At 46.6% G+C, this 260,000-nt stretch overlaps 2 protein-coding genes across 2 annotated transcripts; one reads left to right on the plus strand and one right to left on the minus strand.

Moving 5' to 3' along the window:
* Window positions 1-82,965: 82,965 nt before the first annotated feature.
* On the minus strand, window positions 82,966-88,203 carry LOC139543468 (uncharacterized). The gene is made up of 4 exons (XM_071349567.1): window positions 88,183-88,203; window positions 85,361-86,061; window positions 83,404-85,030; window positions 82,966-83,352 (listed from the first exon to the last, which is right to left on the minus strand). The coding sequence occupies exons 1-4, from the start codon at window positions 88,201-88,203 to the stop codon at window positions 82,966-82,968; spliced, it is 2,736 nt and encodes a 911-aa protein (XP_071205668.1).
* LOC139544426 (metalloprotease TIKI1-like) lies at window positions 87,706-237,654 on the plus strand. The gene is made up of 7 exons (XM_071351498.1): window positions 87,706-88,745; window positions 90,812-91,372; window positions 174,606-174,752; window positions 178,674-178,848; window positions 210,261-210,351; window positions 229,725-230,003; window positions 236,168-237,654. Exons 1-7 carry the CDS (start codon window positions 88,638-88,640, stop codon window positions 236,391-236,393), a joined length of 1,587 nt encoding a protein of 528 aa, XP_071207599.1. The 5' UTR covers window positions 87,706-88,637; the 3' UTR covers window positions 236,394-237,654.
* Window positions 237,655-260,000: the final 22,346 nt, after the last annotated feature.

Raw genomic sequence — 260,000 nt, forward strand, 5'->3', positions numbered from 1 at the left:
CAGGTCTGGGGGGAATACAATGTCAGATCTGGGGAGAATACTATGTCAGGTCTGGGGAGAATACGATGTCAGGTCTGGGGAGAATACTATGTCAGGTCTGGGGAGAATACTATGTCAGGTCTGGGGAGAATATGATGTCAGGTCTGGGGAGAATACTATGTCAGGTCTGGGGAGAATACTATGTCAGGTCTGGGGAGAATACTATGTCAGGTCTGGGGAGAATACGATGTCATGTCTGGGGAGAATACTATGTCAGGTCTGGGGAGAGTACTATGTCATGTCTGGGGAAAATACTATGTCAGGTCTGGGGAGAATACTATGTCAGGTCTGGGGAGAATATGATGTCAGGTCTGGGGAGAATACGATGTCAGATCTGGGGAGAATACTATGTCAGGTCTGTGGAGAGTACTATGTCATGTCTGGGGAAAATACTATGTCAGGTCTGGGGAGAATACTATGTCAGGTCTGGGGAGAATACTATGTCAGATCTGGGGTGAATATGATGTCAGGTCTGGGGAGAATACTATGTCAGGTCTGGGGAGAATACTATGTCAGGTCTGGGGAAAATACTATGTCAGGTCTGTGGAGAATACTATGTCAGGTCTGGGGAGAATACTATGTCTGGTCTGGGGAGAATACGATGTCCGGTCTGGGGAGAATACTATGTCAGATCTGGGGAGAATACGATGTCAGGTCTGGGGAGAATACTATGTCAGGTGAGGGCTAGAGACCGGTGAGGGCTAGAGACCGGTGAGGGCTAGAGGGCTAGAGACTGGTGAGAGCTAGATACTGGTGAGAGCTAGAGACTGGTGAGAGCTAGAGACTGGTGAGAGCTAGAGACTGGTGAGGGCTAGAGACTGGTGAGAGCTAGAGACTGGTGAGACCGGTGAGAGCTAGAGACTGGTGAGGGCTAGAGACTGGTGAGACCGGTGAGAGCTAGAGACTGGTGAGGGCTAGAGACTGGTGAGGGCTAGAGAATGGTGAGAGCTAGAGAGTGGTGAGAGCTAGAGACTGGTGAGAGCTAGAGACTGGTGAGAGCTAGAGACTGGTGAGAGCTAGAGACTGGTGAGAGGTAGAGACTGGTGAGAGGTAGAGACTGGTGAGGGCTAGAGACTGGTGAGAGGTAGAGACTGGTGAGAGCTAGAGACTGGTGAGAGCTAGAGACTGGTGAGTGCTAGAGACTGGTGAGTGCTAGAGACTGGTGAGAGCTAGAGACTGGTGAGTGCTAGAGACTGGTGAGAGGTAGAGACTGGTGAGAGCTAGAGACTGGTGAGAGCTAGAGACTGGTGAGTGCTAGAGACTGGTGAGTGCTAGAGACTGGTGAGAGCTAGAGACTGGTGAGTGCTAGAGACTGGTGAGTGCTAGAGACTGGTGATTGCTAGAGACTGGTGAGAGGTAGAGACTGGTGAGAGGTAGAGACTGGTGAGTGCTAGAGACTGGTGAGTGCTAGAGACTGGTGAGTGCTAGAGACTGGTGAGTGCTAGAGACTGGTGAGGGCTAGAGACTGGTGAGGGCTAGAGACTGGTGAGGGCTAGAGACTGGTGAGGGCTAGAGACTGGTGAGAGCTAGAGACTGGTGAGTGCTAGAGACTGGTGAGTGCTAGAGACTGGTGAGAGGTAGAGACTGGTGAGAGGTAGAGACTGGTGAGGGCTAGAGACTGGTGAGAGCTAGAGACTGGTGAGAGGTAGAGACTGGTGAGGGCTAGAGACTGGTGAGAGCTAGAGACTGGTGAGAGCTAGAGACTGGTGAGATCTAGAGACTGGTGAGAGCTAGAGACTGGTGAGAGCTAGAGACTGGTGAGAGCTAGAGACTGGTGAGAGCTAGAGACTGGTGAGGGCTAGAGACTGGTGAGAGCTAGAGACTGGTGAGGGCTAGAGACTGGTGAGGGCTAGAGACTGGTGAGGGCTAGAGACTGGTGAGGGCTAGAGACTGGTGAGGGCTAGAGACTGGTGAGAGCTAGAGACTGGTGAGAGCTAGAGACTGGTGAGAGCTAGAGACTGGTGAGAGCTAGAGACTGGTGAGAGCTAGAGACTGGTGAGAGCTAGAGACTGGTGAGGGCTAGAGACTGGTGAGAGCTAGAGACTGGTGAGGGCTAGAGACTGGTGAGGGCTAGAGACTGGTGAGGGCTAGAGACTGGTGAGATCTAGAGACTGGTGAAAGCTAGAGACTGGTGAGAGCTAGAGACTGGTGAGAGCTAGAGACTGGTGAGGGCTAGAGACTGGTGAGAGCTAGAGACTGGTGAGGGCTAGAGACTGGTGAGGGCTAGAGACTGGTGAGGGCTAGAGACTGGTGAGGGCTAGAGACTGGTGAGGGCTAGAGACTGGTGAGGGCTAGAGACTGGTGAGGGCTAGAGACTGGTGAGAGCTAGAGACTGGTGAGAGCTAGAGACTGGTGAGAGCTAGAGACTGGTGAGAGCTAGAGACTGGTGAGAGCTAGAGACTGGTGAGAGCTAGAGACTGGTGAGAGCTAGAGACTGGTGAGTGCTAGAGACTGGTGATTGCTAGAGACCGGTGAGGGCTAGAGACTGGTGAGGGCTAGAGACTGGTGAGGGCTAGAGACCGGTGAGGGCTAGAGACCGGTGAGGGCTAGAGACTGGTGAGAGCTAGAGACCGGTGAGGGCTAGAGACTGGTGAGGGCTAGAGACCGGTGAGGGCTAGAGACCGGTGAGGGCTAGAGACTGGTGAGAGCTAGAGACCGGTGAGGGCTAGAGACTGGTGATTGCTAGAGACCGGCGAGGGCTAGAGACTGGTGAGGGCTAGAGACTGGTGAGGGCTAGAGACCGGTGAGGGCTAGAGACCGGTGAGGGCTAGAGACTGGTGATGTATTTATATGTATTTATAAAGCCCTTCTTATATCAGCTGATGTCTCAAAGTGCTGTACAGAAACCCAGCCTAAAACCCCAAACAGCAAGCAATGCAGGTGTAGAAGCACGGTGGCTAGGAAAAACTCCCTAGAAAGGCCAAAACCTAGGAAGAAACCTAGAGAGGAACCAGGCTATGAGGGGTGGCCAGTCCTCTTCTGGCTATGCCGAGTGGAGATTATAACAGAACATGGCCAAGATGTTCAAATGTTCATAAATGACCAGCATGGTCAAATAATAATAATCACAGTAGTTGTCGAGGGTGCAGCAAGTCAGCACCTCAGGAGTAAATGTCACAATCATCTTGCTGAGAGAGAGTGGACCAAGGCGCAGCGTGTGCAAAATACATTCTCTTTTATTAGAGAAGGGAAAAACACGCAACGAACACTTTAACAAACTGAAACAAAACAACAAACGATCGTGAAGCTATAAACGTTAGTGCACACACAAGCTACAAACGTACAACATAGACAATTACCCACAATCACCTAAAGCCTATGGCTGCCTTAAATATGGCTCCCAATCAGAGACAACAATAACCAGCTGTCTCTGATTGAGGACCAAACCAGGCAACCATAGACTTTCCTAGACCTCTCTCCTGAACACAACCCCATACACTATACAAAACCCCCTAAACAATACACACACCCTAAACTAGACAAAACACACAAACTTCCCATGTCACACCCTGACCTAACTAAAATAATAAAGAAAACAAAGAATACTAAGGCCAGGGCGTGACAGTACCCCCCCCCAAAGGTGCGGACTCCGACCGCACAACCTGACATTGAAGGGGAGGGTCCGGGGTGGGCCTTATATTGGCGGCGGCTCGGGTGCGGGACGTGGCCCCCACTCCACCATTGTCAATACCCGCTTTGGTGGCTCTGGCTGCTCATGGCTGGCGGGCGGTTCTGGCTGCTCATGGCTGGCGGGCGGCTCGGGCTGATCCTGTCTGGCGGACGGCTCGGGCTGATCCTGTCTGGCGGACGGCTCGGGCTGATCCTGTCTGGCGGACGGCTCGGGCTGATCCTGTCTGGCGGACGGCTCTGACGGCTCGGGACAGACGGGCAGCTCAGACGGTGCTTGGCAGACGGGCAGCTCAGACGGTGCTTGGCAGACGGGCAGCTCAGACGGTGCTTGGCAGACGGGCAGCTCAGACGGTGCTTGGCAGACGGGCAGCTCAGACGGTGCTTGGCAGACGGGCAGCTCTGACGGTGCTTGGCAGACGGGCAGCTCTGACGGTGCTTGGCAGACGGGCAGCTCTGACGGTGCTTGGCAGACGGGCAGCTCTGACGGTGCTTGGCAGACGGGCAGCTCTGGCCGGCTGAGGCGCACTGTATGCCTGGTGCGTGGTGCCGGAACTGGTGGTACCGGGCTGGGGACACGCATCTCAGGGCTAGTGCGGGGAGTAGGAACAGGGCATACTGGACCCTGGAGACGCACATTAGGCCTAGTGCGTGGTGCCGGCACTGGTGGTACCGGGCTGGGGACACGCATCTCAGGGCTAGTGCGGGGAGCAGCAACAGGACGCACAGGACTCTGGGGACACACAGGAGTCTTGGTGCGTGGTGTAGGCACTGGTGGTAATGGGCTGGAGACACGCACCATAGGGCTAGTGCGTGGAGGAGGAACAGGGCTCTGGAGACGCACAGGAAGCTTGGTGCGTGGTGCCGGAACTGGTGTTACCGGGCTGGAGACACGCACCACAGGGTTAGTGCGTGGAGGAGGAACAGGGCTCTGGAGACGCACAGGAAGCCTGGTGCGTGGTGTAGGCACTGGTGGTACTGGGCTGGGGCGGGGAGGTGGCGCCGGAAATACCGGACCGTGCAGGCGTATTGGCTCCCTTGAGCACTGAGCCTGCCCAACCTTACCTGGTTGTATGCTCCCCGTCGCCCGACCAGTGCGGGGAGGTGGAATAACCCGCACCGGGCTATGTAGGCGAACCGGGGACACCATGCGTAAGGCTGGTGCCATGTATGCCGGCCCGAGGAGACGCACTGGAGACCAGACGCGTTGAGCCGGCTTCATGACACCTGGCTCAATACTCAATCTAGCCCGGCAGATACGAGGAGCTGGTATCTACCGCACCGGGCTATGCACACGTACAGGAGACACCGTGCGCTCTACTGCGTAACACGGTGTCTGCCCGTACTCTCGCTCTCCACGGTAAGTACAGGGAATAGGCGCAGATTTCCTACCTGACTTCGCCACACTCCCTTTTAGCCCCCCCCCCCAATAATTTTTTGGGGTTGACTCACAGGCTTCCTACCGCGTCGTCGTGCTGCCTCCATTCGCCGGTATCGCTCCTCGCACTGTTCCAGAGAATCCCAGGCGGGCTCCGGCATTCTCCCTGGGTTTATCGCCCAACAGTCGATCTCCTCCCACGTAGTGTAGTCCAGTTTTTTCTCCTGTTTCCTTGCTGCCTCCTCATACCGCCGCCTCTCGGCTTTTGCTGCCTCCAGCTCTTCACGAGGGCGGCGATATTCTCCAGGCTGAGCCCAAGGTCCATTACCATCCATTATCTCCTCCCATGTCCAGAAATCCTTAGTAGGTTGCTCCTGTTACTGCTTAACACGCTGCTTGGTCCGGGTTTGGTGAGTAATTCTGTCACGATCATCTTGCTGAGAGAGAGTGGACCAAGGCGCAGCGTGTGCAAAATACATTATTTTATTAGAGAAGGGAAAAACACGCAACGAACACTTTAACAAACTGAAACAAAACAACAAACGATCGTGAAGCTATAAACGTTAGTGCACACACAAGAGACACCAGACAGATTTTACACTGGAGTCAGGGTGTTGCAGGTCTCCAGTAACCAGCTCAGAGACACCAGACAGATTTTACACTGGAGTCAGGGGTTTGCAGGTCTACAGTAACCAACTCAGAGACACCAGACAGATTTTACACTGGAGTCCGGGTGTTGCAGGTCTCCAGTAACCAGCTCAGAGACACCAGACAGATTTTACACTGGAGTCAGGGGGGTTGCAGGTCTACAGTAACCAGCTCAGAGACACCAGACAGATTTTACACTGGAGTCAGGGGGTTGCAGGTCTACAGTAACCAGCTCAGAGACACCAGACAGATTTTACACTGGAGTCAGGGGGTTGCAGGTCTACAGTAACCAACTCAGAGACACCAGACAGATTTTACACTGGAGTCAGGGGGTTGCAGGTCTACAGTAACCAGCTCAGAGACACCAGACAGATTTTACACTGGAGTCAGGGGGTTGCAGGTCTACAGTAACCAGCTCAGAGACACCAGACAGATTTTACACTGGAGTCAGGGGGTTGCAACACATACATTCAAGCACCTGCCATTTTGAGAAATGTTTGCTAGGTCCTGGTAAATGGGTCATCCTACCATTAATGTTCTGTTCAACCCTGGACCACGTTGGCTACTGGTGAACAGGAGAACATTGTAGTCCGACTAGACCAATTCACAGTGAAGTGGTAGGGGAATTATACCAGCGGGTGGGGGGGGGGTCAATGTTCATAAAACATACAGTGCAGACCCACTGCTCTAAGCTGAAATTATGTTCTTTGCAGACAGAGAAATGGCTTGTTTTACTGCTGCGGTGAATAATGTAAAACACCAGGCCACCAGTGGGCTGTATACAGGGACCTAGTCAGTCAAACCAGGTAATCATTTACAACAAAATAATATATTTTTCTTGAGTTGCATGAATGTATCTTTTGGATTCGTGTTATCGGGTTCAGAATAAGGACGCCCAGTAAATTACATTTCTGGAATACCCAATGGACAGAGACTTTGGATGTAATCGGGTTACTTCAACCAAACAAGACCAGACGATAAATACTAGGTACAGGTACAGTCACCTGGGGTCGTTAGCAGGGGTTCTTGATGAGTCTCAGGTGTGTTCCTCTGTGTACCCCCCAGCTGGGACCGGGCTCTTTTACTGCTCTGATTGGTCCCTTGTTTCCTGGTTGTTGACAAAGGTGGTTAAAGGGTCTGGTGAGGTCAGTATGAGATGACGTCATGGGTACAGCATATGATTGGGGAAAATACTGCACTTATTTATTATATGCTTGATCATTCAACAGAGCACTTAGAGACGTGACTCTCCAAAAAAGAGCACAGACACTGGACAGAGGAACTCTGCCTAGAAGGCCAGCATCCCGGAGTCACCTCTTCACTGTTGACGTTGAGACTGGTGTTTTGTGCAAGAGTCAGGTCTACTCTGCCCTCTCCATCACATCACAGCATAGCAGCAAGACTCAGGTCTACTCTGCCCTCTCCATCACATCACAGCATAGCAACAAGACTCAGGTCTACTCTGCCCTCTCCATCACTGTCAGTTAAGAACAAATTCTTATTTTCAATGACGGCCGAGGAACAGGCTACCCTAACCACTAGGCTACCTGCCGCCCCTCCACTCTAACCACTAGGCTACCTGCCGCCCCTCCACTCTAACCACTAGGCTACCTGCCGCACCTTAAATCAGCACTCCTCATTTGAGACGCTTGATACATACGGCCTCATTTCTTCGGACACATACAAATCCCAAGAGTAGTAAGTCAAGAGAGGTTCCTGTCCTCAGACGACATCTTGCTTACTGCTCGCTACCCCGTTGTCACATGATGATGTGTATAAAGGAGACTTCCCCACAGTCTCAGGGGTCCACTGGTCATATCCTTGGTTCCCTGGCTATGACTAACAAACTGATAGAGTTTAATAACAAACAGGATCATCCAACGTCTATTATAATAAGTACTACAGTACTTATAGACCCATACAGTACTACAGTACTACAGTACTACAGTACTTATAGACCCATACAGTACTACAGTACTACAGTACTTATAGACCCATACAGTACTACAGTACTACAGTACTTATAGATCCATACAGTACTATAGCACTTATAGATCCATACAGTACTACAGTACTACAGAACATATAGATCCATACAGTACTACAGTACTACAGTACTTATAGATCCATACAGTACTATAGCACTTATAGATCCATACAGTACTACAGTACTACAGAACATATAGATCCATACAGTACTACAGTACTACAGAACATATAGATCCATACAGTACTACAGTACTACAGTACTTATAGATCCATACAGTACTATAGCACTTATAGATCCATACAGTACTACAGTACTACAGAACATATAGATCCATACAGTACTACAGTACTACAGAACATATAGATCCATACAGTACTACAGTACTACAGTACTTATAGATCCATACAGTACTATAGCACTTATAGATCCATACAGTACTACAGTACTACAGAACATATAGATCCATACAGTACTACAGTACTACAGAACATATAGATCCATACAGTACTACAGTACTACAGTACTTATAGATCCATACAGTACTACAGTACTACAGAACATATAGATCCATACAGTACTACAATACTACAGCACTTATAGATCCATACAGTACTACAGTACTTATAGACCCATACAGTACTACAGTACTACAGAACATATAGATCCATACAGTACTACAGTACTACAGAACTTATAGATCCATACAGTACTACAGTACTACAGCACTTATAGATCCATACAGTACTACAGTACTACAGTACTTATAGATCCATACAGTAATACAGTATTACAGTACTACAGCACTTATAGATCCATACAGTACTACAGTACTACAGCACTTATAGATCCATACAGTACTACAGTACTACAGTAGTTATAGATCCATACAGTACTACAGTACTAAAGTACTTATAGATACATACAGTACTATAGTACTTATAGATCCATACAGTACTACAGTATTACAGTACTACAGCACTTATAGATCCATACAGTACTACAGTACTACAGTACTACAGCACTTATGGATCCATACAGTACTATAGTACTACAGTACATATAGATCCATACAGTACTACAGTACTACAGTACTTATAGATACATACAGTACTATAGTACTACAGTACTTATAGATCCATACAGTATTACAGTACTACAGCACTTATAGATCCATACAGTACTACAGTACTACAGTACTTATAGATCCATACAGTAATACAGTATTACAGTACTACAGCACTTATAGATCCATACAGTACTACAGTACTACAGCACTTATAGATCCATACAGTACTACAGTACTACAGTACTTATAGATCCATACAGTACTACAGTACTACAGTACTTATAGATACATACAGTACTATAGTACTTATAGATCCATACAGTACTACAGTATTACAGTACTACAGCACTTATAGATCCATACAGTACTACAGTACTACAGTACTACAGCACTTATGGATCCATACAGTACTATAGTACTACAGTACATATAGATCCATACAGTACTACAGTACTACAGTACTTATAGATACATACAGTACTATAGTACTACAGTACTTATAGATCCATACAGTACTACAGTACTACAGCACTTATAGATTAATTCAGTACTACAATACTACAGTACTTATAGATCCATACATTACTACAGTATTACAGTACTACAGCACTTATAGATCCATACAGTACTACACCACGACAGCACTACAGTACTTATGGATCCATACAGTACTACAGTACTACAGTACTACAGTACTACAGCACTTATAGGCCCATACAATAGGGTCTAATATGAGGTCCAGAGATGTAACTATCCTCGGGTTACAGTACAGAAGTTTCTGAGATGTTCCTCTGTACTCAGGCTTCTCAGTTATTAGTAATGGGAAAAAAAAGGACTCTCAGAGGTCCACTGGTCATATCCCTGGGGGTGACATGCCTTCGATTGGGTAATTGATGACCTGATGGATCTGATATTGATTGGTCGTGTCGTTGTGTAGTTGTGTTGTGAAACACCATTCTAAGCTATTTGCTCGAAGGGACTATCAAATAACCTAGCTAGTATCAAAGTGTTCAGATGCTTGTATCCACTAAAGCACGGCAGCAAACATAGACACGGTGGGTTCAAATACTATTTGAAATCATGTCAAATACTTTATCTGCGCTTGATTAAGCTTACCTGTCCTAATGAGCCAAAACAATCGTCCCACAACTGCAATTTTTGCTCGTCTGGCTTTCCAGGCAGGATAGAACTAACGCTCAGTGACTCAGATACCGAATAGTATTTGAACCCAGGTCTGTACAGACAGCCTCCATGTTCACCATGAATAAATTAGGAGATCGATAGTGGTTACAGGATGAAACCTCACTACTAATTAGCTGGCCGGTATTCAGTGTGTAAATCTGATCTAGTCAGGTCCCCTTACTACTGCAGAGCACTGGGCCTGTATTCAATGTGTAAATCTGATCTAGTCAGGTTCCCTTACTACTGCAGAGCACTGGGCCTGTATTCAATGTGTAAATCTGATCTAGTCAGGTTCCCTTACTAATGCTGAGCACTGGGCCTGTATTCAGTGTGTAAATCTGATCTAGTCAGGTTCCCTTACTACTGCAGAGCACTGGGCCTGTATTCAGTGTGTAAATCTGATCTAGCCAGATTCGCTTACTACTGCAGAGCACTGGGCCTGTATTCAGTGTGTAAATCTGATCTAGTCAGGTTCCCTTACTACTGCAGAGCACTGGGCCTGTATTCAGTGTGTAAATCTGATCTAGTCAGGTTCCCTTACTACTGCAGAGGACTGGGCCTGTATTCAGTGTGTAAATCTGATCTAGTCAGGTCCCCTTACTACTGCAGAGCACTGGGCCTGTATTCAGTGTGTAAATCTGATCTAGTCAGGTTCCCTTACTACTGCAGAGCACTGGGCCTGTATTCAGTGTGTAAATCTGATCTAGTCAGGTTCCCTTACTACTGCAGAGCACTGGGCCTGTATTCAGTGTGTAAATCTGATCTAGCCAGGTTCCCTTACTACTGCAGAGCACTGGGCCTGTATTCAGTGTGTAAATCTGATCTAGTCAGGTTCCCTTACTACTGCAGAGCACTGGGCCTGTATTCAGAGTGTAAATCTGATCTAGTCAGGTTCCCTTACTACTGCAGAGCAGTAGTATTCAGTGTAAAGCTGCCAATGGAGCCAATTGCATGTTGGAATGGTAAAGATTAGGATGTAGGGTGTCCACCCACTCTATCCAGGGATGTAGATAAAATGTCCCTTCCTTATGTTTTAAAATACATTTTACCAAGACAAATATGATTATTCATGTTCTGAATCGTTCAGCAAGCCAGAGTTTTCTCACAAAATCCAGCCTAGCTGACTCAGTTCTCTCCCAGTAACCAGCCTAGCTGACTCAGTTCTCTCCCAGTAACCAGCCTAGCTGACTCAGTTCTCTCCCAGTAACCAGCCTAGCTGACTCAGTTCTCTCCCAGTAACCAGCCTAGCCAACTCAGTTCTCTCCCAGTAACCAGCCTAGCTGACTCAGTTATCTCCCAGTAACCAGCCTAGCCGACTCAGTTCTCTCCCAGTAACCAGCCTAGCTGACTCAGTTCTCGCCCAGTAACCCGTAACCAGCCTAGCTGACTCAGTTCTCTCCCAGTAACCAGCCTAGCCAACTCAGTTATCTCCCAGTAACCAGCCTAGCTGACTCAGTTCTCTCCCAGTAACCAGCCTAGCAGACTCAGTTCTCTCCCAGTAACCAGCCTAGCTGACTCAGTTCTCTCCCAGTAACCAGCCTAGCTGACTCAGTTCTCTCCCAGTAACCAGCCTAGCTGACTCAGTTCTCTCCCAGTAACCAGCCTAGCTGACTCAGTTCTCTCACAGTAACCAGCCTAGCTGACTCACGTCTCTCACAGTATCCAGCCTAGCTGACTCAGTTCTCTCCCAGTAACCAGCCTAGCTGACTCAGTTCTCTCACAGTAACCAGCCTAGCTGACTCAGTTCTCTCACAGTAACCAGCCTAGCTGACTCAGTTCTCTCCCAGTAACCAGTAACCAGCCTAGCTGACTCAGTTCTCTCCCAGTAACCGCCTAGCTGACTCAGTTCTCTCCCAGTAACCAGCCTAGCTGACTCAGTTCTCTCCCAGTAACCAGCCTAGCTGACTCAGTTCTCTCCCAGTAACCAGCCTAGCTGACTCAGTTCTCTCCCAGTAACCAGCCTAGCTGACTCAGTTCTCTCCCAGTAACCTGCCTAGCTGACTCAGTTCTCTCCCAGTAACCAGCCTAGCTGACTCAGTTCTCTCACAGTAACCAGCCTAGCTGACTCAGTTCTCTCCCAGTAACCAGCCTAGCTGACTCAGTTCTCTCACAGTAACCAGCCTAGCTGACTCAGTTCTCTCCCAGTAACCAGCCTAGCTGACTCAGTTCTCTCCCAGTAACCAGCCTAGCTGACTCAGTTCTCTCCCAGTAACCAGCCTAGCTGACTCAGTTCTCTCCCAGTAACCAGCCTAGCTGACTCAGTTCTCTCCCAGTAACCAGCCTAGCTGACTCAGTTCTCTCACAGTAACCAGCCTAGCTGACTCAGTTCTCTCCCAGTAACCAGCCTAGCTGACTCAGTTCTCTCCCAGTAACCAGTAACCAGCCTAGCTGACTCAGTTCTCTCCCAGTAACCGCCTAGCTGACTCAGTTCTCTCCCAGTAACCAGCCTAGCTGACTCAGTTCTCTCCCAGTAACCAGTAACCAGCCTAGCTGACTCAGTTCTCTCCCAGTAACCAGCCTAGCCGACTCAGTTCTCTCCCAGTAACCAGCCTAGCTGACTCAGTTCTCTCCCAGTAACCAGCCTAGCTGACTCAGTTCTCTCCCAGTAACCAGCCTAGCTGACTCAGTTCTCTCCCAGTAACCAGCCTAGCTGACTCAGTTCTCTCCCAGTAACCAGCCTAGCTGACTCAGTTCTCTCCCAGTAACCAGCCTAGCTGACTCAGTTCTCTCCCAGTAACCAGCCTAGCTGACTCAGTTCTCTCACAGTAACCAGCCTAGCTGACTCAGTTCTCTCCCAGTAACCAGCCTAGCTGACTCAGTTCTCTCCCAGTAACCAGTAACCAGCCTAGCTGACTCAGTTCTCTCCCAGTAACCGCCTAGCTGACTCAGTTCTCTCCCAGTAACCAGCCTAGCTGACTCAGTTCTCTCCCAGTAACCAGCCTAGCTGACTCAGTTCTCTCCCAGTAACCAGCCTAGCTGACTCAGTTCTCTCCCAGTAACCAGCCTAGCTGACTCAGTTCTCTCCCAGTAACCAGCCTAGCTGACTCAGTTCTCTCCCAGTAACCAGCCTAGCTGACTCACGTCTCTCACAGTATCCAGCCTAGCTGACTAATTTCTCTCCCAGTAACCAGCCTAGCTGACTCAGTTCTCTCACAGTAACCAGCCTAGCTGACTCAGTTCTCTCCCAGTAACCAGCCTAGCTGACTCAGTTCTCACCCAGTAACCAGCCTAGCTGACTCAGTTCTCACCCAGTAACCAGCCTAGCTGACTCAGTTCTCCACCAGTAACCAGTAACCAGCCTAGCTGACTCAGTTCTCTCCCAGTAACCAGTAACCAGCCTAGCTGACTCAGTTCTCTCCCAGTAACCAGCCTAGCTGACTCAGTTCTCTCCCAGTAACCAGCCTAGCTGACTCAGTTCTCTCCCAGTAACCAGTAACCAGCCTAGCTGACTCACTTCTCTCCCAGTAACCAGCCTAGCTGACTCAGTTATCTCCCAGTAACCAGCCTAGCCGACTCAGTTCTCTCCCAGTAACCAGCCTAGCTGACTCAGTTCTCTCCCAGTAACCAGTAACCAGCCTAGCTGACTCACTTCTCTCCCAGTAACCAGCCTAGCTGCCTCAGTTCTCTCACAGTGTCCAGCCTTGCTGACTCAGTTCTCTCACAGTAACCAGCCTAGCTGACTCAGTTATCTCACAGTAACCAGCCTAGTTGACTCAGTTATCTCACAGTATCTAGCCGATCTGACTCAGTTCACTCACAGTAACCAGCCTAGTTGACTCAGTTCTCTCCCAGTAACCAGTAACCAGCCTAGCTGACGCAGTTCTCTCACAGTAACCAGCCTAGCCGACTCAGTTCTCCCCCAGTAACCAGTAACCAGCCTAGCTGACTCAGTTATCTCACAGTATCTAGCCGATCTGACTCAGTTCTCTCACAGTAACCAGCCTAGTTGACTCAGTTCTCTCCCAGTAACCAGCCTAGCTGACTCAGTTCTCTCCCAGTAACCAGCCTAGCTGACTCAGTTCTCTCCCAGTAACCAGCCTAGCTGACTCAGTTCTCTCCCAGTAACCAGCCTAGCTGACTCAGTTCTCTCCCAGTAACCAGCCTAGCTGACTCAGTTCTCTCACAGTAACCAGCCTAGCTGACTCAGTTCTCTCCCAGTAACCAGCCTAGCTGACTCAGTTCTCTCCCAGTAACCAGTAACCAGCCTAGCTGACTCAGTTCTCTCCCAGTAACCGCCTAGCTGACTCAGTTCTCTCCCAGTAACCAGCCTAGCTGACTCAGTTCTCTCCCAGTAACCAGCCTAGCTGACTCAGTTCTCTCCCAGTAACCAGCCTAGCTGACTCAGTTCTCTCCCAGTAACCAGCCTAGCTGACTCAGTTCTCTCCCAGTAACCAGCCTAGCTGACTCAGTTCTCTCCCAGTAACCAGCCTAGCTGACTCACGTCTCTCACAGTATCCAGCCTCGCTGACTAATTTCTCTCCCAGTAACCAGCCTAGCTGACTCAGTTCTCTCACAGTAACCAGCCTAGCTGACTCAGTTCTCTCCCAGTAACCAGCCTAGCTGACTCAGTTCTCACCCAGTAACCAGCCTAGCTGACTCAGTTCTCACCCAGTAACCAGCCTAGCTGACTCAGTTCTCCACCAGTAACCAGTAACCAGCCTAGCTGACTCAGTTCTCTCCCAGTAACCAGTAACCAGCCTAGCTGACTCAGTTCTCTCCCAGTAACCAGCCTAGCTGACTCAGTGCTCTCCCAGTAACCAGCATATCTGACTCAGTTCTCTCCCAGTAACCAGTAACCAGCCTAGCTGACTCACTTCTCTCCCAGTAACCAGCCTAGCTGACTCAGTTATCTCCCAGTAACCAGCCTAGCCGACTCAGTTCTCTCCCAGTAACCAGCCTAGCTGACTCAGTTCTCTCCCAGTAACCAGTAACCAGCCTAGCTGACTCACTTCTCTCCCAGTAACCAGCCTAGCTGCCTCAGTTCTCTCACAGTGTCCAGCCTTGCTGACTCAGTTCTCTCACAGTAACCAGCCTAGCTGACTCAGTTATCTCACAGTAACCAGCCTAGTTGACTCAGTTATCTCACAGTATCTAGCCGATCTGACTCAGTTCACTCACAGTAACCAGCCTAGTTGACTCAGTTCTCTCCCAGTAACCAGTAACCAGCCTAGCTGACGCAGTTCTCTCACAGTAACCAGCCTAGCCGACTCAGTTCTCCCCCAGTAACCAGTAACCAGCCTAGCTGACTCAGTTATCTCACAGTATCTAGCCGATCTGACTCAGTTCTCTCACAGTAACCAGCCTAGTTGACTCAGTTCTCACAGTAACCAGTAACCAGCCTAGCTGACTCAGTTCTCACAGTAACCAGTAACCAGCCTAGCTGACTCAGTTCTCCCACAGTAACCAGCAATGTTGACTCAGTTCTCTCACAGTAACCAGTAACCAGCCTATCTGACTCAGTTCTCTCCCAGTAACCAGTAACCAGCCTAGCTGACTCAGTTCTCTCACAGTAAATAGTAACCAGCCTAGCTGACTCAGTTCTCCCCCAGTAACCAGTAACCAGCCTAGCTGACTCAGTTCTCTCCCAGTAACCAGTAACCAGCCTAGCTGACTCAGTTCTCTCCCAGTAACCAGCCTAGCTGACTCAGTTCTCTCCCAGTAACCAGTAACCAGCCTAGCTGAATCAATGCTGTTTTCCTGAATTTGTACCTCTTTATTTCTCTGGCCTCCATTGAATTATTCACCCTAATACTAGCTACCCTAAAAGGGTGAAAACTCCAAAAACTTAAGTTATACTTAAGTCTATTTAGAACCAAAAACTTTTAGACCTTTATTAAAGTATATTTTACTGGGTAACTTTCCGTTAAGGCATCTATACTTTTACTCAAGTATGAGGTACTATTAGGTACATTTTCCACCATCTGGTTTGGACCATAGTGTGTCCACACAATTAATATACCCATTGATCAAAGAATGTGATTGGACACCCTATTACATGGACGGGGGGGGGGGGGGGGCTGATCCTACTCTGAGTCACTGTATGAATATAGGCACTGAGCTGTGTTGTGTCCCCCCTCCTCCTCCCTCTCTGCGGATGACTTCGTCAACCATTTTGAAAAGAAGGTCGACGACATCCAATCCTCGTTTGCTAAGTCAAACGACACCGCTGGTTCTGCTCACACTGCCCTACCCTGTGCTTTGACCTCTTTCTCCCCTCTCTCTCCAGATGAAATCTCGCGTCTTGTGACGGCCGGCCGCCCATCAACCTGCCCGCTTGACCCTATCCCCTCCTCTCTTCTCCAGGCCATTTCCGGAGACCTTCTCCCTTACCTCACCTCGCTCATCAACTCATCCTTGACCGCTGGCTACGTCCCTTCCGCCTTCAAGAGAGCGAGAGTTGCACCCCTGCTGAAAAAACCTACACTCGATCCCTCCGATGTCAACAACTACAGACCAGTATCCCTTCTTTCTTTTCTCTCCAAAACTCTTGAACGTGCCGTCCTTGGCCAGCTCTCCTGCTATCTCTCTCAGAATGACCTTCTTGATCCAAATCAGTCAGGTTTCAAGACTAGTCATTCAACTGAGACTGCTCTTCTCTGTGTCACGGAGGCGCTCCGCACTGCTAAAGCTAACTCTCTCTCCTCTGCTCTCATCCTTCTAGACCTATCGGCTGACTTTGATACAGTGAACCATCAGATCCTCCTCTCCACCCTCTCCAAGTTGGGCATCTCCGGCGCGGCCCACGCTTGGATTGCGTCCTACCTGACAGGTCGCTCCTACCAGGTGGCGTGGCGAGAATCTGTCTCCGCACCACGTGCTCTCACCACTGGTGTCCCCCAGGGCTCTGTTCTAGGCCCTCTCCTATTCTCGCTATACACCAAGTCACTTGGCTCTGTCATATCCTCACATGGTCTCTCCTATCATTGCTATGCAGACGACACACAATTAATCTTCTCCTTTCCCCCCTTTTCCCCTCCTTTTCCTTTCCCCTTCTGATAACCAGGTGGCGAATCGCATCTCTGCATGTCTGGCAGACATATCAGTGTGGATGACGGATCACCACCTCAAGCTGAACCTCGGCAAGACGGAGCTGCTCTTCCTCCCGGGGAAGGACTGCCCGTTCCATGATCTCGCCATCACGGTTGACAACTCCATTGTGTCCTCCTCCCAGAGTGCTAAGAACCTTGGCGTGATCCTGGACAACACGCTGTCGTTCTCAACTAACATCAAGGCGGTAACCCGTTCCTGTAGGTTCATGCTCTACAACATTCGCAGAGTACGACCCTGCCTCACACAGGAAGCGGCGCAGGTCCTAATCCAGGCACTTGTCATCTCCCGTCTGGACTACTGCAACTCGCTGTTGGCTGGGCTCCCTGCCTGTGCCATTAAACCCCTACAACTCATCCAGAACGCCGCAGCCCGTCTGGTGTTCAACCTTCCCAAGTTCTCTCACGTCACCCCGCTCCTCCGCTCTCTCCACTGGCTTCCAGTTGAAGCTCGCATCCGCTACAAGACCATGGTGCTTGCTTACGGAGCTGTGAGGGGAACGGCACCTCCGTACCTTCAGGCTCTGATCAGGCCCTACACCCAAACAAGGGCACTGCGTTCATCCACCTCTGGCCTGCTCGCCTCCCTACCTCTGAGGAAGTACAGCTCCCGCTCAGCCCAGTCAAAACTGTTCGCTGCTCTGGCACCCCAATGGTGGAACAAACTCCCCCACGACGCCAGGTCAGCGGAGTCAATCACCACCTTCCGGAAACACCTGAAACACCACCTCTTTAAGGAATACCTAGGATAGGATAAAGTAATCCTTCTAACCCCCCCCCCCCTTAAAAGAGTTAGATGCACTATTGTAAAGTGGTTGTTCCACTGGATATCATAAGGTGAATGCACCAACTTGTAAGTCGCTCTGGATAAGAGCGTCTGCTAAATGACTTAAATGTAAATGTAAATGTGTCGCTACTGCAGAATATTGAACTTTTGTTCTCTTCTTTCACTTCTGCAGAAACGAGAGACGAGAGTGAGAGAGACAGAGACAGGGAGAGAGAGAGAGAGAGAGAGAGAGAGAGAGAGAGAGAGAGAGAGAGAGAGAGAGAGAGAGAGAGAGAGAGAGAGAGAGAGAGAGAGAGAGAGAGAGAGAGAGAGAGAGAGAGAGAGAGAGAGAGAGAGAGAGAGAGAGAGAGAGAGGGAGAGGGAGAGGGAGAGGGAGAGGGGTATTGGCTGGGATGAGTGAAATCACTCTCTCAGATCCAGTAAAACTGCTCTGATAAGGTACTGCTTGTTCTGGTCTGGTCTTGTTTCCCTCAAGACCTCAGTAGCTCATGTATAAAATAAACTCTCCAACCCAGCATCTCTAATGTCATCAGACATTCTTTAAGATGTTTGACAAGACTCCAGATAGATTAATAAAACAAAATCCTTCTACCAAGTTCACTTTTGGTTCTCTCTGGCTTTTAATGCTTCATCTATGTTTTTCATGATTTCTACAGTAACGTCGTAGAGCATCTCTCTCTCTCTGTCTCTCTCTCTCTCTTTCTCTCTCTCTCTCTCTCTCCCTCTCTCTCTCCCTCTCTCTCTCCCTCTCTCTCTCCCTCTCTCTTTCTTAGATTGACTACTCCAGGATGTTGAGGAGAGACGGGGTGAGGACATCTAGGCTGCATCATAAATGCCACCTTTAGGAAATAGCGTGTCATTTGACAAACGGCCTTAGTGAGCCAGGGGTCAATATATCTCCTCCCCTCCGTTCAACATGACCTGATGATTTGATGTGTGCTGATGAAGCATGGTCACCTTAGCAACGTATTCATTCCAGATCTTGCCAACAGGCTGGAAACGTTAGACAGTATGTTAGACTGTATGTTAGACTGTATGTTAGACTGTATGTTAGACTGTACATTAGACTGTATGTTAGACAGTATGTTAGACTGTACATTAGACTGTATGTTAGACTGTACGTTAGACTGTACGTTAGACTGTATGTTAGACTGTATGTTAGACTGTATGTTAGACTGTATGTTAGACAGTATGTTAGACTGTATGTTAGACTGTATGTTAGACTGTATGTTAGACTGTATGTTAGACTGTACGTTAGACTGTACGTTAGACTGTATGTTAGACAGGCTGGAAACATTAGACAGTATGTTAGACTGTATGTTAGACTGTATGTTAGACTGTATGTTAGACTGTATGTTAGACAGGCTGGAAACATTAGACAGTATGTTAGACTGTATGTTAGACTGTACGTTAGACTGTATGTTAGACTGTATGTTAGACTGTATGTTAGACTGTATGTTAGACAGTATGTTAGACTGTACGTTAGACAGTACGTTAGACAGTACGTTAGACTGTATGTTAGACAGTATGTTAGACTGTATGTTAGACTGTACGTTAGACTGTACGTTAGACTGTATGTTAGACTGTATGTTAGACTGTATGTTAGACTGTATGTTAGACAGTATGTTAGACTGTACGTTAGACTGTATGTTAGACTGTACGTTAGACAGTATGTTAGACTGTATGTTAGACTGTACGTTAGACTGTACGTTAGACTGTACGTTAGACTGTACGTTAGACTGTATGTTAGACTGTATGTTAGACTGTATGTTAGACTGTACGTTAGACTGTACGTTAGACTGTATGTTAGACTGTATGTTAGACTGTATGTTAGACTGTATGTTAACTGTATGTTAGACTGTATGTTAGACTGTACGTTAGACTGTACGTTAGACTGTATGTTAGACTGTATGTTAGACTGTATGTTAGACTGTATGTTAGACTGTATGTTAGACTGTATGTGAGGTAGGTTTCCTCTTTGGCCCAGAGCTGCTCTGCTCTCCTGGAAGGCTGGATCTCTTAGTGTTTCAACAACAACATGATAAAAACATGATGAAGATGCTGCTTGACTCTTCAAGGGCTTTAGGCTACATCAAAGACCATCAAACACCTGCATTGTTTACAAAAAGATACTTGGCAACCAACCGTTCTCAACAGACTACAACCTTCTAACAGAAAAAAAACACTGTGTGTAGGTTGTCCAATCAAAAACGCATCTTTTTACCAATGGGTAAAATAATATGTTAATTGTATAGATAATCTTCTAAGAAAACCAATGGTCAAAACCTCATGTCTCTATCACAATCCGTTCAAAACCTATTGGAGTTTTTACCCTTGCAGGTTACCCAGAATTAGGTTGACTAAATCGATGGAGGTCAAGAGAAAAAAGAATCTGGAAGGTTAAAAGAATCTGGAAGGGTAGAAGAATCTGGAAGGGTAAAAGAATCAAGAAGGGTAAAAGAATCTGGAAGGGTAAAAGAACCTGGAAGGGTAAAAGAACCTGGAAGGGTAGAAGAATCTGGAAGGGTAGAAGAATCTGGAAGGGTAGAAGAATCTGGAAGGGTAAAAGAATATGGAAGGGTAGAAGAATCTGGAAGGGTAAAAGAATCTGGAAGGGTAAAAGAATCTGGAAGGGTAAAAGAATCTGGAAGGGTAAAAGAATCTGGAAGGGTAAAAGAATCTGGAAGGGTAGAAGAATCTGGAAGGGTAAAAGAATCTGGAAGTATAAAAGAATCTGGAAGGGTAAAAGAATCTGGAAGGGTAAAAGAATCTGGAAGGGACAAAGAATCTGGAAGGTTAAAAGAATCTGGAAGGGTAAAAGAACCTGGAAGGTTAAAAGAATCTGGAAGGGTAAAAGAATCTGGAAGGGTGAAAGAATCTGGAAGGGTAAAAGAACCTGGAAGGGTAAAAGAACCTGGAAGGGTAAACGAATCTGGAAGGGTAAAAGAATCTGGAAGGGAAAAAGAACCTGGAAGGGTAAAAGAATCTGGAAGGGTAAAAGAACCTGGAAGGGTAAAAGAACCTGGAAGGGTAAAATAACCTGGAAGGGTAAAAGAATCTGGAAGGGTAAAAGAACCTGGAAGGGTAAAATAATCTGGAAGGGTAAAAGAACCTGGAAGGGTAAAATAATCTGGAAGGGTAAAAGAATCTGGAAGGGTAGAAGAATCTGGAAGGGTAAAAGAATCTGGAAGGGTAAAATAATCTGGAAGGGTAAAATAATCTGGAAGGGTGAAAGAATCTGGAAGGGTAAAAGAATCTGGAAGGGTAAAAGAATCTGGAAGGGTAAAAGAATCTGGAAGGGTAAAAGAATCTGGAAGGGTAAAAGAACCTGGAAGGGTAAAAGAATCTGGAAGGGTAAAAGAACCTGGAAGGGTAAAAGAATCTGGAAGGGTAAAAGAATCTGGAAGGGTAAAAGAATCTGGAAGGGTGAAATAATCTGGAAGGGTAAAAGAATCTGGAAGGGTGAAAGAATCTGGAAGGGTGAAAGAATCTGGAAGGGTAAAAGAATCTGGAAGGGTAAAAGAATCTGGAAGGGTAAAAGAATCTGGAAGGTTAAAAGAATCTGGTAAAATAGCTTCATGTCATCTGAGAGCTGTGGCTACCTAACAAGGCTCACATTTTAACTCGTTATCTTTCTTCTCAAATCCAGAGGACATGAAACAATATGGAGGTAAGATCAATATTGATTATGAGACATGAAATGTTGTATTTTCAAAGAACTTTTCAGACAACTACCACTCTGTCAATAGAGCTCAGGGCTTATTATCGGGTGTATTAGGTTATTAAATCTGACTTTTTTTTTTTTAAGTTAGAGAAAGACCACACTGAACGATTCAGAACATGAAGAATCATATTTGTCTTTGTAAAATGTATTTTATAACATAAGGAAGGGACATTTTATCTACATCCCTGGATAGAGTGGGTGGACACCCTACATCCTAATCCTTACCATTACAACATGCAATTGGCTCCATTGGCAGCTTTACACTGAATACAGGCCCAGTGCTCTGCAGTAGTAAGGGAACCTGACTAGATCAGATTTACACACTGAATACAGGCCCAGTGCTCTGCAGTAGTAAGGGAACCTGACTAGATCAGATTTACACACTGAATACAGGCCCAGTGCTCTGCAGTAGTAAGGGGACCTGACTAGATCAGATTTACACACTGAATACAGGCCCAGTGCTCTGCAGTAGTAAGGGGACCTGGCTAGATCAGATTTACACACTGAATACAGGCCCAGTGCTCTGCAGTAGTAAGGGAACCTGACTAGATCAGATTTACACACTGAATACAGGCCCAGTGCTCTGCAGTAGTAAGGGAACCTGACTAGATCAGATTTACACACTGAATACAGGCCCAGTGCTCTGCAGTAGTAAGGGGACCTGACTAGATCAGATTTACACACTGAATACAGGCCCAGTGCTCTGCAGTAGTAAGGGAACCTGACTAGATCAGATTTACACACTGAATACAGGCCCAGTGCTCTGCAGTAGTAAGGGGACCTGACTAGATCAGATTTACACACTGAATACAGGCCCAGTGCTCTGCAGTAGTAAGGGAACCTGACTAGATCAGATTTACACACTGAATACAGGCCCAGTGCTCTGCAGTAGTAAGGGAACCTAACTAGATCAGATTTACACACTGAATACAGGCCCAGTGCTCTGCAGTAGTAAGGGAACCTGACTAGATCAGATTTACACACTGAATACAGGCCCAGTGCTCTGCAGTAGTAAGGGAACCTAACTAGATCAGATTTACACACTGAATACAGGCCCAGTGCTCTGCAGTAGTAAGGGAACCTGGCTAGATCAGATTTACACACTGAATACAGGCCCAGTGCTCTGCAGTAGTAAGGGAACCTGACTAGATCAGATTTACACACTGAATACAGGCCCAGTGCTCTGCAGTAGTAAGGGAACCTGGCTAGATTAGTGCATATAGCCTTGCTGTCACAATATGGACCTAAGTGCCAGGTCTGTTTATGATGTATCTGCGGCAACAAATTCCATTTCGAAGACTCCAGAGGAGGACAATCAATTAGCAACAGTCTCTTCTGCAGGCCACCGGCCATTCCAACCTTAACAGGAGCAATAAATCAACAAGTTACAGCCCCCGCTAGGCCGTTAGCTGCCTTGGTAGTAAATACAGCCAGCTACGCAGTTACAGCCCCCGCTAGGCCATTAGCTGCCTTGGTAGTAAATACAGCCAGATACGCAGTTACAACCCCCGCTAGGTCGTTAGCTGCCTTGGTAGTACATACAGCCAGCTACGCAGTTACAGCCCCGCTAAGCCGTTAGCTGCCTTGGTAGTACATACAGCCAGCTATGCAGTTACAGCCCCCGCTAGGCCGTTAGCTGCCTTGGTAGTACATACAGCCAGCTACGCAGTTTTCAGCCCCGCTAGGCCGTTAGCTGCCTTGGTAGTACATACAGCCAGCTACGCAGTTACAGCCCCGCTAGGCCGTTAGCTGCCTTGGTAGTACATACAGCCAGCTACGCAGTTACAGCCCCGCTAAGCCGTTAGCTGCCTTGGTAGTACATACAGCCAGCTATGCAGTTACAGCCCCCGCTAGGCCGTTAGCTGCCTTGTTAGTACATACAGCCAGCTACGCAGTTTTCAGCCCCGCTAAGCCGTTAGCTGCCTTGGTAGTACATACAGCCAGCTACGCAGTTACAGCCCCGCTAGGCCGTTAGCTGCCTTGGTAGTACATACAGCCAGCTATGCAGTTACAGCCCCCGCTAGGCCGTTAGCTGCCTTGGTAGTACATACAGCCAGCTACGCAGTTTTCAGCCCCGCTAGGCCGTTAGCTGCCTTGGTAGTACATACAGCCAGCTACGCAGTTACAGCCCCGCTAGGCCATTAGCTGCCTTGGTAGTAAACACAGCCAGCTACGCAGTTACAGCCCCGCTAAGCCGTTAGCTGCATTGGTAGTAAATACAGCCAGATACGCAGTTACAGCCCCCGCTAGGTCGTTAGCTGCCTTGGTAGTAAATGCAGCCAGCTACGCAGTTACAGCCCCGCTAAGCCGTTAGCTGCCTTGGTAGTAAATACAGCCAGATACGCAGTTACAGCCCCCGCTAGGCCGTTAGCTGCCTTGGTAGTAAACACAGCCAGCTACGCAGTTACTGCCCCCACTAGGCCGTTAGCTGCCTTGGTAGTAAATACAGCCAGATACGCAGTTACAGCCCCCGCTAGGTCGTTAGCTGCCTTGGTAGTAAATGCAGCCAGCTACGCAGTTACAGCCCCGCTAGGCCGTTAGCTGCCTTGGTAGTAAACACAGCCAGCTACGCAGTTACAGCCCCCGCTAAGCCGTTAGCTGCCTTGGTAGTAAATACAGCCAGCTATGTGTTGCTGCCATTCTATGTTGCCATGCCATGCTATGTGCCATGCTATGTGCCATGCTATGTTGTAGGGCTCTCTTTATGTAATGTTGTGGTGTCTCTCAAATCAAATCAAATTGTATTAGTCACATGCGCCGAATACAACAGGTGTAGACCTCACAGTGAAATGCTTACTTACAAGCCCCTAACCAACAATGCAGTTTAAAAAATATGAATAAGAATAAGAAATAAAAGGAACACGTAATTAAAGAGCAGCAGTAAAATAACAATAGTGAGACTACATACAGGGGGTACCGCTAGAGACTTACTGAAGTAATGTGTACATGTAGGTAGAGTGACTATGCATAGATAATAACAGAGAGTAGCAGTGGCGTAAAGGAAGGGGTGGGGGGGCAATGCAAATAGTCTGGATAGCCATTTGATTAGCTGTTCAGGAGTCTTATGGCTTGGGGATGGAAGCTGTTTAGAAGCCTCTTGGACCTAGACTTGGCGCTCCGGTACCGCTTGCCGTAAGGTAGCAGAGAGACAGTCTAAGACTAGGGTGGCTGGAGTCGGACAATTTCTAGGGCCTTCCTCTGACACCGCCTGGTATAGAGGTCCTGGATGGCAGGAAGCTTGGCCTCAGTGATGTACTGGAAGGTACGCACTACCCTCTGCAGTGCCAAAGGGCGGGCTGCCTTCTGAGAATTCGTAGGCAATCGAATAAACCCACACTTCCTTCCATTCTGCTAGCAAACGTGCAATCTTTGGAGAATAAAATAGAGGATCTACGTGGAAGATTAAACTACCAACGGGACATTCAAAACTGTAATATCTTATGCTTTCAGAGTCATGGCTGAACGACGACACTATAAATATACAGCTGGCTGGTTACACGCTGTACCGGCAGGATAGAACAGCCAGGTCTGGGAGGACAAGGGGCGGCGGAATATGTATTTTTGTAAATAACATCTCGTGCAGGATATCTAAGGAAGTCTCGAGCTATTGCTCGCCTGAGGTAGAGTATCTCATGATAAGCTGTAAACCACACAATCTACCTAGAGAGTTTTCATCTGTATTTTTCGTAGCTGTTTACATACCACCACAGACTGAGGCTGGCACTAAGACAGCATTGAATGAGCTGCATTCCGTCATAAGCAAACTAGAAAACGTTCACCAAGAGGCGGCGCTCCTAGTAGCCGGGGACTTTAAGGCAGGGAAACTTCAATCAGTTTTACCAAATTTGTATAAGCATGTTAAATGTGCAACCAAAGGGGAAAAAAACTCTGGACCACCTTTACTCCACACAAAGAGACGCAGACAAAGCTCTCCCTCGCCCTCCATTTGGCAAATTTGGCCATCATTCTATCCTCCTGATTCCTGCTTACAAGCAAAAATTAAAGCAGGCCGTTACCAGTGACTCGATCAATAAAAAAGTGGTCAGATGAAGCAGATGCTAAGCTACAGGACTGTTTTGCTAGCACAGACTGGAATATGTTCCGGGATTCCTCCAATGGCATTGAGGAGTACACCACATCAGTCATTGGCTTCATCAATAAGTGAATAGATGACGTCACCCCCACAGTGACTGTACGTACATACCCCAACCAGAAGCCATGGATTACAGGCAACATCCGCACTGAGTTAACGACTAGCGCTGCCGCTTTCAAAGAGCGGGACTCTAACCCGGAAGCTTAAAAGAAATCCCGCTATGCCCTCCAACGAACTATCAATACAGGACTAAGATCGAATCGTACTACACCGGCTCTGACGCTCGGCGGATGTGGCAGGGCTTGCAAATTATTACAGACTACAAAGGGAAGTGGTCTCAAAGCTCATCAATAAGCTAAGGACCTTGGGACTAAACACCTCCCTCTGCAACTGGATCCTGGACTTCCTGACGGGCCGCACCCAGGTGGTAAGGGTAGGTAACAACACATCCGCCATGCTGATCCTCAACACAGCGGCCCCTCAGGGGTGGGTGCTCAGTCCCCTCCTCTACTCCCTGTTCACTCATGACTGCATGACTCCAACACCATCGTTAACCATTAACCATCATCCAACACCATCATCTTGTGTTTTTTCCTACATATTATTTTAAATCCCAGCCCTCGTCCCTGAGCTGACAAGGTAAACATTTGTAGTTCTGCACCTGAGCAGTTAACCCGCTGTTCCCCGTACACCGTGGTTGTCGATTTGGGGTTGGGTCTAGTTTCCTGAATATCCGCCTGACTGACGTGCCCAAAGTAAACTGTCTGTTACTCAGGCCCAGAAGCCAGGATATGCATATAATTGGTAGCATTGGATAGAAAACACTTTGATGTTTTTAAAACTGTTACAATAATGTCTGAGACTAAAACAGAATTGATATGGCAGGCAAACATCTGAAGAAAACGGAAAACGGAATTTCTTTTTTTGAGGTCCCAGGCTCATATAATGGAAACCTGTTGTTCCTCTGTAAATCCGTCTCCCAGATTGCAATTCCTATAGCTTCTCCTAGATGTCAACAGTCTTTATTCAAGGTTTCTCAAGAATTTGGAGTTTTGGTTAGGAGAGTACCTGCAAAATATTAGTCTTTCGGCGCGCGAGGGAGAGGGCACGTGCTCAATAATTTTGCTTTCCTGTTGAACATATTACTTTCCGTATGAAATATTATAGTTTATTAACATTTTAGAGTACCTGAGGATTATATAGAAACGTTGTTTGACTTGTTTGAACAAAGTTTAGCGGTAGCTTTTTGGACTCCTTTGTCTGCATGTTGAACGAGTGGATTACTGAAATCAATGGCGCCAACTAAACTTTTTGGCATATAAAAAAGGATTTTATCAACAAAAAAACGACCATTCATGTTGTAGCTGGGACCCTTGGGATTGCAAACAGAGGAAGATCTTCAAAAGTGAGAGATTTATTTAATCGCTATTTGTGATTGTATGAAGCCTGTGCTGGTTGAAAAATATGTTGATGTGGGGCGCCGTCCTCAAACAATCGCATGGTACGCTCTCACCGTAAAGCCTATTGTAAATCGGACAACGCAGTTAGATTAACAAGAATTTAATCTTTTAAACGGTATAAGATACTTGTATGTTCATGAATGTTTAATATCACCATTATTTATTTGAATTCCAACTTCACCGGATGTTGTCGGCTGGTGTCCCGCTAGCTGGACGCCTATCCCTTAAAGCAGCCCCCTGCACCTCTCTGATTCAGAGGGGTTGGGTTAAATGCGGAAGACACATTTCAGTTGAATAAATTCAGTTGTACAACTGACTAGGTATCCTCCTTTTGTTGAAAGTAATCATTTGTTCTTAACTGACTTGGCGAGTTAAATAAAGGTTAAATAAAAAATAAAAGATGAAAGGGTGTGTCTCTTTGTTAATAACAGCTGGTGATCTCTAATGTTGAGGTCTCACGTTTTTGCTCACCCGAGTTAGAATAGCTCATGATAAGCTGCAGACCACACTATTTACCAAGAGTTTTCATGTATGTTTTTTGTAGCTGTCTATTTACCACCACAAACCGATGCTGGCACTAAAACCACACTCAACGAGCTGTATAGGACCATAACAAACAAGAACATGCACATCCAGAGGCAACGTTGCTCATGGCCAGTGATTTTACCCTTACGAAAATACACCAGGGTACTACTATGGTACTTCACTTATACCACAGTACTACTATGGTACTTCACTTATACCACAGTACTACTATGGTACTTCACTTATACCACAGTACTACTATGGTACTTTCACTTATACCACAGTACTACTATGGTACTTTCACTTATACCACAGTACTACTATGGTACTTCACTTATACCACAGTACTACTATGGTACTTCACTTATACCACAGTACTACTATGGTACTTCACTTATACCACAGTACTACTATGGTACTTTCACTTATACCACAGTACTACTATGGTACTTTCACTTATAACACGGTACTACTATGGTACTTCACTTATACCACAGTACTACTATGGTACTTCACTTATACCACGGTACTACTATGGTACTTCACTTATACCACAGTACTACTATGGTACTTCACTTATACCACAGTACTACTATGGTACTTCACTTATACCACAGTACTACTATGGTACTTCACTTATACCACAGTACTACTATGGTACTTTCACTTATAACACGGTACTACTATGGTACTTTCACTTATAACACGGTACTACTATGGTACTTCACTTATACCACAGTACTACTATGGTACTTCACTTATACCACAGTACTACTATGGTACTTCACTTATACCACAGTACTACTATGGTACTTTCACTTATAACACGGTACTACTATGGTACTTCACTTATACCACAGTACTACTATGGTACTTCACTTATACCACAGTACTACTATGGTACTTTCACTTATAACACGGTACTACTATGGTACTTCACTTATAACACGGTACTACTATGGTACTTTCACTTATAACACGGTACTACTATGGTACTTCACTTATACCACAGTACTACTATGGTACTTCACTTATACCACAGTACTACTATGGTACTTCACTTATACCACAGTACTACTATGGTACTTTCACTTATAACACGGTACTACTATGGTACTTCACTTATACCACAGTACTACTATGGTACTTCACTTATACCACAGTACTACTATGGTACTTTCACTTATAACACGGTACTACTATGGTACTTCACTTATACCACAGTACTACTATGGTACTTCACTTATACCACAGTACTACTATGGTACTTTCACTTATAACACGGTACTACTATGGTACTTCACTTATACCACAGTACTACTATGGTACTTCACTTATACCACAGTACTACTATGGTACTTTCACTTATAACACGGTACTACTATGGTACTTCACTTATACCACGGTACTACTACGGTACTTCACTTATACCACAGTACTACTATGGTACTTCACTTATACCACAGTACTACTATGGTACTTTCACTTATAACACGGTACTACTATGGTACTTCACTTATACCACAGTACTACTATGGTACTTTCACTTATAACACGGTACTACTATGGTACTTCACTTATACCACAGTAATACTATGGTACCTTCACTTATACCACAGTACTACTATGGTACTTCACTTATACCACGGTACTAGATGTGTAATATGGAAAAAACATGGTTTTAACCTGCATTATACATTCTACCGTGGTAACGCGCAATTCTGAGAAATGGAACCAATAAATTATCATATGGTACCGTCTTTATTAATTGTGCGTTACCATGGTACAATGACAATATAATACATTATATAAATAAACCCCCCCAAGATCAAAAGAAGTTGGTTGGTATTATGTTGATGAATTTATATACCAGTACGGTAAGTTTCTGATAAGAGGCAGGCTACTGTTGTTGGTCCTAGTTTGTCTGTAACATCAAGGAACAAGGAAAATAGTGGCAATACTGTATTAAGAGTACTGTTGTTTTGCTCATGTTTGGGTTCCCTGTGTTGCCAACCTAAAATGTGGGAGAATGTGAGATATATGGTAGCCTAATATTTGGTATTATGTAATCATTTACAGTATTTATAGTCAAGGGGTGTTGCGCTTGTTTCAGCCTGCAGAGGGAGCCGCTCGCTCTAGTGGTCGCTTCACATACTCTCACTCGACAGTGGCTCTCGCGCTAGCCTACCTAGTCAGTGAGTCAGGTGAATGAGAGAGCCAAGCCAACTGAAAATTGAAGAGAGAGGCACCATATAAACACATTATTTCAAACGTTATCATCATGGTGAGCGAGTTACAAAGCATAGGATATGAAACACCAAGTTAAGTTTAAGTATATCATTGTTGTTAATAGTTATGTTTTGATTGTTGAATTAATTGATTAAAGTCCATTAACATAGAAGATAACATTGGCTAAAGTCAGCTCCAGTCAAAAATGTGTTGAATTTCCTACTATACTACAAATACGAGCGTTTCTTCATCTCACCGGTGTAAAACAGCTATATTGCCTGGTTGCAAGCAAACCACAATATCCATAATTCATAGCGATTTCAGTACGTAGAAGACAGTCCAGTGGAGGTGTGAAGAATATAAAAATAATTCTGTAGCCAGCACTTTTTATTTATTTATCCTTTATTTAACTAGGAAAGTCAGTTGAGACAAATTCTTATTTACAATGACGGCCTAGGAACAGTGGGTTAACTTCCTTGTTCAGGGGCCAAACTACATATTTGTACCTTGTCGGCTCATGGATTTGATCTCTCAACCTTTCGGTTACTGGCCCAAAGCTCTAACCACTAGGCTACCTTGCCGCCTCTTTCAGCCAAATGATTTAGAAAGAGGATTGAAATCTCAACTGATGGGGTTTCCATGTCGTCAAACATTGAAAAGTGAGCAATTCTAGCAATTTTCCAATTCACTTCAAAGAGGGAGCTTCTGTATCAGCCAACATCAGTGCAGCAGAAAATAAGTCAAGCTGAGGAAACATAGCTAACGTTACCTAGCTAACTAGCTAGCTAGCTAACTACATTTGTTTTTTCTTAACCAAAATCTAGCTAGCTGGCTTTCATAATACGCTGGCTAGACATTCCAAAGCACATCAATGTATAGTACTAGTCAAAAGTTTGGACACACCTACTCATTATATCAGAACTCAGGATAAGACCCAGATGCAGACAGTTAGAGTCACAGATGTTTATTGACCCAAACAGAGGGCAGGCAAAATACAGGTCAAAGACAGGGAGAGGTCCATAACACAGGGCAGAGTCAACAAGGTACAGAACAGCAGGCAGGCTCGGGGTCAGCACAGGCAGAATGGTCAGAACCGGAGAAACTAGGAAACAGAACTTGAGAAAGCAGGGATATGGGAAAACATGCTGGTAAGACCAGACAAGACAAGACAAACTGGCAACAGACAAACAGAGAACACAGGTATAAATACACTGGGGATAATGAGGAAGATGGGCGACACCTGGAGGGGGGTGGAGACAAGCACAAAGACAGGTGAAACAGAAGGGTTTTTCTTTATTTGAACTATTTTCTACATTGTAGAATAATAGTGAAGACATCAAAACTATGAAATGACACATATGAAATCATGTAGTAACCAAAAAAGTGTTAATTAAACAAATATATTTTAGATTTGAGATTCTTCAAAGTAGCCACCCTTTGCCTTGAAGACAGCTTAGCACACTCTGGAACCAACACAACATCCACATTCAGTTAGACACATCCTGATGATCAGTCTTCATGTTTTACACATCCTGATGATCAGTCTTCATGTTTTACACATCCTGATGATCAGTCTTCATGTTTTACACATCCTGATGATCAGTCTTCAAGTTTTACACATCCTGATGATCAGTCTTCATGTTTTACACATCCTGATGATCAGTCTTTATGTTTTACACATCCTGATGATCAGTCTTCATGTTTTACACATCCTGATGATCAGTCTTCATGTTTTACACATCCCGATGATCAGACTTCATGTCTTTCCAGGAGACTTGCAGTACAAACAAATCTTCTGCCAGAGATCGAAGCAGTTGGGTGGTGAAGAAAGTGTACGAGAGACTTGTCCAGCTGGCTGTGGAGTGCAGAAAGCACCAGACGGTTGTCTGCAAGGAGCCATAGTCACAGCCTCCAAAACCAAACATCCCTGCCAACATTAACACGGCGCCAAAGCCAGCTAAACCAGCTGCCATTACCCAACACAAGAAGAGGTTCACCAGCTGAAGAACATTCTGGAACATTCACCAACACAACATCCAAATTCAGTTAGAATGATGTTGTAGTGTAATACATGATGCCTAGTATGTTCACAACTGTATTGTGCTATAGATATTGCTAGCTGTTGTACATACAGTTGAAGTCGGAAGTTTACATACACTTAGGTTGGAGTCAATAAAATTCGTTTTTCAACCACTCCACAGATTTCTTGTTAACAAAGTATAGTTTTGGCAAGTCGGTTAGGACATCTACTTTGTGCATGACACAAGTCATTTTTCCAACAATTGTTTACAGACAGATTATTTCACTTATAATTCACTGTATCACAATTCCAGTGGGTCAGAAATATAAATACACAAATTATGTGGAAATATTGAAGCAACATCTCAAGACATCAGTCAGGAAGTTAAAGCTTGGTTGCAAATGGGTCTTCCAAATGGACAATGACCCCAAGCATACTTCCAAAGTTGTGGCAAAATGGCTTAAACCTCTACCACTTCTCTCTCCCGGATCAGGGATCCTCCTCATCAAAAAAGCTGACTAGCATAGCCTAGCCTAACGCGACAGGGATATCATATAATATAATTTTCATGAAATCACAAGTCCAATACAGCAAATGAAAGATAAACATCTTGTGAATCCAGCCATCATTTCCAATTTTTAAAATGTTTTACAGCGAAAACACAATATGTATTTCTATTAGCTAACCACAATAGTCAAAGACTCAACCGCATATGTTCACCATGTTTCTACCGCATAGGTAGCTATCACAAAACCGACCAAATAGAGATAGAATTAGTCACTAACCAAGAAACAACTTCATCAGATGACAGTCTTATAACATGTTATACAATACATTCATGTTTTGTTCGAAAAATTTGCATATTTGAGGTATAAATCATAGTTTTACATTGCAGCTACCATCAAAAATATCACCAAAGCAGCCAGAATAATTACAGAGAGCAACGTGAAATACCTAAATACTCATTATAAAACATTTATGAAAAATACATGGTGTACAGCAAATGAAAGATAAACATCTTGTGAATCCAGCCAATATTTCCGATTTTTTAAGTGTTTTACAGCGAAAACACAATATAGCATTATATTAGCTTACCACAATAGCCAAACACACAAATGCATTTATTAGCAGCAAAGGGTAGCGATCGCAAAAACCAGCAAAAGATATAAAATTAATCACTAACCTTGGACAACATCATCAGATGACAGTCTTATAACATCAGGTTATGTTACACTTATGTTTTGTTCGGAAATGTGCATATTTAGAGCTGCAAACCGTGGTTATACATTGTGAAAATGTAGCATCGATTCCCCAGAATGTCAGGAGATATTTTGGACACTCACCTAATCTGACCAAAGAACTCATCATAAACTTTACTAAAAAATACATGTTGGACAGCAAATGAAAGATACACTGGTTCTTAATGCAACCGCCGTGTTAGATTTTTAAAAATAACTTTACCATAACAAACAGCTTGCGTTATTGCGAGACAGCGCCCGCCAAAACGGCAGAGAATAGGAATCAACATTTTCCACAGAAATACGAAAGAACATCATAAATTGTTCTTACTTTTGTTGAGCTTCCATCAGAATGTTGTACAAGGAGTCCTTGGTCAAGAATAAATCGTTGTTTGGTTTTAGAATGTCCTTTTCTCCTGTCGAATTAGCAACCTTAGCTAGCCATGTGGCGCGAACATGCCCATCTTCTCTTGACGCAAAGAAAGGAAAATTCCAAAAGTCCCAATAAACGTTGAATAAACTGATACAACTCGGTTGAAAAAAACTACTTTATGATGTTATTATCACATGTATCACATAAAATCAGAGCCGGAGATATCCGCCGTGTATACCGAACGCTTTTCAGAAGCCAATGTCGACGTACTTCGCGCGCCAGAGAAGACAAAGAAATTTCCAGACCTGCCACTCCAAGAGCTCTTGTTCGACCTCAGATCACCCCATTCCACCTTCCACTGCCTGTTGACATCTAGTGGAAGGCGTATGAAGTGCATGCATATCGATAAATATTAGGCAATTGAATAGGCAGGCCCTGGAACAGAGCATCATTTTCAGATTTTTCACTTCCTGTATGGAAGTTTGCTGCAAAATGAGTTCTGTTTTACTCACAGATATAATTCAAACAGTTTTAGAAACGTGAGAGTGTTTTCTATCCAATAGTAATAATAATATGCATATTGTACGATCTAGAATAGAGTACGAGGCAGTTTAAATTGGGCACGTTTTATTTATTCTGACATTTCACATTCTTAAAATAAAGTGGTGATCCTAAGATAGGGAATTTTTACTAGGATTAAATGTTTGGAATTGTCACGTTCTGACCTTTATTTTCCCTTGTTTTGTCTTTGTTTAGTATGGTCAGGGCGTGAGTTGGGGTGGGCAGTCTATGTTATTTGTTTCTATGTTTAGGTTTGTTCATTTAGCCTGATATGGTTCTCAATCAGAAACAGGTGTTTTGCATTGTCTCTGATTGGGAGCCATATTTAGGTAGGCTGTTTTCACTGTTTGTTTGTGGGTGATTGTTCCTGTTTGTGCGTTCATGTGTTTATGTTCTCAAGTTCAAGACTGTAGCGTCGTTGGTTTCGTTCTGTTTATCGTTTTGTAGTTTGTCATGTGTTCTTCGTGTTCGTCTTCGTTTATATATTAAAGTATGTATTCAATCCACGCTGCGCTTTGGTCCGATCCTTGCTCCTCCTCAGACGAGGAGGATTACGACGGTCGCTACAGAATCACCCACCAACCATGGACCAAGCAGCGTTGGAACAGGCAGCAACAGCAGCAGCAGCAGCGGCAGAAATCTCAGGACTCCTGGACATGGGAGGAGATTTTAAACGGAGAAGGACCCTGGGCACAGGCTGGGGAATATCGCCGCCCCAAAGCTGAGCTGGAGGGAGCGAAAGCTGAGCGGCGGCGATATGAGGAGGCAGCACGGCAGCGCGACAGGTACGAGAGGCAGTCCCCCAAAAAAATTTGGGGGAGGGGGATAAAGAGGAGTGTGGCTAAGCCAGGTAGCAGACCTGAGCTCACTCCTCGTGCTTATTATAAGCAGCGCGTTACTGGTCAGGCACCGTGTTATGCGGTTAAGCGCACGGTGTCGCCAGTACGTGCCCATAGCCCGGTGCGCTATAGGGCAGCCCCCCGAAAGTGTCATGCGAGTGTGGGCATCCAGCCAGGGCGTATTGTGCCTGCTCAGCGTGTCTGGTCTCCGGTACGTCGTTTCGGTCCAGGGTATCCTGCGCCGGGTCTGCGTGCTGTGTCTCCGGGGCGCTGGGAGGGTGCAGTGCGTCCTATGCCTGCGCTCCGCTCGTACCGGGCAAATGTGGGAGTGGAGCCTAAGGGAGAGGTGCGCGTAGTAGGCACTAGATCTCCAGTGCTCAGCCACAGCCCGGTTCAACCTGTGCCTGCACTCTGGAGGGTCCGGGCTGGAGTAGTAGTCCAGGCTGGGGGAGTGGTGCCAAGGCTGCGCACCAGAGCTCCAGTGCTCCCCCAAGCCTCCTGTAGGTCTCCCCAGCCTGGTGGGTCCTGTGGCAGCCCCACGCACCAGGCTGTCTCTCCGTCTCCTTCCTACAGGTGTGCCCGTCTGCCCAGCGCCGCCTGAGCCGCCCGTCTGTCCTGAGCCTTCAAAGCCGCCCGTCTGTCCTGAGCCTTCAAAGCCGCCCGTCTGTCCTGAGCCTTCAGAGCCGTCCGTCAGTCAGGAGCCGCCAGAGCCGTCCGTCAGTCAGGAGCCGCCAGAGCCGTCCGCCAGACAGGAGCTGCCAGAGCCACCCGCTAGACAGGAGCTGCCAGAGCCGCCCGCCAGACAGGAGCTGCCAGAACCGCCCGCCAGACAGGAGCTGCCAGAGCCGTCAATCAGCCAGGACCGGTCAGAGCCGCCAGCCAGCCAGGAGCTGCCAGAGCCGCCAGCCAGACAGGATCTGCCAGAGCCGCCAGCCAGCCAGGATCTGCCAGAGCCGTCAGTCAGCCAGGATCTGCCAGAGTCATCAGTCAGCCAGGATCTGCCAGAGTCGTCAGTCAGCCAGGATCTGCCAGAGTCGTCAGTCAGCCAGGAGCATCTCAATGTACAGCTGTGGTCTGTACCACTGTCTACAGACTGTCTAGCTGACCATCTCACTGTACAGCTGTGGTCTGTACCACTGTCTACAGACTGGATAGCTGACCATGTCACCGTACAGCTGTGCTCTGTACCACTGTCTACAGACTGGCTAACTGACCATCTCACCGTACAGCTGTGCTCTGTACCACTGTCTACAGACTGGCTAGCTGACCATCTCACTGTACAGCTGTGGTCTGTACCACTGTCTACAGACTGGCCAGCTGACCATCTCACCGTACAGCTGTGCTCTGTACCACTGTCTACAGACTGGCTAGCTGACCAGCTCACTGTACAGCTGTGCTCTGTACCACTGTCTACAGACTGTCTAGCTGACCAGCTCACTGTACAGCTCTCTATAAACCTCGCTGGTGAATCCTGGATCTGGCAAGTCAGGTGATTGACTAGTCACCAACAACACGGTCAGGTGATTGACTAGTCACCAACAACACGGTCAGGTGATTGACTAGTCACCAACACGGTCAGGTGATTGACTAGTCACCAACAACACGGTCAGGTGATTGACTAGTCACCAACAACACGGTCAGGTGATTGACTAGTCACCAACAACACGGTCAGGTGATTGACTAGTCACCAACAACACGGTCAGGTGATTGACTAGTCACCAACAACACGGTCAGGTGATTGACTAGTCACCAACATGGTCAGGTGATTGACTAGTCACCAACACGGTCAGGTGATTGACTAGTCACCAACACGGTCAGGTGATTGACTAGTCACCAACAACACGGTCAGGTGATTGACTAGTCACCAACAACATGGTCAGGTGATTGACTAGTCACCAACAACATGGTCAGGTGATTGACTAGTCACCAACAACATGGTCAGGTGATTGACTAGTCACCAACATGGTCAGGTGATTGACTAGTCACCAACACGGTCAGGTGATTGACTAGTCACCAACAACACGGTCAGGTGATTGACTAGTCACCAACAACACGGTCAGGTGATTGACTAGTCACCAACAACATGGTCAGGTGATTGACTAGTCACCAACAAAATGGTCAGGTGATTGACTAGTCACCAACAACACGGTCAGGTGATTGACTAGTCACCAACACGGTCAGGTGATTGACTAGTCACCAACACGGTCAGGTGATTGACTAGTCACCAACAACACGGTCAGGTGATTGGCTAGTCACCAACACGGTCAGGTGATTGACTAGTCACCAACAACACGGTCAGGTGATTGACTAGTCACCAACAACACGGTCAGGTGATTGACTAGTCACCAACACGGTCAGGTGATTGACTAGTCACCAACACGGTCAGGTGATTGGCTAGTCACCAACAACACGGTCAGGTGATTGACTAGTCACCAACAACACGGTCAGGTGATTGACTAGTCACCAACAACACGGTCAGGTGATTGACTAGTCACCAACACGGTCAGGTGATTGACTAGTCACCAACACGGTCAGGTGATTGACTAGTCACCAACAACATGGTCAGGTGATTGACTAGTCACCAACAACACGGTCAGGTGATTGACTAGTCACCAACAACACGGTCAGGTGATTGACTAGTCACCAACAACACGGTCAGGTGATTGACTAGTCACCAACACGGTCAGGTGATTGACTAGTCACCAACAACACGGTCAGGTGATTGACTAGTCACCAACATGGTCAGGTGATTGACTAGTCACCAACAACACGGTCAGGTGATTGACTAGTCACCAACAACACGGTCAGGTGATTGACTAGTCACCAACATGGTCAGGTGATTGACTAGTCACCAACACGGTCAGGTGATTGACTAGTCACCAACAACACGGTCAGGTGATTGACTAGTCACCAACAACACGGTCAGGTGATTGACTAGTCACCAACAACATGGTCAGGTGATTGACTAGTCACCAACAACATGGTCAGGTGATTGACTAGTCACCAACAACACGGTCAGGTGATTGACTAGTCACCAACACGGTCAGGTGATTGACTAGTCACCAACACGGTCAGGTGATTGACTAGTCACCAACAACACGGTCAGGTGATTGTCTAGTCACCAACAACACGGTCAGGTGATTGACTAGTCTCCAACATGGTCAGGTGATTGACTAGTCACCAACAACACGGTCAGGTGATTGACTAGTCACCAACAACACGGTCAGGTGATTGACTAGTCACCAACATGGTCAGGTGATTGACTAGTCACCAACACGGTCAGGTGATTGACTAGTCACCAACAACACGGTCAGGTGATTGACTAGTCACCAACAACACGGTCAGGTGATTGACTAGTCACCAACAACATGGTCAGGTGATTGACTAGTCACCAACAACATGGTCAGGTGATTGACTAGTCACCAACAACACGGTCAGGTGATTGACTAGTCACCAACACGGTCAGGTGATTGACTAGTCACCAACACGGTCAGGTGATTGACTAGTCACCAACAACACGGTCAGGTGATTGACTAGTCACCAACAACACGGTCAGGTGATTGACTAGTCACCAACACGGTCAGGTGATTGACTAGTCACCAACAACACGGTCAGGTGATTGACTAGTCACCAACATGGTCAGGTGATTGACTAGTCACCAACAACACGGTCAGGTGATTGACTAGTCACCAACAACACGGTCAGGTGATTGACTAGTCACCAACAACATGGTCAGGTGATTGACTAGTCACCAACAACACGGTCAGGTGATTGACTAGTCACCAACACGGTCAGGTGATTGACTAGTCACCAACACGGTCAGGTGATTGACTAGTCACCAACAACACGGTCAGGTGATTGACTAGTCACCAACAACACGGTCAGGTGATTGACTAGTCACCAACACGGTCAGGTGATTGACTAGTCACCAACACGGTCAGGTGATTGACTAGTCACCAACACGGTCAGGTGATTGACTAGTCACCAACACGGTCAGGTGATTGACTAGTCACCAACAACACGGTCAGGTGATTGACTAGTCACCAACAACACGGTCAGGTGATTGACTAGTCACCAACAACACGGTCACCAACAACACGGTCAGGTGATTGACTAGTCACCAACAACACGGTCAGGTGATTGACTAGTCACCAACAACACGGTCAGGTGATTGACTAGTCACCAACAACACGGTCAGGTGATTGACTAGTCACCAACATGGTCAGGTGATTGACTAGTCACCAACAACACGGTCAGGTGATTGACTAGTCACCAACAACACGGTCAGGTGATTGACTAGTCACCAACAACACGGTCAGGTGATTGACTAGTCACCAACATGGTCAGGTGATTGACTAGTCACCAACAACACGGTCAGGTGATTGACTAGTCACCAACAACACGGTCAGGTGATTGACTAGTCACCAACAACACGGTCAGGTGATTGACTAGTCACCAACAACACGGTCAGGTGATTGACTAGTCACCAACAACACGGTCAGGTGATTGACTAGTCACCAACAACAAGGTCAGGTGATTGACTAGTCATCAACAACACGGTCAGGTGATTGACTAGTCACCAACAACACGGTCAGGTGATTGACTAGTCACCAACACGGTCAGGTGATTGACTAGTCACCAACAACACGGTCAGGTGATTGACTAGTCACCAACAACACGGTCAGGTGATTGGCTAGTCACCAACACGGTCAGGTGATTGACTAGTCACCAACACGGTCAGGTGATTGACTAGTCACCAACAACACGGTCAGGTGATTGACTAGTCACCAACAACATGGTCAGGTGATTGACTAGTCACCAACAACATGGTCAGGTGATTGACTAGTCACCAACACGGTCAGGTGATTGACTAGTCACCAACAACACGGTCAGGTGATTGACTAGTCACCAACAACACGGTCAGGTGATTGACTAGTCACCAACAACATGGTCAGGTGATTGACTAGTCACCAACAACACGGTCAGGTGATTGACTAGTCACCAACAACACGGTCAGGTGATTGACTAGTCACCAACAACACGGTCAGGTGATTGACTAGTCACCAACAACACGGTCAGGGGATTGACTAGTCACCAACAACACGGTCAGGTGATTGACTAGTCACCAACAACACGGTCAGGTGATTGACTAGTCACCAACATGGTCAGGTGATGAAAGCAGCGACGTCTGCATGACATCCCAGACAGGTTGTGTATTGTCTGGTTGGACAGCATCCCAAATTGCAAAATATATTCGCTATATAGTGCACCACCTTTTGACCAGTACCCTATGGTTAGCAATACACTGTAAGTGCACTGTATAGGGAATAGGGTTCCATTATGGATGCACCCCGAGGAGGTGTGTGTAATGAAATGGTGAGGGAGAGATGTGCCCGAGGCTTACAGCTCACAGCAGTGTATGGGGGGGTAGGCCTCTTCCCCAGCTCTCGTTGCTCCTCCTCCCCTGGGACTCGTAGAGAGCTGGGGATACAATCTAAACCGCTGGTTAATTCCCAAGGGCAGCCATCGAGTGGCGCACGCACGCACGCACGCACGCACGCACGCACGCACGCACGCACGCACGCACGCACGCACGCACGCACACACACACACACACACACACACACACACACACACACACACACACACACACACACACACACACACAGACACACAGACACACACAGAAGGAGAGACGAGGATGGGGACAGGGGAAGCCATGCAGAAATGCAGCACTATTTATGAAAAGACAATTACTGTATGGGTGTGTATAAATGATGTATTATACTTCTTTGTGTTTTTCTGTCCAGATGACAGGTTTGGTGTTTTAATGTTTCATGTGTTTTGGTCGATTGGATAGCAGCAGAGGGGAGGCTGAGAGATAGAGAGATAGAGAGAGAGGGACAGAGATCGAGAGAGAGAGAGACAGAGATCGAGAGAGAGAGAGACAGAGACAGAGAGAGAGAGAGAGAGAGAGAGGGAGAGAGAGAGAGAGAGAGAGAGAGAGAGAGAGAGAGAGAGAGAGAGAGAGAGAGAGAGAGAGAGAGAGAGAGAGAGAGAGAGAGAGAGAGAGAGAGATCGCTAAAAGGGTGGTATAGTCACACGCGAGTGTGGTGAGGAGGTTTTAAACTCAGCAACGACCTCCCAGTGTCCTCACGTGTCATTCTTAGCAGATTGGTGCTCTAGCTGGACTCTACCGTGAGATGCATGCCACGGCCTTATACATCCTAATGGTGATATCTCACTGCACTTGCAGCATCTACTTCAATCACACTTACCACGCCTGAAATATCCCATGCATTTCAAATTTCAAAATGGCTGCTCGTTATTACACCTGATATTAGTTCATTTGTAGTGTAGCTACCAGGCTGGTACCAAATGGTGCCTAGAGGGCCTGAAGCTTGAAAACCCCCCCAAAACAACAAGTCATTCTTAGGTTGTTACTGTGTAATGACCATTTATCATGACTTACATCCCAGCACATAGACAGGGATAACAAGGCAGCAACTCCACTCTAGAGCCCTCCTGTATCTGTCCCCTGTCAAATCCCAGATCAATGCAGGGTGACTGAAGTCCTGTATCTGTCCCCTGGCAAAGCCCAGATCAGTGCAGGGTGACTGAAGTCCTGTATCTGTCCCCTGTTAAATCCCAGGTCAATGCAGGGTGACTGAAGTCCTGTATCTATCCCCTGGCAAAGCCCAGATAAGTGCAGGGTGACTGAAGTCCTGTATCTATCCCCTGTCAAAGCCCAGATCAGTGCAGAGTGACTGAAGTCCTGTATCTATCCCCCGTCAAAGCTCAGATCAGTGCAGGGTGACTGAAGTCCTGTATCTGTCCCCTGTCAAAGCCCAGATCAGTGCAGGGTGACTGAAGTCCTGTATCTGTCCCCTGGCAAAGCCCAGATCAGTGCAGGGTGACTGAAGTCCTGTATCTATCCCCTGGCAAAGCCCAGATCAGTGCAGGGTGACTGAAGTCCTGTATCTATCCCCTGTCAAAGCCCAGATCAGTGCAGGGTGACTGAAGTCCTCTATCTATCCCCTGGCAAAGCCCAGATCAGTGCAGGGTGACTGAAGTCCTGTATCTATCCCCTGGCAAAGCCCAGATCAGTGCAGGGTGACTGAAGTCCTGTATCTATCCCCTGGCAAAGCCCAGATCAGTGCAGGGTGACTGAAGTCCTGTATCTATCCCCTGGCAAAGCCCAGATCAGTGCAGGGTGACTGAAGTCCTGTATCTATCCCCTGGCAAAGCCCAGATCAGTGCAGAGTGACTGAAGTCCTGTATCTATCCCCTGGCAAAGCCCAGATCAGTGCAGGGTGACTGAAGTCCTGTATCTATCCCCTGGCAAAGCCCAGATCAGTGCAGGGTGACTGAAGTCCTGTATCTATCCCCTGGCAAAGCCCAGATCAGTGCAGGGTGACTGAAGTCCTGTATCTATCCCCTGGCAAAGCCCAGATCAGTGCAGGGTGACTGAAGTCCTGTATCTATCCCCTGGCAAAGCCCAGATCAGTGCAGGGTGACTGAAGTCCTGTATCTGTCCCCTGGCAAAGCCCAGATCAGTGCAGGGTGACTGAAGTCCTGTATCTATCCCCTGGCAAAGCACAGATCAGTGCAGAGTGACTGAAGTCCTGTATCTATCCCCTGGCAAAGCCCAGATCAGTGCAGGGTGACTGAAGTCCTGTATCTATCCCCTGGCAAAGCCCAGATCAGTGCAGAGTGACTGAAGTCCTGTATCTATCCCCTGGCAAAGCCCAGATCAGTGCAGGGTGACTGAAGTCCTGTATCTATCCCCTGGCAAAGCCCAGATCAGTGCAGGGTGACTGAAGTCCTGTATCTGTCCCCTGGCAAAGCCCAGATCAGTGCAGGGTGACTGAAGTCCTGTATCTATCCCCTGTCAAAGCCCAGATCAGTGCAGGGTGACTGAAGTCCTGTATCTGTCCCCTGGCAAAGCCCAGATCAGTGCAGGGTGACTGAAGTCCTGTATCTGTCCCCTGGCAATGCCCAGATCAGTGCAGGGTGACTGAAGTCCTGTATCTGTCCCCTGGCAAAGCCCAGATCAGTGCAGGGTGACTGAAGTCCTGTATCTGTCCCCTGGCAAAGCCCAGATCAGTGCAGGGTGACTGAAGTCCTGTATCTGTCCCCTGGCAAAGCCCAGATCAGTGCAGGGTGACTGAAGTCCTGTATCTATCCCCCGTCAAAGCCCAGATCAGTGCAGGGTGACTGAAGTCCTGTATCTGTCCCCTGGCAAAGCCCAGATCAGTGCAGGGTGACTGAAGTCCTGTATCTATCCCCTGGCAAAGCCCAGATCAGTGCAGGGTGACTGAAGTCCTCTATCTATTACCTGTCAAAGCCCAGATCAGTGCAGGGTGACTGAAGTCCTGTATCTATCCCCTGGCAAAGCCCAGATCAGTGCAGGGTGACTGAAGTCCTGTATCTGTCCCCTGGCAAAGCCCAGATCAGTGCAGGGTGACTGAAGTCCTGTATCTGTCCCCTGGCAAAGCCCAGATCAGTGCAGGGTGACTGAAGTCCTGTATCTATCCCCTGGCAAAGCTCAGATCAGTGCAGGGTGACTGAAGTCCTGTATCTATGCCCTGGCAAAGCCCAGATCAGTGCAGAGTGACTGAAGTCCTCTATCTATCCCCTGGCAAAGCCCAGATCAGTGCAGAGTGACTGAAGTCCTCTATCTATCCCCTGGCAAAGCCCAGATCAGTGCAGAGTGACTGAAGTCCTGTATCTGTCCCCTGGCAAAGCCCAGATCAGTGCAGGGTGACTGAAGTCCTGTATCTGTCCCCTGGCAAAGCCCAGATCAGTGCAGAGTGACTGAAGTCCTCTATCTATCCCCTGGCAAAGCCCAGATCAGTGCAGGGTGACTGAAGTCCTGTATCTGTCCCCTGGCAAAGCCCAGATCAGTGCAGGGTGACTGAAGTCCTGTATCTATCCCCTGGCAAAGCCCAGATCAGTGCAGGGTGACTGAAGTCCTGTATCTATCCCCTGGCAAAGCCCAGATCAGTGCAGAGTGACTGAAGTCCTCTATCTATCCTGTCCTGTAGTTCTTCGTTTAGTGTTTATAGTGAAGCTTATAGTGCTTAGCTTGGCACAGTTGTCTAAGGCACTGTATCTTAGTGCTAGAAGCGTCACTACAGACTCTGGTTCGATTCCAGGCTGTATCACAAACGGACGTGATTGGGAGTCCCATAGGTCGGCGCACAATTGGCTCAGCGTCGTCCGGGTTTGGCCGGTTAGGGCGTCATCGTAAATTAGAATTTGTTCTTAACTGATTTTCCTAGTTAAATTAAGGTTAAATAAAAAACATATCCTGTTTATTGTCTGTATTTTGGTTATTCTGGCAGCACCGTTTCTCAGAGTGAAATTCCTGTACATGCTAACGTCTTGGACGAATAAAGGTCATTCTGATTCAGATTCTAGAGCATGCAACAGGAAGCATTGCTTCTCCAAATGTTGCTATTATCAAAAATAAATATAAATAAATGACTATTTAATTGGATGCTTAATACAAAATAATCCAATATTATAATCCTGTATGTCAGTGAATATTTTTTGCTTTATGTTCGAATGCATCATTATCCATTGCTCAAAACATATTTGTGTTTTGTATTGTTTTGTGATTGTAATATCGATATCCAGATATAATTTCAGCTGGGTTAGCAGTGTATACAGTGCCTAGTTGGCATATATTTGTATGTGGTTGAATAGGGCTCCAGACATGCAGATGTACTAGCAGGATAATCTCTGTCAATCACATCTGTTTAGCAGACACCGCTCGTCCTCGCTCACCCATTAATTCACTAACCAAGAGCACAACATCTAATTAAAGACCCTTGTCTGTCTGTCTGTCTGTCTGTCTGTCTGTCTGTCTGTCTGTCTGTCTGTCTGTCTGTCTGTCTGTCTGTCTGTCTGTCTGTCTGTCTGTCTGTCTGTCTGTCTGTCTGTCTGTCTGTCTGTCTGTCTGTCTGTCTGTCTGTCTGTCTGTCTGTCTGTCTGTCTGTCTGTTTGTCTGTCTGTCTGTCTGTCTGGCTGGCTGGCTGGCTGGCTGGCTGGCTGGCTGTCTGTCTGGAGAATACAGGCCCGGGTCAATACCTACAGGTTCAGATGGAGAATACAGGCCCTGGTCAATACTTACAGGTTCAGATGGAGAATACAGGCCCTGGTCAATACCTACAGGTTCAAATGGAGAATACAGGCCCTGGTCAATACCTACAGGTTCAGATGGAGAATACAGGCCCTGGTCAATATCGACAGGTTCAGATGGAGAATACAGGCCCTGGTCAATATCTACAGGTTCAGATGGAGAATACAGGCCTGCTCAATACCTACAGGTTCAGATGGAGAATACAGGCCCTGGTCAATACCTACAGGTTCAGATGTAGAATACAGGCCCTGGTCAATACCTACAGGTTCAAATGGAGAATACAGGCCCTGGTCAATATCTACAGGTTCAGATGGAGAATACAGGCCCTGGTCAATACCTACAGGTTCAGATGGAGAATACAGGCCCTGGTCAATACCTACAGGTTCAGATGGAGAATACAGGCCCTGGTCAATACCTACAGGTTCAAATGGAGAATACAGGCCCTGGTCAATACCTACAGGTTCAGATGGAGAATACAGGCCCTGGTCAATACCTACAGGTTCAGATGGAGAATACAGGCCCTGGTCAATATCTACAGGTTCAGATGGAGAATACAGGCCCTGGTCAATACCTACAGGTTCAGATGGAGAATACAGGCCCTGGTCAATACCTACAGGTTCAGATGGAGAATACAGGCCCTGGTCAATATCTACAGGTTCAGATGGAGAATACAGGCCCTGGTCAATACCTACAGGTTCAGATGGAGAATACAGGCCCTGGTCAATACCTACAGGTTCAGATGGAGAATACAGGCCCTGGTCAATACCTACAGGTTCAGATGGAGAATACAGGCCCTGGTCAATACCTACAGGTTCAGATGGAGAATACAGGCCCTTGTCAATACCTACAGGTTCAGATGGAGAATACAGGCCCTGGTCAATACCTACAGGTTCAGATGGAGAATACAGGCCCTGGTCAATACCTACAGGTTCAGATGGAGAATACAGGCCCTGGTCAATACCTACAGGTTCAGATGGAGAATACAGGCCCTGGTCAATACCTACAGGTTCAGATGGAGAATACAGGCCCTGCTCAATACATACAGGTTCAGATGGAGAATACAGGCCCTGGTCAATACCTACAGGTTCAGATGGAGAATACAGGCCCTGGTCAATACCTACAGGTTCAGATGGAGAATACAGGCCCTGGTCAATACCTACAGGTTCAGATGGAGAATACAGGCCCTGGTCAATATCTACAGGTTCAGATGGAGAATACAGGCCCTGGTCAATACCTACAGGTTCAGATGGAGAATACAGGCCCTGGTCAATACCTACAGGTTCAGATGGAGAATACAGGCCCTGGTCAATACCTACAGGTTCAGATGGAGAATACAGGCCCTGGTCAATATCTACAGGTTCAGATGGAGAATACAGGCCCTGGTCAATACCTACAGGTTCAGATGGAGAATACAGGCCCTGGTCAATACCTACAGGTTCAGATGGAGAATACAGGCCCTGGTCAATACCTACAGGTTCAGATGGAGAATACAGGCCCTGGTCAATATCTACAGGTTCAGATGTAGAATACAGGCCCTGGTCAATACCTACAGGTTCAGATGGAGAATACAGGCCCTGGTCAATACCTACAGGTTCAGATAGAGAATACAGGCCTGGTCAATACCTAGGGAGACAGGGGAGGGGCGAAAGGGGAGGGGAGGAAGGGGAGGGGAGGAAGGGGAGGGAGATGAGTCCTCTGTTCTGTAGAAAGACCAACAGGTTTCAAAATGGTGTTGAACACCTCAGCGTCTCTCACACACACACACACACACACACACACACACACACACACACACACACACACACACACACACACACACACACACACACACACACACACACACACACACACACACACACACACACACACACACACACACACACACACACACACACACACACACACACACACACACACACACACACACACACACACACACACACACACTCGCCCATCATCCAATAACAGACCCTTTCAGTACATCACAGTTCATCCAACAGCCTCATGGGTAAATTACAGAGTGTCTGTGAGGTTCTCTCTAAACATTCATCATAATGTATCCCAATGAGAGGTTTGGTTTAGTGTTTATTTGAAAGGGTTATTAGACGGTAAATATCAAACAAAAGTGACTGAATGAAGGACGGTGAAAAACTTAAGCGGTGGCGATCGCTTGTCGCTCACGTACATTTGATATCAGTCTATTCTTGTGTTGAAGAGAAAGGGGGTAAAAAAAAGTGTGTGTGTGTGTGTGTGTGTGTGTGTGTGTGTGTGTGTGTGTGTGTGTGTGTGTGTGTGTGTGTGTGTGTGTGTGTGTGTGTGTGTGTGTGTGTGTGTGTGTGTGTGTCTGTGTGTGTGTTGAGAGGTGGTAATATAATCAGGGGGAACGTGGAGAGAAAATGAGACGATGAGATTAGCGAGAGAGTAGTGAAACAGGTGACTGTAAAGCCTCCGCAGACATCGAAATCGTTCCACGCCGATCGAGAGCAAGAGAGAAAAAGAGAATGCTAAATTAACACGGACTGATGCAATCCCTCTCTGGACACGCTCAGGACAAATAATAATAATAATTATGGGAATAAAAGTAAATTCACCCGGCATCCAGCCACTCAAATGCAGCTGGGAGAATGGCTGCACTAAACAAAGACAATGATAACCTTGTGGCCTCAGACAGAATCAGCCAGTCTTTCCATAATTGCATTTGTAACTTCTGCACGCATGTACAAGATTAGTGGAACACTGCGGCGAGTCAGGGCAGGCAGAGAGGCCTCCCTCCGCCTCACCCCCACCACCCCTTAACTACTAAGCTACTTTTAGTCATCATTGTACTAGTCACGTACGGTAATGAGTCTTTCGTCTGAGATCTTTACCGGAAAGGGACTTAACAGTAGGCTACGAGTGGGTAACCTTACCTAGTCAGAGCGGCGGCGAGGAGGAAAGGTGTGCTATGGGCCTAGTTAACCTTCGATCAAAGATTATGGAGAGGAATATTAATTCAGTACAACGTCATGTATGGGTGATTTCTACAGAAGTGGTGTAAATTGTTGTCTCACATCAAAAAGTCTCCAAACAAGACATTTAATTACATCGTGACGTACAGTGCATTCAGAAAGTATTCAGACCCCTTTGACTTTTTCCACATTTTGTTACGTTACAGCCCTATCCTAAAAATTGATTAAATAGTGTTTTCCCTCATCAATTTACACACAATACCTCATAATGACAAAGCAAAAATCAGCTATAGATTTTTATGCAAATGTATAAAAATAAAAAATAAACTGAAATATCACATTTATGACTAAGTATTGTTAGGTCTACTATATAAGACCGGTACTGAATATAGTCTCCTTACTACCTCATAACTCCTCCACATTGACTCGGTACCGGTACTGAATATAGACTCCTTACTACCTCATAACTCCTCCACATTGACTCGGTACCGGTACTGAATATAGACTCCTTACTACCTCATAACTCCTCCACATTGACTCGGTACCGGTACTGAATATAGACTCCTTACTACCTCATAACTCCTCCACATTGACTCGGTACCGGTACTGAATATAGACTCCTTACTACCTCATAACTCCTCCACATTGACTCGGTACCGGTACTGAATATAGACTCCTTACTACCTCATAACTCCTCCACATTGACTCGGTACCGGTACTGAATATAGACTCCTTACTACCTCATAACTCCTCCACATTGACTCGGTACCGGTACTGAATATAGACTCCTTACTACCTCATAACTCCTCCACATTGACTCGGTACCGGTACTGAATATAGACTCCTTACTACCTCATAACTCCTCCACATTGACTCGGTACCGGTACTGAATATAGTCTCCTTACTACCTCATAACTCCTCCACATTGACTCGGTACCGGTACTGAATATAGTCTCCTTACTACCTCATAACTCCTCCACATTGACTCGGTACCGGTACTGAATATAGTCTCCTTACTACCTCATAACTCCTCCACAGTGACTCGGTACCGGTACTGAATATAGACTCCTTACTACCTCATAACTCCTCCACATTGACTCGGTACCGGTACTGAATATAGTCTCCTTACTACCTCATAACTCCTCCACATTGACTCGGTACCGGTACTGAATATAGTCTCCTTACTACCTCATAACTCCTCCACATTGACTCGGTACCGGTACTGAATATAGACTCCTTACTACCTCATAACTCCTCCACATTGACTCGGTACCGGTACTGAATATAGTCTCCTTACTACCTCATAACTCCTCCACATTGACTCGGTACCGGTACTGAATATAGTCTCCTTACTACCTCATAACTCCTCCACATTGACTCGGTACCGGTACTGAATATAGTCTCCTTACTACCTCATAACTCCTCCACATTGACTCGGTACCGGTACTGAATATAGACTCCTTACTACCTCATAACTCCTCCACATTGACTCGGTACCGGTACTGAATATAGACTCCTTACTACCTCATAACTCCTCCACATTGACTCGGTACCGGTACTGAATATAGACTCCTTACTACCTCATAACTCCTCCACATTGACTCGGTACCGGTACTGAATATAGACTCCTTACTACCTCATAACTCCTCCACATTGACTCGGTACCGGTACTGAATATAGACTCCTTACTACCTCATAACTCCTCCACATTGACTCGGTACCGGTACTGAATATAGACTCCTTACTACCTCATAACTCCTCCACATTGACTCGGTACCGGTACTGAATATAGACTCCTTACTACCTCATAACTCCTCCACATTGACTCGGTACCGGTACTGAATATAGACTCCTTACTACCTCATAACTCCTCCACATTGACTCGGTACCGGTACTGAATATAGACTCCTTACTACCTCATAACTCCTCCACATTGACTCGGTACCGGTACTGAATATAGTCTCCTTACTACCTCATAACTCCTCCACATTGACTCGGTACCGGTACTGAATATAGTCTCCTTACTACCTCATAACTCCTCCACATTGACTCGGTACCGGTACTGAATATAGACTCCTTACTACCTCATAACTCCTCCACATTGACTCGGTACCGGTACTGAATATAGACTCCTTACTACCTCATAACTCCTCCACATTGACTCGGTACCGGTACTGAATATAGACTCCTTACTACCTCATAACTCCTCCACATTGACTCGGTACCGGTACTGAATATAGACTCCTTACTACCTCATAACTCCTCCACATTGACTCGGTACCGGTACTGAATATAGACTCCTTACTACCTCATAACTCCTCCACATTGACTCGGTACCGGTACTGAATATAGACTCCTTACTACCTCATAACTCCTCCACATTGACTCGGTACCGGTACTGAATATAATCTCCTTACTTTATTGTGTTACTATTTCCTTTTATATAATAATTTTTTTGCTGGGGGTACTGGAGGACCGAAGTTGGGAAACACGGGAGTTGGGCTGTTGGAGGACTGGAGTTGGGCTGTTGGAGGACTGGAGTTGGACTGTTGGGGGTACTGGAGTACTGGAGTTGGACTGTTGGGGGTACTGGAGGACTGGAGTTGGGCTGTTGGGGGACTGGAGGACTGGAGTTGGGCTGTTGGGGGTAGTGGAGGATTGGAGTTGGGCTGTTGGGGGTACTGGAGGACTGGAGTTGGGCTGTTGGGGGTACTGGAGGATTGGAGTTGGGCTGTTGGGGGTACTGGAGGACTGGAGTTGGGCTGTTGGGGGTACTGGAGGATTGGAGTTGGGCTGTTGGGGGTACTGGAGGACTGGAGTTGGGCTGTTGGGGGGACAGGAGTTGGGCCGTTAGGGGTACTGGAGGATTGGAGTTGGGCTGTTGGGGGGACAGGAGTTGGGCCGTTGGGGGTACTGGAGGATTGGAGTTGGGCTGTTGGGGGTACTGGAGGATTGGAGTTGGGCTGTTGGGGGTACTGGAGGACTGGAGTTGGGCTGTTGGGGGTACTGGAGGATTGGAGTTGGGCTGTTGGGGGTACTGGAGGACTGGAGTTGGGCTGTTGGGGGTCCTGGAGGACTGGAGTTGGGCTGTTGGGGGTACTGGAGGATTGGAGTTGGGCTGTTGGGGGTACTGGAGGACTGGAGTTGGGCTGTTGGGGGTCCTGGAGGACTGGAGTTGGGCTGTTGGGGGTACTGGAGGCCTGAAGTTGGGCTGTTGGGGGGACAGGAGTTGGGCCGTTGGGGGTACTGGAGGACTGGAGTTGGGCTGTTGGGGGTACTGGAGGACTGGAGTTGGGCTGTTGGGGGTACTGGAGGACCGGAGTTGGGCTGTTGGGGGTACTGGAGGACTGGAGTTGGGCTGTTGGGGGTACTGGAGGACTGGAGTTGGGCTGTTGGGGGTACTGGAGGACCGGAGTTGGGCTGTTGGGGGTACTGGAGGACTGGAGTTGGGCTGTTGGGGGTACTGGAGGACTGGAGTTGAAAACACTTCTGTAGAGTTTGTACCTGTTACATTCCAATCTCCTGTCGGTCCCTCTGCTTTGCTGGATAGATGCCCACTCTGATGTCTCTGTGCCTGTCTGATTGGTACTAGGGCCTGAGTAGCACGTCTGCAGGCAGAGCTGGGGTCTGATTGGTACTAGGGCCTGAGTAGCACGTCTGCAGGCAGAGCTGAGGTCTGATTGGTACTAGGGCCTGAGTAACACGTCTGCAGACAGAGCTGGGGTCTGATTGGTACTAGGGCCTGAGTAGCACGTCTGCAGGCAGAGCTGGGGTCTGATTGGTACTAGGGCCTGAGTAGCACGCCTGCAGGCAGAGCTGGGGTCTGATTGGTACTAGGGCCTGAGTAGCATGTCTGCCGGCAGAGCTGGGGTCTGATTGGTACTAGGGCCTGAGTAGCACGTCTGCAGGCAGAGCTGAGGTCTGATTGGTACTAGGGCCTGAGTAGCATGTCTGCAGGCAGAGCTGGGGTCTGATTGGTACTAGGGCCTGAGTAGCACGTCTGCAGCCAGAGCTGGGGTCTGATTGGTACTAGGGCCTGAGTAGCATGTCTGCAGGCAGAGCTGGGGTCTGATTGGTACTAGGGCCTGAGTAGCACGTCTGCAGGCAGAGCTGGGTTTTGAGTGGAGCTGGGGTCCTCTGGGCTGGAACGGTGGGGACGGCTCATTGATTTCCGTCTCCAGCCGCAGAGTTCCACCTCTGACTAGGGATAACCCCTTGCCAGCCATCCCCTTTCATCCCCTGTCATCCCCTACCATCCCCTGTCATCCCCTGGCCTCCCGTCCTCCCCTGTCCCCCCCTGTCCTCCCCTGTCCTCCCCTATCATCCCCTGTCCCCCCTATCCTCCCGTCCTCCCCTGTCATCCCCTGTCCTCCCGTCCTCCCCTGTCCCCCCCTGTCATCCCCTGTCCTCCCCTGTCCCCCCCTGTCATCCCCTGTCCACCCCTTTCATCCCCTGTCCTCCCCTGTCCCTCCCTGTCCTCCTCTGTCCTCTCCTGTCCCTCCCTGTCCTCCTCTGTCCTCCCCTGTCCCTCCCCTTTCATCCCCTGTCATCCCCTGTCCCCCCTTGTCCCTCCCTGTCCTCCCCTGTCCCTCCCTGTCCTCCTCTGTCCTCCTCTGTCTTCCACTGTATAACCCAGTCTTCCCCTATCATCCCCTGTCATCCCCTGTCCTCCCCTGTCCTCCCGTCCTCCCCTGTCCCCCCCGTCATCCCCTGTCCTCCCCTGTCCCCCCCTTTCATCCCCTGTCATCCCCTGTCCACCCCTTTCATCCCCTGTCCTCCCCTGTCCTCCCCTGTCCCTCCCTGTCCTCCCCTGTCCTCCCCTGTCCCTCCCTGTCCTCCTCTGTCCTCCCCTGTCCCTCCCCTTTCATCCCCTGTCATCCCTTATTATCCCCTGTCCTCCTCTGTCCTCCCCTGTCCTCCCCTGCTCCCCTGTCTTCCCCTGTCCCTCCCTGTCCTCCTCTGTCCTCCCCAGTCTTCCCCCGGGCCAGTGCAGAGCAGTACTTCCCTGTGTCTGTTTGATATTTGATGCTCAGAGCTTCTGACAGCCTCCTATTAGATTACGGTGATGTCTGACAGATAGGCCCACCAGGCACAACAGAGAGGGAGAGAGAGAGAACGAGAGAGAGAGAGAGCGTAATGTTTATTTCCCTTTTGTTTATTATCTATTTCACTTGCTTGGCAATGTTAACATATGTTTCCCATGCCAATAAAGCCCTTTGAATTGAAATTGAATTGAGAGAGAGAGAGAGAGAGAATAGAGAGAGAAATCGTGGACTAAAGTGCGGTATATTCACATATGATGATGGTGAGAAGACCCCAGACAGAGCAGTGACAGACAGGCTGGCCCACCTGCTAATAGATGAAGAGTGTGATGATGATGGTGGTGAGAAGACCCCAGACAGAGGAGTGACAGACAGGCTAGCCCACCTGCTAGTTGATGAAGAGTGTGATGATGATGGTGGTGAGAAGACCCCAGACAGAGCAGTGACAGACAGACTGGCCCACCAGCTAGTAGATGAAGAGTGTGATGATGATGGTGGTGAGAAGACCCCAGACAGAGCAGTGACAGACAGGCTGGCCCACCTGCTAGTAGATGAAGAGTGTGATGATGATGATGGCGGTGAGAAGACCCCAGACAGAGCAGTGACAGACAGGCTAGCCCACCTGCTAGTAGATGAAGAGTGTGATGATGATGGCGGTGAGAAGACCCCAGACAGAGCAGTGACAGACAGACTGGCCCACCTGCTAGTTGATGAAGAGTGTGATGATGATGGTGGTGAGAAGAACCCAGACAGAGCAGTGACAGACAGGCTGGCCCACCTGCTAGTAGATGAAGAGTGTGATGATGATGATGGTGGTGAGAAGACCCCAGACAGAGCAGTGACAGACAGGCTGGCCCACCTGCTAGTAGATGAAGAGTGTGATGATGATGGTGGTTAGAAGACCCCAGACAGAGCAGTGACAGACAGACTGGCCCACCTGCTAGTAGATGAAGAGTGTGATGATGATGATGGCGGTGAGAAGACCCCAGACAGAGCAGTGACAGACAGGCTAGCCCACCAGCTAGTAGATGAAGAGTGTGATGATGATGGTGGTGGTGAGAAGACCCCAGACAGAGCAGTGACAGACAGGCTGGCCCACCTGCTAGTAGATGAAGAGTGTGATGATGATGGTGGTGAGAAGACCCCAGACAGAGCAGTGACAGACAGACTGGCCCACCAGCTAGTAGATGAAGAGTGTGATGATGATGGTGGTGAGAAGACCCCAGACAGAGCAGTGACAGACAGACTGGCCCACCTGCTAGTTGATGAAGAGTGTGATGATGATGGTGGTGAGAAGACCCCAGACAGAGCAGTGACAGACAGGCTGGCCCACCAGCTAGTAGATGAAGAGTGTGATGATGATGGTGGTGAGAAGACCCCAGACAGAGCAGTGACAGACAGGCTGGCCCACCTGCTAGTAGATGAAGAGTGTGATGATGATGGTGGTGAGAAGACCCCAGACAGAGCAGTGACAGACAGGCTGGCCCACCTGCTAGTAGATGAAGAGTGTGATGATGATGGTGGTGAGAAGACCCCAGACAGAGCAGTGACAGACAGACTGGCCCACCAGCTAGTAGATGAAGAGTGTGATGATGATGGTGGTGAGAAGACCCCAGACAGAGCAGTGACATACAGGCTAGCCCACCTGCTAGTTGATGAAGAGTGTGATGATGATGGTGGTGAGAAGACCCCAGACAGAGCAGTGACAGACAGGCTGGCCCACCTGCTAGTAGATGAAGAGTGTGATGATGATGATGGCGGTGAGAAGACCCCAGACAGAGCAGTGACAGACAGGCTGACCCACCTGCTAGTAGATGAAGAGTGTGATGATGATGATGGTGGTGAGAAGACCCCAGACAGAGCAATGACAGACAGGCTAGCCCACCTGCTAGTAGATGAAGAGTGTGATGATGATGGTGGTGAGAAGACCCCAGACAGAGCAGTGACAGACAGGCTAGCCCACCTGCTAGTTGATGAAGAGTGTGATGATGATGGTGGTGAGAAAACCCCAGACAGAGCAGTGACAGACAGACTGGCCCACCTGCTAGTTGATGAAGAGTGTGATGATGATGGTGTTGAGAAGACCCCAGAAAGAGCAGTGACAGACAGGCTGGCCCACCTGCTAGTTGATGAAGAGTGTGATGATGATGGTGGTGAGAAGACCCCAGACAGAGCAGTGACAGACAGGCTGGCCCACCTGCTAGTAGATGAAGAGTGTGATGATGATGATGGTGGTGAGAAGACCCCAGACAGAGCAGTGACAGACAGGCTGGCCCACCTGCTAGTAGATGAAGAGTGTGATGATGATGGTGGTTAGAAGACCCCAGACAGAGCAGTGACAGACAGACTAGCCCACCAGCTAGTAGATGAAGAGTGTGATGATGATGGTGGTGAGAAGACCCCAGACAGATCAGTGACAGACAGGCTGGCCCACCTGCTAGTAGATGAAGAGTGTGATGATGATGGTGGTGAGAAGACCCCAGACAGAGCAGTGACAGACAGGCTAGCCCACCTGCTAGTAGATGAAGAGTGTGATGATGATGGTGGTGAGAAGACCCCAGACAGAGCAGTGACAGACAGACTGGCCCACCAGCTAGTAGATGAAGAGTGTGATGATGATGGTGGTGAGAAGACCCCAGACAGAGCAGTGACAGACAGGCTAGCCCACCTGCTAGTTGATGAAGAGTGTGATGATGATGGTGGTGAGAAGACCCCAGACAGAGCAGTGACAGACAGGCTGGCCCACCTGCTAGTAGATGAAGAGTGTGATGATGATGATGGTGGTGAGAAGACCCCAGACAGAGCAGTGACAGACAGGCTGGCCCACCTGCTAGTAGATGAAGAGTGTGATGATGATGGTGGTGAGAAGACCCCAGACAGAGCAGTGACAGACAGGCTGGCCCACCAGCTAGTTGATGAAGAGTGTGATGATGATGGTGCTGAGAAGACCCCAGACAGAGCAGTGACAGACAGGCTGGCCCACCAGCTAGTTGATGAAGAGTGTGATGATGATGGTGCTGAGAAGACCCCAGACAGAGCAGTGACAGACAGGCTGGCCCACCTGCTAGTAGATGAAGAGTGTGATGATGATGATGGTGGTGAGAAGACCCCAGACAGAGCAGTGACAGACAGGCTGACCCACCTGCTAGTAGATGAAGAGTGTGATGATGATGGTGGTGAGAAGACCCCAGACAGAGCAGTGACAGACAGACTGGCCCACCTGCTAGTAGATGAAGAGTGTGATGATGATGGTGGTGAGAAGACCCCAGACAGAGCAGTGACAGACAGACTGGCCCACCTGCTAGTAGATGAAGAGTGTGATGATGATGGTGGTGAGAAGACCCCAGACAGAGCAGTGACAGACAGGCTGACCCACCTGCTAGTAGATGAAGAGCGTGATGGAGCCACATCCTCCTCTCTAAACCAGGCTGATGTATCGGAGGTAGGGGAGGGCTTGATTGAATTGTAATACAGCATCAGGTCCCCTGACACGTGCCGTTGCCAACACAACACACAAGATGATGACGGCATTGACTGCTACAAGTAGCCGTGACCTCTTGATTTGAACTAGTTCAAATGAATGACATTCATCATACTGGCTTACACTTAGATGGAGTGGCTGCCAGTACAGTGTATCTCTGTCCTACTGTCAGACCTGGGGCCTCGCTAAACGAGTTGCTTTAATATGATCCGAATGTACCTCTTCGCGCCAAGACATTTTTTATTTATTTTATTTATTTTACCGTTATTTTACCAGGTAAGTTGACTGAGAACACGTTCTCATTTGCAGCAACGACCTGGGGAATAGTTACAGGGGAGAGGAGGGGGATGAATGAGCCAATTGTAAACTGGGGATTATTAGGTGACCGTGATGGTTGAGGGCCAGATTGGGAATTTAGCCAGGACACCGGGGTTAACACCCCTACTCTTACGATAAGTGCCATGGGATCTTTAATGACCTCAGAGAGTCAGGACACCCGTTTAACGTCCCATCCGAAAGACGGCACCCTACACAGAGCAGTGTCCCCAATCACTGCCCTGGGGCATTGGGATCTTTGTTTAGACCAGAGGAAAGAGTGCCTCCTACTGGCCCTCCAACACCACTTCCAGCAGCACCTGGTCTCCCATCCAGGGACTGACCAGGACCAACCCTGCTTAGCTTCAGAAGCAAGCCAGCAGTGGTATGCAGGGTGGTATGCTGCTGGCTAAGAGCTTAGCTAGGTCAGACCACCAACTCCAAGATACAGTGAACAGAGGTGGGACTCTCATATTAACCTGTGTGACCATGACAAGAGGTAGTGATGTGTGAGGGTGGAGACACTACAGCTTGTTTTAATTAGCTACAGTCCTCAGGTCCTCTGTGTCCTACGTGTGTGTTTGTTCTCTATGTCCCACAGTAGACCTTGTCTTTGCATCTGTTGATTTGATAATGGCTCGCTGTCGTCTGAAGACCATGTGACTTAGAGATATTAGTGTGTGTGTGGGTGTGTATGTAGGTGGGTGGGTGGGACAGTGTGGGTAGGTGTTGGTGTGTGGGTGGGTAGGTGGGTGGGTGGGACAGTGTGGGTAGGTGTTGGTGTGTGGGTGGGTGGGACAGTGTGGGTAGGTGTTGGTGTGTGGGTGGGTGGGTAGGTGGGTGGGTGGGACAGTGTGGGTAGGTGTTGGTGTGTGGGTGGGTGGGTGGGACAGTGTGGGTAGGTGTTGGTGTGTGGGTGGGTAGGTGGGTGGGTGGGACAGTGTGGGTAGGTGTTGGTGTGTGACTTACAAAAGGATTTACCACCCTTGATGTTTGTCCTATTTTGTTGCATTACAACTTGTCATTTAAATAGATTTTTATTTGGTTTCATGTAATGGACACATACACAAAATAGTCCAAATTGGTGAAATGAAATGAAAAAAAGTGGTGCGTGAATATGTATTCACCCCCTTTACTATGAAGCTCCTAAATAAGATCTGGTGTAACCAATTACCTTCAGAAGTCACATAATTAGTTAAATAAAGTCCACCTGTGTGCAATCTAAGGGTCTCATGATCCGTCACTTGATCTCAGTATATATACACCTGTTCTGAAAGGCCCCAGAGTCTGCAACACCACTAGCAAGGGGCACCACCAAGCAAGCAGCACTATGACGACCAAGGAGCTCTCCAAACATATCAGGGAAAAAGTTGTGGAGAATTACAGATCAGGGTTGGGTTATAAAAAAATATCTGAAACTTTGAACATCCCACGGAGCACCATTAAATCCATTATAAAAGAAATTGAAAGAATATGGCACCACAACAAACCTGCCAAGAGAGGGCCCTCCATCAAAACTCACAGACCAGGCAAGGAGGGCATTAATCAGAGAGGCAACAAAGAGACCAAAGATAACCCTGAAGGAGCTGAAAAGCTCCACAGCGGAGATTGGAGTATCTGTCCATAGGACCACTTTAAGTCGTACACTCCACAGAGCTGGGCTTTACGGAAGAGTGGCCAGAAGAAAATAAGCAAACATGTTTGGTGATCGCCAAAAGGCATGTGGGAGACTCCCCAAACATATGGAAAAAGGTACTCTGCTCAGATGAGACTAAAATGTAGCTTTTTGGCCATCAAAGAAAACGCTATGTCTTGTGCAAATCCAACACCTCTCATCATCCCGAAGGACACCATCACCACAGTAAAGCATAGTGGTGGCAGCATCATGCTGTGGGGATGTTTTTAATCTGCAGGGACTGGGAAACTGGTCAGAATTGAAGGAATGATGGATTGCGCTAAATACAGGGAAATTCTTGAGGGAAACCTGTTTCAGTCTTCCAGAGATTTGAGACTGGGACAGAGGTTCACCTTCCAGCAGGACAATGACCCTAAGCATACTGCTAAAGCAACACTCGAGTGGTTTAAGGGGAAACATTTAAATGTCTTGGAATGGCCTAGTCAAAGCCCAGACCTCAATCCAATTGAGAAACTGTGGTATGACTTAAAGATTGCTGTGGGTGGGTTGCTGTGGGTGTGTGTGTGGCCACCAGGAGAGAGACTGAGGGGAAAAGATCCACAAGCATTTCAGTCATTCAGCAGACAATGATCCAGAGAGACTAACAAGCAGCAGTTTTCTGAATGCACCTCAATGTGAAGGTGCTTCTGAAATCATTGGTTTTATTAATGTCGTTTTCATTCTAAAAGCCTTGACATAGTAAATACGTTTTCATTCTAAACCTTTTGACATAGTAAATACGTTTTCATTCTAAAAGCCTTGACGTAGTAAATACGTTTTCATTCTAAAAGCCTTGACGTAGTAAATACGTTTTCATTCTAAACCTTTTGACATAGTAAATACGTTTTCATTCTAAGTATTTGACATAGTAAATACGTTTTCATTCTAAATAACAGTTTTGAGGAGTAAACATGGATGAATTATGTTGTGGTTTGAGCCAGAACATCTTTAGTTGAAGTCTAAAGGGGCTTGACAAGCCAACCCCCCCGAGGCAACCATGAAGTCATCATAAAACAGAAACAGAAAACAGGAACATGAATATGCTAAAGCCTATAATATACCTATGTTCCAAAGGGCACTATATCATAGTGCACTACTTGTGACCAGGGCCCGCATAGATCTCTCGTCAAAAGTAGTGTACTATATAGGGAATATGGCTCTGGTCTAAAGTAGTGCACTATATAGGGAATAGGGCTCTGGTATAAAGCAGTGTACTATATAGGGAATAGGGCTCTGGTCTAAAGTAGTGCACTATATAGGATGCCATTTATAAGGGTAGGCTTTTTTGGAAGCTGCCTCAATGATGCATTAGATTGCAGAGAAAAAGAGGTAGAGATTACACACGGTAATGATGCACAGAACATTCTACCCACGACAACAGTGACATTCTCAAACCGAAGCAGAGCCGTTTAACAGCTTGTTAGACATTTAGACAAGAGACGCTTTACAAATGGCTGGTGATGTACACAGAGGACCGTACCAACCATGTTAGACATTTAGACAAGAGACGCTTTACAAATGGCTGGTGATGTACACAGAGGACCGTACCAACCATGTTAGACATTTAGACAAGAGACGCTTTACAAATGGCTGGTGATGTACACAGAGGACCGTACCAACCATGTTAGACATGTAGACAGGAGACGCTTTACAAATGGCTGGTGATGTACACAGAGGACCGTACCAACCATGTTAGACATTTAGACAGGAGACGCTTTACAAATGGCTGGTGATGTACACAGAGGACCGTACCAACCATGTTAGACATGTAGACAGGAGACGCTTTACAAATGGCTGGTGATGTACACAGAGGACCGTACCAACCATGTTAGACATTTAGACAGGAGACGCTTTACAAATGGCTGGTGATGTACACAGAGGACCGTACCAACCATGTTAGACATTTAGACAGGAGACGCTTTACAAATGGCTGGTGATGTACACAGAGGACCGTACCAACCATGTTAGACATTTAGACAGGAGACGCTTTACAAATGGCTGGTGATGTACACAGAGGACCGTACCAACCATGTTAGACATGTAGACAGGAGACGCTTTACAAATGGCTGGTGATGTACACAGAGGACCGTACCAACCATGTTAGACATTTAGACAGGAGACGCTTTACAAATGGCTGGTGATGTACACAGAGGACCGTACCAACCATGTTAGACATTTAGACAGGAGACGCTTTACAAATGGCTGGTGATGTACACAGAGGACCAAGAAGCAGTTTGTTTGCAGTAAACACACATATGCATGCTTGCACACACTCACGCAAAAGCATTTGCTCATACACACGCTAATGAACACTGCAATTTCCAACACGTTTTCGAAAGTACACAACGCCAAACTGGTTTCAGATGTCAATTATATCCCAAATCTGTTTAGTTCGAGTATAAATGGATTCTTGATATCACCTTTTTCCCTCCACGAACAGGTGCACCGTTCCCTTCCCTTTTATAAATACCTGGCATGGAACTCACGTCAAAACACCGGGCTCTCAAAATCGCACCCTATTCCCTATGTAGTGCACTACTTTTGACCAGGGGTGGCACCCTATTCCCTATGTAGTGCACTACTTTTGACCAGGGGTGCCACCCTATTCCCTATGTAGTGCACTACTTTTGACCAGGGGTGGCACCCTATTCCCTATGTAGTGCACTACTTTTGACCAGGGGTGCCACCCTATTCCCTATGTAGTGCACTACTTTTGACCAGGGGTGGCACCCTATTCCCTATGTAGTGCACTACTTTTGACCATGGCCTTGGTCAAAAGTAGTGCACTAAATAGGGAAAATGGTTCCATTTGGGGACATACCCAGTGCTCTCTGAACACAGGAGATAATTTCTATCTGAACGTGGGATTAATTTCCTGCTTGAGACAGCTCTAATCATCTCTGGTAATCAGACAACAGAGCAGAACTGAGTGGTTTTCCAGTCTGGGCACACAAAACACCTCCTCACTGGAACGTATCTTAGCGCTTAGCATGCTGGGATGCATCTTACCAAACACTTGTATGTTTCTGTTCACGGATGGAAATTCAATTGGGAGTTTAAATATTTATCTCAACAACAACAACAACAACAAAAATGTAATTTTAGTAACAAAAAACAAAAATGGGTTACTGACAATGATCTACTGAAACAGAATCAGACATGAAGGGTGAAGAAACACTGGACTCAACAGACTACATCTGTAGAAGAAACACAGGACTCAACAGACTACATCTGTAGAAGATATACTGGACTCAACAGACTACATCTGTAGAAGATATACTGGACTCAACAGACTACATCTGTAGAGGATATACTGGACTCAACAGACTACATCTGTAGAGGATATACTGGACTCAACAGACTACATCTGTAGAGGATATACTGGACTCAACAGACTACATCTGTAGAGGATATACTGGACTCAACAGACTACATCTGTAGAAGATATACTGGACTCAACAGACTCCATCTGTAGAGGATATACTGGACTCAACAGACTACATCTGTAGAAGATATACTGGACTCAACAGACTACATCTGTAGAGGATATACTGGACTCAACAGACTACATCTGTAGAGGATATACTGGACTCAACAGACTACATCTGTAGAAGATATACTGGACTCAACAGACTACATCTGTAGAAGATATACTGGACTCAACAGACTACATCTGTAGAGGATATACTGGACTCAACAGACTACATCTGTAGAGGATATACTGGACTCAACAGACTACATCTGTAGAGGATATACTGGACTCAACAGACTACATCTGTAGAAGATATACTGGACTCAACAGACTCCATCTGTAGAAGATATACTGGACTCAACAGACTCCATCTGTAGAAGATATACTGGACTCAACAGACTACATCTGTAGAAGATATACTGGACTCAACAGACTCCATCTGTAGAAGATATACTGGACTCAACAGACTACATCTGTAGAGGATATACTGGACTCAACAGACTACATCTGTAGAAGAAACACTGGACTCAACAGACTCCATCTGTAGAAGATATACTGGACTCAACAGACTACATCTGTAGAAGATATACTGGACTCAACAGACTACATCTGTAGAAGATATACTGGACTCAACAGACTACATCTGTAGAAGAAACACTGGACTCAACAGACTACATCTGTAGAAGATATACTGGACTCAACAGACTACATCTGTAGAAGATATACTGGACTCAACAGACTACATCTGTAGAAGATATACTGGACTCAACAGACTACATCTGTAGAAGAAACACTGGACTCAACAGACTACATCTGTAGAAGATATACTGGACTCAACAGACTACATCTGTAGAAGATATACTGGACTCAACAGACTACATCTGTAGAGGATATACTGGACTCAACAGACTACATCTGTAGAGGATATACTGGACTCAACAGACTACATCTGTAGAAGAAACACTGGACTCAACAGACTCCATCTGTAGAAGATATACTGGACTCAACAGACTACATCTGTAGAAGATATACTGGACTCAACAGACTCCATCTGTAGAAGATACACTGGACTCAACAGACTCCATCTGTAGAAGAAACACTGGACTCAACAGACTACATCTGTAGAAGATATACTGGACTCAACAGACTACATCTGTAGAAGATATACTGGACTCAACAGACTACATCTGTAGAAGATATACTGGACTCAACAGACTACATCTGTAGAAGATATACTGGACTCAACAGACTCCATCTGTAGAAGAAACACTGGACTCAACAGACTACATCTGTAGAAGATATACTGGACTCAACAGACTCCATCTGTAGAAGATACACTGGACTCAACAGACTCCATCTGTAGAAGAAACACTGGACTCAACAGACTACATCTGTAGAAGATATACTGGACTCAACAGACTACATCTGTAGAAGATATACTGGACTCAACAGACTACATCTGTAGAAGATATACTGGACTCAACAGACTACATCTGTAGAAGATATACTGGACTCAACAGACTACATCTGTAGAGGATATACTGGACTCAACAGACTCCATCTGTAGAAGATATACTGGACTCAACAGACTACATCTGTAGAAGAAACACTGGACTCAACAGACTACATCTGTAGAAGATATACTGGACTCAACAGACTACATCTGTAGAAGAAACACTGGACTCAACAGACTACATCTGTAGAAGATACACTGGACTCAACAGACTACATCTGTAGAAGATATACTGGACTCAACAGACTACATCTGTAGAGGATATACTGGACTCAACAGACTACATCTGTAGAGGATATACTGGACTCAACAGACTACATCTGTAGAGGATATACTGGACTCAACAGACTACATCTGTAGAAGATATACTGGACTCAACAGACTACATCTGTAGAAGATATACTGGACTCAACAGACTACATCTGTAGAAGAAACACTGGACTCAACAGACTCCATCTGTAGAAGATATACTGGACTCAACAGACTCCATCTGTAGAAGATATACTGGACTCAACAGACTCCATCTGTAGAAGATATACTGGACTCAACAGACTACATCTGTAGAGGATATACTGGACTCAACAGACTACATCTGTAGAGGATATACTGGACTCAACAGACTACATCTGTAGAGGATATACTGGACTCAACAGACTACATCTGTAGAAGATATACTGGACTCAACAGACTACATCTGTAGAAGATATACTGGACTCAACAGACTACATCTGTAGAAGAAACACTGGACTCAACAGACTCCATCTGTAGAAGATATACTGGACTCAACAGACTACATCTGTAGAGGATATACTGGACTCAACAGACTACATCTGTAGAGGATATACTGGACTCAACAGACTACATCTGTAGAAGAAACACTGGACTCAACAGACTACATCTGTAGAGGATATACTGGACTCAACAGACTACATCTGTAGAAGAAACACTGGACTCAACAGACTCCATCTGTAGAAGATATACTGGACTCAACAGACTCCATCTGTAGAAGAAACACTGGACTCAACAGACTACATCTGTAGAAGATATACTGGACTCAACAGACTACATCTGTAGAGGATATACTGGACTCAACAGACTACATCTGTAGAGGATATACTGGACTCAGACTACATCTGTAGAAGATATACTGGACTCAACAGACTACATCTGTAGAAGATATACTGGACTCAACAGACTACATCTGTAGAGGATATACTGGACTCAGACTACATCTGTAGAAGATATACTGGACTCAACAGACTACATCTGTAGAAGATACACTGGACTCAACAGACTCCATCTGTAGAAGAAACACTGGACTCAACAGACTCCATCTGTAGAAGAAACACTGGACTCAACAGACTCCATCTGTAGAAGAAACACTGGACTCAACAGACTCCATCTGTAGAAGAAACACTGGACTCAACAGACTACATCTGTAGAAGATATACTTGGCTAGGTTAGAGGTCAGAAGACAGAAGCTCCACCCTAAAGCAGGTAGTAAAGAGAAATGGAGGGTGACTAAGCGGTGAATATATTGTAACCTGCTTTGCCTAAATTCGTATCTGACACAGTTTCGATCAGCTTCAAATGCATAGCCAATTCATCATAGCATTTAAAAAATAAAATAAAATTGTGCAAAGACAATCATATTTGGTTTGTTAATGTCGCCGTGTCACTGATTTAGATCAGAGTAAAAATCTGTCTTAGAAATGTCATAGGGATTTTAAACAGTTTAGAGACGGATTTCCTTCATCAAACCAGAGAAATTAGCTGTTGGTTGTAATTTAATCTGAGAGGTTTCTTGCCCATGATCCTATACTCATCCACGATGGCTCAAACTACCATGGATTACTGGAATAGATGCCTGGCATTGGCATGATGATACAGAGATTTCCCCGTTTGATAGAGGCTTGATAACCTTTTGACCAACCCGTCTAATATTATGGGATGAAGAATCAACTCGCACTGTGTTTGTCATCAGATCACATAACCCCGGCTAAGGTATCTCTGTGACAGTCTGTAAAATAACAATTTATATCAATTGATCCACCTTCCTTTCTGTGGAAAGTCTGTATAAGAATTGTTTATGTCGACATGTGCATTGCTTGCTGTTTGGGGGTTTTAGGCTGGGTTTCTGTACAGCATTTTGAGATATCTGCTGATGTAAAAAGGGCTTTATAAATACATTTTATTGATTGATTGATGTCAGTTAATTCACCTTCTTTTCTGTAACGGTCTATAACATCTGTCCTCCTCTGTGACAGCCCCTCAGTAAAATAACAGAACATCTGTCCTCCTCTGTGACAGCCCCTCAATAGAATAACAGAACATCTGTCCTCCTCTGTGACAGCCCCTCAGTAAAATAACAGAACATCTGTCCTCCTCTGTCACAGCCCCTCAATAGAATAACAGAACATCTGTCCTCCTCTGTGACAGCCCCTCAGTAAAATAACAGAACATCTGTCCTCCTCTGTCACAGCCCCTCAGTAAAATAACAGAACATCTGTCCTCCTCTGTGACAGCCCCTCAATAGAATAACAGAACATCTGTCCTCCTCTGTGACAGCCCCTCAATAGAATAACAGAACATCTGTCCTCCTCTGTGACAGCCCCTCAATAGAATAACAGAACATCTGTCCTCCTCTGTGACAGCCCCTCAGTAAAATAACAGAACATCTGTCCTCCTCTGTGACAGCCCCTCAATAGAATAACAGAACATCTGTCCTCCTCTGTGACAGCCCCTCAATAGAATAACAGAACATCTGTCCTCCTCTGTCACAGCCCCTCAGTAAAATAACAGAACATCTGTCCTCCTCTGTGACAGCCCCTCAATAGAATAACAGAACATCTGTCCTCCTCTGTGACAGCCCCTCAGTAAAATAACAGAACATCTGTCCTCCTCTGTGACAGCCCCTCAATAGAATAACAGAACATCTGTCCTCCTCTGTGACAGCCCCTCAGTAAAATAACAGAACATCTGTCCTCCTCTGTCACAGCCCCTCAGTAAAATAACAGAACATCTGTCCTCCTCTGTGACAGCCCCTCAGTAAAATAACAGAACATCTGTTCTGCCTTCCTCTGATGACCTGGTACTGTAGGCTCCAGAGACAGATACATACTGCCCCCTGGTGGTGACGAGGGTGTTCAACAGTTACATTGACATGTATTGTCTGTCACAGGGCGTTAGGCTCCGGAGACAGATACATACTGCCCCCTGGTGGTGATGAGAGTGTTCAACAGTTACATTGACATGTATTGTCTGTCACAGGGCTGTAGGCTCCAGAGACAGATACATACTGCCCCCTTGTGGTGATGAGGGTGTTCAAAAGTTACAACAGTAACCTCTTGTGTTTCAAGCATGATTTTTATCAGCGGTTAAACTGATCTGAAGACCGTTAAAGTTTTCCCAGAACGGTGGGACTTTCAGGCACGGTAACGTCTTCATCCATCCAGAAGCCTTGTGTTTCGTCTACTTGTGTCCACCTGTATTACACTGTCATGTGTGCTACAATGCTTCATCTAACGTTATGACAAAGAGCCATTTTATAAAGCCATTAATGAACTGTCTTAAAGGTAGTATACATCTGGCAGAGTGGTGTCAGGAAAATAGCCTCTCTCTCTCTCGATGTCAGCAAAACCAAGGAGCTGATCGTGGACTACAGGAAACAAGGTGGGGGGGTGGAGGGGGGGGCACCATCTACATCGATGGGGCTGCAGTGGAGATGGTCGAAAGAGGATCTGACATGGACCAATCACACCGAAGAAGGCGCCTGACATGGACCAATCACACCGAAGAAGGCGCCTGACATGGACCAATCACACCGAAGAAGGCGCTTGACATGGACCAATCACACGGAAGAAGGCGCCTGACATGGACCAATCACACCGAAGAAGGCGCCTGACATGGACCAATCACACCGAAGAAGGCGCCTGACATGGACCAATCACACCGAAGAAGGCACCTGACATGGACCAATCACACGGAAGAAGGCGCCTGACATGGACCAATCACACCGAAGAAGGCGCCTGACATGGACCAATCACACCGAAGAAGGCGCCTGACATGGACCAATCACACCGAAGAAGGCGCCTGACATGGACCAATCACACCGAAGAAGGCGCCTGACATGGACCAATCACACCGAAGAAGGCGCCTGACATGGACCAATCACACCGAAGAAGGCGCTTGACATGGACCAATCACACGGAAGAAGGCGCCTGACATGGACCAATCACACCGAAGAAGAAGCCTGACATGGACCAATCACACCGAAGAAGGCGCCTGACATGGACCAATCACACGGAAGAAGGCGCCTGACATGGACCAATCACACCGAAGAAGGCGCCTCTTGAAACCCGACTGAAGAAATGTGGCATGGGCCCTCAGATCCTAACCGAAAGGTTGCTGGATCGAATCCCTGAGCTGAACAAGGCAATCAACCCACTGTTCCCCAGTAGGCCGACATTGTAAATAAGAATTTCTTCTCAACTGACTTGCCTGATTAAATAAAATAAAAAACACTACCCAAACACACTTCTGTTGAACAATCCTTACCGTTCCCCTGACTAAGAGCCATTGACCTCTCTGTTCCCCTGACTAAGATCCTCTCTGTTCCCCTGACTAAGAGCCATTGACCTCTCTGTTCCCCTGACTAAGATCCTCTCTGTTCCCCTGACTAAGAGCCATTGACCTCTCTGTTCCCCTGACTAAGAGCCATTGACATCTCTGTTCCCCTGACTAAGAGCCATTGACCCCTCTGTTCCCCTGACTAAGAGCCATTGACATCTCTGTTCCCCTGACTAAGACCCATTGACCTCTCTGTCCCCCTGACTAAGAGCCTCTCTGTTCCCCTGACTAAGACCCATTGACCTCTCTGTTCCCCTGACTAAGAGCCATTGACCTCTCTGTTCCCCTGACTAAGAGCCATTGACATCTCTGTTCCCCTGACTAAGAGCCATTGACCCGGTTCAACATGAGTGACACCTAATGGCTCCACGCCAGGACCCGAATGTTTCGTTTGTTTATAATCTGACAATCACAGGGGGTGATGCCGTCCAAAATGGTTCCTTATCCAGCGGTGCTTAGATTAACCAATATAGTGGTCAAATGTAGTGCACTACATAGGGAATGTAAATCGGATTCCATTTGGTATGTAGCCAGGGAATGCGATTTGAGAGGCTCTTGGGTCTCCAGCAGAGCAGACATATTTGTTTAAACATATGATGACTACAATAAACAAAGATGTATGTGGAGATCTTTTGAACGGGGCAGAAAACCCCTTTTTCCCCCCTCCCACGGTTGGATGGGTTGGGTTCTGGTTGAAAACAGGGTCATGTTTTAACAGAGTAGTCCCTGCTGCTCTAAAGCCACAAAGCAGATCTGTACTGCTTTCTGAATATTCACCTAAAGACCTTCTATATGTCCCATTTGACACCCTATTCCCTACATAGTGCACTACTTTTGACCAGGGTCTATAGGGCACCCTATTCCCTACATAGTGCACTACTTTTGACCAGGGTCTATAGGGCACCCTATACCCTACATAGTGCACTACTTTTGACCAGGGTCTATAGGGCACCCTATACCCTACATAGTGCACTACTTTTGACCAGGGTCTATAGGGCACTGATCAAAAGTAGTGCACTATGTAGGGAATAGGGTGCAATTTGAGACGAGGACCTTGAGACAGCTACAGCCATGCTGCTAGGTTCCTGGGTCCCTCCTCTTTTCAGTTCGCTGCAGCTAGCAACTGGAACGAGCTGCAACAAACACTCAAACTGGACAGTTTTATCTCAATCTCTACATTCAAAGACTCAATCATGGACACTCTTACTGACAGTTGTGGTTGCTTTGCGTGATGTATTGTTGTCTCTACCTTCTTGTCCTTTGTGCTGTTGTCTGTGCCCAATAATGTTTGTACCATGTTGTCATGTTGAGTTGCTACCATGATGTGTTGTCATGTGTTGCTGCCTTGAAATGTTGTTGTCTTAGGTCTCTCTTGTCGTGATGTGTGTTTTGTCCTATATTTATATATGAATAAATTAAAATTATCACCCATTGTAACGGCGTCCCTCCTCCTCTTCATCCGAAGAGGAGGAGCAGGGATTGAACCAAGGCTCAGCGTTGTGATAAGACATGATAATTTATTAAATAAAACAGACGAAGACGAAAACGAACTATACTTGATATAACTAACAAACCAACAAACGATGTAGACAGACCTGGACGTAAGAACTTACATGAAACACGAAGAACGCACGAACAGGGAAATGACTACATAAAAACCGAACGAACAAAATGAACAAACAAACCGAAACAGTCCCATATGGTGTAACATAGACAGACACTGACACAGGAGACAACCACCCACAAAACAAACAATGTGAAAACACCTACCTTAATATGGCTCTCAATCAGAGGAAATGAAAACCACCTGCCTCTAGTTGAGAACCATATCAGGTCACCCATTAACCAACATAGAAACACATAACATAGACTACCCACCCAAACTCACGCCCTGACCGTCAAACACATACAAAATAACAGAAAACCGGTCAGGAACGTGACACCCATCCCCGCAGGAAGCCTTTTGCCTTTTGGTAGGCCAAGAATTTGTTCTTAACTGACTTGCCTAGTTAAATAAATGTTAAATAAATGTAAAATAAAGGCTAAATAAAAATTAAAAATACAGCTGAGTCTTGTTCTTAACATTTGTGGATAACTACAGATGTGAAACCAGAGATAACTACAGATGTGAAACCAGAGATAACTACAGATGTGAAACCAGAGATAACTACAGATGTGAAACCAGAGATAACTACCGATGTGAAACCAGAGATAACTACAGATGTGAAACCAGAGATAACTACAGATGTGAAACCAGAGATAACTACCGATGTGAAACCAGAGATAACTACCGATGTGAAACCAGAGATAACTATCGATGTGAAACCAGAGATAACTACAGATGTGAAACCAGAGATAACTACAGATGTGAAACCAGAGATAACTCCAGATGTGAAACCAGAGATAACTACAGATGTGAAACCAGAGATAACTCCAGATGTGAAACCAGAGATAACTCCAGATGTGAAACCAGAGATAACTCCAGATGTGAAACCAGAGATAACTACCGATGTGAAACCAGAGATAACTCCAGATGTGAAACCAGAGATAACTCCAGATGTGAAACCAGAGATAACTCCAGATGTGAAACCAGAGATAACTCCAGATGTGAAACCAGAGATAACTCCAGATGTGAAACCAAGGTGGTTCAGTGATCCTGAAGACTGATGATGATGATGATGCTCTTCCCTGATGCTTTAACACAGTCAGTCTCAAATAAAAACAAAAAACAATTTACCTAATTGATTAATAACACAAAGCACAAAGTAGTTTACTATAGTCAGTCAGTCCCCAACAAGCTAATACAATTACACACCATTCATTCAAAGATCTTACAGGAAGGTCAAGTAGAGTGGACTTAGATAACTACAGATGTGAAACCAGAGATAACTCCAGATGTGAAACCAGAGATAACTCCAGATGTGAAACCAAGGTGGTTGCGACTGCACTTGAAAAAACTTTTACAATTCTTGAAATTTTCCGCATTGACTGACCTTCATGTCTTAAAGTAATGATGGACTGTTGTTTCTCTTTGCTTATTTGAGCTGTTCTTGCCGTAATATGGACTTGGTCTCTTACCAAATAGGGCTATCTTCTGTATACCAACCCTATCTTGTCACAACACAACTAATTGGCTCAAACGCATTAAGAAGGAACGAAAATCGACAAATACACTTTTAACAAGGCACACCTGTTAATTGAAATGCATTCCAGGTGACTACCTCATGAAGCTGGTTGAGAGAATGTCAAGAGGGTGCAAAGCTCTCAAGGCAAAGGGTGGCTACTTTGAAGAATATAAAATATATTTAGATTTGTTTAACACTTTTTTGGGTTACTACTTGATTCCATATGTGTTATTTCATAGTTTTGATGTCTTCACTGTTATTCTACAATGTAGAAAATAGTAAAAAATAAAGAAAAACCCTGGAATGAGTAGGTGTGTCCAAACTTCTGACTGGTACTATATGTTTGGACTGAAATCACTGCATGCCTCATCCATGGCATGAAGGAGGGTGGTGATGGAAATCATACATCTTCCACCTGTATTGTATTTTACAGTATTGTAATCATGTATTGTATTTTACAGTATTATGCTGTAATCATGTATTGTATTTTACAGTATTGTGCTGCAATCATGTATTGTATTTTACAGTATTGTGTGTAATCATGTATTGTATTTTACAGTATTGTGCTGTAATCATGTATTGTATTTTACAGTATTGTGCTGTAATCATGTATTGTATTTTACAGTATTGTGCTGCGATCATGTATTGCATTTTACAGTATTATGCTGTAATCATGTATTGTATTTTACAGTATTGTGCTGTAATCATGTATTGTATTTTACAGTATTGTGCTGCGATCATGTATTGCATTTTACAGTATTATGCTGTAATCATGTATTGTATTTTACAGTATTGTGCTGCAATCATGTATTGTATTTTACAGTATTGTGCTGTAATCATGTATTGTATTTTACAATATTGTGCTGCGATCATGTATTGTATTTTACAGTATTGTGCTATAATCATGTATTGTATTTTACAATATTGTGCTGCGATCATGTATTGTATTTTACAGTATTGTGCTGCGATCATGTATTCTATTTTACAGTATTGTGCTATAATCATGTATTGTATTTTACAGTATTGTGCTGTAATCATGTATTGTATTTTACAGTATTGTGCTATAATCATGTATTGTATTTTACAGTATTGTGCTATAATCATGTATTCTATTTTACAGTATTGTGCTATAATCGTAATAATCAATTGGAAATGTGGTTATAGTTTTGAAAAAACTGCCTTTTTGATGATCTGTTATGAGTTGTGAAAATGTACCACATACTTCTGAAAACTGCACCAAAGCGATACAAAAACTCGAAGACATACTGTTTGACTCAGTGAAAGCCATTTAGCTACACTATAAATTACTCCAATGTACTCCATATGGTCTTGTCATAAAGCATTATAGGATTTAGAAACTACTCACTACACAGTCTGGTCTCCAGTTTGCACCACCTCACAAGAAAAAAATACTACACTTTACTATAGAATACTACAGTACTTAGTATACTGCGGAATACTATACGACACACTGTAGTACCCCTCCATCATGTGTACCTACTATAGAATTTTGTAGTATACTGTAGAATACTATATTAAATACTACAACAACAAAAAATACTGTTGTAAATACTATAGTATTTAATTTGCATAAACCCTGCCCATTCTGCTCCCACATATCCCAATAAGTGAGAAACCTACATGCCAAGTAATATGTGTGTTCCATGCAGGTTATAGAAAAGTATACAATAATCCACAAAACACTTCATTAAATACTACATACAGTATTCTATAATCCACAAAACACTACAGTAAATACTACATGCAGTATACTATAATCCACAAAACACTACAGTAAATAATATATACAGTATACTATAATCCACAAAACACTACAGTAAATACTATATACAGTATACTATAATCCACAAAACACTACAGTAAATACTACATGCAGTATACCATAATCCACAAAACACAATAGTAAATACTATATACAGTATACTATAATCCACAAAACACTACAGTAAATACTATATACAGTATACTATAATCCACAAAACACTACAGTAAATACTATATACAGTATACTATAATCCACAAAACACTACAGTAAATACTATATACAGTATACTATAATCCACAAAACACTACAGTAAATACTATATACAGTATACTGTAATCCACAAAACACTTAATTAAATACTGAATACAGTATTCTATAATTCACAAAACACTACAGTAAATACTACATGCAGTATACCATAATCCCCAAAACACTACAGTAAATACTACATACAGTATACTATAATCCACAAAACACTACAGTAAATACTGTTCTGGACGACGGTGTAATCTCGCTCTCCGTAGCTGATGTGAGTAAGACCTTTAAACAGTTTAACATTCACAAAGCCACGGGGCCAGACGGAAAACCAGGAAGCGTACTCAGCATTCGCTGACCAGCTGACAGGTGTCTTCACTGACATTTTTAACCTCTCCCTGATTGAGTCTGTAATGCCTACGTGTTTCAAGCAGACCACCATAGTCCCTGTGCCCAAGAACGCCAAGGTAACCTGTCTACATGACTACTGCTCCATAGCACTCACATCTGTAGCCATGAAGTGCTTTGAAAAGGCTGGTCATGGCTCACATCAACACCATTATCCCAGAAACCCTAGACCCCACTCCAATTTGCATACCGCCCCAACAGATCCACAGATGACGCAATCTCTATAGCACTCCACACTGCCCTTTCCCACCAGGACAAAAGGAACACCTATGTGAGAATGCTATTCATTGATTACAGCTCAGCGTTCAACAACATAGTGTCTTCAAAGCTCATTACTAAGATAAGGACCCTGGGACTAAACACCTCCCACTGCAACTGGATCCTTGTTACCTAAGGTCTTCACAATGTGGTAACAACCCATCCACCAATCTGATCCTCAACACAGGGGCCCCTCAGGGATACGTGCTTAGTCCCCTCCCGTACTCCCTGTTCACCCACGACTACGTGGCCGTGCAAAACTCCAACACCATCACTAAATTTGATCACCGACGACGATGAGACAGCCTATAGGGAAGGAGGTCAGTGACCTAGCAGTGTGGTGCCAAGACAACAACCTCTCCCTCAATGTCAGCAAGACAAAGGAGAGCTGAAAGGCCCAGGAAACGGATGGCCATTCACATCAATGGTACTGTAGTGGTGCTGGTTGAGAGCTCGGTGTGCACATCACGAAGGAATTATTATGGTCCACACATGTCAACACAGTCATGAAGAAGGCCTCTTCACCCTCAGGTGACTGAAAAGTTTTATCATGGGCCCTCAGATCCTCAAAAAGTTCTACAGCTGCACCATTGAGAGCATCCTGACTGGCTGGAAGCCCTCAATGGCGCTGCCCATGTTAATATGGCCTTTTGGCCACCGGAGGAATCTATCATTCTCTATGACTCTACCTTTAAACCTAACCTAACCTGTAACCTGACCCATCACCTTATGCATTACTGCCCCCCAGTGGCAAGAAGTGACAAAACACAAAAACTGTAAATGGCTCCTACGCAAAACTAAATCAAAATGAATATACAAATATAAAATCGAAATGTTTCTATTAAACTTAAACTAAATAAAAATGACTATATAGGATCTGAAAACTAACTGAAACTAAACTGAATTTCAAATTAAAATCTTATAACTAATATTTATAAACACCAAACTATAAGAACCTTGGTGCGCCTGCATGAGTGTGTGACAGAGGTTGAGGTGTTGTCTGAGTGTACGAGGGTGTAATGTTTTCACAGTTCCCAGGAGGTCTACATCTCTAGCTGTGTGGATGAACTCATAAAACACACCGCTGGAGAAAACGCCCCAGATCCTTGCTTCCCCTTCAACCCCAGATCCCTGCTTCCCCGTCAACCCCAGAACCCTGCTTCCCCTTCCCCTTCAACCCCAGATACCTGCTCCCCCTTCAACCCCAGATCCCTGCTTCCCCTTCAACTCCAGATCCCTGCTTCCCCTTCAACCCCATATCCCTGCTTCCCCTTCAACCCCAAATCCCTGCCTCCCCTTCATTCCCAGATCCCTGCCTCCCCTTCAACCCCAAATCCCTGCCTCCCCTTCAACCCCAGATCCCTGCCTCCCCTTCAACCCCAGATCCCTGCTTCCCCTTCAACCCCAGATCCCTGCTTCCCCTTCAACCCCAGATCCCTGCTTCCCCTTCAACCCCAGATCCCTGCCTCCCCTTCAACCCCAAATCCCTGCCTCCCCTTCAACCCCAGATCCCTGCCTCCCCTTCAACCCCAGATCCCTGCTGCCCCTTCAACTCCAGATCCCTGCCTCCCCTTCAACCCCAGATCCCTGCCTCCCCTTCAACCCCAAATCCCTGCCTCCCCTTCAACCCCAGATCCCTGCCTCCCCTTCAACCCCAGATCCCTGCTGCCCCTTCAACCCCAGATCCCTGCTTCCCCTTCAACCCCAGATCCCTGCCTCCCCTTCAACCCCAGATCCCTGCTTCCCCTTCAACCCCAGATCCCTGCCTCCCCTTCAACCCCAGATCCCTGCCTCCCCTTCAATCCCAAATCCCTGCCTCCCCTTCAACCCCAGATCCCTGCCTCCCCTTCAACCCCAGATCCCTGCTGCCCCTTCAACCCCAGATCCCTGCTTCCCCTTCAACCCCAGATCCCTGCCTCCCCTTCAACCCCAGATCCCTGCTTCCCCTTCAACCCCAGATCCCTGCCTCCCCTTCAACCCCAGATCCCTGCCTCCCCTTCAACCCCAGATCCCTGCTTCCCCTTCAACCCCAGATCCCTGCCTCCCCTTCAACCCCAGATCCCTGCCTCCCCTTCAACCCCAGATCCCTGCCTCCCCTTCAACCCCAGATCCCTGCCTCCCCTTCAACCCCAGATCCCTGCTGCCCCTTCAACTCCAGATCCCTGCTTCCCCTTCAACCCCAGATCCCTGCCTCCCCTTCAACCCCAGATCCCTGCTTCCCCTTCAACCCCAGATCCCTGCCTCCCCTTCAACCCCAGATCCCTGCTTCCCCTTCAACCCCAGATCCCTGCTTCCCCTTCAACCCCAGATCCCTGCTTCCCCCTTCAGCCCCAGATCCCTGCTTCCCCTTCAACCCCAGATCCCTGCTTCCCCTTCAACTCCAGATCCCTGCCTCCCCTTCAACCCCAGATCCCTGCTTCCCCTTCAACCCCAGATCCCTGCTTCCCCTTCAACCCCAGAACCCTGCTTCCCCTTCCCCTTCAACCCCAGATACCTGCTCCCCCTTCAACCCCAGATCCCTGCTTCCCCTTCAACTCCAGATCCCTGCTTCCCCTTCAACCCCATATCCCTGCTTCCCCTTCAACCCCAAATCCCTGCCTCCCCTTCAACCCCAGATCCCTGCCCCCCCTTCAACCCCAAATCCCTGCTGCCCCTTCAACCCCAGATCCCTGCCTCCCCTTCAACCCCAGATCCCTGCTTCCCCTTCAACCCCAGATCCCTGCTTCCCCTTCAACCCCAGATCCCTGCTTCCCCTTCAACCCCAGATCCCTGCCTCCCCTTCAACCCCAAATCCCTGCCTCCCCTTCAACCCCAGATCCCTGCCTCCCCTTCTACCCCAGATCCCTGCTGCCCCTTCAACTCCAGATCCCTGCCTCCCCTTCAACCCCAGATCCCTGCCTCCCCTTCAACCCCAAATCCCTGCATCCCCTTCAACCCCAGATCCCTGCCTCCCCTTCAACCCCAGATCCCTGCTGCCCCTTCAACCCCAGATCCCTGCTTCCCCTTCAACCCCAGATCCCTGCCTCCCCTTCAACCCCAGATCCCTGCTTCCCCTTCAACCCCAGATCCCTGCCTCCCCTTCAACCCCAGATCCCTGCCTCCCCTTCAACCCCAGATCCCTGCCTCCCCTTCAACCCCAGATCCCTGCTTCCCCTTCAACCCCAGATCCCTGCCTCCCCTTCAACCCCAGATCCCTGCCTCCCCTTCAACCCCAGATCCCTGCCTCCCCTTCAACCCCAGATCCCTGCCTCCCCTTCAACCCCAGATCCCTGCTTCCCCTTCAACTCCAGATCCCTGCTTCCCCTTCAACCCCAGATCCCTGCCTCCCCTTCAACCCCAGATCCCTGCTTCCCCTTCAACCCCAGATCCCTGCCTCCCCTTCAACCCCAGATCCCTGCCTCCCCTTCAACCCCAGATCCCTGCCTCCCCTTCAACCCCAGATCCCTGCCTCCCCTTCAACCCCAGATCCCTGCCTCCCCTTCAACCCCAGATCCCTGCTTCCCCTTCAACTCCAGATCCCTGCCTCCCCTTCAACCCCAGATCCCTGCTTCCCCTTCAACCCCAGATCCCTGCTTCCCCTTCAACCCCAGAACCCTGCTTCCCCTTCCCCTTCAACCCCAGATACCTGCTCCCCTTTCAACCCCAGATCCCTGCTTCCCCTTCAACTCCAGATCCCTGCTTCCCCTTCAACCCCATATCCCTGCTTCCCCTTCAACCCCAAATCCCTGCCTCCCCTTCAACCCCAGATCCCTGCCTCCCCTTCAACCCCAAATCCCTGCCTCCCCTTCAACCCCAGATCCCTGCCTCCCCTTCAACCCCAGATCCCTGCTTCCCCTTCAACCCCAGATCCCTGCTTCCCCTTCAACCCCAGATCCCTGCTTCCCCTTCAACCCCAGATCCCTGCCTCCCCTTCAACCCCAAATCCCTGCCTCCCCTTCAACCCCAGATCCCTGCCTCCCCTTCAACCCCAGATCCCTGCTGCCCCTTCAACTCCAGATCCCTGCCTCCCCTTCAACCCCAGATCCCTGCCTCCCCTTCAACCCCAAATCCCTGCATCCCCTTCAACCCCAGATCCCTGCCTCCCCTTCAACCCCAGATCCCTGCTGCCCCTTCAACCCCAGATCCCTGCTTCCCCTTCAACCCCAGATCCCTGCCTCCCCTTCAACCCCAGATCCCTGCTTCCCCTTCAACCCCAGATCCCTGCCTCCCCTTCAACCCCAGATCCCTGCCTCCCCTTCAACCCCAGATCCCTGCCTCCCCTTCAACCCCAGATCCCTGCTTCCCCTTCAACCCCAGATCCCTGCCTCCCCTTCAACCCCAGATCCCTGCCTCCCCTTCAACCCCAGATCCCTGCCTCCCCTTCAACCCCAGATCCCTGCCTCCCCTTCAACCCCAGATCCCTGCTTCCCCTTCAACTCCAGATCCCTGCTTCCCCTTCAACCCCAGATCCCTGCCTCCCCTTCAACCCCAGATCCCTGCTTCCCCTTCAACCCCAGATCCCTGCTTCCCCTTCAACCCCAGATCCCTGCTTCCCCCTTCAGCCCCAGATCCCTGCTTCACCTTCAACCCCAGATCCCTGCTTCCCCTTCAACTCCAGATCCCTGCTTCCCCTTCAACCCCAGATCCCTGCCTCCCCTTCAACCCCAGATCCCTGCCTCCCCTTCAACCCCAGATCCCTGCCTCCCCTTCAACCCCAGATCCCTGCCTCCCCTTCAACCCCAGATCCCTGCCTCCCCTTCAACCCCAGATCCCTGCCTCCCCTTCAACCCCAGATCCCTGCTTCCCCTTCAACCCTAGATCCCTGCTTCCCCCTCAACCCCGGATCCCTGCCTCCCCTTCAACCCCGGATCCCTGCCTCCCCTTCAACCCCAGATCCCTGCCTCCCCTTCAACCCCAGATCCCTGCCTCCCCTTCAACCCCAGATCCCTGCTCCCCCTTCAACCCCAGATCCCTGCTTCCCCTTCAACCCCAGATCCCTGCCTCCCCTTCAACCCCAGATCCCTGCTTCCCCTTCAACCCCAGATTCCCTTCTGCTCCGCTCTCTGCTCCTTCAACCCAGATTGTCTCAACACTGGTAACACTTCAACCTGGGATGCTAAATAAGATTTCTAAATTAGATCCAGAGACAAGGATGATCCGGTCTATCCAGAGCAAACACAGAGCTCTCTTTTTCTCACACACTAGGCCAAAGTAAAATAAGAACTAGAAGCCTTGATGTTCTGCTGAAAGGAAACATGCAGAGACTGAGCTTCTCACATATCTGGGCTGGGCTGTGTCCCAAATTGTACTCTATTCCCTATATAGTGCACTACTTTAACCAGGTAGGCCAGTTGAGAACATATGTGTTATTTCATAGTTTTGATGTCTTCACTATTATGTAGAAAATAGTACAAATAAAGAAAAACCCTTGAATGAGTAGGTGTGTCATCAGATCAGATCAGCCTCAATTCATCAGGTCATGGACTCTACAAGGTGTCAAAAGCATTCCACAGGGATTCTGGCCCATGTTGACTCCAATGCTTCCCACAGTTGTGTCAAGTTGACTGAATGTCCTTTGGGTGGTGGACTATTGTTGATACGCACAGGAAACTGTTGAGCGTGAAAAACCCAGCAGCGTTGCAGTTCATGACTCAAACCGGTGCACCAGGCTACCTACTACCATACCCCGTTCAAAGGCTCCTACCACCATACCCCGTTCAAAGGCACCTACTACCATACCCCGTTCAAAGGCACCTACTACCATACCCCGTTCAAAGGCACCTACTACCATACCCCGTTCAAAGGCACCTACTACCATACCCCGTTCAAAGGCACCTACTACCATACCCCGTTCAAAGGCACCTACTACCATTACCCCGTTCAAAGGCACCTACTACCATACCCCGTTCAAAGGCACCTACTACCATACCCCGTTCAAAGGCACCTACTACCAAACCCCGTTCAAAGGCACCTACTACCATACCCCGTTCAAAGGCACCTACTACCAAACCCCGTTCAAAGGCACCTACTACCATACCCCGTTCAAAGGCACCTACTACCATTACCCCGTTCAAAGGCACCTACTACCATTACCCCGTTCAAAGGCACCTACTACCATTACCCCGTTCAAAGGCACCTACTACCATACCCCGTTCAAAGGCACCTACTACCATACCCCGTTCAAAGGCACCTACTACCATACCCCGTTCAAAGGCACCTACTACCAGACCCCCGTTCAAAGGCACCTACTACCATACCCCGTTCAAAGGTACCTACTACCATACCCCGTTCAAAGGCACCTACTACCATACCCCGTTCAAAGGCACCTACTACCATTACCCCGTTCAAAGGCACCTACTACCATACCCCGTTCAAAGGCACCTACTACCATACCCCGTTCAAAGGCACCTACTACCATACCCCGTTCAAAGGCACCTACTACCATACCCCGTTCAAAGGCACCTACTACCATTACCCCGTTCAAAGGCACCTACTACTATACCCCGTTCAAAGGCACCTACTACCATACCCCGTTCAAAGGCACCTACTACCAGACCCCGTTCAAAGGCACCTACTACCAGACCCCGTTCAAAGGCACCTACTACCAGACCCCGTTCAAAGGCACCTACTACCAGACCCCGTTCAAAGGCACCTACTACCAGACCCCGTTCAAAGGCAACCTACTACCAGACCCCGTTCAAAGGCACCTACTACCATACCCCGTTCAAAGGCTCCTACTACCATACCCCGTTCAAAGGTACCTACTACCATTACCCCGTTCAAAGGCACCTACTACCATTACCCCGTTCAAAGGCACCTACCACCATACCCCGTTCAAAGGCACTTACTACCAGACCCCGTTCAAAGGCACCTACTACCATACCCCGTTCAAAGGCACCTACTACCAGACCCCGTTCAAAGGCACCTACTACTAGACCCCGTTCAAAGGCACCTACTACCATACCCCGTTCAAAGGCACCTACTACCATACCCCGTTCAAAGGCACCTACTACTATTACCCCGTTCAAAGGCACCTACTACCATACCCCGTTCAAAGGCACCTACTACCAGACCCCGTTCAAAGGCACCTACTACCATACCCCGTTCAAAGGCACCTACTACCATACCCCGTTCAAAGGCACCGACTACCATACCCCGCTCAAAGGCACCTACTACCATTACCCCGTTCAAAGGCACCTACTACCATTACCCCGTTCAAAGGCACCTACTACCATTACCCCGTTCTAAGGCACCTACTACCATACCCCGTTCAAAGGCACCTACTACCATTACCCCGTTCAAAGGTACCTACTACCATTACCCCGTTCAAAGGCACCTACTACCATTACCCCGTTCAAAGGCACCGACTACCATACCCCGTTCAAAGGCACCTACTACCATTACCCCGTTCAAAGGCACCTACTACCATTACCCCGTTCAAAGGCACCTACTACCATTACCCCGTTCAAAGGCACCTACTACCATTACCCCGTTCAAAGGCACCTACTACCATTACCCCGTTCAAAGGCACCTACTACCATTACCCCGTTCAAAGGCACCTACTACCATACCCCGTTCAAAGGCACCTACTACCATTACCCCGTTCAAAGGCACCTACTACCATTACCCCGTTCAAAGGCACCTACTACCATTACCCCGTTCAAAGGCACCGACTACCATTACCCCGTTCAAAGGTACCTACTACCATACCCCGTTCAAAGGCACCTACTACCATTACCCCGTTCAAAGGTACCTACTACCATTACCCCGTTCAAAGGCACCTACTACCATTACCCCGTTCAAAGGCTCCTACTACCATACCCCGTTCAAAGGCACCTACCACCATACCCCGTTCAAAGGCACCTACTACCATACCCCGTTCAAAGGCACCGACTACCATTACCCCGTTCAAAGGCACCTACTACCATTACCCCGTTCAAAGGCACCTACTACTATTACCCCGTTCAAAGGCACCTACTACCATTACCCCGTTCAAAGGCTCCTACTACCATACCCCGTTCAAAGGCACCTACCACCATACCCCGTTCAAAGGCACCTACTACCATACCCCGTTCAAAGGCACCGACTACCATTACCCCGTTCAAAGGCACCTACTACCATTACCCCGTTCAAAGGCACCTACTACCATTACCCCGTTCAAAGGCACCTACTACCATTACCCCGTTCAAAGGCTCCTACTACCATACCCCGTTCAAAGGCACCTACCACCATACCCCGTTCAAAGGCACCTACTACCATACCCCGTTCAAAGGCACCTACTACCATACCCCGTTCAAAGGCACCGACTACCATTACCCCGTTCAAAGGCACCGACTACCATTACCCCGTTCAAAGGCACCTACTACCATACCCCGTTCAAAGGCACCTACTACCATTACCCCGTTCAAAGGCACCTACCACCATACCCCGTTCAAAGGCACCTACTACCATACCCCGTTCAAAGGCACCTACTACCATTACCCCGTTCAAAGGCACCTACTACCATTACCCCGTTCAAAGGCACCTACCACCATACCCCGTTCAAAGGCACCTACTACCATTACCCCGTTCAAAGGCACCTACTACCATACCCCGTTCAAAGGCACCTACTACCATTACCCCGTTCAAAGGCTCCTACTACCATACCCCGTTCAAAGGCTCCTACTACCATACCCCGTTCAAAGGCACCTACTACCATTACCCCGTTCAAAGGCACCTACTACCATACCCCGTTCAAAGGCACCTACCACCATACCCCGTTCAAAGGCACCTACTACCATTACCCCGTTCAAAGGCACCTACTACCAATACCCCGTTCAAAGGCACCTACTACCATTACCCCGTTCAAAGGCACCTACTACCATTACCCCGTTCAAAGGTACCTACTACCATACCCCGTTCAAAGGCTCCTACTATCATACCCCGTTCAAAGGCACTTAAATATTTTGTCAATTCACCCTCTGAATGGCACACATACACAATCCATGTCTCAATTGATTAAAAAACATTTAACAAAGTGGCATCAATAAGGGATCATAGCTGTCACCTGGATTCACCTGGTCAGGCTATGTCATGGAAAGAGCAGCTGTACATCACATTTGGTACACTCAGTGTATACGGCACATGGGAATAGAAAAAAGGGATGGGTCTACGGAGATAGGTGGGATTGGCTGAGAGTAGTTGAGGGGTGGGATTGGCTGAGAGTAGTTGAGGGGTGGGATTGGCTGAGAGTAGTTGAGGGGTGGGATTGGCTGAGAGTAGTTGAGGGGTGGGATAGGCTGAGAGTAGTTGAGGGGTGGGATTGGCTGAGAGTAGTTGAGGGGTGGGATTGGCTGAGAGTAGTTGAGGGGTGGGATAGGCTGAGAGTAGTTGAGGGGTGGGATTGGCTGACAGTAGTTGAGGGGTGGGATTGGCTGAGAGTAGTTGAGGGGTGGGATAGGCTGAGAGTAGTTGAGGGGTGGGACTGGCTGAGAGTAGTTGAGGGGTGGGATTGGCTGACAGTAGTTGAGGGGTGGGATAGGCTAAGAGTAGTTGAGGGGAGGGACTGGCTGAGAGTAGTTGAGGGGTGGGATTGGCTGACAGTAGTTGAGGGGTGGGATAGGCTGAGAGTAGTTGATGGGTGGGATTGGCTGAGAGTAGTTGAGGGGTGGGATAGACTGAGAGTAGTTGAGGGGTGGGACTGGCTGAGAGTAGTTGAGGGGTGGGATTGGCTGAGAGTAGTTGAGGGGTGGGATTGGTTGAGAGTAGTTGAGGGGTGGGATTGGCTGAGAGTAGTTGAGGGGTGGGATTGGTTGAGAGTAGTTGAGGGGTGGGATAGGTTGAGAGTAGTTGAGGGGTGGGATTGGCTGAGAGTAGTTGAGGGGTGGGATTGGCTGAGAGTAGTTGAGGGGTGGGATTGGCTGAGAGTAGTTGAGGGGTGGGATTGGTTGAGAGTAGTTGAGGGGTGGGATAGGTTGAGAGTAGCTGAGGGGTGGGATTGGCTGAGAGTAGTTGAGGGGTGGGATTGTCTGAGAGTAGTTGAGGGGTGGGATTGGCTGAGAGTAGTTGAGGGGTGGGATTGGCTGAGAGTAGTTGAGGGGTGGGATTGGCTGAGAGTAGTTGAGGGGTGGGATTGGTTGAGAGTAGTTGAGGGGGGGATTGGTTGAGAGTAGTTGACGGGTGGGATAGGCTGAGAGTAGTTGAGGGATGGGATTGGCTAAGAGTAGTTGAGGGGTGGGATAGGCTGAGAGTAGTTGAGAGGTGGGATTGGCTGAGAGTAGTTGAGAGGTGGGATTGGTTGAGAGTAGTTGAGGGGTGGGATAGGCTGAGAGTAGTTGAGGGGTGGGATTGGCTAAGAGTAGTTGAGGGGTGGGATAGGCTGAGAGTAGTTGAGAGGTGGGATTGGCTGAGAGTAGTTGAGAGGTGGGGTGGGATAGGCTGAGAGTAGTTGAGGGGTGGGACTGGCTGAGAGTAGTTGAGGGGTGGGATTGGCTGAGAGTAGTTGAGAGGTGGGATTGGCTGAGAGTAGTGGAGGGGTGGGATAGGCTGAGAGTAGTTGAGGGGTGGGATAGGCTGAGTGTAGTTGAGGGGTGGGATAGGCTGAGAGTAGTTGAGGGGTGGGATTGGCTGAGAGTAGTTGAGGGGTGGGATTGGTTGAGAGTAGTTGAGGGGTGGGATTGGTTGAGAGTAGTTGACGGGTGGGATAAGCTGAGAGTAGTTGAGGGGTGGGATTGGCTAAGAGTAGTTGAGGGGTGGGGTAGGCTGAGAGTAGTTGAGAGGTGGGATTGGCTGAGAGTAGTTGAGAGGTGGGATAGGCTGAGAGTAGTTGAGGGGTGGGATTGGCTGAGAGTAGTTGAGAGGTGGGATAGGCTGAGAGTAGTTGAGAGGTGGGATTGTCTGAGAGTAGTTGAGAGGTGGGATTGGCTGAGAGTAGTTGAGGGGTGGGATAGGCTGAGAGTAGTTGAGGGGTGGGATTGGCTGAGAGTAGTTGAGAGGTGGGATTGGCTGAGAGTAGTGGAGGGGTGGGATTGGCTGAGAGTAGTTGAGGGGTGGGATTGGCTGAGAGTAGTTGAGGGGTGGGATAGGCTGAGAGTAGTTGAGGGGTGGGATTGGCTGAGAGTAGTTGAGGGGTGGGATAGGCTGAGAGTAGTTGAGGGGTGGGACTGGCTGAGAGTAGTTGAGAGGTGGGATTGGCTGAGAGTAGTTGAGAGGTGGGGTGGGATAGGCTGAGAGTAGTTGAGGGGTGGGACTGGCTGAGAGTAGTTGAGGGGTGGGATTGGCTGAGAGTAGTTGAGAGGTGGGATTGGCTGAGAGTAGTGGAGGGGTGGGATAGGCTGAGAGTAGTTGAGGGGTGGGATAGGCTGAGTGTAGTTGAGGGGTGGGATAGGCTGAGAGTAGTTGAGGGGTGGGATAGGCTGAGAGTAGTTGAGGGGTGGGATTGGCTGAGAGTAGTTGAGGGGTGGGATTGGTTGAGAGTAGTTGAGGGGTGGGATTGGTTGAGAGTAGTTGAGAGGTGGGATTGGCTAAGAGTAGTTGAGGGGTGGGATAGGCTGAGAGTAGTTGAGAGGTGGGATTGGCTGAGAGTAGTTGAGAGGTGGGATAGGCTGAGAGTAGTTGAGGGGTGGGATTGGCTGAGAGTAGTTGAGAGGTGGGATAGGCTGAGAGTAGTTGAGAGGTGGGATTGGCTGAGAGTAGTTGAGAGGTGGGATAGGCTGAGAGTAGTTGAGGGGTGGGATAGGCTGAGAGTAGTTGAGAGGTGGGATTGGCTGAGAGTAGTTGAGGGGTGGGATAGGCTGAGAGTAGTTGAGGGGTGGGATTGGCTGAGAGTAGTTGAGAGGTGGGATTGGCTGAGAGTAGTGGAGGGGTGGGATTGGCTGAGAGTAGTTGAGGGGTGGGATTGGCTGAGAGTAGTTGAGGGGTGGGATAGGCTGAGAGTAGTTGAGGGGTGGGATTGGCTGAGAGTAGTGGAGGGGTGGGATAGGCTGAGAGTAGTTGAGGGGTGGGATAGGCTGAGAGTAGTTGAGGGGGGGGATTGGCTGAGAGTAGTTGAGGGGTGGGATTGGCTGAGAGTAGTGGAGGGGTGGGATTGGCTGAGAGTAGTTGAGGGGTGGGATTGGCTGAGAGTAGTTGAGGGGTGGGATAGGCTGAGAGTAGTTGAGGGGTGGGATTGGCTGAGAGTAGTTGAGAGGTGGGATTGGCTGAGAGTAGTGGAGGGGTGGGATAGGCTGAGAGTAGTTGAGGGGGGGGGTTGGCTGAGAGTAGCTGAGATATAGCCTTTGTCCTCCGAAGAGGGGGTGGGCGACGGGCCAATAAATAAAAACTATTAAATGATCATATCTACCTTGGCACGTAACAACCTTTACTTTAGGACATATTTCCAGATGTAAAATGAAATAGGAGGAAAGGGAATCTCTTTCAGGGACTGTGTCCAGCCACTAGAGGGTGCTCTTACCCATTCTACGTGTGGTGATCAGGGAGAACTAGCTATTATACCACATCATTTAGGCCTTCAGTCAGGCTTGGGGTCAATTCCATTTAAATTCCAGTCCATTCAGAATGGGCCTTGGGGGTCATAGGTCGTCCCCCCTTCCCCCCCTCAGACAATCCTCCAGGTGAAGAAGCCGGATGTGGAGATCCTGGGCTGGCGTGGTTACACGTGGTCTGCGGTTGTGAGACCGATTGGACTTACCGCCAAATTCTCTAAAACGATGTTGGAGGCAGCTTATAGTAGAGAAATGAACATTAAATTATCTGGCAACAGCTGTGGTGGACATCCCTGCAGTCAGCGTGCCAATTATATGCAATGACATCTGTGTCATTGTGTTGTGTGACAAAACTGCATAATAGCACAAGGTGCACCTATGTAATGATCATGCTGTCTAATCAGCTTCTTGATATGTCACACTTGTCAAGTGGATGAACTAGCTTGGCAAAAGAGAAATGCTCACTAACAGGGGATGTAAAAAAGATTGTGAGAGAAATATGCTTTTTTTTGTGTTTATGGAACATTTCTTGGATTTTGTATTTCAGGACATGGAACATGGGAACAACACTTTACACGTTGTGTTCAGTGTATATAGTTTTATACACTTTCATAATAAACATGTTTAAAATAAATCAATGAAAATGTGTCTGATAAATTCCCATTGACATGAAGGACATTATAAACCCGAGGACCATTTTACAAGTGGCTACAATTTATAGTACTGTTGATTTTTATTGTGTAACCATGGGATTTATTTACCAACAAACCAACTGTCTTTGAGTAAAAACAATATTTTTAATTTACATCTTTACTCTTTACATCAACATATAGGCTTTTATTAACTGTGCGCTGTGAGAGTTATAATTGCGACAGAATGTTCTCAGAACGGGGTGTTGCCATATTCTGCTGGTAATGTCGTGGTGGTTTAGCAGGTAGGACATTAGCAGGACAATATGGAACTACAAGGTAATCCAAACAGCCCCGCCTGCCCTTCTCAAATGCGGCGCCGCTAATAGTCAAATCCAGCCCATTATCTCTAGCCCACTCAATAAAGGACGGTCAGTGATTTACCATAATAATGGTAATAATATTTGCTATTTGATAAGTTAGGCCTAGGCTTCCTGGTTAAATAAAGGTAATACATGTGCTATTATAAGAACAATAAAACTGTATTCATTTTCAGTCACCTAAATCCGTTGTAATTGTTTACTTGGTTTATTCTATTCCTGGGTGTGAAATCACTTGTCCCACTATCAATGTAGTTGGCCTACTGTTGTGGATCAGAGAGTGATCCCTGGACAACCACGCTACAACCATGTCCAGTATGCCGTGAAAGCCCCGGATAAAAGCCTGGAGGAATAGAACAACCGTACTCCGTTTCTACTTTTGAAGTGAATGCGTGTGTATATATCCCGCCACGACCTGCGGAGAGTGAGATGTTCAATCAGATTGCACAGCATGAGTGTGCAAGCGGAGAGAGGGGGGTGCAGGCAGGAGGGTAGGTATGCCCCATGCCTGAGCCTGACAGAGATACTCACACTCCAGAAACACTGTGAGGGAGTCATGAGTGGAGTCTGGAGTTATGGAAACACAGACGACACGGTAAAGAACGTTTCTCCCGTTTCTTCGAGGATTCGCGTACGGTTGATGCCGCTTGGAGTTGGACAACCGGATTCTAAATAAAGTGTTGCAATGTTCCAATTCCGATCAGCACTTGTACATGAATTTGTATCAGCGGTCCTGCGTTTGGGAAGTAGAGCAGAATAACAACGTCGCAGCGAGGAGGAATTCCACCGCTCATTTCGGAACCCGCGGTGCACCTCGTTTTTAGTTCAGAACATAACCTGTTGCTCGAGTGCACTTTGGATACGAACGTACTCATCGTGCGCAGTCTGCTCGGTTCTACGAGTGAGTGGGCTATAAACACGGGACATATAGATTTGATTGATCTTATTGAGGACGTGTAGTCTAGTCTACTATCGGCTTGTAGGCTTCCCTGGCGTGCCATGCAGGGCACCTTTATTATCAGATATGAGGGAAACAGCGTGACGACATAGCCACCAAACAGCGTCAATGCTTTCCCAGGAGGGTAAACACAACAACACTCAGGTTATGTATTGAAAACAATTTCACTCAAACATGAGTTCTTCCGGCTGCAGAAAGGTAGATATACTATATGTCGGCGTGTTTGACTTATTATTTCAATGGAACTGAAATTCGGAAATTAATTTAGGCAATTTTCCCCCGGAGCGAGTTGTTTTTTTGGGTAGCTTCATCTTGCGACACGTGAAAATAGCGTGCACGTTTGGAGTTACGATGCTGGTCTCTTGGGTCACATTTATTCAAGCGTTCCTAATATTGCTGGTGAAAGGAGCCGACCAATGGAGCCTCCGGGAGTCGTCTAACTGCGAGCTCAATAAGAAAGTAAGTGCCCTCATATCACCTTCTCTCTAATATAATTAGTCTTACATCTAAGTAAATTATACCCCTTTTTCTCTACAATGAAACGGTTAGTATTTAAATCAACCGGGATTTGAGTAGGCCTATTTGAATGTCCACCGTTCAGTTTTAGCCTATAAATATGTTATGTGATTCTTCTTCCGTTCACTTTTTTATTTACAAAATTGGTTATTTAGGCTAGTTCATTCATTCATTCATTCATTCAACCTGTAAAGTTTCCATTTCCTCTGAGAGCGCAGTTCATATCAGATGTGTATTGTGTTAGTCTAGTGTACTGTAAATAAGACATTATCAGTCCATTATCGAGCATCAAATAGTCTACCACATTTAGAATCAACAGACTCAGTCTGTTTAAATAGCTCCCAGTTCCCGCTATCTATTTGCAGTGGATAACACCTAGTAGGTGTTTGTGGTTATTGTACGTCTGTTTTAGAAGGGCGACCAATTAAAATAGTTTGTTTGTCCATATCTTTGTTTAACTTTAGTGACATAGTTGGTGAATGACATCACAGCCGTAAGACCATTGTTCACATACATTACTTTATATGATCAGGTTTTGGTTGACCACACTAATGTGGTTTTATAGCCTGGTAATAACACTAATGTGGTTTTATAGCCTGGTAATAACACTAATGTGGTTTTATAGCCTGGTAATAACACTAATGTGGTTTTATAGCCTGGTAATAACACTAATGTGGTTTTATAGCCTGGTAATAACACTAATGTGGTTGTATAGCCTGGTATTAACACTAATGTGGTTTTATAGCCTGGTAATAACACTAATGTGGTTTTATAGCCTGGTAATAACACTAATGTGGTTTTATAGCCTGGTAATAATAACAATAATGTGGTTTTATAGCCTGGTAATAACACTAATGTGGTTTTATAGCTTGGTAAAAATAGTAATGTGGTTTTATAGCCTGGTAATAATAACACTAATGTGGTTTTATTGCCTGGTAATAACACTAATGTGGTTTTATAGCCTGGTAATAATAACACTAATTTGGTAGTATAGCCTCGTAATAATACCACTAATGTGGTAGTATAGCCTGGTAATAATACCACTAATGTGGTTTTATAGCCCGGTAATAATAACACTAATGTGGTTTTATAGCCTGGTAATAATAACACTAATGTGGTTTTATAGCCTGGTAATAATAACACTAATGTGGTTTTATAGCCTGGTAATAATAATACTAATGTGGTTTTATAGCCTGGTAATAATAACACTAATGTGGTTTTATAGCCTGGTAATAATAACACTAATGTGGTGTTATAGCCTGGTAATAATAACACTCATGTGGTTTTATAGCCTGGTAATAATAACACTAATGTGGTTTTATAGCCCGGTAATAATAACACTAATGTGGTTTTATAGCCTGGTAATAATAACACTAATGTGGTTTTATAGCCTGGTAATAATAACACTAATGTGGTAGTATAGCCTGGTAATAATAACACTAATGTGGGTTTATAGCCTGGTAATAATAACACTATTGTGGTTTTATAGCCTGGTAATAATAACACTAATGTGGTTTTACAGCCTGGTAATAATAACACTAATGTGGTTTTATAGCCTGGTAATATTAACACTAATGTGGTTTTACAGCCTGGTAATAATAACACTAATGTGGTTTTATAGCCTGGTAATAATAACACTAATGTGGTTTTACAGCCTGGTAATAATAACACTAATGTGGTTTTATAGCCTGGTAATAATAACACTAATGTGGTTTTACAGCCTGGTAATAATAACACTAATGTGGTTTTATAGCCTGGTAATAATAACACTAATGTGGTTTTATAGCCCGGTAATTATAACACTAATGTGGTAGTATAGCCTGGTAATAATAACACTAATGTGGTTTTATAGCCTGGTAATAATAACAGTAATGTGGTTATATAGCCTGGTAATAATAACACTAATGTGGTTATATAGCCTGGTAATAACACTAATGTGGTTTTATAGCCTGGTAATAATAACACTAATTCACTCATGTTTCTTTTTCTTCTTCTTTCACCGTTGGCAGCAAAGTGATCTGAACTCTTTCCTGTGGACCATCAAACGTAACCCTCCGTCCTACTTCTACGGCACGATCCACGTCCCTTACACGCGCGTCTGGGACTTTATCCCAGAGAACTCCAAGAAGGCTTTCCAGGAGAGCAACATGGTTTACTTGGAGCTGGACCTGACTGATCCCTACACCATCTCAGCCCTGACCAGCTGCCAGCTCCTCCCTCAGGGGGGGACACTACAGGATGTTCTACCCAGAGACATCTACGGACGCCTCAAGAGGCACTTGGAGTACGTCAAGCTCATGATGCCATCGTGGATGACTCCTGACCAGAGGGGTAAAGGCCTCTACGCTGACTACCTGTTTAATGCAATAGCGGGGAACTGGGAGAGAAAGAGGCCTGTTTGGGTGATGTTGATGGTGAACTCGTTGACAGAGGCGGACATTAAGACGAGGGGGGTCCCGGTGTTGGATCTGTACCTGGCTCAGGAGGCAGAGAGGATGAGGAAGAGAACAGGAGCTGTGGAGAAGGTGGAGGAGCAGTGTCACCCGCTCAACGGACTCAACTTCTCTCAGGTGAGTCTGAAAGTTAACCTTATTTCCTATATAGTGCGGCTCTACTTTTACCCAGAACCCTCTTGTACCCTATTCCCTATATGTTGGAGGGTTTTCAAGCTACTGAATCTGCCGGCTAAATAAATCCTGCCAGGAGATGGTGATGTTTCAAATAAACCTAGCATCAGGGGGGCGGCAGGTAGCCTTGTGGTTAGAGCGGAGGGGCGGCAGGTAGCCTAGTGGTTAGAGTGGAGGGGCGGCAGGTAGCCTAGTGGTTAGAGCGTAGGGGCGGCAGGTAGCCTAGTGGTTAGAGTGGAGGGGCGGCAGGTAGCCTAGTGGTTAGAGTGGAGGGGCGACAGGTAGCCTAGTGGTTAGAGCGGAGGGGCGGCAGGTAGCCTAGTGGTTAGAGTGGAGGGGCGGCAGGTAGCCTAGTGGTTAGAGCGGAGGGGCGGCAGGTAGCCTAGTGGTTAGAGTGGAGGGGCGGCAGGTAGCCTAGTGGTTAGAGTGGAGGGGCGACAGGTAGCCTAGTGGTTAGAGCGGAGGGGCGGCAGGTAGCCTAGTGGTTAGAGTGGAGGGGCGGCAGGTAGCCTAGTGGTTAGAGGGGAGGGGCGGCAGGTAGCCTAGTGGTTAGAGTGGAGGGGTGACAGGTAGCCTAGTGGTTAGAGCGGAGGGGCGGCAGGTAGCCTAGTGGTTAGAGTGGAGGGGCGGCAGGTAGCCTAGTGGTTAGAGTGGAGGGGCGGCAGGTAGCCTAGTGGTTAGAGTGGAGGGGCGGCAGGTAGCCTAGTGGTTAGAGTGGAGGGGCGGCAGGTAGCCTAGTGGTTAGAGCGGAGGGGCGGCAGGTAGCCTAGTGGCTAGAGTGGAGGGGCGGCAGGTAGCCTAGTGGTTAGAGTGGAGGGGCGGCAGGTAGCCTAATGGTTAGAGTGGAGGGGCGGCAGGTAGCCTAGTGGTTAGAGTGGAGGGGCGGCAGGTAGCCTAGTGGTTAGAGCGGAGGGGCGGCAGGTAGCCTAGTGGTTAAAGCGGAGGGGCGGCAGTTAGCCTAGTGGCTAGAGCGGAGGGGCGGCAGGTAGCCTAATGGTTAGAGTGGAGGGGCGGCAGGTAGCCTAGTGGTTAGAGTGGAGGGGCGGCAGGTAGCCTAGTGGTTAGAGTGGACGGGCGGCAGGTAGCCTAATGGTTAGAGTGGAGGGGCGGCAGGTAGCCTAGTGGTTAGAGTGTTGGGCCAGTAACCGAAAGCTTGCTCAATTGAATCCTCGAGCTGAAAAGGTAAAAATCTTCGTCGTTCTGCCCCTGAACAAGGCAGTTAACCCGAAGACGTGGATGTCGATTAAGGCAGCCCACCCGCACCTCTCTGATTCAGAGGAGTTGGGTTAAATGCAGAAGACACATTTCAGTTGAAGGCATTCAGTTGTACAACTGACTAGGTATCCCCCTTTCCCTTTACAACTGACTAGATATCCCCCTTTACAACTGACTAGGTATCCCCCTTTCCCTTTACAACTGACTAGATATCCCCCTTTACAGCTGACTAGGTATCCCCCTTTACAACTGACTAGGTATCCCCCTTTCCCTTTACAACTGACTAGATATCCCCCTTTCCCCTTTACAACTGACTAGGTATCCCCCTTTCCCTTTACAACTGACTAGGTATCCCCCTTTCCCTCGCCAACTGACTAGGTATCTCCCTTTCCCTTTACAACTGACTAGGTATCCCCCTTTCCCTTTACAACTGACTAGGTATCCCCCTTTCCCTTTACAACTGACTAGGTATCCCCCTTTCCCTTTACAACTGACTAGGTATCCCCCCTTTCCCTTTCCAACTGACTAGGTATCCCCCTTTCCCTTTACAACTGACTAGGTATCCCCCTCTCCCTTTACAACTGACTAGGTATCCCCCTTTCCCTTTACAACTGACTAGGTATCCCCCCTTTCCCTTTCCAACTGACTAGGTATCCCCCTCTCCCTTTACAACTGACTAGGTATCCCCCTCTCCCTTTACAACTGACTAGGTATCCCCCTTCACTATCACTAGCTAACAGGGGAAAATTGGCTAGGTAGCTAACTTGATTCTTCTTCCACGTTAAAAGGCTGTGGTGTACCTCAGTGGTGTAAACATGGGTGACAGAGAGTTTCCTTCCAACATATTTTTGTTTCTGTCAGTCTCGTTGCTCTTCCTTTTAAATCTAAGTCACATTGAGATTGACTTTATGATTGAAACCTAACCTAGCCTATGATCTGACCTATCACTGACCTATCACCTATCAGAAATATAAATGAATGTAAAAACACAATCTACAGTGTTATAACCCTATTTTTTTAATTTTTTTATTATTTTATTTTTTTATTTCACCTTTATTTAACCAGGTAGGCCAGTTGAGAACAAGTTCTCATTTGCAACTGCGACCTGGCCAAGATAAAGCATAGCAGTGTGAACAGACAACACAGAGTTACACATGGAGTAAACAATAAACAAGTCAATAACATGGTAGAAAAAAAGAGAATCTATATACAATGTGTGCAAAAGGCATGAGGTAGGCAATAAATCGAATAATTACAATTTAGCAGATTAACACTGGAGTGATAAATCATCAGATGATCATGTGCAAGAAGAGATACTGGTGTGCAAAAGAGCAGAAAAGTAAATAAATAAAAGCAGTATGGGGGGTGAGGTAGGTAAATTGGGTGGGTAGTTTACAGATGGACTATGTGCAGCTGCAGCGATCGGTTAGCTGCTCGGATAGCAGATTTTTAAAGTTGTTGAGGGAGATAAAAGTCTCCAACTTCAGAGATTTTTGCAATTCGTTCCAGTCGCAGGCAGCAGAGAACTGGAAGGAAAGGCGTCCAAATGAGGTTTTAGCTTTAGGGATGATCAGTGAGATACACCTGCTGGAGCGCGTGCTGCGGGTGGGTGTAGCCATCGTGACCAGTGAACTGAGATAAGGCGGCACTTTACCTAGCATAGCCTTGTAGATGACCTGGAGCCAGTGGGTCTGACGACGAACATGTAGCGAGGGCCAGCCCACTAGGGCATACAGGTCGCAGTGGTGGGTCGTATAAGGTGCTTTAGTAACAAAACGAATGGCACTGTGATAAACTGCATCCAGTTTGCTGAGTAGAGTGTTGGAAGCTATTTTGTAGATGACATCGCCGAAGTCGAGGATCGGTAGGATAGTCAGTTTTACTAGGGTAAGTTTGGCGGCGTGAGTGAAGGAGGCTTTGTTGCGGAATAGAAAGCCGATTCTTGATTTGATTTTGGATTGGAGATGTTTGATATGAGTCTGGAAGGAGAGTTTGCAGTCTAGCCAGACACCTAGGTACTTATAGATGTCCACATATTCTAGGTCGGAACCGTCCAGGGTGGTGATGCTAGTCGGGCGTGCGGGTGCAGGCAGCGAACGGTTGAAAAGCATGCATTTGGTTTTACTAGCGTTTATGAGCAGTTGGAGGCCACGGAAGGAGTGTTGTATGGCATTGAAGCTCGTTTGGAGGTTAGATAGCACAGTGTCCAAGGAAGGGCCGGAAGTATATAGAATGCTGTCGTCTGCGTAGAGGTGGATCAGGGAATCGCCCGCAGCAAGAGCAACATCATTGATGTATACAGAGAAAAGAGTCGGCCCGAGAATTGAACCCTGTGGTACCCCCATAGAGACTGCCAGAGGACCGGACAACATGCCCTCCGATTTGACACACTGAACTCTGTCTGCAAAGTAGTTGGTGAACCAGGCAAGGCAGTCATTAGAAAAACCGAGGCTACTGAGTCTGCCGATAAGAATATGGTGATTGACAGAGTCGAAAGCCTTGGCCAGGTCGATGAAGACGGCTGCACAGTAATGTCTTTTATCGATGGCGGTTATGATATCGTTTAGTACCTTGAGCGTGGCTGAGGTGCACCCGTGACCGGCTCGGAAACCGGATTGCACAGCGGAGAAGGTACGGTGGGATTCGAGATGGTCAGTGATCTGTTTGTTGACTTGGCTTTCGAAGACCTTAGATAGGCAGGGCAGGATGGATATAGGTCTGTAACAGTTTGGGTCCAGGGTGTCTCCCCCTTTGAAGAGGGGGATGACCGCGGCAGCTTTCCAATCCTTGGGGATCTCAGATGATACGAAGGAGAGGTTGAACAGGCTGGTAATAGGGGGTGCGACAATGGCGGCGGACAGTTTCAGAAATAGGGGGTCCAGATTGTCAAGCCCAGCTGATTTGTATGGGTCCAGGTTTTCCAGCTCTTTCAGAACATCTGCTATCTGGATTTGGGTAAAGGAGAAGCTGGGGAGGCTTGGGCGAGTAGCAGCGGGGGGGGCGGGGCTGTTGGCCAAGGTTGGAGTCGCCAGGAGGAAGGCATGGCCAGCCATTGAGAAATGCTTGTTGAAGTCTTCGATTATCACGGATTTATCGGTGGTGACCGTGTTACCTAGCCTCAGTGCAGTGGGCAGCTGGGAGGAGGTGCTCTTGTTCTCCATGGACTTTACAGTATCCCAGAACTTTTTGGAGTTAGAGCTACAGGATGCGAATTTCTGCTTGAAAAAGCTGGCCTTTGCTTTCCTGACTGACTGCGTGTATTGGTTCCTGACTTCCCTGAACAGTTGCATATCGCGGGGGCTCTTCGATGCTATTGCAGTTCGCCACAGGATGTTTTTGTGCTGGTCGAGGGCAGTCAGGTCTGGAGTGAACCAAGGGCTATATCTGTTCTTGGTTCTGCATTTTTTGAACGGAGCATGCTTGTCTAATATGGTGAGGAAGTAACATTTAAAGAATGACCAGGCATCCTCAACTGACGGGATGAGGTCAATATCCTTCCAGGGTACCCGGGCCAGGTCGATTAGAAAGGCCTGCTCGCAGAAGTGTTTTAGGGAGCGTTTGACAGTGATGAGGGGTGGTCGTTTGACCGCGGACCCGTGGCGGATACAGGCAATGAGGCAGTGATCGCTGAGATCTTGATTGAAGACAGCAGAGGTGTATTTGGAGGGCAGGTTGGTCAGGATAATGTCTATTAGGGTGCCCATGTTTACGGATTTAGGGTTGTACCTGGTGGGTTCCTTGATGATTTGTGTGAGATTGAGGGCATCAAGCTTGGATTGTAGGACTGCCGGGGTGTTAAGCATATCCCAGTTTAGGTCACCTAACAGAACAAACTCTGAAGCTAGATGGGGAGCGATCAATTCACAGATGGTGTCCAGGGCACAGCTGGGAGCTGAGGGGGGTCGGTAGCAGGCGGCAACAGTGAGAGACTTATTTCTGGAGAGATTAATTTTTAAAATTAGAAGTTTGAACTGTTTGGGCATAGACCTGGAAAGTATGACAGAACTTTGCAGGCTATCTCTGCAGTAGATTGCAACTCCTCCCCCTTTGGCAGTTCTATCTTGACGGAAAGTGTTATAGTTGGGTATGGAAATCTCAGAATTTTTGGTGGCCTTCCTAAGCCAGGATTCGGACACGGCAAGGACATCAGGATTGGCAGAGTGTGCTAAAGCGGTGAGTAAGGCAAACTTAGGTGAGTAAGGCAAACCTATACATAGTGTTATAACCTCATACAGATATAACCCTGTCTACAGTGTTATAACCTCATACAGATATAACCTCATACATAGTGTTATAACCTCATACAGATATAACCTCATACATAGTGTTATAACCTCATACAGATATAACCTCATACATAGTGTTATAACCTCATACAGATATAACCCTGTCTACAGTGTTATAACCTCATACAGATATAACCCCGTCTACAGTGTTATAACCTCATACAGATATAACCCTGTCTACAGTGTTATAACCCCATACAGATATAACCCTATCTACAGTGTTATAACCTCATACAGATATAACCCTGTCTACAGTGTTATAACCTCATACAGATATAACCCTGTCTATAGTGTTATAACCTCATACAGATATAACCCTGTCTACAGTGTTATAACCTCATACAGATATAACCCTGTCTACAGTGTTATAACCTCATACAGATATAACCTCATACATAGTGTTATAACCTCATACAGATTTATCCCTGTCTACAGTGTTATAACCTCATACAGATATAACCCTGTCTACAGTGTTATAACCCCATACAGATATAACCCTATCTACAGTGTTATAACCTCATACAGATATAACCCTATCTACAGTGTTATAACCTCATACAGATATAACCCTGTCTACAGTGTTATAACCTCATACAGATATAACCCTGTCTACAGTGTTATAACCTCATACAGATATAACCCTGTCTACAGTGTTATAACCTCATACAGATATAACCATGTCTACAGTGTTATAACCTCATACAGATATAACCCTGTCTACAGTGTTATAACCTCATACAGATATAACCCTGTCTACAGTGTTATAACCTCATACAGATATAACCCTGTCTACAATGTTATAACCTCATACAGATATAACCCTGTCTACAGTGTTATAACCTCATACAGATATAACCCTGTCTACAGTGTTATAACCTCATACAGATATAACCCTGTCTACAGTGTTATAACCTCATACAGATATAACCCTGTCTACAGTGTTATAACCTCATACAGATATAACCCTATCTACAGTGTTATAACCTCATACAGATATAACCCTGTCTACAGTGTTATAACCTCATACAGATATAACCCTGTCTACAGTATTATAACCCCATACAGATATAACCCTGTCTACAGTGTTATAACCTCATACAGATATAACCCTGTCTATAGTGTTATAACCTCATACAGATATAACCCTGTCTACAGTGTTATAACCTCATACAGATATAACCCTGTCTACAGTGTTATAACCTCATACAGATATAACCCTGTCTATAGTGTTATAACCTCATACAGATATAACCCTGTCTACAGTGTTATAACCTCATACAGATATAACCCTGTCTGCAGTGTCATAACCTCATACAGATATAACCCTGTCTACAGTTTTATAACCTCATACAGATATAACCCTATCTACAGTGTTATAACCTCATACAGATATAACCCTGTCTACAGTGTTATAACCTCATACAGATATAACCCTGTCTACAGTATTATAACCCCATACAGATATAACCCTGTCTACAGTGTTATAACCTCATACAGATATAACCCTGTCTATAGTGTTATAACCTCATACAGATATAACCCTGTCTACAGTGTTATAACCTCATACAGATATAACCCTGTCTACAGTGTTATAACCTCATACAGATATAACCCTGTCTGCAGTGTTATAACCTCATACAGATATAACCCTGTCTACAGTGTTATAACCTCATACAGATATAACCCTGTCTACAGTGTTATAACCTCATACAGATATAACCCTGTCTATAGTGTTATAACCTTGACTTATACAGATGTGAATGTGAAGCATTCTCTCTCTCTCTCTCTCTCTCTCTCTCTCTCTCTCTCTCTCTCTCTCTCTCTCTCTCTCTCTCTCTCTCTCTCTCTCTCTCTCTCTCTCTCTCTCTCTCTCTCTCTCTCTCTCTCTCTCTCTCTCTCTCTCTCTCTCTCTCTCTCTCTGTCTCACTCTCTCTTTCTCTCTGTCTCTCTCTGAGTCTCTCTCTCTGTTTCTCTCTCTCTGTCTCTTTCTCTGTCTCTCTGTCTCTGTCTCTTTCTTTGTCTCTCTCTGTCTCTTTCTTTGTCTCTCTCTGTCTCTCTCTCTGTCTCTCTCTCTTTCTCTCTCTCTTTCTCTTTCTCTTTCTCTTTCTCTGTCTCTCTCTCTTTCTCTTTCTCTGTCTCTCTCTCTCTTTCTCGCTATCTCTCTCTTTCTCGCTCTCTCTCTGTCTCGCTCTCTGTCTCTGTCTCTTTCTGTCTCTGTCTCTTTCTGTCTCTCTGTCTCTTTCTTTGTCTCTCTCTGTCTCTCTCTCTGTCTCTCTCCCTCTCTCTCTCTCTCTCTCATCTCTGTCTGTCTCTCTCCCTCAATTTAAGGGGCTTTATTGTCATGGAAAACATATGTTTACATTGTCAAAGCAAGTGAAATAGATAATAAACAAAAGTGAAATAAACAATATAAAATGAACAGTAAACATTACTATCACAGAAGTTCCAAAGGAATACAGTCATTTCAAATGTCATGTTATGGCCAAATACAGTGTTGTAACGATGTACAAATAGGAGCTGAGGGAAAAGAAATAAACATAAATATGGTGTCTCTCTCTCTCTCTCTCTCTCTCTCTCTCTCTCTCTCTCTCTCTCTCTCTCTCTCTCTCTCTCTCTCTCTCTCTCTCTCTCTCTCTCTCTCTCTCTCTCTCTCTCTCTCTCTCTCTCTCTCTCTCTCTCTCTCTCTGTATCTCTCTCTCCTTAATTCCCACCAGTGTTTCAGATATGAGATACTTATTTCTGCCAAACATACTTTATCACCGTATTAAACCAAGCGTGGAGCTTTTCAATAGTGATTTTAACTTGCACTGAACAAAAATATAAACGCAACATGCAACAATTTCAAGGATTTTGCTGAGTTAAAGTTCATATGAGGAAATCAGTCAATTCACATCACTGGGAATACAGATATGCATCTGTTGGACACAGATACCTTAAACAAAAAGTAGTGGAGTGGATCAGAAAACCAGTCCGTATCTGGTGTGACCAGAGCAGCGCGACACGTCTCCTTCGCATAGAGTTGATCAGGCTGTTGATTGTGGAATGTTGTCCCACTCCTCTTCAATGGCTGTGAGAAGTTGCTGGATATTGGTCCATGCCACATGGGGCCGTGCGTTAACATGCTGAAACAAGAGGTGATGGCGGCGGATGAATGGCACGACAATGGGCCTCAGGATCTCATCACTGTATCTCTGTGCATTCAAATTGCCATCGATAAAATGCAATTGTGTTGTCCAGAGCTTATTCCTGTCCATACCATAACCCCACCACCACCTTGGGGCACTCTGTTCACAACGTTGACATCAGCAAACCGCTCACTCACACAACGCCATCTGTCATCTGCCCGGTACAGTTGAAACCAGGATTAATCCATGAAGAGCACACTTCTCCAGCGTTGCCAGTGGCGATCGATGGTGAGTATTTACCCACTGAAGTCGGTTACGACGCCGAACTGCAGACCATGTTTAACCACGCCAGCCCAGGACGCCAGCCCAGGACGCCAGCCCAGGACGCCAGCCCAGGACGCCAGCCCAGGACGCCAGCCCAGGACGCCAGCCCAGGACGCCAGCCCAGGACGCCAGCCCAGGACGCCAGCCCAGGACGCCAGCCCAGGACGCCAGCCCAGGACGCCAGCCCAGGACGCCAGCCCAGGACGCCAGCCCAGGACGCCAGCCCAGGACGCCAGCCCAGGACGCCAGCCCAGGACGCCAGCCCAGGACGCCAGCCCAGGACGCCAGCCCAGGACGCCAGCCCAGGACGCCAGCCCAGGACCACCACATCTGGCTTCTTCCATTCTTCAGTTGAAACATCGTTGTTCCATTCTTTAGATGAAACCCTGGTGAGGACGACGAGCACGCAGATGAGCTTCCCTGAGACGGTTTTGACAGTTTGTGCAGAAATTCTTAGGTTGTGCAAACCCACAGTTTTATCAGCTGTCCGGGTGGGTGGTCTCAGACGATCACGACAGGTGAAGAAGCCAGATGTGGAGGTCCTGGGCTGGCATGGTTAAACATGGTCTGCGGTTGTGAGGCCGGTTGCACGTGCTGCAGAAATCTAAAAAAATATATATTGGAGGTGGCTTATGGTAGAGAAATGGACATTCAATTCTCTGGAAACAGCTCTGGTGGACATTCCTGCAGTCAGCATGTCAACTGCACGCTCCCTCAAAACTTGAGACATCTGTGGCGCCAAATCCACTTGTTTTAGTAGTGCTGGAAGATGGCCCTGTCATAAATGGTGGCCTCAAAACCAACCAAAATAGTTTTTGTTTGGGTGTTGATAGTGTTATGATTATGTAAATGTCTCTCTCTCTCTCTCTCTCAATGGTCGAGTCCCAAGTTATACCCTACATAGTGCACTGCTTTTGACCAGGGTCATAGGGAAAGTAGTGCACTACAAAGGGAATAGGGTGCCATTTGGGATGCAGTCCAATGAAAGGATGAGCCCATGTGAATACAATGGATGTCCTTCTTTTCCACGCTGCTTGGCCACTATTTGGGCGAGCTGCCGTTGATTTGCAGAGTTTGCCCCCAGCAGAACATCTATCTGAACTGGTTGGTAATTAGATTAGATTCTCTAATGAGGGATGTTTCATCTAAAGAATGGAACAACGATGTTTCATCTAAAGAATGGAACAACGATGTTTCATCTAAAGAATGGAACAACGATGTTTCATCTAAAGAATGGAACAACGATGTTTCATCTAAAGAATGGAACAACGATGTTTCATCTAAAGAATGGAACAACGATGTTTCATCAAAAGAATGGAACAACGATGTTTCATCAAAAGAATGGAACAACGATGTTTCATCTAAAGAATGGAACAACGATGTTTCATCTAAAGAATTTAAACAACGATGTTTCATCTAAAGAATGGAACAACGATGTTTCATCTAAAGAATGGAACAACGATGTTTCATCAAAAGAATTTAAACAACGATGTTTCATCTAAAGAATGGAACAACGATGTTTCATCTAAAGAATTTAAACAACGATGTTTCATCTAAAGAATTTAAACAACGATGTTTCATCTAAAGAATGGAACAACGATGTTTCATCTAAAGAATTTAAACAACGATGTTTCATCTAAAGAATGGAACAACGATGTTTCATCAAAAGAATTGAACAACGATGTTTCATCTAAAGAATGGAACAACGATGTTTCATCTAAAGAATGGAACAACGATGTTTCATCAAAAGAATTTAAACAACGATGTTTCATCTAAAGAATTTAAACAACGATGTTTCATCTAAAGAATTTAAACAACGATGTTTCATCTAAAGAATGGAACAACGATGTTTCATCAAAAGAATGGAACAACGATGTTTCATCTAAAGAATGGAACAACGATGTTTCATCTAAAGAATGGAACAACGATGTTTCATCAAAAGAATTTAAACAACGATGTTTCATCTAAAGAATTTAAACAACGATGTTTCATCTAAAGAATGGAACAACGATGTTTCATCTAAAGAATTTAAACAACGATGTTTCATCTAAAGAATGGAACAACGATGTTTCATCTAAAGAATGGAACAACGATGTTTCATCAAAAGAATGGAACAACGATGTTTCATCTAAAGAATGGAACAACGATGTTTCATCTAAAGAATTTAAACAACGATGTTTCATCTAAAGAATGGAACAACGTTGTTTCATCTAAAGAATGGAACAACGATGTTTCATCAAAAGAATGGAACAACGATGTTTCATCTAAAGAATTTAAACAACGATGTTTCATCTAAAGAATGGAACAACAATGTTTCATCTAAAGAATTTAAACAACGATGTTTCATCTAAAGAATGGAACAACGATGTTTCAACTAAAGAATGGAACAACGATGTTTCATCTAAAGAATTTAAACAACGATGTTTCATCTAAAGAATTTAAACAACGATGTTTCATCTAAAGAATTTAAACAACGATGTTTCATCAAAAGAATGGAACAACGATGTTTCATCTAAAGAATTTAAACAACGATGTTTCATCAAAAGAATGGAACAACGATGTTTCATCTAAAGAATTTAAACAACGATGTTTCATCTAAAGAATGGAACAACGATGTTTCATCTAAAGAATTTAAACAACGATGTTTCATCTAAAGAATGGAACAACGATGTTTCATCTAAAGAATTTAAACAACGATGTTTCATCTAAAGAATTTAAACAACGATGTTTCATCTAAAGAATTTAAACAACGATGTTTCATCAAAAGAATGGAACAACGATGTTTCATCTAAAGAATTTAAACAACGATGTTTCATCAAAAGAATGGAACAACGATGTTTCATCTAAAGAATTTAAACAACGATGTTTCATCTAAAGAATGGAACAACGATGTTTCATCTAAAGAATTTAAACAACGATGTTTCATCTAAAGAATGGAACAACGATGTTTCATCTAAAGAATTTAAACAACGATGTTTCATCTAAAGAATGGAACAACGATGTTTCATCTAAAGAATTTAAACAACGATGTTTCATCTAAAGAATGGAACAACGATGTTTCAACTAAAGAATGGAACAACGATGTTTCATCTAAAGAATTTAAACAACGATGTTTCATCTAAAGAATTTAAACAACGATGTTTCATCTAAAGAATTTAAACAACGATGTTTCATCAAAAGAATGGAACAACGATGTTTCATCTAAAGAATTTAAACAACGATGTTTCATCAAAAGAATGGAACAACGATGTTTCATCTAAAGAATTTAAACAACGATGTTTCATCTAAAGAATGGAACAACGATGTTTCATCTAAAGAATTTAAACAACGATGTTTCATCTAAAGAATTTAAACAACGATGTTTCATCTAAAGAATTTAAACAACGATGTTTCATCTAAAGAATGGAACAACGATGTTTCATCTAAAGAATTTAAACAACGATGTTTCATCTAAAGAATTTAAACAACGATGTTTCATCTAAAGAATTTAAACAACGATGTTTCATCAAAAGAATGGAACAACGATGTTTCATCTAAAGAATTTAAACAACGATGTTTCATCTAAAGAATGGAACAACGATGTTTCATCTAAAGAATTTAAACAACGATGTTTCATCTAAAGAATGGAACAACGATGTTTCATCAAAAGAATGGAACAACGATGTTTCATCAAAAGAATGGAACAACGATGTTTCATCTAAAGAATGGAGCAACGATGTTTCATCTAAAGAATGGAACAACGATGTTTCATCTGAAGAATGGAACAACGATGTTTCATCTAAAGAATGGAACAACGATGTTTCATCTAAAGAATGGAACAACGATGTTTCATCTGAAGAATGGAACAACGATGTTTCATCTAAAGAATGGAACAACGATGTTTCATCTAAAGAATGGAACAACGATGTTTCATCTGAAGAATGGAACACCGATGTTTCATCTAAAGAATGGAACAACGATGTTTCATCTAAGAATGGAACAACGATGTTTCATCTAAAGAATGGAACAACGATGTTTCATCTAAAGAATGGAACAACGATGTTTCATCTAAAGAATGGAACAACGATGTTTCATCTAAAGAATGGAACAACGATGTTTCAACTAAAGAATGGAGCAACGATGTTTGATTTGATTTGAGCCGTGTCTGAAATGGAACCCTATTCCTATATCCTATTCTTAGAGCTCTGAACAAAAGTAGTGCACTACCTAGGGAATAGGGTGCTGGTCTAAAGTAGTGCACTACCTAGGGAATAGGGTGCTGGTCTAAAGTAGTGCACTACCTAGGGAATAGGGTGCTGGTCTAAAGTAGTGCACTACCTAGGGAATAGGGTGCCATTTGGGACACAGAGGTTGGCTCTGAGGGAGCAGCCTTCACTGCTCCCTCTCAGCACCGGGTACATTTCACACTGAGGTGCTTAGTTTCTTTTCTCTTGTTGACCAAACAGACAGATATTAGATTCGTCCACATTCCTCTGTCTGTCTGTCTGTAGGAATGGATGTCGGACAGAGAGATTGTGTGGATGTCAGTACGACAGTTCTAATTTCAAAAGTCAACCGTTCTTATTCTCTAAATGTATGGTGCTATTGTCATAGTGTCCGAAGAGGCTTTATTTGTGCCTCTTGGTGTCGTTCAAACAGGTTTACACAACAGAAACGTTAGGTGTTGTATATCTTGCTGTCATAGGGACGTCGGAGACGCTATGTGAAAGGATGTAGTATTTTCATTCAGTCACAGTTCTAATTCTCCCAATTTACTGCTTTTGTTAGAAGAGGTTTCCTTTTTGTCTCTTGGTGTCATTTGTTCAGTTAACTGAAAAGTATGCCTTGTGCGAGCCAGAATGGCCCGTAGGGGCAGGAGAGAGGCTATCTCCTGTTTCAGTAGCTTGAGGCAGCATGATGTATCCACCCTGGACAGGACGCTCAACTGGAAGGTGATCAGATATTGTCACCTGTTTCCAACAAGACCTTTTTTGTCCCAGAGTTAAATAGTTTTTGGAAAACATATCCCATCTCCTCTTCCCTATACTGCCCTGGGCCTTTCCGGGGTTGTAAAAGCTTGTTGAGGATTTAATCGCTTGTCTCTGTTTTAACACCAGGATTTAATAGCTTGTCTCTGTTTTAACACCAGGATTTAATAGCTTGTCTCTGTTTTAACACCAGGATTTAATAGCTTGTCTCTGTTTTAACACCAGGATTTAATAGCTTGTCTCTGTTTTAACACCAGGATTTAATAGCTTGTCTCTGTTTTAACACCAGGATTTAATAGCTTGTCTCTGTTTTAACACCAGGATTTAATAGCTTGTCTCTGTTTTAACACCAGGATTTAATAGCTTGTTCCAGTTTAACACCATGCCAAGAGTGTGCAAAGCTGTCATCAAGGCAAAGGGTAACTACTTTGAAGAATCTCAAATATATAATGTATTTTGATTTGTTTAACACTTTTTTTGGTTACTACATGATTCCATATGTGTTATTTCATAGTTTTGATGTTTTCAATATTATTAAACAATGTAGAAAATAGCAAAAATAAAGAAATCCCTTGAATGAGTAGGTGTGTCCAAACCTTGGACTGGTTCTGTAAATAGTTGGCCCAAATTCAGTCTACTTAAAAATATGTGTTTGCTCAGCTTCTCTCATATGTTCATTTAACTACAAATTATAATTTGTCCATTTTACCTTGAAAAAGGATGTGGAACTAGTTACACACACTGGTTTCAACATACAATGATTTCAACTTACATATTTGACACACATTTGTCATTGTACATGTTTCTTTATACAGTAATTGATATTCAACATGTCCTCACCTGGGATTTGAACTCAGAACCTCTTGGTTAATGGCATTCTGAGCTGCCTGCGACACCACCATGATTTAATTAGATTTTTTTTAAATTTGTATTATGTTTGAAGTTGTCAATTTTAAGTTATAACCTTTATGAATATCTTCTCAATAAGGTTTAACTTCTTAGTCAGTATTAATTAATGATGTATACTGAACAAAAATATAAACGCAACATGTAAAGTGTTGGTCCCATGTTTCATGAGCTGAAATAAAAGATCCCAGAAATGTTCCATACGCACAAAAAGCTTATTTTGCACAAATTTGTTTACATCCCTGTCGGTGAGCATTTCTCCTTTGCCCAGATAATCCATCCACCTGACAGGTGTGGCATATCAAGAAGCTGATTAAACAGCATGATCATTACACAGGTGCACCTTGTGCTGGGGACAATAAAAGACCACTCTAAAATGTGCAATTTTGTCACACAACACAATGCCACAGATGTCTCAAGTTTTGAGGGAGCGTGCAATTGGCATGCTGACTACAGGTATGCCCACCAGAGCTGTTGTCAGATAATTGAATGTAGGCCCAACCGGCCTCACAACCACAGACCACGTGTATGGTGTCGTGTGGTTGAGCAGTTTGCTGATGTCAACATTGTGAACAGAGTTCCCCATTTTGGCGATGTGGTCATGTTATGGGCAGGCATAAGCTACAAACAACGAACACAATTGCATTTGAATGCATAGAGATACAATGATGAGATCCTGAGATCCATTGTCGTGCCATTCATCCACCGCCATCACCTCATGTTTCAGCTATAATTTTCAGCTGATAATGCACAGCCCCATGTCGCAAGGATCTGTACACAATTCCTGGAAGCTGAAAATGTCCCAGTTCTTCCATGGCCTGCATACTCACCAGACATGTCACCCATTGAGCATGTTTGGGATGCTCTGGATCGACGTGCACGACAGCATGTTCCAGTTCCCGCCAATATCCAGCAACTTCACACAGCCATTGAAGAGGAGTGGGACAACATTCCACAGACCACAATCAGCAACCTGATCAACTCTATGTGAAGGAGATGTGTCATGCTGCTTGAGGCAAATGGTGGTCACACCAGATACTGACTGGTTTTCTGATCCACACCCCTACTTTTTTTTTTAAGGTATCTGTGACCAACAGATGCATATCTGTATTCCCAGTCATGTGAAATCCATAGATTAGGACCTAATGCATTTGTTTCAATTCACTGATTTCCTTATAAACTCGGCAAAAAAAGAAATGTCCCTTTTTCAGGACCCTGTCTTTCAGAGATAATTCGTAAAAATCCAAATAACTTCACAGATCTTCATTGTAAAGGGTTTAAACTTCTATGGCTGCAGTCCCAGTAACGGGACCGATATGACAACAGCCAGTCCAAGTGCAGGGCGCCAAATTCAAAACAACAGAAATCTCATAATTAAAATTCCTCAGACATTCATGTGTCTTATATCATTTTAAAGGTAATCTTGTTGTTAATCCCACCAAAGTGTCCGATTTCAAATAGGCTTTTCAGCGAAAGCACTACAAACGATTATGTTAGGTCACCACAAAACCACAATAATCACAGCCATTTTTTCCAGCTAAAGATAGCTTCACAAAAACAAGAATAGAGATAAAATGAATCACTAACCTTCGATTATTTTCATCAGATGACACTCATAGGACTTCATGTTACCCAATACATGCATGTTTTGTTTGATTAAATTCATATTTATATAAAAAAATCTGAGTTTACATTGAGGCGACAAGATTCACTAAATGCAAAAACATCAAGTGACTTTGCATAGCCCATCGTTTCAACAGAAATACTCATCATAAATATAGATGATAATACAAGTTATACACATTGAATTATAGATATACCTCTCCTTAATGCAACCGCTGTGTCAGATTTCAAAAAAGCTTTACGGAAAAAGAAATGCACGCTATAATCTGAGACGGCGCTCAAAAACAGCATACCGCAGCTGCAAAGATGGCGTCACTATAAACAATAAAATACATGATAAATATTCCATTACCTTTGATGATCTAGATCAGAAACCACACCAGGAATCCCAGGTCCACAATAAATGTTTGTTTTGTTTGAAAAAATCCATTATTTATGTCCAAATACCTTCTTTTGTTAGCGCGTCTGGTTTACATATCCAAACGCTAATTCTGGTCAGCGTTATATCGGACAAAAACTTCAAAATGTGATATTACCGGTCGAAGAAACATTTCAAACTAAATACTGAATCAATCATTAGGATGTTTTTAACATATAGCTCCAATAAAGTTCCAACCGGAGTATTCGTTCTTGTCTGCGTGAGCAATGGAATGTCAGTGGCATGAAGAAAAAGCATGATCAGGAAATGGCTGCTTGATGGACACCTGACTGATTCTGCTCTCATTCTCTCCCACAACATCATAGAAGTCTCATTTAAATTTCTATTGATTGTTGACATCTAGTGGAACCCCTAGGCAGTGCAACATCATTAATAGCTCAAGTGGATTTCTTTAGGGACTCTGGTGAATACACACAGGCTCAGATTTCTGACTTCCTGTTTTGATTTCAACTCAGGATTTTGCCTGCCAATATGAGTTCTGTTAATCTCACAGACATAATTCAAACCGTTTTAGAAACTTTAGAGTGTTTTCTATCCAATACTAATAATAATATGCAAATCTTAGGAACTATGACTGAGGAGCAGGCCGTTTGATATGGGCACCTCTCATCCAAGCTACTCAATACTGCCCCTTCAGCCATAAGAAATTAAACACGGTTTCCCATGCTTGTTCAATGAACCATAAACAATTAATGAACATGCACCTGTGGAACGGTCGTTAAGACACTAACAGCTTACAGACGGTAGGCAATTAAGGTCACAGTTAAGAAAACTTAGGACACTAAAGAGGCCTTTCTACTGACTCTGAAAAACACCAAAAGAAAGATGCCCAGGGTCCCTGCTCATCTACGTGAACATGCCTTAGGCATGCTGCAAGGAGGCACGAGGACTGCAGATGTGTCCAGGGCAATAAATTGCAATGTCCGTACTGTGAGACGCCTAAGACAGCGCTACAGGGAGACAGGACGTACAGCTGATCGTCCTCGCAGTGGCAGACCACGTGTAACAACACCTGCGTAGGATCGGTACATTCGAACATCACACCTGCGGGACAGGTACCGTATGGCAACAACAACTGCCCGAGTTACACCAGGAACGCACAATCCCTCCATCAGTGCTCAGACTGTCCGCAATAGACTGAGAGAGGCCTGTTGAGGGCTGAGGACTGAGGGCTTGTAGGCCTGTTGTAAGGCAGGTCCTCACCAGACATCACCGGCAACAACGTCGCCTATGGGCACAAACCCACCGTCGCTGGACCAGACAGGACTGGCAAAAAAGTGCTCTTCACTGACGAGTTGTGGTTTTGTCTCACCAGGGGTGATAGTCGGATTCGCGTTTATCGTCGAAGGAATGAGCGTTACACCGAGGCCTGTACTCTGGAGTGGGATCCATTTGGAGGTGGAGCGTCCGTCATGGTCTGGGGCGGAGTGTCACAGCATCATCGGAATGAGCTTGTTGTCATTGCAGGCAATCTCAACGCTGTGTGTTACAGGGAAGACATCCTCCTCCCTCATGTGGTACCCTTCCTACAGGCTCATCCTGACATGACCCTCCAGCATGACAATGCCACCAGCCATACTGCTCTTTCTGTGTGTGATTTCCTGCACGACAGGAATGTCAGTGTTCTGCCATGACCAGCGAAGAGCCTGGACCTCAATCCCATTGAGCACGTCTGGGACGTGCTGGATTGGAGGGTGAGGGCTAGGGCCATTCCCCCCAGAAATGTCCGGGAACTTGCAGGTGCCTTGGTGGAAGAGTGGGGTAACATCTCACAGCAAGAACTGGCAAATCTGGTGCAGTCCATGAGGAGGAGATGCACTGCAGTACTTAATGCAGCTGGTGGACACACCAGATACTGACTGATACTTTTGATTTTGACTCCCCCTTTGTTCAGGGACACATTATTTCATTTCTGTTAGTCACATGTCTGTTGAACTCGTTCAGTTTATGTCTCAGTTGTGGAATCTTGTTATGTTCATACAAATATTTACGCATGTTAAGTTTACTGAAAATAAACGCAGTTGACAGTGAGAGGACGTTTCTTTTTTTGCTGAGTTTATGAACAGTAACTCAGTAAAATCTTTGAAACTGTTACATTTATGCATTTATATTTTTGTTGTGTATATATTTTTTTAGATGGTGCATGTGTTAAACTTAAAACCTAAGTCTGTAATTATGAACTAAGTGTAATGTCTTTACAGCACATCATTCACTCACTGTATTGTTCCAGAGTTGTGCTCCTGGGTGAACTTAACAAACCTTTAGGGATTCATTCTCAGTGATCTTACAGCCTCCATTAGTGTGTGTAATAGCCAGCAGCCATCAGCAGCCATTATACGAGTCATTGTGTCTTTGTTGGCAGATACACATCGGCTTTTAACATCCTATTACATCAGCGACACAGACTTTAAAATAATCAGATTGGAATGTTTGGCATCAGAAGTTAACCAACCACACCCAGTTGAACAACGTTTCATTTAATGATGTTTTGAATTGCAGTTTTGTCATTACTAAATTAAGGATATTTGAACTGCAGTTACAATCATTAGTCAAATTGATTGGATTTAGAACTTGGCAAACTGAAAGAAAACGGTGCCTAAAACAGCTATTAAACATAGCATTTAAAATACAACAACCAAGCTTCTTAAGATTTGAGTCTCACCTGATAGTGAATTGCAAAGGTTTAAACTGGATTCAAATGATGAATTAGAATGGATTTGAAACCATTTATCCTGCCTCTGTGTGTTTCCTCTATACCCATAGTAGGACTTTAACATATAATACACATACCAGTATCCATATTACCAGTATCCATAGTACCAGTATCTACATTACCAGTATCTATAGTACCAGTATCCATAGTACCAGTACCCATAGTAGGACTTTAACATATAATACACATACCAGTATCCATAGTACCAGTATCCATAGTACCAGTATCCATAGTACCAGTATCCATAGTACCAGTATCCATAGTACCAGTATCCATAGTACCAGTATCTATAGTACCAGTATACATAGTACCAGTATCCATAGTACCAGTATCCATAGTACCAGTATTCATAGTACCAGTATACATAGTACCAGTATACATAGTACCAGTATCTACATTACCAGTATACATAGTACCAGTGTCTATAGTACCAGTATACATAGTACCAGTATCCATAGTACCAGTATTCATAGTACCAGTATCTAAATTACCAGTATGCATAGTACCAGTATCTATAGTACCAGTATCTACATTACCAGTTTACATAGTACCAGTATCCATAGTATCAGTATCTATAGTTCCAGTATCCATTGTACCAGTATTCATAGTACCAGTATCTATAGTTCCAGTATCCATAGTACCAGTATCCATGGTATCAGTATCTATAGTACCAGTATCTATAGTACCTGTATCCGTAGTACCAGTATCCACAGTACCAGTATCTACATTACCAGTTTACATAGTACCAGTATCTACATTACCAGTATACATAGTACCAGTATCTATAGTACCAGTATCCATAGTACCAGTATCTACATTACCAGTATACATAGTACCAGTATACATAGTACCAGTATCTATAGTACCAGTATCCATGGTATCAGTATCTATAGTACCAGTATCTATAGTACCTGTATCCATAGTACCAGTATTTACATTACCAGTATCTATAGTACCAGTATCATAGTACCAGTATCCGTAGTACCAGTATCTATTTTACCAGTATCCATAGTACCAGTGTCTATAGTACCAGTATACATAGTACCAGTAGCCATAGTACCAGTATCTACATTACCAGTATGCATAGTACCAGTATCTATAGTACCAGTATCTACATTACCAGTATACATAGTACCAGTATCTATAGTACCAGTATCTATAGTACCAGTATCTATAGTACCAGTATCCATAGTACCAGTATCTACATTACCAGTATCCATAGTACCAGTATCTACATTACCAGTATACATAGTACCAGTATCTATAGTACCAGTATCTATAGTACCAGTATCTATAGTATCAGTATCTATAGTACCTGTATCCGTAGTACCAGTATCCATAGTACCAGTATCGACATTACCAGTATACATAGTACCAGTATCTACATTACCAGTATACATAGTACCAGTATCTATAGTACCAGTATCTATAGTACCTGTATCCGTAGTACCAGTATCCATAGTACCAGTATCTACATTACCAGTATCCATAGTACCAGTATCTACATTACCAGTATACATAGTACCAGTATCCATAGTACCAGTATCTACATTACCAGTATACATAGTACCAGTATCTATAGTACCAGTATCTATAGTACCTGTATCCGTAGTACCAGTATCTATAGTACCAGTATCCACAGTACCAGTATCTATAGTACCAGTATCCATAGTACCAGTATTCATAGTACCAGTATCTATAGGTCCAGTATCCATAGTACCAGTAATTATAGTACCAGTATCTACATTACCAGTATTCATAGTACCAGTGTCTATAGTACCAGTATCTACATTACCAGTATCCATAGTACCAGTATCTATAGTACCAGTATTCATAGTACCAGTAATTATAGTACCAGTATCTATTTTACCAGTATCCATAGTACCAGTGTCTATAGTACCAGTGTCTATAGTACCAGTATCTACATTACCAGTATACATAGTACCAGTAGGCAGAGTACCAGTATCCATAGTACCAGTATCTACATTACCAGTATACATAGTACCAGTATCCAATAGTACCAGTATCCATAGTACCAGTATCTACATTACCAGTATCTATAGTACCAGTATCCATAGTACCAGTATCTACATTACCAGTATACATAGTACCAGTATCTATAGTACCAGTATCTATAGTACCAGTATCTATAGTATCAGTATCCATAGTACCAGTATCTATAGTACCAGTATCTATAGTACCTGTATCCGTAGTACCAGTATCCATAGTACCAGTATCTACATTACCAGTATACATAGTACCAGTATCTACATTACCAGTATACATAGTACCAGTATCTATAGTACCAGTATCTATAGTACCAGTATCCATAGTACCAGTATCTAAAATTACCAGTATTCATAGTACCAGTATCTACATTACCAGTATACATAGTACCAGTATCCATAGTACCAGTATCTACATTACCAGTATCCATAGTACCAGTATCTACATTACCAGTATCCATAGTACCAGTATCTACATTACCAGTATACATAGTACCAGTATCTATAGTACCAGTATCTATAGTACCAGTATACATAGTACCAGTATCTATAGTACCAGTATCTATAGTACCAGTATCTATAGTATCAGTATCCATAGTACCAGTATCTATAGTACCAGTATCTATAGTACCTGTATCCGTAGTACCAGTATCCATAGTACCAGTATCTACATTACCAGTATCCATAGTACCAGTATCTACAGTACCAGTATCTATAGTACCTGTATCCGTAGTACCAGTATCTATAGTACCAGTATCCATAGTACCAGTATCTACATTACCAGTATACATAGTACCAGTATCTATAGTACCAGTATCTATAGTACCAGTATCTATAGTTCCAGTATCCATAGTACCAGTATCTACATTACCAGTATCCATAGTACCAGTATCTATAGTACCAGTATCCGTAGTACCAGTATCCATAGTACCAGTTTCTACATTACCAGTATCCATAGTACCAGTATCTACATTACCAGTATACATAGTACCAGTATCTATAGTACCAGTATCCATAGTACCTGTATCCGTAGTACCAGTATCCATAGTACCAGTTTCTACATTACCAGTATCCATAGTACCAGTTTCTACATTACCAGTATCTACATTACCAGTATACATAGTACCAGTATCTATAGTACCAGTATCTATAGTACCAGTATCTATAGTACCTGTATCCGTAGTACCAGTATCCATAGTACCAGTATCTACATTACCAGTATCTACATTACCAGTATACATAGTACCAGTATCTATAGTACCAGTATCTATAGTACCAGTATCTATAGTACCTGTATCCGTAGTACCAGTATCTATAGTACCAGTATCCATAGTACCAGTATCTACATTACCAGTATCTATAGTACCTGTATCCGTAGTACCAGTATCTATAGTACCAGTATCCATAGTACCAGTATCTACATTACCAATATACATAGTACCAGTATCTATAGTACCAGTATCTATAGTACCTGTATCTATAGTACCTGTATCCATAGTACCAGTATCTATAGTACCAGTATCCATAGTACCAGTATCTACATTACCAGTATACATAGTACCAGTATCTATAGTACCAGTATCCGTAGTACCAGTATCCACAGTACCAGTATCTATAGTACCAGTATCTACATTACCAGTATACATAGTACCAGTATCTATAGTTCCAGTATCCATAGTACCAGTGTCTATAGTACCAGTATTCACAGTACCAGTATCCATAGTACCAGTATCTATAGTACCAGTATCCGTAGTACCAGTATCCATAGTACCAGTTTCTACATTACCAGTATCCATAGTACCAGTATCTACATTACCAGTATACATAGTACCAGTATCTATAGTACCAGTATCCATAGTACCTGTATCCGTAGTACCAGTATCCATAGTACCAGTTTCTACATTACCAGTATCCATAGTACCAGTTTCTACATTACCAGTATCTACATTACCAGTATACATAGTACCAGTATCTATAGTACCAGTATCTATAGTACCAGTATCTATAGTACCTGTATCCGTAGTACCAGTATCCATAGTACCAGTATCTACATTACCAGTATCTACATTACCAGTATACATAGTACCAGTATCTATAGTACCAGTATCTATAGTACCAGTATCTATAGTACCTGTATCCGTAGTACCAGTATCTATAGTACCAGTATCCATAGTACCAGTATCTACATTACCAGTATCTATAGTACCTGTATCCGTAGTACCAGTATCTATAGTACCAGTATCCATAGTACCAGTATCTACATTACCAGTATACATAGTACCAGTATCTATAGTACCAGTATCTATAGTACCTGTATCTATTGTACCTGTATCCATAGTACCAGTATCTATAGTACCAGTATCCATAGTACCAGTATCTACATTACCAGTATACATAGTACCAGTATCTATAGTACCAGTATCCATAGTACCAGTATCTATAGTTCCAGTATCCATAGTACCAGTATCTATAGTACCAGTATCCATAGTACCAGTATCTACATTACCAGTATACATAGTACCAGTATCTATAGTACCAGTATCTATAGTACCAGTATCTATAGTACCTGTATCCATAGTACCAGTATCTATAGTACCAGTATCCGTAGTACCAGTATCCACAGTACCAGTATCTATAGTACCAGTATCTACATTACCAGTATACATAGTGCCAGTATCTATAGTTCCAGTATCCATAGTACCAGTGTCTATAGTACCAGTATTCACAGTACCAGTATCCATAGTACCAGTATCTACATTACCAGTATCTATAGTACCAGTATTCATAGTACCAGTAATTATAGTACCAGTATCTATTTTACCAGTGTCCGTAGTACCAGTATCCATAGTACCAGTGTCTATAGTACCAGTGTCTATAGTACCAGTATCTATAGTACCAGTATCCATAGTACCAGTATCTATTTTACCAGTATCCATAGTACCAGTATCTATTTTACCAGTATCCGTAGTACCAGTATCCGTAGTACCAGTATCCATAGTACCAGTGTCTATAGTACCAATATCTATAGTACCAGTATCCGTAGTACCAGTATCCATAGTTCCAGTATCCATAGTACCAGTATCTATTTTACCAGTATCTATAGTACCAGTATCTATAGTACCAGTATCCATAGTACCAGTATCTATTTAACCAGTATCCATAGTACCAGTATCTATTTTACCAATATCCATAGTACCAGAATCTATTTTACCAGTATCCATAGTACCAGTATCTACATTACCAGTATACATAGTACCAATATCTATAGTACCAGTATCCGTAGTACCAGTATCCATAGGTCCAGTATCCATAATACCAGTATCTATTTTACCAGTATCCATAGTACCAGTGTCTATAGTACCAGTATCTATTTTACCAGTATCCATAGTACCAGTATCTATTTTACCAGTTTCCATAGTACCAGTGTCTATAGTACCAGTATCTATAGTACCAGTATCCATAGTACCAGTATCTATAGTACCGGTATCCATAGTACCAGTTTCCATACATATAACGACTCAAGGCGAGACCCAGATGCAGACTCAGGAGGCAGATGGTTCGAGTCTCAGATATTTATTGAACAACGAGGGGCAGGCAAGAGGCAGGTCGAGGACAGGTAAGCGTTCATAACCAGGTCAGAGTCCAGAAGGTGCAGGGCGGTAGGCAGGCACGAGGTCAGGGGCAGGCAGAACGGTCAGGCAGGAGGGCTCAGTGTCAGGGGCAGGCAGAACGGTCAGGCAGGAGGGCTCAGTGTCAGGGCAGGCAGAACGGTTAGGCAGGCGGGCTCAGTGTCGGGGCAGGCAGAACGGTCAGTCAGGAGGGCTCAGTGTCAGGGCAGGCAGAACGGTCAGGCAGGAGGGCTCAGTGTCAGGGCAGGCAGAACGGTCAGGCAGGAGGGCTCAGTGTCAGGGGCAGGCAGAACGGTCAGGCAGGAGGGCTCAGTGTCGGGGCAGGCAGAACGGTCAGGCAGGAGGGCTCAGTGTCAGGGGCAGGCAGAACGGTCAGGCAGGAGGGCTAGAAAAGAGAGACTAGGAAAAAACTAGGAGCTTGGAAAAAACGCTGGTTGACTAGGCAAGACAAGACGAACAGGCAGCAGACAAACAGAGAACACAGGTATAAATACACTGGGGATAATGGGGAAGATGGGCGACACCTGGAGGGGGGAGGAGACAATCACAAAGACAGGTAGAACAGATCAGGGTGTGACAATACTAACATGCAGTGCAGTTGGAAAGTATTCAGACCCCTTCACTTTTTCCACATTTTGTTACATTGCAGCCTTATTATAAAATGTATTACATTTTCCCCTCATCAATCTACGCACAATACCCCATAATGACAAAGCAAAAACAGGTTTTTAGAAATGTTTGCAAATTTATTAAAAATAAAAAACAGAAATACCTTATTCAAATCAAATCAAATTGTATTTGTCACATACACATGGTCAGCAGATTTTAATGCGACTTTCGCAAAATGCTTGTGCTTCTAGTTCCGACAATGCAGTAATATCCAACGAGTAATCTAACCTATCAATTTCACAACAATTACCTTATACACACAAGTGCAAAGGAATGAATAAGAATATGTACATAAAAAAAATATATGAATGAGTGATGGTACAGAACGGCATAGGCAAGATGCAGTAGATGGTATAGAGTACAGTATATACATATGAGATGAGTAATGTAGGCTATGTAAACATTATATGAAGTGGCATTGTTTAAAGTGGCTAGTGATACATTTATTACATACATTTTTCCATTATTAAAGTGGCTGGAGTTGAGTCAGTATGTTGGCAGCAGCCACTCAATGTTATTGGTGGCTGTTTAACAGTCTGATGGCCTTGAGATAGAAGCTGTTTTTCAGTCTCTCGGTCCCTGCTTTGATGAACCTGTACTGACCTCGCCTTCTGGATGATAGAGGGGTGAACAGGCAGTGGCTCGGGTGGTTGTTGTCCTTGATGATCTTTTTTGGCCTTCCTGTGACATTGGGTGGTGTAGGTGTCCTGGAGGGCAGGTAGTTTGCCCCCGGTGATGCGTTGTGCAGACCTCACTACCCTCTGGAGAGCCTTACGGTTGTGGGCGGAGCAGTTGCCGTACCAGGCGCAGTTGCCGGAGCAGTTGCCGTACCAGGCGGTGACAGGATGCTCTCGATTGTGCATCTGTAAAAGTTTGTGAGTTTTCTCTGTCGGCGCCGGAAGTATAATATTTACATAAGTATTCAGACCGTTTGCTATTAGACTTGAAATTGAGCTCAGGTGCATCCTGTTTCCATTGATCATCCATGAGATGTTTCTACAACTTGATTGGAGTCCACCTGTGGTAAATTCAATTGATTGGACATGATTTGGAAAGGCACACACCTGTCTATTTAAGGTCCCCCAGTTGACAGTGCAAAAACCAAGCCATGAGGTCCGTGACAGGATTGTGTCGAGGCACAGATCTGGGGAAGGGTACCAAAACATTTCTGCAGCATTGAAGGTCCCCAAGAACACAGTGGCCTCCATCATTCTTAAATGGAAGAAGTTTGGAACCACCAAGACTCTTCCTAGAGCTGGACGCCCGGCCAAACTGAGCAATTGGGGGAGAAAGGCTTTGGTCAGGGAGGTGACCAAGCACCTGATGGTCACTCTGACAGAGCTCCAGAGTTCCTCTGTGAAGCTAGGAGAACCTTCCGGAAGGACAACCATCTCTGCAGCACTCCACCAATCAGGCCTTTATGGTAGAGTGGCCAGACGGAAGCCACTCCTCAGTAAAAGGCACATGACAGCCTGCTTGGAGTTTGCAAAAAGGCACCTAAAGGACTCTCAGACCATGAGAAACAAGATTCTCTGGTCTGATGAAACCAAGATTGAACTTTTTGGCCTGAATGCCAAGCATACAGCCAAGACAATACAGGAGTGGCTTCCGGACAAGTCTCTGAATGTCCTTGAGTGGCCCAGCCAGAGCCCAGACATGAACCCAATCGAACATCTCTGGAGAGAACTGACAATAGTTGTGCAGCGATGCTCCCCATCCAACCTGAAGAAGATCTGCAGAGAAGAATGGGAGAAACTCCCCAAATACAGGTGTGCCAAGCTTATGGCATCATACCCACGAAAACTCAAGGCTGTAATCGCTGCCAAAGGTACTTAAACAAAAGTACTAAGTAAGAGGTCTGAATACTTATGTAAATGTAGTATTTCAGTTTTGTATTTTTTATACATTTTCAAAAATGTCTAAATAGCTGTTTTTGCTTCATCATTATGGGCTATTGTGTGTAGATTGATGAGGGGGGAAAACAGTTTAATCCATTTTAAAACAGGGCTGTAACGTAGCAAAATGTGAAAAAAGTGAAGGGGTCTGAATACTTTCAGAATGAACTGTTTAATAATTACACATACTGTACCAGTACCCATAATAAGACTGTAACATACTGTATCTTACCAGTACCCATAATAAGACTGTAACATACTGTATCTTACCAGGACCCATAATAAGACTGTAACATACTGTATCTTACCAGTACCCATAATAAGACTGTAACATATTGTATCTTACCAGTACCCATAATAAGACTGTAACATACGGTATCTTACCAGGACCCATAATAAGACTGTAACATACTGTATTTTACCAGTACCCATAATAAGACTGTAACTTACTGTATCTTAGCAGGATCCATAATAAGACTGTAACATACTATATCTTAGCAGTACCCATAATAAGACTGTAACATACTGTATCTTACCAGTACCCATAATAAGACTGTAACATACTGTATCTTACCAGGACCCATAATAAGACTGTAACATACTGTATCTTACCAGTACCCATAATAAGACTGTAACATACTGTATCTTACCAGGACCCATAATAAGACTGTAACATACTGTCTTTTACCAGTACCCATAATAAGACCTTAACTTACTGTATCTTAGCAGGATCCATAATAAGACTGTAACATACTATATCTTAGCAGTACCCATAATAAGACTGTAACATACTGTATCTTACCAGTACCCATAATAAGACTCTAACATACTGTATCTTACCAGTACCCATAATAAGACTGTAACATACTGTATCTTAGCAGTGCCATAATAAGACTGTAACATACTGTATCTTAGCAGTACCCATAATAAGACTGTAACATACTGTATCTTAGCAGGACCCATAATAAGACTAACATATTGTATCTTACCAGTACCTGTATCTTAGCAGTGCCATAATAAGACTGTAACATACTGTATCTTAGCAGTGCCATAATAAGACTGTAACATACTGTATCTTAGCAGTGCCATAATAAGACTGTAACATACTGTATCTTAGCAGTACCCATAATAAGACTGTAACATACTGTATCTTAGCAGGACCCATAATAAGACTGTAACATATTGTATCTTACCAGTACCTGTATCTTAGCAGTGCCATAATAAGACTGTAACATACTGTATCTTAGCAGTACCCATAATAAGACTGTAACATACTGTATCTTAGCAGGACCCATAATAAGACTGTAACATACTGTATCTTACCAGTACCCATAATAAGACTGTAACATACTGTATCTTACCAGTACCCATAATAAGACTGTAACATACTGTATTTTACCAGTACCCATAATAAGACTGTAACATACTGTATCTTAGCAGTGCCATAATAAGACTGTAACATACTGTATCTTAGCAGTACCCATAGTAAGACTGTAACATACTGTATCTTAGCAGGACCCATAATAAGACTGTAACATACTGTATATTACCAGTACCCATAATATGACTGTAACATACTGTATCTTAGCAGTGCCATAATAAGACTGTAACATACTGTATCTTAGCAGTGCCATAATAAGACTGTAACATACTGTATCTTAGGAGTACCCATAATAAGACTGTAACATACTGTATCTTAGCAGGACCCATAATAAGACTGTAACATACTGTATCTTACCAGTACCCATAATAAGACTGTAACATACTGTATCTTACCGGTATACATAATAAGACTGTAACATACTGTATCTTACCGGTACCCATAATAAGACTGTAACATACTGTATCTTACCGGTATCCATAATAAGACTTTAACATACTGTATCTTACTGGTATACATAATAAGACTGTAACATACTGTATCTTACCAGTATCCATAATAAGACTGTACCATACTGTATCTTACCAGTACCCATAATAAGACTGTAACATACTGTATCTTACCGGTATCCATAATAAGACTGTAACATACTGTATCTTACCAGTACCCATAATAAGACTGTACCATACTTTATCTTAGCAGGACCCATAATAAGACTGTAACATACTGTATCTTACCAGTACCCATAATAAGACTGTAACATACTGTATCTTAGCAGCACCCATAATAAGACTGTACCATACTGTATCTTACCAGTACCCATAATAAGACTGTAACATACTTATATTACCAGCACCCATAATAAGACTGTAACTTACTGTATCTTAGCAGGATCCATAATAAGACTGTAACATACTATATCTTAGCAGTACCCATAATAAGACTGTAACATACTGTATCTTACCAGTACCCATAATAAGACTGTAACATACTGTATCTTACCAGGACCCATAATAAGACTGTAACATACTGTATCTTACCAGTACCCATAATAAGACTGTAACATACTGTATCTTACCAGGACCCATAATAAGACTGTAACATACTGTATTTTACCAGTACCCATAATAAGACCTTAACTTACTGTATCTTAGCAGGATCCATAATAAGACTGTAACATACTATATCTTAGCAGTACCCATAATAAGACTGTAACATACTGTATCTTACCAGTACCCATAATAAGACTGTAACATACTGTATCTTACCAGTACCCATAATAAGACTGTAACATACTGTATCTTACCAGTACCCATAATAAGACTGTAACATACTGTATCTTAGCAGTGCCATAATAAGACTGTAACATACTGTATCTTAGCAGTACCCATAATAAGACTGTAACATACTGTATCTTAGCAGGACCCATAATAAGACTAACATATTGTATCTTACCAGTACCTGTATCTTAGCAGTGCCATAATAAGACTGTAACATACTGTATCTTAGCAGTGCCATAATAAGACTGTAACATACTGTATCTTAGCAGTGCCATAATAAGACTGTAACATACTGTATCTTAGCAGTACCCATAATAAGACTGTAACATACTGTATCTTAGCAGGACCCATAATAAGACTGTAACATATTGTATCTTACCAGTACCTGTATCTTAGCAGTGCCATAATAAGACTGTAACATACTGTATCTTAGCAGTGCCATAATAAGACTGTAACATACTGTATCTTAGCAGTACCCATAATAAGACTGTAACATACTGTATCTTAGCAGGACCCATAATAAGACTGTAACATACTGTATCTTACCAGTACCCATAATAAGACTGTAACATACTGTATCTTACCAGTACCCATAATAAGACTGTAACATACTGTATTTTACCAGTACCCATAATAAGACTGTAACATACTGTATCTTAGCAGTGCCATAATAAGACTGTAACATACGGTATCTTAGCAGTACCCATAGTAAGACTGTAACATACTGTATCTTAGCAGGACCCATAATAAGACTGTAACATACTGTATATTACCAGTACCCATAATAAGACTGTAACATACTGTATCTTAGCAGTGCCATAATAAGACTGTAACATACTGTATCTTAGCAGTGCCATAATAAGACTGTAACATACTGTATCTTAGGAGTACCCATAATAAGACTGTAACATACTGTATCTTAGCAGGACCCATAATAAGACTGTAACATACTGTATCTTACCAGTACCCATAATAAGACTGTAACATACTGTATCTTACCGGTATACATAATAAGACTGTAACATACTGTATCTTACCGGTACCCATAATAAGACTGTAACATACTGTATCTTACCGGTATCCATAATAAGACTTTAACATACTGTATCTTACTGGTATACATAATAAGACTGTAACATACTGTATCTTACCAGTATCCATAATAAGACTGTACCATACTGTATCTTACCAGTACCCATAATAAGACTGTAACATACTGTATCTTACCGGTATCCATAATAAGACTGTAACATACTGTATCTTACCAGTACCCATAATAAGACTGTACCATACTTTATCTTAGCAGGACCCATAATAAGACTGTAACATACTGTATCTTACCAGTACCCATAATAAGACTGTAACATACTGTATCTTAGCAGTACCCATAATAAGACTGTACCATACTGTATCTTACCAGTACCCATAATAAGACTGTAACATACTTATATTACCAGTACCCATAATAAGACTGTAACATACTGTATCTTAGCAGTACCCATAATAAGACTGTAACATACTGTATCTTAGCAGTGCCATAATAAGACTGTAACATACTGTATCTTAGCAGTGCCATAATAAGACTGTAACATACTGTATCTTACCAGTATCCATAATGAGACTGTACCATACTTTATCTTAGCAGGACCCATAATAAGACTTTAACATACTGTATCTTACCAGGACCCATAATAAGACTGTAACATACTGTATATTACCAGTACCCATAATAAGACTGTAACATACTGTATCTTACCAGGACCCATAATAAGACTGTAACATACTGTATCTTACCAGGACCCATAATAAGACTGTAACATACTGTATCTTACCAGGACCCATTATAAGACTGTAACATACTGTATCTTACCAGGACCCATAATAAGACTGTAACATACTGTATCTTACCAGTACCCATAATAAGACTGTAACATACTGTATCTTACCAGTACCCATAATAAGACTGTAACATACTGTATCTTACCAGGACCCATAATAAGACTGTAACATACTGTATTTTACCAGTACCCATAATAAGACTGTAACTTACTGTATCTTAGCAGGATCCATAATAAGACTGTAACATACTATATCTTAGCAGTACCCATAATAAGACTGTAACATACTGTATCTTACCAGTACCCATAATAAGACTGTAACATACTGTATCTTACCAGTACCCATAATAAGACTGTAACATACTGTATCTTACCAGTACCCATAATAAGACTGTAACATACTGTATCTTACCAGTACCCATAATAAGACTGTAACATACTGTATCTTAGCAGTGCCATAATAAGACTGTAACATACTGTATCTTAGCAGTACCCATAATAAGACTGTAACATACTGTATCTTAGCAGGACCCATAATAAGACTGTAACATATTGTATCTTACCAGTACCTGTATCTTAGCAGTGCCATAATAAGACTGTAACATACTGTATCTTAGCAGTGCCATAATAAGACTGTAACATACTGTATCTTAGCAGTACCCATAATAAGACTGTAACATACTGTATCTTAGCAGGACCCATAATAAGACTGTAACATACTGTATATTACCAGTACCCATAATAAGACTGTAACATACTGTATCTTAGCAGTGCCATAATAAGACTGTAACATACTGTATCTTAGCAGTGCCATAATAAGACTGTAACATACTGTATCTTAGCAGTACCCATAATAAGACTGTACCATACTGTATCTTACCAGTACCCATAATAAGACTGTAACATACTGTATATTACCAGTACCCATAATAAGACTGTAACATACTATATCTTAGCAGTACCCATAATAAGACTGTAACTTACTGTATCTTAGCAGTGCCATAATAAGACTGTAACATACTGTATCTTAGCAGGACCCATAATAAGACTTTAACATACTGTATCTTACCAGGACCCATAATAAGACTGTAACATACTGTATCTTACCAGGACCCATTATAAGACTGTAACATACTGTATCTTACCAGGACCCATAATAAGACTGTAACATACTGTATCTTACCAGGACCCATTATAAGACTGTAACATACTGTATCTTACCAGGACCCATTATAAGAGCAGTTGTTTAAAACACAGGAGGAATTTGGGCCTTTCTTTCTACCACCCAGGCGACATTTGAAAATACGCCAAAGCATTTGCTATGTGACATTAGACCTAGATTTGTTCCTTCACAGTGTTTGTGTGTGTGTGTGTGTTTTTGTCTGTGTGCTTGCGTGCTTATACCTTGCCCTGTATTGTTGTACTGTAAACACAACCTCTAATGTATCACTTCCTTTAATATGAAGACCAGGGCCTAACATGAACACCCGCCATCTGCCAAATGCGGGTAGATTTTAGTCATTGGTGGGTAAGATGTTTATTACACCAGCCACGTTGCCAGCTGGTCAGGGCTACACAGTAAAGAGCATTTCATTCACATTTGTGAATAAAAAAAAAAAAATCAAATATAATCACATTTTATAGTAAAATAAACGCTGCGGTTTTCTTTCTGCCGTTTTGTTTTCAAAGCTGGTAAATTAATCGTACGAAGTCAAAGAACTAGGAATCCTACAGTGTATATAGCCCTTTTTCCACCTCGCACTGCAAACACTTCCTGGGGCTGTGGGCACGTCAAGAGCAGAGTGAAAGATTCATTTTTAGAAGTGCTACCGCTACGGGCATAAAAGTTGGTCTAATTTACTTCGAAATGAAAGTCTACTGAAGTGAGATTTTGTTCTTGTGTTTCTTGGCTGTTTACATTGTTTTGTTCACAAACTAGATTGTTTTTCAATGTTTAAGTGGCTGGTAGATGTTTGTTTTATCTACCTGTCACAGTGGCTGGTGGACCAGAAAGTTACATCTATGCCCCCGGTTGAAGACATTTCTAGATACTATCTATGGTGCTTCTTTTTTGACAAATTACTAAGCTGTCCTTGTCATACCTGGTTGACTGACAGATATGTCTCTGGACAACATAAGCTGTCCTTGTCTGGTTGACTGACAGATATGTCTCTGGACAACATAAGCTGTCCTTGTCTGGTTGACTGACAGATAGGTCTCTGGACAACATAAGCTGTCCTTGTCATACCTGGTTGCCTGACAGATATGTCTCTGGACAACATAAGCTGTCCTTGTCATACCTGGTTGCCTGACAGATATGTCTCTGGTGTGATGGTCTGTTGCTCTGCCAGGAAGGACTAAGAAAATGATGATGAAAATGGTGTCTTGAGTAGTCACACATACTTTCGATGTGTGTGTGTGTGTTTGTAGGCAGGCCTAGTGTGTGTGTGTGTGTGTGTGTGTGTGTTTGTAGGCAGGCCTAGTGTGTGTGTGTGTGTGTGTGTGTGTGTGTGTGTGTGTGTGTGTGTGTGTGTGTGTGTGTGTGTGTGTGTGTGTGTGTGTGTGTGTGTGTGTGTGTGTGTGTGTGTGTGTGTGTGTGTGTGTGTTTGTTTGTAGGCAGGCCTACTGTGTGTGTGTGTGTGTGTGTGTTTGTAGGCAGGCCTAGTGTGTGTGTGTGTGTGTGTGTGTGTGTGTGTGTGTGTGTGTGTGTGTGTGTGTGTGTGTGTGTGTGTGTGTGTGTGTGTGTGTGTGTGTGTGTGTGTGTGTGTGTGTGTGTGTTTGTTTGTGTGTGTGTGTGTGTGTGTGTGTTTGTAGGCAGGCCTAGGTGTGTGTGTGTGTGTGTGTGTGTGTGTGTGTGTGTGTGTGTGTTTGTTTGTAGGCAGGCCTACTGTGTGTGTGTGTGTGTGTGTGTGTGTGTGTGTGTGTGTTTGTAGGCAGGCCTAGTGTGTGTGTGTGTGTGTGTGTGTGTGTGTGTGTGTGTGTGTGTGTGTGTGTGTGTGTGTGTGTGTGTGTGTGTGTGTGTGTGTGTGTGTGTGTGTGTGTGTGTGTGTGTGTGTGTGTGTGTTTGTTTGTGTGTGCCCAACTGCCCGTCTTTTCACATTTAATACTTGGTTTCTAATACATAATCTGATACCTTTCTAATCCATATCTAATCTGATACCTTTCTAATACATAATCTGATACCTTTCTAATCCACATCTAATCTGGTACCTTTCTAATCCACATCTAATCTGGTACCTTTCTAATCCATATCTAATCTGATACCTTTGTAATCCATATCTAATCTGATACCTTTCTAGGGCTGTCCCCGACAAAAAAAAAAAAATGTTCGACCAAGAGTTGTCTTTTCTAAAGACCAATCAATTAGTAGCCACCCTTTGCCTTGATGACAGCTTTGCTCACTCTTGGCATTCTCATCAGTTGTGTTTTGACAAGGTAGGGTCATTAATCCTAATGAATGATCCTCATTAATGACATTAATCCATTAATCCTTCTTTTGACACTGTGTTAACAACCCTCCAGGCGAGCTTCAATGCCATACAACTCTCCTTCCGTGGCCTCCAACTGCTCTTAAATACAAGTAAAACCAAATGCATGCTCTTCAACCGATCGCTGCCTGCTCCTGCCCGCCTGTCCAACATCACTACTTTGGACGGCTCTGACTTAGAATATGTGGACAACTACAAATACCTAGGTGTCTGGTTAGACTGTAAACTCTCCTTCCAGACTCACATCAAACATCTCCAATCCAAAGTCAAATCTAGAATTGGCTTCCTATTCCGCAACAAAGCATCCTTTACTCATGCTGCCAAACATACCCTTGTAAAACTGACCATCCTACCAATCCTCGACTTCGGTGATGTCATTTACAAAATAGCCTCCAAAACCCTACTCAATAAATTGGATGCAGTCTATCACAGTGCCATCCGTTTTGTCACCAAAGCCCCATATACTACCCACCACTGCGACCTGTACACTCTCGTTGGCTGGCCCTCGCTTCATACTCGTCGCCAAACCCACTGGTTCCAGGTCATCTACAAGACCCTGCTAGGTAAAGTCCCCCCTTATCTCAGCTCGCTGGTCACCATAGCAGCACCTACCTGTAGCACGCGCTCCAGCAGGTATAACTCTCTAGACACATACTCTCTAGTATGTGTCGAACTGCTTTGCTTTATCTTGGCCAGGTCGCAATTGTAAATGAGAACGTGTTCTCAATTTGCCTACCTGGTTAAATAAAGGTTAAATAAATAAAATAAAAAATAAATAAAAAGGGGTGGTATACAGAAGATAGCCCTATTTATTAAAAGACAGAGTCCATATTACGGCAAGAACAGCTCAAATAAGCAAAGAGAAATGACAGTCCATCATAACTTTAAGACATGAAGGTCAGCCAATCCTGAACATTTCAAGTACTTTTCTTCAAGTGATGATGAAACTAGCTCTCATGAGGACCGCCACAGAGACCCAGAGTTACCTCTGCTGCAGAGGATACGTTCATTAGAGTTAACTGCAGCTCAGATTGAAGCCCAAATAAATACTTTACAGAGTTCAAGTAACAGACACATCTCAACATCAACTGTTCAGAGGAATCAGGCCTTCATGGTCAAATTGCTGCAAAGAAACCACTACTAAAGGACACCAATAAGAAGAAGAGACTTGCTTGGGACAAGAAACAGAAGCAATGGACATTAGTTTGATGAGTCCAAATTGGAGATTTTTGGTTCCAACTGCCGTGTCTTTGTGAGACGCAGAGTAGGTGAACGGATGATCTCCTTATGTGTGGTTCCCACCGTGAAGCATGGAAGAGGAGGTGTGATGGTGCTTTGCTGGTGACACTGTTGGTGATTTATATAGAATTCAAGGCACACTTAACCAGCATGGCTACCACAGCATTCTGCAGCGATACGCCATCCCATCTGGTTTGTGCTTTGTGGGACTATCATTTGTTTTTCAACAGGATTAATGACCCAAAACACACCTCCATTACTCAGTAATGTCTGGTTTTGGATTTGCCCCAAACATAACACTTTGTATTTTATTTATTTTATTTTATTTCACCTTTATTTAACCAGGTAGGCAAGTTAAGAAACAAGTTCTCATTTACAATTGCAACCTGGCCAAGATAAAGCAAAGCAGTTCGACACATACAACAACACAGAGTTACACATGAAGTAAGACAAACATACAGTCAATAATACAGTAGAAAAAAAACGCGATATACAATGTGAGCAAATGAGGTGAGATAAGAGAGGTAAAGGCAAAACGAAGTAAATACAATATAGCAAGTAAAACACTGGAATGGTAGATTTGCAGTGGAAGAATGTGTAAAGTAGAGATAGAAATAATGGGGTGCAAAGGAGTTAAATAAATAAATACAGTAGGTGGAGAGGTAGTTGTTTGGGCTTAATTATAGATGGGCTATTCAGGACAAAACGTGAATTGCTTTGCCACATTTGTTGCAGTATTACTTTAGTGCCTTGTTGCAAACAGGATGGATGTTTTGGAATATTTTTATTCTGTACAGGATTCCATCTTTTCACTTTGTCAATTGGGTTACACACACACACACACACACACACACACACACACACACACACACACACACACACACACACACACACACACACACACACACACACACACACACACGCACACGCACACGCACACGCACACTAATAGAGAGAGAAAGAGGGAGTGAGCGTCAAAGCGCACACACCCAACCCTCCTCCAACCCTCCTCCAGCCCTCCTCCAACCCTCCTCCAACCCTCCTCCAACCCCCAACCCTCCTCCAGCCCTCCTCCAACCCTCCTCCAACCCCCAGCCATCCTCCAACCCCCAATCCTCCTCCAACCCCCAGCCCTCCTCCAACCCTCCTCCAACCCCAGCCATCCTCCAAACGCCAACCCTCCTCCAACCCCCAATCCTCCTCCAACCCCAGCCATCCTCCAACCCCCAACCCTCCTCCAACCCTCCTCCAACCCCAGCCATCCGCCAAACGCCAACCCTCCTCCAACCCCCAATCCTCCTCCAACCCCAGCCCTCCTCCAACCCCCAGCCCTCCTCCAACCCTCCTCCAACCCCAGCCATCCTCCAACCCCCAACCCTCCTCCAACCCTCCTCCAACCCCAGCCATCCGCCAAACGCCAACCCTCCTCCAACCCCCAATCCTCCTCCAACCCCAGCCCTCCTCCAACCCCCAACCCTCCTCCAACCGTCCTCCAACCCCCAGCCCTCCTCCAACCCCCAGCTCTCCTCCAACCCTCCTCCAACCCTCCTCCAACCCCAGCCATCCTCCAACCCCCAGCCCTCCTCCAACCTTCCTCCAACCCTACTCCAACCCTCCTTCAACCCCAGCCATCCGCCTATCCCCAGCCCTCCTCCAACCCCCAGCCCTCCTCCAACCTTCCTCCAACCCTCCTCCAACCCTCCTCCAACCCCAGCCATCCTCCAACCCCCAGCCCTCCTCCAACCTTCCTCCAACCCTCCTCCAACCCCTAAACCTCCTCCAACCCCCAGCCATCCTCCAACCACAGCCCTTCTTCAACCCCCAGCCCTCCTCCAACCCCAACCCTCCTCCAACCCCCAGCCCTCCTCCAACCCCAGCCCTCCTCCAACCCCAGCCCTCCTCTAGCCCACCTCCAACCCCCAGCTCTCCTCCAGCTCTCCTCCAACCCTCCTCCAACCCCCAGCTCTCCTACAATCCCAGCCCTTCTCCAACCCCCCACCCTCCTCCAACCCCCAGCCCTCCTCCAACCCCGAGCCCTCCTCCAACCCCCAACCCTCCTCCAGCCCTCCTCCAACCCTCCTCCAGCCCTCCTCCAGCCCTCCTCCAGCCCTCCTCCAACCCCCAGCCCTCCTCCAACCCCCAACCCTCCTCCAACCCCCAGCCCTCCTCCAACCCCCAGCCCTCCTCCAACCCTCCTCCAGCCCTCCTCCAGCCCTCCTCCAACCCCCAACCCTCCTCCAACCCCCAGCCCTCATCCAACCCCCAGCCCTCCTCCAACCCCGAGCCCTCCTCCAACCCCCAACCCTCCTCCAGCCCTCCTCCAACCCTCCTCCAACCCTCCTCCAGCCCTCCTCCAACCCCCAGCCCTCCTCCAACCCCCAACCCTCCTCCAGCCCTCCTCCAACCCCAGCCCTCCTCCAACCCCCAACCCTCCTCCAGCCCTCCTCCATTCCTCCTCCAACCCCCAGCCCTCCTCCAGCCCTCAGCTCTCCTCCAACCCCCAGCCCTCCTCCAGCCCCCAACCCTCCTCCAGCCCTCCTCCAACCCCAGCCCTCCTCCAACCCCCAACCCTCCTCCAGCCCTCCTCCATTCCTCCTCCAACCCCCAACCCTCCTCCAGCCCTCCTCCATTCCTCCTCCAACCCCCAGCCCTCCTCCAGCCCTCAGCTCTCCTCCAACCCCCAGCCCTCCTCCAACCTCCAACCCCAGCAATCCCCCTTGTATTGTTTACTTGTTGACCCTGGCTCAGGGAGAATTGCTCCCTCTCAGATGAAACGGCAGGCTGAGTTTTCAGGGTAATTTTGCAGGCAAAGACTGTTTGTTTTTGGGGATGGGGTGTCTTTGTTTGGCTGGTAGCTGACATCATAAAAGCTGGGGAAGACTGACAAGAAGCCCACTGTTCCTCTCTGCCCTAAGTTAATTGCATTTCTCTCTTCTCTCTTTCTCTCACTCTCACTCTCTCTCTATCGCTCGATTTGTCTTCCTCCCAGTCGCTCTGTCTCTCTCTCTCTGTCGCTCGATCTGTCTTTCGCTCAGTTGCTCGGTCTCTCTCTCTCTCTCTCTCTCTCTCTCTCTCTCTCTCTCTCTCTCTCTCTCTCTCTCTCTCTCTCTCTCTCTCTCTCTCTCTCTCTCTCTCTCTCTCTCTCTCTCTCTCTCTCTCTCTCTCTCTCTCTCTGTCTCTCTCTCTCTCTCTCTCTCTCTCTCTCTCTCTCTCTCTCTCTCTCTCTCTCTCTCTCTCTCTCTGTCTCTCTCTCTCTCTCTCTCTCTCCACATCTTCTGTTCGTGGTAAAAAGTCCCTCATGTTGCATCCTTTCTGGACTGGAGTTTGGAAAACTTGATCTTATTCTCCCCATAAACATAAAACATGAACTCATGCATATAAAGTTCACTTCTCTGGTTTAAGATAAACAACAACAAAAAATACAATTTTACATACCCCAATTGACAGCATTTTTTTGAAGTCAAAATGGAGAGTAACAGTTATGAAAACTGAACCTTTAAGACTTGGAGAAATTATATTTGCATATTTAGCATTTTACTGTACATCATGTTTGTGGTATCTTCCTTTGAAGTGATTATACTTACCATAATTTACAATATTACAGTCAAAATGCAGACTAACAGGACCAGCAATGCAATACTGAAACCTGGAGGATCATAAAGGAATTATATTTTCATATTTTGCATCGTGTTTATAAGTCTGTGGTGTCTTAATTTGATAATTCTTATACCTAATTGGTAGAATTTTCAAGTAAAAGTCGGTCACGAGAACTTTAGAACACGTAAAGGAATTCTATTTTTTCTCTTCTATTTTGCATGGTGTTTAAAGGTTTGTGGTGTGGTGGTTGTGGGTTGAGGACGGCCCTACAACAATGTCTCCATTAGCTGGTTTCTATAGTCACTTAACTAACCGCCTGGGTTAATCATCTCTCACCACAGCACCGCCAGATACATTTCTCTCTCTGAGGTTTGGGATGATTCTGTCCGCTGCTATTTACCCGCTAGATGGATAAAGTGTTTTTGCCTTTTAAGTTGAGCACTACGGTCATATTTTAGGTAAATGAAGGAAGCCTGTATGTTTTGGTCTTTCTGTGCAGTCAAAACTTTCTTGTGTTTTTTTTTTTACATACATTTCCACACTATGAGGTTGGAATAATACTGTGAAATGGTAAAATGATGATAATGTCCCTTTAGTGTAAGCGCTGTTTGAAATATGAGCTTGTTTTGGTAGGATGGAGTTTTGGCCTGCCTGATGACATCACTAGTTTTCAGTTTTTTCCTTCCCAACTCAGACCACTCCCAGACAGTCCTAGAAAAATGATTGCTTGAGAAAATGCTCATTGCTAAAAAGCTATTTTTGACCATTTTAACTGAAAACAATCACAGTAAGGTACTTAATTGTTAGCCAGAAATGAGATTTTGAGATGAAAACGGCTGCGTTGGACCTTTAAGGCCAGGACTTGGGTAGGTTAGGGAGGAGTGGTCCATCACAGTGGGGGTTTCTCCTCTCCCAGCTGTACAACTGTGGCCTCTGTTAGTGAATCCATTGTGGCTCCTGGCCCTGGGAGGGTGGTATTGGCCCTTAGGAGGTTGGTATTGGCCCTTGGGAGGGTGGTATTGGCCCTGGGAGGGTGGTATTGGCCCTTGGGAGGGTGGTATTGGCCCTGGGAGGGTGGTATTGGCCCTTAGGAGGTTGGTATTGGCCCTTGGGAGGGTGGTATTGGCCCTTAGGAGGTTGGTATTGGCCCTTGGGAGGGTGGTATTGGCCCTGGGAGGGTGGTATTGGCCCTTAGGAGGTTGGTATTGGCCCTTGGGAGGGTGGTATTGGCCCTTAGGAGGTTGGTATTGGCCCTTGGGAGGGTGGTATTGGCCCTGGGAGGGTGGTATTGGCCCTTAGGAGGTTGGTATTGGCCCTTGGGAGGGTGGTATTGGCCCTTAGGAGGTTGGTATTGGCCCTTGGGAGGGTGGTATTGGCCCTTGGGAGGGAGATATTGGCCCTTGGGAGGGAGGTATTGGCCCTTGGGAGGTATTGGCCCTTGGGAGGTATTGGCCCTTGGGAGGATGGTATTGGCCCTTGGGAGGATGGTATTGGCCCTTGGGAGGTATTGGCCCATGGGAGGGTGGTATTGGCCCTTGGCAGGGGGGTATTGGCCCTTGGGAGGGTGGTATTGGCCCTTGGGAGGTATTGGCCCTTGACGAGGTATTGGCCCTTGGGAGGGTGATATTGGCCCTTGGGAGGTATTGGCCCTTGGGAGGTATAGGCCCTTGGGAGGGTGGTATTGGCCCTTGGGAGGGGGTATTGGCCCTTGGGAGGGAGGTATTGACCCTTGGGAGGGTGGTATTGGCCCTTTGGGGGGTGGTATTGGCCCTTGGGAGGTATTGGCCCTTGACGAGGTATTGGCCCTTGGGAGGGTGGTATTGGCCCTTGGGAGGTATTGGCCCTTGGGAGGTATTGGCCCTTGGGAGGTTGGTATTGGCCCATGGGAGGTATTGGCCCTTGGGAGGTATTGGCCCTTGGGAGGGTGGTATTGGCCCATGGGAGAGTGGTATTGGCCCATAGGAGGGTGGTATTGGCCGATGGGAGGGTGGTATTGGCCCTTGGGAGGGTGGTATTGGCCCATGGGAGGGAGGTATTGGCCCTTGCGAGGGTGGTATTGGCCCTTGCTAGGGTGGTATTGGCCCTTAGGAGGGTGGTATTGGCCCATGGGAGGGAGGTATTGGCCCTTGCGAGGGTGGTATTGGCCCATGGGAGGGTGGTATTGGCCCTTGGGAGGGTGGTATTGGCCCTTGGGAGGGTGGTATTGGCCCATGGGAGGTATTGGTCCTTGGGTGGTATTGGCCCTTAGGAGGGTGGTATTGGCCCATGGGAGGGAGGTATTGGCCCTTGCGAGGGTGGTATTGGCCCATGGGAGGGTGGTATTGACCCTTAGGAGGGTGGTATTGGCCCATGGGAGGGGGGTATTGGCCCTTGCGAGGGTGGTATTGGCCCATGGGAGGTATTGGTCCTTGGGTGGTATTGGCCCTTGGGAGGGGGGTATTGGCCCATGGGAGGTATTGGCCCTTGGGAGGGTGGTATTGGCCCATGGGAGGGTGGTATTTGCCCTTGGGAGGGTGGTATTGGCCCATGGGAGGAATTGGCCCTTGGGTGGTATTGGCCCTTGGGAGGGTTGTATTGGCCCTTGGGAGGTATTTGCCCATGGAAGGGTGGTATTGGCCCATGGGAGGGTGGTATTGGCCCATGGGAGGGTGGTATTTGCCCTTGGGAGGGGGGTATTGGCCCATGGGAGGTATTGGCCCTTGGGTGGTATTGGCCCATGGGAGGGTGGTATTGACCCTTAGGAGGGTGGTATTGGCCCATGGGAGGGGGGTATTGGCCCTTGCGAGGGTGGTATTGGCCCATGGGAGGTATTGGTCCTTGGGTGGTATTGGCCCTTGGGAGGGGGGTATTGGCCCATGGGAGGTATTGGCCCTTGGGAGGGTGGTATTGGCCCTTGGGAGGGTGGTATTTGCCCTTGGGAGGGTGGTATTGGCCCATGGGAGGAATTGGCCCTTGGGTGGTATTGGCCCTTGGGAGGGTTGTATTGGCCCTTGGGAGGTATTTGCCCATGGAAGGGTGGTATTGGCCCATGGGAGGGTGGTATTGGCCCATGGGAGGGTGGTATTTGCCCTTGGGAGGGGGGTATTGGCCCATGGGAGGTATTGGCCCTTGGGTGGTATTGGCCCTTGGGAGGGTGGTATTTGCCCTTGGGAGGGTGGTATTGGCCCATGGGAGGTATTGGCCCTTGGGTGGTATTGGCCCTTGGGGGGGTGGTATTGGCCCTTGGGAGGTATTGGCCCTTGGGAGGTATTTGGCCATGGGAGGGTGGTATTGGCCCAAGGGAGGGTGGTATTGGCCCTTGGGAGCCTGGTAGTGATCCATTGCCAGCCATACATGTATTTGAAAAAACAGGTCAAGGGCAGGCAGAGGTCAGTAATCCAGATAGGTGGGGCAAAGGTACAGGATGGCAGGCAGGGTCAGGGTCAGGGCAGGCAGAATGGTCAACACCAGAGAAACTAGGAAACAGGAACAACAAGAGGGAAATACGCTGGTAGGCTTGACGAAACAAACAGGTTCCTGTGTCAGATTAACATGATGTCCCTGTGTCAGATTAACATGATGTCCCTGGGTCAGATTAACATGATGTCCCTGTGTCAGATTAACATGAGGTTCCTGTGTCAGATTAACATGATGTCCCTGTGTCAGATTAACATCATGTCCCTGTGTCAGATTAACATGATGTTCCTGTGTCAGATTAACATGAGGTTCCTGTGTCAGATTAACATGATGTCCCTGTGTCAGATTAACATCATATCCCTGGGTCAGATTAACATGATGTCCCTGTGTCAGATTAACATCATGTCCCTGGGTCAGATTAACATGAGGTTCCTGTGTCAGATTAACATGATGTCCCTGTGTCAGATTAACATGAGGTTCCTGTGTCAGATTAACATCATGTCCCTGTGTCAGATTAACATGAGGTTCCTGTGTCAGATTAACATGAGGTTCCTGTGTCAGATTAACATCATGCCCCTGTGTCAGATTAACATGAGGTTCCTGTGTCAGATTAACATGATGTCCCTGTGTCAGATTAACATGAGGTTCCTGTGTCAGATTAACATGAGGTTCCTGTGTCAGATTAACATGATGTCCCTGTGTCAGATTAACATGAGGTTCCTGTGTCAGATTAACATGAGGTTCCTGTGTCAGATTAACATCATGTCCCTGTGTCAGATTAACATGAGGTTCCTGTGTCAGATTAACATGATGTCCCTGTGTCAGATTAACATGAGGTTCCTGTGTCAGATTAACATCATGTCCCTGTGTCAGATTAACATGATGTCCCTGTGTCAGATTAACATGATGTCCCTGTGTCAGATTAACATCATATCCCTGGGTCAGATTAACATGATGTCCCTGTGTCAGATTAACATGAGGTTCCTGTGTCAGATTAACATGAGGTTCCTGTGTCAGATTAACATCATGTCCCTGTGTCAGATTAACATGAGGTTCCTGTGTCAGATTAACATGAGGTTCCTGTGTCAGATTAACATGATGTCCCTGTGTCAGATTAACATGAGGTTCCTGTGTCAGATTAACATCATGTCCCTGTGTCAGATTAACATGATGTCCCTGTGTCAGATTAACATCATGTCCCTGTGTCAGATTAACATCATGTCCCTGTGTCAGATTAACATGATGTTCCTGTGTCAGATTAACATCATGTCCCTGTGTCAGATTAACATCATGTCCCTGTGTCAGATTAACATCATGTCCCTGGTTTAACATCCAGCCTCCAGATTGATGTCTGTTTTGGTTCTGTTTGTATTTTTAACCTCACGATCTTGTTTTTTCAATGGACGTCTGAATTGAGTGGCTCCATTATTTTGTTGCTGTTGCGAAGGAGCCTTGTGGCATGCGTCCCAAATCGTACCTTATTCCCTATGTAGTGCACTACTTTTGACCAGGGCCTAAAATGAGTCCCATACTGCTCTGATCAAAAGTAGTGCACTTACATAGGGAATAGGGTGCCATTTGGGACCTACCCCTGTGAACACTGGAGCTCTGTGGAGCCCGACAGCTCTGTGGCTCTCTCCCTGCTGTCCGCCCTCCCTACGTCGGAGGTGGTGTTGATGGGCCTCGCCGCCGGGGGCCTGGAGGGGCCCGGGAGGGGTTGTCATTCTAGGTACTCTCTTTTGTGTTTTGAGTCTGATTCTATCTGACAGGCTAAATATTTGGCTGTGGCCGTGCACCAGGGTAAACTGGCTCCCACAAGAATGTTGTTGCAGAGTGGAGCACACCAGGGGTGGTGGTTGGTCCGACTGATCTAATATCAGACAAGTACTGCGTTCCAAATGGCACCCTATTCTCAAGGACCTTCAGAAAGTATTCACACCCTTTGACTTTTTCCACATTTTGTTCCAACCTGAATTTAAAATGGATTAAATTGAGTTTTGTTTTGGTCACTGGCCTTCACACAATACCCCATAATGTTTTGGCGCAAATCCAATCCAATACATCACTGAGTACCACTCTCCATATTTTCAACCATTGTGGTGGCTGCATCATGTTATGGGCATGCTTGTCATCGTTAAGGGCTGGGGAGTTTTTCAGGATCAAAAGAAAGGGAATGGAGTTAAGCAGAGGAAAACCTGGTTCATTCTGCTTTTCACCAGACACTAGGAGATTAACTCACTTTTCAGCAGGACAATAACCTTAAACACAAGGCCAAATCTAGACTGGAGTTGCTTACTAAGAAGACAGTGAATGTTCCTGAGAGGCCAAGTTACAGTTTTGACTTAAATCTGCTTGACCATCTAAAATGGCTGTCTAGCAATGATCAACAACCAATTTGACAGAGCTTGAATAATTTTGAAAATAATAATGGGCAAGTGTTGCACAATCCAGAGGTTTCTCTGGGTAAGTGGCTGCTGTGATAGGAGAGAGAGGAGAACCAAGGATCACTCCCTGGCTCTGGTCTAGGCTGGGCAGAGGAGAACCAAGGATCACTCCCTGGCCCTGGTCTAGGCTGGGCAGAGGAGAACCAAGGATCACTCCCTGGCCCTGGTCTAGGCTGGGCAGAGGAGAACCAAGGATCACTCCCTGACTCTGGTCTAGGCTGGGATTCTGCCTTGTCTGGGAGAATGGTCTCTCGCCCCCTCTTATCTCTCTCTCTCTCTCTCTCTCTCTCTCTCTCTCTCTCTCTCTCTCTCTCTCTCTCTCTCTCTCTCTCTCTCTCTCTCTCTCTCTCTCTCTCTCTGTCACACACAAAAACACACACACACGCACGCACACACACACACACACACACAGCCCCCAGTTTGACCGACAGACAGGCATGTATTCAGCCTGTAAGGATCTGAACAGTCCCAATCCATCCCTTCATCCCTGGTGTACTGAACATGTCTGTTTACTCTCCCATTCCTATACATACAAACAACTCACTATCCAGCGTAAAACCTATTTACCTTAAAATCTATTTACCTTAAAATCTATTTAGTTTAAAACATATTTACCTTAAAACCTATTTAGTTTAACACCTATTTAGCTTGGTCGATTGTCAATCTGGATTTAATTTATGTGTCTATGGGTGTAATGTCTTCATAGAACACACCTACAGGTATGGACTGACCAATCAGATGTATTTATAGAACACACCTACAGGGATGGACTGACCAATCAGATGTATTTATAGAACACACCAATCAGATGTATTTATAGAACACACCTACAGGGATGGACTAACCAATCAGGTGTATTTATAGAAGACACCTACAGGGATGGACTAACCAATCAGATGTATTTATAGAACACACCTACAGGGATGGACTGACCAATCAGATGTATTTATAGAACACACCTACAGGGATGGACTAACCAATCAGATGTATTTATAGAACACACCTACAGGGATGGACTAACCAATCAGATGTATTTATAGAACACACCTACAGGGATGGACTAACCAATCAGGTGTATTTATAGAACACACCTACAGGGATGGACTAACCAATCAGGTGTATTTATAGAACACACCTACAGGGATGGACTAACCAATCAGGTGTATTTATAGAACACACCTACAGGGATGGACTAACCAATCAGGTGTATTTATAGAACACACCTACAGGGATGGTATAGCAGATGAACTGACAAAGCAGGACTCCCAAAGTAGAGCAACGTAACTCGAAATCAACGTTGTACAACAGCCGTTCCTGTTGCTAAGAGACTTCGGTTACATTGTATATCACTGAACACATCTATTGGCTCACTCTTGTAGTGCTTTTTCTCAAAGGAAGTTGTCAAAGAAGGGAAACCTGCTATAGCACCTCCCTTACTTTCCTGTTGTCATATAGGAAGTCTGTGGTCTAGCACCCTATACTCCCCTTCCCTTTGTCCCGGTCAGGATTGGAAAGTTAATAAAGATTAATAAAGAACCTTCAAAGAAATGCCTGAGTCAGACTTGAGTAATCCTAATGAGGAGTCAGACTTGAGTAATCCTAATGAGGAGTCAGACTTGAGTAATCCTAATGAGGAGTTAGTCCCTGCTCCCTCTACTCATTAGCCCCCACAGGAATGCAGGGGTCAAATCTCAAGACCTGGACTGCTGCTGGAGTCTCTGCTGCTGGAGTCTCTGCTGCTGGAGTCTCTGCAGCTGGAGTCTCTGCTGCTGGAGTCTCTGCTGCTGGAGTCTCTGTTGCTGGAGTCTTTGCTGCTGGAGTCTCTGAGGGGGCTTGTGGGACGATCAAATAGGGAGGTGTGGAGAGCAGAGCAGAGCAGCTAGACGACAAACTGCAGAGATAACTTCAGTAGGCTTTAAACAGAGTTTTACTGCATCGACCTGGCCTGTCCAACCATCATGCCTTGCTGTAGTCTGGCCTGTCCAACCATCATGCCTTGCTGTAGTCTGGCCTGTCCAACCATCATGCCTTGCTGTAGTCTGGCCTGTCCAACCATCATGCCTTGCTGTAGTCTGGCCTGGGTTCAAGTAATATTTTCAAATACTTAAAATTAGGGATGCACCGATATGACATTTTTGGCCGATATCCGATATTTTCAACAACAAAAAAATGTATTGCCAAAAAAAAAAACCCGATACCGATAACCGATATTTAAAATTTGAGTGGCCTTTTAAGCGTTCTAGTACAGTTAAATAGTTGAAACACACACACCAAAAAGTAATTTTGTTGACATATGACAACATTACAGTATTTATTTATTTAACCAGGCAAGTCAGTTAAGAACAAATTCTTATTTACAATGACGTCCTACCAGGGAACAGTGGGTTAACTGCCTTGTTCAGGGGTACAACGACAAATTTTTACCTTGTCAGCTCGGGGATTCGATCCAGCAACCTTTTGGTTACTGGCCCAACACTCTAACCACGAGGCTACCTGCCACCCCCAACTAAAACGTAATCAATATCTATTTCTTTCACTTACTTGCTGTGCTGTTTCGTTGTTCAATTGTTCAGTCTCAACCAGGATTTCATCATACATGTCAAGCAGTGAAGTTTCAGCTCTGTCTGTCCGTGTCCGACACAGTAGAGGCTCAAAGAGAATGCCACCGAATCGCTTGTTCACAGCCTCTAGTAGAATACTTTTGCAAGTTTTAACCCCACGGTTTGTGTTGCCGTTTTTGTTGAGCGGGAGTTTCAATGCCATGACAGAGGGTATCCCGACAGTTGATGAGCTTATTTCTCCAGTCAGTTGTTCGAATGGAGCTAGGAGTGTGTTTATGTTTCCAAGTTTCAAACATGTTTCTCAAATGCCATTTGAAATGGAATACGGCTTTCCTCAGTAGGAAATCCTCGTGGACCCACTGTGCTGTCAGTCAGCATGCTCATGGGGCTGACATCACTGGTCCAAAATGTCAGTCATGAAGCTCATAGCAGTGACGTTCATAGCAAGTATCTCAAGAAATGCATAAATCGTAATAAAGCGTTTATAATGCTTAGTAACTCGTAATAAAGCGTTTATAATGCTTAGTAACTCGTAATAAAGTGTTTATAATGCTTAGTAACTCGTAATAAAGTGTTTATAATGCTTAGTAACTTGTAATAAAGTGTTTATAATGCTTAGTAACTTGTAATAAAGCTTTTATAATGCTTAGTAACTCGTAATAAAGCGTTTATAATGCTTAGTAACTCGTAATAAAGTGTTTATAATGCTTAGTAACTCGTAATAAAGCGTTTATAATGCTTAGTAAATCGTAATAAAGCGTTTATAATGCTTAGTAACTCGTAATAAAGCGTTTATAATGCTTAGTAACTTGTAATAAAGCGTTTATAATGCTTAGTAACTCGTAATAAAGTGTTTATAATGCTTAGTAACTCGTAATAAAGTGTTTATAATGCTTAGTAACTCGTAATAAAGTGTTTATAATGCTTAGTAACTCGTAATAAAGCGTTTATTATGCTTAGTAACTCGTAATAAAGCGTTTATAATGCTTAGTAACTCGTAATAAAGCGTTTATAATGCTTAGTAACTCGTAATAAAGCGTTTATAATGCTTAGTAACTCGTAATAAAGCGTTTATAATGCTTAGTAAATCGTAATAAAGCGTTTATAATGCTTAGTAACTCGTAATAAAGTGTTTAAAATGCTTAGTAACTCGTAATAAAGCGTTTATAATGCTTAGTAACTCGTAATAAAGTGTTTATAATGCTTAGTAACTCGTAATAAAGTGTTTATAATGCTTAGTAAATCGTAATAAAGCGTTTATAATGCTTAGTAACTCGTAATAAAGTGTTTATAATGCTTATTAACTCGTAATAAAGCGTTTATAATGCTTAGTAACTCGTAATAAAGCGTTTATAATGCTTAGTAAATCGTAATAAAGCGTTTATAATGCTTAGTAACTCGTAATAAAGTGTTTATAATGCTTAGTAACTCGTAATAAAGTGTTTATAATGCTTAGTAACTCGTAATAAAGTGTTTATAATGCTTAGTAAATCGTAATAAAGTGTTTATAATGCTTAGTAACTCGTAATAAAGCGTTTATAATGCTTAGTAACTCGTAATAAAGTGTTTATAATGCTTAGTAACTCGTAATAAAGCCTTTATAATGCTTAGTAACTCGTAATAAAGTGTTTATAATGCTTAGTAACTCGTAATAAAGTGTTTATAATGCTTAGTAACTCGTAATAAAGTGTTTATAATGCTTAGTAAATCCTAATAAATCATTTATAATGCTTAGTAACTCGTAATAAAGTGTTTATAATGCTTAGTAACTCGTAATAAATCATTTATAATGCTTAGTAACTCGTAATAAAGTGTTTATAATGCTTAGTAACTCGTAATAAAGTGTTTATAATGCTTAGTAACTCGTAATAAAGTGTTTATAATGCTTAGTAACTCGTAATAAATCATTTATAATGCTTAGTAACTCGTAATAAAGTGTTTATAATGCTTAGTAACTCGTAATAAATCATTTATAATGCTTAGTAACTCGTAATAAAGTGTTTATAATGCTTAGTAACTCGTAATAAAGCGTTTATAATGCTTAGTAACTCGTAATAAAGTGTTTATAATGCTTAGTAACTCGTAATAAAGTGTTTATAATGCTTAGTAAATCGTAATAAATCATTTATAATGCTTAGTAACTCGTAATAAAGTGTTTATAATGCTTAGTAACTCGTAATAAAGCGTTTATAATGCTTAGTAACTCGTAATAAAGCGTTTATAATGCTTAGTAACTCGTAATAAAGCGTTTATAATGCTTAGTAACTCGTAATAAAGTGTTTATAATGCTTAGTAACTCGTAATAAAGTGTTTATAATGCTTAGTAAATCGTAATAAAGTGTTTATAATGCTTAGTAACTCAGAATAAAGCGTTTATAATGCTTAGTAACTCGTAATAAATCATTTATAATGCTTAGTAAATCGTAATAAAGCGTTTATAATGCTTAGTAACTCGTAATAAAGCGTTTATAATGCTTAGTAACTCGTAATAAAGCGTTTATAATGCTTAGTAACTCGTAATAAAGCGTTTATAATGCTTAGTAACTCGTAATAAAGCGTTTATAATGCTTAGTAACTCGTAATAAAGCGTTTATAATGCTTAGTAACTCGAAATAAAGCGTTTATAATGCTTAGTAACTCGTAATAAAGCGTTTATAATGCTTAGTAACTCGTAATAAAGCGTTTATAATGCTTAGTAACTCGTAATAAAGCGTTTATAATGCTTAGTAACTCGTAATAAAGCGTTTATAATGCTTAGTAACTCGTAATAAAGCGTTTATAATGCTTAGTAACTCGTAATAAAGCGTTTATAATGCTTAGTAACTCGTAATAAAGCGTTTATAATGCTTAGTAACTCGTAATAAAGTGTTTATAATGCTTAGTAACTCGAAATAAAGCGTTTATAATGCTTAGTAAATTGTAATAAATAATTTATAATGCTTAGTAAATCGTAATAAAACATTTATAATGCTTAGTAAATCGTTTATTCATCATTTATTAATCCTTACTCCATTTATAAACTGTTTAAAATAGGTCCTTTAAACAATTTACTAATCATTAGTTAAGTCTTTTTTGTATGGCCTCCTCTGAAGTGTGGACTATTTCTACTTTATAAATACTTTATAGGTGTTTTGAGTGACCAGTGTAATTTCTCACAAAAGGATGGACATTCCATTGGTAGACATTCCAGCAGTACGTGATGCTCCTTAAGGTCTCGTAATAAAGCGTTTATAATGCTTAGTAAATCGCTCCTTAAGGTCTCGTAATAGCCGGCAACAAATCAATGAAAGAAGAACCAACACGGGACGTTAAAGGAAATATTTTATTCAGAAAAACCGTTGTGAAACAACAATTTCAAGGACTTGACGAAGAGTTGTAACGTGAATGTTTTCTGCTAATGTTTCCGACCTCGCGAACGCAAACTGCTCATAAAACAGAGAGATGTAGCCTAGCTGGCCGGACCGGACTGTTTTTCACCAGTGGATTTTTTTTATTCCTTCCTTTACTGCTGATATGTGATTGTGGTAGAACTGTTATGTATAAATCATTTTAAATCTTCCAGTGCTTCAGTGTATTAACCGTAGAGGTTTTCTTTGTTTTCTTTTTACTGTACTTTTTGAAGGTAGTGACTCTTCAAGCGTAATGGGATAGTTCAGAGAAATAATACACTCAGATATTTATTTATTTAAGCAGTCAATGAACCGATCTTTAATCTCTCTCAGACAGATTCTGCGTGTAAAAGTGAAGAATGGCGACGGGATGGAATGCGTAAGGCCAACGAAGGAGAAGCACTAGTTTCCTGGTGTTTGGAGTTTTCGTCACTTTTTATTATATTGGACGGATTGAGGAAGTGGTGGTTAAACCGCTTTGTGCTTGAGGAGCAATTAGCGGGGTCCAAACATTTATAAAGTAGAACTAGCCCACAAGTTGAGTGAGGCGACGCAAAAACAAAAAATGGTTAACTAATGGTTAGTAAATGGTTTATAAGGATCTATATTAAACATCTTATCAATGATCTTATGAATCGTGATTACATATATTAAAAGTTGTTTATACATTTTTAAATAACTAGGTTAATAAGATTTACAAATGTGGGAGTAATTATGAATAAATGATGAATATACTGTCACGCCCTGACCGTAGTTTGCTTTGTATGTTTTATGTTTTGTTTGGTCAGCGTGTGATATGAGTGGGCATTCTATGTTGTATGTCTGGTTTGTCTATTTCTATGTGTTTGGCCTGATATGGTTCTCAATCAGAGACAGGTGTTTTGCGTTGTCTCTGATTGGGAACCATATTTAGGTAGCCTGTTTTGTATTGTGGGTTGTGGGTGATTGTCTATGTGTAGTGTTTAGTGTCAGCACTATTTGTTATTTAGCTTCATGGTCGTCGTTTATTGTTTTTGTATTCGTTTCGTTAAGTGTTCTCTTTCTATTAAAATCAAGATGAGCACATACCACGCAAGGCAAGGCAAGAGAAAACAGAGCAGGACAGGCTCATTCAGGATCACTCCTCAGTACAGAGAGCAGGACAGGCTCATTCAGGATCACTCCTCAGTACAGAGAGCAGAGCAGGACAGGCTCATTCAGGATCACTCCTCAGTACAGAGCAGAGCAGGACAGGCTCATTCAGGATCACTCCTCAGTACAGAGGGCAGAGCAGGACAGGCTCATTCAGGATCACTCCTCAGTACAGAGAACAGAGCAGGACAGGCTCATTCAGGATCACTCCTCAGTACAGAGAACAGAGCAGGACAGGCTCATTCAGGATCACTCCTCAGTACAGAGAACAGAGCAGGACAGGCTCATTCAGGATCACTCCTCAGTACAGAGAACAGAGCAGGACAGGCTCATTCAGGATCACTCCTCAGTACAGAGAACAGAGCAGGACAGGCTCATTCAGGATCACTCCTCAGTACAGAGAGCAGAGCAGGACAGGCTCATTCAGGATCACTCCTCAGTACAGAGAACAGAGCAGGACAGGCTCATTCAGGATCACTCCTCAGTACAGAGGGCAGAGCAGGACAGGCTCATTCAGGATCACTCCTCAGTACAGAGAGCAGAGCAGGACAGGCTCATTCAGGATCACTCCTCAGTACAGAGAACAGAGCAGGACAGGCTCATTCAGGATCACTCCTCAGTACAGAGAGCAGAGCAGGACAGGCTCATTCAGGATCACTCCTCAGTACAGAGAACAGAGCAGGACAGGCTCATTCAGGATCACTCCTCAGTACAGAGAGCAGAGCAGGACAGGCTCATTCAGGATCACTCCTCAGTACAGAGAACAGAGCAGGACAGGCTCATTCAGGATCACTCCTCAGTACAGAGAACAGAGCAGGACAGGCTCATTCAGGATCACTCCTCAGTACAGAGCAGAGCAGGACAGGCTCATTCAGGATCACTCCTCAGTACAGAGCAGAGCAGGACAGGCTCATTCAGGATCACTCCTCAGTACAGAGAACAGAGCAGGACAGGCTCATTCAGGATCACTCCTCAGTACAGAGAACAGAGCAGGACATGCTCATTCAGGATCACTCCTCAGTACAGAGAACAGAGCAGGACAGGCTCATTCAGGATCACTCCTCAGTACAGAGAACAGAGCAGGACAGACTCATTCAGGATCACTCCTCAGTACAGAGAACAGAGCAGGACAGACTCATTCAGGATCACTCCTCAGTACAGAGAACAGAGCAGGACAGACTCATTCAGGATCACTCCTCAGTACAGAGCAGAGCAGGACAGGCTCATTCAGGATCACTCCTCAGTACAGAGAACAGAGCAGGACAGGCTCATTCAGGATCACTCCTCAGTACAGAGAACAGAGCAGGACAGACTCATTCAGGATCACTCCTCAGTACAGAGAACAGAGCAGGACAGGCTCATTCAGGATCACTCCTCAGTACAGAGAACAGAGCAGGACAGGCTCATTCAGGATCACTCCTCAGTACAGAGAGCAGAGCAGGACAGGCTCATTCAGGATCACTCCTCAGTACAGAGCAGAGCAGGACAGGTTCATTATGGATCAACCCTCAGTACAGAGAACAGAGCAGGACAGGCTCATTCAGGATCACTCCGCAGTACAGAGCAGAGCAGGACAGGCTCATTCAGGATCACTCCTCAGTACAGAGCAGAGCAGGACAGGCTCATTCAGGATCACTCCTCAGTACAGAGAACAGAGCAGGACAGGCTCATTCAGGATCACTCCTCAGTACAGAGAACAGAGCAGGACAGGCTCATTCAGGATCACTCCTCAGTACAGAGAGCAGAGCAGGACAGACTCATTCAGGATCACTCCTCAGTACAGAGAGCAGAGCAGGACAGGCTCATTCAGGATCACTCCTCAGTACAGAGAGCAGAGCAGGACAGGCTCATTCAGGATCACTCCTCAGTACAGAGAGCAGAGCAGGACAGACTCATTCAGGATCACTCCTCAGTGCAGAGAGCAGAGCAGGACAGGCTCATTCAGGATCACTCCTCAGTACAGAGAACAGAGCAGGACAGGCTCATTCAGGATCACTTTTCAGTACAGAGAGCAGAGCAGGACAGGCTCATTCAGGATCACTCCTCAGTACAGAGAACAGAGCAGGACAGGCTCATTCAGGATCACTCCTCAGTACAGAGGGCAGAGCAGGACAGGCTCATTCAGGATCACTCCTCAGTACAGAGAGCAGAGCAGGACAGGCTCATTCAGGATCACTCCTCAGTACAGAGAACAGAGCAGGACAGGCTCATTCAGGATCACTCCTCAGTACAGAGAGCAGAGCAGGACAGGCTCATTCAGGATCACTCCTCAGTACAGAGAACAGAGCAGGACAGGCTCATTCAGGATCACTCCTCAGTACAGAGAGCAGAGCAGGACAGGCTCATTCAGGATCACTCCTCAGTACAGAGCAGAGCAGGACAGGCTCATTCAGGATCACTCCTCAGTACAGAGAACAGAGCAGGACAGGCTCATTCAGGATCACTCCTCAGTACAGAGCAGAGCAGGACAGGCTCATTCAGGATCACTCCTCAGTACAGAGCAGAGCAGGACAGGCTCATTCAGGATCACTCCTCAGTACAGAGAACAGAGCAGGACAGGCTCATTCAGGATCACTCCTCAGTACAGAGAACAGAGCAGGACAGGCTCATTCAGGATCACTCCTCAGTACAGAGAACAGAGCAGGACAGGCTCATTCAGGATCACTCCTCAGTACAGAGAACAGAGCAGGACAGACTCATTCAGGATCACTCCTCAGTACAGAGAACAGAGCAGGACAGACTCATTCAGGATCACTCCTCAGTACAGAGAACAGAGCAGGACAGACTCATTCAGGATCACTCCTCAGTACAGAGCAGAGCAGGACAGGCTCATTCAGGATCACTCCTCAGTACAGAGAACAGAGCAGGACAGGCTCATTCAGGATCACTCCTCAGTACAGAGAACAGAGCAGGACAGACTCATTCAGGATCACTCCTCAGTACAGAGAACAGAGCAGGACAGGCTCATTCAGGATCACTCCTCAGTACAGAGAACAGAGCAGGACAGGCTCATTCAGGATCACTCCTCAGTACAGAGAGCAGAGCAGGACAGGCTCATTCAGGATCACTCCTCAGTACAGAGCAGAGCAGGACAAGCTCATTATGGATCAACCCTCAGTACAGAGAACAGAGCAGGACAGGCTCATTCAGGATCACTCCGCAGTACAGAGCAGAGCAGGACAGGCTCATTCAGGATCACTCCTCAGTACAGAGCAGAGCAGGACAGGCTCATTCAGGATCACTCCTCAGTACAGAGAACAGAGCAGGACAGGCTCATTCAGGATCACTCCTCAGTACAGAGAGCAGAGCAGGACAGGCTCATTCAGGATCACTCCTCAGTACAGAGAACAGAGCAGGACAGGCTCATTCAGGATCACTCCTCAGTACAGAGCAGAGCAGGACAGGCTCATTCAGGATCACTCCTCAGTACAGAGCAGAGCAGGACAGGCTCATTCAGGATCACTCCTCAGTACAGAGAACAGAGCAGGACAGGCTCATTCAGGATCACTCCTCAGTACAGAGAACAGAGCAGGACAGGCTCATTCAGGATCACTCCTCAGTACAGAGAACAGAGCAGGACAGGCTCATTCAGGATCACTCCTCAGTACAGAGAACAGAGCAGGACAGACTCATTCAGGATCACTCCTCAGTACAGAGAACAGAGCAGGACAGACTCATTCAGGATCACTCCTCAGTACAGAGAACAGAGCAGGACAGACTCATTCAGGATCACTCCTCAGTACAGAGCAGAGCAGGACAGGCTCATTCAGGATCACTCCTCAGTACAGAGAACAGAGCAGGACAGGCTCATTCAGGATCACTCCTCAGTACAGAGAACAGAGCAGGACAGACTCATTCAGGATCACTCCTCAGTACAGAGAACAGAGCAGGACAGGCTCATTCAGGATCACTCCTCAGTACAGAGAACAGAGCAGGACAGGCTCATTCAGGATCACTCCTCAGTACAGAGAGCAGAGCAGGACAGGCTCATTCAGGATCACTCCTCAGTACAGAGCAGAGCAGGACAGGCTCATTATGGATCAACCCTCAGTACAGAGAACAGAGCAGGACAGGCTCATTCAGGATCACTCCGCAGTACAGAGCAGAGCAGGACAGGCTCATTCAGGATCACTCCTCAGTACAGAGCAGAGCAGGACAGGCTCATTCAGGATCACTCCTCAGTACAGAGAACAGAGCAGGACAGGCTCATTCAGGATCACTCCTCAGTACAGAGAACAGAGCAGGACAGACTCATTCAGGATCACTCCTCAGTACAGAGAACAGAGCAGGACAGGCTCATTCAGGATCACTCCTCAGTACAGAGAACAGAGCAGGACAGGCTCATTCAGGATCACTCCTCAGTACAGAGAGCAGAGCAGGACAGGCTCATTCAGGATCAACCCTCAGTACAGAGCAGAGCAGGACAGGCTCATTATGGATCAACCCTCAGTACAGAGAACAGAGCAGGACAGGCTCATTCAGGATCACTCCTCAGTACAGAGAGCAGAGCAGGACAGACTCATTCAGGATCACTCCTCAGTACAGAGAGCAGAGCAGGACAGGCTCATTCAGGATCACTCCTCAGTACAGAGAGCAGAGCAGGACAGGCTCATTCAGGATCACTCCTCAGTACATAGAGCAGAGCAGGACAGACTCATTCAGGATCACTCCTCAGTGCAGAGAGCAGAGCAGGACAGGCTCATTCAGGATCACTCCTCAGTACAGAGAACAGAGCAGGACAGGCTCATTCAGGATCACTCCTCAGTACAGAGAGCAGAGCAGGACAGGCTCATTCAGGATCACTCCTCAGTACAGAGAACAGAGCAGGACAGGCTCATTCAGGATCACTCCTCAGTACAGAGGGCAGAGCAGGACAGGCTCATTCAGGATCACTCCTCAGTACAGAGAGCAGAGCAGGACAGGCTCATTCAGGATCACTCCTCAGTACAGAGAACAGAGCAGGACAGGCTCATTCAGGATCACTCCTCAGTACAGAGAGCAGAGCAGGACAGGCTCATTCAGGATCACTCCTCAGTACAGAGAACAGAGCAGGACAGGCTCATTCAGGATCACTCCTCAGTACAGAGAGCAGAGCAGGACAGGCTCATTCAGGATCACTCCTCAGTACAGAGCAGAGCAGGACAGGCTCATTCAGGATCACTCCTCAGTACAGAGAACAGAGCAGGACAGGCTCATTCAGGATCACTCCTCAGTACAGAGCAGAGCAGGACAGGCTCATTCAGGATCACTCCTCAGTACAGAGCAGAGCAGGACAGGCTCATTCAGGATCACTCCTCAGTACAGAGAACAGAGCAGGACAGGCTCATTCAGGATCACTCCTCAGTACAGAGAACAGAGCAGGACAGGCTCATTCAGGATCACTCCTCAGTACAGAGAACAGAGCAGGACAGGCTCATTCAGGATCACTCCTCAGTACAGAGAACAGAGCAGGACAGACTCATTCAGGATCACTCCTCAGTACAGAGAACAGAGCAGGACAGACTCATTCAGGATCACTCCTCAGTACAGAGAACAGAGCAGGACAGACTCATTCAGGATCACTCCTCAGTACAGAGCAGAGCAGGACAGGCTCATTCAGGATCACTCCTCAGTACAGAGAACAGTGCAGGACAGGCTCATTCAGGATCACTCCTCAGTACAGAGAACAGAGCAGGACAGACTCATTCAGGATCACTCCTCAGTACAGAGAACAGAGCAGGACAGGCTCATTCAGGATCACTCCTCAGGACAGAGAACAGAGCAGGACAGGCTCATTCAGGATCACTCCTCAGTACAGAGAGCAGAGCAGGACAGGCTCATTCAGGATCACTCCTCAGTACAGAGCAGAGCAGGACAGGCTCATTATGGATCAACCCTCAGTACAGAGAACAGAGCAGGACAGGCTCATTCAGGATCACTCCGCAGTACAGAGCAGAGCAGGACAGGCTCATTCAGGATCACTCCTCAGTACAGAGCAGAGCAGGACAGGCTCATTCAGGATCACTCCTCAGTACAGAGAAGAGAGCAGGACAGGCTCATTCAGGATCACTCCTCAGTACAGAGAACAGAGCAGGACAGACTCATTCAGGATCACTCCTCAGTACAGAGAACAGAGCAGGACAGGCTCATTCAGGATCACTCCTCAGTACAGAGAACAGAGCAGGACAGGCTCATTCAGGATCACTCCTCAGTACAGAGAGCAGAGCAGGACAGGCTCATTCAGGATCAACCCTCAGTACAGAGCAGAGCAGGACAGGCTCATTATGGATCAACCCTCAGTACAGAGAACAGAGCAGGACAGGCTCATTCAGGATCACTCCTCAGTACAGAGAGCAGAGCAGGACAGACTCATTCAGGATCACTCCTCAGTACAGAGAGCAGAGCAGGACAGGCTCATTCAGGATCACTCCTCAGTACAGAGAGCAGAGCAGGACAGGCTCATTCAGGATCACTCCTCAGTACAGAGAGCAGAGCAGGACAGACTCATTCAGGATCACTCCTCAGTGCAGAGAGCAGAGCAGGACAGGCTCATTTAGGATCACTCCTCAGTACAGAGAACAGAGCAGGACAGGCTCATTCAGGATCACTCCTCAGTACAGAGAGCAGAGCAGGACAGGCTCATTCAGGATCACTCCTCAGTACAGAGAGCAGAGCAGGACAGGCTCATTCAGGATCACTCCTCAGTACAGAGAGCAGAGCAGGACATACTCATTCAGGATCACTCCTCAGTACAGAGGGCAGAGCAGGACAGGCTCATTCAGGATCACTCCTCAGTACAGAGAACAGAGCAGGACAGGCTCATTCAGGATCACTCCTCAGTACAGAGAGCAGAGCAGGACAGGCTCATTCAGGATCACTCCTCAGTACAGAGAGCAGAGTAGGACAGGCTCATTCAGGATCACTCCTCAGTACAGAGAACAGAGCAGGACAGGCTCATTCAGGATCACTCCTCAGTACAGAGAACAGAGCAGGACAGGCTCATTCAGGATCACTCCTCAGTACAGAGAGCAGAGCAGGACAGGCTCATTCAGGATCACTCCTCAGTACAGAGAACAGAGCAGGACAGGCTCATTCAGGATCACTCCTCAGTACAGAGAACAGAGCAGGACAGGCTCATTCAGGATCACTCCTCAGTACAGAGAACAGAGCAGGACAGGCTCATTCAGGATCACTCCTCAGTACAGAGAACAGAGCAGGACAGGCTCATTCAGGATCACTCCTCAGTACAGTGAACAGAGCAGGACAGACTCATTCAGGATCACTCCTCAGTACAGAGAGCAGAGCAGGACAGACTCATTCAGGATCACTCCTCAGTACAGAGAACAGAGCAGGACAGGCTCATTCAGGATCACTCCTCAGTACAGAGAGCAGAGCAGGACAGGCTCATTCAGGATCACTCCTCAGTACAGAGCAGAGCAGGACAGGCTCATTATGGATCAACCCTCAGTACAGAGAACAGAGCAGGACAGGCTCATTCAGGATCACTCCGCAGTACAGAGCAGAGCAGGACAGGCTCATTCAGGATCACTCCTCAGTACAGAGCAGAGCAGGACAGGCTCATTCAGGATCACTCCTCAGTACAGAGAAGAGAGCAGGACAGGCTGTCCTTTAAAAAATTTTCAGATATGTTAAATTATATGTTTTCTTACTATAAAATCATATTATATAAAGTATATCTTGTCTGCTAAATGAACAGGTCGACAGCCTATGGCATAGCTCATAGCCAGATAACATACAGTAGGACAACTCCATATTCTGTTCTTCTGAAATACATTTTCTTCATATCATTATGTTTCTTTAGACCTGAATAATGGATTTATTGTGATGCTGTAAATTCAATTGATGTATTACACTTTTTAAAATGTAGATGTTCCAAAGACGTGCGTCTGCGGCGTGGAGGCGTGTGAGGCGTGTGATATGTTGTATGTGTAATTATGTTCCTTAACGATCAATTACCGTGAGACCTGCAGTCTTTTGCATTACAATAATCGGCTGACAGAATGTCACGACCACCACAGCCCTAGTTGGGGTGGGATGCAAAGCGGAGTGGGTCCAGGGCGTTTGGGATGACGGAGTTGATGTGTGCCATGACCAGCCATTCAAAGGAATTCATTATTACAGATGTGAGAGCTACAGGGTGCTAGTCACTGCCTTAGAGCGGGCGTGTCAAACTCATTTCCACTGAGTCTGCGGGATTTTGTTTTTTCCTTTCATTTAAAACCCAGACAACCAGGTGAGGAGAGTTCCTTACTGTGACCTAGACAACAAGGTGAGGAGAGTTCCTTACTGTAACCTAGACAACCAGGTGAGGGGAGTTCCTTACTGAGACCTGGACAACCAGGTGAGGGGTGTTCCTTACTGTGACCTAGACAACCAAGTGAGGAGAGTTCCTTACTGTGACCTAGACAACCAGGTGAGGAGAGTTCCTTACTGTAACCTAGACAACCAGGTGAGGGGAGTTCCTTACTGAGACCTAGACAACCAGGTGAGGGGAGTTCCTTACTGAGACCTAGACAACCAGGTGAGGTGAGTTCCTTACTGTGACCTAGACAACCAGGTGAGGGGAGTTCCTTACTGAGACCTGAACAACCAGGTGAGGGGAGTTCCTTACTGAGACCTGGACAACCAGGTGAGGGGAGTTCCTTACTGAGACCTAGACAACCAGGTGAGGGGAGTTCCTTACTGAGACCTAGACAACCAGGTGAGGGGAGTTCCTTACTGAGACCTAGACAACCAGGTGAGGTGAGTTCCTTACTGTGACCTAGACAACCAGGTGAGGGGAGTTCCTTACTGAGACCTGAACAACCAGGTGAGGGGAGTTCCTTACTGAGACCTGGACAACCAGGTGAGGGTAGTTCCTTACTGAGACCTGGACAACCAGGTGAGGGGAGTTCCTTACTGAGACCTAGACAACCAGGTGAGGGGAGTTCCTTACTGAGACCTAGACAACCAGGTGAGGGGAGTTCCTTACTGAGCCCTAGACAACCAGGTGAGGGGAGTTCCTTACTGAGGCCTAGACAACCAGGTGAGGGGAGTTCCTTACTGAGACCTAGACAACCAGGTGAGGGGAGTTCCTTACTGAGCCCTAGACAACCAGGTGAGGGGAGTCCCTTACTGAGACCTAGACAACCAGGTGAGGGGAGTTCCTTACTGAGGCCTAGACAACCAGGTGAGGGGAGTTCCTTACTGCGACCTGGACAACCAGGTGAGGGGAGTTCCTTACTGAGACCTAGACAACCAGGTGAGGGGAGTTCCTTACTGAGGCCTAGACAACCAGGTGAGGGTAGTTCCTTACTGAGACCTGGACAACCAGGTGAGGGGAGTGCCTTACTAAGACCTAGACAACCAGGTGAGGGGAGTTCCTTACTGAGACCTAGACAACCAGGTGAGGGGAGTTCCTTACTGAGCCCTAGACAACCAGGTGAGGGGAGTTCCTTACTGAGGCCTAGACAACCAGGTGAGGGGAGTTCCTTACTGAGACCTAGACAACCAGGTGAGGGAGTTCCTTACTGAGCCCTAGACAACCAGGTGAGGGGAGTCCCTTACTGAGACCTAGACAACCAGGTGAGGGGAGTTCCTTACTGAGGCCTAGACAACCAGGTGAGGGGAGTTCCTTACTGAGACCTAGACAACCAGGTGAGGGGAGTTCCTTACTGAGCCCTAGACAACCAGGTGAGGGGAGTCCCTTACTGAGACCTAGACAACCAGGTGAGGGGAGTTCCTTACTGAGGCCTAGACAACCAGGTGAGGGGAGTTCCTTACTGAGACCTGGACAACCAGGTGAGGGGAGTTCCTTACTGAGACCTAGACAACCAGGTGAGGGGAGTTCCTTACTGAGGCCTAGACAACCAGGTGAGGGGAGTTCCTTACTGAGACCTGGACAACCAGGTGAGGGGAGTTCCTTACTGAGACCTAGACAACCAGGTGAGGGGAGTTCCTTACTGAGACCTTGACAACCAGGTGAGGGGAGTTCCTTACTGAGCCCTAGACAACCAGGTGAGGGGAGTTCCTTACTGAGACCTAGACAACCAGGTGAGGGGAGTTCCTTACTGAGCCCTAGACAACCAGGTGAGGGGAGTCCCTTACTGAGACCTAGACAACCAGGTGAGGGGAGTTCCTTACTGAGACCTAGACAACCAGGTGAGGGGAGTTCCTTACTGAGCCCTAGACAACCAGGTGAGGGGAGTCCCTTACTGAGACCTAGACAACCAGGTGAGGGGAGTTCCTTACTGAGCCCTAGACAACCAGGTGAGGGGAGTTCCTTACTGAGACCTAGACAACCAGATGAGGGGAGTTCCTTACTGAGACCTAGACAACCAGGTGAGGAGAGTTCCTTACTGAGACCTAGACAACCAGGTGAGGGGAGTTCCTTATTGAGACCTAGACAACCAGGTGAGGGGAGTTCCTTACTGAGACCTAGACAACCAGGTGAGGTGAGTTCCTTACTGTGACCTAGACAACCAGGTGAGGGGAGTTCCTTACTGAGACCTGAACAACCAGGTGAGGGGAGTTCCTTACTGAGACCTGGACAACCAGGTCAGGGGAGTTCCTTACTGAGACCTAGACACCCAGGTGAGGGGAGTTCCTTACTGAGACCTAGACAACCAGGTGAGGGGAGTTCCTTACTGAGCCCTAGACAACCAGGTGAGGGGAGTCCCTTACTGAGACCTAGACAACCAGGTGAGGGGAGTTCCTTACTGAGCCCTAGACAACCAGGTGAGGGGAGTTCCTTACTGAGGCCTAGACAACCAGGTGAGGGGAGTTCCTTACTGAGACCTAGACAACCAGGTGAGGGGAGTTCCTTACTGAGACCTAGACAACCAGGTGAGGGGAGTTCCTTACTGAGACCTAGACAACCAGGTGAGGGGAGTTCCTTACTGAGACCTAGACAACCAGGTGAAGGAAGTTCCTTACTGAGACCTAGACAACCAGGTGAGGGGAGTTCCTTACTGAGACCTAGACAACCAGGTGAGGGGAGTTCCTTACTGAGCCCTAGACAACCAGGTGAGGGGAGTCCCTTACTGAGACCTAGACAACCAGGTGAGGGGAGTTCCTTACTGAGCCCTAGACAACCAGGTGAGGGGAGTCCCTTACTGAGACCTAGACAACCAGGTGAGGGGAGTTCCTTACTGAGCCCTAGACAACCAGGTGAGGGGAGTCCCTTACTGAGACCTAGACAACCAGGTGAGGGGAGTTCCTTACTGAGGCCTAGACAACCAGGTGAGGGGAGTTCCTTACTTTAACCTAGACAACCAGGTGAGGGGAGTTCCAAACTGAGACCTAGACAACCAGGTGAGGGGAGTTCCTTACTGAGACCTAGACAACCAGGTGAGGGGAGTTCCTTACTGAGACCTAGACAACCAGGTGAGGGGAGTTCCTTACTGAGACCTAGACAACCAGGTGAGGGGAGTTCCTTACTGAGACCTAGACAACCAGGTGAAGGGAGTTCCTTACTGAGACCTAGACAACCAGGTGAGGGGAGTTCCTTACTGAGACCTAGACAACCAGGTGAGGGGAGTTCCTTACTGAGACCTAGACAACCAGGTGAGGGGAGTTCCTTACTGAGACCTAGACAACCAGGTGAGGGGAGATCCTTACTGAGACCTAGACAACCAGGTGAGGGGAGTTCCTTACTGAGACCTAGACAACCAGGTGAGGGGAGTTCCTTACTGAGACCTAGACAACCAGGTGAGGGGAGTTCCTTACTGAGACCTAGACAACCAGGTGAGGGGAGTCCCTTACTGAGACCTAGACAACCAGGTGAGGGGAGTTCCTTACTGAGGCCTAGACAACCAGGTGAGGGGAGTTCCTTACTGTAACCTAGACAACCAGGTGAGGGGAGTTCCAAACTGAGACCTAGACAACCAGGTGAGGGGAGTTCCTTACTGAGACCTAGACAACCAGGTGAGGGGAGTTCCTTACTGAGACCTAGACAACCAGGTGAGGGGAGTTCCTTACTGAGACCTAGACAACCAGGTGAGGGGAGTTCCTTACTGAGACCTAGACAACCAGGTGAAGGAAGTTCCTTACTGAGACCTAGACAACCAGGTGAGGGGAGTTCCTTACTGAGACCTAGACAACCAGGTGAGGGGAGTTCCTTACTGAGACCTAGACAACCAGGTGAGGGGAGTTCCTTACTGAGACCTAGACAACCAGGTGAGGGGAGATCCTTACTGAGACCTAGACAACCAGGTGAGGGGAGTTCCTTACTGAGACCTAGACAACCAGGTGAGGGGAGTTCCTTACTGAGACCTAGACAACCAGGTGAGGGGAGTTCCTTACTGAGACCTAGACAACCAGGTGAGGGGAGTCCCTTACTGAGACCTAGACAACCAGGTGAGGGGAGTTCCTTACTGAGCCCTAGACAACCAGGTGAGGGGAGTTCCTTACTGAGACCTAGACAACCAGATGAGGGGAGTTCCTTACTGAGGCCTAGACAACCAGGTGAGGGGAGTTCCTTACTGTAACCTAGACAACCAGGTGAGGGGAGTTCCAAACTGAGACCTAGACAACCAGGTGAGGGGAGTTTCTTACTGAGACATAGACAACCAGGTGAGGAGAGTTCCTTACTGAGACCTAGACAACCAGGTGAGGGGAGTTCTTCATTGAGACCTAGACAACCAGGTGAGGGGAGTTCCTTACTGAGACCTAGACAACCAGGTGAGGGGAGTTCCTTACTGAGACCTAGACAACCAGGTGAGGGGAGTTCCTTACTGAGACCTAGACAACCAGGTGAGGGGAGTTCCTTACTGAGACCTAGACAACCAGGTGAGGGGAGTCCCTTACTGAGACCTAGACAACCAGGTGAGGGGAGTTCCTTACTGAGCCCTAGACAACCAGGTGAGGGGAGTTCCTTACTGAGACCTAGACAACCAGATGAGGGGAGTTCCTTACTGAGGCCTAGACAACCAGGTGAGGGGAGTTCCTTACTGTAACCTAGACAACCAGGTGAGGGGAGTTCCAAACTGAGACCTAGACAACCAGGTGAGGGGAGTTTCTTACTGAGACATAGACAACCAGGTGAGGAGAGTTCCTTACTGAGACCTAGACAACCAGGTGAGGGGAGTTCTTCATTGAGACCTAGACAACCAGGTGAGGGGAGTTCCTTACTGAGACCTAGACAACCAGGTGAGGGGAGTTCCTTACTGAGACCTAGACAACCAGGTGAGGGGAGTTCCTTACTGAGACCTAGACAACCAGGTGAGGGGAGTCCCTTACTGAGACCTAGACAACCAGGTGAGGGGAGTTCCTTACTGAGCCCTAGACAACCAGGTGAGGGGAGTTCCTTACTGAGACCTAGACAACCAGATGAGGGGAGTTCCTTACTGAGGCATAGACAACCAGGTGAGGGGAGTTCCTTACTGTAACCTAGACAACCAGGTGAGGGGAGTTCCAAACTGAGACCTAGACAACCAGGTGAGGGGAGTTTCTTACTGAGACATAGACAACCAGGTGAGGAGAGTTCCTTACTGAGACCTAGACAACCAGGTGAGGGGAGTTTTTCATTGAGACCTAGACAACCAGGTGAGGGGAGTTCCTTACTGAGACCTAGACAACCAGGTGAGGGGAGTTCCTTACTGAGACCTAGACAACCAGGTGAGGGGAGTTCCTTACTGAGACCTAGACAACCAGGTGAGGGGAGTCCCTTACTGAGACCTAGACAACCAGGTGAGGGGAGTTCCTTACTGAGCCCTAGACAACCAGGTGAGGGGAGTTCCTTACTGAGGCCTAGACAACCAGGTGAGGGGAGTTCCTTACTGAGACCTAGACAACCAGGTGAGGGGAGTTCCTTACTGAGACCTAGACAACCAGGTGAGGGGAGTCCCTTACTGAGACCTAGACAACCAGGTGAGGGGAGTTCCTTACTGAGCCCTAGACAACCAGGTGAGGGGAGTTCCTTACTGAGACCTAGACAACCAGATGAGGGGAGTTCCTTACTGAGACCTAGACAACCAGGTGAGGAGAGTTCCTTACTGAGACCTAGACAACCAGGTGAGGGGAGTTCCTTATTGAGACCTAGACAACCAGGTGAGGGGAGTTCCTTACTGAGACCTAGACAACCAGGTGAGGTGAGTTCCTTACTGTGACCTAGACAACCAGGTGAGGGGAGTTCCTTACTGAGACCTGAACAACCAGGTGAGGGGAGTTCCTTACTGAGACCTGGACAACCAGGTGAGGGGAGTTCCTTACTGAGACCTAGACACCCAGGTGAGGGGAGTTCCTTACTGAGACCTAGACAACCAGGTGAGGGGAGTTCCTTACTGAGCCCTAGACAACCAGGTGAGGGGAGTCCCTTACTGAGACCTAGACAACCAGGTGAGGGGAGTTCCTTACTGAGCCCTAGACAACCAGGTGAGGGGAGTTCCTTACTGAGGCCTAGACAACCAGGTGAGGGGAGTTCCTTACTGAGACCTAGACAACCAGGTGAGGGGAGTTCCTTACTGAGACCTAGACAACCAGGTGAGGGGAGTTCCTTACTGAGACCTAGACAACCAGGTGAGGGGAGTTCCTTACTGAGACCTAGACAACCAGGTGAAGGAAGTTCCTTACTGAGACCTAGACAACCAGGTGAGGGGAGTTCCTTACTGAGACCTAGACAACCAGGTGAGGGGAGTTCCTTACTGAGCCCTAGACAACCAGGTGAGGGGAGTCCCTTACTGAGACCTAGACAACCAGGTGAGGGGAGTTCCTTACTGAGCCCTAGACAACCAGGTGAGGGGAGTCCCTTACTGAGACCTAGACAACCAGGTGAGGGGAGTTCCTTACTGAGCCCTAGACAACCAGGTGAGGGGAGTCCCTTACTGAGACCTAGACAACCAGGTGAGGGGAGTTCCTTACTGAGGCCTAGACAACCAGGTGAGGGGAGTTCCTTACTGTAACCTAGACAACCAGGTGAGGGGAGTTCCAAACTGAGACCTAGACAACCAGGTGAGGGGAGTTCCTTACTGAGACCTAGACAACCAGGTGAGGGGAGTTCCTTACTGAGACCTAGACAACCAGGTGAGGGGAGTTCCTTACTGAGACCTAGACAACCAGGTGAGGGGAGTTCCTTACTGAGACCTAGACAACCAGGTGAAGGAAGTTCCTTACTGAGACCTAGACAACCAGGTGAGGGGAGTTCCTTACTGAGACCTAGACAACCAGGTCAGGGGAGTTCCTTACTGAGACCTAGACAACCAGGTGAGGGGAGTTCCTTACTGAGACCTAGACAACCAGGTGAGGGGAGATCCTTACTGAGACCTAGACAACCAGGTGAGGGGAGTTCCTTACTGAGACCTAGACAACCAGGTGAGGGGAGTTCCTTACTGAGACCTAGACAACCAGGTGAGGGGAGTTCCTTACTGAGACCTAGACAACCAGGTGAGGGGAGTCCCTTACTGAGACCTAGACAACCAGGTGAGGGGAGTTCCTTACTGAGCCCTAGACAACCAGGTGAGGGGAGTTCCTTACTGAGACCTAGACAACCAGATGAGGGGAGTTCCTTACTGAGGCCTAGACAACCAGGTGAGGGGAGTTCCTTACTGTAACCTAGACAACCAGGTGAGGGGAGTTCCAAACTGAGACCTAGACAACCAGGTGAGGGGAGTTTCTTACTGAGACATAGACAACCAGGTGAGGAGAGTTCCTTACTGAGACCTAGACAACCAGGTGAGGGGAGTTCTTCATTGAGACCTAGACAACCAGGTGAGGGGAGTTCCTTACTGAGACCTAGACAACCAGGTGAGGGGAGTTCCTTACTGAGACCTAGACAACCAGGTGAGGGGAGTTCCTTACTGAGACCTAGACAACCAGGTGAGGGGAGTTCCTTACTGAGACCTAGACAACCAGGTGAGGGGAGTCCCTTACTGAGACCTAGACAACCAGGTGAGGGGAGTTCCTTACTGAGCCCTAGACAACCAGGTGAGGGGAGTTCCTTACTGAGACCTAGACAACCAGATGAGGGGAGTTCCTTACTGAGGCCTAGACAACCAGGTGAGGGGAGTTCCTTACTGTAACCTAGACAACCAGGTGAGGGGAGTTCCAAACTGAGACCTAGACAACCAGGTGAGGGGAGTTTCTTACTGAGACATAGACAACCAGGTGAGGAGAGTTCCTTACTGAGACCTAGACAACCAGGTGAGGGGAGTTCTTCATTGAGACCTAGACAACCAGGTGAGGGGAGTTCCTTACTGAGACCTAGACAACCAGGTGAGGGGAGTTCCTTACTGAGACCTAGACAACCAGGTGAGGGGAGTTCCTTACTGAGACCTAGACAACCAGGTGAGGGGAGTTCCTTACTGAGACCTAGACAACCAGGTGAGGGGAGTTCCTTACTGAGACCTAGACAACCAGGTGAGGGGAGTTCCTTACTGAGACCTAGACAACCAGGTGAGGGGAGTTCCTTACTGAGCCCTAGACAACCAGGTGAGGGGAGTCCGTTACTGAGACCTAGACAACCAGGTGATGGGAGTTCCTTACTGAGACCTAGACAACCAGGTGAGGGGAGTTCCTTACTGTAACCTAGACAACCAGGTGAGGGGAGTTCCTTACTGAGACCTAGACAACCAGGTGAGGGGAGTTCCTTACTGAGACCTAGACAACCAGGTGAGGGGAGTTCCTTACTGAGACCTAGACAACCAGGTGAGGGGAGTTCCTTACTGAGATCTAGACAAACAGGTGAGGGGAGTTCCTTACTGAGACCTAGACAACCAGGTGAGGGGAGTTCCTTACTGAGACCTAGACAACCAGGTGAGGGGAGTTCCTTACTGAGATCTAGACAACCAGGTGAGGGGAGTTCCTTACTGAGCCCTAGACAACCAGGTGAGGGGAGTTCCTTACTGAGACCTAGACAACCAGGTGAGGGGAGTTCCTTACTGAGATCTAGACAAACAGTTGAGGGGAGTTCCTTACTGAGACCTAGACAACCAGGTGAGGGGAGTTCCTTACTGAGATCTAGACAAACAGGTGAGGGGAGTTCCTTACTGAGACCTAGACAACCAGGTGAGGGGAGTTCCTTACTGAGATCTAGACAACCAGGTGAGGGGAGTTCCTTACTGAGATCTAGACAAACAGGTGAGGGGAGTTCCTTACTGAGACCTAGACAACCAGGTGAGGGGAGTTCCTTACTGAGATCTAGACAAACAGGTGAGGGGAGTTCCTTACTGAGACCTAGACAACCAGGTGAGGGGAGTTCCTTACTGAGACCTAGACAACCAGGTGAGGGGAGTTCCTTACTGAGATCTAGACAAACAGGTGAGGTGAGTTCCTTACTGAGATCTAGACAAACAGGTGAGGGGAGTTCCTTACTGAGATCTAGACAACCAGGTGAGGTGAGTTCCTTACTGAGACCTAGACAACCAGGTGAGGGGGAGTTCCTTACTAATTAGTGACCTTAGTTCATCAGTCAAGTATGAGGGTGGGGTGAAAACCCGCAGACACTCGGCCCTCCGTGGAAAAGGTTTGACACGTGTTCCTTAGAGTATTTGGGGACAGGAATGATGGTAGTCAGCTTGAAACATTTGGGGATTACAGACTGGGACGGGGAGGTTGAAAATGTCTGTGAAGACGCCTGCCAGCTGGTATGTGTCAAACTCCTCTACCTCACCCTGACCACTACAGTCTGGTCAAACTCCTCTACCTCACCCTGACTACTACAGTCTGGTCAAACTCCTCTACCTCACCCTGACTACTACAGTCTGGTCAAACTCCTCTACCTCACCCTAAATTAGTTTACATGTATAAGAGATTCTGTCCTCAACCACAGGTCAAACAGGACATGGCTGATGCCAGGCTAAACTACAGGACATGGCCGATGCCAGGCTAAACTACAGGACATGGCTGATGCCAGGCTAAACTACAGGACATGGCTGAACCCAGGCTAAACTACAGGACATGGCCGATGCCAGGCTAAACTACAGGACATGGCCGATGCCAGGCTAAAAGACAGGACATGGCTGATGCCAGGCTAAACTACAGGACATGGCCGATGCCAGGCTAAACTACAGGACATGGCTGATGCCAGGCTAAACTACAGGACATGGCTGATGCCATGGCTAAACTACAGGACATGACTGATGCCAGGCTAAACTACAGGACATGGCTGATGCCAGGCTAAACTACAGAACATGGCTGATGCCAGGCTAAACTACAGGCTGTGTCCTTCAAATCTCCCCAAGACCAACCAGCTAATTCCTTCCCTGACCACGCCCTCCAGTGAGGAGCTACTTCCTTCCCTGACCACGCCCTCCAGTGAGGAGCTACTTCCTTCCCTGACCACGCCCTCCAGTGAGGAGCTACTTCCTTCCCTGACCACGCCCTCCAGTGAGGAGCCACTTCCTTCCCTGACCACGCCCTCCAGTGAGGAGCTACTTCCTTCCCTGACCACGCCCTCCAGTGAGGAGCTACTTCCTTCCCTGACCACGCCCTCCAGTGAGGAGATACTTCCTTCCCTGACCACGCCCTCCAGTGAGGAGCTACTTCCTTCCCTGACCACGCCCTCCAGTGAGGAGCTACTTCCTTCCCTGACCACGCCCTCCAGTGAGTAGCCACTTCCTTCCCTGACCACGCCCTCCAGTGAGGAGCTACTTCCTTCCCTGACCACACCCTCCAGTGAGGAGTTACTTCCTTCCCTGACCACGCCCTCCAGTGAGGAGCTACTTCCTTCCCTGACCACGCCCTCCAGTGAGGAGCTACTTCCTTCCCTGACCACGCCCTCCAGTGAGGAGCTACTTCCTTCCCTGACCACGCCCTCCAGTGAGGAGCTAATTCCTTCCCTGACCACGCTCTCCAGTGAGGAGCTACTTCCTTCCCTGACCACGCCCTCCAGTGAGGAGCTACTTCCTTCCCTGACCACGCCCTCCAGTGAGGAGCTACTGCTGCCGCCACTTCACAATGTGTCTCTTTCTCCCCGAGCATAGGAAACGTTCTGTTGTGGTATGTCTATAATTCCAGTTTAGTAGTTTATGAATGACTGACTGGATTTAAACCAACATGCATGAACCTCTCTACCACTCTGCTCTAATTACAAATCTGCTCTAATCCTGTTACTTTACACATCCCAAATGGAACCCTATTCCCTATATAGTGCACTACTTTAGATCAGATCCCTAGTCCCTATATAGTGCACTACTTTAGATCAGATCCCTAGTCCCTATATAGTGCACTACTTTAGACCAGAGCCCTATGGAACCCTATTCCCTATATAGTGCACTACTTTTGACCAGAGCCCAGTGCACTACATAGGGAATAGGGCTCTATTTGGAACGTAGTTATAGTGTTTTATTCACCTAACAGGTAGTCTGTTTTGAATTAGTCTGCTCCTATTCTCAGGTTTCCTCTCTTAACATCTTAACTTCCTTAAAGAACTCCGTTTACAACTGTAAACTGTCAACTGTCATTGAATACGCCAGAACGTCTTCCCCCCCCCCCCCCCCCGAGACATTTCTTCTGTCCGCTCCATCTTTTTTTTTTGTTGTCAAGCGATTTCAGTCTGCATTTCTCTGCAGAGCCTCTTTGAGTTTAATAGAAAAACAGAAGAAAGCGCCTGACAGATTATGTGTACAGCCTGTGAAGCTTTTCGCCATAAAGTTGAGTGTTTCTTTGATAGGATCTTTAACATGGTGGACAGAGAAGAAACAGCTGGAAGTCTAACATGGTGGACAGAGAAGAAACAGCTGGAAGTCTAACATGGTGGACAGAGGAGAAACAGCTGGAAGTCTAACATGGTGGACAGAGGAGAAACAGCTGGAAGTCTAACATGGTGGACAGAGGAGAAACAGCTGGAAGTCTAACATGGTGGACAGAGGAGAAACAGCTGGAAGTCTAACATGGTGGACAGAGGAGAAACAGCTGGAAGTCTAACATGGTGGACAGAGGAGAAACAGCTGGAAGTCTAACATGGTGGACAGAGAAGAAACAGCTGGAAGTCTAACATGGTGGACAGAGGAGAAACAGCTGGAAGTCTAACATGGTGGACAGAGGAGAAACCGCTGGAAGTCTAACATGGTGGACAGAGGAGAAACAGCTGGATGTCTAACATGGTGGACAGAGGAGAAACAGCTGAAAGTCTAACATGGTGGACAGAGGAGAAACAGCTGGAAGTCTAACATGGTGGACAGAGGAGAAACAGCTGGAAGTCTAACATGGTGGACAGAGGAGAAACAGCTGGAAGTCTAACATGGTGGACAGAGAAGAAACAGCTGGAAGTCTAACATGGTGGACAGAGAAGACACAACTGAAGGTCTTCATTTGTTCTTGGCTTCCCGGGGCCAAGAGACCATTCAGCTGGCTGGTTGGCTGCTGGGATCATCGGGTACGTCCCAAAATGACATCCTATTCCCTACATACAGTAGGGCCCCTAAGTAGGGCCCCTAAGGCTCTGGTCAAAAGTAGTGCACTCTGTAGGGCATAGAGTGCCATTTTGGGACGTACCTATTGTGAGGATGCTCGTCGGGCAAGAAAACCTCCCCAAAACACTGGACTGGTGGACTCCAGCCACAGAGCCACAGGCAACAGACAAGAGTAGTGGCTAATTGATTTAATGTTTATTAATTTAGTAGTCAATAGTCATCAGATAAGGATCTGATGGGCAGGCGTACATATTCCTTATGTAGTTCATCTGGCTAGCTTTGTCCTTGTCATCAACAGACTTTTTTCATGTTGATTTAACCAACTTCCTCAGTAAATGTTTTACTTGTTGTAAATTGAATGAGAGGAGGATGGTTTACTATTCAGAAGAATAACAAAAAAAAGTCTGTAGGAAAAGTACCAAAAAATAATGATTTGCTTGAACACATTCCATTCTACTCCAACAAGTAACTTTTCCACGATAAAGGGACAATTATTGACTTTCATTGGCTACCATGCCTTGATTAGAGCCTACTAGGATCTGAGGTGTAGTGAGCTCACACACCATCACAGCTCTTATAGCAGAAACACTCTGAATGGAGAGAGAAGAGGAGTGAGAGAGAAGGGGAGTGAGAGAGAAGAGAAGTGAGAGGGAAGAGGAGTGAGAGAGAAGAGGGGTGAGAGAGAAGAGGAGTGAGAGAGAAGAGGGGTGAGAGAGAAGAGGGGTGAGAGAGAAGAGGGGTGAGAGAGAAGAGGGGTGAGAGAGAAGAGGAGTGAGAGAGAAGAGGGGTGAGAGAGAAGAGGAGTGAGAGAGAAGAGGAGTGAGAGAGAATAGGAGAGAGAGAAGAGGAGTGAGAGAGAAGAGGAGTGAGAGAGAAGAGGGGTGAGAGAGAAGAGGGGTGAGAGAGAAGAGGAGTGAGAGAGGAGAGGAGTGAGAGAGGAGAGGAGTGAGAGAGAAGAGGAGTGAGAGAAGATGAGTGAGAGAGAAGAGGAGTGAGAGAGAAGAGGGGTGAGAGAGAAGAGGGGTGAGAGAGAAGAGGGGTGTGAGAGAAGAGGAGTGAGAGAAAAGAAGTGAGAGAGAAGAGGAGTGAGAGAGAAGAGGAGTGAGAGAGAAGAGGAGTGAGAGAAAAGAGGAGTGAGAGAGAAGAGGAGTGAGAGAGAAGAGGAGTGAGAGAGAAGAGGGGTGAGAGAGAAGAGGGGTGTGAGAGAAGAGGAGTGAGAGAAAAGAGGAGTGAGAGAGAAGAGGAGTGAGAGAGAAGAGGAGTGAGAGAGAAGAGGAGTGAGAGAGAAGAGGAGTGAGAGAGAAGAGGGGTGAGAGAGAAGAGAAGTGAGAGAGAAGGGGAGTGAGAGAGAAGAGGGGTGAGAGAGAAGAGGGGTGAGAGAGAAGAGGAGTGAGAGAGAAGAGGGGTGAGAGAGAAGAGGGGTGAGAGAGAAGAGGAGTGAGAGAGAAGAGGAGTGAGAGAGAAGAGGGGTGAGAGAGGAGAGGAGTGAGAGAGAAGAGGGGTGAGAGAGAAGAGGAGTGAGAGAGAAGCGGAGTGAGAGAGAAGAGAAGTGAGAGAGAAGAGAAGTGAGAGAGAAGAGGAGTGAGAGAGAAGAGGAGTGAGAGAGAAGAGGAGTGAGAGAAAAGAGGAGTGAGAGAGAAGAGGAGTGAGAGAGAAGAGGAGTGAGAGAGAAGAGGAGTGAGAGAGAAGAGGGGTGAGAGAGAAGCGGAGTGAGAGAGAAGAGAAGTGAGAGAGAAGAGAAGTGAGAGAGAAGAGGAGTGAGAGAGAAGAGGAGTGAGAGAGAAGAGGAGTGAGAGAAAAGAGGAGTGAGAGAGAAGAGGAGTGAGAGAGAAGAGGAGTGAGAGAGAAGAGGAGTGAGAGAGAAGAGGGGTGAGAGAGAAGAGGGGTGAGAGAGTAGAGGGGTGAGAGAGAAGAGGGGTGAGAGAGAAGAGGAGTGAGAGAGAAGAGGGGTGAGAGAGAAGAGGGGTGAGAGAGAAGAGAAGTGAGAGAGGAGAGGAGTGAGAGAGAAGAGAAGTGAGAGAGAAGAGAAGTGAGAGAGAAGAGAAGTGAGAGAGAAGAGGAGTGAGAGAGAAGAGGAGTGAGAGAGAAGAGGGGTGAGAGGGAAGAGGAGTGAGAGAGAAGAGGAGTGAGAGGGAAGAGGGGTGAGAGGGAAGAGGAGTGAGAATGAGAAAGAGAGAAAGAAGGAAAGAGGGAGTTAATGGAAAGAGAAGTGGAGCGAGTGATTGGGAAAATGCACCCAACTAATCCACGGCATAACCAACAGAGAAGAGATCACAGGAAGAACTGTCATTCATTCAGCTCTCCTTCTCTCTCCCTCTCTCTCTCTCTCTCTCTCTCTCTCTCTCTCTCTCTCTCTCTCTCTCTCTCTCTCTCTCTCCTCTATTTTCTGTATGAGTGATCGGCACTCCTCCCTCCGCAACCATAATGTAATGGGGCTAAAAAGGGCTGTGAGGCGAGGGCTGAGAAAAGTCCCTGAAGATGAAGTCTGGACAGAGCAGATGGGTTTTGTTGAGGACTTGGGAGGCTGGCGGGGTGGCGATAGGCTAATTTGAGCAGCATAAAGCCGGGACCCTTTTCATATGCAGAGTGCAGCTTTGATCAAGAGCTGATGAAAGTGTGGGGAGTGGAGAGGTTGACGAGGGGAGGGGGGGGAGAGGGGGGGCCCTTTGTAGCAGACAAGAAGGCATCTGCTGAACTCTGCCCTCTTCTCCTATACCATCCCCCGACTACAATGACCGCCGGAGGAAGAAAAGTGTCATCTGAACACTGTCGAAAACAACACATGAAAAAGGTCCCGGTGTAGGGGTGTGCATATAAATATATATTCATGTGCCGCCCCCCTTATCCATGCGTACCCCTGCACACATCACGTAGCTGTGGACTCGCACGCTACGCCTGGCTGCTTGAATTACTTTCGCTGTTGAGAAATAAATAGACGTGTTATTTTTTTTATTTTTTTTTATTTTTGTGAGAGGAGAGCCATTGTGAGGGATCAATGGTGGGTTGATGAAGAGCTCTGTGGTTTCAAGTCCCAGTGTGTTGTGATGATCAGGATGTTTAAGAGGCCTGGACAGGGCCGGCAGGGAAGCATAGGGCCGGCAGGGAAACACAGGGCCGGCAGGGAAACACAGGGCCGGCAGGGAAACACAGGACCGGCAGGGAAACACAGGACCGGCAGGGAAACACAGGGCCGGCAGGGAAACACAGGGCCGGCAGGGAAGCACAGGGCCGGCAGGGAAACGCAGGGCCGGCAGGGAAGCACAGGGCCGGCAGGGAAACGCAGGGCCGGCAGGGAAACACAGGGCCGGCAGGGAAACACAGGGCCGGCAGGGAAACACAGGGCCGGCAGGGAAGCACAGGGCCGGCAGGGAAGCACAGGGCCGGCAGGGAAACGCAGGGCCAGCAGGGAAACACAGGACCGGCAGGGAAACACAGGGCCGGCAGGGAAACACAGGACCAGCAGGGAAGCACAGGGCCGGCAGGGAAACGCAGGGCCGGCAGGGAAACGCAGGGCCGGCAGGGAAACACAGGACCGGCAGGGAAACACAGGGCCGGCAGGGAAACACAGGGCCGGCAGGGAAACACAGGGCCGGCAGGGAAGCACAGGGCCGGCAGGGAAACACAGGGCCGGCAGGGAAACACAGCAGGGAAACACAGCAGGGAAACGCAGGACCAGCAGGGAAGCACAGGGCCGGCAGGGAAGCACAGGGCCGGCAGGGAAACGCAGGGCCAGCAGGGAAACACAGGGCCGGCAGGGAAGCACAGGGCCGGCAGGGAAACGCAGGGCCGGCAGGGAAACACAGGGCCGGCAGGGAAACACAGGGCCGGCAGGGAAGCACAGGGCCGGCAGGGAAGCACAGGGCCGGCAGGGAAACGCAGGGCCAAAAGGGAAACACAGGGCCGGCAGGGAAGCACAGGGCCGGCAGGGAAACGCAGGGCCAGCAGGGAAACACAGGGCCGGCAGGGAAGCACAGGGCCGGCAGGGAAACGCAGGGCCAGCAGGGAAGCACAGGGCCGGCAGGGAAACACAGGGCCGGCAGGGAAACACAGCAGGGAAACACAGCAGGGAAACGCAGGACCAGCAGGGAAGCACAGGGCCGGCAGGGAAACACAGGACCAGCAGGGAAACACAGGACCAGCAGGGAAACACAGGGCCGGCAGGGAAACACAGGGCCGGCAGGGAAACACAGGGCCGGCATTGAAGCACAGGGCCGGCAGGGAAACACAGGGCCGGCAGGGAAACACAGCAGGGAAACACAGCAGGGAAACGCAGGACCAGCAGGGAAGCACAGGGCCGGCAGGGAAACGCAGGGCCAGCAGGGAAACACAGGGCCGGCAGGGAAGCACAGGGCCGGCAGGGAAACGCAGGGCCAGCAGGGAAACACAGGGCCGGCAGGGAAGCACAGGGCCGGCAGGGAAACGCAGGGCCGGCAGGGAAACACAGGGCCGGCAGGGAAGCACAGGGCCGGCAGGGAAACGCAGCAGGGAAACACAGCAGGGAAACACAGCAGGGAAACGCAGGACCAGCAGGGAAGCACAGGGCCGGCAGGGAAACGCAGGGCCAGCAGGGAAACACAGGGCCGGCAGGGAAGCACATGGCCGGCAGGGAAACGCAGGGCCGGCAGGGAAACACAGGGCCGGCAGGGAAACACAGGGCCGGCAGGGAAACACAGGGCCGGCAGGGAAGCACAGGGCCGGCAGGGAAGCACAGGGCCGGCAGGGAAACGAAGGGCCAGCAGGGAAACACAGGGCCAGCAGGGAAGCACAGGGCCGGCAGGGAAACGCAGGGCCGGCAGGGAAACACAGGGCCGGCAGGGAAGCACAGGGCCGGCAGGGAAACACAGCAGGGAAACGCAGGACCAGCAGGGAAGCACAGGGCCGGCAGGGAAGCACAGGGAAGCACAGGGCTGGCAGGGAAACACAGGGCCGGCAGGGAAACACAGGGCCGGCAGGGAAGCACAGGGCCGGCAGGGAAACACAGGGCCGGCAGGGAAACACAGGGCCGGCAGGGAAGCACAGGGCCAGCAGGGAAACACAGGAAGACTCCATGGTGACACAATAGTAGAAGAAGCTGTTCCAACAGAACTCACAGAAAAACAAGTAGAGTTTTGTAGGAATCAACATCCCATTCTTTGATTACGTCGTGGATTCCCAAACATCCAGGTCTTGTATGTTTCATTCAAAGACAATACGTCTATGATGAAACGTCTTTCAGTTCACGTTCACTGGATAGTTACTGACATCGACGGTTAGTAGGGATGTGCGTCTTTCCCTTTCAAGACAATTCTATAAGTATCTAGATACATGGCCACCGATACGATACAGGAACCATACGTATTAGTTTGAAACGAGCTGGATCTGTCTGTGCTGACTTCTATGTGCACACGCGTGTGTGTGTAAATCATGTATGGCTACGGTGTATGTACCTGATCTGAGCCATAAAGGAGACTTGGTATCTACCACCCCACTACCACTATCAGATTAGAGCCATAATGGAGACTAGGTATCTACCACCCCACTACCTCTATCAGATTAGAGCCATAATGGAGACTAGGTATCTACCACCCCACTACCACTATCAGATTAGAGCCATAATGGAGACTAGGTATCTACCACCCCACTACCTCTATCAGATTAGAGCCATAATGGAGACTAGGTATCTACCACCCCACTACCTCTATCAGATTAGAGCCATAAAGGAGACTTGGTATCTACCACCCCACTACCACTATCAGATTAGAGCCATAAAGGAGACTAGACATCTACCACCCCACTACCACTATCAGATTAGAGCCATAAAGGAGACTAGACATCTACCACCCCACTACCACTATCAGATTAGAGCCATAAAGGAGACCAGACATCTACCCCCCCACTACCGCTATCAGATTAGAGCCACAAAGGAGACTAGACATCTACCACCCCACTACCACTATCAGATTAGAGCCATAAAGGAGACCAGACATCTACCCCCCCCACTACCGCTATCAGATTAGAGCCACAAAGGAGACTAGACATCTACCACCCCACTACCACTATCAGATTAGAGCCATAAAGGAGACTAGACATCTACCACCCCACTACCACTATCAGATTAGAGACATAAAGGAGACTAGATATCTACCACCCACTACCACTATCAGATTAGAGCCACAAAGGAGACTAGACATCTACCACCCCACTACCACTATCAGATTAGAGCCATAAAGGAGACTAGACATCTACCACCCCACTACCACTATCAGATTAGAGCCATAAAGGAGACTAGACATCTACCCCCCCACTACCGCTATCAGATTAGAGCCACAAAGGAGACTAGACATCTACCACCCACTACCACTATCAGATTAGAGCCACAAAGGAGACTAGACATCTACCACCCCACTACCACTATCAGATTAGAGCCATAAAGGAGACTAGACATCTACCACCCCACTACCACTATCAGATTGTGTGTGTGTGGGGGGGGGGTGTTGCCTGTGATTTGTCCCCCTTTGGTTCTGAAATCACCAAAACCCTCTAATTAATTTGTTATTTTTACAGATAAAGATTTTGAGCTAGTAATGTATACATTTTTATTGTTTACAGCCAATTAATATATAAGCACAATTTTGGATTTCACCCCCATCTCAATATCGAGTGGTTTTGACCGCTTGGAAGTTCTTACGGAGTGATATTCTCTTCTACTCTGGCGTCAGCAATGCAGTGATTGGTCAAAAGTGATTGCTGTCGTCTTTATAAATTATCATCTTTACCATATATATCTAAAAATAACCACATACCCTGATTTTTTTAAAGCAAAACTACCAAAACTATTGGTGATGGTGAACCTGAATAATCAAAATCTGTTATCAAGACCTCAGCTGTTCATCAAGACCTCAGCTGTTCATCAAGACCTCAGCTGTTCATCAAGACCTCAGCTGTTCATCAAGACCTCAGCTGTTCATCAAGACCTCAGCTGTTCATCAAGACATCAGCTGTTCATCAAGACCTCAGCTGTTCATCAAGACATCAGCTGTTCATCAAGACCTCAGCTGTTCATCAAGACCTCAGCTGTTCATCAAGACCTCAGCTGTTCATCAAGACCTCAGCTGTTTATCAAGACCTCAGCTGTTCATCAAGACCTCAGCTGTTCATCAAGACCTCAGCTGTTTATCAAGACCTCAGCTGTTCACCAAGACCTCAGCTGTTCATCAAGACCTCAGCTGTTCATCAAGACCTCAGCTGTTCATCAAGACCTCAGCTGTTTATCAAGACCTCAGCTGTTCATCAAGACCTCAGCTGTTCATCAAGACCTCAGCTGTTCATCAAGACCTCAGCTGTTCATCAAGACCTCAGCTGTTTATCAAGACCTCAGCTGTTCATCAAGACCTCAGCTGTTTATCAAGACCTCAGCTGTTCATCAAGACCTCAGCTGTTCATCAAGACCTCAGCTGTTCATCAAGACCTCAGCTGTTTATCAAGACCTCAGCTGTTCATCAAGACCTCAGCTGTTCATCAAGACCTCAGCTGTTCATCAAGACCTCAGCTGTTCATCAAGACCTCAGCTGTTCATCAAGACCTCAGCTGTTTATCAAGACCTCAGCTGTTCATCAAGACCTCAGCTGTTTATCAAGACCTCAGCTGTTCATCAAGACCTCAGCTGTTCATCAAGACCTCAGCTGTTTATCAAGACCTCAGCTGTTTATCAAGACCTCAGCTGTTCATCAAGACATCAGCTGTTCATCAAGACCTCAGCTGTTCATCAAGACCTGAATATAATCCGGTGTGGTAGAACTGGGCTTGAACAAAAAATGCGGCATAAACCTATAGCTTGTCAAGAGCAATCGCTGCCGTCCTTGAGTTGTATTTACAAAGTTGACTATATCTGAGGAATGTACATTTGGTTGTAAATGTTATATTTAGTTATAACTAACATTTTGTTTACAGGTAATGAATGTACTACTAGATTTACATTTACATTTAAGTCATTTAGCAGACGCTCTTATCCAGAGCGACTTACAATCTTTCTACAGTAAACTATAAGGTTCATTTTCATGTTGATTATTTCTATATTTTCCAGGAGCTTGCTCGATTGTCTTACACGAGATCAGTTTGCTAAAATAAAGGCTGTTTGAGAAGGTTTGAATCCTTAGCAACCTGCCTACACATAGTCTGAAGTACAATAGACCAACATAGTTACAGTAGTAGGTCAAAGCTGTGTGCTGTAAAACCTTGGTAGAGCATGGGTGGAGTAGGCATTGTGGTGCTGTAAAACCTTGGTAGAGCATGGGTGGAGTAGGCATTGTGGTGCTGTAAAACCTTGGTAGAGCATGGGTGGAGTAGACATTGTGGTGGTGTAAAACCTTGGTAGAGCATGGGTGGAGTAGGCATTGTGGTGCTGTAAAACCTTGGTAGAGCATGGGTGGAGTAGGCATTGTGGTGCTGTAAAACCTTGGTAGAGCATGGGTGGAGTAGACATTGTGGTGCTCATGTGAATTTCCTTTATTTTTCGGCTTCAGACCAATGCCTAGTCTCACTTAAAACGTGTTTTGGGATTTTTAATATACATAGTGATAGGTAGGGTGGTATTACTAAATACAATAAGGATAGGTAGAGTGGTATTGTTAAATACAAAATGATTCCTTACCTCCTATTTATTATGTATTTAGTAAATATTTGTGTCTTCTGTTCCCTCTCTGGTCATATAGAAAGTGAATATCCAGGTATTGATCGTGTAGTAAATGTCTCCTGTTCCCTCTCTGGTCGTATAGAAAGTGAATATCCAGGTATTGATCGTGTAGTAAATGTCTCCTGTTCCCTCTCTGGTCATATAGAAAGTGAATATCCAGGTATTGATCGTGTAGTAAATGTCTCCTGTTCCCTCTCTGGTCATATAGAAAGTGAATATCCAGGTATTGATCGTGTAGTAAATGTCTCCTGTTCCCTCTCTGGTCATATAGAAAGTGAATATCCAGGTATTGATCGTGTAGTAAAAGTGGATATTTCCCTCTCTGGTCATATAGAAAGTGAATATCCAGGTATTGATCGTGTAGTAAATGTCTCCTGTTCCCTCTCTGGTCATATAGAAAGTGAATATCCAGGTATTGATCGTGTAGTAAATGTCTCCTGTTCCCTCTCTGGTCGTATAGAAAGTGAATATCCAGGTATTGATCGTGTAGTAAATGTCTCCTGTTCCCTCTCTGGTCGTATAGAAAGTGAATATCCAGGTATTGATCGTGTAGTAAATGTCTCCTGTTCCCTCTCTGGTCGTATAGAAAGTGAATATCCAGGTATTGATCGTGTAGTAAAAGTGGATATTTCCCCAGGTGATCTTTGCCCTGAACCAGACTCTTGTACAGCAGGAGAGTGTGAGAGCAGGCATTCTGCAGGGCTCCTATACCACTGAGGACCTCATCAAGCACTACAACTGTGGAGACCTCAACTCCATCATCTTCAACCACGACACCTCACAGGTCAGTAATAACCACCCTGACCACTGACCCCAACCTCTGACCCCTAACACTGTGGAGACCTCAACTCCATCATCTTCAACCACGACACCTCACAGGTCAGTTACAACCACCCTGACCCCTAACCCTGACCCCTAACACTAACGACCCCTAACACTGACCCTGACCTCTGACCCCTAACACTAACGACCCCTAACACTACAACCACGACACCTCTCAGGTCAGTTATAACCACCCTGACCCCTAACACTGTGGAGACCTCAACCAACCTCTGACCCCTAACACTAACGACCTCTAACACTACAACCACCACACCCCGTTACTCCTAACCCCTAACACTAACGACCCCTAACACTAACGACCCCTAACACTAACGACCCCTAACACTAACGACCGCTAACACTAACGACCCCTAAACACTAACGACCCCTAACACTAACGACCCCTAACACTAACGACCCCTAACACTAACGACCCCTAAAAACTAACGACCCATAACACTAACGACCCCTAACACTAACGACCCCTAACACTAACGACCCCTAACACTAACGACCCCTAACACTAACGACCCCTAAACACTAACGACCCCTAACACTAACGACCCCTAAACACTAACGACCCCTAACACTAACGACCCCTAAACACTAACGACCCCTAACACTAACGACCCCTAACACTAACGACCCCTAACACTACAACCACCACACCCCGTTACTCCTAACCCCTAACACTAACGACCCCTAACACTAACGACCCCTAACACTAACGACCCCTAACACTAACGACCCCTAACACTAACGACCGCTAACACTAACGACCCCTAAACACTAACGACCCCTAAACACTAATGACCCCTAACACTAACGACCCCTAAAACTAACGACCCCTAACACTAATGACCCCTAACACTAACGACCCCTAAAACTAACGACCCCTAACACGAATGACCCCTAAAACCAACGACCCCTAACACTAATGACCCCTAACACTAACGACCCCTAAACACTAACGACCCCTAACACTAACGACCCCTAACACTAACGACCCCTAAAACTAACGACCCCTAACACTAACGACCCCTAACACTAACGACCCCTAACACTAATGACCCCTAACACTAATGACCCCTAACAATAACGACCCCTAACACTAACGACCCCTAAAACTAATGACCCCTAAACACTAACGACCCCTAAAACTAACGACCCCTAAACACTAACGACCCTAACACTAACGACCCCTAACACTAACGACCCCTAAAACTAACGACCCCTAACACTAACGACCCCTAAACACTAACGACCCCTAACACTAACGACCCCTAACACTAACGACCCCTAACACTAACGACCCCTAACACTAACGACCCCTAACACTAACGACCCCTAAAACTAACGACCCCTAACACTAACGACCCCTAAACACTAACGACCCCTAACACTAACGACCCCTAACACTAACGACCCCTAACACGAATGACCCCTAACACTAACGACCCCTAAAACTAATGACCCCTAAACACTAACGACGCCTAACACTAACGACCCCTAACACTAACGACCCCTAACACTAACGACCCCTAACACTAACGACCCCTAACACTAACGACCCCTAACACTAATGACCCCTAACACTAACGACCCCTAACACTAACGACGCCTAACACTAACGACGCCTAACACTAACGACCCCTAACACTAACGACCCCTAACACTAACGACCACTAACACTAACGACCCCTAAACACTAACGACCCCTAAACACTAACGACCCCTAAACACTAACGACCCCTAGAAAACTAATGACCCCTAAACACTAACGACCCCTAACACTAACGACCCCTAAAACTAACGACCCCTAACACTAACGACTTCTAAACACTAACGACCCCTAAACACTAACGACCCCTAAAACTAACGACCCCTAACACTAATGACCCCTACCACTAACGACCCCTAACACTAACGACCCCTAACACTAACGACCCCTAACACTAACGACCCCTAACACTAACGACCCCTAACACTAACGACCCCTAAAACCAACGACCCCTAACACTAACGACCCCTAACACTAACGACCCCTAAAACTAACGACCCCTAACACTAACGACCCCTAACACTAACGACCCCTAACACTAACGACCCCTAAACACCAACGACCTCTAACACTAACGACCCCTAACACTAACGACCCCTAACACTAACGACCCCTAAACACTAACGACCCCTAACACTAACGACCCCTAACACAAACGACCCCTAAACACTAACGACCCCTAAACACTAACGACCCCTAACACTAACGACCCCTAACACAAACGACCCCTAAACACTAACGACCCCTAAACACTAACGACCCCTAACACTAACGACCCCTAAACACTAACGACCCCTAACACTAACGACCCCTAACACTAACGACCCCTAACACCAACGACCCCTAAACACTAACGACCCTAAACACTAACGACCCTAAACACTAACGACCCTAAACACTAACGACCCCTAACACTAATGACCCCTAACACTAACGACCCCTAACACTAACGACCCCTAAACACTAACGACCCCTAAACACTAACGACCCCTAACACTAACGACCCCTAACACTAACGACCCCTAAACACTAACGACCCCTAAACACTAACGACCCCTAAACACTAACGACCCCTAACACTAACGACCCCTAAACACTAATGACCCCTAACACTAACGACCCCTAAACACTAACGACCCCTAAACACTAACGACCCCTAAACACTAACGACCCCTAACACTAACGACCCCTAAACACTAACGACCCCTAAACACTAACGACCCCTAAACACTAACGACCCCTAAACACTAACGACCCCTAAACACTAACGACCCCTAAACACTAACGACCCCTAAACACTAACGACCCCTAACACTAACGACCCCTAAACACTAACGACCCCTAACACTAACGACCCCTAACACTAATGACCCCTAAACACTAACGACCCCTAAACACTAACGACCCCTAAACACTAACGACCCCTAAACACTAACGACCCCTAAACACTAACGACCCCTAAACACTAACGACCCCTAAACACTAACGACCCCTAAACACTAATGACCCCTAAACACTAACGACCCCTAACACTAACGACCCCTAAACACTAACGACCCCTAAACACTAACGACCCCTAAACACTAACGACCCCTAAACACTAACGACCCCTAACACTAACGACCCCTAACACTAATGACCCCTAAACACTAACGACCCCTAAACACTAACGACCCCTAAACACTAACGACCCCTAAACACTAACGACCCCTAAACACTAACGACCCCTAACACTAACGACCCCTAAACACTAACGACCCCTAACACTAACGACCCCTAAACACTAATGACCCCTAAACACTAACGACCCCTAAACACTAACGACCCCTAAACACTAACGACCCCTAAACACTAACGACCCCTAAACACTAATGACCCCTAACACTAACGACCCCTAAACACTAACGACCCCTAAACACTAACGACCCCTAAACACTAACGACCCCTAAACACTAATGACCCCTAACACTAACGACCCCTAAACACTAACGACCCCTAAACACTAACGACCCCTAAACACTAATGACCCCTAACACTAACGACCCCTAAACACTAACGACCCCTAAACACTAACGACCCCTAAACACTAATGACCCCTAACACTAACGACCCCTAACACTAACGACCCCTAAACACTAACGACCCCTAAACACTAACGACCCCTAAACACTAACGACCCCTAACACTAATGACCCCACAAGCCCAAAGAAGAGACCCATTGGTATCACCTTATTTTTACAGGACTTTTTAAATTTCTGACCAATTTAGTTTAGACCTGATGGATAAATCTCTCACTGCTCACCCCCCCCCCCCTCTCTGCAGGTCCCCAACTTCAACAACGTGACCCTGCGCCCCAGTGAACAGATAACGGCCCAGGAGATAGACAGCTACTTCAGACAGGAACTGATCTACAAGAGGAACGACAGGATGGGGAACAGGGTCAAGGCTCTGATGGAAGAACACCCTGACAACAGCTTCTTCTTCGCCTTCGGAGCAGGTCAGTGAGGATGATGATGATGATGAGAATAAGGAAGAGGATGATTAATGATCACACCCTCTGATGCCAAGATAAGGAGAAAGGAATCCAAGATTCTTTGAGATCATAATTTTGTGGGTTGGTGTGTAAGCCTACAACAATGTCGTGGCTAGCCTTTGTCATGATTCAGCCTGCTTGACTATTGATTGATTCAGTATGGAGCTATGAAAAGTGAATCATCTTTAATACACTGCTTATGAGCTGACTGTTTCTACAGTCTGGTCTGTAATTACTGGAACCCTTGATAAAGATAAGCAAAAAAAATGACTGTATAAAATACATAACAAATACAGAGCTATGTTGTATGGAGAAAAAAAAGGGAAATTATATATTTTTTATACTAATGCAGTTGCTCAGAGATTTAAGTAATTAAAAAAATATATCGAAATAAGACTTGTTCAAAATGATTGTTTTCAGTACTCCAGTACCCTACCCTTCTAAAATGTTTTATGAGGTGGCACCCTATTCCCTATGGGCCCTGGTCAAATGGCACCCTATTCCCTATGGGCCCCTGGTCAAATGGCACCCTATTCCCTATGGGCCCTGGTCAAATGGCACCCTATTCTCTATGGGCCCTGGTCAAATGGCACCCTATTCCCTATGGGCCCTGGTCAAATGGCACCCTATTCCCTATGGGCCCCTGGTCAAATGGCACCCTATTCCCTATGGGCCCTGGTCAAATGGCACCCTATTCCCTATGGGCCCTGGTCAAATGGCACCCTATTCCCTATTGGGTCTGGTCAGAACTAGTGCACTATAAAGGGAATAGGGTACCATCTTGGTTCAGTCTGAGGTCAGGCATTAAATTAAACGTGTTGAAAATTAAATCTGATTAAAGCTACTTTAGAACAAACAGCTTAAATCGTTCTCTTTGTGAGCACGGCAGAATAGAGAGGGCTTTGCTAGACTGAAGGAGATAAAGATCCAACCCTACAGACCTGAGAAGACCATCGCTTATAAGCATCGCGGTCCCTCTTTTGACCTGCCGACCGGTCTCTCGGCTCAGCTGTGATCCGTATGCCAACGCTCTCAGATTCAGGTGTGATATTCCCAGAATCCACTTGTTGCCACATTGTCTGGTTCATTTAACTGAGACCTGGAAGCTGAGCAGGTTTATAATGGAGCTCTATAATGGACCAGAGGGCTGAGACCTAAGGGCTGAGACCTGAGGGCTGAGACCTGAGGGCTGAGACCTGAGGGATGAGACCTGAGGGCTGAGACCTGAGGGCTGAGACCTGAGGGATGAGAGTTGAGGGCTGAGAGCTGAGGGCTGAGACCTGAGAGCTGAGAGCTGAGGGCTGAGAGCTGAGGGCTGAGAGCTGAGGGCTGTGGCTACTCCTGCCAAGTCTCATTCTAGAGAGTTAGGCATCTCTCTCTCTCCCTCTCTCTCTCTGTTTTGCCAGTCTTGCCTTCCTCCCACTGTACACACTGTTCTTTTGGCATCTGTAATCATGTGTGTTACTGCTGCGTATTAAAACACTGTTTAACTTTAAACTGCTGCTTCCCAGAGGTGTGAAACTGATGCCTTGAAAGGATGACGTTACCTTTAAGTAATGATGACCAGCACCAACCAAAGTGTGTGTGTGTGTGTGAACAACTATATTTTGAGGATTTCTCTAAAATGACCCCTTTAGAGATATGCAGCCAGAGACATAGTCTATGTCCTGTGTGGCACCCTATTCCCTATCGGCCCTGGTCAACAGTAGTGCACTACTAGAGAATAGGCTACCACTTGGGACACAGACAGAGGGCTTGGCTTTGTTCTCTGCCAGAGTGAATCATGTGGAAGCTGGCGTGTGTTTATCTCAGTCAGTGGTGTGAGAAATATGCCCTGATGTCGTTTGGGTTTCAGAGCGTTGTATCTTGGAGCCCCATTTAGTAACGTCTGAAGGATGACAGTTGGAAACAGCCCATTTAGTAACGTCTGCAGGATGACAGTTGGAAACAGCCCATTTAGTAACGTCTGAAGGATGACAGTTGGAAACAGCCCATTTAGTAACGTCTGCAGGATGACAGTTGGAAACAGCCCATTTAGTAACGTCTGCAGGATGACAGTTGGAAACAGCCCATTTAGTAACGTCTGCAGGATGACAGTTGGAAACAGCCCATTTAGTAACGTCTGCAGGATGACAGTTGGAAACAGCCCATTTAGTAACGTCTGCAGGATGACAGTTGGAAACAGCCCATTTAGTAACGTCTGCAGGATAACAGTTGGAAACAGCCCATTTAGTAACGTCTGAAGGATGACAGTTGGAAACAGCCCATTTAGTAACGTCTGAAGGATGACAGTTGGAAACAGCCCATTTAGTATCGTCTGAAGGATGACAGTTGGAAACAGCCCATTTAGTATCGTCTGTAGGATGACAGTTGGAAACAGCCCATTTAGTAACGTCTGCAGGATAATAGTTGGAAACAGCCCATTTAGTATCGTCTGCAGGATAACAGTTGGAAACAGCCCATTTAGTATCGTCTGAAGGATGACAGTTGGAAACAGCCCATTTAGTATCGTCTGTAGGATGACAGTTGGAAACAGCCCATTTAGTATCGTCTGAAGGATGACAGTTGGAAACAGCCCATTTAGTAACGTCTGAAGGATGACAGTTGGAAACAGCCCATTTAGTAACGTCTGAAGGATGACAGTTGGACACAGCCCATTTAGTATCGTCTGAAGGATGACAGTTGGAAACAGCCCATTTAGTATCGTCTGAAGGATGACAGTTGGACACAGCCCATTTAGTATCGTCTGAAGGATGACAGTTGGAAACAGCCCATTTAGTAACGTCTGAAGGATGACAGTTGGAAACAGCCCATTTAGTATCGTCTGAAGGATGACAGTTGGAAACAGCCCATTTAGTATCGTCTGAAGGATGACAGTTGGAAACAGCCCATTTAGTAACGTCTGAAGGATGACAGTTGGAAACAGCCCATTTAGTAACGTCTGAAGGATGACAGTTGGAAACAGCCCATTTAGTATCGTCTGAAGGATGACAGTTGGAAACAGCCCATTTAGTATCGTCTGAAGGATAACAGTTGGAAACAGCCCATTTAGTATCGTCTGAAGGATGACAGTTGGACACAGCCCATTTAGTATCGTCTGAAGGATGACAGTTGGAAACAGCCCATTTAGTATCGTCTGAAGGATAACAGTTGGAAACAGCCCATTTAGTATCGTCTGCAGGATAACAGTTGGAAACAGCCCATTTAGTATCGTCTGAAGGATGACAGTTGGAAACAGCCCATTTAGTATCGTCTGCAGGATGACAGTTGGAAACAGCCCATTTAGTATCGTCTGAAGGATGACAGTTGGAAACAGCCCATTTAGTAACGTCTGTAGGATGACAGTTGGAAACAGCCCATTTAGTAACGTCTGCAGGATGACAGTTGGAAACAGCCCATTTAGTATCGTCTGAAGGATGACAGTTGGAAACATCCCGTTTAGTATCGTCTGTAGGATGACAGTTGGAAACAGCCCATTTAGTAACGTCTGAAGGATGACAGTTGGAAACAGCCCATTTAGTAACGTCTGAAGGAGGACAGTTGGAAACAGCCCATTTAGTAACGTCTGCAGGATGACAGTTGGAAACAGCCCATTTAGTATCGTCTGCAGGATGACAGTTGGAAACAGCCCATTTAGTAACGTCTGAAGGATGACAGTTGGAAACATCCCATTTAGTAACGTCTGCAGGATAACAGTTGGAAACAGCCCATTTAGTATCGTCTGCAGGATAACAGTTGGAAACAGCCCATTTAGTAACGTCTGAAGGATGACAGTTGGAAACATCCCGTTTAGTATCGTCTGAAGGATAACAGTTGAAAACAGCCAATCCCAAACTATCACTTTTTCTCCCCTTTTTGATATCAGTCTCTCAGCCTTTCTGGTGAGTCACACCCACACACACGACGACCCCCCACCCCAACCCATACACGACACCCCCCCCACCCCAACCCACACACACACTTATGCATTAGCAGTAATTTCAAGAATGTCATTTCCATGGCTGGGGTGCGTACCAGTGGTAAGGGAAGTGGATCAGAGGGAGGCTGTGGAGTTCAACTCCCATCAGTAGAACCCCCCCACACTCACTCACACATATTTCAGTTGAACTCACATCCCAGTACTAAAAGTCCCAGTAGCTCCTGGCTAGGCAGCCCAGAGGCAGAGCCAGTCCCAGTCGAGGCACACTGTTATCGGGTGGCTGTCCGCCAGAGTCCCTGGTTCCCCCTGGCTTTAACCCCTGGCTCCACGGTGGCTGGCAGAAGGAAAAGTCATGAGGTTGAAGGATTGATTCTTGATGTCACTGTAAAAAAAATAACTGCCTTGAATCACAGAGGATATCTGCTTACGATCTGCTGCTGTTGTCCTACAGAGCAGACAGAGAGCAGTTTAAACTAGCCTGGTGTCCTACAGCAGTCTGAACTAGCCTGGTGTCCTATAGCAGTCTGATCTAGCCTGGTGTCCTACAGCAGTCTGAACTAGCCTGGTGTCCTATAGCAGTCTGAACTAGCCTGGTGTCCTACAGCAGTCTGAACTAGCCTGGTGTCCTATAGCAGTCTGATCTAGCCTGGTGTCCTACAGCAGTCTGATCTAGCCTGGTGTCCTACAGCAGTCTGATCTAGCCTGGTGTCCTACAGCAGTCTGATCTAGCCTGGTGTCCTACAGCAGTCTGATCTAGCCTGGTGTCCTACAGCAGGCTGATGTAGCCTGGTGTCCTACAGCAGTCTGATCTAGCCTGGTGTTCTACAGCAGTCTGATCTAGCCTGGTGTCCTACAGCAGTCTGAACTAGCCTGGTGTCCTACAGCAGTCTGAACTAGCCTGGTGTCCTACAGCAGTCTGATCTAGCCTGGTGTCCTACAGCAGTCTGATCTAGCCTGGTGTCCTACAGCAGTCTGATCTAGCCTGGTGTCCTACAGCAGTCTGATCTAGCCTGGTGTCCTACAGCAGTCTGATCTAGCCTGGTGTCCTACAGCAGTCTGATCTAGCCTGGTGTCCTACAGCAGTCTGATCTAGCCTGGTGTCCTACAGCAGTCTGATCTAGCCTGGTGTCCTACAGCAGTCTGATCTAGCCTGGTGTTCTACAGCAGTCTGATCTAGCCTGGTGTCCTACAGCAGTCTGATCTAGCCTGGTGCCCTATAGCAGTCTGATCTAGCCTGGTGTCCTACAGCAGTCTGAACTAGCTTGGTGTCCTACAGCAGTCTGATCTAGCCTGGTGTCCTACAGCAGTCTGATCTAGCCTGGTGCCCTACAGCAGTCTGATCTAGCCTGGTGTCCTACAGCAGTCTGAACTAGCCTGGTGTCCTACAGCAGTCTGAACTAGCCTGGGGTCCTACAGCAGTCTGAACTAGCCTGGTGTCCTACAGCAGTCTGATCTAGCCTGGTGCCCTATAGCAGTCTGATCTAGCCTGGTGCCCTACAGCAGTCTGATCTAGCCTGGTGTCCTACAGCAGTCTGATCTAACCTGGTGTCCTACAGCAGTCTGATCTAGCCTGGTGCCCTACAGCAGTCTTATCTAGCCTGGTGTCCTACAGCAGTCTGATCTAGCCTGGTGTCCTACAGCAGTCTGAACTAGCCTGGTGTCCTACAGCAGTCTGATCTAGCCTGGTGTCCTACAGCAGTCTGAACTAGCCTGGTGCCCTACAGCAGTCTGATCTAGCCGGGTGTCCTACAGCAGTCTGAACTAGCCGGGTGTCCTACAGCAGTCTGAACTAGCCTGGTGTCCTACAGCAGTCTGAACTAGCCTGGAGTACTACAGCAGTCTGATCTAGCCTGGTGTCCTACAGCAGGCTGATCTAGCCTGGTGTCCTACAGCAGTCTGAACTAGCCTGGGGTCCTACAGCAGTCTGAACTAGCCTGGTGTCCTACAGCAGTCTGATCTAGCCTGGTGTCCTACAGCAGTCTGAACTAGCCTGGAGTCCTACAGCAGTCTGATCTAGCCTGGTGTCCTACAGCAGTCTGAACTAGCCTGGTGCCCTACAGCAGTCTGATCTAGCCTGGTGTCCTACAGCAGTCTGATCTAGCCTGGTGTCCTACAGTAGTCTGATCTAGCCTGGTGTCCTACAGCAGTCTGATCTAGCCTGGTGTCCTACAGCAGTCTGATCTAGCCTGGTGTCCTACAGCAGTCTGATCTAGCTTGGTGTCCTACAGCAGTCTGATCTAGCCTGGTGTCCTACAGCAGTTTAAACTAGCCTGGTGCCCTACAGCAGTCTGAACTAGCCTGGTGCCCTACAGCAGTCTGATCTAGCCTGGTGTCCTACAGCAGTCTGATCTAGCCTGGTGTCCTACAGCAGTCTGATCTAGCCTGGTGTCCTACAGCAGTCTGATCTAGCCTGGTGTCCTACAGCAGTCTGATCTAGCCTGGTGTCCTACAGCAGTGTGAACTAGCCTGGTGTCCTACAGCAGTCTGAACTAGCCTGGTGTCCTACAGCAGTCTGAACTAGCCTGGTGTCCTACAGCAGTCTGATCTAGCCTGGTGTCCTACAGCAGTCTGATCTAGCCTGGTGTCCTACAGCAGTCTGATCTAGCCTGGTGTCCTACAGCAGTCTGATCTAGCCTGGTGTCCTACAGCAGTTAAAACTAGCCTGGTGTCCTACAGCAGTCTGAACTAGCCTGGTGTCCTACAGCAGTCTGAACTAGCCTGGTGTCCTACAGCAGTCTGATCTAGCCTGGTGTCCTACAGCAGTCTGATCTAGCCTGGTGTCCTACAGCAGTTTAAACTAGCCTGGTGTCCTACAGCAGTCTGATCTAGCCTGGTGTCCTACAGCAGTCTGATCTAGCCTGGTGTCCTACAGCAGTCTGATCTAGCCTGGTGTCATACAGCAGTCTGATCTAGCCTGGTGTCCTACAGCAGTCTGATCTAGCCTGGTGTCCTACAGCAGTCTGATCTAGCCTGGTGTCCTACAGCAGTTTAAACTAGCCTGGTGTCCTACAGCAGTCTGAACTAGCCTGGTGTCCTACAGCAGTCTGAACTAGCCTAGGGTCCTACAGCAGTCTGAACTAGCCTGGTGCCCTACAGCAGTCTGAACTAGCCTGGTGTCCTACAGCAGTCTGAACTAGCCTGGTGTCCTACAGCAGTCTGAACTAGCCTGGGGTCCTACAGCAGTCTGAACTAGCCTGGTGCCCTACAGCAGTCTGATCTAGCCTGGTGTCCTACAGCAGTCTGATCTAGCCTGGAGTCCTACAGCAGTCTGATCTAGCCTGGTGTCCTACAGCAGTCTGATCTAGCCTGGAGTCCTACAGCAGTCTGATCTAGCCTGGTGTCCTACAGCAGTCTGATCTAGCCTGGTGTCCTACAGCAGTCTGATCTAGCCTGGAGTCCTACAGCAGTCTGAACTAGCCTGGTGTCCTACAGCAGGCTGATCTAGCCTGGTGTCCTACAGCAGTCTGAACTAGCCTGGTGTCCTACAGCAGTCTGATCTAGCCTGGGGTCCTACAGCAGTCTGATCTAGCCTGGTGTCCTACAGCAGTCTGAACTAGCCTGGTGTCCTACAGCAGGCTGATCTAGCCTGGTGTCCTTTATTTTATTTAACTAGGGCAAGTCAGTTACGAACTAATTCTTATTTACAATGATGGCCTACCGGGGAACAGTGGGGGTTAACTGCCTTGTTCAGGGGAAGAACGACAGATTTTTTTTTACCTTGTCAGCTCGTTTTCTTTTTTTTACTTAACCAGCTGGCAATAAATAGATATGATCCTGTGGTTGATGGAAGACTAAGTTGTGTGTGTCAGTTTGAACAGGATCTAGTTAATCACTTCCTGTTTACATCTCCATTATTTTTGACACAAAGTATAGTTAAGTCAAGTTAAGATTTTAATATAATTTAGTTTTAGTTTTTTAGATTTTGTACTTGGATTATTGCTTAGCTAAATACCAAATACTAAATATTATTTAATCAAAAACTATAGCTATTTACCATAATTTACATTTTCACCTAAACTCCTTCAGCTTTCATTCATTTCCAGATTCATTCACACAGTGAATCAATTAAATTAATCAACAGATCAGCAGCACGGGAGGGAGGTGGGGAGTATCAGTGATAAAGCCCTGGGGACAGGCCAGATGAGGGTCTGGGGACAGGCCAGATATATGGCCTGGGGACAGGCCAGATGAATGGTCTGGGGACAGGCCAGATGAGGGTCTGGGGACAGGCCAGATGAATGGTCTGGGGACAGGCCAGATGAGGGTCTGGGGACAGGCCAGATATATGGCCTGGGGACAGGCCAGATGAATGGTCTGGGGACAGGCCAGATGAGGGTCTGGGGACAGGCCAGATGAATGGTCTGGGGACAGGCCAGATGAGGGTCTGGGGACAGGCCAGATGAGGGTCTGGGGACAGGCCAGATGAATGGTCTGGGGACAGGCCAGATGAGGGTCTGGGGACAGGCCAGATGTATGGTCTTGGGACAGGCCAGATGTATGGTCTGGGGACAGGCCAGATGAGGGTCTGGGGACAGGCCAGATGAATGGTCTGGGGACAGGCCAGATGAGGGTCTGGGGACAGGCCAGATATATGGTCTGAGGACAGGCCAGATGAGGGTCTGGGGACAGGCCAGATGAATGGTCTGGGGACAGGCCAGATGAGGGTCTGGGGACAGGCCAGATGAGGGTCTGGGGACAGGCCAGATGAATGGTCTGGGGACAGGCCAGATGAAAGGTCTGGGGACAGGCCAGATGAGGGTCTGGGGACAGGCCAGATGAATGGTCTGGGGACAGGCCAGATGTATGGTCTGAGGACAGGCCAGATGAGGGTCTGGAGACAGGCCAGATGTATGGTCTGAGGACAGGCCAGATGAGGGTCTGGGGACAGGCCAGATGTATGGTCTTGGGACAGGCCAGATGTATGGTCTGGGGACAGGCCAGATGAGGGTCTGGGGACAGGCCAGATGAATGGTCTGGGGACAGGCCAGATGAGGGTCTGGGGACAGGCCAGATATATGGTCTGAGGACAGGCCAGATGAGGGTCTGGGGACAGGCCAGATGAATGGTCTGGGGACAGGCCAGATGAATGGTCTGGGGACAGGCCAGATGAGGGTCTGGGGACAGGCCAGATGAATGGTCTGGGGACAGGCCAGATGAATGGTCTGGGGACAGGCCAGATGAGGGTCTGGGGACAGGCCAGATGAATGGTCTGAGGACAGGCCAGATAAGGGTCTGGGGACAGGCCAGATGTATGGTCTTGGGACAGGCCAGATGTATGGTCTGGGGACAGGCCAGATGTATGGTCTGAGGACAGGCCAGATGAGGGTCTGGGGACAGGCCAGATGTCTGGTGATCTCTACTTATTGTTTAGTTCATTAGCGAATTAGATAGTTAGCTTTCATCCTTGTTTAATTAAAATACGAATTCCTTGTTTAATTCAATTTTCTGTCAGTTTGGTTAACTTGCCGATAACATTTTACTCAACAGTTAATACTTGTGGGATGGATTGGAGCTTTTTAAATTGTTGACAAGACACTGATGTAACAGACCCCCACCTAGCAACCCGTTCGACCCCAAACTGTACACACACCTCTTGTTGGCGGAGAGAAAATTGTGCAGTTTTAAAGCTAATTCCTTGCAACTCTACACATTGTGCATGGAGCAAAGGATTTTTGTGTAAAAAAAATAAATAGCTAATTTCATGCTATTCTACACATTTATCCATGTCTTATATGTGTGTATATTATACCAGAGATAGAAGCCCGACTGAGTACGGTTATAGCTTTGATTCCCGAACACAGTAACCCAATACTACAATCTGAATCCATGTTCCCTGTAATTTCAACCATACACAAACAGAACTGGTTCTTTAATGAAATGATATGTTTATATATTGTTGAGGGCTGAACTCTCCATTTCTGCCGTGGCTGCAGTCTCTTCTATCACCGGGAGGGAGAACTAACGTGTGTCCAAAATGCCACCGTTATTCCCTACCGATGTTGGATCTTAATTTGACCAGTATTGTTGCAGCGAAATAATCCAACAGCAACAGGATTTGATCGTTTAGTCCATAATGTTGCTTGATCAGTGGTTAGGATGAATAGCTGGACGAAAGTAGGCTACATGAAAAGCGCAATACTCGTAATAAAACAGCGGGTTTTCAGTGAATTTGTGTAAATCATTTCCGTGCAGGAAACATTCTAAGCAATAAAATACTGTTCAAATTAAGCTCCTACATTTGTATATAGTGCACAACTTTTTACCAGGGCCCATGGGCACAAAGAAGTGCACTATGTAGAGAATAGGATGCCGTTTGGGACTCAATATACATACATTCCTACAGCTGCTCAGCAGATCACAAGACTCTCAGTCCAAACCACACATTTTAATATTTGTGGGTTAAGTAATTGCTGACAGTGGCTGACAGCCTCAATGTTTACTTTGAAATGTTTTATTATTTTTCACAGACAATTAAGGTTTGTATTTGGCATATGTATTCATAAGCCATGTTAAGTGAGTGTCTGGGTTAGCTAGCTGTTAGTCGTAGCAGGGGCTGTGTTAACGAGCTGTTAGCCATAGCAGGGACTGGGTTAGCTAGTTGTTAGTCGTAGCAAGGGCTGTGTTAGCTAGCTGTTAGCCATAGCAGGGACTGGGTTAGCTAGCTGTTAGTCGTAGCAGAGGCTGTGTTAGCTAGCTGTTAGCCATATTAGGGACTGGGTTAGCTAGCTGTTAGCCATAGCAGGGACTGGGTTAGCGAGCTATTAGCCATAGCAGGGGATAGGTTAGCTAGCTATTAGCCATAGCAGAGGCTAGGTTAGCTAGCTATTAGCCATAGCAGGGGCTAGGTTAGCTAGCTATTAGCCATAGCAGGGGCTGTGTTAACGAGCTGTTAGCCGTAGCAGGAGGTGGGTTAGCTATCTGTTAGTCGTAGCAGGGGCTGGGTTAGTTAGCCATTAGCCATTGTAAGGACTGGATTAGCCTATACCCCTAGCAGGGGATAAATACAATACTGACATGTAGTAATCATATATAGAGAGCACATTGACTTGTCAGTGTGTAGCAGTGCCTGTAGTAAGGAAAGGGGTAACAGTGATATAGTCCTGTAGTAAGGAAAGTGGTAGCAGTGCTATAGTCCTGTAGTGGTAACAGTGATATAATCCTGTAGTGGTAACAGTGCTATAGTCCTGTAGTGGTAACAGTGATATAATCCTGTAGTGGTAACAGTGATATAGTCCTGTAGTGGTAACAGTGATATAGTCCTGTAGATATGTAGTGGTAACAATGATATAGTCCTGTAGTGGTAACAGTGATATAGTCCTGTAGATATGTAGTGGTAACAGTGATATAGTCCTGTAGTGGTAACAGTGATATAATCCTGTAGTGGTAACAGTGATATAGTCCTGTAGTGGTAACAGTGATATAGTCCTGTAGATATGTAGTGGTAACAATGATATAGTCCTGTAGTGGTAACAGTGATATAGTCCTGTAGATATGTAGTGGTAACAGTGATATAGTCCTGTAGTGGTAACAGTGATATAGTCCTGTAGTGGTAACAGTGATATAGTCCTGTAGTGGTAACAGTGATATAGTCCTGTAGTGGTAACAGTGATATAATCCTGTAGTGGTAACAGTGATATAGTCCTGTAGTGGTAACAGTGATATAGTCCTGTAGATATGTAGTGGTAACAGTGATATAGTCCTGTAGTGGTAACAGTGATATAGTCCTGTAGTGGTAACAGTGATATAGTCCTGTAGTGGTAACAGTGATATAGTCCTGTAGTGGTAACAGTGATATAGTCCTGTAGATATGTAGTGGTAACAGTGATATAGTCCTGTAGTGGTGACAGTAATATAGTCCTGTAGTGGTAACAGTGATATAGTCCTGTAGATATGTAGTGGTAACAGTGATATAGTCCTGTAGATATGTAGTGGTAACAGTGATATAGTCCTGTAGTGGTAACAGTGATATAGTCCTGTAGTGGTGACAGTGATATAGTCCTGTAGTGGTAACAGTGATATAGTCCTGTAGTGGTAACAGTGATATAGTCCTGTAGGGGTAACAGTGATATAGTCCTGTAGATATGTAGTGGTAACAGTGATATAGTCCTGTAGTGGTAACAGTGATATAGTCCTGTAGTGGTAACAGTGATATAGTCCTGTAGTGGTAACAGTGATATAGTCCTGTAGTGGTAACAGTGATATAGTCCTGTAGTGGTAACAGTGATATAGTCCTGTAGATATGTAGTGGTAACAGTGATATAGTCCTGTAGTGGTGACAGTAATATAGTCCTGTAGTGGTAACAGTGATATAGTCCTGTAGATATGTAGTGGTAACAGTGATATAGTCCTGTAGATATGTAGTGGTAACAGTGATATAGTCCTGTAGTGGTAACAGTGATATAGTCCTGTAGTGGTGACAGTGATATAGTCCTGTAGTGGTAACAGTGATATAGTCCTGTAGTGGTAACAGTGATATAGTCCTGTAGGGGTAACAGTGATATAGTCCTGTAGTGGTAACAGTGATATAGTCCTGTAGTGGTAACAGTGATATAGTCCTGTAGTGGTAACAGTGATATAGTCCTGTAGTGGTAACAGTGATATAGTCCTGTAGTCATAACAGTGATATAGTCCTGTAGTGGTAACAGTGATATAGTCCTGTAGTGGTAACAGTGATATAGTCCTGTAGATATGTAGTGGTAACAGTGCTATAGTCCTGTAGTGGTAACAGTGATATAGTCCTGTAGTGGTATCAGTGATATAGTCCTGTAGTGGTAACAGTGATATAATCCTGTAGTGGTATCAGTGATATTGTCCTGTAGTGGTAACAGTGATATAGTCCTGTAGATATGTAGTGGTAACAGTGATATAGTCCTGTAGTGGTAACAGTGATATAGTCCTGTAGTGGTAACAGTGATATAGTCCTGTAGATATGTAGTGGTAACAGTGATATAGTCCTGTAGTGGTATCAGTGATATTGTCCTGTAGATATGTAGTGGTAACAGTGATATAGTCCTGTAGTGGTAACAGTGATATAGTCCTGTAGTGGTAACAGTGATATAGTCCTGTAGTGGTAACAGTGATATAGTCCTGTAGTGGTAACAGTGATATAGTCCTGTAGATATGTAGTGGTAACAGTGATATAGTCTTGTAGTGGTGAAGGTAATATAGTCCTGTAGTGGTAACAGTGATATAGTCCTGTAGATATGTAGTGGTAACAGTGATATAGTCCTGTAGATATGTAGTGGTAACAGTGATATAGTCCTGTAGTGGTAACAGTGATATAGTCCTGTAGTGGTAACAGTGATATAGTCCTGTAGATATGTAGTGGTAACAGTGATATAGTCCTGTAGTGGTAACAGTGATATAATCCTGTAGATATGTAGTGGTAACAGTGATATAGTCCTGTAGTGGTAACAGTGATATAGTCCTGTAGTGGTAACAGTGATATAGTCCTGTAGATATGTAGTGGTAACAGTGATATAGTCCTGTAGTGGTAACAGTGATATAGTCCTGTAGTGGTAACAGTGATATAGTCCTGTAGTGGTAACAGTAATATAGTCCTGTAGTGGTAACAGTGATATAATCCTGTAGTGGTAACAGTGATATAGTCCTGTAGTGGTAACAGTGATATAGTCCTGTAGTGGTAACAGTGATATAATCCTGTAGTGGTAACAGTGATATAGTCCTGTAGTGGCAACAGTGATATAGTCCTGTAGTGGTAACAGTGATATAGTCCTGTAGTGGTAACAGTGATATAGTCCTGTAGATATGTAGTGGTGACAGTAATATAGTCCTGTAGTGGTAACAGTAATATAGTCCTGTAGTGGTAACAGTAATATAGTCCTGTAGTGGTAACAGTGATATAGTCCTGTAGTGGTAACAGTGATATAGTCCTGTAGTGGTATCAGTGATATAGTCCTGTAGTGGTAACAGTAATATAGTCCTGTAGTGGTAACAGTAATATAGTCCTGTAGATATGTAGTGGTAACAGTGATATAATCCTGTAGTGGTAACAGTGATATAGTCCTGTAGTGGTAACAGTGATATAGTCCTGTAGTGGTAACAGTGATATAATCCTGTAGTGGTAACAGTGATATAGTCCTGTAGTGGCAACAGTGATATAGTCCTGTAGTGGTAACAGTGATATAGTCCTGTAGATATGTAGTGGTAACAGTGATATAGTCCTGTAGTGGTAACAGTGATGTAGTCCTGTAGTGGTGACAGTGATATAGTCCTGTAGTGGTAACAGTGATATAGTCCTGTAGTGGTAACAGTGATATAGTCCTGTAGTGGTAACAGTGATATAGTCCTGTAGTGGTAACAGTGATATAGTCCTGTAGTGGTAACAGTAATATAGTCCTGTTGTGGTAACAGTAATATAGTCCTGTAGATATGTAGTGGTAACAGTGATATAGTCCTGTAGTGGTAACAGTGATATAGTCCTGTAGTGGTAACAGTGATATAGTCCTGTAGTGGTAACAGTGATATAGTCCTGTAGATATGTAGTGGTAACAGTGATATAGTCCTGTAGTGGTAACAGTGATATAGTCCTGTAGTGGTAACAGTGATATAGTCCTGTAGATATGTAGTGGTGACAGTGATATAGTCCTGTAGTGGTAACAGTGATATAGTCCTGTAGTGGTAACAGTGATATAGTCCTGTAGTGGTAACAGTGATATAGTCCTGTAGTGGTAACAGTGATATAGTCCTGTAGTGGTAACAGTAATATAGTCATGTAGTGGTAACAGTGATATAGTCCTGTAGTGGTAACAGTGATATAGTCCTGTAGTGGTAACAGTGATATAGTCCTGTAGTGGTAACAGTGATATAGTCCTGTAGATATGTAGTGGTAACAGTGATATAGTCCTGTAGATATGTAGTGGTAACAGTGATATAGTCCTGTAGTGGTAACAGTGATATAGTCCTGTAGTGGTAACAGTGATATAGTCCTGTAGTGGTAACAGTGATATAGTCCTGTAGTGGTAACAGTGATATAGTCCTGTAGATATGTAGTGGTAACAGTGATATAGTCCTGTAGTGGTAACAGTGCTATAGTCCTGTAGTGGTAACAGTGATATAGTCCTGTAGTGGTAACAGTGATATAGTCCTGTAGTGGTAACAGTGATATAGTCCTGTAGATATGTAGTGGTAACAGTGATATAGTCCTGTAGTGGTATCAGTGATATAGTCCTGTAGTGGTAACAGTGATATAGTCCTGTAGTGGTAACAGTGATATAGTCCTGTAGTGGTAACAGTAATATAGTCCTGTAGTGGTAACAGTGATATAGTCCTGTAGTGGTAACAGTGATATAGTCCTGTAGTGGTAACAGTGATATAGTCCTGTAGTGGTAACAGTGATATAGTCCTGTAGTGGTAACAGTGATATAGTCCTGTAGTGGTAACAGTGATATAGTCCTCTAGTGGTAACAGTGATATAGTCCTGTAGATATGTAGTGGTAACAGTGATATAGTCCTGTAGATATGTAGTGGTAACAGTGATATAGTCCTGTAGTGGTAACAGTGATATAGTCCTGTAGTGGTAACAGTGATATAGTCCTGTAGATATGTAGTGGTAACAGTGATATAGTCCTGTAGTCATAACAGTGATATAGTCCTGTAGTGGTAACAGTGATATAGTCCTGTAGTGGTAACAGTGATATAGTCCTGTAGTGGTAACAGTGATATAGTCCTGTAGTGGTAACAGTGATATAGTCCTGTAGTGGTAACAGTGATATAGTCCTGTAGTGGTAACAGTGATATAGTCCTGTCGATATGTAGTGGTAACAGTGATATAGTCCTGTAGTGGTAACAGTAATATAGTCCTGTAGTGGTAACAGTGATATAGTCCTGTAGATATGTAGTGGTAACAGTGATATAGTCCTGTAGTGGTAACAGTGATATAGTCCTGTAGTGGTAACAGTGATATAGTCCTGTAGTGGTAACAGTGATATAGTCCTGTAGTGGTAACAGTGATATAGTCCTGTCGATATGTAGTGGTAACAGTGATATAGTCCTGTAGTGGTAACAGTAATATAGTCCTGTAGTGGTAACAGTGATATAGTCCTGTAGATATGTAGTGGTAACAGTGATATAGTCCTGTAGTGGTAACAGTGATATAGTCCTGTAGTGGTAACAGTGATATAGTCCTGTAGTGGTAACAGTGATATAGTCCTGTAGTGGTAACAGTGATATAGTCCTGTAGAGGTCTGTTTTGTAGTACGTCGTTCAGAGTATCGTACACCCTCCCCATCATACAACTACATTATGTAGTAAGAACTTGTTACAAAAAGATTTGAACTCACATGAACTGTCACCTTTGACCCTGAAACCCAGAGCCGTGGTTGGTGCACCTGGAACTAGGCTTTGTGTCTTCGCCCCGGGGGCCAACTCTCATTTAACCGACAAAATACCTCACCACTATGAAAGGAGAGATGACATAACTCGTGTTATTTGGAACTGTTACTTCCACGGTGAGGCTAGTAGTCAACTACTGTGCTTCTACACCTGCATTGCTTGCTGTGAGCCTGGTTCCTCTCTAGGTTTCTTCGTATGTTCTGGCCTTTCTAGTGAGTTTTTCCTAGCCACCGTGCTTCTACACCTGCATTGCTTGCTGTTTGGGGGTTTTAGGTCTGGGTTTCTGTACAGCACTTTGAGATATCAGCTGATGTAAGAAGGGCTATATAAATACATTTGATTTAATATACATTGCTTATTTCTTGTGTAGTACCACTGGTATTCATTTACGCTTGTTTCTGAGACTTGGACATGGTTCATAGTAGTGCAAATTTTGTGCACAAATTTGTTTACATCCCTGTCAGTGAGCATTTCTCCTTTGACAAGATAATCCATCCACCTGACAGGTGTGGCATATGAAGAAGCTGATTAATCAGCATGATCATTACACAGGTGCACCTTGTGCTGGGGACAATAAAAGGCCACTCTAAAATGTGCAGTTTTGTCACACAACACAATGCCACAGATGTCTCATGTTTTGAGAGAGCATTCAATAGGCATGCTGACTGCAGGAATGTCCACCACAGCTGTTGCCAGATAATTTAATGTTAATTTCTCGACCAACATCGTTGTAGAAAACTTAGCAGGGCGTCCAGCCAGCCTCACAACCACAGACCACGTATAACCACGTCAGCCCAGGACCTCCACATCTGTCTTCTTCTTCTGCGGGATCGTCTGAGATTAGCCACCCAGAGAGCTGATTAAGCTGAGGGCTATCTGAGACCAGACACCCAGAGAGCTGATGAAACTGAGGAGTATATGAGACCAGTCACCCAGAGAGCTGATGAAACTGAGGAGTATCTGAGACCAGACACCCAGAGAGCTGATGAAACTGAGGAGTATATGAGACCAGTCACCCAGAGAGCTGATGAAACTGAGGAGTATCTGAGACCAGTCACCAGAGAGCTGATGAAACTGAGGAGTATCTGAGACCAGTCACCAGAGAGCTGATGAAACTGAGGAGTATCTGAGACCAGACACCCAGAGAGCTGATGAAACTGAGGAGTATCTGTTTCTGTAATAAAGCCCTTTTGTGGGAAAAAAAAACCTAATTCTGATTGGCTGGGCCTGGCTCCCCAGTGGGTGGGCCTAAGCCCTCCCGGGCCTACTCATGGCTATGCCCCTGCCCTCCCGGGCCCACCCATGGCTGTGCCCCTGCCCAGTCATGTGAAATCCATAGATTAGGGCCTAATGAATGTTTATAAATCAAATCAAATATGAACTGTAACTCTGTACAGTAATTGTTACATGTAGTGTTTATATTTTTGTTCAGTATAGTACCCTTTGTGGAACTGGTTCTACATGGAACCGAAAAGGGTTCGACCTAGAACCAAATTCTACTTGGAACCAAAAAGGTTTCTCCTATGGGGACAGCCGTAGGTTTTAGGTTCTAGGTTGCACCATTTTTGGGGGGGAGAACCTCCTCAATGGGGTAAAAGGAACACTATTATTAGTATTGCTGAACATTAGACTTGGTTATTATATTGTCTATGGTCCAGGACTTGGTTATTATATTGTCTATGGTCCAGGACTTGGTTATTATATTGTCTATGGTCCAGGACTTGGTTATTATTATATTGTCTGGTCCAGGACTTGGTTATTATATTGTCTATAGTCCAGGACTTGGTTATTATATTGTCTATGGTCTAGGACTTGGTTATTATATTGTCTATGGTCCAGGACTTGGTTATTATTATATTGTCTGGTCCAGGACTTGGTTATTATATTGTCTATGGTCCAGGACTTGGTTATTATATTGTCTATGGTCCAGGACTTGGTTATTATATTGTCTATGGTCCAGGACTTGGGGCGGCAGGGTAGCCTAGTGGTTAGAGCGTTGGACTAGTAACCGAAAGGTTGCAAGTTCAAATCCCCGAGCTGACAAGGTACAAATCTGTCGTTCTGCCCCTGAACAGGCAGTTAACTCACTGTTCCTAGACCAGTTAACCCACTGTTCCTAGACCGTCATTGAAAATAAGAATTTGTTCTTAACTGACTTGCCTAGTTAAATAAAGGTAAAATAAAAAAAATAAAAAAATTATATTGTCTATGGTCCAGGACTTGGTTATTATCCCCTTAATTCATCTAGACTTCATTATCCCCCCTAATTCATCTAGTCTTCATTACCCCCCTAATTCATCTAGTCTTCATTACCCCCCTAATTCATATAGACTTCATTACCCCCCTAATTCATCTAGTCTTCATTACCCCCCCCCCCTAATTCATCTAGTCTTCATTACCCCCCTAATTCATCTAGTCTTCATTACCCCCCTAATTCATCTAGTCTTCATTACCCCCCTACTTAATCTAGTCTTCATTACCCCCCTAATTCATCTAGTCTTCATTACCCCCCTAATTCATCTAGTCTTCATTATCCCCTTAATTCATCTAGTCTTCATTACCCCCCCTAATTCATCTAGTCTTCATTACCCCCCTAATTCATCTAGACTTCATTATCCCCCTAATTCATCTAGTCTTCATTACCCCCTAATTCATCTAGTCTTCATTACCCCCCTAATTCATCTAGTCTTCATTACCCCCCTTATTCATCTAGTCTTCATTACCCCCCTACTTAATCTAGTCTTCATTACCCCCCTAATTCATATAGACTTCATTACCCCCCTAATTCATCTAGTCTTCATTACCCCCCTAATTCATCTAGTCTTCATTATCCCCCCTAATTCATCTAGTCTTCATTACCCCCCCCCCCCTAATTAATCTAGTCTTCATTACCCCCCTAATTAATCTAGTCTTCATTACCCCCCTAATTCATCTAGTCTTCATTACCCCCCTAATTCATCTGGACTTCATTACCCCCCTAATTCATCTAGTCTTCATTACCCCCCTAATTCATCTAGACTTCATTAACCCCCCTAATTCATCTAGTCTTCATTACCCCCCTAATTCATATCGTCTTCATTACCCCCCTAATTCATCTAGTCTTCATTACCCCCCTAATTCATCTAGTCTTCATTACCCCCCCTAATTCATCTAGACTTCCTTACCCCCCTAATTCATCTCGTCTCCAGTAGAGAACTATATGGGGAACATTGTTCAGTTGACGTTCCCCCTGACTGTGTTCTTCAGGAATGTAAATTTGTTTTGTGAGGGTTATTATTCCTTCAGATTGATTGGTTTCCAGAGATGTGAGAAAAAGCCTCGCAGGCCACACGGAAACTAGAGCTCTGAACTAAAATGTTCTCTTAAAGTGATATTCAGGGTGGAAATATACACAAGGCAATAACTTCCTACTAAGTCTTTTATCACTATGTACTCTTTTGGCTACGACTAAGACGTCTCTACTGCCTATAACAAGCGTTCCATTAATTTTGTATCTGATAACTTTAATTTCCAGTAAGTAGTTCATTTTCAGGACGTTTCCCGAAGTGGCCAACAAACAGTGCTGTATTCTCAGGCAGACATCTTGTGTGGTCTTTCTTTGTGTACTATTTGATGTGAAACCTGATTGCTCTGGTGTGTGGTGAAGTGTTTTTAACACGCCCCTCTCCTATCACACCTCTGCATCACATTCAAATTCCTCTATTGTTCAACATGCCCTTTTTTCCCCCCATTTTGAATTCAAAATGACTAAATCTTTATCGTTCTCTCCCGTATGGGACCACACATACCTCTCTGCTACCTCTCACCATGTATGACAGGACTGGAAAAGAGACGTTTTAAACTCTGGAATAGGGCCTGTCTTTGCTCTCAGTCTGACTCAGAGAGGCTTTCAATTACCACACAGCCATATCGACGGTGTGCCATTCATATCACCGGGTCTCTCTCACCTGTTCAATGGTCTGACAAAGACTTCCTGTATAGAGGATGACTGCCAGTTGGATGTTGGCAAATGTGATCAGGCTAAAGCGTTCCACTCGATTCTGTCTGATAGATCAAATATGTCAGCAGATAACGAATGAACGAATTAATTTACGAAAGAGAGAACGTCGTTTATATAGAAATGTTGTATTGTGACTCCAGATGATGTTACAGTATACTGTCCTAAATATACAGTACTTGTTACAGTATACTGTCCTAAATATACAGTACTTGTTACAGTATACTGTCCTAAATATACAGTACTTGTTACAGTATACTGTCCTAAATATACAGTACTTGTTACAGTATACTGTCCTAAATATACAGTACTTGTTACACTATACTGTCCTAAATATACAGTACTTGTTACAGTATACTGTCCTAAATATACAGTACTTGTTACAGTATACTGTCCTAAATATACAGTACTTGTTACAGTATACTGTCCTAAATATACAGTACTTGTTACACTATACTGTCCTAAATATACAGTACTTGTTACAGTATACTGCCCTAAATATACAGTACTTGTTACAGTATACTGTCCTAAATATACAGTACTTGTTACAGTATACTGTCCTAAATATACAGTACTTGTTACAGTATACTGTCCTAAATATACAGTACTTGTTACAGTATACTGTCCTAAATATACAGTACTTGTTACAGTATACTGTCCTAAATATACAGTACTTGTTACACTATACTGTCCTAAATATACAGTACTTGTTACAGTATACTGTCCTAAATATACAGTACTTGTTACAGTATACTGTCCTAAATATACAGTACTTGTTACAGTATACTGTCCTAAATATACAGTACTTGTTACAGTATACTGTCCTAAATATACAGTACTTGTTACAGTATACTGTCCTAAATATACAGTACTTGTTACAGTATACTGTCCTAAATATACAGTACTTGTTACAGCATACTGTCCTAAATATACAGTACTTGTTACAGTATATTGTCCTAAATATACAGTACTTGTTACAGTATACTGTCCTAAATATACAGTACTTGTTACAGTATACTGTCCTAAATATACAGTACTTGTTACAGTATACTGTCCTAAATATACAGTACTTGTTACAGTATACTGTCCTAAATATACAGTACTTGTTACAGTATACTGTCCTAAATATACAGTACTTGTTACAGTATACTGTCCTAAATATACAGTACTTGTTACAGTATACTGTCCTAAATATACAGTACTTGTTACAGTATACTGTCCTAAATATACAGTACTTGTTACAGTATACTGTCCTAAATATACAGTACTTGTTACACTATACTGTCCTAAATATACAGTACTTGTTACAGTATACTGTCCTAAATATACAGTACTTGTTACAGTATACTGTCCTAAATATACAGTACTTGTTACAGTATACTGTCCTAAATATACAGTACTTGTTACAGTATACTGTCCTAAATATACAGTACTTGTTACAGTATACTGTCCTAAATATACAGTACTTGTTACAGTATACTGCCCTAAATATACAGTACTTGTTACAGTATACTGTCCTAAATATACAGTACTTGTTACAGTATACTGTCCTAAATATACAGTACTTGTTACAGTATACTGTCCTAAATATACAGTACTTGTTACAGTATACTGTCCTAAATATACAGTACTTGTTACAGTATACTGTCCTAAATATACAGTACTTGTTACAGTATACTGTCCTAAATATACAGTACTTGTTACAGTATACTGTCCTAAATATACAGTACTTGTTACAGTATACTGTCCTAAATATACAGTACTTGTTACAGTATACTGTCCTAAATATACAGTACTTGTTACAGTATACTGTCCTAAATATACAGTACTTGTTACAGTATACTGTCCTAAATATACAGTACTTGTTACAGTATATTGTCCTAAATATACAGTACTTGTTACAGCATACTGTCCTAAATATACAGTACTTGTTACAGTATACTGTCCTAAATATACAGTACTTGTTACAGTATACTGTCCTAAATATACAGTACTTGTTACAGTATACTGTCCTAAATATACAGTACTTGTTACAGTATACTGTCCTAAATATACAGTACTTGTTACAGTATACTGTCCTAAATATACAGTACTTGTTACAGTATACTGTCCTAAATATACAGTACTTGTTACAGTATACTGTCCTAAATATACAGTACTTGTTACAGTATACTGTCCTAAATATATAGTATTTGTTACAGTATACTGTCCTAAATATATAGTATTTGTTACAGTATACTGTCCTAAATATACAGTATTTGTTACAGTATACTGTCCTAAATATATAGTATTTGTTACACTATACTGTCCTAAATATACAGTACTTGTTACAGTATACTGTCCTAAATATACAGTATTTGTTACAGTAAACTGTCCTAAATATACAGTACTTGTTACAGTATACTGTCCTAAATATACAGTACTTGTTACAGCATCTTGTCCTAAATATACAGTACTTGTTACAGTATACTGTCCTAAATATACAGTACTTGTTACAGCATCTTGTCCTATATATACAGTACTTGTTACAGCATCTTGTCCTAAATATACAGTACTTGTTACAGCATCTTGTCCTAAATATACAGTACTTGTTACAGCATCTTGTCCTAAATATACAGTACTTGTTACAGGATCTTGTCCTAAATATACAGTACTTGTTACAGCATCTTGTCCTAAATATACAGTACTTGTTACAGGATCTTGTCCTAAATATACAGTACTTGTTACAGCATCTTGTCCTAAATATACAGTACTTGTTACAGAACCCTGCCCGACATTCTCTATCAATCATTTTCTCCCCTAAACTACCAAAACTCTCAGGTTCTGTGTTTGTGTTGGAGAAATTACACCCCCAAAAAAACTCATTGACTTCTGAACTTCCCCAGTTTGTGAGGAAGTCATTGGTTTAAAGTAATGAATTTCTACAGACTAGAAACACTACAACAACATGTTGAGGTAGTGTCTGACTCAGTCCTGGATTCCACTCCTTTAGCTGGTCTTCATATAGGATCTTACCCCACTCCACCCTACCCCACCCTGGTCTTTATATAGGATCTTACCCCACTCCACCCTACCCCACCCTGGTCTTCATATAGGATCTTACCCCACTCCACCCTACCCCACCCTGGTCTTTATATAGGATCTTACCCCACTCCACCCTACCCCACCCTGGTCTTTATATAGGATCTTACCCCACTCCACCCTACCCCACCCTGGTCTTCATATAGGATCCACGTCAACCCACACAACTAGCCGAGGAAACAGGCCAGAGACAGGTGGTGTCTTCCATGTTCATTTAGAGAAGAACCCTGATGAAGGATAAGGGACAAACCGCTGGTTTTACTTTTGGAAGCACTATCAACTTCCCCTGTCCTCCTTTTTCACCTCCTTCAGCTCCTCAATTCAGCACCTTGGAGGTGGAAACATATATATACCCCACTCCACCCTACCCTACCCCACTCCACCCTACCCTATCCCACTCCACCCTACCCTATCCCACTCCACCCTACCCTATCCCACTCCACCCTACCCTATCCCACTCCACCCTACCCTATCCCACTCCACCCTACCCTACCCCACTCCACCCTATCCTACCCCACTCCACCCTACCCTACCCCACTCCACCCTACCCTATCCCACTCCACCCTACCCTACCCCACTCCACCCTATCCTACCCCACTCCACCCTACCCTACCTCACTCCACCCTACCCTATCCCACTCCACCCTACCCTACCCCACTCCACCCTATCCTACCCCACTCCACCCTACCCTATCCCACTCCACCCTACCCTACCCCACTCCACCCTACCCTACCCCACTCCACCCTACCCTACCCCACTCCACCCTACCCTACCCCACTCCACCCTACCCTACCCCACTCCACCCTATCCTACCCCACTCCACCCTACCCTACCCCACTCCACCCTACCCTACCCCACTCCACCCTACCCTACCCCACTCCACCCTACCCTACCCCACTCCACCCTACCCTATCCCACTCCACCCTACCCTACCCCACTCCACCCTACCCCACTCCACCCTACCCTACCCCACTCCACCCTACCCTATCCCACTCCACCCTACCCTACCCCACTCCACCCTATCCTACCCCACTCCACCCTACCCCACTCCACCCTACCCTATCCCACTCCACCCTATCCTACCCCACTCCACCCTATCCTACCCCACTCCACCCTACCCTATCCCACTCCACCCTACCCTACCCCACTCCACCCTACCCTATCCCACTCCACCCTACCCTACCCCACTCCACCCTACCCTATCCCACTCCACCCTACCCTACCCCACTCCACCCTATCCTACCCCACTCTACCCTACCCTACCCCACTCCACCCTACCCTACCCCACTCCACCCTACCCTATCCCACTCCACCCTACCCTACCCCACTCCACCCTATCCTACCCCACTCCACCCTACCCTATCCCACTCCACCCTACCCTACCCCACTCCACCCTACCCTTCCCCACTCCACCCTACCCTATCCCACTCCACCCTACCCTACCCCACTCCACCCTATCCTACCCCACTCCACCCTACCCTACCCCACTCCACCCTACCCTACCCCACTCCACCCTACCCTACCCTATCCCACTCCACCCTACCCTACCCCACTCCACCCTATCCTACCCCACTCCACCCTACCCTACCCCACTCCACCCTACCCTATCCCACTCCACCCTATCCTACCCCACTCCACCCTACCCTATCCCACTCCACCCTACCCTACCCCACTCCACCCTACCCCACTCCACACTATCCTATCCTACCCTACCCCACTCCACCCTACCCCACTCCACCCTATCCTACCCCACTCTACCCTACCCTACCCCACTCCACCCTACCCCACTCCACCCTATCCTATCCCAGCCCACCCTACCCCACTCCACCCTACCCTACCCCACTCTACCCTACCCCACTCCACACTATCCTATCCTACCCTACCCCACTCCACCCTATCCTATCCCAGCCCACCCTACTCCACTCTACCCTACCCCACTCCACCCTATCCTATCCCAGCCCACCCTACCCCACTCCACCCTACCCTACCCCACTCCACCCTACCCTACCCCACTCCACACTATCCTATCCCACCCTACCCTACCCCACTCCACACTATCCTATCCCACCCTACCCCACTCCACCCTACCCTACCCCACTCCACCCTACCCTACCCCACTCCACCCTACCCCACTCCACCCTACCCTACCCCACTCCACCCTACCCTACCCCACTCCACCCTACCCCACTCCACACTATCCTATCCTCCTGGTCACCTTTGGCCTATTTCAGCCCCCTGACACACCTCTCTAATGGCCAGTGGCCCTGTCTGCCCGCCTGGCCCTGTCTGCCCGCCTGGCCCTGTCTGCCTGGCCCTGTCTGTCTGTCCCTGTCTGTCTGTCCCTGTCTGCCTGGCCTGTCTGTCTGGCCCTGTCTCCCTGTCTCCCTGGCCCTGTCTCCCTGGCCCTGTCTCCCTGGCCCTGTTTCCCTGTCTCCCTGGCCCTGTCTCCCTGGCCCTGTCTCCCTGGCCCTGTCTCCCTGGCCCTGTCTCCCTGGCCCTGTCTCCCTGGCCCTGTCTCCCTGGCCCTGTTTCCCTGTCTCCCTGGCCCTGTCTCCCTGGCCCAGTCTCCCTGGCCCTGTCTCCCTGTTTCCCTGTCTCCCTGGCCCTGTCTCCCTGGCCCTGTCTCCCTGGCCCTGTCTCCCTGGCCCTGTCTCCCTGGCCCTGTCTCCCTGGCCCTGTCTCCCTGGCCCTGTTTCCCTGTCTCCCTGGCCCTGTCTCCCTGGCCCAGTCTCCCTGGCCCTGTCTCCCTGGCCCTGTCTCCCTGGCCCTGTCTCCCTGGCCCTGTCTCCCTGGCCCTGTTTCCCTGTCTCCCTGGCCCTGTTTCCCTGTCTCCCTGGCCCTGTCTCCCTGGCCCTGTCTCCCTGGCCCTGTCTCCCTGGCCCTGTCTCCCTGGCCCTGTTTCCCTGTCTCCCTGGCCCTGTTTCCCTGTCTCCCTGGCCCTGTCTCCCTGGCCCTGTCTCCCTGGCCCTGTCTCCCTGGCCCTGTCTCCCTGGCCCTGTCTCCCTGGCCCTGTTTCCCTGTCTCCCTGGCCCTGTTTCCCTGTCTCCCTGGCCCTGTCTCCCTGGCCCTGTCTCCCTGGCCCTGTCTCCCTGGCCCTGTCTCCCTGGCCCTGTCTCCCTGGCCCTGTCTCCCTGGCCCTGTCTCCCTGGCCCTGTCTCCCTGGCCCTGTCTCCCTGGCCCTGTCTCCCCACCGTTAAAGTTGTTTACTCAGTTGTCAGCAGGCTCCGGGGCTGAGGGAGGACTTATGTTGACATTTTGACCCAGCCAACGGCGTTATCCCTCGGAAATCAAACCACACCTCGGCCTGGTCTGAGAGAGGGCTGGGCCGGCTCCAGCTGTCTGATGTGCCTGGTCTGAGAGAGGGCTGGGCCGGCTCCAGCTGTCTGATGTGCCTGGTCTGAGAGAGGGCTGGGCCGGCTCCAGCTGTCTGATGTGCCTGGTCTGAGAGAGGGCTGGGCCGGCTCCAGCTGTCTGATGTGCCTGGTCTGAGTGCCTGCCTCGGGTTAGGGCTGGGAGCAGTGTGGGTATGAGCCATAGAAATACAATCTATACAACGTACCAAATTGCTGTGTTTTCCATTCTAGTAATTACATTTCTAGGGAACATGTAGCAGAGTGACTGGTGTGCCAGTACTTGGATATTACTACCAGTGAATAGCCCGCACACACACACATACGCACGCACACACAAACAAACACACACACACAGACACGCACACACAGACACACACACACAGACACACACACACACACACACACACACACACACACACACACACACACACACACACACACACACACACACACACAGAAAGAGAAACAGACTTCAACATCTGTAGAGCACTGCTTAAAAACTCATGTTCATGTAGCCAGGAAAGTTTTGAATGAGAGGGAGACAGAGAGAGAGGGAGGAGAGAGACAGAGAGAGAGAGAGAGAGAGAGAGAGAGAGAGAGAGAGAGAGAGAGAGAGAGAGAGAGAGAGAGAGAGAGAGAGAGAGAGAGAGAGAGGGATGGAGGAGAGAGAGAGACAGAGAGAGGGATAGAGAGAGAGGGAGGAGAGAGAGAGACAGAGAGAGAGAGAGAGAGAGAGAGACAGAGAGAGGGAGGAGAGAGAGAGGGAGGAGAGAGAGAGAGAGAGACAGAGAGAGAGAGGAGAGAGAGACAGAGAGAGGGAGGGAGGAGAGAGAGACAGAGAGAGGGAGGAGAGAGAGAGAGAGGAGAGAGAGAGAGAGACAGAGAGAGAGAGGAGAGAGAGACAGAGAGAGAGAGGAGAGAGAGACAGAGAGAGGGAGGGAGGAGAGAGAGACAGAGACAGAGAGAGAGAGAGAGAGACACAGAGAGAGAGAGACACAGAGAGAGAGAGGGGGAGAGAGAAAGAGAGAAAGGAAGAGGGAAGGTGAGAGACCGAGAGGAGGAGAGAGATATATATAGAAAAGGAGAGGGGGGAGGTCAGTCTGAGACACTGGTTAGTCAGGCTGATTGAGGTAGTATGTACATGTAGATATGGTTAAAGTGACTGTGCATATATGCTGAACAGAGAGTAGCAGTAGTGTAAAAGAGGGTTTGGGGGGGGTATACACTGCAAATAGTCCGGGTAGCCATTTGATTACCTGTTCAGGAGTCTTATGTCTGGGGGGTAAAAACTGTTGAGAGGCCTTTTTGTCCTAGACTTGGCACTCTGGTACCGCTTGCCATGCGGTAGTAGAGAGAGCGGTCTATGACTGGGGTGGCTGGGGTCTTTGACCATTTTAAGGGCCTTCCTCTGACACCGCCTGGTGTAGAGGTCCTGGATGGCAGTCAGTTTAGCCCCAGTGATGTACTGGGCCGTACGCACTACCCTCTGTAGCGCCCTGCGGTCGGAGGCCGAGCAGTTGCCATACCAGGCAGTGATGCAATCAGTCAGGATGCTCTCGATGTTGCAGCTGTTGAACTTTTTGAGGATCTCAGGACCCATGCCAAATATTTTTAGTTTCCTGAGGGGGAATAGGTTTTGTCGTGCCCTCTTCACGACAGTCTGAGGTCAGTATAACCCACAGGCCAACCTACAGCAATAGTTAGTACATTCCAGCCTTCCTGTCCTGTGGCTTCCTTCCTTTTAACATGATTAACAGCCAACCTGAGTCATTACCTTCATTACTCATCACGCTAGTCACCTGTACCTGAGATCTAACCCTAACCCGGCCCAGGGCTCACCTGTACCTGAGATCTAACCCTAACCCAGCCCAGGGCTCACCTGTACCTGAGATCTAACCCTTACCTTGCTGATCTTTCTACTCCTATCAGTCTGATCTTGCTACTCCTATCTGTCTGATCTTGCTACTCCTATCTGTCTGATCTTGCTACTCCTATCTGGCTGGTCTTGCTACTCCTATCTGTCTGATCTTGCTAGTCCTATCTGTCTGATCTTGCTACTCCTATCGGTCTGATCTTGCTACTCCTATCTGTCTGATCTTGCTACTCCTCTCTGTCTGATGTTGCTACTCCTATCTGTCTGATCTTGCTACTCCTATCTGTCTGATCTTGCTACTCCTATCTGTCTGATCTTGCTACTCCTATCTGTCTGATCTTGCTACTCCTCTCTAGGTCACATTCTACCTCAAGATACTTTTTCTTGTCCTTACAAGCACCACAGGCACATACACTAGACCTCTCTCTGTATCTCTCTCTCTCTCTCTGTTTCTCTCTGTCTCTCTCTGTCTCTCTCTCTCTCTCTCTCTGTCTCTCTCTGTGTCTCTCTCTCTCTCTCTCTCTCTCTGTCTCTCTCTGTGTCTCTCTCTCTCTCTGTCTCTCTCTGTCTCTTTCTGTCTCTGTCTCTCTGTCTCTCTCTGTCTCTCTCTGTGTCTCTGTCTCTCTCTGTCTCTCTCTGTCTCTCTCTGTCTCTCTGTGTGTCTCTGTCTCTCTCTGTCTCTCTCTGTCTCTCTGTGTGTCTCTGTCTCTCTCTGTCTCTCTCTGTCTCTGTCTGTCTCTCTCTGTCTCTCTCTGTGTCTCTCTGTCTCTTTCTGTCTCTTTCTGTCTCTTTCTGTCTCTCTCTGTCTCTCTCTCTCTCTCTGTCTCTCTGTCTCTCTGTATCTCTGTCTCTCTCTCTGTCTCTCTCTCTGTCTCTCTCTCTCTCTCTCTCTCTGTCTCTCTCTCTCTCTCTCTCTCTCTCTCTGTCTCTCTCTCTCTCTTTCTGTGTCTCTGTATCTCTCTATGTGTCTCTGTATCTCTGTCTCTCTCTCATCACTGGCACGACATTCAGGTTTAAACGGTGAGACGAGAGTTATGCGATGAATAACCCAATGGATCTGCCAGCCATCATTTAACAATCATTTCAGGAAAAACCGATCTGTTAAAACATAATTTCTGTTTTTCCGTCTTTCTCTCTGCAGAACATCATGATAATTATACGTGTCTGATGTAGTTTATAATTCCAAATTAGTTCATCTTTGGAACAGACTTGATGTTAATCAGTTTCATATGATCGTTCTTTTTTTATACCACTTCCTGTACATATGAAGTTTATTTGAATCAGACCTCCCAGATGCTATTCACGGTCTTTGTGTTGAGTAGACAGGTTGGGGGTGTCTGCTCAATATATAAAACAAGTACATGTGAAATGCACATCAGCGGTTTCACACCTTAGTGATAAGACGAGCGTGAACTCATTTAGGTGAAATTGTAACTGAATTTGATCTACCCTACAGGTTAATTACATTTTAATGACTTGGTTTTCAATAAGCAGACAGACTCCAGGAAGAAGCCTTGTCACCAGATCAATTAGACCATTTTTAACTGTAGATTTTCACTGCTCATCTCCTCTCTCTCTCTCTTCACTACTCATCTCCTCTCTCTCTCTTCACTGCTCATCTCCTCTCTCTCTCTCTTCACTGTTCATCACCCCTCTCTCTCTCTCTTCACTGTTCATCACCCCTCTCTCTCTCTCTTCACTGTTCATCTCCTCTCTCTCTCTCTTCACTACTCATCTCCTCTCTCTCTCTCTTCACTACTCATCCCCTCTCTCTCTCTCTTCACTACTCATCTCCTCTCTCTCTCTCTTCACTACTCATCCCCTCTCTCTCTCTCTTCACTGTTCATCACCCCTCTCTCTCTCTCTTCACTACTCATCTCCTCTCTCTCTTCACTACTCATTTCCTCTCTCTCTTCACTACTCATCTCCTCTCTCTCTTCACTGCTCATCTCCTCTCTCTCTTCACTGTTCATCACCCCTCTCTCTCTCTTCACTACTCATCTCCTCTCTCTCTCTCTTCACTACTCATCTCCTCTCTCTCTCTCTTCACTACTCATCTCCTCTCTCTCTCTCTTCACTACTCATCTCCTCTCTCTCTCTCTTCACTACTCATCTCCTCTCTCTCTCTCTTCACTACTCATCTCCTCTCTCTCTCTCTTCACTACTCATCTCCTCTCTCTCTCTCTTCACTACTCATCTCCTCTCTCTCTCTCTTCACTACTCATCTCCTCTCTCTCTCTTCACTACTCATCTCCTCTCTCTCTCTTCACTGCTCATCTCCTCTCTCTCTCTCTTCACTACTCATCTCCTCTCTCTCTCTCTTCACTACTCATCTCCTCTCTCTCTTCACTGCTCATCTCATCTCCTCTCTCTCTTCACTACTCATCTCCTCTCTCTCTCTCTTCACTACTCATCTCCTCTCTCTCTTCACTGCTCATCTCATCTCCTCTCTCTCTTCACTACTCATCTCCTCTCTCTCTCTCTTCACTGCTCATCTCCTCTCTCTCTTCACTGCTCATCTCATCTCCTCTCTCTCTTCACTACTCATCTCCTCTCTCTCTCTCTTCACTACTCATCTCCTCTCTCTCTTCACTGCTCATCTCATCTCCTCTCTCTCTTCACTACTCATCTCCTCTCTCTCTTCACTGCTCATCTGGTTGATCTGGTGAAAAGTAGTGCACTATAAAGGGAAGTTGAGGCCGTCTGTGACGCACGCTGAGTGACGTGGTTCGACTCCTGTCTGTGTCTCGCAGGGCGACTGAAACAGAGACTGAAAAGTGAACTGTGTTTATATTTCAGGTCACTTCCTGGGCAACAACACAGTGATTGATGTGCTGAGGAGTCAGGGCTATGAAGTGGAGCACACTCCTGCAGGGCAGCCCATTAGCAGGTAATGATACACCCTGTCCTCACCACCCGCCTCTCTACCCTCCCCGGTATCTACCCTGGTTTTATACCACACCACCCGCCTCTCTACCCTCCCCGGTATCTACCCTGTCCTCACCACCACACCACCCGCCTCTCTACCCTCCCCGGTATCTACCCTGTCCTCACCACCACACCACCCGCCTCGCTACCCTCCCCAGTATCTACCCTGTCCTCACCACCACACCACCCGCCTCGCTACCCTCCCCGGTATCTACCCTGGTTTTATACCACCCCACCCGCCTCTCTACCCTCCCCAGTATCTACCCTGGTTTTATACCACACCACCCGCCTCTCTACCCTCCCCGGTATCTACCCTGTCCTCACCACCACACCACCCGCCTCTCTACCCTCCCCGGTATCTACCCTGTCCTCACCACCAGACCACCCGCCTCTCTACCCTCCCCGGTATCTACCCTGGTTTTATACCACCCCACCCGCCTCTCTACCCTCCCCAGTATCTACCCTGTCCTCACCACCACACCACCCGCCTCTCTACCCTCCCCGGTATCTACCCTGTCCTCACCACCAGACCACCCGCCTCGCTACCCTCCCCGGTATCTACCCTCGTTTTATACCACACCACCCGCCTCTCTACCCTCCCCGCTATCTACCCTGGTTTTATACCACACCACCCGCCTCTCTACCCTCCCCGGTATCTACCCTCGTTTTATACCACACCACCCGCCTCTCTACCCTCCCCAGTATCTACCCTGGTTTTATACCACCCCACCCAACTCTCTACCCTCCCCAGTATCTACCCTGTCCTCACCACCACCCCACCCGCCTCTCTACCCTCCCCGGTATCTACCCTGGTTTTATACCACACCACCCGCCTCTCTACCCTCCCCGGTATCTACCCTGGTTTTATACAACACCACCCGCCTCTCTACCCTCCCCAGTATCTACCCTCGTTTTATACCACACCACCCAACTCTCTACCCTCCCCAGTATCTACCCTCGTTTTATACCACACCACCCAACTCTCTACCCTCCCCGGTATCTACCCTGTCCTCACCACCACCCCACCCGCCTCTCTACCCTCCCCGGTATCTACCCTGGTTTTATACCACACCACCCGCCTCTCTACCCTCCCCAGTATCTACCCTGGTTTTATACCACCCTCCCGCACTATTTGACTACAACTCCTTACTCTCGCTCTCAATTCAATTCAATTCAATTCAAGGGGCTTTATTGGCATGGGAAACATGTGTTAACATTGCCAAAACAAGTGAGGTAGATAATATACAAAAGTGAAATAAACAATAAAAATTAACAGTAAACATTACACATACAGAAGTTTCAAAACAATAAAGACATGACAAATGTCATATTATATATATACAGTGTTGTAACAATGTACAAATGGTTAAAGCACACAAGTTAAAATAAATAAAATAAATATGGGTTGTATTTACAATGGTGTTTGTTCTTCACTGGTTGCCCTTTTCTTGTGGCAACAGGTCACACATCTTGCTGCTGTGATGGAACACTGTGGTATTTCACCCAGTAGATATGGGAGTTTATCAAAATTGGGTTTGTTTTCTAATTCTTTGTGTATCTGTGTAATCTAAGGGAAATATGTGTCTCTAATATGGTTATACATTTGGCAGGAGGTTAGGAAGTGCAGCTCAGTTTCCACCTCATTTAGTGGGCATTGTGCACATAGCCTGTCTTCTCTTGAGAGCCATGTCTGCCTACGGCGGCCTTTCTCAATAGTAAGGCTATGCTCACTGAGTCAGACTACCTGACTCTCTGACTACCCCTCCTTTCTCTCTCCCTCTGACTACCCCTCCTTTCTCTCTCTCTCTGACTACCCCTCCTTCCTCTCTCTCTCTGACTACCCCTCCTTCCTCTCTCTCTCTGACTACCCCTCCTTTCTCTCTCTCTCTGACTACCCCTCCTTTCTCTCTCTCTCTGACTACCCCTCCTTTCTCTCTCTCTCTCTGACTACCCCTCCTTCCTCTCTCTCTCTGACTACCCCTCCTTTCTCTCTCTCTCTGACTACCCCTCCTTTCTCTCTCCCTCTGACTACCCCTCCTTCCTCTCTCTCTCTGACTACCCCTCCTCTCTCTCTCTGACTACCCCTCCTTCCTCTCTCTCTCTGACTACCCCTCCTTCCTCTCTCTCTCTCTGACTACCCCTCCTTCCTCTCTCTCTCTGACTACCCCTCCTTTCTCTCTCTCTCTGACTACCCCTCCTTCCTCTCTCTCTCTGACTACCCCTCCTTTCTCTCTCTCTCTGACTACCCCTCCTTTCTCTCTCCCTCTGACTACCCCTCCTTCCTCTCTCTCTCTGACTACCCCTCCTTCCTCTCTCTCTCTGACTACCCCTCCTTTCTCTCTCTCTCTCTGACTACCCCTCCTTTCTCTCTCTCTCTAACTACCCCTCCTCTCTCTCTCTCTGACTACCCCTCCTTCCTTCCTCTCTCTCTGACTACCCCTCCTTCCTCTCTCCCTCTGACCACCCCTCCTTTCTCTCTCCCTCTGACTACCCCTCCTTCCTCTCTCTCTCTGACTACCCCTCCTCTCTCTCTCTCTGACTACCCCTCCTTTCTCTCTCCCTCTGACTACCCCTCCTTCCTCTCTCCCTCTGACAACCCCTCCTTTCTCTCTCCCTCTGACTACCCCTCCTTCCTCTCTCTCAATTCAATTCAATTCAATTCAATTCAAGGGGCTTTATTGGCATGGGAAACATGTGTTAACATTGCCAAAGCAAGTGAGGTAGATAATATACAAAAGTGAAATAAACAATAAAAATTAACAGTAAACATTACACATACAGAAGTTTCAAAACAATAAAGACATGACAAATGTCATATTATATATATACAGTGTTGTAACAATGTACAAATGGTTAAAGCACACAAGTTAAAATAAATAAACATAAATATGGGTTGTATTTACAATGGTGTTTGTTCTTCACTGGTTGCCCTTTTCTTGTTGCAACAGGTCACAAATCTTGCTGCTGTGATGGCACGCTGTGGAATTTCACCCAGTAGATATGGGAGTTTATCAAAATTGGGTTTGTTTTCTAATTCTTTGTGGATCTGTGTAATCTGAGGGAAATATGTGTCTCTAATATGGTCATACATTGGGCAGGAGGTTAGGAAGTGCAGCTCAGTTTCCACCTCATTTTGTGGGCAGTGAGCACATAGCCTGTCTTCTCTTGAGAGCCATGTCTGCCTACGGCGGCCTTTCTCAATGGCAAGGCTATGCTCACTGAGTCTGTACATAGTCAAAGCTTTCCTTAAGTTTGGGTCAGTCACAGTGGTCAGGTATTCTGCCACTGTGTACTCTCTGTTTAGGGCCAAATAGCATTCTAGTTTGCTCTGTTTTTTTGTTAATTCTTTCCAATGTGTCAAGTAATTATCTTTTTGTTTTCTCATGATTTGGTTGGGTCTAATTGTGCTGTTGTCCTGGGGCTCTGTGGGGTGTGTTTGTGTTTGTGAACAGAGCCCTAGGACCAGCTTGCTTAGGGGACTCTTCTCCAGGTTCATCTCTCTGTAGGTGATGGCTTTGTTATGGAAGGTTTGGGAATCGCTTCCTTTTAGGTGGTTGTAGAATTTAACGGCTCTTTTCTGGATTTTGATAATTAGTGGGTATCGGCCTAATTCTGCTCTGCATGCATTATTTGGTGTTCTACGTTGTACACGGAGGATATTTTTGCAGAATTCTGCATGCAGAGTCTCAATTTGGTGTTTGTCCCATTTTGTGAAATCTTGGTTGGTGAGCGGACCCCAGACCTCACAACCATAAAGGGCAATGGGCTCTATGACTGATTCAAGTATTTTTAGCCAGATCCTAATTGGTATGTTGAAATTTATGTTCCTTTTGATGGCATAGAATGCCCTTCTTGCCTTGTCTCTCAGATCGTTCACAGCTCTGTGGAAGCTACCTGTGGTGCTGATGTTTAGGCCGAGGTATGTATAGTTTTTTGTGTGCTCTAGGGCAACGGTGTCTAGATGGAATTTGTGGTCCTGGCGACTGGACCTCTCTCTCTGACTACCCCTCCTCTCTCCCTCTGACTACCCCTCCTTTCTCTCTCCCTCTGACTACCCCTCCTTCCTCTCTCTCTCTGACTACCCCTCCTCTCTCTCTCTCTGACTACCCCTCCTTCCTCTCTCCCTCTGACTACCCCTCCTTCCTCTCTCCCTCTGACTACCCCTCCTTTCTCTCTCCCTCTGACTACCCCTCCTTTCTCTCTCTCTGACTACCCCTCCTTCCTCTCTCTCTGACTACCCCTCCTTTCTCTCTCTCTCTCTGACTACCCCTCCTTTCTCTCTCTCTCTCTGACTACCCCTCCTTCCTCTCTCTCTGACTACCCCTCCTTTCTCTCTCTCTCTCTGACTACCCCTCCTTTCTCTCTCCCTCTGACTACCCCTCCTTCCTCTCTCTCTCTGATCTCTCTCTCTCTGACTACCCCTCCTTTCTCTCTCTCTCTGACTACCCCAGCATACCCTCATTCTCTGGATATATATACAGATATACAGAGAGACGTACAGAGGCGTGTGATTCATACTGCAGCCAACCCCCTGAGGCCTGTGTGATTCATACTGCAGCCAACCCCCTGAGGCCTGTGTGATTCATACTGCAGCCAACCCCCTGAGGCCTGTGTGATTCATACTGCAGCCAACCCCCTGAGGCCTGTGTGATTCATACTGCAGCCAACCCCCTGAGGCCTGTGTGATTCATACTGCAGCCAACCCCCTTAGGCCTGTGTGATTCATACTGCAGCCAACCCCCTGAGGCCTGTGTGATTCATACTGCAGCCAACCCCCTGAGGCCTGTGATTCATACTGCAGCCAACCCCCTGAGGCCTGTGTGATTCATACTGCAGCCAACCCCCTGAGGCCTGTGTAATTCATACTGCAGCCTGCGCCCTGAGGCCTGTGATTCATACTGCAGCCAACCCCCTGAGGCCTGTGTGATTCATACTGCAGCCAACCCCCTGAGGCCTGTGTGATTCATACTGCAGCCTGCGCCCTGAGGCCTGTGATTCATACTGCAGCCAACCCCCTGAGGCCTGTGTGATTCATACTGCAGCCAACCCCCTGAGGCCTGTGATTCATACTGCAGCCAACCCCCTGAGGCCTGTGATTCATACTGCAGCCAACCCCCTGAGGCCTGTGTGGGATTTCTTTATTTTTGTCTCTCAGTTTCACCGACTGGTTTTCAATTGGAAATCATTTCCCAGAAAGCACCACTTCTCCTAGTTGGTGTAATTTCACCCGTAGACCAGAACCAGATGTCTGCTCCGTTCTGCTCGGACTGTTTTGAAAAATGTTGTCTGCAAATCATCTGAAAATTCTGCCGTAATTACCCCTTTTTATTTAACTCGTTCTCTGCTGACAGATTCCTATTTCTATAGCTCATTATTCAATTAAACTTAACCCTCATTAATACCCCCTAATGTAGACTTATGTAGACATGGGGAACATTAGACTATGTAGGCAGTATGGAGACTTATGTAGACATGGGGAACATTAGACTATGTAGGCAGTATGGAGACTTATGTAGACATGGGGAACATTAGGCTATGTAGGCAGTATGTAGACTTATGTAGACATGGGGAACATTAGACTATGTAGCCAGTATGTAGACTTATGTAGACATGGGGAACATTAGGATATGTAGGCAGTATGTAGACTTATGTAGACATGGGGAACATTAGGCTATGTAGGCAGTATGGAGACTTATGTAGACATGGGGAACATTAGGCTATGTAGGCAGTATGTAGACTTATGTAGACATGGGGAACATTAGGCTATGTAGGCAGTATGGAGACTTATGTAGACATGGGGAACATTAGGCTATGTAGGCAGTATGTAGACTTATGTAGACATGGGGAACATTAGGCTATGTAGGCAGTATGGAGACTTATGTAGACATGGGGAACATTAGCCTATGTATGCAGTATGTAGACTTATGTAGACATGGGGAACATTAGGCTATGTAGGCAGTATGGAGACTTATGTAGACATGGGGAACATTAGGCTATGTAGGCAGTATGTAGACTTATGTAGACATGGGGAACATTAGGCTATGTAGGCAGTATGGAGACTTATGTAGACATGGGGAACATTAGGCTATGTAGGCAGTATGGAGACTTATGTAGACATGGGGAACATTAGGCTATGTAGGCAGTATGTAGACTTATGTAGACATGGGGAACATTAGGATATGTAGGCAGTATGTAGACTTATGTAGACATGGGGAACATTAGGCTATGTAGGCAGTATGGAGACTTATGTAGACATGGGGAACATTAGGATATGTAGGCAGTATGTAGACTTATGTAGACATGGGGAACATTAGACTATGTAGGCAGTATGTAGACTTATGTAGACATGGAGAACATTAGGCTATGTAGGCAGTATGGAGACTTATGTAGACATGGGGAACATTAGGATATGTAGGCAGTATGGAGACATGGGGAACATTAGACTATGTAGGCAGTATGGAGACTTATGTAGACATGGGGAACATTAGGCTATGTAGGCAGTATGGAGACTTATGTAGACATGGGGAACATTAGGATATGTAGGCATTATGTAGACTTATGTAGACATGGGGAACATTAGGCTATGTAGGCAGTATGGAGACTTATGTAGACATGGGGAACATTAGGCTATGTAGGCATTATGTAGACTTATGTAGACATGGGGAATATTAGGCTATGTAGGCAGTATGTAGACTTATGTAGACATGGGGAACATTAGACTATGTAGGCAGTATGGAGACTTATGTAGACATGGGGAACATTAGGATATGTAGGCAGTATGGAGACTTATGTAGACATGGGGAACATTAGACTATGTAGGCAGTATGGAGACTTATGTAGACATGGGGAACATTAGGTTATGTAGGCAGTATGGAGACTTATGTAGACATGGGGAACATTAGGATATGTAGGCATTATGTAGACTTATGTAGACATGGGGAACATTAGGATATGTAGGCATTATGTAGACTTATGTAGACATGGGGAACATTAGGCTATGTAGGCAGTATGGAGACTTATGTAGACATGGGGAACATTAGGCTATGTAGGCATTATGTAGACTTATGTAGACATGGGGAACATTAGGCTATGTAGGCAGTATGGAGACTTATGTAGACATGGGGAACATTAGGCTATGTAGACTTATATAGACATGGGGAACATTAGGCTATGTAGGCAGTATGGAGACTTATGTAGACATGGGGAACATTGGGCTATGTAGGCATTATGGAGACTTATGTAGACATGGGGAACATTAGGCTATGTAGGCAGTATGGAGACTTATGTAGACATGGGGAACATTAGGCTATGTAGGCAGTATGGAGACTTATGTAGACATGGGGAACATTAGGCTATGTAGGCAGTATGGAGACTTATGTAGACATGGGGAACATTAGGATATGTAGGCATTATGTAGACTTATGTAGACATGGGGAACATTAGGATATGTAGGCATTATGTAGACTTATGTAGACATGGGGAACATTAGGCTATGTAGGCAGTATGGAGACTTATGTAGACATGGGGAACATTAGGCTATGTAGGCATTATGTAGACTTATGTAGACATGGGGAACATTAGGCTATGTAGGCAGTATGGAGACTTATGTAGACATGGGGAACATTAGGCTATGTAGACTTATATAGACATGGGGAACATTAGGCTATGTAGGCAGTATGGAGACTTATGTAGACATGGGGAACATTGGGCTATGTAGGCATTATGGAGACTTATGTAGACATGGGGAACATTAGGCTATGTAGGCAGTATGGAGACTTATGTAGACATGGGGAACATTAGGCTATGTAGGCAGTATGGAGACTTATGTAGACATGGGGAACATTAGGCTATATAGGCAGTATGGAGACTTATGTAGACATGGGGAACATTAGACTATGTAGGCATTATGGAGACTTATGTAGACATGGGGAACATTAGGCTATGTAGGCAGTATGGAGACTTATGTAGACATGGGGAACATTAGGCTATGTAGGCATTATGGAGACTTATGTAGACATGGGGAACATTAGGCTATGTAGGCAGTATGGAGACTTATGTAGACATGGGGAACATTAGGATATGTAGGCAGTATGGAGACTTATGTAGACATGGGGAACATTAGGCTATGTAGGTAGTATGGAGACTTATGTAGACATGGGGAACATTAGGCTATGTAGGCAGTATGTAGACTTATGTAGACATGGGGAACATTAGGCTATGTAGGCAGTATGTAGACTTATGTAGACATGGGGAACATTAGGATATGTAGGCAGTATGGAGACTTATGTAGACATGGGGAACATTAGACTATGTAGGCAGTATGGAGACTTATGTAGACATGGGGAACATTAGGATATGTAGGCAGTATGGAGACTTATGTAGACATGGGGAACATTAGGCTATGTAGGCAGTATGTAGACTTATTTAGACATGGGGAACATTAGGCTATGTAGGCAGTATGTAGACTTATGTAGACATGGGGAACATTAGGATATGTAGGCAGTATGGAGACTTATGTAGACATGGGGAACATTAGACTATGTAGGCAGTATGGAGACTTATGTAGACATGGGGAACATTAGGATATGTAGGCAGTATGGAGACTTATGTAGACATGGGGAACATTAGGCTATGTAGGCAGTATGTAGACTTATTTAGACATGGGGAACATTAGGCTATGTAGGCAGTATGTAGACTTATGTAGACATGGGGAACATTAGGATATGTAGGCAGTATGGAGACTTATGTAGACATGGGGAACATTAGGCTATGTATGCATTATGGAGACTTATGTAGACATGGGGAACATTAGGCTATGTAGGCAGTATGTAGACTTATGTAGACATGGGGAACATTAGGATATGTAGGCAGTATGGAGACTTATGTAGACATGGGGAACATTAGGCTATGTAGGCAGTATGTAGACTTATGTAGACATGGGGAACATTAGGCTATGTAGGCAGTATGTAGACTTATGTAGACATGGGGAACATTAGGCTATGTAGGCAGTACATCGCCTAATGTACACCCTTATACACCTTATACTTACACACCGTATACACCTTTTACACCCTTATATATCTGTATACACTTTTACACCCTTATACACCCTTATATATCTGTATACACCTTTTACACCCTTATCCACCTTATACACCATATACACATTTTACACCCTTATAACATCAGGGATACATAATCACTGCACATGAATATACCCATTATACATGTTAGTATACACATTATACATGTTAGTGTACACATTCTACTGTTTATGTTAGTATACACATTATACATGTTAGTATACACATTATACATGTTAGTATACACATTATACATGTTAGTGTACACATTCTACTGTATATGTTAGTATACACATTATACATGTTAGTATACACATTATACATGTTAGTATACACATTATACATGTTAGTATGCACATTACACATTATAATTATACAGAACACATTAATGCACAGACTAAATAATTACTGCAAATTATACACACTACAATTATATTGTAAACATTAAACACATTATAACAAAGGGCAAAAACATTCATTGTGACCCCATTTTTACATTTAGTAGACTCTCTTATCCAGAGCGACTTACAGGAGCAATTAGGGTGAAGTGCCTTGCTCAAGGGCACGTCGACAGATTTTTCATCTAGTCCTCTCGGAGATTCGAACCAACGACCTTTCGGGTTACTGCCCCCAACACTCCGCTAGGCTACCTGCCAGCCCAGTCAATTCCTCATTGGTCATTGTGAAATATTTGACCATTTTGTAGTTGTTTTGTTACACTGCGTACACATTCCTCTTTGTGGGTAAAATGGCCCAGAAGCTGTAAAGCCCCGTAGATCCACATAATCAACTGCAGAACATCCCAAGGGTTCTTGTAAATTCAAACAGTTACAAGCTGAATGTTCTGTGTGTTCAGAGCAGTAGGTTAGACTACACAGCTGCTCCTCGACTCCACACAGCTCCTACACTCTACACAGCTGATCCTCCACTCCACACAGCTCCTCCACTCCACACAGCTCCTCCACTCTACACAGCTCCTCCACTCTACACAGCTCCTCCACTCCACACAGCTCCTCCACTCCACACAGCTGCTCCTCCACTCCACACATCTGCTCCACTCTACACAGCTGCTCCACTCTACACAGCTGCTCCTCCACTCCACACAGCTCCTCCACTCCACACAGCTGCTCCTCCACTCCACACAGCTCCTCCACTCCACACAGCTGCTCCTCCACTCTACACAGCTCCTCCACTCCACACAGCTCCTCCACTCTACACAGCTCCTCCACTCTACACAGCTCCTCCACTCCACACAGCTCCTCCACTCCACACAGCTGCTCCTCCACTCCACACATCTGCTCCACTCTACACAGCTGCTCCACTCTACACAGCTGCTCCTCCACTCCACACAGCTCCTCCACTCCACACAGCTGCTCCTCCACTCCACACAGCTCCTCCACTCCACACAGCTGCTCCTCCACTCTACACAGCTCCTCCACTCTACACAGCTCCTCCACTCTACACAGCTGCTCCTCCACTCTACACAGCTGCTCCTCCACTCTACACAGCTGCTCCTCCACTCTACACAGCTCCTCCACTCCACACAGCTCCTCCACTCCACACAGCTCCTCCACTCTACACAGCTCCTCCACTTCACACAGCTCCTCCACTCCACACAGCTCCTCCACTCCACACAGCTCCTCCACTCTAGACAGCTCCTCCACTCCACACAGCTCCTCCACTCCACACAGCTCCTCCACTCCACACAGCTCCTCCACTCCACACAGCTCCTCCACTCTACACAGCTCCTCCACTCCACACAGCTCCTCCACTCCACACAGCTCCTCCACTCCACACAGCTCCTCCACTCCACACAGCTCCTCCACTCTACACAGCTCCTCCACTCTACACAGCTCCTCCACTCTACACAGCTCCTCCACTCCACACAGCTCCTCCACTCTACACAGCTCCTCCACTCTACACAGCTCCTCCACTCTACACAGGTCCTCCACTCTACACAGCTCCTCCACTCTACACAGCTCATCCACTCCACACAGCTCCTCCACTCCACACAGCTCCTCCACTCCACACAGCTCCTCCATTCCACACAGCTCCTCCACTCTACACAGCTCCTCCACTCTACACAGCTCCTCCACTCTACGCAGCTCCTCCACTCTACACAGCTCCTCCACTCCACACAGCTCCTCCACTCCACACAGCTCCTCCACTCTACACAGCTCCTCCACTCCACACAGCTCCTCCACTCCACACAGCTCCTCCACTCTACACAGCTCCTCCACTCTACACAGCTCCTCCACTCCACACAGCTCCTCCACTCCACACAGCTCCTCCACTCTACACAGCTCCTCCACTCTACACAGCTCCTCCACTCTACACAGCTCCTCCATTCCACACAGCTCCTCCACTCTACACAGCTCCTCCACTCTACACAGCTCCTCCACTCCACACAGCTCCTCCACTCCACAGCAGCTCCTCCACTCTACACAGCTCCTCCACTCCACACAGCTCCTCCACTCCACACAGCTCCTCCACTCTACACAGCTCCTCCACTCTACACAGCTCCTCCACTCCACACAGCCCCTCCACTCCACACAGCTCCTCCACTCCACACAGCTCCTCCACTCTACACAGCTCCTCCACTCCACACAGCTCCTCCACTCCACACAGCTCCTCCACTCTACACAGCTCCTCCACTCTACACAGCTCCTCCACTCCACACAGCTCCTCCACTCCACACAGCTCCTCCACTCCACACAGCTCCTCCACTCCACACAGCTCCTCCACTCTACACAGCTCCTCCACTCTACACAGCTCCTCCATTCCACACAGCTCCTCCACTCTACACAGCTCCTCCACTCTACACAGCTCCTCCACTCCACACAGCTCCTCCACTCCACAGCAGCTCCTCCACTCTACACAGCTCCTCCACTCCACACAGCTCCTCCACTCCACACAGCTCCTCCACTCTACACAGCTCCTCCACTCCACACAGCCCCTCCACTCCACACAGCTCCTCCACTCTACACAGCTCCTCCACTCTACACAGCTCCTCCACTCCACACAGCTCCTCCACTCCACACAGCTCCTCCACTCCACACAGCTCCTCCACTCCACACAGCTCCTCCACTCTACACAGCTCCTCCACTCCACACAGCTCCTCCACTCCACACAGCTCCTCCACTCCACACAGCTCCTCCACTCTACACAGCTCCTCCACTCTACACAGCTCCTCCATTCCACACAGCTCCTCCACTCTACACAGCTCCTCCACTCTACACAGCTCCTCCACTCCACACAGCTCCTCCACTCCACACAGCTCCTCCACTCCACACAGCTCCTCCACTCCACACAGCTGCTCCTCCACTCCACACAGCTCCTCCACTCTACACAGCTCCTCCACTCCACACAGCTCCTCCACTCCACACAGCTCCTCCACTCCACACAGCTCCTCCACTCTACACAGCTCCTCCACTCCACACAGCTCCTCCACTCCACACAGCTCCTCCACTCCACACAGCTCCTCCACTCCACACAGCTCCTCCACTCTACACAGCTCCTCCACTCCACAGCAGCTCCTCCACTCCACACAGCTCCTCCACTCCACACAGCTCCTCCACTCTACACAGCTCCTCCACTCTACACAGCTCCTCCATTCCACACAGCTCCTCCACTCTACACAGCTCTTCCACTCTACACAGCTCCTCCACTCCACACAGCTCCTCCACTCCACACAGCTCCTCCACTCTACACAGCTCCTCCACTCCACAGCAGCTCCTCCACTCCACACATCTCCTCCACTCCACACAGCTCCTCCACTCCACACAGCTCCTCCACTCCACACAGCTCCTCCACTCTACACAGCTCCTCCACTCCACACAGCTCCTCCACTCTACACAGCTCCTCCACTCCACACAGCTCCTCCACTCCACAGCAGCTCCTCCACTCCACACATCTCCTCCACTCCACACATCTCCTCCACTCCACACATCTCCTCCACTCCACACATGGAGTTTGAATATTGATCTCTGTTGTAATTGACACAAAGTTCTGAGTGTTCTATGTCCCGTTGTTGCATTCAGACTAGTGGCACATTCAATATAACTGGGGAAAAACGAGGTCCGACTGGGAAAATATTTTTTGAACGGTCATCCAACTTTGTATTCCAAGTCGGAAACTCTGGCATCTTCCTAGGGCTCCATCTTTCTGAACATCAATGACATGATTTGACCTATTTTTCTCAGTTCCCATTTGTCTTCAAATGATGGTTGTGACACGTCAGACTGGTGCTACATCGTGACTGGTGGTACATTATGACTGGTGGTATATCATGACTGGTAGTATATCGTGACTGGTAGTATGTCATGACTGGTGGTATATCATGACTGGTGGTGTATCATGACTGGTGGTACATCGTGACTGGTGGTATACCGTGACTGGTGGTACATTATGACTGGTGGTATACCGTGACTGGTGGTACATTATGACTGGTGGTATATCGTGACTGGTGGTATATCGTGACTAGTGGTAATCATTTCTCTGCTGGCAATTTGAATGCACAAAAATACCGTGACGAGACCCTGAGGCCCATTTTGTTTAAGGTATCTGTGGAGGTCACACCAGATGCGGACTGGTTTTCTGATCCACTCCACTACTTTTTGTTTAAGGTATCTGTGTCCAACAGATGCATGTCTGTATTCCCAGTCATGTGAATTGACTGATTTCCTCAGACGAGCTGTAACTCAGTAAAATCTTTGCATGTTGTGTTTATATTTTTGTTCAGTTTAGATTGTGTTGAATGATTTGGTGATTTGCTATCAGACCTCAGGATGAGACCCAGATGCAGACTGTTCAAAATAACTAATGTTTATTTACAAAACAGGTGGCAGGCAGAGGTCAGTAATCCAGGGCACAGTCCGTAAGGAACAGAACGGCAGGCAGGCTCAGGGTCAGGACAGGCAGAGGTCAGTAATCCAAGGCAGTGTCAAGAGGTACGTAACGGCAGGCTCAGGGTCAGGTCAGGCAGGGGCCAGTAATCCAAGGCAGTGTCAAGAGGTATATAACGACAGGCTCAGGGTCAGATTAGGCAGAATGGGCAAAAACCGCCAGAACTACAAACAATGAAGTAACATGAAACAGGAGTAGAGGGAAAAACCGCTGGTAGGCTTGACGTGACAAGATGAACTGGCAACAGACAAACAGACAACACAGGTATAAATACACTGGGGATAATGGGGAAGATGGGCGACAAGCACAAGACAGGTGAAACAGATGAGGATGTGACACTTGCACCATAAACAGGACTTTCCAAATTGGTCTGGCAAATCTGTCCACGTTAAGATTGGATTATTTTAATATACAGTAATCATACAATGAACAGATTAATGTACATTTACTCATTCATTTTATAACATACAATATTCAATATAACATTTAATTGAACGACATCAAAGACACACAACCAATAATAATTTGTCTCTAATCTGTATCACCGAAGCATTACAGATGGCCGAAGCATTACAGATCTCTGAAGCGTTACAGATGGCTGAAGCGTTACAGATGGCTGAAGCGTTACAGATGGCTGAAGCGTTACAGATGGCTGAAGTGTTACAGATGGCTGAAGCGTTACAGATGGCTGAAGTGTTACAGATGGCTGAAGCGTTACAGATGGCTGAAGCGTTACAGATCTCTGAAGCGTTACAGATCTCTGAAGCGTTACAGATGGCTGAAGCGTTACAGATGGCTGAAGCGTTACAGAAGCGTTACAGATGGCTGAAGCGTTACAGAAGCGTTACAGATGGCTGAAGCGTTACAGATGGCTGAATCGTTACAGATGGCTGAAGTGTTACAGATGGCTGAAGTGTTACAGATGGCTGAAGCGTTACAGATGGCTGAAGCGTTACAGATGGCTGAAGTGTTACAGATGGCTGAAGCGTTACAGATGGCTGAAGCGTTACAGATGGCTGAAGCGTTACAGATCTCTGAAGCGTTACAGATGGCTGAAGCGTTACAGATGGCTGAAGTGTTACAGATGGCTGAAGCGTTACAGATGGCTGAAGCGTTACAGATGGCTGAAGCGTTACAGATCTCTGAAGCGTTACAGATGGCTGAAGCGTTACAGATGGCTGAAGCGTTACAGATGGCCGAAGCGTTACCGATGGCTGAAGCGTTACAGATGGCTGAAGCGTTACAGGTGGCTGAAGCGTTACAGATGGCTGAAGCGTTACAGAAGCGTTACAGATGGCCGAAGAGTTACAGATGGCCGAAGCGTTACAGATTACGTGATATAAATGTAATGGTAATTTCCGATTGAGATGACATTTGCAGAATTTACCGGAATGAATTCTCTGCTAACACAGGAACAATGCCTTTACATTTCAATCACGCTGAACTTCCTCAATATAGATTGAATAGACTCTTATTGTCTTATTTACATTTTCATAAAACATACAGTACCGGTCAAAAGTTTGAACACACCTACTCATTCCATGTTTTTTCTTTATATTTAACTATTTTCTACATTGTAGAATAATAGTGAAGACATCAAAACTATGAAATAACACATATGGAATCATGTAGTAACCAAAAAAGTGTTAAACAAATGTCAAAATTGTATTTGAGATTCTTCAAAGTAGCCACCCTTTGCCTTGATGACATCTTTGCACACTTGTGGCATTCTCTCAACCAGCTTCATGAGGTAGTGACCTGGAATGCATTTCAATTAACAGGTGTGCTTTGTTAAAAGTTCATTTGTGGAATTTCTTTCCTTCATAATGCGTTTGAGCCAATCAGTTGTGTTGTGACAGGGTAGGGGTGGTATACAGAAGATAGCGTATATTTAGTAAAAGACCAAGTCCATATTACAGCAAGAACAGATCAAATAAGCAAAGAGAAATGACAGTCCATCATAACTTTAAGACATGAAGGTCAGTCAATGCGGAAAATTTCAAATACTTTTAAAGTTTCTTCAAGTGCAGTCGCAAAAACCATCAAGCGCTATGATGAAACTGGGTCTCATGAGGACCGCCACAGGAAAGGAAGACCCAGAGTCACCTCTGCTGCAGAGGATAAGTTCATTAGAGTTTCCAGTCTCTGAAAATGCAGCCCAAATAAATGCTTCACAGAGTTCAAGTAACAGACACATCTCAACATCAACTGTTCAGAGGAGACTGCGTGAATCAGGCCTTCATGGTCGAATTGCTGCAAAGAAACCACTACTAAAAGGACACCAATAATAAGAAGAGACTTGCTTGGGCCAAGAAACACGAGCAATGGACATTAGACCGGTGGAAATCTGTCCTTTGGTCTGGAGAGTCCAAATTTGAGATTTTTGGTTCCAACTGCCGTGTCTTTGTGAGACGCAGAGTAGGTGAACGGATGATCTCCACATATGTGGTTCCCACCGTGAAGCATGGAGGAGGAGGTGTGATGGTGTGGGGGTGCTTTGCTGGTGACACTGTCAGTGATTTATTTAGAATTCAAGGCACACTTAACCAGCATGGCTACCACAGCATTCTGCAGCGATACGCCATCCCATCTGGTTTGCGCTTAGTGGGACCATTATTTGTTTTTCAACAGGACAATGACCCAAAACACACCTCCAGGTTGTGTATGGGCTATTTGAACAAGAAGGAGATTGATGGAGTGCTGCATCAGATGACCTTGCCTCCACAATCACCCGACCTCAACCCAATTCAGATGGTTTGGGATGAGTTGCACCACAGAGTGAAGGAAAAGCAGCCAACAAGTGCTCAGCATATGTGGGAACTCCTTCAAGACTATTGGAAAAGCATTCCAGGTGAAACTGGTTGAGAGAATACCAAGAGTGTGCAAAGCTGCCATCAAGGCAAATGGTGGCTACTTTGAAGAATCTACAATATAAAATATATTTAGATTTGTTTAACACTTTTTTGGGTTAATACATGATTCCATATGTGTTATTTCATAGTTTTGATGTCTTCACTATTATTCTACAATGTAGAAAGTAGTACAAAGAAAGAAAAACCCTTGAATGAGTAGGTGTGTCCACACTTTTGACTGGAACTGTATATGCTGTGTAATAAAGTGCAAGCAAAGCATTGTGTAGGCCTGTCTTCTCCTGTCTACTTGTCCAATCTCCCTGGGTGGCGATCTCTTTCCTGTCTTCTCCTGTCTACTTGTCCAGTCTCCCTGGGTGGCGATCTCTTTCCTGTCTCCTCCTGTCTGCTTGTCCAGTCTCCCTGGGTGGCGATCTCTTTCCTGTCTTCTCCTGTCTGCTTGTCCAGTCTCCCTGGGTGGCGATCTCTTTCCTGTCTCCTCCTGTCTGCTTGTCCAGTCTCCCTGGGTGGCGATCTCTTTCCTGTCTCCTCCTGTCTGCTTGTCCAGTCTCCCTGGGTGGCGATCTCTTTCCTGTCTTCTCCTGTCTGCTTGTCCAGTCTCCCTGGGTGGCGATCTCTTTCCTGTCTCCTCCTGTCTGCTTGTCCAGTCTCCCTGGGTGGCGATCTCTTTCCTGTCTTCTCCTGTCTGCTTGTCCAGTCTCCCTGGGTGGCGATCTCTTTCCTGTCTCTTCCTGTCTGCTTGTCCAGTCTCCCTGGGTGACGATCTCTTTCCTGTCTCCTCCTGTCTGCTTGTCCAGTCTCCCTGGGTGGCGATCTCTTTCCTGTCTCCTCCTGTCTGCTTGTCCAGTCTCCCTGGGTGGCGATCTCTTTCCTGTCTCCTCCTGTCTGCTTGTCCAGTCTCCCTGGGTGACGATCTCTTTCCTGTCTCCTCCTGTCTGCTTGTCCAGTCTCCCTGGGTGGCGATCTCTTTCCTGTCTCCTCCTGTCTGCTTGTCCAGTCTCCCTGGGTGGCAATCTCTTTCCTGTCTCCTCCTGTCTGCTTGTCCAGTCTCCCTGGGTGGCGATCTCTTTCCTGTCTTCTCCTGTCTGCTTGTCCAGTCTCCCTGGGTGGCGATCTCTTTCCTGTCTCCTCCTGTCTGCTTGTCCAGTCTCCCTGGGTGGCGATCTCTTTCCTGTCTCTTCCTGTCTGCTTGTCCAGTCTCCCTGGGTGACGATCTCTTTCCTGTCTCTTCCTGTCTGCTTGTCCAGTCTCCCTGGGTGGCGATCTCTTTCCTGTCTCTTCCTGTCTGCTTGTCCAGTCTCCCTGGGTGGCGATCTCTTTCCTGTCTTCTCCTGTCTGCTTGTCCAGTCTCCCTGGGTGGCGATCTCTTTTTGGTGATCAGTTGAATCTCTTGCCTCGTCTCTCCTGTCAGCTGCATATGAATCTCTGTCCTGTCTCTAACCTCACCACCACCACATTGCTGTATGGATTCTATCTCTAACCTGAACTCCTCCCCACGACAGGCCCACACAGATCCTAGATCCCAGACACACGTAGAGATGAGATGGTGAAGATAGGGTTTCACCCTAGGAAAAAGAATCCCCTTATCACAAGTTCAAATGTTAGATACTGCATGTCCTCTTGAATCTCACCTGAGCTTTTTCTCTTTCACTCTCTCTCTGTTAGTCTCTCTCTGTCTCTATAGCTCCCTTTCTTACACACACACACACACTTCACACACACACACACACTTCACACACACACACATCACATTTTTCTGAAATGAATGGGACTGGAGGAGAAACTGGATGTCTGGAGGGATCGTAAACATCCCATTGCAAATATGCAACAACAAAGTGGATAGGGTTTTGACCAGTTTATCTCCAGCTCCAATAGATTTCTGTAACGTTTGATAAATCATTTGAAGCCGTGTCTGTTTAGCAGTGTTTGAATGATGGCCAATGACTCATCAGAAGCAGATGGGTCTGATGATGAATTCCTGTGATTCTCCTGTAAAGGCTTCAGAAGGCTCATAGTTCCCCGTACGTCTTTTCACCAGTTGCACAAAGGAGCTATGATCATTTGAGGCATGAAGCTTAGAGAAAATGTTGCCGTTTTTAAGCTAATTTCCTGAAATTCTACACTTTTTGCCATGGGGCAGGGATTGTTTTAATGTTTTATAGCTCATCGCTTTTGTTAATATTTCTCCATGATGCTAAGAGAAAATGGTGCTGTTTTAAAGCAAATTTCCTCAAATTCTACACATTTTGCTATAATCTGGGATCTGGGGGCCCCTCAAGCACCAACCCCCCCTTCTGACTACGATCACCTGTTTGATCATAAAGTCGTATTTTCCAGGCATTGGAAGCTGGTGTCAACTGTTCAGATGTTAAATCCAAAAGGCATTTGAATGTTCAACTGTTCAGATGTTAAATCCAAAAAGCATTTGAATGTTCAACTGTTCTCTATTTCTAACATTATTCTCTCCATCACCACAGTCGATCGAAATCCTCTACCGACCAGACGGGTCATTCTCCGGGTCAGAACCTGGACGAGTCCCCTTACCTGGAGCTTTTCCTCCACGAGCTCCATGATGAGGAGCAACAGCACCCTCTGCAGGACAACCCACGACCCAACATACTGCTGCCTCGTCACTCCCACAGCCTGGAGCTGATGGACACGACGGACCGCAAGCTGAAGAAGAAACGACGCAACAAACAGAAGAAACACCAGAGAAACAGACAGTTTAATGACCTCTGGGTTCGCATCGAGGAGAGGTGAGAGAGGAGCAGTCGCTGTGTATTACTGTGTACCGTTAATAGTTCTTAAAGCCTTTAAGTATCAGAATTATACCAGAACAATGTGTACCGTTAATAGTTCTTAAAGCCTTTGAGTATCAGAATTCTACCAGAACAATGTGTACCGGTCCTGTGTGGCTTTGTTGATAACAGTGAGACGTCAGGTACCCAAAGTCGTGGGTTCAATTCCCACAGAGAACATGTACACATGTTAAATGTATGTACTCGCTGTATTGGGGCAACAGGTAGCCTAGGTGGTTAGAGTGTTCTAGCCAGTAACCGGAAAGGTTGCCAGATCGAATCCCTGAGCTGACAAGGTAAACATCTGTCGTTCTGCCCCTTGAACAAGGCAGTTAACCCACTGTTCCCTGGTAATCATTGTAATTAATAATTTGTTTTCTTAACTGACTTGCCTGGTTAAATTAAACATTTAATTAGAAGTCACTTTAGCTAAGAGCATCAGCTAAATGGTATATATTAAATGACTATGGGTGGTAGCTGGCATACCAGTAGTTTATAATGATGTATGGTTCCTAAGAATGGGAAGGGCTTGGAGAGAGAACTATTGAATTCACATGTCAGGTAAATGTCACGACAATCCAAGGGGTTAAGTACCAGGTAGGTATCACTTTCCTGCTCAAGTCTGGGCATTATACCTGCTCTGTCTACAGGATCTACCCTCTAACTGACACCTTCTGTTAGAGACCCTGCAGGCACAACCACCCATCGTATCACATCACAGCCGCCCCATGCCATACCTTTCCTCCTTCTAGACTGGTTCTCTACCGGGTTCAGTGTTTACGGATCCGAAAGGAAAGGAAATACGTTGTGTAAGGTTGTAGCTACCGGCAAGAGACCTTTGTGACGAAAATCTGATCCTCTTTTAAAAAAAATGTTTATTCTAATATGATCACAAAGAGAGTATTGTTGAGTTCGCCATGAAGAATACCCACACAATTGTTGCGTGGTTGATTCTCTGACGGACTGTTTGGTATATTTATAAACATAAGGCCAGTTTCCTAAACCTGGACTGAAAAGCATACTCAATGGAAATGTGAATTGAAAGGTCTTCTTAGTCCTGAAATGAAAATAACTTGGGATGTTTCTAAATACATTTCCCCCCGAAGTCAACTTCAGACGTTTGTATATTATGTCTGGGGGTGGGGGGGGGGGGGGTGGGGGGGGGGTGGGGGGGAAATTGTTTTAAAACGGTACATTATGGTTAATATTCAGGAAGGTAGCCTACTGAGTTTTCCTCTAAACAGAGCATTGTACAGTGTGTTTCCAGTGTCGGGGAGTACAGACGAAGGTCTCTCTGGTTGATTTGATGCGTGGCCACATGCAGACATGTCAGATCTGATTACACTTCACCCTCCTGAGTTCACTCTGCTTTGAAAACGCAGGTTCAACTAAAATAAACCTGAGATCCGTCCCATATGGAGCCCTATTCCCTATATAGTGCCCTACTTTTAAACCAGAGTGGGCCTGGAATGACCATAGGGCTCTGGTCAAAAGTAGTGCACTATATAGGGAATAGGGTTCCATAGGGCTCTGGTCAAAAGAAGTGCACTATATAGGGAATAGGGTTCCATAGGGCTCTGGTCAAAAGTAGTGCACTATATAGGGAATAGGGTTCCATAGGGCTCTGGTCTAAAGTAGTGCACTATATAGGGAATAGGGTTCCATAGGGCTCTGGTCTAAAGTAGTGCACTATATAGGGAATAGGGTTCCATAGGGCTCTGGTCTAAAGTAGTGCACTATATAGGGAATAGGGTTCCATAGGGCTCTGGTCAAAAGTAGTGCACTATATAGGGAATAGGGTTCCATAGGGCTCTGGTCTAAAGTAGTGCACTATAATAGGTAATAGGGTTCCATTTATGACGCGTACCCGTTTATAGGCTCAGTCAGTATTCCAGGCAATAAAACACAGCAGGAAAAAAAAAAATGCATAACTATTCTGAATGTACCTTTCTAAAATAAGCAGCAAATTCAGGGCTAGGTTATATCCAAGAGAGACAGCTGGCTCTGGTAGCCAAGGACAATCAATGAAAAGTCCATATTATTAACTACTAACATATGCCCAGTGATGAAAAGATAAATAACTCCTCTATATCTGACTGGGTGAATAACTCCTCTATATCTGACTGGGTAAATAACTCCTCTATACCTGACTGGGTAAATAACTCCTCTATATCTGACTGGGTAAATAACTCCTCTATATCTGACTGGGTAAATAACTATATCTGACTGGGTAAATAACTATATCTGACTGGGTAAATAACCCCTCTATATCTGACTGGGTAAATAACTCCTCTATATCTGACTGGGTAAATAACTCTTCTATATCTGACTGGGTAAATAACTCCTCTACATCTGACTGGGTAAATAACTCCTCTATATCTGACTGGGTAAATAACTCCTCTATATCTGACTGGGTAAATACCTCCTCTATATCTGACTGGGTAAATAACTCCTCTATATCTGACTGGGTAAATAACTCCTCTATATCTGACTGGGTAAATAACTCCTCTACATCTGACTGGGTAAATAACTCCTCTATATCTGACTGGGTGAATAACTCCTCTATATCTGACTGAATAAATAACTCCTCTATATCTGACTGGGTTAATAACTATATCTGACTGGGTAAATAACTCCTCTATATCTGACTGGGTAAATACCTCCTCTATATCTGACTGGGTAAATAACTCTTCTATATCTGACTGGGTAAATAACTCCTCTACATCTGACTGGGTAAATAACTCCTCTATATCTGACTGGGTAAATAACTCCTCTATATCTGACTGGGTAAATAACTCCTCTATATCTGACTGGGTAAATACCTCCTCTATATCTGACTGGGTAAATAACTCCTCTACATCTGACTGGGTAAATAACTCCTCTATATCTGACTGGGTAAATAACTCCTCTATATCTGACTGGGTAAATAACTCCTCTATATCTGACTGGGTAAATACCTCCTCTATATCTGACTGGGTAAATAACTCCTCTATATCTGACTGGGTAAATAACTCCTCTATATCTGACTGGGTAAATAACTCCTCTATATCTGACTGGGTGAATAACTCCTCTATATCTGACTGGGTAAATAACTCCTCTATATCTGACTGGGTAAATAACCCCTCTATATCTGACTGGTTAAATAACTCCTCTATATCTGACTCGGTAAATAACTCCTCTACATCTGACTGGGTAAATAACTCCTCTATATCTGACTGGGAAAATAACCCCTCTATATCTGACTGGGTAAATAACTCCTCTATATCTCACTGGGTAAATAACTCCTCTATATCTGACTAGGTAAATAACTTTATTTTGAGTTAATGTGGACACAGTAACTGAGACTTGAACACATGAACCAGGCCTCAAGCACTGGGATTCCACTTTAACCATAGGGACTCAACTCAAGTCTTTCTCTCTCTCTCTCTCTCTCGCTTGTTTTGTATGTAATGTATCTATGTAGTCTGAATTAGGAATTTACATGGCCAGATCATACTTCTATAATATTATTCTTATATATATGTTTATCATATTTAAAGGTTAATGAAGAAATACAAATGTGATGTGACTAAAATGACTAAATAACTAGACTAAATCATTATTCAAATGACATACAGTGGGGAGAACAAGTATTTGATACACTGCCGATTTTGCAGGTTTTCCTACTTACAAAGCATGTAGAGGTCTGTCATTTTTATCATAGGTACACTTCAATTGTGAGAGACGGAATCTAAAACAAAACTCCAGAAAATCACATTGTATGATTTTTAAGTAATTAATTTGCATTTTATTGAATGACATAAGTATTTGATACATCAGAAAAGCAGAACTTAATATTTGGTACAGAAACCTTTGTTTGCAATTACAGAGATCATATGTTTCCTGTAGTTCTTGACCAGGTTTGCACACACTGCAGCAGGGATTTTGGCCCACTCCTCCATACAGACCTTCTCCAGATCCTTCAGGTTTCGGGGCTGTCGCTGGGCAATACGGACTTTCAGCTCCCTCCAAAGATTTGCTATTGGGTTCAGGTCTGGAGACTGGCTAGGCCACTCCAGGACCTTGAGATGCTTCTTACGGAGCCACTCCTTAGTTGCCCTGGCTGTGTGTTTCGGGTCGTTGTCATGCTGGAAGACCCAGCCACGACCCATCTTCAATGCTCTTACTGAGGGAAGGAGGTTGTTGGCCAAGATCTCGCGATACATGGCCCCATCCATCCTCCCCTCACTACGGTGCAGTCGTCCTGTCCCCTTTGCAGAAAAGCATCCCCAAAGAATGATGTTTCCACCTCCATGCTTCACGGTTGGGATGGTGTTCTTGGGGTTGTATTCATCCTTCTTCTTCCTCCAAACACGGTGAGTGGAGTTTAGACCAAAAAGCTCTATTTTTGTGTCATCAGACCAAAATGACCTTCTCCCATTCCTCCTCTGGATCATCCAGATGGTCATTGGCAAACTTCAGACGGGCCTGGACATACGCTGGCTTGAGCAGGGGGACCTTGCGTGCGTTGCAGGATTTTAATCCATGACGGCGTAGTGTGTTACTAATGGTTTTCTTTGAGACTGTGGTCCCAGCTCTCTTCAGGTCATTGACCAGGTCCTGCCGTGTAGTTCTGGGCTGATCCCTCACCTTCCTCATGATCATTGATGCCCCACGAGGTGAGATCTTGCATGGAGCCCCAGACCGAGGGTGATTGCGCCAACAGTTGTTGCCTTCTCACCAAGCTGCTTGCCTATTGTCCTGTAGCCCATCCCAGCCTTGTGCAGGTCTACAATTTTATCCCTGATGTCCTTACACAGCTCTCTGGTCTTGGCCATTGTGGAGAGGTTGGAGTCTGTTTGATTGAGTGTGTGGACAGGTGTATTTTATACAGGTAACGAGTTCAAACAGGTGCAGTTAATACAGGTAATGAGTGGAGAACAGGAGGGCTTCTTAAAGAAAAACGAACAGGTCTGTGAGAGCCGGAATTCTTACTGGTTGGTAGGTGATCAAATACTTATGTCATGCAATAAAATGCAAATTAATTACTTAAAAATCATACAATGTGATTTTCTGGATTTTTGTTTTAGATTCCGTCTCTCACAGTTGAAGTGTACCTATGATAAAAATTACAGACCTCTACATGCTTTGTAAGTAGGAAAACCTGCAAAATCGGCAGTGTATCAAATACTTGTTCTCCCCACTGTAAATGTGACGAAGACATAATGATATTTAAATCAAAATTGCTAAGACTAGACTAAATAAAATAAAAATATATTTAGTTTTTATAATTTGTTTATTGAGGAAAGTCACGTTGAGATTACAGAATATTTGTTTCAAGGGAGAGTCTGAGACCGTGTGTTGGCAGGGAATGTGTGACACCTTCTCTCAACCCACAGACGGACATAACACACTGATTATTATCCAAGATGAAACTAACATGACATAACTCCTATCCAATCTAAATCTAACATGACATAACTCCTATCCAATCTAAATCTAACATGACATAACTCCTATCCAATCTAAATCTAACATGACATAACTCCTATCCAAGATGAATCTAACATAACATAACTCCTATCCAATTTTAATCTAACATGACATAACTCCTATCCAATCTTCATCTAACATAACATAACTCCTATCCAATTTTAATCTAACATGACATAACTCCTATCCAATCTTAATCTAACATAACATGACTCCTATCCAATTTTATTCTAACATAACATAACTCCTATCCAATCTTAATCTAACATAACATGACTCCTATCCAATCTTAATCTAACATGACATAACTCCTATCCAATCTTAATCTAACATGACATAACTCCTATCCAATCTTAATCTATCATAACATAACTCCTATCCAATCTTAATCTAACATGACATAACTCCTATCCAATCTTAATCTAACATGACATAACTCCTATCCAATCTTAATCTAACATAACATGACTCCTATCCAATCTTAATCTAACATAACATAACTCATATCCAATCTTAATCTAACATAACATGACTCCTATCCAATCTTAATCTAACATAACATAACTCATATCCAATCTTAATCTAACATGACATAACTCCTATCCAATCTTATTCTAACATGCAATCCTCTTGTCTCTGTTGTCTCTCAGCACCACAGTCCAGTCTCCTCCACCTCCGCTGGTGCGTGTCATCGACGGTTACGTCACCGTAGGGCCTCACCACCATGACCTGGAAAGAGGCCACGCCCACGGCCACGACAGAACCAATCACCGCAGGTGGTCGTCAGGCTGCTCCGCCTCCACGCCGCTGTCTGTCATCTGGTTACGGTTAACAGTGTTGGTTCACACCTGGACACTGGTAGTAGCTCTAGTCTAAAGTATGAGGTTGTTGGCTAAACTTTTGCACACAAACTGGGAGAAAAATCCTCATCAATCTATTTCAAAAACACTGTAATTCTGTATACTGTTAACAGTGTTGGGTGACATCTGGACTGCAGATCTAGTACAGAACGTTCCTGGTTCAAAACCCTCCTGCTCTCATCTGGACTGCAGATCTAGTACAGGAGGTTCCTGGTTCAAAACCCTCCTGCTCTCATCTGGACTGCAGATCTAGTACAGGAGGTTACTGGTTCAAAACCCTCCTGCTCTCATCTGGACTGCAGATCTAGTACAGGAGGTTACTGGTTCAAAACCCTCCTGCTCTCATCTGGACTGCAGATCTAATGCAGGAGGTTACTGGTTCAAAACCCTCCTGCTCTCATCTGGACTGCAGATCTAATGCAGGAGGTTACTGGTTCAAAACCCTCCTGCTCTCATCTGGACTGCAGATCTAATGCAGGAGGTTACTGGTTCAAAACCCTCCTGCTCTCATCTGGACTGCAGATCTAATGCAGGAGGTTACTGGTTCAAAACCCTCCTGCTCTCATCTGGACTCTAGTAGCAGATCTAGTACTATAATCAGTGTTGGTTCACATCTGGACTCTGCATAACTAGTGCAGGAGGTTACTGGTTCAAACCCTTCCTGCTCTTAAACTGGAAGGAAAGGAATCATCTTTTTCAACACACAATGAGGTGAATCCTAACTTCAAGGGAAAATCGGACATAAGTGGAAGTTCGCATTCGCTCAAATCAGTCTAAACTGGATCTTTTTACATTAAATTTAGTACTTTATTTTGACCAAAAAAAACAAATATATTATTAAGAACCCAGACAGCTCTTACTCTTCCTTTTCTTCCGACCCTCTTCATTTATTCTTCACTTTTTGAAGAATGTGTTTTGTATCGCGTAATACTGTGGGAATTGTATATATCTACATATTCTAGATTGTATTTTAGAAATATGAAATTGAAAATGGTTGAATGTGTTTTGTTTATTGTTGTTGTTTATAAATAGACACAGTGTATTTTTTGAGACTAAAGCTGATACTAACCATCATACCCTGTATTTGGTAGCCTGGTCCCATAGCCTGGTCCCATAGCCTGGTCCCATAGCCTGGTCCCATAGCCTGGTCCCATAGCCTGGTCCCATAGCCTGGTCCCATAGCCTGGACCCATAGCCTGGTCCCATAGCCTGGATCCATACCCTGGTCCCATAGCCTGGTCCCATACCCTGGTCCCATAGCCTGGTCCCATAGCCTGGTCCCATAGCCTGGTCCCATAGCCTGGTCCCATAGCCTGGACCCATAGCCTGGTCCCATAGCCTGGATCCATACCCTGGTCCCATAGCCTGGTCCCATAGCCTGGTCCCATAGCCTGGACCCATAGCCTGGTCCCATAGCCTGGTCCCATAGCCTGGTCACATACCCTGGTCCCATAGCCTTGTCCATACCCTGGTCCCATACCCTGGTCCCATACCCTGGTCCCATAGCCTTGTCCCATACCCTGGTCCCATACCCTGGTCCCATAGCCTGGTCCCATAGCCTGGTCCCATAGCCTGGTCCCATAGCCTGGTCCCATACCCTGGTCCCATAGCCTGGTCCCATAGCCTGGTCCCATACCCTGGTCCCATAGCCTGGTCCCATAGCCTGGTCCCATACCCTGGTCCCATACCCTGGTCCCATACCCTGGTCCCATAGCCTGGTCCCATAGCCTGGTCCCATAGCCTGGTCCCATACCCTGGTCCCATAGCCTGGTCCCATAGCCTGGTCCCATAGCCTGGATCCATACCCTGGTCCCATAGCCTGGTCCCATACCCTGGTCCCATAGCCTGGACCCATAGCCTGGTCCCATAGCCTGGTCCCATAGCCTGGTCACATACCCTGGTCCCATAGCCTTGTCCCATACCCTGGTCCCATACCCTGGTCCCATACCCTGGTCCCATAGCCTTGTCCCATACCCTGGTCCCATACCCTGGTCCCATAGCCTGGTCCCATAGCCTGGTCCCATAGCCTGGTCCCATAGCCTGGTCCCATACCCTGGTCCCATAGCCTGGTCCCATAGCCTGGTCCCATACCCTGGTCCCATAGCCTGGTCCCATAGCCTGGTCCCATACCCTGGTCCCATACCCTGGTCCCATAGCCTGGTCCCATAGCCTGGTCCCATACCCTGGTCCCATAGCCTGGTCCCATAGCCTGGTCCCATAGCCTGGTCCCATACCCTGGTCCCATACCCTGGTCCCATAGCCTGGTCCCATAGCCTGGTCCCATACCCTTGTCCCATACCCTGGTCCCATAGCCTGGTCCCATAGCCTGGTCCCATAGCCTGGTCCCATAGCCTGGTCCCATACCCTGGTCCCATACCCTGGTCCCATAGCCTGGTCCCATACCCTGGTCCCATAGCCTGGTCCCATAGCCTGGTCCCATAGCCTGGTCCCATACCCTGGTCCCATAGCCTGGACCCATACCCTGGTCCCATAGCCTGGTCCCATAGCCTGGTCCCATACCCTGGTCCCATAGCCTGGTCCCATACCCTGGTCCCATAGCCTGGTCCCATACCCTGGTCCCATAGCCTGGTCCCATACCCTGGTCCCATAGCCTGGTCCCATACCCTGGTCCCATAGCCTTGTCCCATAGCCTGGTCCCATAGCCTGGACCCATAGCCTGGTCCCATAGCCTGGTCCCATAGCCTGGTCACATACCCTGGTCCCATAGCCTTGTCCCATACCCTGGTCCCATACCCTGGTCCCATACCCTGGTCCCATAGCCTGGACCCATAGCCTGGTCCCATAGCCTGGTCCCATAGCCTGGTCCCATAGCCTGGACCCATACCCTGGTCCCATAGCCTGGTCCCATAGCCTGGTCCCATACCCTGGTCCCATACCCTGGTCCCATAGCCTGGTCCCATACCCTGGTCCCATAGCCTGGACCCATAGCCTGGTCCCATAGCCTGGTCCCATAGCCTGGTCCCATAGCCTGGTCCCATAGCCTGGTCCCATACCCTGGTCCCATACCCTGGTCCCATAGCCTGGTCCCATAGCCTGGACCCATAGCCTGGTCCCATAGCCTGGTCCCATAGCCTGGTCCCATACCCTGTATTTGGTAGCCTGGTCCCATAGCCTGGTCCCATAGCCTGGTCCCATACCCTGGTCCAATATCCTGGTCCCATAGCCTGGTCCCATACCCTGGTCCCATAGCCTGGTCCCATAGCCTGGTCCCATACCCTGGTCCCATAGCCTGGTCCCATAGCCTGGTCCCATAGCCTGGTCCCATAGCCTGGTCCCATACCCTGGTCCCATACCCTGGTCCCATAGCCTGGTCCCATACCCTGTATTTGGTAGCCTGGTCCCATACCCTGTATTTGGTAGCCTGGTCCCATAGCCTGGTCCCATAGCCTGGTCCCATACCCTGGTCCCATAGCCTGGTCCCATAGCCTGGTCCCATAGCCTGGTCCCATAGCCTGGTCCCATACCCTGGTCCCATAGCCTGGTCCCATAGCCTGGTCCCATAGCCTGGTCCCATACCCTGGTCCCATAGCCTGGTCCCATACCCTGGTCCCATACCCTGGTCCCATACCCTGGTCCCATAGCCTGGTCCCATAGCCTGGACCCATAGCCTGGTCCCATAGCCTGGTCCCATAGCCTGGTCCCATAGCCTGGTCCCATAGCCTGGTCCCATAGCCTGGTCCCATACCCTGGTCCCATAGCCTGGTCCCATACCCTGGTCCCATACCCTGGTCCCATACCCTGGTCCCATAGCCTGTTCCCATAGCCTGGTCCCATACCCTGGTCCCATAGCCTGGTCCCATAGTCTGGTCCCATAGCCTGGTCCCATACCCTGTATTTGGTAGCCTGGTCCCATAGCCTGGTCCCATAGCCTGGTCCCATAGCCTGGTCCCATACCCTGGTCCCATAGCCTGGTCCCATAGCCTGGTCCCATACCCTGGTCCCATAGCCTGGTCCCATACCCTGGTCCCATAGCCTGGTCCCATACCCTGGTCCCATACCCTGGTCCCATAGCCTGGTCCCATAGCCTGGTCCCATAGCCTGGTCCCATAGCCTGGATCCATACCCTGGTCCCATAGCCTGGTCCCATACCCTGGTCCCATAGCCTGGACCCATAGCCTGGTCCCATAGCCTGGTCCCATAGCCTGGTCACATACCCTGGTCCCATAGCCTTGTCCCATACCCTGGTCCCATACCCTGGTCCCATACCCTGGTCCCATAGCCTTGTCCCATACCCTGGTCCCATACCCTGGTCCCATAGCCTGGTCCCATAGCCTGGTCCCATAGCCTGGTCCCATAGCCTGGTCGCATACCCTGGTCCCATAGCCTTGTCCCATACCCTGGTCCCATACCCTGGTCCCATAGCCTGGTCCCATAGCCTGGACCCATAGCCTGGTCCCATAGCCTGGTCCCATACCCTGGTCCCATAGCCTGGACCCATACCCTGGTCCCATAGCCTGGTCCCATAGCCTGGTCCCATACCCTGGTCCCATACCCTGGTCCCATAGCCTGGTCCCATACCCTGGTCCCATAGCCTGGACCCATAGCCTGGTCCCATAGCCTGGTCCCATAGCCTGGTCCCATACCCTGGTCCCATACCCTGGTCCCATACCCTGGTCCCATACCCTGGTCCCATAGCCTGGACCCATAGCCTGGTCCCATAGCCTGGTCCCATAGCCTGGTCCCATACCCTGTATTTGGTAGCCTGGTCCCATAGCCTGGTCCCATAGCCTGGTCCCATACCCTGGTCCCATAGCCTGGTCCCATACCCTGGTCCCATACCCTGGTCCCATAGCCTGGTCCCATACCCTGGTCCCATAGCCTGGTCCCATACCCTGGTCCCATAGCCTGGTCCCATAGCCTGGTCCCATACCCTTGTCCCATACCCTGGTCCCATAGCCTGGTCCCATAGCCTGGTCCCATATCCTGGTCCCATAGCCTGGTCCCATAGCCTGGTCCCATACCCTGGTCCCATAGCCTGGTCCCATACCCTGGTCCCATAGCCTGGTCCCATACCCTGGTCCCATAGCCTGGTCCCATAGCCTGGTCCCATACCCTTGTCCCATACCCTGGTCCCATAGCCTGGTCCCATAGCCTGGTCCCATACCCTGGTCCCATAGCCTGGTCCCATAGCCTGGTCCCATATCCTGGTCCCATAGCCTGGTCCCATACCCTGGTCCCATACCCTGGTCCCATAGCCTGGTCCCATACCCTGGTCCCATAGCCTGGTCCCATACCCTGGTCCCATAGCCTGGTCCCATAGCCTGGTCCCATACCCTGGTCCCATACCCTGGTCCCATAGCCTGGTCCCATAGCCTGGTCCCATAGCCTGGTCCCATACCCTGGTCCCATACCCTGGTCCCATAGCCTGGTCCCATACCCTGGTCCCATAGCCTGGTCCCATACCCTGGTCCCATAGCCTGGTCCCATAGCCTGGTCCCATAGCCTGGTCCCATACCCTGGTCCCATAGCCTGGACCCATAGCCTGGTCCCATAGCCTGGTCCCATAGCCTGGTCCCATACCCTGGTCCCATAGCCTGGTCCCATACCCTGGTCCCATAGCCTGGTCCCATACCCTGGTCCCATAGCCTGGTCCCATAGCCTGGTCCCATACCCTGGTCCCATACCCTGGTCCCATAGCCTGGTCCCATAGCCTGGTCCCATACCCTGGTCCCATAGCCTGGTCCCATACCCTGGTCCCATACCCTGGTCCCATAGCCTGGTCCCATACCCTGGTCCCATAGCCTGGACCCATAGCCTGGTCCCATAGCCTGGTCCCATAGCCTGGTCCCATAGCCTGGTCCCATACCCTGGTCCCATACCCTGGTCCCATACCCTGGTCCCATAGCCTGGTCCCATAGCCTGGACCCATAGCCTGGTCCCATAGCCTGGTCCCATAGCCTGGTCCCATACCCTGTATTTGGTAGCCTGGTCCCATAGCCTGGTCCCATAGCCTGGTCCCATACCCTGGTCCCATACCCTGGTCCCATACCCTGGTCCCATAGCCTGGTCCCATACCCTGGTCCCATAGCCTGGTCCCATAGCCTGGTCCCATAGCCTGGTCCCATACCCTGGTCCCATACCCTGGTCCCATAGCCTGGTCCCATAGCCTGGTCCCATAGCCTGGTCCCATAGCCTGGTCCCATAGCCTGGTCGCATAGCCTGGTCCCATAGCCTGGTCGCATAGCCTGGTCCCATAGCCTGGTCCCATAGCCTGGTCCCATACCCTGGTCCCATAGCCTGGTCCCATAGCCTGGTCCCATAGCCTGGTCCCATAGCCTGGTCCCATACCCTGGTCCCATAGCCTGGTCCCATAGCCTGGTCCCATAGCCTGGTCCCATACCCTGGTCCCATAGCCTGGTCCCATACCCTGGTCCCATACCCTGGTCCCATAGCCTGGTCCCATAGCCTGGTCCCATAGCCTGGATCCATACCCTGGTCCCATAGCCTGGTCCCATACCCTGGTCCCATAGCCTGGACCCATAGCCTGGTCCCATAGCCTGGTCCCATAGCCTGGTCACATACCCTGGTCCCATAGCCTTGTCCCATACCCTGGTCCCATACCCTGGTCCCATACCCTGGTCCCATAGCCTTGTCCCATACCCTGGTCCCATAGCCTGGTCCCATAGCCTGGTCCCATAGCCTGGTCCCATAGCCTGGTCGCATACCCTGGTCCCATAGCCTTGTCCCATACCCTGGTCCCATACCCTGGTCCCATAGCCTGGTCCCATAGCCTGGACCCATAGCCTGGTCCCATAGCCTGGTCCCATACCCTGGTCCCATAGCCTGGACCCATACCCTGGTCCCATAGCCTGGTCCCATAGCCTGGTCCCATACCGTGGTCACATACCCTGGTCCCATAGCCTGGTCCCATACCCTGGTCCCATAGCCTGGACCCATAGCCTGGTCCCATAGCCTGGTCCCATAGCCTGGTCCCATACCCTGGTCCCATACCCTGGTCCCATACCCTGGTCCCATAGCCTGGACCCATAGCCTGGTCCCATAGCCTGGTCCCATAGCCTGGTCCCATACCCTGTATTTGGTAGCCTGGTCCCATAGCCTGGTCCCATACCCTGGTCCCATAGCCTGGTCCCATACCCTGGTCCCATAGCCTGGTCCCATAGCCTGGTCCCATACCCTGGTCCCATACCCTGGTCCCATAGCCTGGTCCCATACCCTGGTCCCATAGCCTGGTCCCATAGCCTGGTCCCATACCCTGGTCCCATAGCCTGGTCCCATACCCTGGTCCCATAGCCTGGTCCCATAGCCTGGTCCCATAGCCTGGTCCCATAGCCTGGTCCCATACCCTGGTCCCATAGCCTGGACCCATAGCCTGGTCCCATAGCCTGGTCCCATAGCCTGGTCACATACCCTGGTCCCATAGCCTTGTCCCATACCCTGGTCCCATACCCTGGTCCCATATCCTTGTCCCATACCCTGGTCCCATACCCTGGTCCCATAGCCTGGTCCCATAGCCTGGTCCCATAGCCTGGTCCCATAGCCTGGTCCCATAGCCTGGTCGCATACCCTGGTCCCATAGCCTTGTCCCATACCCTGGTCCCATACCCTGGTCCCATAGCCTGGTCCCATAGCCTGGACCCATAGCCTGGTCCCATAGCCTGGTCCCATACCCTGGTCCCATAGCCTGGTCCCATAGCCTGGTCCCATAGCCTGGTCCCATAGCCTGGTCCCATAGCCTGGATCCATAGCCTGGTCCCATAGCCTGGTCCCATAGCCTGGTCCCATACCCTGGTCCCATAGCCTGGTCCCATAGCCTGGTCCCATAGCCTGGTCCCATACCCTGGTCCCATAGCCTGGTCCCATAGCCTGGTCCCATAGCCTGGACCCATAGCCTTGTCCCATAGCCTGGTCCCATACCCTGGTCCCATACCCTGGTCCCATACCCTGGTCCCATAGCCTGGACCCATAGCCTGGTCCCATAGCCTGGTCCCATAGCCTGGTCCCATACCCTGTATTTGGTAGCCTGGTCCCATAGCCTGGTCCCATACCCTGGTCCCATAGCCTGGTCCCATACCCTGGTCCCATAGCCTGGTCCCATAGCCTGGTCCCATACCCTGGTCCCATACCCTGGTCCCATAGCCTGGTCCCATACCCTGGTCCCATAGCCTGGTCCCATAGCCTGGTCCCATACCCTGGTCCCATAGCCTGGTCCCATACCCTGGTCCCATAGCCTGGTCCCATAGCCTGGTCCCATAGCCTGGTCCCATAGCCTGGTCCCATACCCTGGTCCCATAGCCTGGACCCATAGCCTGGTCCCATAGCCTGGTCCCATAGCCTGGTCACATACCCTGGTCCCATAGCCTTGTCCCATACCCTGGTCCCATACCCTGGTCCCATATCCTTGTCCCATACCCTGGTCCCATACCCTGGTCCCATAGCCTGGTCCCATAGCCTGGTCCCATAGCCTGGTCCCATAGCCTGGTCCCATAGCCTGGTCGCATACCCTGGTCCCATAGCCTTGTCCCATACCCTGGTCCCATACCCTGGTCCCATAGCCTGGTCCCATAGCCTGGACCCATAGCCTGGTCCCATAGCCTGGTCCCATACCCTGGTCCCATAGCCTGGTCCCATAGCCTGGTCCCATAGCCTGGTCCCATAGCCTGGTCCCATAGCCTGGATCCATAGCCTGGTCCCATAGCCTGGTCCCATAGCCTGGTCCCATACCCTGGTCCCATAGCCTGGTCCCATAGCCTGGTCCCATAGCCTGGTCCCATACCCTGGTCCCATAGCCTGGTCCCATAGCCTGGTCCCATAGCCTGGCCCCATAGCCTTGTCCCATAGCCTGGTCCCATACCCTGGTCCCATAGCCTGGTCCCATAGCCTGGACCCATAGCCTTGTCCCATAGCCTGGTCCCATAGCCTGGATCCATAGCCTGGTCCCATAGCCTGGTCCCATAGCCTGGACCCATAGCCTGGACCCATAGCCTGGTCCCATAGCCTGGTCCCATACCCTGGTCCCATAGCCTGGTCCCATAGCCTGGTCCCATACCCTGGTCCCATAGCCTGGTCCCATAGCCTGGTCCCATAGCCTGGTCCCATAGCCTGGTCGCATACCCTGGTCCCATAGCCTTGTCCCATACCCTGGTCCCATACCCTGGTCCCATAGCCTGGTCCCATAGCCTGGACCCATAGCCTGGTCCCATAGCCTGGTCCCATACCCTGGTCCCATAGCCTGGACCCATACCCTGGTCCCATAGCCTGGTCCCATAGCCTGGTCCCATACCCTGGTCACATACCCTGGTCCCATAGCCTGGTCCCATACCCTGGTCCCATAGCCTGGACCCATAGCCTGGTCCCATAGCCTGGTCCCATAGCCTGGTCCCATACCCTGGTCCCATACCCTGGTCCCATACCCTGGTCCCATAGCCTGGACCCATAGCCTGGTCCCATAGCCTGGTCCCATAGCCTGGTCCCATACCCTGTATTTGGTAGCCTGGTCCCATAGCCTGGTCCCATACCCTGGTCCCATAGCCTGGTCCCATACCCTGGTCCCATAGCCTGGTCCCATAGCCTGGTCCCATACCCTGGTCCCATACCCTGGTCCCATAGCCTGGTCCCATACCCTGGTCCCATAGCCTGGTCCCATAGCCTGGTCCCATACCCTGGTCCCATAGCCTGGTCCCATACCCTGGTCCCATAGCCTGGTCCCATAGCCTGGTCCCATAGCCTGGTCCCATAGCCTGGTCCCATACCCTGGTCCCATAGCCTGGACCCATAGCCTGGTCCCATAGCCTGGTCCCATAGCCTGGTCACATACCCTGGTCCCATAGCCTTGTCCCATACCCTGGTCCCATACCCTGGTCCCATATCCTTGTCCCATACCCTGGTCCCATACCCTGGTCCCATAGCCTGGTCCCATAGCCTGGTCCCATAGCCTGGTCCCATAGCCTGGTCCCATAGCCTGGTCCCATAGCCTGGTCGCATACCCTGGTCCCATAGCCTTGTCCCATACCCTGGTCCCATACCCTGGTCCCATAGCCTGGTCCCATAGCCTGGACCCATAGCCTGGTCCCATAGCCTGGTCCCATACCCTGGTCCCATAGCCTGGTCCCATAGCCTGGTCCCATAGCCTGGTCCCATAGCCTGGTCCCATAGCCTGGATCCATAGCCTGGTCCCATAGCCTGGTCCCATAGCCTGGTCCCATACCCTGGTCCCATAGCCTGGTCCCATAGCCTGGTCCCATAGCCTGGTCCCATACCCTGGTCCCATAGCCTGGTCCCATAGCCTGGTCCCATAGCCTGGACCCATAGCCTTGTCCCATAGCCTGGTCCCATACCCTGGTCCCATAGCCTGGTCCCATAGCCTGGACCCATAGCCTTGTCCCATAGCCTGGTCCCATAGCCTGGATCCATAGCCTGGTCCCATAGCCTGGTCCCATAGCCTGGACCCATAGCCTGGACCCATAGCCTGGTCCCATAGCCTGGTCCCATACCCTGGTCCCATAGCCTGGTCCCATAGCCTGGTCCCATACCCTGGTCCCATAGCCTGGTCCCATAGCCTGGTCCCCTGATCTGCGTGTGCTGTCTTGCTAACTCCTATGGTCATTGTCACCTTAGGAGTTGGCAAGACAACACAACCAGATCTGGATCCAGGCTATGGGACCAGGCTATGGGACCAGGCTATGAATCCAGGCTATGGGACCAGGCTATGGATCCAGGCTATGGGACCAGGCTATGGATCCAGGCTATGGGACCAGGCTATGGATCCAGGCTATGTATTTGTCTCTCCGTGGTTGAATGGTGATGTTGGTGGGGGGAGAATCCATCCTAAACCAGTTACCTATGGTTTGTTCTTTTTTTGTCTGTTCTGAGAGAAATACATTTTATGTTTTTACATAGAGATTATTTGTTTAATTTATTTAACTATATAGTTGGTAAGTAATCTAAACATGCGTTGTTGTGGTTCATCCCAATGTGATTTGTTCATTCTCTCTCCAGCCTAAGAGTCAAGTTAACACCAGTTTGTTGGATGTTCTGTAAAGCAGGAGATTCACGAGATGAGTTTATCTTGTTGTAGCTCACTGACATTTCAATTGTTGTGGCGTGAGATTATTGTAATATTTTGCTGTAACGTTAAACAATAAAATATGTATCTAGTTAAATGTTGGCTTCAGATGTTCTTTGTTAGAACGTTCCACACCATTGACAATAAGTCTTCATGTAAAGTGAATTTCATAAAGTCATTGATTACAAGTACACACAATATCATGTCTCATAAGATGTAAGGGCTCAGACACATAGACGTACTTAGCGCTTCCGCCCAGAGTGTCGGCAGTTCCGCCCAGAGCGTCGGCAGTTCCGCCCAGAGCGTCGGCAGTTCCGCCCAGAGTGTCGGCAGTTCCGCCCAGAGTGTCTGCAGTTTAACTCATTGTTGTTCACATAGCACAGCTCCACCACCGATCTAATAGAATCCAAACACAGACCACAAGGTGGCAGTAGCTTGTTTGGCTTGTGCCTGCTGCAGATAGCTAATGTCAGCTAACTAGCTAGCAAGCTGCGTTAATGTTGTGGCTATCTAGCTATAATCTGTAGTAAAGCCCTTGTTGATAGTCAGGTCGGTACACAGCAGGTACATCTTTTACTCTAGCAAAAGAAGGAACGGCCTCCGAATTCAGTATGCTGGAAGTAGTACCTATCGGCAGTCAGATTTATCTGTGTGTCTCACCGCTAATAACACTAGCACAATCTGTAATCGCACAGCAAAAAATCATTGATTTGATGATTATGAATTCAAGGATCATGTAAGCCTAATAGAGTATTTAACTCAAAAGATAGACCATCAATCAGTATGATTTGTTTTGTATTTGACATTTGTTTTTTTGTATGTAACCTTTATTGAACCAGGCAGTCCCATTAAGGTCAGAAGACTTCTTCGTAAAGGAGTTGAGCAGCACATTCAAACAGACTGTCTGTGAGATCCACACCACGTGTGTGACATGGTGTTTAATCCACAAAGCCATCGTTCTCCCCGGTCTGTTAGAGTACGACGCAGGCCCAGATGTTTCCAGAATAATCCTTGCCCAATCTCAAATGATCCAGAGACGTGATACCTGGCAGCTCTCTGCTTCATAATATTTTATGATTTACTTTTCTGCTCTTCGTAAACCCAGAGAGAGGGTTTCTTCTTTGGACAGCAGAATGGTTGCAGAAATAGAGGGGTTCAGTTATGTTTGTACGTGTTTTTAGGGTCAGGGTTCAATCCGGAAGTTCAAAGGCAATGTTCCCACGTTGGCGGAGACTGCATTCACGGCAAACGCAGCATAGGCTATGTCGTCTCAGTCGGAAATCACTTTAAAATGTATATTGCGTAATCTGTAACGCTTCAGCGATCTGTAACGCTTTCTGATCTGTAACACTTCCTGATCTGTAACACTTTCTGATCTGTAACACTTCTGATCTGTAACACTTTCTGATCTGTAACACTTTCTGATCTGTAACACTTCCTGATCTGTAACACTTTCTGATCTGTAACACTTCTGATCTGTAACACTTCTGATCTGTAACACTCTGATCTGTAACACTTCCTGATCTGTAACACTTCCTGATCTGTAACACTTCCTGATCTGTAACACTTTCTGATCTGTAACACTTTCTGATCTGTAACACTTTCTGATCTGAAACACTTCCTGATCTGTAACACTTTCTGATCTGTAACCCTCTGATCTGTAACACTTCCTGATCTGTAACACTCTGATCTATAACACTTCCTGATCTGTAACACTTCCTGATCTGTAACACTTCCTGATCTGTAACACTTCCTGATCTGTAACACTTCCTGATCTGTAACACTTCTGATCTGTAACACTTCCTGATCTGTAACACTTCCTGATCTGTAACACTCTGATCTGTAACACTTCCTGATCTGTAACACTTCCTGATCTGTAACACTTCCTGATCTGTAACACTTCCTGATCTGTAACACTTCTGATCTGTAACACTTCCTGGTCTGTAATACTTCCTGATCTGTAACACTTCCTGATCTGTAACACTTTCTGATCTGTAACACTTCCTGATCTGTAACACTTCCTGATCTGTAACACTTCCTGATCTGTAACACTTCCTGATCTGTAACACTTTCTGATCTGTAACACTTCCTGATCTGTAACACTTCCTGATCTGTAACCCGTCCTGATCTGTAACACTTCCTGATCTGTAACACACTCTGATCTGTAACACATTCTGATCTGTAACACTCTGATCTGTAACGCTTCAGCGATCTGTAACAAATTCTGATCTGTAACACTTCCTGATCTGTAACACTTCCTGATCTGTAACACTTTCTGATAGGTAACACTTCCTGATCTGTAACACTTTCTGATCTGTAACACTTTCTGATCTGTAACACTTTCTGATCTGTAACACTTTCTGATCTGTAACACTTTCTGATAGGTAACACTGTCTGATCTGTAACACTTTCTGATTGATCTGTAACACTTTCTGATTGATCTGTAACACTTCCTGATCACTTCCTGAAGTGTTACAGACACTTCCTGATCTGTATAGTCCACTACACCCAAATGGAACTGCCTCTCTGGGTGTTCTGATGCTTCTAGCTTGGAGTTGTATGCTCATGATAACATAGCTACAGTATTTCACCTTTTCATGTGTATATTATTGCTTACTAGGTGTGTCCAATTTGGTAACCACTCCCTCTTCTAATTAGGGCTAATTGGAAAAGCCTTTCAAAAGAGGACATTGTATTCTCCTTTTTCTGTACTCCCTGACGAAGGCCATGCAGCCGAAACGCGTCGGTTTTTAAACAACTTTGTTTCTATTGAACATGCCATACTAATAAAGGCATTTTAATTAATTATATGAAGAGTGCCTTGGTCCTCCTTTCTTTTTGTTCACTACTAGTTTGTTCTCATAGGGAAGAGTCGCAAATAACACCTTTTTCCCTATGTAGTGCACTACAGATCTCTATGGGCCCTGGTCTAAAGTAGTGCACTACAGATCTCTATGGGCCCTGGTCTAAAGTAGTGCACTACAGATCTCTACGGGCCCTGGTCTAAAGTAGTGCACTACAGATCTATACGGGCCCTGGTCTAAAGTAGTGCACTACAGATCTCTACGGGCCCTGGTCTAAAGTAGTGCACTACAGATCTCTACGGGCCCTGGTCTAAAGTAGTGCACTACAGATCTATATGGGCCCTGGTCTAAAGTAGTGCACTACAGATCTCTATGGGCCCTGGTCTAAAGTAGTGCACTACAGATCTATATGGGCCCTGGTCTAAAGTAGTGCACTACAGATCTCTATGGGCCCTGGTCTAAAGTAGTGCACTACAGATCTATATGGGCCCTGGTCTAAAGTAGTGCCCTACAGATCTCTATGGGCCCTGGTCTAAAGTAGTGCACTACAGATCTCTATGGGCCCTGGTCTAAAGTAGTGCACTACAGATCTCTATGGGCCCTGGTCTAAAGTAGTGCACTACAGATCTCTATGGGCCCTGGTCTAAAGTAGTGCAGTACACATCTCTACGGGCCCTGGTCTAAAGTAGTGCACTACAGATCTATATGGGCCCTGGTCTAAAGTAGTGCACTACAGATCTCTATGGGCCCTGGTCTAAAGTAGTGCACTACAGATCTCTATGGGCCCTGGTCTAAAGTAGTGCACTACAGATCTCTACGGGCCCTGGTCTAAAGTAGTGCACTACAGATCTATATGGGCCCTGGTCTAAAGTAGTGCACTACAGATCTCTACGGGCCCTGGTCTAAAGTAGTGCACTACAGATCTATATGGGCCCTGGTCTAAAGTAGTGCACTACAGATCTATATGGGTCCTGGTCTAAAGTAGTGCACTACAGATCTATATGGGCCCTGGTCTAAAGTAGTGCACTACAGATCTATATGGGCCCTGGTCTAAAGTAGTGCACTACAGATCTATATGGGCCCTGGTCTAAAGTAGTGCACTACAGATCTATATGGGTCCTGGTCTAAAGTAGTGCACTACAGATCTATATGGGCCCTGGTCTAAAGTAGTGCACTACAGATCTATATGGGCCCTGGTCTAAAGTAGTGCACTACAGATCTCTATGGGCCCTGGTCTAAAGTAGTGCACTACAGATCTATATGGGCCCTGGTCTAAAGTAGTGCACTACAGATCTCTATGGGCCCTGGTCCAAAGTAGTGCACTACAGATCTATATGGGTCCTGGTCTAAAGTAGTGCACTACAGAGCCCTATGGGCCCTGGTCTAAAGTAGTGCACTACAGATCTATATGGGCCCTGGTCTAAAGTAGTGCACTACAGATCTATATGGGTCCTGGTCTAAAGTAGTGCACTACAGAGCCCTATGGGCCCTGGTCTAAAGTAGTGCACTACAGATCTATATGGGCCCTGGTCTAAAGTAGTGCACTACAGATCTATATGGGCCCTGGTCTAAAGTAGTGCACTACAGATCTCTATGGGCCCTGGTCCAAAGTAGTGCACTACAGATCTATATGGGTCCTGGTATTAAAGTAGTGCACTACAGATCCCTATGGGCCCTGGTCAACGTAGTGCACTACAGATCCCTATGGGCCCTGGTCTAAAGTAGTGCACTACAGATCCCTATGGGCCCTGGTCAACGTAGTGCACTACAGATCCCTATGGGCCCTGGTCTAAAGTAGTGCACTACAGATCTCTATGGGCCCTGGTCTAAAGTAGTGCACTACAGATCCCTATGGGTCCTGGTCTAAAGTAGTGCACTACAGATCTATATGGGTCCTGGTCTAAAGTAGTGCACTACAGATCCCTATGGGTCCTGGTATTAAAGTAGTGCACTACAGATCCCTATGGGCCCTGGTCTAAAGTAGTGCACTACAGATCTCTATGGGCCCTGGTCTAAAGTAGTGCACTACAGATCCCTATGGGCCCTGGTCTAAAGTAGTGCACTACAGATCTATATGGGCCCTGGTCTAAAGTAGTGCACTACATAGGGAATAGGGTGCCATTTGGGAAGCATAGATAGACAATACTAGATTAGTTTATTATCTGTTATGTCTGACTGGGTTCCTAAAACAAAGTGCTTTAAAGGTTTAGGTCATTTGCATTAATTCATAATTTATAACATAATGTCCCCGGACTATTTAGCTGTAGGTAGGTCTGTTATAACCAGTTTCCTCTGCTGGTCTTAAATACAGGACGGGTGAGACAGCTGTAGACCTAGAGTTTTTGGGCACTGCATCTATGGCACTGCATCTCAGTGCTTTAAGGGACACCCGCGACAACCTGGTTCGAATTCAGGCTGTATCACAACCGGCCGTGATTGGGAGTCCCATAGGGCGGCGCACAATTGGCCCAGCATCGTCCGGGTTTGGCCCGGGGTAGGCCGTCATTGTAAATAAATATTTGTTTTTAGCTGACTTGCCATGTTAAATAAAAATAAATATAGCAACTCTCACAAACAACAACACAGAGTTACACATGGAATAAACAAACCAATTTATGCAGAAATCCGTTTCTGGTGGAGACTGGAGACTGGTGTTTCTGGGGGAGACTGGTGTTTCTGGTGGAGACTGGTGTTTCTGGGGGAGACTGGAGACTGGTGTTTCTGGTGGAGACTAGAGACTGGTGCTTCTGGTGGAGACTGGTGTTTCTGGTGGAGACTGGTGTTTCTGGGGGAGACTGGTGCTTCTGGGGGAGACTGGAGACTGGTGCTTCTGGTGGAGACTGGTGTTTCTGGGGGAGACTGGTGCTTCTGGTGGAGACTGGAGACTGGTGTTTCTGGTGGAGACTGGTGTTTCTGGGGGAGACTGGTGTTTCTGGTGGAGACTGGTGTTTCTGGTGGAGACTGGTGTTTCTGGGGGAGACTGGTGCTTCTGGTGGAGACTAGAGACTGGTGTTTCTGGGGGAGACTGGAGACTGGTGTTTCTGGTGGAGACTAGAGACTGGTGCTTCTGGGGGAGACTGGAGACTGGTGTTTCTGGTGGAGACTAGAGACTGGTGCTTCTGGTGGAGACTGGTGTTTCTGGTGGAGACTGGTGTTTCTGGGGGAGACTGGTGCTTCTGGTGGAGACTGGAGACTGGTGTTTCTGGTGGAGACTAGAGACTGGTGCTTCTGGTGGAGACTGGTGTTTCTGGTGGAGACTGGTGTTTCTGGTGGAGACTGGTGTTTCTGGTGGAGACTGGTGTTTCTGGGGGAGACTGGTGTTTCTGGTGGAGACTGGTGTTTCTGGTGGAGACTGGTGTTTCTGGGGGAGACTGGTGCTTCTGGTGGAGACTAGAGACTGGTGTTTCTGGGGGAGAATGGAGACTGGTGTTTCTGGTGGAGACTAGAGACTGGTGCTTCTGGGGGAGACTGGAGACTGGTGTTTCTGGTGGAGACTAGAGACTGGTGCTTCTGGTGGAGACTGGTGTTTCTGGTGGAGACTGGTGTTTATGGGGGAGACTGGTGCTTCTGGTGGAGACTGGAGACTGGTGTTTCTGGTGGAGACTAGAGACTGGTGCTTCTGGTGGAGACTGGTGTTTCTGGTGGAGACTGGTGTTTCTGGTGGAGACTGGTGTTTCTGGTGGAGACTTGTGTTTCTGGTGGAGACTGGTGTTTCTGGTGGAGACTGGTGTTTCTGGTGGAGACTGGTGTTTCTGGTGGAGACTGGTGTTTCTGGTGGAGACTTGTGTTTCTGGTGGAGACTGGAGCCTGGTGTTTCTGGGGGAGACTGGAGACTGGTGTTTCTGGTGGAGACTAGAGACTGGTGCTTCTGGTGGAGACTGGTGTTTCTGGTGGAGACTGGTGTTTCTGGTGGAGACTGGTGTTTCTGGTGGAGACTGGAGACTGGTGTTTCTGGTGGAGACTAGAGACTGGTGTTTCTGGTGGAGACTGGTGTTTCTGGTGGAGACTTGTGTTTCTGGGGGAGACTGGAGACTGGTGTTTCTGGTGGAGACTAGAGACTGGTGCTTCTGGTGGAGACTGGTGTTTCTGGTGGAGACTGGTGTTTCTGGTGGAGACTGGTGTTTCTGGTGGAGACTGGTGTTTCTGGTGGAGACTTGTGTTTCTGGTGGAGACTGGTGTTTCTGGGGGAGACTGGTGCTTCTGGTGGAGACTGGAGACTGGTGTTTCTGGTGGAGACTTGTGTTTCTGGTGGAGACTGGTGTTTCTGGTGGAGACTGGTGTTTCTGGTGGAGACTGGTGTTTCTGGTGGAGACTGGTGTTTCTGGTGGAGACTGGTGTTTCTGGTGGAGACTGGTGTTTCTGGTGGAGACTGGTGTTTCTGGGGGAGACTGGAGACTGGTGTTTCTGGTGGAGACTGATGTTTCTGGTGGAGACTGGTGTTTCTGGTGGAGACTGGTGTTTCTGGGGGAGACTGGAGACTGGTGTTTCTGGTGGAGACTAGAGACTGGTTCTTCTGGTGGAGACTAGAGACTGGTGCTTCTGGTGGAGACTAGAGACTGGTGCTTCTGGTGGAGACTGGTGTTTCTGGTGGAGACTGGTGTTTCTGGTGGAGACTGGTGTTTCTGGGGGAGACTGGTGTTTCTGGGGGAGACTGGTGCTTCTGGTGGAGACTGGAGACTGGTGTTTCTGGTGGAGACTAGAGACTGGTGCTTCTGGGGGAGACTGGTGCTTCTGGTGGAGACTGGAGACTGGTGTTTCTGGGGGAGACTGGTGTTTCTGGGGGAGACTGGTGTTTCTGGTGGAGACTAGAGACTGGTGTTTCTGGTGGAGACTAGAGACTGGTGTTTCTGGGGGAGACTGGTGCTTCTGGTGGAGACTGGAGACTGGTGTTTCTGGTGGAGACTGGTGTTTCTGGTGGAGACTTGTGTTTCTGGTGGAGACTTGTGTTTCTGGTGGAGACTGGTGTTTCTGGTGGAGACTGGAGACTCTCTGTTTAGGCCTAATAACTTTGTAGTTTGCTGTTTTTTGGTAAATTCTTTCCAATGTGTCAAGTAATTATCTTTTTGTTTTCTCATGATTTGGTTGGGTCTAATTGTGTTGCTGTCCTGGGGCTCTGTGGGGTGTGTTTGTGTTTGTGAACAGAGCCCTAGGACCAGCTTGCTTAGGGGGCTCTTCTCCAGGTTCATCTCTCTGTAGGTGATGTTTTTGTTATGGAAGGTTTGGAAATCGCTTCCATGTAGTGTCTATTTTCTGGAATTTGATAATTAGCCGGTGTCGGCCTATTTCTGCTCTGCATGCATTATTTGGTGTTTTACGTTGTAAACGAGGGGATGTTTTGGCAGAATTCTGCATGCGGAGTCTCAATTTGGTGTTTGTCCCATTTTGTGAATTCTTGGTTGGTGAGCGGACCCCAGACCTCACAACCATCAAGGGCAATGGGTTCAATAACTGATTCAAGTTGTTTTCGCCAGATCCTAAATGGGATGTCGAATTTGATGTTCCTTATGATGGTGTAGAAAGCCCTTCTTGTCTCTCAGATCGTTCACAGTTTTGGGGAAGTTACCTGTGGTGCTGATGTTTATGCTGAGGTAGGTGTGCTCTCTCTCTCTCTGTCTCTCTCTACTCTCTCTCTCTCTCTCTCTCTCTCCTGCTCTTCCTCTCTAACTCTTGTTTACATTTAGCTCTGAGTTCACCTCAACCTCGACCAATCCGGCCTCAGATCCTGCGGGGCTCACCTTTGGTTCCAGGCAGATTTGAACAACGGATGAGCTTTACATGTGGCTCATAGTGTGTCTCACAGACAGACCTCTCTCTCTCATAATGTCTCACAGACAGACCTCTCTCTCTCTCATAATGTCTCAAAGACAGACCTCTCTCTCTCTCATAATGTCTCACAGACAGACCTCTCTCTCTCTCTCTCTCTCTCATAATGTCTCACGGACAGACCTCTCTCTCTCATAATGTCTCACAGACAGACCTCTCTCTCTCATAATGTCTCACAGACAGATCTCTCTCTCTCTCTCTCATAATGTCTCACAGACAGACCTCTCTCTCTCTCTCATAATGTCTCACAGACAGACCTCTCTCTCTCTCATAATGTCTCACAGACAGATCTCTCTCTCTCTCATAATGTCTCACAGACAGACCTCTCTCTCTCTCATAATGTCTCACAGACAGACCTCTCTCTCTCATAGTGTGTCTCACAGACAGACCTCTCTCTCTCATAATGTCTCACAGACAGACCTCTCTCTCTCTCATAATGTCTCACAGACAGACCTCTCTCTCTCTCATAATGTCTCACAGACAGACCTCTCTCTCTCTCATAATGTCTCACAGACAGACCTCTCTCTCTCTCATAATGTCTCACAGACAGACCTCTCTCTCTCATAATGTCTCATAGACAGACCTCTCTCTCTCTCATAATGTCTCACAGACAGACCTCTCTCTCTCTCATAATGTCTCACAGACAGACCTCTCTCTCTCTCATAATGTCTCACAGACAGACCTCTCTCTCTCTCATAATGTCTCAGACAGACCTCTCTCTCTCTCATAATGTCTCACAGACAGACCTCTCTCTCTCTCATAATGTCTCACAGACAGACCTCTCTCTCATAATGTCTCACAGACAGACCTCTCTCTCTCATAATGTCTCACAGACAAACCTCTCTCTCTCATAATGTCTCACAGACAGATCTCTCTCTCATAATGTCTCACAGATAAACCTCTCTCTCTCATAATGTCTCACAGATAGATCTCTCTCTCTCTCATAATGTGTCTCACCTTGAGGAACAGCTGCTGCTGCCTTCACTGCTCTTCAAAGGAACGATCAAGCATGGACCGACAGAGAAAGGAGAAGAAGGGGGAGTGGAGTATGGTGCAGAGGGAGGGGAGGGGAGGGGAGGGAGGGAGGGGGGGGAGTGGGGTGAGGGAGGGAGGGAGGGAGGGAGGTGGAGATCTTATGAAGCATAGCCGGCCAGTAGGGCAGGGGGAGAGGGGGAGGCAGTGGGGAGGACGGAGAGCAGAGCAGGGGGAGAGGGGGAGGACGGAGAGCAGAGCAGGGGGAGGCAGTGGGGAGGACGGAGAGCAGAGCAGGGGGAGGCAGTGGGGAGGACGGAGAGCAGAGCAGGGGGAGGCAGTGGGGAGGACGGAGAGCAGAGCAGGGGGGAGGCAGTGGGGAGGACGGAGAGCAGAGCAGGGGGAGGCAGTGGGGAGGACGGAGAGCAGAGCAGGGGGAGGCAGTGGGGAGGACGGAGAGCAGAGCAGGGGGAGGCAGTGGGGAGGACGGACAGCAGAGCGAGGGGGGAGGGGCAGGGAGATGAGCGTAGGCGAACACACAGCACACCTGCAGCCATTCCCTCTCTAATGTCCGACAGGCTCCAGGACCGGGATGATTTGTAGAGAGCCATCTGCACTGGATCAAACACAGAGGTTCTTTATTTTCCTAAACCCCTTGGTCTTTGTAGCAGTAGAGTTCAAGAGGGATAGTTACCTACACCATATATCACTATGTTTCACCGTTAATGTTTTGTAGTCGGGCTAATAGATGAATCACTCACTATATCCAAAACCCCAAACTATACATTCAACTTTTCTATATTTTAATTTGTTAGATGGTCACATATCCTACTCTTTAAATTCATAGGAAAAAAGTGAATTGTCTTTGCATGTGTTAAACAACCAAGAAGTCTTTCATAGGATTTTCATAGGAAAGACAACCAGCGTTTTCACACGGCATGTTTTTCTTCAACTGTAACTTCCTGTGTCACGGCCGTCAAAAGGAGCGCAGCGTGGTGAGCGTACATATTCCTTTTATTAAGAAAAAGACGCCGGCAAAAACAATAAACAATACAAAAACAACCGTGAAGCTTAAGCGCTATGTGCCACAAACAAAGTTAACTTCCCACACTGAAAGGATGGAAAAAGGGCTACCTAAGTATGATTCCCAACCAGAGACAACGATAGACAGCTGTCCCTGATTGAGAACCATACCCGGCCAAAACATAGAAATACAAAATCATAGAAAAACAAAACATAGAATGCCCACCCCAAATCACACCCTGACCAAACCAAATAGAGACATAAAAAGGCTCTCTAAGGTCAGGACGTGACATCCTGTCTATACATTTCCACTTCAAAGTGATTTTATTTCCTGAGGATCAAAAGGGAGTTAGATCTTTTCAGGGTATAGAACAAACATTTTCATTCTGCCACTGGAGGCTGGTGAGGGGAGGAGACATAATAATATAGTGGAGGCTGGTGAGGGGAGGATACATAATAATATACTGGAGGCTGGTGAGGGGAGGAGACATAATAATATAGTGGAGGCTGGTGAGGGGAGGATACATAATAATATACTGGAGGCTGGTGAGGGGAGGAGACATAATAATATAGTGGAGGCTGGTGAGGGGAGGATACATAATAATATAGTGGAGGCTGGTGAGGGGAGGATACATAATAATATAGTGGAGGCTGGTGAGGGGAGGATACATAATAATATACTGGAGGCTGGTGAGGGGAGGATACATAATAATATAGTGGAGGCTGGTGAGGGGAGGATACATAATAATATACTGGAGGCTGGTGAGGGGAGGAGACATAATAATATAGTGGAGGCTGAGGGGAGGATACATAATAATATACTGGAGGCTGGTGAGGGGAGGAGATATGATAATATACTGGAGGCTGGTGAGGGGAGGAGACATAATAATATAGTGGAGGCTGGTGAGGGGAGGAGACAGAAAGACAGAGAGAGAGGGGCCACGTAGGTCTGATCTATGGAAGAAATTAGTGTTGGACATTTTCCACCACTGACACACGTCTGGCGTCAAACGGAACGGCACACCACACCACTTCAACGTGAACATTTGGGTAATATGTTGTTGAGACGTTGATCAATGAGATTTCAACCTTTATTCCTGATGACTCCTTGCTGTCCCCAGTCCATCTGGTCATGCTGCTGCTCCAGTTTCAACTGTTCTGCCTGCGGCTATGGAACCCTGACCTGTTCACCGGACGTGCTACCTGTCCCAGACCTGCTGTTTTCAACTCTCTAGAGACAGCAGGAGCGGTAGAGATACTCTTAATGATCGGCTATGAAAAGCCAACTAACATTTACTCCTGAGGTGCTGACTTGTTGCACCCTCGACAACCACTGTGATTATTATTATTTGACCCTGCTGGTCATCTATGAACATTTGAACATCTTGGCCATGTTCTGTTATAATCTCCACCCGGCACAGCCAGAAGAGGACTGGCCCACCCCTCAGAGCCTGGTTCCTCTCTAGGTTTCTTCCTAGGTTTTGGCCTTTCTAGTGAGTTTTTCCCAGCCACCGTGCTTCTACACCTGCATTGCTTGCTGTTTGGGGTTTTAGGCTGGGTTTCTGTACAGCACTTTGAGATATCAGCTGATGTAAGAAGGGCTTTATAAATACATTTGATTTGATCTTGGCCAGGTCGCAGTTGTAAATGAGAACTTGTTCTCAACTGGCCTACCTGGTTAAATAAAGGTGAAATAAATAAAATAAATAAAACTATGCCACCTAAAAGCACAATGGAAAAACACTGCCTGATTAGCTGTCATCTAAATGTGTTATTTTAAAAGCACAGCAAAGTTAAAATGGGGGATACAATGTCAGATATTTTGTATTTCTAACAGATTCATGTGCGCTTCATCTAATAGCACAACCTAATGACCTGGATTACAGATGAGATTACATTAAAAATAAATACATGATTTAAGTGATGAATGCTGTCCCAGATACTGCACAGATTATTA

The sequence above is a fragment of the Salvelinus alpinus genome, chromosome 18 (genome assembly GCF_045679555.1).
Source record: "Salvelinus alpinus chromosome 18, SLU_Salpinus.1, whole genome shotgun sequence".
Lineage (NCBI taxonomy): Eukaryota > Metazoa > Chordata > Actinopteri > Salmoniformes > Salmonidae > Salvelinus > Salvelinus alpinus.

Excerpts from the sequence above, each read along its gene's own strand:
- LOC139544426 (XM_071351498.1), top strand. The coding sequence starts at position 88,638 with ATGCTGGTCTCTTGGGTCACATTTATTCAAGCGTTCCTAATATTGCTG. Across the intron at positions 174,753-178,673 it reads TCAACCACGACACCTCACAG|GTCCCCAACTTCAACAACGT; the intron begins GTCAGTAATAAC and ends CCCTCTCTGCAG. Across the intron at positions 178,849-210,260 it reads CTTCTTCGCCTTCGGAGCAG|GTCACTTCCTGGGCAACAAC; the intron begins GTCAGTGAGGAT and ends TTTATATTTCAG.
- LOC139543468 (XM_071349567.1), bottom strand. The coding sequence starts at position 88,203 with ATGAGTACGTTCGTATCCAAA. Across the intron at positions 86,062-88,182 it reads TGAGTACGTTCGTATCCAAA|CCTATCCCACCCCTCCACTA; the intron begins GTGCACTCGAGC and ends AACTACTCTCAG. Across the intron at positions 85,031-85,360 it reads CCACCCCTCAACTACTCTTA|CCAATCCCACCTCTCAACTA; the intron begins GCCAATCCCACC and ends AACTACTCTCAG.